At 41.0% G+C, this 288,358-nt stretch overlaps 5 protein-coding genes across 10 annotated transcripts; 3 read left to right on the top strand and 2 right to left on the bottom strand.

Annotated features, from left to right (window-relative positions):
• Positions 1-24,769: 24,769 nt before the first annotated feature.
• On the bottom strand, positions 24,770-63,891 carry PAPSS1 (3'-phosphoadenosine 5'-phosphosulfate synthase 1). Its single transcript, XM_066548144.1, has 12 exons — positions 63,650-63,891; positions 56,642-56,756; positions 54,237-54,472; positions 52,730-52,868; positions 50,490-50,608; positions 45,934-46,047; positions 43,927-44,038; positions 40,786-40,991; positions 38,522-38,657; positions 36,325-36,593; positions 34,306-34,535; positions 24,770-25,803 (listed from the first exon to the last, which is right to left on the bottom strand). Exons 1-12 carry the CDS (start codon positions 63,707-63,709, stop codon positions 25,665-25,667), a joined length of 1,875 nt encoding a protein of 624 aa, XP_066404241.1. The 5' UTR covers positions 63,710-63,891; the 3' UTR covers positions 24,770-25,664.
• Positions 63,892-123,477: 59,586 nt separating this feature from the next.
• On the top strand, positions 123,478-130,910 carry SGMS2 (sphingomyelin synthase 2). Its single transcript, XM_066548142.1, has 5 exons — positions 123,478-123,932; positions 124,646-124,763; positions 126,493-126,646; positions 129,267-129,433; positions 130,434-130,910. The coding sequence occupies exons 1-5, from the start codon at positions 123,478-123,480 to the stop codon at positions 130,635-130,637; spliced, it is 1,098 nt and encodes a 365-aa protein (XP_066404239.1). The 3' UTR covers positions 130,638-130,910.
• An 11,490-nt stretch (positions 130,911-142,400) lies between these two features.
• Positions 142,401-156,461, top strand: CYP2U1 (cytochrome P450 family 2 subfamily U member 1). Its single transcript, XM_066548143.1, has 5 exons — positions 142,401-142,742; positions 147,937-148,569; positions 151,804-151,965; positions 152,927-153,094; positions 153,511-156,461. The coding sequence occupies exons 1-5, from the start codon at positions 142,589-142,591 to the stop codon at positions 153,687-153,689; spliced, it is 1,296 nt and encodes a 431-aa protein (XP_066404240.1). The 5' UTR covers positions 142,401-142,588; the 3' UTR covers positions 153,690-156,461.
• A 1,882-nt stretch (positions 156,462-158,343) lies between these two features.
• On the top strand, positions 158,344-176,372 carry HADH (hydroxyacyl-CoA dehydrogenase). Its single transcript, XM_066548141.1, has 8 exons — positions 158,344-158,493; positions 161,608-161,736; positions 163,032-163,189; positions 167,862-167,988; positions 169,225-169,314; positions 170,822-170,894; positions 173,978-174,094; positions 175,131-176,372. Exons 1-8 carry the CDS (start codon positions 158,365-158,367, stop codon positions 175,247-175,249), a joined length of 942 nt encoding a protein of 313 aa, XP_066404238.1. The 5' UTR covers positions 158,344-158,364; the 3' UTR covers positions 175,250-176,372.
• An 11,761-nt stretch (positions 176,373-188,133) lies between these two features.
• On the bottom strand, positions 188,134-259,245 carry LEF1 (lymphoid enhancer binding factor 1). Of its 6 annotated transcripts, XM_066548137.1 has the most exons (13): positions 259,103-259,245; positions 258,353-258,581; positions 257,470-257,533; positions 255,866-255,999; positions 217,975-218,107; positions 213,915-214,005; positions 211,616-211,699; positions 209,669-209,791; positions 208,817-208,979; positions 205,957-206,064; positions 202,281-202,329; positions 201,587-201,627; positions 188,134-189,258 (listed from the first exon to the last, which is right to left on the bottom strand). In XM_066548137.1, the coding sequence occupies exons 2-12, from the start codon at positions 258,560-258,562 to the stop codon at positions 201,593-201,595; spliced, it is 1,194 nt and encodes a 397-aa protein (XP_066404234.1). In that variant the 5' UTR covers positions 258,563-258,581; positions 259,103-259,245; the 3' UTR covers positions 188,134-189,258; positions 201,587-201,592. The 6 variants fall into 6 exon arrangements, with proteins under 6 accessions (XP_066404234.1, XP_066404236.1, XP_066404233.1 ...); XM_066548139.1 differs by lacking the exon at positions 211,616-211,699 and having other exon boundaries at positions 259,103-259,243; XM_066548136.1 differs by lacking the exon at positions 201,587-201,627 and having other exon boundaries at positions 258,353-258,584; positions 259,103-259,241.
• Positions 259,246-288,358: the final 29,113 nt, after the last annotated feature.

The raw sequence follows: 288,358 nt of genomic DNA, 5'->3' as shown, positions 1-288,358 counted from the left end.
TCTGGTAGAGTGCAAGAACAGGCACAGGGGGTCACATCAACAGGCCATTGAGCTCCTGACTCCAAAAGTGGTCAGACATGACAAGGAAACAGTGCAAGAACACAGCAAGCAGCCTGGGAAACTGCTCCACAGCATGATTTCAGCTGCTAATGCTCCTCAAGTTTCGGAGATTTCACAGTGCATTTTCATGAGAGGCACTATGGTTTACAGCAAATAACAAAGACTCACTAACCCTGTTGACTAATACAAGTGATCTGCTCGGTGGTTATGCTGAGAAAAATTTTGTCCTGTATTATTTGCATAGTACAGACATCACAAGCCTGGATTTTATGCTGTTTCTTCCATGATAAGAGAGTAAGGCTTGTTCTCAGGCACATAACCTCCAATCTAAATGACATTCTAAGCAAGCCTCTATCACTGCAATCAGAAGTTTTCAAGGGAGCAAAGAAACATAGAAACCACAACCACACAAAATATCACAGTAGATAAGAACACCTTATCTCTCAATTTTAAACTTAATAATCAAAATCAACAACAAATATGAAATATTATATTGATCTGGGAAATATTCTGAATATTAAAACCAGAGATATAACTTACAAAAAATAATTTGTAAATTGATTTGTAATAAACATAGAAGGGGAATGGTAGCTGTATAAAATTTAAATTATAACACCAACGATCAGCTGGAGGAAGGATTTATCAAATGGAGTTAATGTTATTGTGTAACTATATTGCAACAGTGCCTGGAAGACCTGCTGAGAACATTGCCCTAATGTATTAGGAGTTGTGGAAAAATAAAATAAAACAAAACAAAGCAAAACAAACAGCTTGAGCCTGGTCCCCAAGGACTTCTTTCTCTGAGAGCAAAGCAGGCAAGCATGGCACAAAGTTACATCAGGTCAAGGACCAAAGAGGTGGTCCTCTGCTGTTAGTTATGTTAAAGTCACAGCTGTTAACAATGTGCTCTTATACTGTGCCCTTTACAGTTACACTACTGGAAAAATATAATGGATGGAGAGAAATTTAGATATTATAATTACAAAGAAATCAATAATAATTAAAATATTAAAAGTAGGGCCTGGTTAAAAGGCCTTTTCAATTACTGACAGTGAAAACATGGAAACTGGAACTGAAAGAAATATCTGCAGTATTTTTCAAAGTCAGAGAGAACACAATTATATATTATTAACATGACTGTAATGTCACCTACCCTCAAGGGTAAATATCTACAGTATTAGCACATCATAAAGTGATTGCATTTTTTTTTCCTTGTGCAACAAGATCAACTTCTTCATGTCCAAGAGTAGGAAATTATAATCACTTTACCAGATAGGTAACATTTCCTCATATGACTTCATCGCTGGAATAAAGAAGAAAACACCAAAATGTAACAGAATCTGCTTCAATCCACAGAACATCAAGTAGAACTTACATTAATAGAAATTTGCATTTTTCACACACTACTATAGATTCCTTTCACTGTGCCTATGTGTATTAAAGGAGGTATCAAGAAGCTTTGCTTAGTTGTCTGTTATACAAATCACATATAATTATTTAATGCCTAAGCAGTTTTAACTCACTTTGAAAAGAGCCATTTTGCTTTTGGAATTTTGTTCATCATAGACTCAGACACTGGTTTAAAGAGAGGTGTTTGTTTTGAGTTTTACTGTCATTGTAGTTTTCACCCCTTTTAAGGCAGGTCCTATTTTTTTCTGCCAGAATGTGCAATTATTTGAAAAGTAGAAGAGGCTGACTTAAACTTGCATCCTCAGTGCTGACCTCCCAAGGGGGGACCATGATTAGACACTGGAGGGCAATTAAACCAACAACATCCCAGCAAGTGCTTGCTTATCCTGTACTTGTCAGAATGTATATAACACAGCTTTCCTGTCTGACAGGAGCTCTTAAAGCTCTGAAAAATTGGAACCTCCTGCTTCAGCTGGTTGTTTGGCAAATTATTCTTGTAAAACATCTGAGTGCAGTTCTTTTGACTGCAGATAGAGATTATTCTTACAATTTTTAAAAAAATCAAACAAACTGACAGATTTTTTTTTAAGTACAGTTTACTGTTGGCTAGTTGAGTGTCTTTATGCAAAGTTCATTCCAGCAAAAAAAGCACAGTTTATTCCAACAGTTTGGATTGAGACTGAGTGAAAATAAAAGATTATTATTTGCTGAATTGCCAGAGATAAAAAACACTTCAGTGAGGTCCATGCTCTGATATAATGTTTCATTAATAGAATGAACTAGCCAGCCAAAGTTGCCATTCTGATGCAAGCATGTTATTAAAAGGAAAACCTGTTGGAAACAACTCTGAAGTCAACATCAAAGATAGTGTTGAGTTTTAGCACAAAAGATGTCCTATCCTCCAGTCTTCACTAAGAGGAACTGCGGTGGAATTTTTTTCTGAGAAAGCAGGACTGTAATTATTACTGCTCTTAGGATCCATAACAAGTTAAAAACTATTAGGGATTATCTGCTTTATCTCAAACACTGACAAGACTATTGATGGCTTTCTGGGGCCATAGATAGTGTTGTCAAATTTCTGAAGAGCACTTCAGTATCTGATGAATTTTCTGATCCTTTAAACTACTCTTCATGTCCTTCATTAATATTGTGAAGTAATAATTATTAGGCCAACAGATTAGAAAGCAAAGTATCTGGGATTAATTCTGACCTTCAACCTCGCTTGCTGTGCATTGTCAGTAAATGACTTTTTTCCCTGTATTTCTCACTCATTCAGTTCAACCACTGAGGAATGTTTAGAACCATTTACCACTATTAAATGTGTTTGTATGGCAGGGTTTTAGTTTTTCACTAAAAAAAATGTGTTCATCCACATTGGATTGTTATACAGTGACACTTTTGGAGATGGCTCTGAATTTCCATAATGTTGTTTATGATTTTCTCTGCTTAAACATGAGGCCCATATTCCAACATGAGTAAGTGAAGACTAGGTACTGATATGATATTCAATACTACTTCACACTTGGAAATGTAATTAAATAGAGTCTAGAAAAGTTTAAAATTATCCATTGAGGAGTCAGAAATAGTACAGAGAATATTTATTCTCTGCATCAATTTTGACAGACATGTCTTTTAATTCAACTCCATAAAGACATTATTATTTGTATTATACCATTCACTAACAGCTACAGGGAAGTGGTGTTGGGTTACAATAAAACTTAATATTTAAATAGAGAGGAAAAGATTCCTTCTAAAGAAGAGATCAACAGACAAATAATGCAAGGCTAGGAACAATGAAACCAGAAGGAGCTAGAAGCCTACGAAGGGGTGGATTCACCAAAAAGGCAGAAGCAATAGCTGTGGTAGAACAGAGAAGCATGAGGTCTCCAGGGTGTGGAAAAGCTGCAACCCACTCAGCTGGACACCTCCAAACATCAGGTGCAGTTCCTTGCTCCAGATCACAAGGGAAGGAGGCAGCGAAGCCAACGGTGCAGGTGCACCAGCGGCACCATCTTTCTTCCAAGACACCATCTAGCTCTTAATCGTAAGAGAGCCCTTCTTTTGGAGGGTGAATTTACTAGATTTAGAATAAGAGCAGTGTACAAACAACACTGAGACAAGAAGCACGAGTGCTAGGACACAGATGCAGCTCCCCCTCCCCTTGCAGTAGTCATCACTGCAGTCAGAAAGTTTGGGCATCTTTTGCTTTGGGACTTCAGTTTAGTTGGGGAGGGTGGAGGTTGAAGGGGTGGGTGTGAGCTGTTAATTTGTTTTTTTAACTAATGCATCTGATCCAGAAGACATCAAGCATTAAAAAGTACAAAACTTCAGTTCCAGATTTCATATTTCCTATGTCAAAAATAAAAAAAATCACACTCACTATCAATTAGTAACCACATCAAGCAAATAAACCACTGTAGAAGGTTACTCCAAGTTTTAAGACAGTCTCAAGTTTGTTAAAAACCAAATTAGTACTATCCATGGTATTTTCTCAATTGCTTTTTTATGTGAATACTTTCCGGGTTCCACCCAACATCAGGATCTGGCAAAGATGTTGAAATAAAGCCAGGACACTTTAATGCTCTTTCCAGCTCCCATTGAGCTTCTGGCATGCAACTTGCTCAGCTGTCTGTGGGATGAGAAGAAGAAAGAGTGGCAATGAAAAGAGCACAGGCATGACAGCAGTTGGTCAAAGACAGCTCAACAAGGAGACCATTTATGGCATTCAAAGCATGAGGCAGAAATGGAAAAGAAAAGCGCATCCTAATCTGGCACAGTCATGCTAGATGTGATCATTCTGATTTTACCTATTGTTCTATAGCATGAACCTGCACAAGACCTAAGCTTTTGGCTGTTTTGTGAAATAAATATGTCCGTAATTGACATTCAGGAGACACATTAGCAAAGGTCCATCTTGGATATAATCATAAATCTGAATCTGCGTGGTACTGAGTGCTTTAGCAACCCTTGAGTTCATTGTCAGTCAAAAATCTCCAGTGCTGCTCTGGAGCAGATGCAAGAAGGGCAGAGATTTTGGTTGGAAACTGGTAGTAATGTCACACAGCTGCTATGTAACAGCTCATTAGTGGCTTCTGACTGCTCCAAGGAAAGTTGGTAGATACTTATTTAGAATGAACACATAAGGGAACAACAGAATCATAAAAAAGGCTAAGAGAAAAATAAAATAATAAAACAATATGCATACAGTTGTTCAACACAGTTGAGCCCTGGTAGAAAACACATTGATGTGTCCCTTTCCTGTAAAAATAAGAATACAGATGAAAGGAGTTATCTCTCGAGTACAATGAGCTTATAGTGGAAAAGAAGTAGCAAAATATTCATTCCCTCTTGACTTACAAGTTCAAGAATCTAGAAACTCAGTTGTCCAACAACATAAGTAAACCTTCTTCAAATCCAAGCTCCTTCTTCTGCCCACAGATCAAGATGGTAGTTTAATATCCTTTCTCGTTCTCCATGGGCACCATACCATGCTTTCTTACAAGATGTTCTTTACAGAGAAGCTCATAACAAGAGAAACTTGATTTATGCCTAAACCTTGTGTGACAGACAAGACCATTATTTTCTTTTATTTTTTCTACATTTCATTGTTCCTCTAAGAAATTAGATGGACTACATGAAGAGGGGTGTAAAATACCATGCTTGGCAGACACAAGGCAGGATTAGTGGAGGAAGGCCAGAGGGATTACAAGATGCAGCAGGCCAAAGAGTTGCAGCACAAAACTTCATATAAGGGACAGAGACACTGAATTGACAATGGTAGGGACAAGCCTGTAAAACCAGAACAGACAGAAGAACTAAGAGGGAGTAGGAGCAGGGGAAACCTTTGAACCTGTCATGCCTCTTCTTACCAACCATCTTTCATTTACTCAAATAGTTATTTACTCTATTTTTATTTTTATTACTTGGGTTTTTTTTTTATTTTATTGTAGCAACACCCTGCCTTGGTCTTAAATGCATGTGAGTCCATTTTATGGCAATCATAGGAGGTCTAAGGCAATCTTTGGTTACAAAATGTTTTCTCACAATTTGCAAGGACAACTTCCTTAAGTGTGGGAAAGGCTACAATGAGAAAACAATCAAGAAAATGTTATTTTTCCTAGGTTTTTTCTGAAGTTCATTTTTTCTTATCTTTTTTCCCTTTTTTCCCATCTGCAGATATAAATTAATGAAGAGATGGTAACTCCCATTGAACAGATGTTCCCTACAGCTGAGGAAGGTGAAGAAGTACAAAGATAAATAACTCTGTTGAATTGTAGGATGGAGGAAGAGTTCATCTGGATTTTTTTTCCATGACATATCTCTCAAAATGTCCAGATTTTCTTCCATGGGTCAGTTTTAACACTGCAACACACAATTCACATCAGAGTCATACGATTTCTTTTTTAAAGAAACCCTTTTGTTCTTCCCTTTTCTCCTCCAGGGTTCATAGAATAATTCAGAAAGGATCTCTGAAGTTCAGCAGGTTACTCAGAACCCTGTCCAGGGGAATTTCTAATATCCCCAAGGATGGATATTTCACCTCCTCTCTGAGCAACTTGTTTAAATATTTGACTACCCCTTGCTGTGAATATGATTTTTGCTAATACCTAACAACTTCATTTGCTGCCACTTGTGTCTGATGCCTCTCAGTTTTTGCTAGGTACCTGTTTGTCTTCTCTAAACCCTCCCATCAGGTAGCTGTGGACAGACACAAGGTCTCCCTTTATCTTTCCCAAAGGCTGAACAAAGCCTGCTCTCTACTCTTGTGCTTCATGTGCTACAGTTCTCTGATGATGCTGGTGGCTCTCCCATGGGCTCGTTCCAGTGCATGGCCACACTTGCTTCATGTCCTCCTTCATCTTTCCTAGGAATCTCAGGTCCTTTTTTGGAATAGTTGTCACTTAACCTTAAAACAACAACAACAAAATCATCATTTTAGGTAGGGCACCCCTGTGAAAGATCCTACTGCTTTTCTTTAGCAGGGTCTTAGAATTCTATCAGTTCTGTTCCTGAAAAGCTTGTATCTGGTCTGAAATTGTGGAAAGCTGACTGGGCAAAGATTCAAAGAGTCTCAAAATTGCTCTTAGAATACAAAAACTACAATAACAGCACTCCTGCATGTGATATTTGGGCTATTCTACCATAAACTTGCACGATGAGTAATGAATCAGGTATCTTTCAGTTCAATATCATGTCTTAATAATCATATTTCTATGGAAAATTGAATTGATTCAATGTGGGTAATAAATAAGTGCAATAATTTCATTTGTTTCATTTACAAATAACTTTGGGCTGAAACAAAACTACTTAAAATGTTGACTTAAAAGGTCAGCTAACCAATACTTATTATAGCCAAGGGACTTCTAGCTTACATAATACGAAGACGCAGGAGGAATTTATAAAGAAATTATTTTGACAGAAAGGCCTTCTGGGGAAAAGATTATGCTATCCTCATCATGCATTGAAAAAAAAAGTATCAATAATGTATTAAAATATTTGGACAACCTTTACAATGCAACCTTTACAATTTTTTAAACATTTTCATCTTACATGTTGAACATTTACATTCCTGTGTTCACTTATTCAGTTTTGCATGTCATAGATAAGTAAGTCTTCCCAGAGTTGACTTGCATAAAAAACTATGATACTTGTAGTAAAACTAATGGGGCCAGGTGGTGCTCATATGAACCTTTGACCTCCTCCCACAACTGTACCTAGCACTGCTTATCAAAATTAATCAAATCACCACCTCAGGCCTTGTTCTGAGGGTAAACAACAGTACAGTTTTCTTTCAGGCATGGAAAGAAAATAGACGAATTCAAGAAGTTTATAAATCAGAAATGTACTCTGCATTTGTTTTTCATCACAGGATGCCTTATTACCATTACATTTTCTTATCTTGCCCCGTTTTCTTCTTGTACAATACTTAAAGGCTGAAAGGTCTGGAAGCAGACTCCTTCCCATTTCACTCTAAAGCACAGTGATCATTTCAGCGGGCATGTGCAATGTACACCAGCAATAAAACAGCCCCTGAGATCTCTGAGATTCTTTTCACCCTCAATAATGGAATGAAGTAACAGCACACTTTGGACCATAAGATTTTAAGAAGTTATTTTCATTTCAGTTAATTTAAAGGCATCAAGAAGTATGACAACCCATACATCTGAAGGGACTCCCCAGTATACAGAACACAGAGAAGAAATATTTTATGTTCTTGCACATCAATAATATGCAATAGTTTATCTGGATTTTTAGAGTGATTTTACATATATTTTTCTTCTTTTCTATATTTTAGACATTTTATATGTATTCTAAGACTACACCTTTTTAAGATTACAGTCTGTGGCAAAATAAGTTTCTTTATCAGAATTAGCAGCACATTTAAACATCCAAAATATTCTATACAGTAGAGTTGGTACCAATTTGTGTGTGACACAACTGTCCAATGGTGACATCAAAATCCATTCTTCAGAGCCCTCAGGATTTTGATCAAGGGCTGAAGTTGGGGATTTATTTAAATTACAGTGTTAGGCTAGCCATGGAAATGCTTCCGTTTCTTGTAAACAATGTTTTCAATGAAAAAAAAAAAAAAGCTTTTGGTTTCATCAATCAGGAAAGGTATTCTGACCATGGCAAGGACAGGAGTTACTTTTTTTACTAATCTCTGTCTTGCACCTACTTTATACTGCTACTACTCTCTGTAATATCATCACACTGGCATAACAGAGCACATACATCCCAGGATTTTTATATAAATGTTTACTTTCCACTCATTTTCCTACCATCAGATAACAGTGCCCTAGGTAGGGGCTGGACCGTGTGGCTACAGCAACTCTGCTATTCCAAAAAACCTCTGGATGTACACACTTGGGTTATTCCTTCTGAAAGAGAAGTAACTTACCACGAGGCAGTAGAGGTAAGAACTTGTACACACACACAGTTTCCAGGGGCCAGCTTGTTCCCTCTGTGATAAAATCACTCTGCTACCAGTCTGTGAGTTTGCACTGCTGACCTCTGGGAGTGAATCAACTCTCTCCTTTTGAAAACACTCTGTACACCAGAACTTGTCAAGCAGCAGTTCCACAGAAAATCATCAGTAAGAACAGTATGTTAAGAGGGCACTATTTGATACAAAACATTCAAGGATTTTTATATTTTTTTCAGCCACAATGAAGAATCACTTGCAGTTTATGAGCATGGATTTTCCAAAAATGAAGAGTTACAACCCTCTCCAAGCAACAAAACAACACAGCACTCAGGGCTGGCAGCCACCATCATAAATTTCAGCTGGGTAAAATTAGAAATGCCTCACATGTGGGAGCTTTGGAATTGACATTTGCCTGGTAAAAACACTAAAATTCTATGGACTAAAATTCTATATACAAACACTTGTTCTAAGAGGTTTTAAAGTGCCTCACTACCACAGACATTTATTTCCATCTTTGCAAACTACAGTGAACCTGAATTTTTTGTTCAAGGCTTGTATTCATACTTTGTTACAAGAAACACTAATTTTCATAAAGGTGTTTTGGGTTTTTTTTAATTTGCAATTACATTTTCTGTTAGAATTAGATGAACATCCAACCTAGAATTACCTTCCATCTTCATGTATTTCTTGCCGAAAAATCAAAGTGCGTCTCTCCTAGGTTCTCTTGTTTCTCTGATATTCACAGCAAATGGTTGCTGAGAGTAGTCACTGGAAAACAGCAAAAGGTATAGGTGCTAGCTTTCAAACACAAAGCCAAAGCAGTGTATTAGAACCATCCACACACGTGCATTTCACGCTTGCCAACCAGAAGTGTAGAACGGATATTACTGTTTAATAATATGCACATTTTCAAACATCTAACAAGCCATTACCAACAACGGTGGGTAACAAAAATTCAAACTTAACAATGGTAAGCAGCATTATCTTTTGAACAAAAAAGAGCTAAAACACAGTTTAGCAGTTTTAACCGTGAAATGAGTTCTCACTAGAACAGTCAGTCTGCCTGCCTGCTGTTTATGACTTCCATATTCCAAGAGGTTTTCTGTAATGAAGCCACAAAACCACCAGGCATTTACCCCTATTGGCTTTTCTGGAGTTCATAGATGCATAATCAGGAAACAAATTGTTCCACTTTTTACATCAGTATCCTGCTTATGCTCCCCTCAGCCTTATAGGGAAGAAAAATTTGGTCACATCTCAATGTTGCTGCAAGTCTTGTTCCTTTGTCGCTGCAGTCAGAGTGACAAATGCAATCTGTGAACTTCTCATTCAGGACAAATTTTAGCAGAGATGAATATTTTCTGTGGAGTCTTTCCTGTGGATCAGCTCTATGCCATTGTATAGCTGCTCCTCATACCTACACTATTTCACCTGGATTCTCCTACATCAATCCCTGTTTTGTCTAAAGCACCTTTCAAAGGCTTTTGGCCTTCTTATGAAACAAAAGAAAAAGAAACCATCACATCTCTAGGTAATCTAATTCAATTCATAATCATGCTAACTGAAAAAATGCATTCCTATTTCTCATCTTAATTTCTTTGACCAACACAGCATGCTGGTGCTGTGTTTCTCTCTGTTCCTTCACAATTTTAACATAATTTGGGCATAACTCAGTTTCTTTTTGAATTAATTGAATGAATTACAGAGCATTTAAAATGTACTTCTATATCATGTTTGCCAGTTTTAAATTTATTTGGATCTTATTTTGATTTTTTAAAATTTTTCTCTTCTTTGCTAATCCATGATAGAATCTAATGCCAGTCTTCATGGTTCTGTGGAACACCAGAATCCCACCCCTCATCCTAACACTGCTCCTGCTGCCTGTTTATAAAAGTTAAGAACTGAAGTAGCCAATATAGCCACACTGCCAATAAAGTTGCAACATATTTTTCACAACAACACAATAATAGCTTTTAGTGATCACACTCTACAGCATTTGCATGCTATATTGATCATCCTATTATTTGAACCACAGTGCTTATGAGGCAAAAAAACCAAACAGACAAAAAAATTCCAACAACATAAACCCATAAGATGAGCCTCACTGTGCTTGGTAACAATCAATTATGAAATGCTAAGAACTTCCAAAGAGTCATTTTCTGAAACATAAGAATCTTGCATTTTGTCATTGCTCAGTGGAGAAGGAAGGTCAGCTTTATTTTTCAGAAGGCAAAAATCTAAACCAGGGTTATTAAATAAATTACTAGAACTCACAGTTTTGCATTACAGTAAGACCACCTTCCAAGGCTCACCTTGTAAGTTATATTTCATTTATTCTGAGAAACTTATCTCTCCCAAGCTCTTCATGAAGCAACTAATGTCTTGATACTAACATCAGCTAAAAGACAAACTAGAGCAATGGTGTTCAAAAAGAAACCCAAAACACCACACTCCTCAATTGCCTTCCCGATAATTTTTAGCAATAGATAGAATTAATATCGTATAATCAGCTCCATATTCTGCTGCCTTGAGCAATACAGGTGCCCAAAATGCAGATGAAACTTCAAGTTCATGCATACTTTCAAAGGTCATGTGTTGTGGGGTTGTTCCTTTTTTCTCCTTTCTAGTAATCTAAAAGACCCTTGGCTATAAATTGTTCCTTCTAGCAACCACATGCCAGGATTTTGCTGGCTATTTTTATTCATTAATACCAGCTGCCTCACAGTGCCTGGATGTAACAGCAAAAATATGTATATATGTTTTAACCATATGGCAAAAACTGATGAAGACCTTTCATGTAGGATAATCCATATACCCAGAGTGCATGAATCTCTTGTGCACAGGCCAGACCAAAAGGCCTGTTCTCCACTTGAACCTTCAAGGACTCACATCACTCTACAAGTTTCTGAGCCAAACCCATAACTGCCTGTTTGTAATGCTCCCATGAAGTCAGAAGAGCAACTCCAGCTTCCATCAGTGTGTTTTTTCTGCTCAAGTGGTGAGCAGAACCTTCTGTCCAGAGGTAGATTTTACCATTGCACTTAAAGATAAAAAAGCATAGGCTTCCTTCTAACAACCATTTGTCATGCTACACTTAGGTTCCAAAAGTGTTCTATTGCATTAATTGCTAAATAAATAAGATTCACTTTGACATTATCTAATACCAAAGTTTAAAGTTTAACACAGATAAAAATTATAATAGATGAGGTAGTTGCAAAAATCCTGTATTCAAAAGCACAGGTTGTAATAATCTAACATATTAAATAGAGTCAAGGACATTAAATGCTAGCACATAATCAAGTGCAGAATGCTTTACTTCAGCTCATAATAAGTTTACACAAAATAACAAGCTCTGTACTTCTTAACCACAATAGTCCTGAACACAGAAGCATAGCTTCTGTGCACATCAGAACAAAATAAAAGAAGATCAAATTAGAGAAGCAAATGTGACTGACAGAATACTAACAAGAAAAGATGATGAAAAAGTCATTGATTTATTTTCCAAAAGGTTACAGACTATTCTACATGACTTTTCTTTCCATTATGATCTTCCCTTTCAGTTAATAGATTATTTTCAATTCATGACATTTATATTATGTAACAGTAGATCAGGTTTTTTTTTTTTTGTATGCACAAGTGCATATATTCATGAATTTTCTTTCATATCAGTCTCCCATTTCCTCCTTTACTACTGCCTCCAGGTATAAAACATTTCTTGTTAATATACCCAGCATAATCTCTAGCATAGGAGAAAAGGACATTCCAGACTTATGAAGTCTTGAGTATTCATTTGTGCTGCAACTTAATTAAAAAAACAGACACTGAGAAAATGCTTGTATCATCTGGGACATAATGTCTTCAAGATTTTCCATTTCTAAGTGTGGGACAAAGCTATACCCACTTGAAAAGTCAATTACAGAATCATCAGATCATTAAGGTAGGAAAAAGTGTCCAAGATCATCGAGTCCAACTTTTGACTGAACACCACCATATCAACTAAACCATAGGACTAAGTGCTGTGTCCAGTTGTTTCCCAAACACTTCCAGGAATGGTGACTCCACCACTTCCCTGGGCAGCCATTCCAATGCTTGACAACTCTTTCAGTGGACAAATTCCTGCAGAACTCCTCTGTCTTATAGGCTAGAATTACTCTTTTTAAATGACACCAAACTGAATTGTAACAAATGATTAAATGAAAGTTAACTGTATGCATTTTCCTCACCATACTCTCAGTGAATACTAAGCTAATTCAAACCAGGATTCTTCTACTCTGTGTAGAAGAGGAAAAAGTGGTGAGAGCTTTGCTTGAAGCATTTATGAAATCCTGAACAATAATAAAACCCAATAGTGGTGAAAGATTTTTACTTTTGCTTAGCAGGGAAAGCTTTTCTCAGTGGTATTATCTATTCTGTCTGTGTCATTGTACACACATCATGAAGTTAAAACTATTGCAAACCCACATTGAGTGTGCTTCTCTGAGCTGGGATAATGCTATCTTGAATTCTAAAAATTTTCCCTTGTGTGTCAAATCTTGGCTTTGCTCTGTAGTGGCCATATTAAGAGGCCTACGAGGTTTGTCAAGGTAACTTTGACACCTGAATTGAGTAACCTGAAAGTGCTTAAAATAATATTCTGCATAATCCCTTAATATCCAAGGAACATTCCAACTCTGGAAAAGATACTGTTTGCCCTTCCTTCACTGATTTTCATTCTACTGGTTTGCAATAGTCCAAGCTTCAAGCTTAGTTGCCTAGCAAGTATCTTTTTCCCAACTGTTAGCAAAGAATGACAGAATCTGAAAATTCATGTTATACTGTTTCTGCCAGAGACTATGGCATCTGTCCTCTGCACAAAATAACAGACTAACCAACCACTTGGCTAATTAAGCAATATGGCATCCAGCTCATTCTTCCATAGCTGTGTTAGCCTGCAATCCCAACAGGGATAATCAAGTGGCTTTGTCACTGAAGAAAACAGATGAATTTCCAGAGAAACATATGTTGTGGTTAAGACGCTTTCTCTCTTTTCCCAATCTTTCTCTCTCCCCTTCTATCTCTCTACATGGATAAACAAACATTTAAAAAATACCTTGGTATTCCTTGAATGGGAACAACATTGAAGAAAAGAAATGCTGCTCAGTCATCACTCCATGTAAAAAAAAAATATAAAAAGGCAGAGCTTTATTTTAAAAGGTCCCTTGTATTTCTCAATATGTGATTTCTTCTAACTAACACTTAGCACTAGAACTCTACAGAACTAATTCTGCAAGCCAAAAAGCAGCAGTAACAAACTCACCTCTTGAGCATAAATTAGGATAAAGCTCACCTAGTAACATGATTTCACCATACTGAGTACATCTTACTCACCCATCAGGCATATTGTCCAGTAGAAACAGACCAGCATATCTAGTGCACTTTTCTAATAAATGAGAAAAACATCAAAACATTAAAAAATTCATGCAAAATTAGTTCAAAAAATAAATTGCTTCTAAAAATGGCTGAATTTTTATGTTTATGGTTTTAACATTAATTGAAATGGTTAAGCCACAAGTAAAATAGTTTGGTTCATGGGTGATAACTATGGTTTAGTAGAAATCCAGAGAAACCAATAAACCAAAATTGACAGAAGTTAGATTCGACAAGTTCTCCTGAGAAGCAATAAAAAGCCCTATCAAATTTTAGAAAGATGAATCTAGTCTGATATTACCCCCTTCATGTTCTGATGAAATAGAACCTTAAAAAATTACATACCCTAAAAATGAAAATGCAATTTTTTTTGCTTAGGACTTACAATGAGAAAAAAATTATTCATTTAATGCACTATTTTCTTTATGACAGAAGTAACCTAATTTCATTACACTAAATGTATGTGTATGAAACAAAAAACAAAAAAGCACACATCAGATATCTCCTTCTGCAGAAGATAAAATGGAGAGTAGAAAGGACGATGTTTCATAAGTTCTACTCTGATAAATATGACACTTCATGATTGTCTCCATAAAACAAAGCTCAAATAAGCCCGTAATTAAATCCTATTCAGTTCCTGCTTTTTTATTTGGGCAAAAGATCAGAGCAAATGCAAATAAGCATGTCACATATGAACAGCAGGTCTGGCTGGTATTTCATTTTGAGGAAGATTGATACAGTCCTGCTTATTCAGCAGAACTTTGCAAAGAGAAGGTTTTTATAAACAGAGAATGTTCAATTTTACTAAGACAGAAAGGGAAAAAGAAATCCCTCATCAACCACTAAGTTTTCAACAATATTCTATTCCTCCAATTAAGTCAGTCTAATATACAAGACAGCAAGGCTTGTTCAGCAATGTCAGGAAAACACCAAGTACTGACTCCTGCAGTGAAACCACAATGCACTTTCTTTGCACTTACAGAATTACTTTTCCAGGGACAAGATTCACCTCTGAACATAAGAGGGCATCTGCCAGCACTGGCTGCCACAGAAAGAAAGTCCAAATGGCTTGAAAGCCTCCCAAAGCAAGAACATGCTTAAACAGCTGTTCCCATAGTAGCCTGTTTTCACAGAAATCTATGTAGCATTTTGCACTTCACCCATTAAATTAATCCCAGAGCACAAGTGCTAAGGGCAGATCTGCTGCTAGCCCACTGGGAATGACATCTTCTAATTAGTGCAAGGTCAACAGCCCTCAGAGAGGCTCTGACAGAGCCCAGAGACATGCTCATGTGTAATAACCATCAATGTGCAGATTAAGTGTTGTGTTTTCAGGCTGGGTTGAAAACAGTCATGGTACCAGAGACAAAGGAAAAATCTGAAGCATTAAGAAATTTATCACTTTACAAATGCATTTTTCTGTCCTCCTACAAGTTAAAAGTGTTATTAATTAAAACAAATGTAGTAGCTCTTGGATAACTGAAAATCAGTTTAAAAACAAAACATGGTGATACTCAGTTCTTTAAGCAAGATTAATCTTTCTGCTTTTATGCAATCATCTCTTTAATAAAGAAATCTGATTAAGAAAAGTATCACTGAAAATACTAAATTCTTTTAGTGTTTTGTCTGTATTGACTTGAAATTTTTATGTTCTCCCATCCCCTCCACTTACTGCAGGATTGGCATGTTTCTACTTGGAAAAGAGTGGGCTTCTCTTTTGCTCTTTGTTTCCAGTGAAGCCTGTAAAAAACAAAGACTTTGACTATTCCCCAGGTTTTGCATCAGTTCCACAGATGGTGTTAGAACAGTTCTGTGAACACTTTGCAAATTAATTACTACTAGATGCAGGTTAATTATGTCCTACTGCAAACAAAAAGGCTCTCCTCATTACCATGGTTATTTATCATTTTACCTTGAAGTACTGATGAATCACAGCCTTTGTGTCAGATTAGTAGCACACAAGGTTTAATCTCTTTGATCTATGTTGCTTGTCAGAGGAGTATTAGAGAGAGCAAAATACAGAACAATGAAGAGGTCAAAAGATGAGGTATGTATTATTTAGAGACATTAAGAGGAAAAGGCAATTCAGAGCTCCTTTCTTCAGTTCAACTGCTTCCATATCACTTGAGCTTGTAGTGTGTTTCCTCATTTTTGAGGAGAAACCACTCTCATTGTTGTACCAACAAAAGGAATGGCAAGAATAAAAAAACTATAAATAAATGCAGTGTTCTGCTTCCAGATCTGGCACAAGTTCTTTCAGCAGGCTGCACCCATGCCTTGCCACTAGGTGTTCCACAGATAGAATCTTTCATAAACAGAGCTAGAAGCAATGGAATTAGACCAGTCACAAGTATTGCAACTGCCTTTACTATGTGGCTACATCAAAAGAGCAGTTTCTGCCAAATATGGAAATATCCCAGGATATCTGGAGCTAAAGCTGTTCCAACTTTCACAGCTCTTGTGAAGAAACAAAGGTTTACTGGGTTTGTTTGGGAGGGAAATGCCTTTCTTTACACTAGCTCCTATGACACTGTATTTTGTATTTGTAACTTAATCAGCGTTGTAGCACACCAGTACTGTCCAGCTGCTGCTGGATAATGTGTGCATTCGCTGTTTCTCAGCAAGTAGGCTGTTGACTGGAAGCTGCGACATAAAAAAGAGCAGCAGAGGCAGAGAGAGATGGTAAATAAGGACATTTTGGTTTATACTACAGTATCTTGTTTTCAGCTCCACATGTATGATGAAGAAGAGGGGGAAACCACATGCCCAAAACCACAGACCACAAAAATATGCTCCAGAAATAATAAAAATAGCAAAGCTCACTGCAAAGCATGCTCAGGAAACCCAAAAATTCTGGCTGTGAGAGAGACTCAGCAACTGCCACAGTTAGGAAGCAGATGAGCCCAAAGAGAAGCTCCTGGAGCCCCTACAGTCCAGGTAAAGCTGAAGTATGAAAGGTCAAGGGAATCAGGTCCAAGACCAATAATCTCAAAGCAGCCATGATTAACGTGCAACCACACAGCAGACAATGCTTGCTTTTCTAAAGAGAAAAGCAAATAGAACAACATGAATACTCTACATTTTCTTCTTACAATGACAAGGCTCAACACATTGTGTAGACAAGACTATTCTAGATGAATATTCTACCCAAGCAATAGTGGTATTTGCTTTGGCTCCAACTCAGTAGGTAGTGCATAAGAGATCCAATTCCAGAGTTTCAGGGTCTCAGTTCCTCTTTACAAACATGCTAACCCTTCAAATGCTGCCTACTCAATTTATATTTTTTTTTTCTGTCTCTTTATTCTTGTTTCTTTGACATTTGTACTTTGTAATTTTACATAGGCAAAATTAATGACAACTTGTTAACTGTTCTTGTAGAGCAATGGTTTAAAACTTGTGAGCTGCACTTCCCCGAAGTGCTCATAGACTACCATTAAAAGATGACAGGCTGACTGATGCTTACTAAAAGAAACAGAAACTCCCAAACAAACAAAAAAAATCCCAACATAGCTGTAATAGACTGTAAAAAAACAGACTGTATGTTCCTTTTATATTGACCCTGACCAACATCAGAAACTCCATTGTCACAGAACACTCTCCAGTTCTTTCTCAGTTTGTACAGCTGACTGATGAAACTGTATGAGTTCCCTTTTAAACTGTGATGTTTCCCTCAGAACATCTGAGCTGAGAAAATTTTCAGCCAGAAACAATGATAGTATCTTATGAGAGAAGGAAGAAAAGAATTCAAGAGGGGAATGTACACTGTTACAATATCTCTGAATGTACGACGTTTCATTAAAATCGCACGCAGAGATGGAGCAGACATTGAAAATTCCACAGGAATCATGAAATCCATAATAAATTCATACTGCAAAAATCCTCTTCAACACTGGAATTCTTGACATTAGCGGTAGTCTCCCTGGGGAGTATACAGTCACAAAACTCTGGGTTTTAGTGGGCAGACCTTCTTTAATTTGTACTGATCATTTTGTAAGCTGCATTTTTGTCTTTATTTGGCTTGTTAAGATAAGTCTGTTTCTTTGGAAAATGCAATTGTGTCTCATTTTTAAAAAAACAGTGGCTTACTCCTTTTCTGTCAAAATAAAAGCTCTATGTAGGCCAACATTCTGTCGCAGCCTGAAAAAGAGAAGCTCAGGAAGCTCTCAATACAGTCAGATGAATTTTTTCACAGGCAGACAGATCTTTCTTCAGCTTCACATTGATGAACATCAAACATGTCTTCCAGATTTAAAGTCTGAAAGTGAACATGGAAAATAACCTACTTCCTTAGCACTAGCTTCAAGGGCCACAGACACGTAGGATAATAATCAAACCAAGAGTGTATAGAGAGGCTGAATTTTCTTTCAGTACTTACATGGTTACATAGGAAAATCTCAAATGAGGAATTACTGCATACAGGTGAAAAAATTCAATTATTTATTTGTTTGCTTGTTTGAAACTGTCCAGTGCAGGATTGGTCTAGATTGACCAGGATTTTCAGTCCTTTGCCAATTCTCATTCAGCAAGTTCTCAAACTGAAGACTATGCAAATGGTTGAATAAGAGAGAGAAAATACATTGGTCCCCTATCAAGAGGGGACACTTGCATAAATCAGAATTTCTATGTTTAAATTTTCAAGCACATTAAAAACGTGCACATGTTTTAGGTAGAACATGCTGCTTTAAATTTGCATTTGAACCTTAATTTTGATTATAGGAACAGCACAGGATTATTTTGAAGTTGTGCTGGTTGCTATCAGCCCACCAGTGGGGAGATTAGGGGTGCACAAAAAGCTGCGAGCAGACACAGCCAGGACATCTGACCCCAGCTGATTCAAGGAAGATCCCATACCATATGGCAGCATGCTCAGCATAAAAAGCTGAGGGGAGAGAAAGGAAGGAGGCTTACATTTGCAGTGATGCTGGTTTTCTTCCCAAGAACCCATTACACAGGATGGAGCCCTGCTTTCCTGGGAATGGCTGAACACCTGCCTGCCCATAAGAAGCAGTGAATGAATTCCTTGTTTTCTTTGCTTTTGTGTGTGGCTTTTGCTTTAGCTATTAAACTGTCTTTACCTCAACACACAAATTTTCTCACTTTTACCCTTCTGATTCTCTCCCCCATCCAGACATGGGGGGAGTGAGTGAGCAGCTGTGTGGGGCTTAGTTGCCAGCTGGGGTTAAACCACATGTTACAAGATGTGGGTTTTTATTGTCAGTGCTTGAATAAGGTTATCCTGGAATTCTCCACCACCAAATCACCATCTTTAAATATACTTTTCTCCAGCCCATAAAGTATTTGACAAGAAATCCTCATGAAACGAATGAATCCCTGAACAAAAGGCTAATATGAAAAAGGAAAGGGTTAGAGTTGTTTTGATAGTTGATGAAAATTCACCAATCTCTACATGAGATTGATGTTTAGAAGACAACTTTGTACAGAAGGGAAAATTATCAACCACAAAAGCAAAATAGCCAAGAATAATTACTAAGAAAAACTTTAAAACCTAAATGTTCTTTGCAAATCCATTTCATGGTAGAGCTCAGAAGTGTCCATATATTTAAAAATACTTGCAGCAAATCAGAAAAACTACAAAGAACCACTGCTATTCTCAGTGTCTCTAACTACCAAGTAAGGAATACACATTTTCTGTTTTCAGGAAGAGGGAGTATTTTTCCTTGAAGAAATGAGGAACAAAGGAGTTATAAATAACTGTCTCTAATGAAGAAGTGTCAATAATACTTACCATTTTGCACTGTACTTACGATGTTGGCTCTGATGGTATGTTTATTGCTCTGCTGTCACATAGTATGATTGATAGGAAATTTTTGCTCATATAACTGCGACACTCTATCTTTCAGACAGTTTATATTTAAACTAGGATGCAGTAAAACACTAAACACTTTTTCCTAGTGGAAAGTTAAACATGAACTTGCCTCATAATTGTCTTCATTGTCTGGAAACAATTGAATCAAATCATTAAAATATTGTTTTTCACAGGTCATAGATGAACTATAAACAAGGCAGAACTCAATAACACATGAGCAATCCTGCAAACAACCTTCCATTGACTAATCAACTACAGTTTTCCATTCTACAGCAGGCAGCCCATTTGAACCCAGTCTTTAAGGGTAAAGGAGTTTCTTCTGCTTCCACTTAAGTCCTTGAGAGAGCTGTCGATGAAATCAAATTAATAAAACAAAGCCTAAATAATTTCTCATTCTCTAAGGAGCAATGTTGAAATCAGAGAAATGTTTCCGTGTTAAGAGTAGGTTTGTCCTGAAAAAACTGCCATGTTTTATAACAAATAAAATGTATCAACAATGTTCAGGGAACATTAACACATGGATACTGCTGTCTCTCATCTGTCTCATCGAAATTTTTGCAATGAATTTCAATATCAAGCATTACAAAAATAATTGATTTAGATCACAACAATTCAAGCACAAGTCATCTGGGTAGAAAGCCTGGAGATCTGCAGGTGCTCAGTAAAATATAAAAACTCACAGCTTAGACTGAAAGGGGTTTTTTTACATGCACCATAACTGCTGCTATGAGATGAAAATAAATGGATATGGCCAAAATATTTGTATTCCTCTCATATTATGGAATTTATAGTGATGAATGTAGGACTCCACAGAAAAAACAGCTTTGCTTGCAGAGGATAAAAGCAAGATTTGGGCACTATTTTCAGCCCTGTAAAGTTATACTGAAACTGATATTTTTTTCCTCATTTTATACATAGACAGGTATCACTCTTCAAAGCATTGTGTAGATGGATTTTAACATGACAGTCGGGTGACTACTCTTATACTGGATCCAAGGCTACTTGAGTTTTATGGCATATAAAATCTCTGTACTCTCTGCTTAAAGTTGGAGCCACTAACAGTCCAATTCCAGATGTGGCTTTAAAGCTGTGTTTTCTAGCTTTCAGTGTAGTTGCCTTTCCCCCTCAACTTTAAAATTATATCAAGATGGGGTTTCTAGGGCAAACAGTTCTGGAAATACTGAATGCATGATTCTGGCTCATGAGCATATATAACCTCCATAGAGAAGAAAAAAGTGATTTTAATAAAGACTAAATAATGAAAAGGGATACAGGTAAAAAAAATTAATACCACAAGAACAGACACAGAGCTTGAAGGAGAAACAAAGAAACCCCTTAAATGGACACTTCAAAAGCCTAGTAAAAATCCAGCTATATTCATAATCAAAAAGTTTTTTGTGAATGAAAAAGCTAATTTAAAAGAGGCACTGGTATTCCAGCCCTCAGGCTTTCTTCAAGGTAAAAACAACACAAATGAGCAGAAACCTCTGCACAGTCACCCTTTAAATCACATGTTTACCTGGCACTTGTTTAGCTGCTATCAAGGACCTCTCATATCCATTCAACTGGAAATTTAAATTTCCCCTTTGCAGTCTAGCTTCTCAGCTCCATCTGTAAAAACCCAAGCATGGAAAAAAAAAATGGAACCAGAGTCACTCTTCTTTTTAATAGCATTTAAATCAAGAATTTTGGTAAGTTTCAAAGACCAATTCAATAAGACAAACAAAATGCTTAATCTGAGCTGTCAGTTGCTTTTATTGCAGTGTTTAATTTGGTCAGCTCGTTCCAGGCTGAAGTGCCTGGCTTTTGGTGATGGTGAAGGGATTCTATGTCAGGTTTGAGTAGAATGCCACCTCTACACATTTCTTACAAACATTCTAACATCAAAAATGTTAGAATCTAAATCTATCATTCCTATAGACATACATGCAAACTTAGATGAAGATCCAGTTTCCATCTTCTTTCTTCCCTATCCATTTTCCCATATGAAGTGAAGGATTAGTTTTACCTTTCCCTGTTTTTGGAGATGGTGCCATAGATGGAAGTAACAGATCTTCCGACTCTCAGGGAAGCAGAGATGAGAGGTTTTTTCTGTGTTCCTACAATCCCTAGCACGATAACTTTAAGGTTCATGACTAGAGATAAAAGGAATGTTGAAAGTAATACACACACCCACTTGTTGAAGCTGTCAACATTTACAGGGAAAGGCTGTAATACACTGGTTAGCACCTTTAAACTGTTGGGAAGGAAAAATAATCTTTTAAAAATCTATTAATATTTGTTTAGGATGCTCAGAGTAACTTTTATTCTCTGTCTAGCATGGAAAGACAGGAAGTTTAATGCTTTGAATGACCCACTTATGAAACTTTTTAAAATTACAGAAATTTGAAATGCAAGAGAGGGTCAAATTCAGGCAAGTTACAGTATTGACTACACTTGTCTATTTCCACAACCACAATGCCAGGACAGCCTCTCATTTCCTTCCCCTTCTGATTTCTACTGCATTCCAGATGAAGAAGCTTGATTGGCTCCAAACTGCATCTGAAAAACAACTTGGGACCTAGTCTGCATTCTCCATTTTGCATCTCTAATGCACTACTGAATTGCTAGTGCTCAGATTCCCTATTGAAAGAAAAAAATCAGAAATCAGCATCCGCAGCATTTATCTGCTATTTTTACATCACAACCTGTAGATCCTTATGTGAAAAGTTACTCTGAATATTCATGCCAGTCAAAAAAAGGCATAAAAGAACTCACAAAGAAAAAAAATGAATTCTCAGTCATAAGGTTCCTTTAGAAAAAGTTTCTGTTTTCTTTAGTTGCTTATGGGTACTGCAGGAATTACTTCACCTGGGAGATGCAGTAATTTTGTACCATTTATTTTAAGGTTTAGGGTTTGGCAATCTCCACCTACCTTGCTCTTGTAATTTGAAAAGCTGACTGTGTTTGTATTGGCCATACAGATCAAGTGTTACTACTTTCATAGATCACTTGCCCAATACATCAGAATGATCCTCTGGAAAAGAATAATTACCTCAAGACTGTACAAAAAGTACAGGATAATTGCCATAAAATATCCTGTACAACAGTAGCAGGTAAAGAACCATTTGTAAAGGTAAATCAATGTAGAGGCAGAAAATATCAGGCAGGGGGAACACTTTTTGACATTTGTCATCTTCATAAACAGGGTAAAATTCCTCTTGACTGCTAAATAACCTTTAGAAAGATGGCATGCTTGGAAGTTTGATTTTGTTGCTCTTTGTAGCAACACACCTATACAACTGCTTAGATACATGATTCCCATACATACCATAATTATTCCAGTTTAAAAAAAAATGTTTTAGGAAATGAAGAAGGGAGACAATGTAGCTTTTTAATTTTCCAGCTGCAAAATTAGGTCCTGCTTACATTGATCAAATGTAATCCTATCAAACATAGTCCTACCGTCATATGGGATAGGATTACATAGGGATCCATGGATCACATTATTGCTTTTGCATGAAACGTCCTGAGGCCACAGCTCTTTGGTGCCCGAGCAGGGGGGAAGGCACGTGTTTGGTGCAATAACCCTCACCTCATTAGTCCTGCTGCTGCCTCTGGAGAACCCCAACTGCTGTCTCAGAAGAACCTCAAATGCCATAGCACCCTTAATGAAGCTGAGCCTACTGTTGAAAGCAGAAATGTGAGGACTTGTCAACTGATAATGCTATCCACTGAGAGAAGACAGGGAACAGCTAGAGACATTGGCAAAAGAATAGTTTCTGGTAGGATAGCCCTTTCTTGTAAGTATGGCTTCCTTAAATATGGAAGCTGCAGACAGGAGGAAAAATTTGAACTCTACAGTGAAAATTCCTATAATACAGGAAAATATTATTGTATAGAGCAAGTCCTGCCTACAAATTGATCAGATGCTCCTGTTCCCAATAGCATTATGCTGGGAATGCTGTGGCTTTAGGTTCACAAAATACTGCAGCTTCTTTAACACAGAGCCCTCCAAGAAATGCTTTGCAGAGGCACTGTAAACAACATGGGCTACATCTAGAAAACGAGATCTGCTTGTTATCACTGTTTTAATCTGCTTGAAGGCATTTCTGCTTCTAAATTCACTTCACAGGATGATTCAAATTCACGTTCATCACTCCCCATTTATTTTTCAGGCTTCATATAGCATTTTAAAAACATAAACTTCAGTAGACATTCACTTGTGTTTGCTATTCTATTAAAATATTATCTTTCATCACAGCTAGCAAAAGAATCAAACCTGACAGCAAGAGCCCAAACTGCAACTTCCAACAGCAAATCCCATTTTAGCAGCTGACAACTCTAGTTCACCTTCATGGTTAAACTTGAAGTTTTCCATGAACAGCTGCACATGGATGAATGGACTCTTTCTTCTGGATTTTATACATCCTATATATTGGTACAACCTAAAAAGAAAGCCAAGTTGGAAGAAAATCTGTTCAGTCATTCTGAAGAAATAAGCTTGACACTACTAAAACAGTCTCAAGCAATTGTTGTGGTTTGCTAATAAACAAGCCCCTTGTTTTTCCCAATTCCACCTTACTGTCTATCAAAGTAAAGATTCCACTAAAAAATACATTCTACATCTCTTCAGAGACAGAGGAAGAAAAGAGGAGGTCAGTCTCAAAGAATTTGTCTTAAATGCTACTGGGAACAAGTAAGCAAACACTGCAAGTAGCATTCATCCAATTCATTACACAGATGCCCTCATCACAACCTTCCTGGCATAAAAAAATTAATCTAGATGAACACATGCTTCATCCAGTATCAACATTCTAACAATAGTTTTGAGCTGGTTCTTCCTATATACACTGGTTAACAAGAAAAGTTTCTGTGACAAGGATATGAGCTAGTTTCTACCTAAGAGAGGTTATGAGTGCTCCACCGGTTACCTGCACATGCTTGAAAAGACACCAAAAGACACCAGTGTAACTTTACACATGAAGAAATGTTTTACTTTTCATTTCTTATGTTTCTTCTGGATTTTTGAAAAATCCTAAAAGAACATGTGCTTTGCCTTTAAAGCAAGCAAAGCTGACTCACAAGATTACTCTTTGGAGACCTTGAAAAATAGACAGAAAATTAATATCTGAACAAAGCATATTTACCACAGGAAATACCAAAATCTAAGGATTTTCTTTATTTTTCTTGCAATTATTAAACATGAAATTAAGTTTGGGCTATCATGCTTTTTAAAAAGTTGTAGTAGGCTGATTAAGTATACCTGGACTCAAAAACCAGTAAGTTACATCAAATGAAATAAAACATACCCTACTGACACCTATGGCAGCAAGCATATACAAAAACAATACGTGAATTTGTTAACAATTGAAACTGAAAACTAGATATTTTCTTTTATTCATTACTTGGCCATCTTTATAGGTCCACAGCAGAAGAGAATCAACGTACAACTAAATAAACTCCAAAATTAAACAAAGAAAGCAAAATTTTCATTATGCTACATAAAAAAAACCCTTCTGCTTTTTGATTACATAGTCAGAAACAAATTTTAAGTGCTTCTGGAGATGATAATAATGAGATAAAGATGAAGACACTTTTACAGATATTTTGAAACATTCTTTACTTTTTTGATTTTTAGATAATCTATCCATAGTTAAAGGATTAACTCTTATATTTTCTCCTACAAACTACTAAAACCAGACACTACCCAGCAGCTTAAATAACATATGAAAAAGCTGTGTCTATTTAACAGCTGCAGAACTCAGGACAGAGGCAGTAAAATATAAAAAAAATACAGGAGTTAAAAATCCTACTGCAAGAATATTAACTGTAATAAAAGAGAAGACATTAAAACCAGCAGCTAGTTAGGTGCCAGGACATAATAGAACCCATAAGGGCAGGCAAAGAATGATGCTAAGTTAGGAAGAAAGAGTCTGTTTTCAGAGAACTTCCTGACAGACACCACAACAAAGCAACATGAATGGTGACTGTGTGGTCCCCTTCTCGTAAATAAATCAGGCGTCAAAGGTTGATCTGCAGTTAATAAGAGGCCTAAGCCTTCTCCAAGGATTTGTAGTATTCTGTCAGCACAGTCCAAGCCTTGGGAGCCATGAAGCCTTCCGGCGGGTTTTGTCCTTCCCGAGCCAGCCTGCGCATGCGGGTCCCCGATATAAAATCAAAGTCTTCATGGCTGACAGGGTAGAGGTGGAGGAAAAGGGAAGAAAAAAAAAAGAACATACATTAAAGGCAGGCAAAGTTGCTCATATTCCTTCTACTTTCTTGATACTTTACACATTTTTTTTCTTGGGAGTATAATGCTGTATAGCAGCTGCCATTTCAAGGCCAGCAATGCCAGTAAATCTCAGGAATATACATCCTCTACAATATTCAGCTTTGGTAACTCCTGAGGTTTTAGCAGTGTAGCCCCATTTCTCTTCACAGAGAAAAGCAAGGCACAATTCTTCCCAAGAATATTTCTGGGTTTCACATTCTCTGAACCTCAGAGAAAGAAAAAACAGCTCTTATCTCATTTACTGCTCCTGTGTTTGTTCACAAGTGGAATGCATCGTGGAAGATTGTTTACCTGAAGGGAATTGATAATTGGATTCTGGTGTGAGTGCTTTGATTCACTGACCAATTGGATCCAGGGGTGTGTATTGGAACTGTTGGCTGACAGTCACAAGATTCAGTGCAGTGGAGTGCTTGGCAGATTCAGTTTAGATGTAATGTAACATAGTGTAATATAATATAGAATAATATAGAATAATAAAGTAATTAATTAGCCTTCCAATAAGATGGAGTCCTCCTCATCCTTCCTTTCCCTCGTCAGGGGCAAAAATATCTACAATATAGCAGCATGGTGCAACTGAACCCCTGTGGACTGAATTCAGTCTGTGCTTCCATTGAGCCTGGCTTGCTCTCTGTGAGGAAAAAAACTCCTGTTGAAGGAGAACCATCTATTCCACCTACTGTCTGAGCCCTCTGCCAAGGCAACAGCAGCCATCCTGATTTACACCTTGCCTTGCCAGGGCAGGAGACCAGCCTGATGAGCTGGCTGAATATTTCTGTGCTGGTTCAAGAAGGTCATTTCAGTGCCACTAGAGAACGTGTAAAAAAAAATTGTACATCTTAGTGAGGCACTGTTTGGAGAACAGAGAAGGTAAAAGCCTCAGTAGTATCTAGAGGCAAGCTTCCCAGCTGTGCCTCTGCAAGACACTGAGCACACATATACATATTTATGCATATTGACAGCGTGGCATATACAGTTCAAAATAAAGAGAAAAGCAATGGAATAATAAAAATACCTTCCCCTAAAGACACCTTTCCCCTAAAAAACAAAATTCAGTTGGACAAATGAAAAACTGAAGACAGATTAGGATTGTTTACCATTGTTTACATAAGACTCTAAATTATTATTAACTTCTCAGGTATGTAGTCATAAGCAGCAAAAACTCCACAAATTAAATTACTCCTCACAGGACTGAAAGTAAAAGCAAGACAGGAATGCCAGAGTTCTATCAAATGTTCCAAAGGAAAAAATATGTATTTCTAAATTAAATATGCAATTTTACTTATGCCATTTGCTCAATTTGCAACATGTATGCATTACTCATTCTTTACTTGTCTGTTTGAAATAAAAACCAAGTACTGATCTCAGATGTACATGCCTTAGACAGAGACAGGAGCCAAGTGTGCACATCAGAGGGCAGAACTTGGCTCTAAGCGCTGGTCTATGCTCAGTAGGGTATGGAAGTTAGCAAGATGCAGAAAGCATTCCAGTTTCCTTTCACAATAACACTAGCCCCATAACTTTTTGATTTGGACTGTATACATTCACACACCAGCACTGTCATACATGCTCTTTTCTTGTTGCTCTAAACTTGGGACTGTGGGTTCCTGAAGTGTCACAAGACAAAAAAACCCTACTGTGCTTTAGTCCTACAAAATAAAAATCACATAAAAATGAAAAATTAAACTTGTTGTAGCTCCATGGGAGAAAAAGTTGGCACTGCTATTTATAACATCTGAAAATTTTATGCCTTAGCAGAGAGATGTCTGCTGTTCACTAATGCTGCCTGAAGGTAACTTGAGTGCTTTGCAAAGAACTATTTATATAAAATATATGTGGGGAAGTGATAAATCTGGTTAATTCTGTCAAAATTCTGTCAAAAAAATACCAAGTCTTCATATGATCAGGAAGAGTAAAACAAGTACTATGAAGTTACTCCATGTGTGGTTTCTCCACACTAAAGTTGAAACATTAAAAAAAAAAGGTGTTTTATTTCCACTTGTTTCTTAAGTTTTCAGAAAAGCACTCAACTTTGTCCCATCCCCTGCAAGTGAAATAATGCTACCAAACTACTACATTTAGATATGTCATAGAAGTTTGCATCAATAACACATACAACTCCTTTAGCTGCTTCTTATCTCTAGTAGCACAAAAAGCAGGTAAGAAGCAGAGATACCAAGGAAGAGAGAAACATGACACTAAAGAGATCTACAGAAATTATAAAAAATGAAAGGAAAAAAGTGAGTGAACTTAATATCAGAAACATAGTACATTCAGCATGTCATAATATTTCTAGAAATATTTCCAAAATGCTATTAAAAATTAAAAATGTACTAATGATGCCCTCACATTATCCTAAAGGTCTATTTTGAAAGGGTTTTTCTTTAAAAAAAAAATTTCTCAAATTAATAATTGCTAAAGTAACTCACATGGAGCCTTGGCAATATATATACACAAGACAGTATTTTTTGCCTTTTTAAAAAATTACTGCATTTACAAATTCCAATAAAATTTCAGAAACTGAAATTCTTGCTAAGGAGAAAAACCTTATCTGTACTGTGACCACTGTGGCATGATGTGACCCACAAGTATTTTGAAATAAAACATATCAGTATGAGTAATTTGCTTTAGTAGAAGGAAATAGTAAAAGGAGACACCAAGAAATTTCGTCCAGAGTGAATTTTGAGGACATTAAGAGTTACTCTATATAAGGTGGATTTGAGTGGAACATGAGAGGAGGAAACACTTCACCATTAAAGATGCTATAAAAAAAGTCATTCAAATTCCATTCTTGTCAGATTTGAAATGACCCTCAATGAAACTTAACACAAGCCTTTTCTGCATATGGCATTTAAGTGCCCTTGAAAATTTTACTCAGTAGCTGCTGGAATCAGCTTTCTTTTAGCCACACTGGATGTTACTAAATACTTACAACATTGACTTGACTTTTTACTGCCAATTGAGTTTGACTGATACTAACTTTAGTGCCAATTGAGTTTGATTGGTACTAACACAATACTTTGTGCCACTGCAATTAAAAGCATTCTCCAAAAAGAAAGAGGAAAAGAAGGCAGAAATAGAACCACAACAAAAATTTGTCAACAGAAGAACAGTCCTGGAACATTTCACACTGAGGATTGGTATTTGCTTTGTGGCATAGCATCCTAGAACTCTACTACACAAATTTAATCTAAGTATAGGCCACATTACAGAGTAGACTTTTCATCTGGGAGATAGACTAAAGATGACTAAAGATCAGTCATAATCTTGGGAAACCCTGACCTCCTCTCAGGTATGTGCAAATGATCTTCTAGGAATTCCCATTCTCTGTGGAAGGCAAAGTTTGGTGCTCTCAAGGTCCTGAAGAATTACTCTTAAATACAGGACTCATGATAAAAATACAGACCATTCATTCACAGTTTTGCCTTTTGCTTTTTTAGGTAAATAGAACAATAGGGAAATAAAATGATAACATGACTTATTCACCCTGGTCTGTCTTCAAAACAACTGTGATATTCTACTTAGCTACTAGACTTAAGGCTAATTTCTGGGACAATTCACAGCCTCTTTATCTGGGGTCTAATTCTAACCTTAAACTTCTTCCAGAAGGACTTTCTCTGAATTTAAACTTGCCCTTTCAGCATCAAGCCATGACACCATAACTCCGACAGGAAGTCTACACTGTGCCTACATTGGGAATCAATGTCCCATGATGCTGAATGAACCAACTAGTGCCAGCTAGGTTCAAACCCCAACCAACTTGGAACAAACTGTTTGTGAAATTAGAACACAATATTGTGATTAATATCAACATATGAAAGCAAATCCTTTGCTAATTCCTTTCTGACTGGCTGGGTTTAAGTCTCCTGGCCTGATGCAGAGTTTCAGTGCATCCTAGGTTATGTACTAATGGTAATTGAAAAACCATATTTTACTTAACTAAATTAAGGAGAACAGTCAAGTGTGCTTATTGCAGCCTCTTACTACCACTTTAAAAAACAAATTTGAGAACAGTATGTACTTAGTTGGAACAGCTCCCCCATAAGTATGATTTTATAGGATTAAAGCAGTAATGGCAACCATATTAAAGGTCCGGGGAAAAAAGATATAAAGGTAAAAAATCTTCTTCACAGATACCCATGCTTCATTTATATTTTATAGATAGCATGAACAATATGCTCCAGTCACCTTACTTATGGGTTTCTTCTAGCTAAAATGTTCTCTTTGGTTTTATTTCAGGAAAAAAAAAAAAGTAATTTAATTCCAGACACTTTTGTGGCTTTTTTAATTGCCAGACTAATTTCCTTTCTTAATTGAGTTTTTTCTCAGCAGCAGTCTGTGGCTGCATTTTATAGGACTGATCTTCCATAAAGAATTGGGAATCTCTGCTCACAAAACCAACTTCTATTATTAAGCCACCAATCCCAAATTACACTTGTCTGTGGTAACTGTTTGTGAGGCCTTTTTGGCTGAAGAAGCACACTAACTGATCTTCTGAAGGAATTTCAGCATTGGGTAAGCTTTTTTTTAGGGGGGTGGCTGGGTAGGGGTGTTATTTGTTGGCTTTGGTTGTTTTCTTTACACTTCACTCTACCAGTTGTTTACAGGTCAGACACTCAATTTAATTACTCCATTATAACTAGAGTTCTTCCTATAAGCTTTTCTAAAACACATTTGTATATATTCAATTACAGATAAAAAAATTTATGAAATATAAAAGTGCAAAAACTTTGATAAGGACTGTAATAATATTCCTGCTAGCTTTTATATGCATTAATTCAGAATTCTATGCAAGTGGAAACGCTCAAGCTTCCCACACAGAAAGTTAGATTAGGCTTTCTATCTGACTTGAGCAACAGCAAAAATGGCAATTTTATTTTTATCATCCTCATTTTGACCAAAGGGAATAGAAAATTAAATTAGTTCTACCTGTGCTGCTATACATCACTTCAAATGCATTCCTCAAATCACTCTCCTAGATCTAAGTTTCAGACAAATTGTTTTTCAAAAAATAAGTTTCAAGAGTTCAGTTTCATGAGGTGCTAAACCTAGTTCTAAGATGTCCAAGAAACAAATTTAAAATTGTGCTGGCTTCATGAAGTAAAACATTAATATAATTCCAAGTCAATGGTTGTTCATCTCTTAATGTTCTAAAGGTTAACTTTATTTAAACAATTTATAAAAGTTAAGCTTTGTGCATCACTTTGCAACTACACTTGCTGTGCAGCTGTTATAAAGGCTTTCAGGTCAGTCTTTCCTTACTCCCTTTTCTCACAGACAATGCTGTTATCCTGAATACAACCAGGATACTTCTGCCTTTCCTTACTGACAGGGGCCAAGTGACTTCAGCTCCCACACAGCAGCTCAGCACTGCTAAGCAGCAGCATGAGGTCCTGACACAGCAAGTCAGCAGTCTCCAGACTGGTCCCAAGCATCCACCTGATCAACTGAAGCTCAAAGGGAGCACATGTTCTGGAGGGTACTAACAGAAGTGAGAAACTAACTGACCTTCTATACCAACTCCACAAAACTGTGTTTGTGTGGTCAGCTCTGGGAGCAGAAGACTTTAAGCACAATAACCTCTTGGAATCACAGGCAGCACACCAGAGCAGTGAGGGCCTCTGGCACTGATTTGGAGGCAGGGCCAGTGTAGGCTTTTTGGTGCTTCCCAGGCTTGCCAGCAAGGTCATGAGCAGCTCGGGCACAGCCAGGTCTCACACAGTTGCTCAGCACCTTACTGGAGGCAGCTGACCAGTGGTGCCACAGCCTCTGAACGCATCCCCACAGGCATACAAGGATTGCTATCAGCAAGTGTTACACCTTTCTCAAAAAAGCTGAGCAAAGCAACTCTCTGCCACCGTTAATTCTGCAGCCACAGCTTTTCAGACATCCCTCTGGCAGCTGGACCAAGCTTTTGGTAACCTCGCACCATGAGCCAAAGATTCATCTACCACCATCCTTATGTTAGGACTTCCTCAGACGCCAAAAGATATTTCACTAATGGCAGCAAAGAGCCCAGCTACAATAACCTCTGCATGTCTTTGCTGCCAAGCTACTGTGGGTGTGACTCTACCAAATTACAGACACACTCAAGGTAGCAGATGGGGTCTACTATGGGCTTCTCACAAGCACCTTCCCAGACGGAGGAGTCCAGGAGGCCTGAAAGAACAGAAGAGATGACCACATGGGGAAAGAATAACTACACCCAGCAGCTAAGACACATGGCCAGCTATAGCTCAGTCCGAGGGAAAGCACTTTGCCATAAGCTTCCACACATTCATTAGTGATGTAAATTCTGGAATTGTCTAGCTGGCTGTCAAATGTTCAGGCCTCAAAAAACTGAGAAAGGTGCAAGAGATAACCAAATTACCCTTTTCTGATACAAGTCACAGCAATGCTTCTATGCATACAACCCTCCTTCCACATTTTCATGTTGTGTTTTTTAACCAAGTGAGCTCAGGAAATATTTCCACAAACATCACTATTTCACATCCAAGGGTCTTCCACCAGTACTGATCATCTCATGTTTCCAGGCAATCCTCTCTTCCCTGCCATCCTTCTTGCAGAGTCAAACACCACATGGTCCAGGAGTCTGCCACATTTTCAGCATTACACAGACTATCTTGAAAGGCAGCCAGCTGCACCCACCCAGGCTCTAACTCTGTCTGGAGCCTACCACAGTGCTCCGTCTGGCAGGCAGGAGCAGAGGACCCTGCACGTGTCTGCATTGCCACCTAGAGGATTGCTGCACACACCAGCCCATCTACAAACAGCATCCAGGGAAGGACAAAGCAAATGGGCAGCACCAGGGCAGAACTGCACATTAGTGGCAGCATGGCCTTTTTTCCATGACCGTTATAGAACCATGGAAGAAAATGCCCCAAACCAAGGCTTCGTAGACACAGTGAAAGGATAAAAGGGTGTTCGTGATGTGCAGTCTGTGACAGAAGGCAAAATCTGTTCCCACTGCTTTTCATAAAAAAATCTCAAAGAGTTGTTTGGGTTGTCCTTAATCTCTTTAATTTGCTACAGCTAATGACAGAGGTATAATTTTACTAATTTTACTTGATTCAAATTACATCTATCCTGCTAAGAGTGCAGTATTGATGATCAGAGAATCAATATTCTGAATTTTGGCCTGTCACATACTCCCTTACTATTCTAATTTAGTAAGAATTGATATACCAATAAAACTACTTCACTTTGATCTTTCTGTATTGAAGCATGACCAGCAAGTCCAGGAAGGTGATGTTTCCCCTCTACCTCACTCTTGTGACAGCCCACCTGGAGTACTGCATCCAGACCCTAAGGACCTCAACACAGAAAGTCCTTGGATCTGATAGAGTCCAGAGGAGGGCAAAAAATTTGATTAGGGAACTGGAGCACCTCTCCTCTGCAGACAGGCCGGGTGTTGCAGTTGTTTAGTCGGTAGAAGAGAAGGCTCCAAGGCAACTTTATAGCAACTTCATGTTCCTAAAGAAAGTTACAAGAGAGCTGGAGAGGAACTTTTTGCGAGGGCATGTGGTGATAGGAGAAGGAGGAATGACTTCAAACTGAAAGAATGTAGGTTTAGATTAGATATTAGGAAGAAACTCATTCCTGTGAAGGTGGTGAGGCACTGGAACAGGTTGCCCAGAGAAGTTTGCATTTCAGTACCAACTTCCAACTGCAGTTTGATGTTAAAACAAAAGTATATGTCAATAATCTGAATAAAGAGAGTTAAATTAAAATGACAAGTCATCTTCCCAGTATTATTCATTGTCATCAGAGCAACACATACACAAAGTTTTGAACACTGCTATCCCACACAAGGGAAAAATAACATTGAAGCATGCATACAGAAGATTAAATGAACTGTTCTGTAACTGGATTAAAAATAAAAAAAAAACAACAAATCAGCTGAAAACCCTGAGACACAAAATATTCTTAGGGCATCATTGTGCTTTATTACTAATAGCTATTTGTCACCCCATCTTGTCCCCTTTCTTTTCCATGCTGCACACTCTCACTGTGTCTCTTCCCTCTTATCTGATGCACACCTGACACCTGAGAAGCTTATTTAGAAAGACAAAGCAGCAGAGAGCTAATTTTACCATTATAATAAATAATAATATCTTTCTCTGGATTTACCAATCTGTGCCATTATGTTCCAGAATCAGAGAAACCCCAGTACCTGGGAAGCCTTCATGTGGCAGCTGAAGTTAGATAGGTAGCTGCACTGTGAACCAAATCATGCTGAAATCAAGCTACATTTGTCTAAAAGCTACATTGATCTAAAATCACATCTTCAACACTGCCCTATTTGAGCAATATAAATTTAATTATAAACATTTTTTTTTAATGTGGGCAGGAGTAAGAGGCCGCTATTGCTCAAAGTTTTCTTAAAATGAAAATACAACTTACTGATCAGAGTCATAATAATCCATGCACTTCTTTTTTTTATTATAGGCTGCAACCCTGAAGGGTACAATTTCCAGTGCTCGGAGGCCCGGAGCCATTGTGAGCACTTTGGCACCATGGGTTGGTTCATACAGGTCTTTCCCAGTGTCAGGGTGTGGCATCCCTGCTGGATCTCGCCCTACAATGTAGAAGTTAGCTCCTGCAACCATCCGGGATCTGCAGTGCCACTGAACCTACAACGGAGACAGGAAAAACAATTAACAGAAGAAAAGGCTCCAAAGCTGCAGCTCTCAAAATGGGCATGCACTCTGTAACTACTACATTTTCCTTAATCAGATGTGAGTTTTACTATGGAGCCACAACATAATAAAAAACCAGTTAAGTTGATCACCATCAAACTTACAGCTAAAACATACTGTCGCCTTTTTATCTGCAAGGTAGGTACTCAGAAAGTTACTTCAGCCCCATCTACACATTCAGAATGAAAAACCACCCATGTTCAGCATTTTCAACTTGTACATGTGGCAAGGATATTGTTCAAGGTAGAACTAACACTTTGTCTGCATGAACATTAAAACCCAAAGGACATATAAACCAGGTACACACTGCACATGAATGTAATAGATTAACTTTCCTAAGCAGGTGAATTTATTGCATTTTGATACAGCTTTCCCTTACAGATCTCTTGATTTTCTTCAAAGGCACTTGTCAGGAATGTTAAAAATACAAAGCAATCCTAAACTGATATTTATTAAAGCTGTCCATTTGGATTTTTAAAGACTGGAAGGACACATCCACCCTGTAGATAGCCATATTACCAGCTGCTTGTTCTTCTGTAAAGCACTTATGCTATAGAAACAGATCTAGTACCAATGACTTTTAAATAACCATGGAAAATTATTAAAGAAAGAATCTCTCTTATTACTTGAACAAACATTACTTGAACAAACATTACTGTCAGGCTGTACTCTGAGGTCACTGGAAATGACCTCATAGGTGATAGGAGGAGAAAAATACATAAGGAGAAAAATTTTATCCTGTTCAGAATAAGGAATGTGGATTTTGCTCCTCCTCACACATACAAGAATGAGGTAGAAGATTTCTGTTAATTCTCATAAAAGGCCTATGGAGAACAGCAGCAGATTCCCCACATGAACTCACTCACTAGATCTGAACTGCAGTTCTTTCTCTGGACTGAAAAGCAGTAAAAGCTCTGTTTGAGCAGTCAACTGGCCAGCAGAAAATAAGTGGCATCTGTCTAATTTAACTTCACTGGCAAGATCTCCTATCTATAAAAAAAGCTCCCCAGAGTAACCTCAGAGCCTGGTCAGAACTTGAACTTCTGTAAGTCAAGGTGGAGGCCAGCAAGGAGGGGAAAAAAAAAAAAAAAAAAAAAAAAAAAAAAAGAGATGGAGACTCAATATCCCCTCAAGGAACTGTCCTCAACTAAGAACATTTATTCTTTCTGCTGCCTCCCACAAACCTCTAGGGACTCCAACTCGAGACCTGGCTCCTAAACAAAGTGTTGCCAAAGAATTATTTCATACAAAAGCCTCGAAACAATTCTCTCTGAATTAAGTTTGCCAAAAAATAAACAGACTGCTTTTTTCTTAATATGTGAATGCCCCTCCAACATATAAACTTCCTGCTTAACAATCATAAAACTTAGGTATTTTTAACATTCAGAACAATCACTTGGTATGTTAAAAGATCTTATAATTGCTTCTGAAAAAGACTGTAAAAAAAGGAGAAAGGATTAAATTATTATCATATCCTTGTAACTGTAAAGAAAGGAACCTATAAACACAGTATTTTCTCCAACCATTTCCATCAAAATCCTCCAATATAGAAGTTTCTTCAAAAGATAATGTTTTGCTTGCTGACAGAAACGTGATAATCTGCTTTCCCAAGCAAAATTAGTCCCTCTCTCCCTCCATTAAAACAACACAACACACAAACATCAGACGTCGCACGAAAATATCAAAAGGGTTTTGTTTCACTTTAAACTCCTGATGTATTTACCTCAGTTGGTCCTGCATACATCATGGGGGAAGGGAATATAGCTACCACTGTTGTTTCTGGATTCAGGATCCCCTCCTCCAGTACTGCAGCGTGCTGCTTCATGCGCCACATGAGAGGAACATCATCCTCCTTTGTCCAGCCCCCGAGGGGGTGCAAGAGCAGCACCGGGCGCCGGTAGCCGCGTTCCAGAAGCTGCTTGTGAGTATCCTGCATTAAAAGCGCGTGCCCGTTGTGCACCGGGTTGCGTAATTGGAATGCAAAGACAGCATCTGGGGAGGAAAAAAAAACAAGACAAAAGATATAAGGGAAGCAAGTTATTTTATCAGGAGGTGTACAGGCATGGAAAAAAACTTCAGTATATGTTTTTCTCTGAGGTCTATTAAACAAGTGTAATAGCAGTGCTCACAGGTCATTAAAGAATTATCAATTATTACAAAATCACTGTACTTAGTGTTATAAGTAAAAGTTAAGTTATATTAAATTAGGGTATAGTTCAATTATATTATATTAATTATGTTATATTAATTGTATTATGTTAAGAGTGGGGGGGGGGGTTATTAGAATGTTCCAGGTAAAGGGTCCAGAGGGTCCAGGGTTTGGTGGAAGGGCAGTCCGGCGGGGCAAGATGAAGTCAAAGAGGGATTGGATGGAAGGTCTGACCAATCATTCAAAGCCCTGCAGAAGCGATTGGTCCAGAATGGATGGCATTAAAGACCAATGGGAAGCCTGGAAATGGACCAATGACCATGCAGATCCAAAATGGACCAATCCTGGATTCGAAGGCGGCTATAAATGGGGGAAATTCGGTTGGGTTGGAGTTCTTTTTGGAAACTTGTTTTCCGGGGAGAAGTCAGTGCACTTGGGGGTAGCACACTGTTCTGTTTTTGGCTCACTGTGTGGGTGCTGGGGCTTATCCTAGGTACTCCGTTCTTTGCAGCTATTTTAATAAACGAGAAGCGCTTTCTCCAGAGAAAGTTTGATCTCGTTCATATTCATAACACTTAGTAAGAAAAACTAATTAAAAACAACTGTACAAAAAAAAATCAGCTTCCTTAACTTCTGAATTTTCTGCAGAATTACTCTAGTTTCTCCGACTTCTATTTGGATTTTTCACTTGCATAAGGGTATTGTATTCTAATAAGAAATAAAACTATGCTACCTATCTTAAAGGCTAAATATATCATCAAGAGAACAAATGGAGCTGTTTGGAACAAAACTCATAAAAGGGGATTTAATGTTCCTTACTAAGTTTCCTTCACCTTAGTTTAGAAGATTTTAAGCACGGTAAGAACCAAGCAAGACTAACTGCTCTTCCAGAGTATTACAAACCCTTCAATGAAAAACCCTGCCACAGAATTTCTCTCTCTCCTGCAAATTCACATGAACTTAAGTGCCCTGCAAGACAGCAAAACCACTGTAACGAGAGATTCTCCAATATAGAACCAATGAAACCTAGAGAACAGGGATTTTTCAGATCTCAAATATGTGTTTGTTTAGTCTATTAGCCAAAAGACTGATATTGCAGACCTACAGCTCCTACACAGAATCTACAGACCACACAGAACAATGACAGGAGCTCAGGACCAGTTGTACTTTGCATTCTTAATGTTAATCTCTCTCCTCACATTTACAAGTGCAGCTGCCTGCCAGTCACTGCCACAGCGAAAGCAGCATGTTTGTTCTCTGCTTTATGACATTCCTCAGCCTTTTACTTATCTGCCTAACAAAACCACTTTTGTAAAAAAAAGTGTTTTATTTCTTGTGCTGGAAAGAAACTTGGCACCAGCCTACCTGCACTACTTTCATAAGCCTTATTTCCCAGAAGCAGCATGGAACAGACTTAAAATAGCAGAGCATGAAAGTGCATCATTCAAACATACGTCTGTAGTTTTGGCCAAACATGATCTTTAAATCACAACTTACCACATTTTAACATTATCTTTTCTTGCATTACTAACATGTCTACAGTGCATGGAAAGATAAAAGTTCAGAACCTCAGGCATTAGCAGAGCTTCTGTTATGTATTTAGGCAATGCAATTCCTCAGATCATAGAAATAATTTCTATTAAAAGCAAAGAATGCCACCTACAAGAGCATTCAAAATTTTCACCCTTGAAACAATGCCAGCCACACTGGTGGCAGCAGACATTTGGATAAGCCTCTGCAGGAAGAAAGAAAATAAAAAAAATTTACTCACCAGCATTCATTTCCTTGAATTTCTGCCTTAGTTCAGCCGGAGTGAGGCGGTATTGATCTAGTCCATCATTCCAATAAATACGATCAAGGACCTGTAGATCTCCACCCACAAGCCAGTTCCCTTGCTCCATAACCATCTAAGAAAAAAAAACAAAGTCCATGTCAGGATTAGTTATCAGCTTCTCTTATCAAGAGCATTGCAATGGGGACACATCTTTACCAAGGATTGTGTTCCAGGTTAATTTTGACAGTTGGAAGTAAAGCATCAGTGTTAAAAAATGAAAAAAAAAAATCACTGGAGCATAGTCCAGACATGTTATCCCATGATGCAGGAGAGACACACAAACCTTCAGTAGGCCTTTCTTTCAAAATTGAGATAATATAAAGAAATGCAAATAGCCAATATTCTTAACCAACACTGCATGACAAACAAAGATAGAGTCTTGAAAGCCCTGTCTATTACAATTTATTTAGCATATATTAGCATTTATTATTAGTACGTATTTTAAAATTTAATTACAATATAGCAATACAACAAAGTTGCACACTTAATAGTTATTGGTTGAAGCAAATGCTATTGAAGCTTTTGTACTCTGTAATATACAAGATTTACAATGCTGCAATACAAGATATTGCAGCATTTGAACTCTGTAGTTTACAAGATTCTAGTCAAGAATTAAGTAACAAACATAACAATTCTGATTAACTATTCACCCACTTTAATCTACAAATAAAATCACAATCTTTCAAGCACAAAAGCTTTTGGACTTGTTTCATGGTAGCAGTTTACCCAAGTAACAGATGTTGGACAGTCACTACACTTCTTTTTATATCTTTAAATATCACCTCATGCTTTATCAAAAAATAATTATGGCAAGCTGCTTAACATACTCTACAAAGAGACATAGACATTACTGTGAAACTTTTAATTTCTAAGAATGCATTTTCTTTTGAAGATGAAATTAAAAAACTTTCAAGTTTCATACATATTTCTGATAACTGTTTTAGCCTTATGCAATTTAGAAATAATAAATCTTGATATAACAGAAGATACTACATACTAAACCTAAAAGCCAAGGTGTGAAAATTAGGTGTGATTTTTCAATTTATTTTTTCTTTCACCGGCAGGAATTAAATGATCTCACAGTAACCATTCCCTTCCTGAAGAAAATGCCAGATCTTGACATCTTACAAAGGTGGAGGGAAGGTGTGATAGTAGTACAAGGATGAGAAAACTCTGCACTACAGAATCTCTCAGATACCCAAATATTTCTGATTAAGAACAGCCACCAAATTAACATGCTGTCATGTTACTGCTATACACCCCAGTACAGGCATAAGAACATAGTTCCTTAACTTCTATATAAGTCATTCAAATTTTGTCTGCACGAGATTTTCTTATAAGTTATTAGATCTATGTTAATTTTTCAATAAAGGGATAATCTTATCTTCAACATCACAGAATATATCAAGGGCTTTAAAAACCTTCTATTAGTCATACAGATACTTTTACAACTTTTCAGAGGCTTTCCCTTTTCAAGAGCAAGCTCATAATTTGAGGTATGCTTGATTTCTCTTTACCTAATTTTATGTCATACCTGTAAACAAAAATACCTCAGAGACAAATGGGGAAATAAACATATTTTGGCTCTGCAGAGCTGAGATGTAACATTCACATCAGCTTGCATAAGCCAACACAGCATTGTGGTGAGTGTGTTACAATTAGAACATTTCAGTGTGACATACACATAAGGCCAAGATAAAAAATCATAACAAACACAATGGATGGGAAATTACTCCCCAGAGAGCTAAATGATGAACTCTCCAGGAACAGGGCCTGTTTGAAAAACATCTAAAGCAGGCAGGTTTCACGTGCACCATATGCAGGCAGAAAAGAAGTTTTCTATCCTTCACAATGCATATATCCACTGATTAAGGAGCTTTGATGATCCATCTGGTGACACAGAGGGATGTGTTCCCTAGGCACACTGGAGGGCAAAGTTCCCTCTTCTGTAGCACAGATTCTACAGTACATTCTAAATTCATTTCATGTGTACATATTGACATTAGATTTTCACACTAAGTACAGACTATTCAACAGCTGCACAGAAAAAATTTGCCTTTGTTTCTGCTCAGATATTTTAACTAATTTCCAAAGTAGTTTTTTTGTCAAAGTACATCAATCAGAGACATGCACTTCAATGAATTTGCAGCTCCACAGCAGTACAGCAAACAGGACTAGATTTTCAACTTTCAAACACACACCTTGATATAGGGATGTTCCTTGCATGTGGTTCCCCACTGCCTAGCACAGCGTTCCTCTTTCCTGTGCTCGTAGAATTCGGGATTACGGAGAATGGCAACGCGGCGACCTTCGTACACCAGCGCAATTGCTGTGCACCCATCGAGCCTTTCTTTGTCTTCTTGAGTAGCTGTTAGCACTATAGGCACTGACAGATTAATAACTCCCCCTGCAGAGGGAAAGAAAAAAGCCCTTTATCCTTAGTAACAGTCATCAATGGTGTTTTGAAAATCTACCTAACAGGTTACTTTTAAGGCTGTAAGTGTATTACATGACAGGTAGTTGAAACACTTAATTTAACAGGGATTAAATAACTTTTAGAATGAACTCATTCTTCCATAAGACACACATGCTATAAAATTGAGAAAACATTGAGGTTTGAGAAAGAGTACACTGAGGTTTGAGAACACTGTACTGAAAATACAGCTCAAGCACAATACACAGCAAATACTTAGAGCTGCACAAAAATATTTAAACTGGCAGGATACTAGTTTTTGGGAAACTTAATACCTTTCTTAAGAATCTCTATAAAAAGTAGAAATACACAAAACATTTTAAAATAGAACATGTAAAATATCAGACAAGATTGTTCCTGGAGTGGATAATTAGTAGAAAGGAAATCATATTCTCAGTAGACACAATTTGGGCCCCTAAGAAAAAAACCATTGCAATAGGAGCAGACAAATGTACCTAAGTAGTTAACATGCATAAATGAACTGTTGCAAAAGGTAACTTTTGTTCTATACTTAAAACTGCATTCAGATTCAAGCATTTACCTTCCAGAAAAAAATGCTGAGTCAGGCAAACATTCTGCATAGTTTGTTCAGCTGAAAGTTTACCAGCTACTTCACTTCTAAAACCAAGCCAATATAGCTGAATTTTAAGGTTGTGTGGTCCTTCTTTTTAAGTACCTACTTCACTGCCAGATGCTGAAGTCTTCTTTTTCTTTTCTACAAGAGTGAGATTTGAGAAACCCAGCAGAGTAAATATTTTAAGTCTTCTACAAAGGCCTGGGTTCTAAACTTTTGTGTGGCCTCCAGGAGAAAAGTCATGGACCCTTTAAAGTTAATGGAGGTTTTGGCATTTGCAAAGACTCTAAAATAAGGCTAATTTTGCTATAATTTAAGCAATACATTTTTATTAGGAAATTAAATTTCTTAGGAAATTAAAAATTATAAACCTGGATGAAAAGTTTAAGAGAAAAATAGATCCCCCTTCTTTTATAATGCAAAATATATAATGCATGCTGTGCATCTCCTCCTAAATTCAGTCTTGGTGCCCAGTTATTTTCAAAGCAACTATGTCATAAAATTGAATTTGGCAGCAGTCACAGAGAGTGGCTTGACACCCCAAAAAGGATAAAAAATTGCTTTGCAGACAAGTAAATAAATATTTCAATGTATGAAGAGATGTCAAACCTGTTGATTATTTTGTCCATGACCAGCAAATAAATACATAATATCTTCTACATTTTTCTTCAGTGACTGCACAAATAAGAAACTGAGGCAAGGCAGTGAAGCAAAGTTAAATCACAGATGAGCACAGTGTCAGGATGAGACTTTTCCAGACAACTTAATCTTTAAAGGAAGACTATCAACACATCTGCACTGCTCTCCACAGCTCAGAAGTCAGTCAGTATGAACTCTGCTTCTAAAGCCCAAAGGATGAGAGGCACTGCAGGTAATAAACCATTTCCCTCTCTTGAGAATCAAAGCCCTGCAAAATGACTGCTACTGTAAGAGCCAGAACTAACATACAAGCAAGGAGGAAACTTTGAGGATGTTGTTTTGACTTAACTGTTGCCATTGCTGCAAGTAGCAAAGCAGCTTTAAGGCAATCACATTTTTCTAAAAAGATTTGCATATGGAAGTGCTGTAGTAGATCCCTAAAAAGAGAAAATCAGGAGCAGGACATCTAGAGGAACATAATCATTTTATCCAAGCTTAGGACTGAAAATTGTTTCCATCAATTAGTTGCTATTTTTCATTACTTGTATTTTTTGCAGCACAGACGAAATACTCAAAACAACAGCAAAAGAAGTTTAAAAAATTGTTATATTGTTATATCTGAAACACTCACCTATACAAGATCTTAAATGCCTTATAAAAATCCTGATTTACAGAAAATTACAGGACAGGACTAGGACCTACAAGCTATTTTAGCAGCTGAATGCATTGCATATCATCTGAAGAGGACTTTTTACCTGGATGGATGTACAGAAGGCAAATGAAATGAGAACAAAACTAGCAGCCCAAAATTATACTGCAAAGTAACAGGATGGCATTATGCTCTATGGGAGAGCACCTAGGCAAAAGGGAATTAAGTAATATAAGAAGGATGACAGATTTCTGTATTACAGAATTGAGAGAAAATTGACTTCTTTTTGTTCTGCTATTTGGTCTCTAGCAAGACAAGAGCGATGCAAAAGAAAGCATGAATATAGGAAAAAGGCTGGAGTAAAACAGCCTTGAAAGAGGAATAAATGAAAAATCACAGAGGATCACAATCAAACTCCAAAATCGGAGGATGTTATGACTTATTATCTTAACAAAATTCTTAGCCAACTGGTAATGCAAAATAAAATTCATTCATTTAAATCATCCCAGGAAATTACTAAATCATAGTAATCCAATTACATGTGACAACTGTTCATATTCATATTCTGATTTCACACTTGCAACAGCTCCAGAACTCAAGTCAGTTTGTTGTCCTTTCCTTCATTACTAATACCAGCAAATCTTTTGGTCACAGAGCTAAACAACAATTAAATTGCAATTCCAAATTCTAAGGTAAATTTCTTCAACACAAATTAGAAGTATGCATTTTAGAATTAAATGTTTTTCAGAAATTAAAATATTTGAAAAAAAAATGTAAAGGCAAAAAGACAAAATATTCAAATTCTAATATGATGGTGGGTACAAAAAGAATAAAACCATCCCATTTAAAACTGGTTATTATAATATTCTATTCCCTTATCCCAGACCTGAAGTTGTGCACAAGTCTGATAATGTGTTACCACACCACCACTAAGAAGCAAAGCATCAAAAATATTTTGGAAGTATGATTAGTTTGTTCAGTTTTACAAATGGTGTGCTTTACCCTACCATCAAGGAGACAGTCAAAGTGAAGGCACTGGAGGTATTCTCTCTCTCTCATAAAGCCATTCAGGGGTGTTGCCCAACCTTCTGCTAGCACTTGTACCCACTGCATATCCACCTTGTAAAGAAATGAAGAGATAGGCTTAGAGCAGATAAAAGTTGCTGCTTAATTACTGGCATCAGGTATTAATCATAATAGATCATGCTTTAATTCTAAAATGCAGGAAGATTTCTCAGTGTTACCATTTTTAATCACAAATAATTCAAAGTTTCTACAAGTAAGGAAAAAAAGACTTGTTCCTCACTGTTCATATTTTTGGCTATTTACCAGTCCCTACACTGGATCAAATTTCCATGTGTTAAAAAAACCAAACCAACAAACACACAACAACAAATTTTATTTAAAAAATCTTGATGAAGTTCATCTTAGCAAAATTAAAGAATCCCACTTGCCTTTATCCAACAAAGCAAAATAACAAAGATGTTAAAAGGAAGAAGTAATAACAGTACATATGACTACCACAAAAAAAAATCAGAATTATGAAGGTAAATATTAAGAGGTCTAATCTTTAAACAAATGCAAAATAATTCTTTTTCATAAACTAGTGAGACAATCCAGAACTCAAATTCTCTCTGGACTAGTACTTATTTTAGCATGAGATATCAGTTTACACAGAATTTCCTTCCTTAGCACTCAGTCACACTATGACTTAGTGTGTGGTCTCCATTATTTCTGCATGTGCATTACTAAGACTTGGTGAAGTTTTTGACAAGGACAGGCTTTGCTTGTGCAAGTCTCTTTTGCAAAGGACATGACTAATTTTATTACACTGTTTAATTATACTGAGGCAAGTACAAAACACAGTTTATTCCCAAACTTACATCAGATACTTGATTGATATTTAACAAGCCAGTGGTTGGGGGTGAAGGGAGAAATTATTTGTTTTTCTAGATAGGGAGCAATTTAGAATGGGACCCTACTGAAGTTTAATAATGGTGACCTTAAGTATTTATTCCTCAACAAAGCAATTAATAGGTCTAAACAGATTTATGTGAAAAAAACTAGTAAAATGTGGTGAAAGGAAGTATCAATATTCATTACTAGTAGAAGACCAAGAAAACTTTAAAATTACTTAGTTCAATGCTTAGTATGTCACCCCAATCCTTCAAAGTCTACTCACAATAGATGCTGAACTCCGAGCTTAGTCAGCTCCTAGATCAAATGCTTAGCTTTAACTTCTAGTAATACCATCAAAAAGCCAGTGCAAAAACTCATGCACTGTATCTATGTTTAGGCTTAGTTATTCAGAAAAATGAATGAGGTAGAACAAAAACACAGCCAGAAGCAGCTTCATCTAATTGATCTGAGTTGAAAAATAACGCATTTAACAAAAATAAGAATAGGGCTGATCAAGTTGTTCCATGCTTTTCTATATTCTCTCTGCTGGAAACTAGAAACACAGCACAAGTATGCTCTAATCATCAAAAAAAGCAATAAACTAGATCTGGTATTTGCAATTGTTTGAGTTTGGTATGCATATTAAAAGTTAATGTTGTTCAGCTGAAGGCTACCAACAGGAAGAATCAAGAAGTAGTAATTGATTTCCCCTATATTTCTAGGCAATTACAATTCACAACAAAATGGTTTATGTAAGTAAACTAAAAAAAAAAAAGGAAGCAATCCTTCTAGAAACAATTTCTCATACAAGACATTCCAGGCATGGTTTCATCCATGGATCTGGAGGGAGCGTGGGAGGAAATCACTGTAGATTTTTGCTCCAGGGTGGGGATAAACTAAGTAACACTACACCAGACATTATTCATGAAATATTATCTCTGGTAAGTAAACAAAGAAACCACAGATGCTGTTGCTTTCACACAGGGAAAGAGGGGAAAAGTCTATCAAGGTGTATTCTGTAACCAGTGCAGGTATTTCTGCTGCATCTATTTACACTAAGCAACAGATCAGACTGTCCTTCAACTGCAGGAATGAGACAGCTGAACACACAATACCTTATTTATTTCCAGGGTTAACAGAGACTCAGCATCAGTTTTGGCCAACTGTAGCTTGTTTTCTGGCACATAAAGCTCTTTCACCTCATAAGAGGCATCCACTGGTACAATGTCCTGTATAGAAAGAATAAACAGAACTTAATGTTTGCTCAGAATGCCTCTTGGGCACTGAACACACATCAAGAAGTAAAATTCTAATGTTGCACTAGACAGCAGCAAGAATTTATTGATTATGCAATTTTTACTCATCTAAAAGCCAGCAAGATTATGATATATTGCTAGTTACTCAAGCCAGCAGACTGGCTAAAGTGAAACATTCTGACAAGAGGTTTTTTTCTAAACCTTAAGTAACCCATATAACATTTATCTAGTAAATATTTAACTATTGAATTGAATGAAGTTTTTATGACTTCTTAATGCCTACATTATCTACAGTAGAAAGGCAGACTCAATGCTTTTACATATGCTGAAGAAGTAAGAAAAGATTTAGAGACTAAGCATTTATGATTTTAAGTTATTCACTATACAAGGCATATTAGAAATGGCAACATGAAGGCAAAATACATAAATCTCCTTCTCTACTGAAAATTAATACAGAAGTACACATTAAAAGTATTTCCTACAGCTAATGCCATAACACCACTATTTTCATTTATATACTAACTCTTAGAATATTTAAATGTGACATCATGTGTGCATATATATGCAATGAACCAAAATCTAGCTCTATAACCAACATATTTTTATTTGAAAAAAAATTCAGTGCTTTTACATGTGTATTAAACAAGATATTATCACTTCCACAATGCTTAAGACTTTAAACTTGTTGGAAGAGATCAACACAAAGATAAAACCATAATTAAAAGAAGAGAGAAGGTCATCATGATAAAACTGTTAAGAGTCTCCTCCAGCAAAGGATGGTGTAATATGTCAAAATCCAGTCAAATGTTTCAGTGATGTTCAGTAGCAAAAAATCAGTGAAAAGAGGCTGACTGTTCTTTTTAAAACACATTTTTCAGTGTTTGAGAAACTGTTGCAAAATAATGCTTTACTTTTGGAGAAAAAAAGCTCACTCTTAGAGCAACAACCAATAATTAAATTACCTTGACTTTTCCAGTATATGCAGGGTAGAATAAATAGGTATGCTTGAAGAAAACACAAAGATAACTCAGGAATTTTAAGGCACTTATCAGACCTTAGGCACTACCTCCATGGAAAGTAAAACAAAGGCAGTAGAATAGGCTGACAAGTGAGAGATAAAACGACTAAAGGAGTAATAAGATGTGATGAGTCTCACTGCCTGTTGCATAATTCATGTGCTCAAAGACGCATCAAAAGAAGACAAATTAAACTAGCACTTAGAAATTGTGTTTTATAAGGAAAAGCTTGGTCCATTACACATCAGACATCATTTTGGAAGCAGATTTTAATACATTGTAAGTTAGGCAAAATCAGCCTTTTGTTTTCTCTGCCTGAGCAGCAGCTTGACAGCCCAGGAGAGCTGCAGCAGACTCCTGTCACAACAACAACCCCAGAATCAAATGAAGGTATTGCCTCCTGTAAGCAACACTGCAATGATGCAGTGCACATTAACCTGTTTCATAGATTTCCCTCTGGACCCTGGCTCATTACCAGGCTAGGATGTCCTAATTTTACAAACCATCAATAGCTTAAAATAAACTTGCCTATTAAAAAGATCTCTTCAAATATTATCCTGGTTTTAGTGTCCCACTAACAGGCAAAACAAAGGTTTCACAATGCAGTTTCTGTCAACAATCTGCTTCATTATACAAATTTAAACAGCTTGAAGACAGTTCTAGCAACTGAGTCTGACATTTGGAGAACTTGTAGGATTAGTAAACCTAGACTCCCTTGCACACATGAAAGTGGTACTTAAAACATCAACTTAGACTACAAAAACATCAACAAAACAAGAAAACCAACAACAAAAGAAATCCATGCATCTTTAAACTGCATGAATTTTAGGAATTAGGAAAACAATAGGCTAGCAAGCCATCTAGTGACCATTCTGAGGCATCAGTTTTACTGAAAGCTTAATTCTACCAAAGGACAAGTTAAAGAATATTCCACAATATCTATTATTTCACAAGGCATTCATATTAAAAAACGGCAAGATAATTTAAAAAATAAACTAGATGCATTATGGAAATGTGCCTCATCACACTGGGGTGGTGGGTTCTTTGCTGATGCTGATTGCCTCTGGAGATCATCTAGTCCAGCCTCCTGCTCAAAACTGGTCCCACTACATCAGGCTGCTCAGGACCTTGGCCAATCAAGCATTTAACATCTCTAAGAAAAGAGATGTTAAGACAGAGCATCCCCAAACACTCAAAGCAACTTGTTCTAATAATTGACCATGTTTATAGCAAAAGTTCTCCCCTATGACTAATTTTAATCTCCCATATTTTATCTCGTGTCACAGAAGCACATCAATGTCTGTTTTCTTCTGGGTGAAGGAGAAGGGCACAAACTTGGACAAGGTATCCACACAAGGTCTTACAAGTGCCATATAATAGCAAAATTGCTTCTCTCAAGCTCCTGGCTATGCTCTTGTTATTTACAGTAGAGCATGCAGGTAGCTTTCTCTGCAGCACAGGCACATTTTTCCATAATGCTGAAAAATGTTTTTATAATGCTGAACAATTTATTTCATAGAATCATAGAAGCATAGAATGGTTGGGGTTGGCAGAGACCTTAAGAATCATCTAGTTCCAACCTCCCTGCCTTGGGCAGGGACACCTTCCACTAAACCAAGCTGCTCAAAGCCCCATCAAACCTGGCCTTCAACACCTCCAGGGATGGGGCATCCACAGGTTCTCTGGACAACCTGTTCCAGTGTCTCACCAGGTTCAAAGTAATTAATTTCTTCCTGATATCTTAACTAACTTCTGTCAGTTTAAAGCCTTGCCCTCTCCCTAAATGCCCTTATAAATGTCCTTCTCCAGCCTTCTTATTCAAACTACAGGAAATCTACAGATAGCACTGCATTAATATGGTGCCAGTTAAGCCTTGCTTCGATTTCACTGTCTTCCACTGAACTAAGCAACCACTAAGATATCTTGCCATTCATTAGACCGTTATCTTCAAAGAAAAGGAAAAAAAATGCTAGATGTGCCTTAGACAAAGCTGACTGGGCTAGGAGTCAGCAATCTGCACTGTGTACCAATGCAGGCCTTCAGGGATCATTATCTTGGCACATGTGACATAGGTTTCTGTAACTATGAATTGTTCTGAGCAGGAGGCACAGGACCCCCCAGTCAGGAACTGCCACCTCTCATAGGAAGGACTCCTACGCAGCTCTCCCTCCTATTTTCTTCCCAAAAAATAATCAGATGGAGATTTGGGCAAAACTTATCTTATGGTTTTCTGCCCTGTCATATCTCCTGAGCAACCCTGAGCAAGCAGTCATCCTTGAGGAATTTTCTTGAAAATTTCAGTACAATCTCTCCAGAGCTGTACTTACACAGAGGGTTAAAATTAACTTGTACTGGCTGCATGATGAGGTCTTTTGCTTGTGTCAGCTTCAACACTTCATAGAGCTTTATTAACTCAAAATACTGTCTATACCCAAAATTTCCAGAACATCCAACTCACATAAAAAACCCATGAGTTATTATCTGCAAGACTACTTCAATTAAAAAGAAATAGTTGTCTGGAATGTCATCCACTACCCACTGACAATAGATAAGAATGTAAGGAAACACATTTCTTCTACATGAGAATTAGCAAATTCTGGGGGCATGGTTTCAAGAGGATAAAGCCATCTCTTCACTGCCTTCACTTTTAGTGTAGGGTTTGGGGTTTTTTGTCTGTTTGTTTTGTTTTCCATGTGGCATTTGTTGGGGGAGAGTTTTTTTAGGTTGGGTAATGAACCAAATCTACTCATCAGGCAACAGGAGAAGGCCTGGAGACTTCAAAAGGGATCATGTTGATTGCAGGCATGAACAAGGAAAGATATCTACCTTTTCAGAAGCTATGAACCATAAACGCAACTCAGCCATGTCAAGAAGATCAGCTTTCTGAGCTGGTCATTACACAACTGCAGGACTACTTTTACTAGTACAAGAAAAACAGTGGAAACAAGGGAAAGCAGACACAAGCACAGCAGCCCCTATTTAAGTGATATCTACTCACTGTGTAAGTGCACTCCTGTCTCTTCACATGTGCAGTATATATTAATTTGTACACTATAGAGACAATGTAAAATTCAGACTCTTTAAAATTGGTTGCTAGCATTTTTAAGTCAGCATTCAATGTTGGTTCTGTAACAATTGAGACAGCCTCCTCTCCCTTCCAGTTATTGATATAAATTAATTTTTCACTTGCCAAAATCTTATTTCACTTGGAGATCAATGCTGTGCATTGTTTATATTTAAAAAGGAAACACACAATAGGATAAGTTTAAAAGTTTGAATTGAAAGATGCATAAGCCTTTGTCTCAAAAACTGTCTTTGTTTTTCCCAGCACCTACATTCAGATTGCACATAAAAATACTTGGGAAAAACATTTCTAAGATATGCCTCATTTCTGCTCACCCTCTCTTGAAGAAGTTCCACAACTTGTTGTATACAATCATTCACATCACAGGAATCAGTTTTCAGCACAAGCTCTGGGGCTTCTGGTTTTTCATACTCAGAGTCAATCCCAGTAAAACCTACAGAACATAAAACAAAAATATTAGGTGACTTCTTCCAAAAGATGACTTCACTTTAATGCTGTTAACAGACAGTTTTCTATATATAAATGAACACAACAGGCAGGAACATGGAGTTTTAGCTTCCTTAATACAGGAATTCCTAGGGAAATCAGCAGGTTTTTTCTTTATCTTCTTTGCTAATCATAGTATCTGACAGCATCAAACGTCAGCATTCTGCACGACACACATAGCACTTACTTGTTGGTGAAGCTATTTGATTTTTACTGTGAATAAAAAAAAGAGCACTGACAGAAGAACTGTGCACATCAACCCAGAGTTTGTCATGCTATCAGCTGATTGTTACTCTTAAAAAAATAAAGGATGAAAAAATATTACGAATACCCAGTATATATGTAAATTCACACACATACCACCAAGCAGTACCCTGAAGTAAAGAATTCCAACACCTTTAACATTTTAGCTAATATACTCATCTCAAGATAGCTGCTAATGTAAGATTGATGACTGTGTTTATTATAATAGCTGTCACAGACTGTGCAAGCTACCAGTGACACTTGCTCTGGCCTACTTAGCTAGCAACCTGCTTTGAAATTGTGGAGATTCTACCACCCATGCATAAACAAGGAAAAATCAAGCCCAGAGGCAAAGGGTATCAGCACTACAAGTCAGATCTGCATCAGGAATATCAGCATATCAGCTGGGCTTCAGCAACTCAACACCTGCATCCTCCACAAATGCAAATGCAAACATTAGAACTCCAGTTTTTCCCTTTGGATTTAAATACCCTCAAAATTAATAGTTTAGTTCCTCCTCTATGAAAAATATAAATTACTGCAGTACCTTATGTGATAAAGAAAGGCTGGTACCTTTTCCAAAACCTGTATGCTTTAGAAGGATCTGATTACTGGAGGAGTGGGAACATGAGACAAAGAAAATGTTTCATAACCATTTCCAGAGGAAAACAACAGTTGCTCACTAATCTTATGAATTGGCAAGTTTGTTTAATTTTCATCCTTCATATAACAGATAAGTCATAAGATAAAGCCACTGCTACAGCCACTTGTATCTTAGGCACTGTTTACTTCACTACCACTTCTTCAGGAACACAGTTCCATTATGTGGCTTGTAAAATTAACAAAATACTAAGGATGTTCACAAAAGAGGCACAAATAAGGATTCTGTACAGAACTGTATATTTGTATCATGTCAGCTCAAGCCGCCTTGCTTTGATTTTGAACAAATCTTTGTTCAGCTTTATTTATTCCTGGTGCTTGCACGAAATATTTTGTAGTACTAGAAGTATCAAGCAACCACTCACACAGAATGTCTTCGATTTCTTGAATTTTGTATCACTTCTGATTAAAGTGAATTCATACAGCATCTGCAAACTCCACCCCCAGAAGTGATTACTTTAGAAAAACCTGCTTTGCTACTAAATACAGAGCTATCTATCATCAGCTTGTGATACTATAACATAACAGAGCAAAGCAGCGCTTGAAACAATAAACAATAAAACTTGCAATGAATGATTGCATAGTTAAGCTTTTTTTATTGCATGTTATACTTAAATCTTGACCTGAGGCTGGGAATAGGAAATAATTTTCATGGGCACTAGAACAGAACACAAATTTAAAAGTTAGTATCTTCAGAGATGTTCTTAATGGTATTTACAGGTGGCAGTGGCCATGTTTTACTTTTTAGAAGAAACTAGCAGGTTTTATGAATGAAATAGTTTTAGATGAAACTAGCAGGTTCTTTAAAGACCTTAGAAAGAATTAGGCTCTTTTTAACTGGTAAATGGACACACAAAGAAGACAGACTAATCCTCAGTCATTATGTGGTTTCTATTGCAACCTTTAAAATGCTCAAGGCTTTTTCTATCTGTGGTGAGCCACTTCCTCCCTTTTACTGTCCTACACACTTAACTAATCAGTTCCATGAGTTAGAAGTCAATTTCTAATTTCTTCTCAGTCCTGTCCTGAATCCATGCTCTTTTTAAGGGTGATACACTCAGACTTGAGCACATCCACTTACATGGAGTCAAATTACACCAATGTTTCACTAATTACAGCAATAATTACACTTATGTAGAAAGGATGTGATTACATCTAGGTTCACCTTTAATTTCTCCAGCCCTGGCTTTCTTATAGAGTCCTTTAACATCTCTCTGCTCACAGACATGCAATGGAGCATCCACAAATACTTCAAAAAAAGGCAAACTTGCCCCTTCATGAATTCGTCTGGCGTTATTACGATCCTGCAAGAAAACAAAAGAAAAATCCTAAAAGGTTGCCCCCATATATTTTTACTGGTTTTTGCCTTTGAAATTCATTTTAAAGAAGATGATGGCCCAATGTAAACAAGATTTCAAAGTTTGAAAAGAGAAATGTGATTTGATTATCTGATGCCCTGCAAGGTACATCACTTTGGCTACAGTACATCACATGGTAAAAGCTGACAGGAAGATGTAAGATATTTTACATTAAACTTGATTTATAAGAAAAACCCACAACCAAATCCAACCAATAGAATGCAGGGTTTTCTATATCCATACATATATGTCTGAGGAATAACATCTGCCTAGTTGAGTACAGCAGGGAGGAGGTGCTATCTACTGCTCTTGATATAACCACCCTTCTCTCCCAAGCACCAGTTTTCCCTACTGTTCTTAATCTGACACAAATCTTAATTTGTGTAGTCAAAATATTGTATTATTTGCATTAATTTATTGTATTATTTTTATGACTTGCCAAGCATTGGAACAATATTGGTGACTTTAACTGAGAGAACAAAAAAAGTCTTCTGAAATCCACTAAAATCTCTTACTAAATATTGGTTATTAGTTATTTTTCTCATAGCTACAGACTTCTGTTATACTGTAGGGCTTGAGTTCCCCAAATTATTATCAGAAGAAGTGTTTGCACCACTCTAACCAAAGAAATAACACGTTCTCATGCTGTGAAACACCTAAGCTAAAGTCCCTGGGTCATTCTTCAAGATACTTGGGTGTTCACACATCCTTTTTGTCTCTCCTCTCCAAGTTCTTATGCACAGATGAAAACAGTCTTCACACAACGATGTGAACATGGATTTAAATAATTTTCAGTATTATATAATGTCATGTTGTATACACAATATAAAGTAAAGTAAAAAGAACCTATAGGGAATTAAAACACTTTTCCCTTAAGTCACTTGGTAAAAATTAAGTTCTCACCAATCATTCACTAAAAGAAAAATTGCTTTTAAAAGCAATTTACTTAAGCCTTCAGGTTATGTGTACACCTAGTCTTCATATTTATAAGGTACTGCAATCTACGTGGATCAAACAAGATATTGCAATTTTAAGAGTCTTTCTTGGAACATCATTTGAGCTTGTTTGTATAATTCTGTAACAATTCTGTCTAATGGACTGAAGGATAGTTCCAGTTATATACTAATGTCAGCATTTTATGTTTTAAACTAATATTTCTGTTTTGGGTAATCACCTCCATGAAGCACAAATGCCACTAAAAAAAAAAAAAAGTATTTGATTCTGGCTATGCTCAGAAATGGATCTCTGTAACTAGGATTCTGAATGATATTTTGCATTTTCCCTACACTTCATCTAGATGTTTTTCACACTTACCTGAGCATAAGGAGAGATGAAACTAGTAATGCACACCAAACCAGCATCTGCAAACAGTTTAGCAACTTCAGCAATACGACGCACATTTTCCTCTCTATCTTCTGGTGTGAAACCCAGGTTCTTATTAAGGCCTTGGCGGATATTGTCACCATCCAAGGTGTAGCACGGAATACCATGGCACACTAAATACTCCTCCAGTGCCATGCTCACTGTAGTCTTCCCAGCACCAGATAGACCTAAAATAGTCAATAATAATATAAATATATAAGCATAGGAACAAGTTAAGGCAAATTGTAGCACATGTATATTGTGAAAATCCCAAAGTGACAGGCATCAGTAGCAATGCCTTCTGGATAAGCTTACTTGGAATATAAGCCAAGTGGCTTTTACACAGACAATAGGTAAAGAGAGAGTAAGGTAATGGGGTTTCTCCCTTTTTCTCCCTCTCGTGTATCTGGGGGGAGGCTGAGGTAAGTTCACTGATGATTTCCTAAGTTGAATCAGCTCAGTGTTGAGTTGGGCAAGAGGCACAGCCTGTGCAAGGCAAGAGAAGGAACACAAGGCAGGAAACAGAACAGTCTTCTTTTGGCAGCAATTACGTACACCCCCATCAGAGAAAACAGGCACAACAGTCCAAAAGAAGATTTCAGCAACTTCTTCATTTACTTCTCACTGAGGTCTTTGGCTTGCCATTTTTGTCCCCACACCTAGCTTGCTATTCACTCACATGCTCTGTCTTTTCACACATCATTTGGTCTCTAACATGTAATGAATTGCAAAAGTTAAGGTTATACATTAACGTATTTAAAAACACTCCTCAAGCTGACAAGTCTTTAAAATAACTTACACTCTAAAAATTGCATATTATTTTACACATGAAAGCAATGGTTTTCCATGTTTTTGCTAAATTCCTCAGTTTTCTTTACCAGGACCCTCTGACTCAACATTCGTTTAAAAAGAGCTCTCAAATAAAGGTTACCTTGAAAAATGAAAGGTGATCCCTAAAAGATCTTTCTATACACTCCAACTCTATGAGTGCTGACAAAGTGAGAGAGTCTTGGAGTGTCCCAATATTTCAGCTTTTATTCTAATACCTATTAGAATTTTGAGACTCATGTTTGCATGGTTCTAGAATGGCTAATATTGCTTACTTCAATGCCTACAGTCCTTTTCACCCTTTCACACTACTGCTCAAACATCTTCAATAACCTAGCTTCCCACACATATTCTTGATATCTTACCACCACCCTCCTTCCTGAAAAAAAAGGAAATTGAACATTAAGATTACATTTGTTTAAAAAGAACATTGACTGGAAAATGTTGCCATGTAGATAACTGAGAACACACTTTTATCATGACCTTTTTCAAAATTAGATTAATGAATTACCAGAAGAAACAGAAAGGCAGCCCACCAGATCATTCAAGCATTGAGAGAGGCTGGAGCTGTGTGATGGAAACAGGGAGAGAAAGGGCTCCATTCTTTTCTCAAAGAAATACATGACAGCAAGAAAATCCGCTTGGAATGCCTCTCAGCAGTTTGTTATCAATGACTGCTTTACATTTCACACACATTTACTAACACTAGTGGAAATCAGTTTTACTTAATGTAACTGTAGTAAGTTTCCCTAATACCCTGTGAGGATCTTTTATGTTGCAATACAACAATGTTCTAAATGTTTACAAGCCAATTAAATTATACGTTTTGCTATTTTTTAAAATTACCACATTAACTAAAAATAAAAACAAAAAACAAAACAACTTTATAGGAAGCATTTTAAAGCTTCCAAAAACTTTGAAAGACAGAAAAAATTTCTTCACTGTTACGAAATAAAAAACGTCTTCCAGAATGTATTTATCTTCTCTATTTACAAAAAAAAGGCCCCACAGAGCTGACTTCAAAAATAACTGCCAGTATGCATTGCCTAAACATGCAATTGCTGTCCAACGGCACAGGTTTATGTTGAAATGTTATTTTAAACCAAGGAGACAATAAGAATCCAAAGAGAAGAGGCTTTTACAGAAAAGATCCAGAAGTACAGACTCTTAGAAAAACAAAGCTGCATTGCATTTAATTTCTAAATAGATAAAATAGACAGTACAAAGAGACAGAATTGGTTAAAACAAAAATAAAGGAAAAAAAAGCAACACACACAAAGAAAACCAGAATTAGGTAGCAGACAGTATCAAAAAAACAACCTTCTCAGAGCACTGAACAAAATATATTCTCAAGTTACTATTTGTCCCAAAGCAATTTCCTGCTAGTCTACCTAAAAATAGTAATAAAATTGCATCAAGGTCTTGGATTACACAAACATTCAACTTTGCATGCAAAAAAGAGCTACAGCTAAGTAGCTTTTCAAAGGAATAACTAAAACCTAAGGATCCTCAGAAATCCATGGCTGTACCTGTTAACCAGACTGTGCATCCACGAAAACCACTTCTTGTTCCTACCACTTGGCCTCTCTTATTCCTGCTGACGTGATGAGCTTGGTAGGTAACATTGGTTGCCCTTTGCATTCCCTGGAAAAGAAGAAGTCGATTAAGTCTTTGATAAAGGGTGAGTTGGCAAAGCAAACAAATTCATCCACAGGGCACAAAGAAAGAGTTGAGGACAGAAAAATGAAGTAAAACCAATACCCATTCCATCAGCTCCAGCACGGACCAAAGGCGGCACAGGAAATTAGAACAGTCAGCCAGAGAAAACCATACCCCTTGGGCTACTTCAGTGAAGCTTGGGACTGACAGGTTAATCAACTTCTACTTTCAAATAAAAGTTGCTTGAGAAAAATCAACTATAAGAAAGAGAGATGAACTGCTAGAGCTGCTTGAGTTGACTTTTATTCAAGTAATGTTAGGGATTTGCTTGGTAGAGTACCATGGAATAAAGACCTGAACAGAACAAGGCCCAAGAAAACTGGTTAATATTCAAGGACCGTCTTGTCCAAGATCAGGAGCAATGCATCTCAACAAAGAGGAAGACACACAGAAAAGGAGGTGATTTGTGACTGCCAACTTGGCTTCACCAAGGGCAGATCATGACTGTCAAATTTGGTGGCACTGGCTCTTTGGGTCATTTTTAACTCCTCAGAGGCCTTTTCATTGCAAGCTATGCACATCTCTCCCAAATTTCAGTTAAGCAAGTGCCTTTATGTGTGGTACCATCAGTCTCCAGACAAGAGATAGTTATCATTAATTCTAAATGTTTAAAGAAAGTATTATTTCAAGGAACTTTTAAAAAAAATTATTTTAAAGATAGGGGTTTTAAAATATAATTTTAATTAAAATAAAGCTGGTTACCGAGTTTCTTAAAACTATTCATAATAATAACCTGCTCTACAAATAAATTCAGTAAGTAAGATGAGCCTGCTGTCAAACACATTTCACAATCTGAAGTGAGAGAGCCCACAGGAAGATCAGCCTTGGCATCATCCTAGACTTTAATAGTATCTGGCTATGTGAACTTTGTTTGTGAAAGATCAAGACTTTAGATTGTCAGACCATGCATGAACAATCAAACAAAAAAGAAGACTTTAAAAAAACAGAGAAGGGGGGCAGGGGATGAGAGGGATTAGTGGTATCTTTAATGCTGCTTTGGCTTCCCTTGCTTGCAAATATATTGCCACTATCTTCTCTTTCATCATTGTTTCAGTGCCAGTCAAAAAAGAAAACATGCAGTATATTTAATATAAAAGACAGTAGGGACTATATTCCTCTATGGACTACTAGCAGAGAGCTGTTCATAGTTTCAGAGAGGGACACCACAAAGCAGAATTAACAAAAATATGGTATCTATCCTTGTGGCTTCAAGGACTGCTGCTACATCATTCTCCTATTCAAAGTTTATCTATAACTTATTTGGAAATCATGAAGTTGTGTGATTTTATGCCCCACTTCTAGACACGGCTGGGCTCATAGTTAGTACAAACAGAAGCTCAAGGTAAGAACCTATGTTCAGTTTTAAACACAGTAACTCTGTAATTCAGTGGTGATAGTCCAGCAACTAAAGTTAGATGAACACTGAATATCAACCAGAAGAAACAACAATCTGCAAACACGTTATAACCATACAAAATGATGTTACCCTTGCTGATCATGTTACTTCAAATAATTTATCTCCTAAAACAAAGCTGGTTTTTGCACAAAGTGCACGCAATACAGCTGACTAAAACCAAAAGTCAAAAAGTCAAAAAATCAAAATCTTTTTTCTTATAGCAGGAACAATTATGCAGCACATAAAATTAGAGATCTCAGTGAGCAAACTGTGGAATTAAAACCAACACAAATAATTGAAGTGCTTCAATTAAAAGCTATATAGTGCATAATGAATGTACACAGCCATTCAAACTAACACAGTAATAGCTACATCCTCTCTCATTAATTGCAGTTGTACTGCACTGTACCAGGCACTGGATAAACAGCAGTCTCAAAGCACAAATCCCATGCCACTGTCTCAGTAAGGTCTCTTACATTAAGACATAAACCCACACATGCTTTGCTTTTGAACCCTGGCAACAAGTCTCTTATCAGACTCATACATTAGAGGTCAAATGTCTCATTCAAGGAGACTTCTTCAAGTCCATATTCCATAAGTTATATCAGCTTCCTCTCTTTTCTAAGAAACTAGGAAAGCAGCAATGAAACTAATCAGGGCATTACACTAGGTTTAAAAAACTCATGAAACCTTGAGGAAGCAGGCTGGAGGGATTCTTAAAATATGAAAAACACACAACATTTATGAAAAAAAAAAGTATTAATACCTACTTAGCAGAGATGAGAAATCACATAAGGAGAAGGCCTTGCTAGAGGATGAGGCACCCATGTGCAGTGGAGCAGCCAGCGAGCTGAGCAGAGGGACAATAATCCACCTGTACTTCAGAAGCAGGCACCTAAGACTAAAGGTTAAAGTGCCCAAATGGTCTGCATGCACTCAAAAACACACCTGCCAGTCACCAGCTGACCCACCTTTTGTATCTGTGTACAGGGACACAAACAAGCAGCTCAGTACTAATCCTGGGCAAAGCAGTACCCAAATACCCCTTATCTTCCGAAAGAAAACCAATTTAAAAGAGGTGCTCTAAAAAGTTAATAATTTAGCAAGTCATTCTCCGTTGCTGAAAAAAGAAAAAAAAAAAGTAGTTCCAGAATTATGTTCAGTTTCCTATTAAATAATTTGCTTCCCTATGATTTGCCCACACCACTGAGCATAAATAGCTGAACAAGCTGAACATTGTATCTTCAACAACCCAGGTTTTTAATTACTATCCCTGACATACACACTCACTACAAATATTGATGTGGCCCAAAAAAATAGTCACTGGCACATATTGTTTGTGCTCTTGAATTATTTAGCCAGTCTTCAAATTCTTGTATATAAAATTTGATGACTATCAACTGATGAAATTAAATGACCAACCAAAATGATACCAGACATAAAGAACAGTCATTTCCTTTCACACTATACTAAAGCATCACTTTGGAGATCTATATTAAGAATGTTAAAAGAAATGAAACTAAGGAAACATGGGATAGAAAAACTCAGTGTGATGAGTAAGTTCTCTTTTAAAAAGCTATTTTAAAATTCTAAGCCAAATTACATTCACTATAGTAGTCACTGCTGTAAGGACACACTACATTTTTGTAAAGGGGCTAATGAAAAAAAGGGCATTAATCACCAAGGCTTATCTATATTTTTAACAGCCATTGGATATTTCCACTCTGACATCCCCATAAAAATATGTCTTCCACCCTGAAACACACTTCTTCTGTATTCTGTAGACAAACACTTCATCTTAATATTTTCCCTCCTACTTTGCCACGTAAAACAGAAATAGTGCTTCAGTCCACTATGTTTCATGATAGCAGTAATGTCAGGTAAGAATGCTGATATATCCCTCCTTTCTTCTCCCCCACCATGCTGGTTCATTTCTCACAAGAAACCTAAATTGCTCCAACAGGCAGACATCTTGGTATTGAAGTAAAAAAAGGCACTAGAGAAATCCTTTCTTGGATGCGCACTGAAGAGCTGCAATGATAAAGAAGGAAGGATAATTCCACTGTTTACTTTTCCTGCCATGAAGGTAAATTGTAGCTTTGCAGGTAGTTGACCAAGGAAATTAATGATTACAGACACCTTGGAACCATAGGAACAAAAGAAAGAAAGAAAAATTATGGGGGTCAAAAGGAAATACTAACTCTGTAAACTTTTCTATGTACAGACTTTCTGAGATGACATATTTTTTTTTATTATTTTTCTTGATGTTTTGCCCAGTTACAGCTATAATTTTTTACTGCCAAAACCAAATCAGACTATCAGTGCCAAACACCTTTGATGCAAGAACACAGACATGCAACCAGATGACGGAAAGCAAACCTAAGTTGAAATGCCAAGATCAAAAGACAGCCAAAAGAAGAGATTATATCTTAATTGTTTTATGGTTAACAGACAAATGGCATATACACTGGCATAAGCTGAATTTATTCTTCATTATTTCCAAGCAACAATAAAATATTGTACTTCTATGATCAATATCAAATTTTAAGTTTCACAAAGCAATTTACTCCCTTCCGGGGAAGGACGTAAATCTTTCCATGGCAAGCTGAGACTCCCCAAGCTGCATCATAAATTTGGGACAGCTTGGAGCTGGAAGGATCAGAAAACAGACATGGTTTCCATATAAACCACATACACTGAAGAAACTGTAATTCCGCATCCTTCTGCTCCAAGATGACAGTGTTGGTTCCTCAAGCTAAGAACCCCCATAAGGTAGCAAAAGCAACACAACCAGCCTCCCCTCTGAATTGCAGTCTTACTTTCAATGCCTTTCTCATTTCCCAATCATAACAGAAGTAGTTTAGTGGCTCTTATAAACCAGTGACTCCCTGATAACAACACATTTTTATGACATTAATTATTCAGCACTGATAACTAATTGCTACTTTTCTTTTTATTCCCTGCAAAGTGTTCAATAGCTGCTCAATAGCCAAATAGAAACTCAAACACATGGAACAGTGCCCATCTTTTTTGTCTACATACAAACTCAAATAAGGAAAACATACATGATTCCAACACAAAAATTCAGCTACCACAGAGGTTATACCTACATATTTATACGAGATTTCACGACTAAAAGGTCTGTCAGGACTACCTTCCATTAGCTACTTTCTCAAATTCTGGTTTGAAAATCTGTGCTTTGATTCAGACAACTGTGCTTGAGAAGGAAGGGCAAGCCCAGAAATTACATCTGAGCAATAATATGTTTTACTCTTTTAAACACATAATTCCCCAAACCATATTCTGCCATAGCTTATAGCATTACATTTTCTCCCATCTACAACAAGAATTCTTACTTGGATCCTTACAATAGCCCACCAGAAAGCAGATTGCCACAGTGACAATAAGGCACTTAAACACAATAAGGCACTTAAACACCTCTACATAAAGCACCACCTGAGCTGCCAAATCTATGGTCTCGACACAGACTAGCTCCCCTTTGCCAGGTGTTCTAAAGTTGGACAATTTGAAAGATCAAAGCAGCAGAAATCACCCAGAATCTTCCCCAGTACTGTGGATACAAGAAATTCAGTGCTAAAGATATTATTAAGGAGTGTGTCTTTGCTTGCCACCTGCTGCCATACCTGTATGACCAAAAGCAGAGACAGCTCATTGTCCAGTGCTGGAGGGGACTCACTGCCTGGCATCAGAGGGGATGGATAAAAAATGAAGCCAAAATTACCCTACTGAATATGCTCTCAGAAACAAGAATTGGAGCAAGTTCTCATTTGGAGTCACCTGCAAACTGACACAACAGCTGTTAGGAATGTTAGGAATCCAAGCCACTCAAAAGAAAGTGTTCCAAATGTCTGTCTCCCTATCAAGCCCTCTGTCTCCCTATCAAGCCGTCTGTCTCACTATCAAGCCGTCTGTCTCCCTATCAAGCCATGTTCTACACACTTAATGGCAGTGTCTGTGGCTATGCTGTGGCCTGTAAATGGGGAGTAACTGTTTGCTGTGCTCAGAGGTGGGCTTGGCAAGGGCATTTCCACAGGCAGAGGTGTATTTTGAATCACACTGAACACATACAGAGAAATTCTGAAAGACAGGGCTCTGCCTACTCTCCTAGGGGCTGCCAAGTCCATCAGGGTAAGCTGCTTTGCCTTCGCTCTCAGCAGAGCCAGAAGTGCCAAACATTTGCCTGTGGAGCATGTGAATCAGCAGCACTTTTGTTCCTGGTGCAGCTTATTGGTTTATAGAGAGCATTTCAGTTGAGGTCTTCTGAAGAAAAAGGGAGAAGTGGAAGACTTCCTCTGCTTGCCACATAGCATAGAGGGGGTTGCCAACCTCAGCTGAACTCATCAAACACTTAATGTCCGTTAAGGAATCGCCCCCGTTTGGACAAACCTATCTTGGCTTTGCTTATGAGTAAGGAAATGATACAGAGTAACTTTTGCGTACACTTTGTTAGCCCCACGCAGACATCGTCTATTTCACTATCTTCTAAACATCTGATTTTGCTTTTTCCTAGTGGAAATTGAAAGAATGTAAATTGCCGATTGCTCTCCTATGTGAACAAGTTTGAGCTTGTACACGGTGGAAGAGGCTTAGACAGGCACAACATCTACCCAGCACTACGACAGCAACTTCCCCGTTTTTCAGGCAACAGCTGCTTTTATCAAGAAAGCTGTGGCCTGCACTACTCACAGCAAGACTTCAAAGACTGATTTACACTCTTACATTCATATCAAATGTTTTCTGGATCTTATATCTTGCCTGTTTCAACTCAGCATTGATTGAAAGAAATCATATTTTCTTTTTCATTTCTTTTCGCTTGTCTTGCATCATCAGAGGTATCAAATGTTCTCAAAGGCCTGCAATGTCTCTTCTAAATAGCTGCATTTTGGTCTTTGCTGTAAACCGATCTTCCCCCATCTTTATGAACAAGAATGAAGGCTTTGGTTAGATTTTTTTAAGCCCAGTCTCGACAGTTTTCCACATAACACCCACTATACAAAGAACCCCAGTCTCTAGCCAACCCAGGTTTATGAATGGCCACATTGTACATCGCATTCTTAAGTCTTCCTTCTTCCAAAAAGCTGGAAGCCGAGGGCTTGCGGCGGAAGAGGCAGGGATGAAGCCTACAGAGCTCTCCGGAGGGGCTTCCTGCCCTTCCCCGCAGCCGCCCCGCGGGGCTCCCCGGCCGCGCTGCCGTCGGCGCTGCCGCTCCGTGACCGGGCTCGCCCCGCCGCGCCCCCGCCCCGCATCCCTCCCGGCCCGGCGGGCAGCGGCGCCCGGAGCCCCCGTCCCGGCTCCCGCTGCCGCCCACTGCCACATCACCCCGGCGCTCGGCGCTGCTTCCTCCCCGCTCCCCTGCCCCCGCACGCCCACCTGCCCCCCGGCGCACCGCCCGCCCGCTCACCCAGCTCGGCACCCTGTTGCTCAGCTTGACTTTCTTGCACTGGCTCTCGGGCAGCTCCATGGCCGCGGGGGCAGCGAGAAGAGAGGCAGGGGAGGAGGACGCGCCTTCCCGACTGATGCTCGGCGCGGATGAAGCCGCTGCCGCCGAGGAGCTGTGCCGTTTGCGCACTCCCGCGACTCGGCCAAAGGTGGTGCAGGGAGGAGCCGCGGGCCGGCGGCCGGAGGGAGGGACGGCCGGAGGGAGGGAAGAAGGGAAGGAGGGAGGCGGCTGAGGGGAGCGGGAGCCACGGCAGCTCCGCCGCACGCCTGCGCCGCGCCGTGACGTGCGCGGGGGGGGCGGCCGCCGCCACTTCCGCCGCCGCCGCCTCTGCTCCTGCCCTCGCCGGTGTCCGTGTCCTTGTCCCTCCCTATCCCTGCCCATGTCCACTCCCCTGTCCTTGCCCATGTCCATGTCCCTGCGACCCCCCGCGGCCCGGCCCTGCGCCCACGAACGCAGCTCGCTTCATTCAAGAGGACATAGCCCCTAAGCTATGACGAAAGGAGACAGCCTGAAGCTGCGCCAGGGGAGGAGGTGTAGGTTGGACGCTGGGAGAAATTCCTTCCAGAAGGGGTGGTGAGACACTGGAATGGGCTGCCCAGGGAGCGGATGGAGTCACCGTCCCTGGAGGTGTTAAGGAAACACTGGATGTGGCACTTGGTGCCCTGGTCTGGTGACAGGGAGGTGTTCGGTCACAGTTGGACTCGGTGATCCCAGGGGTCTTTTCCAGCCTCGCTGATGGTGCGCTGCCCGCCCGCTCTGCGCTACAGCGTTCCGCCCGGGCGGCAGAGCGGAGATGTTCTCTCCTGAGCGTGTCCTCCCCACCTTCTGCACTTCATGCACACAGGAGAGAGAGGCTGATAGCGGAGATGTTCTCTCCTGAGCTGTCCTCCCACCTTCTCCACTTCATGCACACAGGAGAGAGAGGCTGCTGCGCCCCTTGGGAAGAGCTCGTACGAGGAATGTGCGAAGTGGCTGTCGCATTACTCCCTGACAAAAATTTCTGCAACAAACAAAGCTCATCCCGTGCAGCGCTCTAGGAAATGTCTCTTACTGTGGATTTAGAACCAGAAGTTCTTAGGTTCTTATTTCCAGAACGGAACTGGTTTAGCAGTTAGGTGCTAATCTTAAGGTGGAGACGATGCCATGCTAACAGGAGTGGCATTTACTGTATAAATATAAGTCAATTTACAATAGTTAAAGAAAGAACTTTAGCACTTAAGTGTTAAGGGTGGAAATGGTGCTGTAATCACAGGAGTTGCATTTACTGTAAAAACATTAGGCTAATCAACATCTGGAGCATGTTTGTTCACTGACAGTTTAAACAGGAAATAAAGCTTTCTTTGTGGATCAATGTTTACTCCTGCTATATCAGAAAGACATCCCTACAAGGAAAAGAAGGTGTTGGCTTAAAAGCAAGTATTAATACTCTGATTAAAGTCCTTATGCAAAGTGGATAATGTCTCCGAAACCAAGAAAAACAGTTAGAAATGCTCTCAGCCAATTTGAAGGTCTGATGGAATTAATACAAAGTCACTAAGAAATTTAAAAAATGCAGTTATTTATTTAGGCTTGACTTGAATGTTATACCACATACTGCCCTGCAAGTAACTGTTCAACAGATGGTCCCTGGCTGTATTCTGATCATGACAAACAGTGACAGAGCCAGGGCAAAACCTCCCATGCAATGCTCTCCCAGTTATGGAAAGAGAACCAGCACACTGCTGTGGAACAGTGACTTGAGAGCTTCCACCTGCTGACTATTCAGTTATGTCTAGGGTGTGCTCAGTTTGTGTGCTTTCACAACATGGTTTCACATGATTTAAGAGTCATTCTCAGTGTTATTTGTGGTCATGATCTTTTTAAAATTCTACTGTTATTTTATTCTGATTGTATTGATATAGGTTGGTACTGTTCATTCTGCACTCTGAGATACAATAGTGGGAAAACCATAGTTTGCAAGAGTTGTAAAATCCAAAAACAAAGGCAGCCCACTTAACTATGCATCAGTGATTTCTTCCAGGTCCATTTGGCTCCTCTGTAATACTCACACATGGGCTGGGAGCAAAACACTGGATTTTTTAAAATAGTCTGCATAGGAGTTTAGCCTTGGTCAGCTCTTAGACAGCAAGAAGTCCCATCCCATCACAGGATCTTTTCTGCTACCTACCTTCTAAAGAAATGTTGCATTCTGATTTGAAGGTTGAGAAAACAAGGCGTTGAGTACTGGTGAAGTCTTAGGCAACGGTATTTACGGTTTGAAAAACCACAAGAGAAGAAAATGCAGTTGTGTTGATCAGCATGTATACACAATACTGCCCAAACAGACTGGAGGTGGAGACCTGCATGATTCCTTCCAGAAACTGCTGAAGAAACCCTGATGAATGAACTATATACAAGTGAAATGTGAAGTATGTCTGCAAATGTGGACACTAGTGGTCAGACAGATACCATAATCTTAGAGGTAATAAAAAAATCCATTTCTGAATAGCAATTCCTAAAACAAATCACCTTTTATGATTACACTAACATTCTAAAATAATGTCTACTTACATATGCATATATAGTATAGTAAAATATTAAAGGCTCACACTTGGATGAGGTATATCACAAAACTGGTAAGTCTGGAAGGGAACACTGGTGGGCTCGTCTGGTCCAACCTCCCTGCTCAAGCAGGGAGCACATGGCACGTGAATGCACCTAGATGGTTCTCGAGTATCTCCAGTGAAGGAGACTCCCCCCAGTCTCCCTGTACAATCTGTTAAGGGTTCACCTGCACAATAAAGAAGTTCTTCTGTATAGAATCAGAATCATAAAATGGCTTGGGTTGGAAGGGACCTTAAAGATCATCTACTTCCAAGCCCCCTGCCATGGGCAGGGACACCTTTCAGGGACCAAGTTGCTCATATTTAAGTGGAACTTGTTGTGAATCAGTTTCTGCCTGTTGCCTTGTGTCCTATTGCTTGACACCACTGAGAAGAGCCTGGATCCATCATCTTGGCACCCTCCCTCCAGATTCTTACAGACACTGATGAGGACCTCTCTGAGTCTTCTCGAGACTGAACAAGCCCAGCTCCCTCAGCCTTTCCCCCTCCTAAGAGTGATGCTTCAGACCTTGGACCAACTTAGCAGCTCTCCACTGGACCTGCTCCAGGAGCTCCATGTCCCTCTTGTGCTGAGGAGCCCAGAATTGGACACAGCACTCCAGATGTGCCTCAGCAGGGCTGAATAGAGGGAGAGGATCACATCCCTTGACCTGCTGGCAATGCTCCTCCTAATGCAATATATCAGACAATAACCAACTTTTACATATTTCACAGAGGCTGTTGTCAAAAGCATAGGTCACATCTCATCAGCTCTTGTCAAAGCTGTTTCAAAGCTGTTTCACTGGATGTAAGTCCATCCAGTGCTGCCCACACATTTTGCATCTTTAACTTCTTAACCTCCTCAAACTATTAAAGAGGGAGATGAAAAGAATTTTCTTTAAACATAGGAAGCAAATATATATTCACTTCTACAAAGACCTGGGGAATGAATTCTTTACCTATGAATTCTCTGTAAGGTAATGTGCAAGTTCTGCAGGGCTATTAAGGGGTAGGTTCCAATTCCACTTTCCTGAAATCTTTCAAGATTGGATTGATTTTGATATGCAAAATCATATGCAAAAGTTTCTGAACTTTAAAAGCACATTTCTGTGGGAGCCCTTAGTGAAATTCAGGTCAATATGAATTGCTGCTATTTCTTAATCTTCACCAAATTTGAATTCAAAAACTCTTCTCATGACAGTGCTCTTGCAACCTCTCTCTATGGAGTAACAGGGCTGGATATGGAGCTAAGGCTGTGCTATTGCTAAATTTTAAATTCAGCTCAGAGAATGAAGGCAGAATTGAGCTAAAAGTTCATGAGCTATATTTCCCCAAAAAGAAGACCTACTCAATCTCTGAAAGAACCACCAGGATTTAGTATCCTTGAGCTGATTTTGATGCTGAATACTTCTGTCAAAGAGCTACTCTGTAAAATTACAGTAATAAATTTGGATTTAATGTCTAGCAGGAGCAACAAACCCAAAATATCCACTGATTTTGGGCTTAGCTTCAAGGAGGAAAATTACATTAAAATTGAGTTATTTGTTAAAATAAAAATACTAGAATCTTTATAGCCAGCACAGGGACTAGTTAAAGAAACTGTTTCAGATTTTGATATGAAGGTTGGGGAAAAAATAGTCTTTGAGCACAGATGAAGTTTTAGGCAAAGGTACATGCACATAATACCCCTGAAGAAGGACTCTCAGCCAGAGCAAACTGTACACACGGACACGCTGACCAGACCAACTTAGGGAAATCCTTTCAATTCTACATAGGGCCACTTTTATAGCAAATAATTTTCTGCTGAGTTAGCTTTTGCAAAGCAAATTATCTAGTACCAATCAATCCCAAACATATAGCAAGAGTCCCAATGTGTATAATTTAAAATTACTGAGGAGGCACATGGTACCATACAGTTTCAATCTCCACTAAAATCTGAGCAACTGATCATATTAGGAACAAGACAAGATTTCTTCTTAGGTTACATTCCAAAGAAATGTGCAAATTTTCAGCGGAAAAATCAGCATTTCAAAGAAAAAGTATTTAATTACAATACTAAAAAATTATTTTCCCTGATACTTTTTACTACATTGTTTCACCAAACAACAGAGATAAATCAAGCTGTTTCAACAGAGATAAATCAAGCTTTAGATGTTCAAAAATATTGGGTATTAGAAAAAATATTTTGAGTAGCTTCTAGACATCAATTCTAACATAAGAAGAATGTTTAATTCAGAGTTGACTACAGATTAGAGACAAAGTATCCTCTAATACTTTGGTTTAATGATTAAAGACTGACCATCTACTTGTACATGACTTGGTATACAAGCCCAGAAATGCCTTGGCTATAAATACCACCTTTAAGATGCATGTCCTCTTATTTCTAGGAAGAAAAAAAAATATTAATGAAGCATTCTCTAGAATCCACCTACTGTTATCACTTACAATAAAATGAATGAGAAATGAGGGAAGAAATTCCTTTAATACTGGAATTGCTCCTTTGGTAAGCATTCTGATCAAATTGTGATGACATCTTATGCTCATCTACAGATCTGTTCTTTTGGTTTTTTTCCTTGCAAAATATCCAGAGTACTAAAATTCAGGCAGTCATACAAGCTGTTCACAGTTTTGCTCCTTTTTTCTTTTTTTGAGAAAAAAAACCCATCTTCAATGTAGATTATGCTGCCTCCGTAGAAAAGGCTCCTCGCTGTTCTGCCAGCATAGTTTCCAAACTCTATTTCTCACATAAACCATTCTTCTTTTGACACTATTCTAGTAAGCAAGAATCTCAGAATGCCTTTTAAACAAATTAAACATTTTGTTCAAGTTCCTCTCAAGTATCTCTCAATACTGGAAGTAGAGCTATGAAACAATCTCTAAAGGCTTTTAACCATAAATTCCTTATTCACTGATTTCCTGTTGGAGGTGCTATTCTTCCTCTGTTACCCGGTTTGTGAAGTGGAAAAGATAACTATCAAAAGCTGCCTGAGATTAACAAAATTATCATGTAGATACTTCACCTGTAATGCAGCTTGCATTGCAGATATGCTCATTTACATAAAAAAATAAAATATAAGAAGTTCTGTATAACGTCCATAGTGGAGAAAGATAGGAATAGAGGTGATATTTCTCAGAACCTGTTTTCTGTCTTTTGCAAAAGCTTTCAATAAATTCTTTAATATCTAGACTGATATGCATGTCCAGCAGGACAATCTGGCCCAACTGTTTAAAGAAGCCACAGAAACATCAGTAGAAATGCTGATAAAACCCCTGAGTGATGAGAATACCATTTGTTTTCTGACATATTGCTGAATGTTTAACTCAGACTTCTTTTCATGTCCCACAATACTGAGGATTAGAGCTCTCTTCCCAATTATATTGCAAGTATTAAATCTGCTGAGTTTGCTCTTCAGACAGAGAAGCTCACTCCGTGTGCCATCTGTGTTCAGAATGAAGTGGTCTGCTTTGGCCAGCAGTGAGAGGTGATGCTTGGTGGCCCTTTTCAGGTAATACAGTGATGTTGTGAGAAGCTGAACAGAGGTCATTGAGGTAACAGAATACACTCAAGGCTGTGTTGGACAACAGAAGGGTGTCTCTGACAAACTTCAAAGTAGCTGAGGGAGATTTCAAAGATTGAGGGAGGCACTGGCTAGTGAAGAGAAAACAGCAAGAGGCAGTGCAGGTGCTAGAACTCTGGCTTAAAACTCCTGCAGAGTTCCCAGGGCTCACTGTATAAAGTGAAATAAAATATAATTTTAACAGTGCCAGAGGTACAGAAAAAATTCATAATGCACAGTTTTGAAAATAATTTATTCTCATGCTCTATATTTCACCAAAAAAGGCTTATCATGTTTCAAGCTGGCATTTCAACTGCTGTAAAAGCCGTGATGAATGACCACTAGAGGTCATTCAATGAATAAGAAATAATTCAGGCTTTCTGTCGAGTGATGTTCCTACTTGGGGTTTATTTTATTTTGTTCTTTGTCACTAACAACATAAAGAATTAACTTTACAAGAGAGCTAAGTACTAAATTTCTGAAGATAAATGACTCTCCGTGTGCTCTGTAGGTACACAAGGATTTTAGGTAGCCCTATGTCACTGCTTACACTTTCACAAGTGCTATTGAATTTGAGAACTAGACATACACTTAGAAACCTGAATACTTTGCTGTGTGTCCTCTGTGTATTTAGGTTATTAACACCCCAAAAATCCTAATTCCAGTGTTCAAAACTTCAAAAATATTTGTCTCTATGACAGATATCTTTTTTCCACGTGACTTGGTCTATTTTGCCCTTTGTCAGATACAAGAAAGGACAGGTGCATTGTTTATTTAAGCAGGAGTAAAACTGATAAACTCTTGACAGAGGGACCTCTAGTGAAGCAGAACTAAAGACAGTATAACTTTGAAGGTGTTTTCTCTCCCTATTCCTATTAAAGCCTTTGTTCAACATTGGAAAAAGTCTACTTCTTTTCCTTTCTTTTTCCACATATCTGCACATGACATTAGGTGGGAGTAAAAAAATCTTGTGGCAAATCTGTAAATAAGCTAAACCTGGTGGGATCTCTGAAGCTGGAGTGGAACAGAAGAAGGTTATCAGGCAGGAAGATCAGAAGTTGCTTAGGGAAGTCAACAAAGAGAGGAATGAGCAGTTAAAGCTCCTGTCAGATGAGCAAAAGATGAAGAAATTACATGTGGCAGTTCTTATCCTAAAGCCAAAGAAGGAACAGGACTTTTTAGCTATGCTCCTTGTAGGAGACTCAAGCTGAGAATGAAAGTGAATGTGAGCTATCAGTTTGTTTTCTTAGGAATGAAAATATACAGACTTTCATGCCTGTCAACAATGTCAGGACACAATGTCCCCAGGGCTGTTTTTGCCAAATCACAACTGTTGAAAAGAAAGTTCCTTCCAAGAGTAGATGGTTTTCAATTTAAGTAAATGTATTGTATATAAATATTTGCAAAGTAATTTCTAATGTCTATTATTGAATTGCTTTCTCACCAGCTAAAAGTTTCTACCACTTTGTTTGCTACTCACTTCATACATCATTTAACTAAAATACCATTTTTGTCATAAAAATTCAAACAAATTTTCTTTAATGAGGAAGACCCCTTTCTCAGAAGTATCTGCAGTACAATTTCAAAATTTTTTTTATTTGTTACAAATGGGAAGTTTTTTATTAGAGTTCTTTTCAATAATTTATTCTTCTCAACATGCAAATCCACCTTCTAAGAATAACATGTTTGGGACAAAAAAATATATATCTCATCTTGAAAAGACCTTTGGACTGCTGACTAGAGGATTGTATCATGTGAACACCCACCTGTTGGAAAGAGCTGTAGGAGCCACACTATCTGATTGCCAATGCAACTGTGGCATATGTTGAGAATCCAACTGATATTTACCTCAGGAATTATTTATTCTAAAGAAATTTTCAGAAAAGTTGCTTTAGTTGGCTTTAGCAGTTTTGAAAAAAAATACATGTAATTTAAAGTTCTACTTTTTTTCTACATGGAGTTAGCAAGTTCCAAGATAATTTTTAAGTAGAATGTTGCCCACAACAACTTCAAAAGATGGGAAAAACATTCTGTAGGAAAGTGTTAAAAGTGTTGTGCTGGTGGATACTGTAAGATAGATGGTGAGTTGCTGCAGAACCATTAACTTTGAAATGTAGGTTTGCATGAATCACCACTGAAAAAGTGAAACGTTGAAGGTTTCCAGAAAAGAATAGTCTGCTTGTTGGAAAAGAGGACTAGGAGCTTGAAATGTGTACTGGAAGGGAGAAAAGTAATTTATACATTATACTTCCACTATTTGTTCTTCAGTAGTTCTTCAGTTCTTATTTCACTTGTTGAAATAAGTTTTGGTGGACTACACAGAACTACTGAAGCCATGTAGATGCCAACATCCTTGAAAAATGAATGCTTTAAATAGATATGAAAAATTACTACATGACTTATTTTTTAATAAGTTTTTTGGCTTGTCATTCTGTGTTTCAATTTGTCCTTCTGTAACATATGAATAATCATTCTTTTTACCATAGCTGCTTAATTTGAGTAAGATGCCTTGAAACCAAAGACTCATTATGCACCCAAAATATCATTATGTCATATACATTCAATAAAGTTATTCTACCATGGTGGCATTTACTAGTACAGAATTATAAAATGTATTTTGGTGGAGAACATCCAAAGGCCAAAGTTACCAGAGACTCTAAACACATTTCTAATTCAGTTAAAAAGGTGCTTCAATACAACAACTCAAGAGCAGGGAAAACCCTTTTCTAATCTAAAATATTTAATTAAACTACAGACATTTTCCTAAAAGCTAAAAATATTGAATTATTTGTCAGATGTGCAACTCTGAAACAACTTTAACTGAAATACTTTCTTTGAGTTATCTCTAAGGAAGTCAGAATTCATGTTTTCCCAGAATAACTGCTTCAATCCCCAGTGGGATACAAAACCAACCAGAGTTTAGAGCAGAGCTGCTGCACGTTGTCTTGGTGACACCTTGACCCTAGATCTGGTCACTTCCTGTCCCCTCTTCAGGTTGAAGGTGGCAGCAGCAGCAATCAGTTGGCTGGTTTGTTAACTAAGAGCTGACTTGGTTCCCAAGGAGCGGTTTCTCACCTTGGTGCCTTGGGCAGGTGCTGGTCTCAGCCTGACTTTACTGTGGCTTTGTGGTCAGAGTGACACAGGGAACAACTTGTGAAGTGCTTGTACTTGGATCTCACACTGACTCAAGCTGAACAGATGATTAGTGCACTTAATCAAATCAAAAGGAGCTGAAGGTTTTAGCCCTTTTAAAGAGGCTTTCAGCCCAGTAGCTAACAGGAGATGACTCTCTAAATGCTACAGTAATAATTTATTTCCTTTTATTCCTTTTGATGTCCAAGAACAAAACTATATGCTATGCTGACCTGAAAAATTAAAATAGAAGAAAAACAACAAAAAAAGAGCTGACAGTTTAACTGTTCTTTTCCATAGGCACAGTCAGTTTTGGTTAGACCCATTTGTCTTGTGACCTTGACTCCTCTCTAACTCCTTAAAAATTCTCTCTTGTGACTATAGACAATGTAAAAAATGGAGAGCTCGTTTATAAAGGTCTTGGAAACAGAGACTTTCAAACTTTTTCAACTTTAAAAACTCATGGGAGTAATCTTTTGAGTCACGCGTATTCCCTAACTGTAGAGCTAAATGAGATGTCAAGGGACACCCATGGAACAAGATCAGGGATTATTCTGAAAAAGACTGAAAAATCTTGGGCAAACACTTCAACAAGTAGACCAGATGGGCTTGCATCCAGAATCTGACATTTCATTCATCAACACCAGCTAATGGTTCCAGGCTAGTACCTGGCTGTTCAGAAAAGCTTAAATTTTGAACTGAGGGAAGAAATCCTGAAAAAAAATATAATACCAAGAATGATGCCTTGGAGGCATTCAGGATATACTGGGGCAGGAGAAGAATAAAAAGAGGTCCTTTCATTATTATATGAAGAATGGAAAGAAAAGGAGGAAAAAAACTAGGAGAGAAGACATATACCTTCAGGAAAGTTAATCTGAAATTTCTATCTGTAAAATGTCTCAGTAAAAATGAATCATTACTTCATGAGCACTGTAATCATGAATCCTTATCATGAATCTTTTTTTTTGGTAGTATCTTTCTGTCCTAAATAGTTCTAATCATATCAAGCTTCCTCCCAATATAAAATGGTTCATTTGATATAGAATCCAATCAGATAAGCTGGATGACTGTTAAAAATTGTTATGAATATACTGAATATTCTATGTCTATGTGGAAAACATTTTTACTCATGTACCTGTTATAAAGGATTAGAGTAACCTGATTATGAATTGTGTTATCTCAAACTTAAAACATTGATTGCAAGCCCATATGCCATTTTCATACCTGTATTTTGAAGCAGAATTCCAAGGGAAGTTGGCCTAAGATTGTAACATTTTGAGTATTATCTTTTATACAAGGAGATACTTGTTTTACAGAGCACCCTTTCTGGTCTGCAGCAGGAGAAAAGGATGGGGTATTTAAGCTACAAATTACCTGGTTGCCTAAGTTGATAACTAAGATAAAGAAGTCTTTTGGAAGAGGGGCTGAGAACTTAAAGAATATTAAGAGCTAACCTGCATAGGCATTTTCACCCAAAGCAGGTAGAGAAAATGCAGGAAGAAGTCCTGTCACATTGAACAGACAGACTTCTAATAATATGAAATTTAAAAGTGAATTGCATTTAGATACTGATTTTTAACCAGTAAATCTGCTACCTTGTAAATAAAGAGAGTTCATATTTTAGTTCTTTTGCAGCTCACCAAGTCTTTTCCTTCATATCTATGTATGCCCCAAGAACAGAAACATAGCCCCACATGTCAAATTCTTCTTGAAAGTGCACTTAAACAACAATAAAAAAAAGCCTGAAGAGCCAACAATAGGCATGGGAGTCAGACTGTTGAACTGTATGTTCAGTTTCAGAAGGGAGCACTAAAGTTTGTACCCCACAATAAAAACCCAAATGAAGCACCTGGACTCTCTTCAGACTCCAGAAGCTCAACGCATACCAGGCCCAGTGGCAGTGGACAGGGACCAAACAGATAATCTGGTAGGTGTCCAAGGGACAGACTGACCTGGTTTGTGGCTGCATGAACTCCTGTGTTACATTGTGTTTCTTTTGGTCATGACAGGTGAGCCTGCAGTTGGTTCAACATTTCTAAATCTTTATAAAGATTATGTCTGTATATGGCCTTTGAAATCCATGGTTTAATATGTATTCCCTTGCAAGCTAATTCCCACAAAGGACTCTGGTAATGTTCAACAGAATGCCTAATAGTAATTAGAGAAATCTTATGAGAGTTATTTATTGTGGTGAATAATTTATCATATTAACATTATTGCCCAGAGTTGGCTTCAATGATAAAAAATACAGGAAAAAGAACATTTCAGTAGTGTGCTTTTGTTCTCTAGAAAACTGTGCTGCAGAACAATTTTTCAAGATGTTACAGGAGAAGGAAAAATAAAGCTCACAGTAATTTGGAAAAAAAAAAGAGAACATTTGAATAGGAGGAATATTTGAATAGGAAGCAAAGTGGAAGAAGTTAAATAAGTAGAAAACAAAGAAAGTTTTGAATTTGTAAAGCAAGGTGTACCTTTTGCAGAATCATATCTGTATTCCTATCCAAATTTTCCTTTATACAAAGCCTCCCATCTTGTTAGTCTCTAAATAAAAGCAGATGATCAATATTAAATTGATATCAATGTTACTTGAAATAAAAGCATTCATATACAGAATCATCTTTCAAGAAAACTGTTCTTCCTGAGCTAATTTTAAAGACAAACATCACTGCTCCACAAACACCATCTCAACACTTCCAGTATTTACACATTCACTGATGATTAAATACCACAGGTGTTTTGACTAGGAAAATGGCTACACCGAGGTTTAGCTTGCCACATGTAAATATCACCTATATATCTCAATTGGCAGTTAACAGAGTGCTACCTAAATTCAATCTACTGTACAGAGTAAATAATAATCTACTGTACAGAGTGGCAGAAGCATGATTAGTTGGTTAGGTTCTAAGCCAAAGGCTTCTATGTAGAGTTTTAATTTCAATAACTTACCTGAATAATTACACCTTGAGATAAGGCAGCTTTACAATCTTTCTCTGTAGGAACTGGCTAGCAGAGCATAGTGGAGAGCATGATCTTTCCTAGAACAAGGTAGAGTATTGCCACAGGATTGTTTGATGCATATTTCAACTAACTTTTTTTCTTTTTTTTTTTCTTTTTTTTTTTTTAGTTAGTGAGGGTGAAGATTCGAAGAATTTTGTCATAGAAAGGTAACCTGCAATGATCAGAGGAAAGGATTGTGACAGGAAATACACATTTCTTGTTTATGTTACTGTTTATGTTTTCAATCTCCTCCAACTAACCAAAAATAAAAAATATAGCTTGGACAGAGATGAAGTGCATTCTAACTGAATCATTCTAATTTTGCTTAAAAAGCTTTTCTTTATCCTCTAGAGCATCTTTACTGCTTTATTAAAATTCTTTTATTTAAGAATAGTATCTTCCCAGCAAACTCATTAGACTTAGTTTTAGCTCACATTGATTTGAGTTGCTAAGCTTAGTAAAGTTCTTACTTGACTTCATCCAGAACATGATTTCAAAGCCAGCTACCTACTGTGGGGCAGGCTCCATTTGATCCTTAGCCTTTATGCTTAGTCCCTTTGATCTGGTTAAACTGACCTGTCCCATAAAATTAATTGATTTCTTGCTGCTACTCAACGTTCACCTTGCCTAATGTGCTGGTAACCATCTCAATTCCACTGCATTCTAAATATTTGTCTACACATACAGCTTTTCAATAGAGTTAGAGTGACCAGTCCCCATTGTGGGGAGACAGGATTTACCAGCAGAAGTTCTTGTTTCTCGGTCTGGTTTACATATCAGCTATTCTGTCCTGATTTTTTTTTTCTTTTTTGAATTGGTAGAGCTAAAAATGAATGAGGGGGCCTTTGTGGAACCTGTCATTATGGCACTCAGTGAAAATTGCACCAGATGAAAGCCTAGAGCAACTATTACGAGAAACCACATAAGAACTACTGTGTATATTTACACAGCAGCCTATAAAATTTTATTCAGATCTGAAATCTGAGTATGACCTTCATAATCTTCCTGTATAATTTGAAAGCATAGAAGTACAGTTTAATGCATCTTTTTTAGCTCAGAAAACACATTCTTCTCAGAGAATTTTTTGGGTTTCTTGGGAAATTTCCCGAAGTTGTAACTAATGAGGTATGGGTTAACCTGTCAAAAACAGATGAGAAGAAAGGAAAAAGCAAAGATAAGCAACTTACACATCTGTCTTTAAACAATCCCTGTGCCTGTGTATATCAGGGAAGTGTAGAACCTGAACTTTGCATTAAACCAAACTATAAAGCCAGTCATTTCTTTTTACAGACACTGTGTCATGAGAGGGCTCAAACCACAAGGCTTGCTGACAAATCTTTCGTAAAGAAGAATAATCTGTTTGACATATAGAACACAACTTCTCACAGACTTTCCCCTGCACTTTAAACAGTGCAAGCTTTTCAGGTTATTTACTCTGAAAAAATGTAGCTGAGCTCCAGCAGGTGGTTTTTATGGCCTCACACCACATAAGAATCATAGCACAAGGAACAAAAAGAGCAAGCATCTTGTACCAAGATGACACGGTGATGTATCTTCTGACTGAAGTAAAACATGAGATCGACAGTCTCCATACAATGTAACTCACGCCCTCCTCCACAATCCATGCTCCTCAGAGTCTATAGAGTTTGGCAGATTGGGATAATGTCCTCTACTCCCCACTCCAGCCTCACCCTTTCCATCTAAGACTATAATTTTCAGGCCACTGGCTTGAAGGGCTCTTTTGTAGACCTAACATTTATAGCAACTCGCGTGATATATCTGTAAAAGCCAGTCCTCTCTTCAGAATCTGTAATCTCTCACTTCAGAGCTCATATTTGAAGCCCTTGATTCACTGTGATTTAAAATGAGACTTTGAAGCAAACTGCATTCTTTGGCAATGAGGAAACCCACAGGCTTTGGGCCCTTTTGATCCATTTGTCTGGTGCCTAGCAAAGCAGAGGCCTTCTTCTATCTTAATAGCTATGTCCCTGAAATAGCAGACATGGTACACACTGACCTCCTATTTACATTTCAGGACATTAACCAAAGAAACCAGCCATCAGGAGACGTGGTGTTCAAAGATGTAAAATAAGCTACTGCATCTCCTTGAATACCACTGTTGAGAAAGGCAGGCATCAGACCAGGAGAGCTTCCTTTTCATATTCTCTGGCTTCAGGAGAGACAGCTCCAGATTTGTGGTTAAGGCTTTGTACCATTACTGTTAACAGAGTAAGACAGACAAATATGTGAGAGAATCAGAACCTAGTAGAAAATATTAAGGCCTTCCATATTACCAGATAGTGGTCAAAATTTAAATGCATGATTTTTAGAAATTCTAACTTGATATGCTTTCTTTACTAACCAAAAATCAGATTTCTCTGGAGTTATCACTGGGAATGCTAAGTGGCATCATTTACAGTAGGTATCTCAAAGAAAAATACAGTTATCTATGCAAGGAGTAGAAGTTCAGATTCCTTCTTGAAAATTTTGCAATTATCCTTTTTCATTCCTTTTTACAGCATAAGACAAACAATGAAATTATTGTTTTATCCTAGAATAACATGTTTATATAATTTTGAGATAAATGTTGTAAGAATCTAAATGAAAAGTTTTACTGTTCACATTAAAAGATATAAGGATGGCAGTTTCATATGTCTGGGCTCTGCAGTGGTCTGGTCAACACAGATAAATTTAATTTTAAATATTTGCTATGGAGTAAGATTTGTACCATATGTACTACAGCTGATGAAAATACCCTAAGCTTCATTTTCACTTGTGCTCCTTGGAAATTCCAACGAGATTCTCCAGAATGCTGGCCAGTCAGAACACTGCACATCTTTCCCGTTTTGGTGTAGATACAGGACAAAATATAACATGTGAATTATGAAATATATTTGAGAAGGTTAAGATAATATAAACAACTGAAAAAAGTATTACTTTTTAAGAACGTAGCATATGAAAGTGAAGAACGATTCAGACCAAACTGATTAGTCATTCTTATGGTAAATCACAGTGACTTCCAGTAACAAAGACTAGGAAAACCAGGCATTTCAACAATTAACTTAAGTGAGATACAGTTACAGGAGGCTCCTCCTTCTATTCCCCCATTTAGATACAACCCCTGTGAATTTGCTGACCATCTGGCATACAGCCAAGTGAGTTCTGTATAGTTGTTGCTTCAGGAACACCAGTTCTGCTCCTAATAGCACATTACTCCTTACAAAGCTTATTTTTGTAATGACAAAATTTTGTAAAAATCTGTTCCTTTGCCTGAAATGGTGAACTGAACAGCAGAGGGTTAGCTAAGTGGATGAGGCAAGTATTGCATCATGTTACTGAAGATGAGCAAATGGAGTATGGAAGAGGAGAGGAAGTAACTAATTAAACTACAACCCTCTTAAGATGACTTTAATATTATGAAAGGTTTAAAAACACACAGCATGGGAAAGAACAATTAACACATCCATGTAAACGGAAATTTGAAACAGTGAAGGATAAAAAATCCTTTTATGTCAAAGAGACTATGAGAGATCTACCTAGTGGCCTTCTACCAGATAAAAACAATTTTCCTTTTTTTTCAGTTTACCTTATTAAGCCATTTATACATTAGCCCATCAAAAGTTAGCCCACAATAGGAGGAAGGCTTCACTGTGAGAGAAAATAATAATTTAGAGGAATGAAATTAACTGAAATCAGATCAAAATTACAAAGAAAACCACAAATTCCTTGGTGTTGGAGTGACCCTACTTCCTTCACAAATACAAATAGATTTCAATACAATCTATTGCATTGAAAGGGGAAGTGTATGTTTGGAGTAGTTACCAGCAGAATTTTCTAGGATTAGCTTGGAGACTAAAAATAGCAGATAGTATCATGGCTAATTTTGGTACAGCGTAAGCGTGTGCTTATGACATTTTCTGATGACAAAGTCTGGAGGCAGTGTCAAACTAGAAAAGGCTTGGAATATCATACAGGTCATTGAACTCCAGTTACTGAAAGGGGATGAGGTTAGAGTGTACAAAGGGCATGGCTGCAGCCTTGGAATTAGTAACAGGAATTTTCTATTACCAGATGATAGCTCATAGTTCAGAAAAGATAATAAGGCAAAAAACCTAGTATATACATCTGTTGCAGCAAAACTACATACTACGAGGGAGATGAAGCTATGAAATCCTCCCCTAAAAAGGATTTATCTTATTTAGTTTATTATCTTATTTCATTTAGCTTGTTACCTTCATTTCATTACATTATTGAGGCTAATTAATTAAAATCTGTTAAAATGTTCATTTATTATTTCTCTTCAGTTATACTGGGGATAAAGAAGGACAAGAGAAACACTAAAAGGAAGGATACTTGAAGTAGAACTTTGTCAAAACATGAAACCATCTGAGAAAATTGCCATGAAAATTCATCACAGATTCAAAAAGTTTCCAGTTGTTGGGGACATACAGTGCTGCAACAGCTTCCTAATGGGAGTATGGGGGCAAAAACCCCAAACCTGTTTCAAGATGAAAGCTTGGTAAATTTACAAATGGGGTTGTATGGCCTGTGTAACTGCTGCAGGGAAGGAACTAGGCTCCATCATCCATGAAATATTTTCTGATCCTGTGTTCTGTTTAGAAATAAAGCAGATGAGAAGGCTTCAGCAATGGAGGAAGCACAATGCAAAATGGACATTTCAGTCCAAACATAAAGGAAAAAAAATTAAATGAAAAGTAGCTGTGATCTGATCACCTGGACCTAGGTTAGCTGGCAAAAAGGCAAACTCTCTTACTTGGAATTTTGGAAAATGTTCCTATCCTGTTTCCTTCACAGCATACCGTGCTGCTTTTCCATCTACAGCTCTGGGATGTTCCCAAAGCTGCTAAGGGAGATAAATTTTTGTCTTAGCAGTTCTACTTTTGTTTCAATTATAGTGTTTTCTTTACACAGATAGTCCAGAGCCAAAACTTCTCTCAGCAAGTCCCCTGTATACCTCGAACTCCCCCAGTTTGCTCCCCAGGCATATTCCCTCTGTAGCAACAGTTTTCAAGTCCTAGACCAAGCATGTTTGGCAACAGGGAGAGGAGATCCTGTAATTTATGTACCCATGACACCTTTCCACAGCTGCACAAGTCTGAAGGTTTTGTTTGCCCCAAAGCTCAGCTGTTTTTGCCAAGAAGTGCAGTTAGTCCAGTAAAAAGCAATTCTCTTTATAAACGTTGCCTTGAGCATTGAGTAAACAACAGGGCAAAGTCGAAACCTAAAAGCAGTTCTCAAATAACCTTTTTTTAACAACAGAAGCAATTCTCAGGTAACTCCTGGCCAAATTTTCACCCTCGGCCTTGGGCTCTGCATTTTGGTGCCCTTATTTCCCTGAGTGCTCGTCGCTGGCTTGGCCAGCTGGCACAGTTGCGCTGCCAGTTGCACTGGATTCATCCCCTTGCAACAGCCATGCCCTCACAGGAGTGATTTCCCCTCGGACAGCCCTTCCTCCCCTCTCTCCAGTCCAGAATACGCACAACTCCTTGGGGTCGGTGCCTGCCTCGGGCGGCGGCTCGGAGGGGGCAACTCTGGCCGAGCTCCGGGCTCGGCGGCGTCGCTTGGCCCCGCTGCCGGCCCGACCCCGCTGTTTGCGGCCGGCCTTGGGCGGCCCCGCGGCGGCTGCTGGGGCACGGCCGGGCACAGGGGCCGAGGCACGGCCGGGGCCGCAGCCCTGTCCAGCCAGAGCCGGGGCACCGCTGGGGCCGCAGCTCTGCCCTGCCCAGCCCTGCCCGGCCCGGCCAGGCCCAGAACACCGCCGGGGCCGGAGCCCTGCCCAGCCCTGCCCGGCCCGGCCCGGGGCACGGCCTGCGCCGCTGAGAGAGAGTGAGTGGCGATCGCAGCGCCTCAGGAATGAGAACCTCACCCCTTCCTTCTTATCGCTAGTTAAACTCTCCAACTCAAAGCCGAGTTATTCGTTCTCCCCTCAAAACATCGGCTGGTTTATCCACGACTCCTCTCTGTGTGTTCGTGCAACTTGTGCTTCTCCACAGAACTATTTCTCTGCAAGGTCACGGCTTGTAAACTCTTCGGGTGGTCTCCTCAGGCAGCCAAATGTGCAGGCTGCACATTTATTTTAAGCAGAAATGGGAAAAGCATTTGATTACAAAGGATGCTCAAGCTGGCGTCTTTAATTTTGATTCCTTCCCACTTGAAGCTATAAATACAGCTGAAGATTACAAAGGGTTGTAAAGTAAATACCCAAAGACAACATTTACAATTTTCCACACAGCTACACCCTAAACCCATAATATAAGGGAATCTATCCAAAACTTTGAAGTGCTCTTATACTTTATTTTATGACAAAACACTGGGATTTCTATGTACTTATTTAGCCACCTGCCACTCCCTCACCAAGTTTTCAAATCCATTTGTTTGCTATATAGCTAAACAGTATTAAGGGGAATTGTATTTTCAAGTTATTTGGATTACAAAAGCAGTAACCAAAAGCAAATTCATGCTAATGAGTATTTCTGACTTGTACTTTTTGACTTGTACTTGGATGATAAAATACATTTTTAATCTAATTTTTTTTGGTGGGGAGAAAGAAACCTTCAATCTGATACACCTATTTTCTCCTTTTTTCCTCACACTGGATGTTATTCCTATGACTCCACCAAAAACTTTTAAAAGTAATTTTTACCTCAGTTCCCATTATTAAAAAAATCAAAACACAAAAAAGACAGACTAGTAGTACTTCTGCTCGTTTGGGAGCACATTGAAGGCAGCAGTTGCTACAGATGATCTAATTTTACCAAATGATATAATAAAGCAAAACTGAGAATCAGGAAGATTTCCTTTCCTTTCCCTGTTTAAATTCGCTATGATCCAGACTGTAGCATGTCATGTCTTCCAAAACCAGACTCTAATATTGCAGCTGATAGAATTATATTTTCAGACCAGATTTCTGTTGTTGCTGTGTTAAAAAATCATCAGGTTACCTACTTTGTGTTTTCTAGTTTTTACCACAGTGTATCTCATTTGCAGTTCTCTGTGATGTTCCCAACTTAAGCAAAGTTGCACACTTTGATAAACTTCCTACATTGTGATTTCACTTTAGAATATTATCAGTATATTTACCTCAATATGAGGTAAATCTCAGAGCTCTTCCAGTATACTTTGGTCTACTGAAGTTTATGGACACACCTTAATGGATCTGAATTATCTCAGCAGGGAGCTGGCTGAAGGATACTATCTCCCATACAAATTTTTCCATTAGGAGAGGACTTGATATTTACTGTGTGACACAACTTTTCTTCTTTGCTACATTTATAAGAAGGCTTTTTGGTTTATAATGGAAAGCTTGAGTAGAATCCACTGAAATCATATGAAGCTTGGCTGCTAGGGATATGAGGAAAGCTAAAAGAAAATGTTTGGCTTAAACACTGGATTGCAGTGGTGTGTTCTTGGAAGAAGAACAAAAATATTTAGCTATTAAATGAAAATATTTTTAATTACAGAAGAAACCACGCTGAGTTTGTGATGCCTGTTTGAAGCCTTGTGTCTACAGAAATGCACTAACAGTAAATTTCAAATGTTTCCATCAGAAGGTTACTATGGGTTTAAAGCAATTCTTAGTGCAAATAATTCTACTGTATTATACGAATTCTTCTTAGTAGAAGCTGTGTGGCTGCATTTCAAGCAGTTCTGACAATTACTCTCTTGTCTCTGCAGGTAAAATTTGAATGAATCTAAAAATTACTTAAATCTTAGTGTAATGTGCATAGGTATGTGCCAGCATTGATAGACATGTCGTGCAGACATACCCCTACGTTATGGTATTTTTTAAAAAGGAGGTATTTATAGGCAAGCTAACCTGAAGTTTAATGTTTCTGCAATGGAAAGTTGCAGCTGGCAAAAAGCACACAAATTCTCTCTTATGCAATTTTAGAAAAGGAGGGAGTAATACTAAACCAGTTTAAACCACGAAACCAACTGCAATTACTCAAATAATTTACTGAGATTATTCAGGAGCACAAGTGTGGGTGCTTGTGAATGTGCCCTAGGATTTATCATACCCATCAGGAGTTCTAAGCTCTCAGATGCCAAGGAAGAGAGTAGAATTTTTCAATAGTATGGCTCTCCCTAAAGCATGTATATATTATGTATATATTATTAATATATAATTAAACTCAACACTGAATTAATGGAATTGTGGCATGCTGCTAATACTGCATATCAGATCACCATCTAAGATTATTGAGAATATTTGAGCTTTAATAAATGTAGCTATGAAGATGGAACAAAGATGACCCTCTATGGAGCTCAAAGAAAGACTTCAGGAACAATACTTTCCTTATGTCTTTCAATGTTGCTTATTAGCTGCCCGAATAAGATATTTTTTGGAATGTAATTCTCCTCCAAATATTGATCCTGCCTAAAAGCTTCTCAACTTGGTAATTGGTGCAGCCAAAACATTATTCATGTGCCCACTGAACCACTTTAAAAACAGTCAAGAGAAATGTTTTGTGTTGAAGAACACCAGTGACAGCAATCCAGATCGTAAGAGTCCCCTCTCAGTACCAAAAATTGAGTGGGTGCTACAGACTGTGAGGAAAAAATAAGGCTCAATTCAAAGTGAGAGACTGTTTGCTACTGTTCATTAATTTCAGTGCCAGATTATTTTAAATTAAAGCTGTACCTCATTGCCTCTTTCAGGACAAAGAAAATAAACTGCTTTTGACATGTTCTTCAGAAAACCCAGATCTGTCTGATAGGGTAAGTTTCATCTCATTTAACTTTGCTTGGGAACATATCAGAACTAAGCTAGTTGCTTGCTCTTCTGCTATAGTTATAAGGAAGAGAACAGAAAATATTTATCAAAGCTGGTTTTCAATGGCATGTGTTAATTTCAGTCTTTTTACATTGGGTAGAGAAAGCCTTACAGTAAATACCAACATTTTCAAAAGCCAGACCAGGCAAGGTGAATTTCATAGTCTGCAACTTGGCTGCATCTCTTTCATATGAAGAGTAACAATTTTGGAACGCAGCTTTAATCCTTCAAGAGCTAGCTGCATGAATGTCTGTCTGTATATATATAAATATTTAACAATAAATAACAAATATTTAATATATCCATGTTTAGGAGTTCATAGTGAAGAATATGTAGAACCAGGCAATACAAGGGAAGTTTGCAATAGGGCATTTAAGTCAAATTATAGACCATAATAATTTGAACAAGGTTGATCTATTTTATCTTGATAAATGTGATCTATCTAAAGGCAAGTTACATAGGAGTTTATGAAGTAACTGAAAAATGGAAAGCTTTGTATTGTAGTAATTAACATTAGTTTTGTTCATCTCTTCCCTCCTTGCAGGTCTTTCCAGACATGCTTCACTAAAATGGAGGGTGAGTAAAAACAGCTGGGTTTGGTACAGAGTAGTGAACAGATACAAAGCACTCTTTGTCCAGCATCTCATCCATTCAACAGTTCAACAGTGCAGCTTTAACTGTAGTAACATGAATTGTATTATGTTAAAGCAGTAGAGGGGGTTATGTTAGATCTGGAGCAATACATACCAGGAAAGTAAAAAAAAAACAAACCACAAACCACCAACAAAAGGGAACAGTACAGACTATGCTTGCAGATTCTAAACACTAAAAGACTCTCTGTAGCACAAATTGAAATCCTGAGAAGTTAATGGTGTTAAGACATCTTGACAAACACCTTTAAATTCAGCTGGTTTTATAGCTTTACCATTGTCACAGAGTAATAATGTTTTATATGTAAGATTTTGTGATATATTTAACTTAATCCTAATCCAATGTTTTACATGCTGTAGAAAGTGAACAGAAAAAATTGCATATTGGTAAGTAAGGTCACAAACCTTGTAGAGATATGGAGAGATAGCTGCAGAGTTTTAAAGTGAAACTCAAACTAGCTTCAAAGGAACTAGCTCAGCTACTGGAAACAGCGTAGCCATGGCAGCAAGCAGTTCATGTCAGCTGTAAAAGCTGCCTGTAAAGGTAGGTAAATATTTGGACAACTTGCTGGCACAGAGCTCTTGTGCTACAACAGCTACATTACTTCAGCCACTCAGGATGACCTCAGCCTAAGGAGATGGCATAGTTATACCTGCTGGCAGCTCAATGCCTTGCACAATAGGCTTGGAAGCACTCATGAAAAGAAAAACAAATTTAAAACTCTACCAGTTCTTTATGAGTAGAAATCTCTTGGTCAAGAGAAATTAATAGATGCTTATTCCTAGTCTCGAGTTGTCAGTGCCTTTTCCCTCCCCAGTACTCAAATATCTGCCATTACAGAGTAAGTGATAACAATTATCAGTGTATTCAAATAATATTACCACTTCTTGTATGTATATGTTTCCCATAAACAATTTATTTTACATATTCATCTCATCATTCAGATGAGCACTCCACAAACTTGGTTTTGTTTCTGCACTGTTAAACTGAGGAGCCCAAGAAGACTGTTGACTTTGGCCAGTACTGTTTCAGAGTGCCCGCTGAAAGCCGGATTCCATTTCTTTAAAAAATTGCAAACAGGAATAATTTCTTCAAGTTGTTCAATAGTACGGCCCCTGTTCAGAGGAACAGATGTGATAAGATACCCTTCAATGTGTTGAAGGGTGTTAATCTCAAGGCTTTAGGTCTGGTCATTTATTATCCACATTGGTTTTGTTTCCTGCCCTGAAAGAACATAACAGGCTAGTTCTTCTGAGATAAAGAGATAGACCGTTAAGGTTCCTTCTGAGGCCTCTCATCTAAACTTACTTTGCACCACTGCCTTTATATTCAGTGGCTGAGGGTGGTTTTTACCCTCAGTATCTAATACCCTCAGTATCACCCTCAGTGACTGGGATACTACTAGCAACCGAATGATTGTTAGAAATCACTATAGCTAAGCCAGCTGACCTCACAATTCTACTGCCCTTAAAATAGATTTCACTAAAGGTATTTTTCTAGAGTTGAATTTGGTTTAGACATGAATAATTTAAAGAGGTCTTTTACAAGACACCACAAAAGATCAATTCAGATATAAACATACCCACTGCTGTATATGCCAGCTACTGCAAAATGCCCTAAGTGTTCCTTTTGCTGAACAAACTCCAAACATATGTACCAATTCAATACAGATTGTTTTCTTTAAATTATACAAGCTATCCATTAATTAAATAGTTAATAGTGATTTTTTTTTTTTTATTTTTCTTCTAGTTACAGAGTTAGATACAAGTAGAAAAGATTAGGTTGCTATTCAGTGCTCTGCTTAGGGGACAATAATGGCTACTCGTTTTTCAGGGTTTATTTCTATTTTAAGTTTCTATAAATATGCTAATAGTTAAAAACTGCATATTTGTAATGAGAGTAGCAAGATTTTTCATACATACTTTGTCATATTTATGCTTTTATGTAGTTATGCACAAGAGAAAATTGGACATGAGGAAATGCGGTTATTTAGACGGCCTACACTTATTTGGCTCAAATGGCTTATTTGGTTACAGCCAGGCAGCAAAATGCAGAGGAAGGCCTTTGTCTGTGAATATTCATGTTCTACAAAGTACATAGATTAGTCTTTATACTGTTATGATTAGACTTCTAAAATTAATATTGATATGAAAGATGATAGATGGCTCTGTCTAGAATTATTTGGATCTGAAGTTCTACCTATGAGATTTAAGTTTTATAACTGAAGCAACTCACCTAAACAGAATCCAGGAGAATCTAGAATACAGTGATGCCCTAGTATTTAACCTGAAAATTTAATTGACATTAATATCTAACTGGAATCTAACTTACTGATCTTTAAAAATGGGCAGAAACAAGTGTAAGTGGTTAGTTGCAGCTAACAGCAACATCTTAAGATAGAGTATATTTACCACACACATTCATGTTTTTTACTGTGAAACCTCATAACCATTTTCTAGAACACATATATGCAGTTTACCACCCATCACTACAAAATAATATCATAGTGAAGATTTGCCTTGTTCTAAAAATAGCGTGAAATATACATTTTTAACATGTTTTAAATTTCAAAGAAAATAAATATAAGACTAGCCCAGTTTTGACAATGGGTTGGATTGCATGACCTCCAGAGATGCCTTCTAACCTCTGCTATGATTTAAAGAGAACTCTGTGGCCTAAATTACCTTATGTTTCAATCACAGGGAAAGATAGAAACACCTTAGGCCAGAAAATTTATAAGAGAAAATGGATATTCCATACAAATTTATGTTTTTCTTTCCATGCGTACTATTTTAAAACCTGGTTTCCAGACTGACTGATTTAAAATATATTCTCTGATGTGTCTGTAGCTGAGCTGCTCTGTATTAATTCTAAAAAAAGCATTTCTCATGGAAAGCTTGACCCAGAGTTAATTTTAGAGGTGCTAGCAAATGCTGCTGTTATAAAGCCTCTTTTCCTGTTTATGGTAAGAATGATCTCCTCTTTTTCTCGTACTTATTATCTTGCCAAAAACAGAGGTCATTAGCAAGGTGAATCTCTGTTTTTTCAGTGCTGCTGTCAATGTAAGTTTAGGAAATATCCACAACTGCTGTACAAGTTTTCAGATGGAAAGAAATATTATTTGAATCCACGTTGGTTTTTTTTTCCATTGCTGTTATTGATGTTTGTATTTAGTATAAGGGATGTAAAGGTGTTTTTTAAATTTTTATTTATTTATTTATAAACCATACAGGAGATACTATTTAAACATAGAGGTTCCTGCATTTTCCCTTATAACAGTGAATTTCTGTAAACTGAGAAGGGGTTTTGTAAAAGCTGTAATGATTGCAAATAATACAAGTGTCCATCCATTCGGGCTTAGGATGATATGGCCCATGTCTTAGATGAGCTAACATTAGCAGTACTTACAATACATGCAATATACTTGCATATTAAAAAACCAACCAACCTCTTTAGTATATACTTATGAAATAGCCTGGGAAGTCAAAAAAATGTATAAACTTTATCCTCCTAGTCAGAAATACAAGTACAGACATACAGTCATTTTTTCCAGATCTTCCCTTTTAGATGACATTTCAAAAGTATTTTAAAAAATGGACAGATCAATGGGAAGAAAAATTAGGGGATGGCTCCCCCCTCCCCCCCCAAAAAATACGAATAAACTTATTTAACAGTTTCAAAATACAGTCACAACCCATCTAAATCTTTGATAGAGGAGGCTGGTCACAGTCCCTGGTAACTGGGCTGTCAAAAACCAGTAAAAATATATGTAAACTATAATTAGAAGCAACTTGCCAGACATTGCAAAGCAGACATAGAAATAGAATTCCAGTCTTATATTTGAAAATCCTAAGACAAATACTAGATTTGCACTGTTCCCTATCTTTTATGAAGTTTGGGATTTTAGTGTTTGGCAGGCTAAAAAAGTTTAGCATAACACTGTGGGCTTCTGTGGCCTTCTTTTCTGCTCTAATATTCTTGGAATAATATTATAATATAGTCATATTAAAAAGATTACTCCAGCACTTTGCGATTCCAAAGTTTCTTCTTGTACTGAAAATACCATAGGCATGATCTGTCTCACAGTGCAAGCACACACACAGACACTCCCTGTCTCAATATGTTTTAATTCTGAGCTTTTTTCAAAATTTCAAGATTTATTATTCTAGATGCACTAGATTTTCCACTAAAAAAAAAATAATTATTTATGGTATTTATGATAATGATAATAATAATGATAAAAAAATTGTGTCATGTTTGCTTGTGGTATATAGATAATTGAGCTGCAGTCAGAAAACCTCATCCTCTTTCTGATATGCAGTTGAATGTTGGAGAAGTCAATACTGTACAATCCCATTTTTATCTAGTAACTAGGAAAAACATACATACTTTCCTTTCTACAAAAGCCTGGATGCCTGAAGATAAAAAACCTGAATATTTTATTGCTAATAAGAAATTATTAGAAAAATCAACTGAATATTCATTACATATCAGTATTTGAAGAAAGATTGAAAACATTAAAATTATGTGAGACTTAGGTTAGCACTTAAAGAAGACACCCTTACAATATGTAAAAAAAATAACCATATCTTCATTTTCTTACTGACTTAAGTGTTTAAGTTATTCAACAAAATCTTAATTTTTTGTCACCCTGAGAGTTGTGTAAAGAAAAGAAGGCAGGTCATACAAACTTTGAATATAAGCAAGAATATACACAGAGCACCTCAGCCATTCAAAAATCTGCAGAGCACAGGGAAAGAATAGCAGAGGAGGATGATGAAAATAATAATGAACAGGGAAAATTATAGTAAATTTAAGCGGAGGAGAAGCAGTCACAATGTATATCCTTCAAGACTTTGTGCATTAATGACTGCCTTGGATTCTACCATCAGACCTAAAGTTTTTTGTAATTGAACAGTCAATGTGAAAATGAAGTATTTATAACTATTATTCTCATACTACAGCTTCTATTCTTGATTAAGAAAATTTTAGTAGTCATTTTAAATTCTGCAGAAGAGAAATTGTTGTTCTCAACCTTTTTCACATTATCCCAGAATACAGAAAGAGATATACGGGGCTTTCTTCCATTTTATTTTGGAAACTCCCCCTAGATCAACAAAGAGCTGGCGATTATGACCCACCACTTACTTGGTTGCTAAGGACTGAGATAAAATATGATTCTGTATTTCTCTTTAAAATGTTGGATTTCTCCTAAAAAATTTTAAGTACATAAACATATTTCTGAATATTTTATAATATATACATTTTGTAAGATTTCGAGAATATTATCAATAATCTGCAGAACTTTATGGAGTTGCACGGAATTTTTTATCCAGTACCTCCCTAAACAGTTTACTGATTTAGCAGATATTCAGTTAAAGTAGATAATAAGTTTGTCAGAAGAGAAGCCCTAGTGAAGGCCTAGAGCAGCCTTCCAATGCTCAGGAGAAAGTTACCAACCGAAAGTCTGATGCCAGGCTCTACAGAGGGACAAGAAAAGAGAATAAGAAACAGCAATCAGAAATCAAGAAAGGGAGTTCCACGTAGATACAAGGAAAATGTATTGGAGCAGGTTTCCCAGAGAGAGACTGAGGTCTCAGGGGTTTTCAAGACCCAACTGGACAAAGCTCTTCTGGGCAGTCTTGTCTCAACTGTGTTGACTCAACTTTGAGGAGGAAGTTGAAAGGACAGAAAGCGAGATGTAGCTCTGTTAGTCTCAAGGAAAATTTAGCTAAGTAGAACAAATGTATTTCCTTCAAGCTTCGTTGGGCAGTCACAGTCAGCAGTATTTGCATTCATCCCTTCTGTGCCCTAGCCTGCTTGACATTTTTTAAAGGATAGTGGCATAAAACCTTCACCGTCTATGAAAGTTATTGCCACAAATCCATTATAAGATGTGAAATTATATTGTACAAATGACCAGTAAATAATGCAACTGTTTTAAGACAAATACACAGGAAACAAAAATTATCCCAGGAGCTGATGTCTGTATAAAGGACTGCATGACCATAAACCTGTAAGCATCAGGATGTGGACTGCTGTGATGTATAGGAAAAGAGTGGAATATAAGTGGTTGACACTGGCCAATGGTGGGCTACAGTTTTTCTGTTCCCAGGATGACCACTGTAAGTTAGATCATGACCTCTTAGCCAAGAGCTCTCTGGTTCAAAGGCTGTTAATCCCCAGATGATTCCAGTGATATGAGGAATATAAGACACTTGTATTCCACCTTACATACCAGATTTAATATTTTATGCTGCTGGAGATATCCTGTGCCTAATTTAAAAATCTGTTTTCCCTCTCTTTCTGTCTATAACTGGAGCTAGAATCACAAATAAGAATACCCATATATATATATATATATATATCTATGTAAGGGACTGTTTCTAGTTTGTCTTTCTAATTGTCTCCAAATGACAAGTAGTAGCAAAATAATAACACCTTAAGATGTAAACTAAGGCATTTCAAATTAAGTAGCAATAGGTTTTAAAAAGAGAATTTTAAAAAATCTCAGTACATCTAAATATAATGTTTAATCAACTTGTATAATCACTGCAGCATGAAATCTTCAGGAATCATTACACAGACTCCACTTAAAACTCTTGGGTGATGTGAAAATACTTTTCCAGTGCTGTGGATTGTGCCATTCCCAGCTGACGTGTTCCAGGCCCCGGCAGAAAGGTAAAGAAACAGGTCCTAACTAGCTGGGGTCCCAGTGACCACAGTACTGTGTTTAGCCATGACTGCCTACTGTGGCATAGTTCTCTGTTGCAATATTTTTCTGGTATTCTCACTAGCCAACATTTTTGTGAAGAAATGAACAAAGTTAGAAAATAATATTTAGAAAATACAAGTATCAAGCAGAGTAGAAATAAGATATATGAGTGAGAGGTGCATACTGGATATTTGCAGAGGGGGTTTTTTCTTGGTTTTGGTTTGTTGGTTTGTTGGGTTTTTTTGCCTTAGAAGAGACCACAGGTACTGCAGGTTTTCCTGATGTGCTAGAAAAATGCTTGCCTGGAGTTATTTCTATAAGGTGATCAACAAAGGCTGCTTTTGGTTCAGGCAAACATGTTTAAAAACTTCTTCTTTTCATTAATTACATTTGGTCAGTAACTTTCTAGGGATGTTATTGTGACACCTGTCCCTCATGCAATATGATATATTGGGCAGTGGCTGCCACCATTTTCTCATTGTTACTTAATCAGAAAGAAGTACTACTGTCCAGTCAGAGTGTAATTCATGCTTTGCTTTTCTTCATACTCTGAAAGGAAGCTAAGGATCCTCATATTTCTGGTTTCAGTATAGTTCCTTCTTCAAAGCCTATTACACTGTGGATTTTTAATGCTTTCATACTTTTTATGTCTATCCCTGAACTGGCACAATGCTAAATCAGCTTGGTGCATAATTAATCAGTATCAATTATTTTCATACTAGGTACAAGATTCCCATCAACATCAGATTGCTGAATATACTTCCATTTCCATCGTACTCTCTATTGCCTTTCCTAATGTGTGCAAACTTGGAGACATCTATATTTACAACTCCTTGTGATTTATTTATAAGTGCAGAACAAGAATCTAGACTCTTAACAATGAAGACATCTCCGAGGTCTGCCCATGTATAAACTTGAGCACCTAAAAGTCAAGACAGTGCTATTGTGTCTTCCATTGAGATACTTCATGGAAAACAATCAGCCTCCTCATCTGTTCTGAGGTCTTCTCCTCTTCTCAAGCTAGACACTTGAGAAGATGCTTCATCCTTTTTATCAGATAGGAAGAACCCCTCTCCCTGTATTATAACTCACTCCTTCTGCATCCTACTCCAAGTCAATTTAAAAACATGAATGAAAGGAAAAGACACTTGAGAACATGTTTTTACAACAGTAATGCACATTTGGCAGGACATAACAATACCTGGATCCCTTGGCTTCATGCATTCAGAAGCCATCTAATCATATCTGTCTGATGATACATAGAAACTGGCAGAAAGACTTAATGCTTTTCAGTCTAAAAAAATCATCCATTAAACAACATTTTCTTGACCTTGGCCTTTGTGCTAAATCTCATGGCCACAACTTTAATAAGTGACACTAGGGCATTTTGCTTCCAAGTAAGAATAAGCACCAAATTACTTCTGAACACATTTCAAATACAGTGGAACAAAAGTCTACATATACCTTTTTACCAAACTCATTTATCTTTTGGGTCCTGTGGAAAAGAAGACATGTTAATGTCTAATGTGCTAATACAGAGCATGTCAAAAAAGCATGCCATATTTAAAATTCAGAATTGATATATGAGTCAGTTCTGTCTTTTCCTTCTTTACCTTTGAGGTTCATGACTCATTCACTTACTTGAAGGATATCTGTCAGAATGTCTTTAGGCATTATTTCAGAGTCAAACTTTATTCTACAGTCTAGTGCAAAATAATAACAAAATTTCTTTTGACACTATTTTGTACACCTTCTGGTATTTTTCCTCAAACTTTTTAAACCCTTAGACAAATAGGCATGGGATTGTATTAAGGTCTTACATAATTGAGGAGTATCACAACTTACCCAAAAGAAAAATGCACCAAAAGCAGCAATCTTCTGGTGTTAAGTGCATACTTCATTAAAATTTACTTGTTGGTTGCTGGTCTTTTTATTTAAAAGGAGAAAATGCATTTCCTGTTATGCTAGGCAGAAAGTAAACAAAAGGAAATGTCCTCAAGTTGCACCAGAGGAGGTTTAGCTTAGATATTAGGAAAAGATTTTTAATGGAAAGGGTTGTAAACCATTGAAATAGACTTCCCAGGAACGTAGTGGAAGCACCATCCCTGGAAGTGTTCCAAAAACGCGTGGATGTGGTTCTTGAGGACATGGTTTAATGGTGAACATGATGGTGGTGCTAGGTGGATGGTTGGACTTGATGATCTTAGAGGTCTTTTCCAACTTTAATGGTTCTATTCTCCTTTGGAAGGGTAAGTAGATAAGCACCTAGGACAGAAGGATGCTTTATGCCTTTCTGTCCTTTTCCGAGCTTTTACTGATTTTGCCTCTCTTGGAGCTTCTTGCATTGCCTGCTATCAGAGCCAGGACAGCAGATTAGACAGGAGGTTACCCTAGTACATTAGAGCTCTCCATGTGTTTCATACTGAATTTACATTCAGATGATAACAGCAGTCACTTTTTTTTTTAAAGTAGGCCACCTGTCCCTCATGCAATTGTGTCAGCTGCTTAGGTTTAAAAATAATTTTTGCGTAAAAAAATTCCTCACACTAATAGAATCCTCAAATGTAAGATAATGATACAAAAATTATATTGCTCCTAAGCTTCAGTGGGGAGGGGTAAGTCTTAGCAGTTTTGTATTGCTCATTCATGTTCCAGTCTTACTTCCTTTTCCCTCTATTTTTTTCTTCTTTTCCAGCTGAATCAGATAAAATTTTCTGTCATAGAAAAAGCACACACAGAGAGACAAATAGAGATCATCTATTGATCTGCTCAGCTACTGTTCAGTTTATATTAAAATTAATGGGTTTCTGTTTTGCATTACTGGGGAAAAGCCCTATAAACTTTTGGTTGAAGAGGATGTTGTCTAGTAGTCAGAGGTTTAGCCCAACCATTCTGTTTCAGAATATGGGTCTGCTGCAAAAAAAAATCCTAATGGTGAGAAATTAAAAGAAAGTTACATAGGAAGATGGGATCAGAGGAGTTAGAGAGGAAAGCTGTTCACGAGGATGAAGAGAAGATACAGTAGATAGGCTGAGTAGCAAAGAAAATGGGCTAATTCACCTGCCAGTTGATTTTGTGACAATTGTTACAGTGCAGCAGTCTTGTCTTATTTTTCATGCATTTAATATCATATCCAGAAATCCTTATGATGTTACAGAAAAGCTTTAATAAGCCTTTTTAGCTGCCTAGCATCATTCTTCTGATCTTCTACTTGTTGTCAAAAGCGTTACCTTTTTTCTGAAGGAGACTGAGAATGTTTCCCATACTTCTGTTTGATGCAGCTTCATGGAATCGTAGAATAGTTTGGCTTGTAAGGGGATCTTGAAGATCCCAATGGGCAGGAACACTTTCGATTAGACCAGGTTGCTCAGAGCCCCATCCACCCTGGTCTTGAACACCTCCAGGGATGGGGCATCCACAGCTTCCCTGGGCAGCCTGTTCCAGTGCTTTACCACCCTCACAGTAAAGATGTTTTTTCCTAATATCTAAACGAAATGTACTCTATTTCAATTTAAACCCATTCACCCTTGTCCTTTCATTACATGCACTTGTAAATAATCTTGCCTCATCATTTCTGTGAGTTTCTTTCAAGTACTGGAAGGCAACAATTAGGCCACCCTGAAGCCTTCTCTTTTCCAGGCTGAAGAATCCCAGTTCTCTCAACCTTTCCCCACTGGAGATGTACTCCATTTCTCTGATGACTTGGAGGTCTTCTTGACTTGCTTCAACAGGTCCTTGTCCTTCCTGTGCTGGGCACCCCAGAGCTGGATGCAGCCCTGCAGGTGGGGTCTCACCAGAGCAGAGCAGAGCAGAGCAGAGGAGCAGAATCCCCTCCCTGCCCTGCTGCCCACGCTGCTCTGGATGCAGCCCAGGACAGGTTTGGCTCTCTGGGCTGTGGGTGCTCATGGCTGGGTCATTTCCACCAGTACCCCAAGCCCATCTCAGCAGGGCTGCTCTGATCTGTTCTCCCCCAGCCTGTGCTGGTACTGGGGGTTGCCCCAACCCAGGTGCAGCGCCTTGCTCTTGGCCTTGTTACACCTCATGAGATTCCCATGGACCCACTTTCTGGAGCCTGTCTAGGTTCCTCTGGTTGGTATGCTGTCCTTCTGGTGTGTCAGCAGCATCACCAACTTGGTATCATCTGCATCTAGTTTCCTAGAATCACCTTGCACACATATAGAGGTGATAAATTAAAATTTATTTTCATTGTTCCCCCTCTCCCATTTCCTCCCTACAGCCTCTGTCAAGCATTTCTGCCAAAGCCTTGCTTTATACAAGAAAAGCATTTATTGTATGCCACTGTTGTGTATAGAAAGCTCTCTGAAACTAGAGACAGAGATTTTGGATGCACATATTTTTAGATAGAAGATCAATTTTTGGCTTCAGTTTTTAAGGAAACTGGTTGAAAGACACTGAACCAAGATCTCTTTATTTCACAGCTTCTAAGGCATGTCTGATTTCATATAGTTTGAATACTTAAAGAATGATCAAAATCAAACAAGAAAACACACACTCCCCATCCCTTTCCTATATATATTAGGAAAAAAATTCTTCCCTGTGAGGGTGGTAAAGCACTGGAACAGATTGCCCAGGGAAGTTGTGGGTGCCCCATCTCTGGATGGGGCTTTGAGCAACCTGGTCTAGTGGACGGTGTCCCTGCCCACAGCAGGGGTGTTGGACCTTAATCTTCAAGATCCCCTTCCAACCCAAAACCATTCTATGATTTTATAATTCTATGATCCCATAATATATCCAAAGGAAAAAAAAATAGGATGAATTTGAGGTACAGCTTTTTCTGCTTCTGAAAGTGAAATAGTGACGGAAAAGTAAAAAGCTTGTTTTAACTTACTGCTTTGTTAAAAAAATCTTTAGTCTAAATCTGTTTTTGTTTTTTTCCCTCATGAGCTTTAGCAGGAAGTATAATTCCACAAAGCTTCATTTTTTTTCCCCTGAAACTATCCAGGGATGTTCTCAGTAACACATAAGCCCTTGAAAAAATAGTTTTTAAAACGTAATATCTTTGCCTAGCTGTTGGTTATGAAAATAAGCTAATACAGGAATTTTTGAGGAATATAAACTGTAAAGCACCAAGGTTAGGCAAACGGGAGACAATTATCACGGATTTGTAGGTCTTGGGAAGTCGAAAGTGGCCGGAGGAAGCATCTGCTGTCTCCAGAGATGCCTCCAAGCTGGACCCCGCCGGCAGCGGACCCGGCGGCGGCGGCGGCCGCTCCCTCCCGAGCCCGGCCGGCACCTGCGGGGCGGGCGGCTCCCTCTGCCATTGGCCTGGCGCCGCTTCCCGCCTCCTTTGAAAGCTGGGGAAGGGCGGGCGGCAGCCGTGCCTCGGCACTCGGGCAGCAGGGCCGGGCTGGGGCGGCACGGGCCAGCGCGGGAGGCCGCAGGTGAGGCCGGGCAGCCGGCGGGGAGCGCTGTCCCCGGGGGTCCCTCGTGGGGATGCGCGGGCTCCTCTGAGCTGAGTGAGCCACACGGGGGTTCCCTTGCTCGTGGGTGCTTCGTGCAAGGTGGTAGCGCTGGCGCGACGTTTGTGTGCTTAGTGTGGCAGCGCTTGGCTTGGCAGCTTAGTGCTTCATAGTAACTAGTAGTCTTCTTTGTTTGGTGGCTCTTTTGGTTTTTTTCGTGGCTTTTTTTTTTTTTTTTTAATTATTTTTGGGGGGTGGACCTGTTAAGGTAGGCTTGCTATCTAAGCATCTGAACTTGTGCTTCATCCAGCTGTGGTGATTTATAAGTATGTTTCTTAAGGCCCCAGTCCCTCCAGTAGTAGGGCAGGACTGTGTACTTTGGAACTGGTGCTTATGAAGGAATGATGGAAAAACTTGTCTTGTGATTTCTATTGTGGTTTATCTTTTCATCCGCTTGTTCAGTTGCCAAAAAATAGTGACATTAATGGTGAATTTACAAGGTAAGCTTTCTTCTTGTTCTAAAGCCCTTGAAGATGAAGAAGAGTCAGTGAATGCATCAAAAATAATAATCTGGAGACCTAGAATTCATGTCATTACTGAAATGCATCTAATTCAAAAACTCTGGAACTTATTTTAGTTAGGGCGTGTTTAAGGATTTAGGAAGTGTATACTGATGAAGAATCTCTTTGTGGTATAATCCACTTACATTGGGCTTTTGTGTGTCTTGCTCTTTCTTAATTGAGTGGGAATAATAAATCATTCTGGAGTTACTCCATCTGTTTTAAGGCAGAAGTATCAACTAGCACCTTCACAGATATAATATGGCTGCCATGAGGACCAGGGTACAGAATATAATGTTAGACCTGACTAGAAGGAGTTGGCAGGATTACCCTGATTTATATGCTACTTGAAGAAAAGGCAAGGAAGAACTGTGACTATAATTATGACATGTATGGCATACTTCAGTATTAAATATGTATGTTTTCATCTGCCTTTAACACACCTGCAATAAAGGCTGCAAATGTATGTGAGCACCTAAGAACATATGTACTTATACAGTTAATTAGTTATGAAACTACTTAGGCTGAGCACAGGTACATAGTTTTTGCCTATCAGTTTCTGCACAGAATTCTGAGAATTCTGCTATGGCTTGGCTGCACACACAAAAAAACAGGTGTTTTTTTTTTTTTGTTTGTTTGTTTGTTTTTGTAGTAGTAGTACTGTTTATTCTGTCTATAAACTGTAAAGTCAGGTTGAACTAGAAATTTCTGTATGGTTCTTGGTTCCCCCCACCACAAACCCAATCTTGCAGCTTCAGTTCTTCCATGGTAGGACTAAGCAGGATTCTGGTGGTAGCTACTTCTGAAAACTGCCCAAGTGTCTCTTTGGAAATAGTCAGAATTTTAATGCACAAGCTGGCTGTGTTCGTTTATAGAATTACTGTTTCCAATAATATCCCTGCTGATCTCATGAAAGGGGGAAAAAGTAAACAGTAATGAAAAAGATGCTGGGTTTGTTCCAAGTGAACGGAACAGTAATTTTTTTTCCCCTCAAAGCTCTGTTTCTGTATTCTCCTTCTCATCTGCCTAAAGGGGAATGTGACTGGTATGTGAATCTCCCCGTGGTTTCTTTTTCCTCAAAATGAGTTATCATTTTGTAAGTCTTGTTATCTCTCACTTAACTCCTGTCTGAAAACAATCTTCTGAAGTCAATTTAAAGTAAAGGTCAAGAGATGTGCTGCTATTTCCTCTGGCAAGTTTTGTGACTTCACAAATCTGCTTTTGAAGGTTTGTTGTTATGCAGGAGTTGCAAACAGTTTTTTCCAGATTAGTTAAAGACCCTCTCCTGGAAGCTGCTCCTCACAGATCCACCCCTGAGCTCTACACTTCAGCCTCTCATCTGCATGGATGGGCTTGTGGGGTTGGGTGTGAAGTGTAGTCTTGAACAGAGTAAGAAAATGTGCTGCTACTTTTTACTTACTCAAATGCTTCAGAGAATATTATTTTAGAGTAATGCTGGTGTTTCAGCTTACTGATCTATCTAAACAATTTGGAAAAATGCCAGTAAAATTTCCAGTCTTTGCTTTTAACCTTTCTTCAGTGGCTCTTTTTTAATTACAGAAGACTAGGGGAGGCCTCTTTGCTTTGCCTGTAGATAGATGTGGTTTTTTTCCACTTGCATTGCTGTTTCTACTCTTGATCTGTTATTATCCTCTCTGTATAACAGCCTGAAGTAAGATATGATTCTGCAAAGGCACGTGTGTGATTGTGTCTGCAATAAGGCATATGTGGATATCTCTGTAATCAGTTAAAAACAAATGCCCTGGCCATGGTACCTTTTTTCTTTTTTTCCTTTTAGATTTTATTTTAAAGGAAGCACTACCTACTTAGGAGAACTGGGGGGGGGGGGGGGGGGTCGGGGGTGGTGGGAGGGGAGATTACAGTGGCAGTAAAGGGAGCTGTGAGGTTCCAGCAGACCTCTTTGGTTCAGCACTACAGGTGTGTATGTGTATTCACCTAGCAACAGGAACAGCACTAGCCTTGCTGAATTGTTTATCTGGTATAAGAGACTGTTTGCATTAAGCCTCCAGGAGATAAAACTTGGAAATCCTGGCACTATGTCTGTAGCAGTGCCCTGGCTGTCACTGTTGGACCAGGGCAGTTTCCCTGTCCCACAGAAATCTGAGAGTGCGGAAAATTTTTCCACTCTGTGCTGGAATAAAGCAGATTCTCTCTTCCCTTCCCCCAAGCTTTTGTGGAAAAAAACAAAGTGTGAGCAACCCAAGCAGAATAGCCAATAGCTGGGTGAAGGGGGCTTTCCAGGGGTGTGACGAACAGAGGGTCAGGTGCCTTCCTCGAACCCAGGCTTGTGTGCCGGGTGTGTGCTCTGCTCTGTCATGTGCCCGCTCGGCGCGCAGCCGGGTGACTGGGGCAGGACAGGTGTGTATCGGCCGGAGCGAGTTTCGGTGAGGATGAGTTGACACCTTCTTCCCTTCTTCCCCGCCCTTCCTCCCCCGCCAATCACGTGTTTCTTACACTGGAAAACTCCCAACAAAATCTGGCTGCTACGTAGTGATGGGGGAACTCTTTTGAAAACAAGGGGGGGGGAATACCTCTCCACCCACCGCAACAACAAAAAAAAGCCAAACAAAACCCCAAGGAAAGCCGAGACCAGAGGCGGGGGTGAAACACTTGACAAGCAGGGGGTTTCAGTGATAGTCCTCTGTCACGTGAGCAGGACTGGGGAAATCAAATCCCCCGGCAAAACCGGGAAGCCCGTCGCTGCGGAGGGCGGCGGCGCTCGGCTCTGGCCTGGCTGCGGGGCGGCCCCGGCACCTGCCCCCGCGCTGGCTGCGGGGGCGGGCGGTGCCCTTCCCGTAGCCGGTGTTTCAGGGTGGGCAGGGCAGGTGTCGGCGCCCCCTTATGTGGGCTGACGCGGCCCTTGCCCGGCGGCATCGGCTCCCGGGGGAGCCGTGCGGGGCCGGAGGAGCGGAGCGCGCAGGGGCTTCGGGCCGGGATGTGCCCGCCCGGGGCTGCCGCGGCCCAGGCGGAGGCGCGCGCCGGGGCGGTGCGGGCGCGCGGTCCCGCCGGGAGGGGGCGGCGGGCGGCGCGCGCGCGCAGAGGCGCGCGTCGGGGGGGGCCGCGGGCGGGCGGGGCCGGCACCTTGCGCGGCGGGCGGGGGCTCCGGGAGGGCCGGGCGGGCCGGCCCCGGACAGCAGCGGCGGCGGCAGCGCCGGGTGAGTCACTGCTTGGAAATGGAGTGGGCGGGCGTGCGCGTAGCAGAATGAATGATGTCAGGGAGCACCGCGGCGAGCATGAGGCTCGCGGCAAACGCGGCGGCGGCCGCAGCCCCGAACGAGCGCTGCCCCCGGCGCCCCCCGGCCCGGAGCCGCCCTCCAGCGGGAGAGCCCTTCCAGCTGCGGCACTGCTGAGGCAGGAAACCTCCGCGAGAAGTGTCGCCTCCGCCGCCGCCCTTAAAGCCGGTCCCTTTCGCCAGGAGGGAGAAGAGGCTGAGGCTGGGAGAGGAGCAAATTGCAGGGGAAGGTAGAGATTGTGGCAAACTTTCTAGCTGCTTCTGCGTGCTGCTGCCTCACTGGTGGGAGTGTCTGCCCGTAAGGAGCTGCAGAGCCCAAAGCCAGAGCCAGAGCCCTGAGGCTCCAAAAACGACTTCAGCCGCCTTTGGAGGAGGAACTGCCAGCAGTGCAAGATTTTGCATATACGGCTGAGTAGGTAAGTTGGGAGCGGCATAAGTGGATTGAAAGCGTGGCGTACCACAGGTGCCCACTTGGAGACCCTCTTTCACCGGAGACCTACAGCTGTCAGCTGGATAGAGACTGGGAAGAGCAGTCCCACGCTTGTGATCTCTTCCGTTTCTAGCGGCCCCTCTAGCTAGGGAGGGCACCTGCTGTTTTGATTTCTCTTGCCAACGTGGAACTTACCTAGTTTGAGAGTAAAAATCTATCGTTTTGGTGCGGGCAATGTGTACATACCTCTTAGAACAGTACCACATACCTAGCTGCTCAGGAGGGGACTTCAAAACGTGGGATTTCAGCTCAGGAAGAAAAAGTATTATTAAAAGGCTGTTGTAAAAGTCTTTTGTTGTAGATAATTTTTTTCCCTTATTGTGTGTCTGCTCTGTTCAAGCCACTCTTAAACTTCCTGAACTGCTGCTAAACTAAACTTTTGACTTAGTGGCAGGTTGCATTTCTTTTAATGTTGTGCGGTTTCTGGTGTAAATTTAGCTTAAAATCCTTGTGAAAAGTAGTTAATGCATAGTCTTCTGGCAAAGTAATAAAACTAGGATACAATGTAGAATATCTCTTGTTCAGTTTAGTCCATTTCTAAACATTTTATTTTGTTTCATTTGAACACATAGGAAATCAAACATCTGTCCTCAAACCACTTGACAGCTTTTAATTTATGCACAGTTAATTATACAAGTGAATGGTTCCGTAGAAGTATTAGCATAAACTGAGCAGGTGCATGGTTCTTCATCTGAGACACCAGGCCTTACAGGAGTTTTGGCAGGCTTCACTTTAAACCACATTTATTAAATGCTTTGTCCAAAATCAGTTTGCTTTTTAAAATTATATTTAATGTAGTTACTTAGATGTATTATTATTTGACAAGACAGGTTTTTTGAGGCTCTATAGCCTAAATACTTTCTCACCGTGAAACTAATAACTTTTATTCCTTATTTTGCCCTAATTTAAATAATCTAGGGCTTAATTTACTAGAAAGATCAATGTGCTTGCTTCCACATTTCTTTCCTTTTAGGTTGCTAGTTCAAAATCAGACAGAGATTATCACATTCTACTGAAAAACATATGCTTGTCTCTGTCCTTCACAAAAATATTCCAGTGTACCCTGGGTAGTATGTCAGTCTTAGAGAGCATTGGACAAATCAAGTGGTGATCGGGAAAAACTTTAGGTGAAAATCTAAGGGGACAACAATAGTAAGGTGATAAAGGCCCCTAATGAAGTAGATTTCTGTGCTGTCCTTGAAGTGAACTTACACAATAGAGAAATGACAACTTGAAGAGAGCAAAGACAGATTATTTTTTTAAGTCACCAGTTGGTAATCTCAATATAGAATGCTTTTACTCTTATATTTTAAATATTGAGCCATGGATGGCATGTTGATAAGCATCTCCTTTTCTGCATTGTAAAAGTGTGCTGTAGTTGTAATACTGTAAGACAGAAATTAATTCAGAACTGAGTGTTTCAAGTAGACATCAGAAGTGTTATATCAGGGATACTGTATAGTGAAAAACTGAAGATTTCCTTATCAATGCAAAAAACTCTGCCCACACACGTACCTCCCTGTCTCTGGAAAGCTTAATAAGAGACTTAATCTTAGGTATTTTTAATTCTAAAGCCTGGAGTTATTTATTTACAGTGTATGAGTATAGCATGTTAAAGGTATGAAGACTGAAAAGTAGCGTATTGATTTTTAAGGATTAACAAAATAAGTACTGAAACAAATGATGGATTTAAAAAATAAGTAGCCTTTTTAAAGGAGCAGAAAATGTAGATGAAGGTTTTTGAAGAAATGGCTCATTACTCTTAAATCTCCTGGAACAGAAGTGGTCTTTGAAGATAGAGGTATTTGTAATAAAATGGCATGCCTTTTCTGTTTGGATTTTTTTTCCTAATTTTGGTGGGCTGTTGGCCTATGCTAGTTTTTGATGCTGTTTGTGGGGAGTGGACAATACAGATGCTGTGACATATTATTTAGTATGGCTGTGGTATTGCACTAGTCTGCACAGATGCTGCGAAGATTAACGTAACACTAGGTCCACTGTCTTCAGAGATCTCTCCCTGCTGGGAGAATTGTTTGTACCATGGACACCACTGTCCCCGAAGATGCTGTGCACACTAAGAATGTCAGGCATCCAGGCACCACTGTCCCAGCTGATGCTGAAGACCTTAAGAGCTGCTAATGGAAAAGTTTTATGTAACACAGATAGCTCTGTGTTATGTTTCTAACAGAAAGTCTATTCTGGACATTTCTTAACTCTCCTGAAACCCAGCTGTTCTAGTGAGGCTCCAGGACGTTAATAATCACAAGCATCTCCTGTGTGAGGATGCTTGCTTAAGTTACCACTAACAGCTACCACTCTTTCTCTTCTCCAGAACAGATCTTGTGGGGATATGGGTGATAAAGAGAATGAAGTACTTCTTACCAATATAACTGGTTTTGGAAGTCTTTGGCTGTTGATAGGAATTTTAATAAGACCAAAATATGAAGTAAAAGTGACTCAGCTTAAGGGAAACATGGTACTTACCCTCTAGCTAACATACATGCAGTATCTGTAAAATAAGGGGACTAATGTGCTTTGAGGTCATGCTTGTGGTTGCTGAGTAGAACTTTCTGCTTACTGTCTGTCAGGTGGGTCCTGCTTGCAGTCTGATGGCATTTAAAAATGTTGGAGTTGAGTCTGTTGTATAGAAGAAACAGTTTGTCAGTGTCTGAGGCTGTTGAGGTGATCATTGCAAATAGAATAGTTCTTAATGAAACAGTGTTTGGGTTTAGATCATCAGAGAAAATAATGAGCGTCATTAATCAGGAGAACTTCACTGCATTCATTCTGACAAGAGAATTTTATAGCAAAAAAGCATGTATTACTTATTTTTTTCAGAAAAAAATAGTTTCTCCAATATGTAACTCCAGAATGGCAGAATGTCCTGTTTATTTGAAGGTACCTGAACAAAAAAATCAAATGTCACTTACCCTTGCTGTCACTTACCCTCCCCAGTTGATAGAGGTTAACTTTCAACCACCATGTATAAATTTTAAGAACATTTCACTTGTTATTGATAAAATTTGTATACAAAAATGAAGTTGCTGATATTAGTAGATCTGTGAGGGTTCAGAAGTCAGATCTTGGCAGTCACACATTGCAATGTCTTCCTGTTCCTAGCTTTTCTCCTGGCTTTTAGAGTTCATCTCTTTCTTCTCTGTTCTGTAGTCTTTTGTTTCTTTTTCTTCATAGTGATTTCCTCAGGCTGAATCTTACTAGGATCCTGTGCCATGCAGTAAGCTTTGCAGTAAACTCTGCAGTGTTGCTGTGTCTGTGGTTACTGATGCAAATTAGGATTAGGGTTGTACACCTGTTCTTCCTTGGGGAAATGCTGAGCCTCTTGGACACAGCACTGAATGTTTTCAAAAGTTGCATCAGCTTAATTTGGTTGATTTAAGCTGAACTGGTGGAGAGCATTTAGGAATATGTTTGCTTAAGAATAGCTAAATTTAAAATAGAGTCCCTCTGAATTATTCTTGATTTAGAAGTAATCTGAAATCTTAAATGGAATTAAGAGATTTGGATTTAGTTTTTCAGATAAGATGTAAGCATATCATGGCTGAAACTGGGAAGAAAGTTTAAAGTACAAATAATGATTAACTGTATCTTCAGTTACAGTAAGGTTACTTTGATGGTGAGATTGCTCACTTCCGTTGATTTCTTTTGTGATATCAATGAACCGCAGGAAGCTACTTATGTTTAAGGTGTTTTTTCCTAACCCCCCATCTGAGAATTGCAAACTGCCTGCAGCAGTTTATGATCACTGGTTTTCAAGGGTTCCCAGGCAATTGATCATGTTCTTTGTGAAATGTTTCAGACAGGTTTACATGTTAGTTGTCATAAACCAGTTTGGCCCCTGTAAAGTTCTGTAACCTCCCTGCCTTTGGGAAGGGCCTTTTTGCCTAGACTGCCTGTTGCTGTCTTAGGCCTATGTCAGTCTTGTTGCTGCTGTAAGCTTAAATATTCAGAGTGAAGTTTTAAGTACTAATATGGACTAAATACATATAAATAAAAAAGCCCAATATTAGTACATTTGTCTAAATTAGTATGTTATTTCTGTCTTTATGCAAGTTCTGATAGCAAAGTGTCACTAAGAGCTATTGCAACTAACTAGAGTTTGTGTTTGTAGTGTCTAACTTAGAGAAGGATGGGTTTTTTGTTTTGCTTGATCATACATCCATGATCATAGTTCATGCCTCTAATAATAGAACTTAAATTTGATTGGGTTTTTTTGGTTGGTTGGTTTTGATTGTGTGGTTTTGGTTTTTTTAAAAATCTAAGTTAACTGTAAAATAAATGGGAGGTTTTAATCCTATCAGAGCGCAGAAATCTGTCCAGCCTCTAAGAACAGGCCTCTTGGATCTCATAAGACCTAGCTTAAAGCCCTAAGCACAAGGTGATGTTTTTAATTTCTTGAAGTATTATTAGAAGTATTTTGGCATATGCTACCTCCTGAGGAAATCTTTAATGGAACTCCTGTGTCAGTAAAAGTCCTTTATTAAGAAATCATCTGGTCTCACTACTTGTTTTTTAATTTTGAAATATGTTTGCATTTTCTAATCTTTCTCTTTTTAGAGTGTGTATTCTGCTTAGCCTCCTAAGATCTTAAACTGTTGTGTGATGAGTGCTGAATGACTTCTCACAGTTAGTTTCAGCCATGTGAAAGGTACATAACAGTGACAAAATGTTTACTTATGCACACACCCAAGTTCCTGCTTATGTTCACTCTAGTGCTGGCCAGTTGGTTAATGGAGCAGAGCTAAATAAGGCGACAGGGTCTCCAGACTTTTTTTATCCAGTTTCAGCTGTGTTATGCTTATGTCCTATCCAGGAAACTGAATTCAACTCTATATGCTTCATTTAATATTCCAGACTACTGCTAAATCAGAAATAATGAGGCAGTCTCCTTATTTAGGTGACATAATTTGCTGAAGAGAAGCAGCAGTAGAGAAGGTCATGCCTCATAGTCATTAATTCTGTCTTTCATCTGGAGGGCATGATATAATCCTGTAGCTTGTTGATAGTTATAGTATGCTTCTAGAGTAATTACAGTTTATTTGATTATTTTTTAAATTTCTTTTTTTACTTCCCCACATCAGCCTTGCAAATGGGAAACTGCACTTGCTGTCTGTAGATGCTTTATGCCAAATACTACTGCCCATGTCTTGGTTTGAGACTGAACACAGACTGTATTGGAGCAAAGTGTTCCCATCACTGCAGTTGCTTAAAAAGGACATCTTGAAAGCTGTAATGCTGTCTTACTGTCTTAACAGTGCTAAAACAACACTTAATGTAGAATTCTGTTTCTGACAGTTATTCTGGTTCAAATTTATGTACTGCAGTTTCAGTAAAAAAATCAAAAGCATTTAAACTGAAATTCTAAAAGCCCTGTTTTGATTTGGTTTTTTGTTTGGATTTTTTTTTCTGTAATACTGAGAGATATTAATTCTTATGACTTTCATTTGGCTTAGTTCATTGGTGCTGTTTTTTTCTGGTAACTTAACTTTTTCAGGAGTGTATGGAAACTGGATATGTTGTAGCATAAAAAGTTAACTCATATTACTTTTAGTTCCTGTTTTTTAGCAGCCTGACAGAAGTCCTACCAAAGCTTGTGATTTTTCTTGTTTTCATAATACTATACTAACCTGTAAGGATGCCAGGCATGAGTTCCTTACAATGCCAGTCTGAGAACCATGAGCTTGTCTTCATTTGATTTTACTCAGAATTTATTTGAGTGTCACTTGACAAGAGTTCATTCTTGTCTTCTGGCATATCATCTTGGTCTTTTAGAGGCCAAAACTTGGCTCTAATTTATAAGTAAAAATTAATACACTTGCTTAAGCTGTGTTACTGAAATGCAGATGCTGTTTTTCACAGAATTGTTTGCAAGTTACTTTGAAAGCATGTGTATGCTTTGCATGCAGCTATAGGGAATGATCTTGAGATTTTTGGGAAAAAAATCAAGTCTACTTGATGTGGAAAATGTGCCAAAAAGCTAAAGCTGGTCCTCCAAAGTGAATCTCTATTTATTTCCATTCTGTGAGGAAGCACGTTGGCTGAAGTTGTTTGAATCCTATTATTGACTATTAAAAGTGCTCACGCACTAACATAGGAAAACAGCACTCCAATGTTTTTGTTTTCCGATAATTTTTTTAACTTTCATGGTGGACTTCAGTCTTGTGAGGAAGGGCTGTGGCATCCTGTTTGGCACTGAAGCAAGAAGTATTAAAGGCATTGTTCCTTCCAAGGTGCCACAGTGAACTTAGAAGTTAAATTGGGAGTTAATATTAAGGCAACTTATTGAAGAGTTTAGTGTTATGAGTTTGAACTTCTGTCCACTGCAGTGATTGTATCCTGAGTTTTCAGATTATTCAAAATTCATCTTTTTAGTGATAACTATGACTTGGAAACTGAATACTACACATGCTGCACAGCTGAATGGCTAGTGCTTTCCAGTGAGAATGATTTTCTTGTTGGCTTTTGTTTTGTGTTCTGCAGTAACCATAGTCATTAGCTTCTTCCATGCAGGTCTTAAGAAATGGCTCAGCTATTTCCATATGTGCAAACAGGCATAAGTGTTAAGATAAGTAACATTTCTTCATTCTTCTGTTTGGAACAAACTATGTAATGTAGGGTGGAATAATGTGTCTCTCTCTGGTAAAGTCAGTAACTTCTACTGACTTTTAAAGGTTAAGGTGGATGAAATAAATATCAGCTGACCATCAACATCGCAAGACACAATACCTCAAATAGCAAAGCTTAAGTTGTTAGGCTAAGTAAGTATACTTCTTGCTCTTAAAGTATTTTTCTTTGATATGAAGTGCTTGGGGTTTTTTAAAGTGTAATTTTACAGATTGCAGGCAGTTTATGCTTTGTGTGCATTACTCCTAGTCACTAGACAATATGAACTAGGTAAGGTGCATGGCTTAGTTTTACTATGCAGAATGTTCCCATAAAAAGTTTCTTGTTTGGTTTTTTTTTTCCTTTAATTTGTAGTAAGAGGAAGTATATATTAAAGTCTTAAACATCATAGAGGTTGACTAAACTCTTTACCTCTTCTATATTTGAAGAGCTCAGAACTGAATGACAGAATTTAAAATGGGATACTATTCCCCTTCCAAGGCCTGGAGGGCAGAGGAGAGTGGTAGGAAAGCAGAAGCTCTCTGTTCCTTTATTCTGCACCAAGGGCAAACACTAGAACCATGTTCTCCTACCTTACTGTAACTCTTTTGAGTGTGCACACATATGTGCTTTCTTCCTATTCTCCCTCTGCATCCTGTGGTAGTAGAATCGGGAACAAAGCTTTTAGCACTGCAAGCCTTTCTAGAACACGTGACAGAGGCAACACAGCTTAGTCAAAATGTGACTGTGATGTGTGTAACGTGCAGATGAAGTTCATTCTTATCAAAGTCTCTATTGCAGTTACAAGGACAGCTACAGGAGGAATATTGTACTTTGGCTTCCATAATTTGCTTGAAGAATCATTATCTTGATTCATCTTCCATAACACTATTATGAAGATGCTTCTGATTTTAATGGTTTGTATTGCTCAGAAGGTTTTAGTCTGATGTACTGTTTAGACGGATAGCTTATAATTTGGTCATGCACTCTTGAGAATGTAGCATGAAAAATGTCCTGGTGTTTATGGTGATATTCTATAGTGTTTCCAATTAAAATCAGAGAAAAAGGCTTTCTCCTTTCATCAAAAGGCTTATAAACTGCAGGATGATGTTTTTAGTGTTGTGTATTTGTCATAGTGTATGGATGGAGAAAAAGACAATCTTAGTAGACAGAAAATTTATTGCTATTTAGGATGATGTTTTTGTCTTGTCACTATTATGACTGTTTTATAACACTGTTTGCACACCTCTCATCTCCTCTTTTCGTGAGTCCTGTCAGTCTAGGAGAGTTCGAAGGTCTGAGAGGAGCTTTGTGTCTGTTTACCTCTCAGCCAGGCAGCGCCCACCCAGTGCAGTGATTGCCCATGAGATATGTTAGCAGATAACCAAGCTGTAAGTCAGATTTTCATGCTGGTACATGTCAAAGAACATGCAGCTTTTTACCTAACAGTTACAGCTCTAGGAGTCTGTGAGGTGTGTGAGCCCCTTGTCTTGTGATTTTCTGTCTCCTGTATATGTTAAGAAAGTAGTTTGTGTAGTTAAACTGAACAGTACCTGTTCCAGTTGGTGTCTGTTGGAAGTTCTTGTTTGCTTGTTGTTTTGTGTTTGTTTTTTCAATTGCCTGCTGTGAAGTCTGCACATTAGCTCAAATGTTGAGGGTTAGTGGCAATTCAGCTTCTTCCTTGAAAGTGTCTCAGTATGTGTCTGTGAACATTCAGTGTTCTGGTGTCTGAATATGCTTAAGGAATTTTACTGCAAGTTTTTATCCTGGACATTTCAGGTGATTGCCCTGACTGCCTCCTTGTAGAATAAGAGATCAGTTTGTGCTCTTGCCCCATAGAAGCAGAACTGAACAAGTGTCAGTTCTGTCTAAATCTGTTTTACAAATATTACTGTCAGACATGAGGAAGCTTTGGGAAGCCGTGAACTTTCTCTGAACAATCCTTTTTAGATTAGGGTAGTTACTCATGCTGTTGAATTTAAACTTCAATACTTAATTTGTTTGAGTGTATTCTGTAAAGCTCTCCCAGGAATATAGGAAAATGTAGGCTATGGCAGATGCCTTAATTCTAGAAATGTGGCACTTCTTTTCTGCATCAGACCCATACATCTGAGTATTCAATACTTAGGGCAGCTCAAAATGTGCATTATGTGAAAAGGCAATCAGATTTGTTCAGAGGTTGGACTTATTTTTTAGGCTGATTTGTTTACAGTCTTTGCTGGACTGTAACACTGCTGTGTTTAAAACCTGTTTCTTTTGTGTTCTTTGTCTTGCATGAGGTATGGAGCTCATCTGAAAGTTTTCAGGGAGGAATAATATACCTACTGTAGGGCATAGATTCTCTTCTGAAGATCTTAAACTGAAATTCTGACTCAATTTTTGTCTTATGCTAGAACATAAGCATTTTGCATTCCTTGTGTTAAAAGACTCTTTTAAAACAGGGTTCTTTAAACTTTTTTTGTGTTAAAGTACTAAGAAGGAGAGAAAATGGATCTGCTCTGGGATTTCAGGTAGATTTCTTCTGTTCTTTACCAGCAAAACTTACCAATGCATGGGTAACCTGTGATCCACTGTTGTTGTTTATACAGATGTACAATATGGATAACTGCACTTCATGTGGTTCAATAAAATTAACATTGACCTGTCATATAAGTTAAACATACATGGCCTAGACTGTTTGCACAAGCTTAACTAATTAATTCTGCTGCACTGGCAGTGGAACAGCTTTACATTGGCTGGAATATGCTAGTACCCCAGCCTGGCTTCTGCTTCCATATAAATAAAATATGTCTTCCTGGGTGGCAGCTTTTATGGCCAGTCCTGAACCATCCCCATCTTTGTATGTTGTCTTGATAAAGCAGTGTTAAGAAATTCCATGAGCTGGGATTGGTATGGAATGTTTCAGGCCATCTTGGTCTACCCCAGCTGTCATTAACATCTTAGCGTGCATCTTGAGACTTAGGGTTGTAACCTAATATAATGTGGTATTTTGATTTCTTCCTAGTTGGGTTGCATGAGTCTAGAAGGCTGCTGCCTCTCCTCTGCAGACTGTAATTGCTCCTGTGGGGGTGTTTCTTGTTATACAATGTCTGTCATGCAGGGTGTGGCATTCACCTGTTTAATATTGCCGTGTGCGAGTTTTGTGCGTCAATTGTGCACCTTTGAAATGGTGAAGTTACCCACCTTTTAAAGTAGTGCTCAAGTGCAGCTGATGTGGGGACCTTCTAGGTTAAATCTGTGTGAGACTTCCCTTTGTTCCCTTTGCTGTATGTCTAGAATTGATGTGAATTTGGGGTATTCTTGGTGCCACTGATACTTGGATGTGCCCTCGTCCTCCTGGCAAGATGATACTCACCCAGAGGAGAGTAGCAAAGAGACAGCAAAGACACCTGCAGTGGCTCTAGCTCCAAAATGCAGGAGCAGTTCCTGCAACAGCTAATTTTAGCAGAGGTTGTGTTGCGCAAGCCCTTGTCCTGGCCTGCATCTAGCCAGGTAAGTACCTTAGAAATGGCCTGGCTTGCTGTAGTGCTGTGTTAATGAAAGCTCTTGAAATCCAAGCCACTATTGGGTCTCGAATTCAAGCTATGCTCTAGACAACAATTTTCTCAGATTATGCCCATTTGTCCTAAATTTAGAAGGCTACTTATAAAGCCAGAATGTGATCTGTCCTTGCTTATAGATGCAGATCTTTTGACATATTTGGTATTTTTGAGGAAAACTTATGCAGGAACACAGCAGAAATAGCAGTATGTAATAAGATAGTGTCCTCCTTCATGGAAAAAGACAGTTGGTAGACCAGAATAATTATTTTTACTGTGCCCTAATTTTGCCAAGTTCTTCATTCTCTTCTTTTAAAACTGCTTGGCACTATTTCCAGTTGAACACTTAGTTCTGTCCTTAGACTTTTGTAACTGATCACGTGGTATTAGTTGATTCACCACTTATTTATTGTACACCATGGCTACTTAGCACACATTCACATCACTGGTCTCAGGGAGTCTAGAGATGAGACTGACTTTGTCCCAAACAGTTTTTTCAGCCGCAGTTCTGACTGGGGAACAGTTTACAGAATCTCCATGTTTCAGATAGTCTACATAGCACATCTTTGGCCTCCCTTTCTCTTCCCAAATCAATGTGTATCTAGATGCCTGCTGGACATTGGGATGAGAATGCCATAAAATTCTTTTTGGATAATTTCTATAGAATACTTTCTATTTTAAAGTAAGCTTTAGGGCCTCCCATGAAAATGTGACCAAGAATAAGGATGTATGTTTGTAAATCACTTTTTCCAAATATCCTTCCTGAAACATCTTTTTTGATCACTCATTCTTTACTTCTTCTGCCCTAAAATTTTTTGTGGACAGTAAGACAAAGGTCAGAAGTGATCCTGGTTTCCAGCCTGTGGGTTTTTTTTCCTGTGGAAATAGTCTCTTGACTCAAAATTTTAAGTTAAGTCATCTTACTTAAATGAAAAAATGGAAGATAAATAATGTTCAGTGCAGCACATTGTGCTGCTGGTATGAATGCCATTTAGCAGGCAGTTTGATTGGCCAGCTTGTATTTCTACTTCACATTCAGCCTAGATTGATTTGAGTGATCATTTTCTTGCCTATGCTTCCAAAGATAACAGGTTCAGTGGTGACCAGAAGCCTTCCCTGAGTAAAACACAAGGTTTAAGGTGTGGAAGTTGCTACTTGAGGTACATGATGATACAGTGTAATATACATCATCCTGTGTAGATTGGGAGTCACTTCAGTACTTTCACACCAGGTTTTACCAATTGGTAGGATAAGATCAATGTAATTTCAGTCATTAATTTAATTTGTTCCTTTTTAGTTATGCTGTGTGTGCATGATGTGCAAGATGTAGGTGTTACAAAGCAGTTGTGTGATGTTACAATGAAAGACTCTAATGATAGCTTTTTAGGAGCAATGATGACTTTTCAGCTGAAGATGCTATTCAGCTGTTTTCTTGCAGAAATAATTTTAATCTTATATTTTTAGTAAGTGGGAATTTGAACATCACCAACTTATTTCAGTCCTTTCTAAGTTGGTTCTTTAAATCCTTTTTAAAAGCTCTTAAAAAGGCAAAAAGAATTCTCAAACTATTAGGCAAGAAGGGGAAGACAAATAAATAAAAGTACTGATGTGAATGGTGAAAGCCTTTATGCTGAGTCTCATGAGCTGCTTGACATGAAGGAATTTCGTTATTGGCCTGATGTTTAATGCTGGGTTGTTCTTACCGAAGGCTGCAGTTCAGCAGGGAATAATGAAGAGAGGTTGGAATTATTTTGGAGATGTTTAGTTAGGTTCTTAAATAGTAGCTCTGTGAGGGGCAGTAAAAACACATTTATAGGATTCTTGGCCTCTTTTTATGACCTCTAGGGTGCAGCTGAAATGGAGATAGCAAAATATATGGGAAAGGTATTACAGAAAGATTTTAGATTATAATTGTTATTATTTTTCATTGCTGCCCCACTGTTAACATCCTCTCAGAACATTTATTCAACAATTATATCCTGTGTTGTGGGGAGATAGGATAATCACTTCTTCTGCCTGGCAATCTAAAGAAACAAGTGTTCTGTTCATCAGTCTGTGGCAGAAACAAAAATGAAGAAGGAAGTGTTGAAGTGCGTAGTACTTAAGTGTTTAGTATTTAAAGCTAAACACTGTCTTTTCTTAATTAAATAATATAAAAAGGAAATATTTTTTCTTGCCAGCATAATGTGGAAAGTATTTTCTTCTATTAATAGAAAGCTTTGAGCTAATGGAATACTTGTTGAAGTTTAAAGAAAAGCAGGGGACTGCATTGGAAGCTTAGGTTGTGATGCCTTTTTTTAACTGTGTAGTGCTTCAAGTTGGTGCATAGAGACCCAGTTACATATGGAAAGCTTAATATAATTTTGATTATTGCAAGCTGGAAGCTTGAAGAGTATATTATGAAAGGGTTCTTTGCTGCTTTTCTAATCCCCTAAGTAAACATGTCTGGATTGATTTTGGTAATTGCTGAAATTGCTCAGTACTCTTGACTTGGTGTTAGAATTAAATTTACCAGGTTTTATTTCTGAAAGTGTATCGACAGAAGCTGGGGCTGGGGGGGGCAGGGAACTGTAGTGTATGAGCTAGATGTAGATTTGGATGTCTGAGCCTGTAAACAAACAGCTTGAATGAGGGATCTGTATATTCCCAGCTCTAGTTGACAGCGGTTGCTGATTGTGATGTACAAGCCTTAGGCTGCTTGGTGGTAGGTGTGGCAAGAAGGTAGAGGGGAAGACCAAAATAGGAACTACATCATGTTTCTTGGTGAGTTTTAGTCACTCTGTTTACTGTGAGCATCATCCCTCTTAACTAATACTCATAAAGTTTTCCAGGCAACTACATCAACAGAGTTGAGCAAGCTGAAAACTGTTCTTAGGGAGAAGAGAGGGGAAGCGAGTCATTGATTCTTTTCTGACTGGTTTTAACAGTGTGCAGTGTGCTAGTCCTCTGTTGTTGGCATAGAGGCTAAAACCCTGGTCAGAATGCCATCTGACAAGGGTGTGTGTGGGTGTGTAGATATGGGTGTTTCTGAAAGGGGATGTTTCTGCTGCTTGAATCTCTGAACACAGCAAGTGTTGCTGCTATGTACAGAGTCACAATTTGTAATGTGCCACATGAACTGAGGGATATGTGAAACCAGCTTGTAGTATGATACTAATTAGTTTTAAATATGCCCTGTCTTAAGAACTCATGTGGGGTGAGGATTACAGTCCTATGCTTTTCTAGGACTATTGTCTGTTTCAGGCTTTTAAAAAGCGAGTTATGAGGGAGGAGCCTCTATGTACACCTCAGTGCTAAAAAGCCTTTTCTCTGGATTGTGCAACTTTTATATGTGTTACTGCTGATATTGTAAAATGCTGTGCAGATTTAAGCTATAACTGTACTCTCACTTTAAACTTCTAAGGAGGAGGGTTCTTGTTGCTGCAGAAAGTACACTAGAGTGTTCTCAGAAATGTGACCTCTTACTTGCATGTGGGAAAGGCTGTGGATGTTGTCTGTTTGGACTTCAGCAGGGCCTTTGGCACTGTCTCCCACAGCACACTCCTGGAAAAGCTGCAGCCCCTGGCTTGGACAGGAGCACTCTTTGCTGGTTCAGAACTGGCTGGATGGCTGGGCCCAGAGAGTGGTTGTGAACAGTGCTGCATCCAGCTGGTGGCCTGTCACCAGGGGTGTCCCTCGGGGGTCTGTGCTGGGGCCAGCTCTGTTCAATATTTTTATTGATGACATGGATGAGGGTTTAGAGTCTTTCATTAGCAAATTTGGGGCTGACATTAAGCTGGGAGTGTGTGTGGGTCTGTTGGAAGGTAGGAGGGCTCTGCAGAGAGACCTGGAATGGTTGGATGGATGGGCAGAGTCCAGTGGGATGAAGTTTAATAAATCCAAGAGCTGAGTTATGCACTTTGGCCACAATAACCCCCTGCAATGTTACAGGCTGGGGACGGTGTGGCTGGACAGTGCTCAGGAGGAAAGGGACCTGGGCGTGCTGGTTGGCAGCCAGCTGAACATGAGCCAGCGGTGTGCCCAGGTGGCCAAGGAGGCCAATGGCATCCTGGGCTGTGTCAGGGATGGTGTGGCCAGCAGGAGCAGGGAGGTCACTCTTCCCCTGTACTGGGCACTGGTGAGGCCACACCTTGAGTGCTGTGTCCAGTTCTGGCCCCTCAGTTTAGGAAGGACACTGGGATGCTGGAGCGTGTCCAGAGGAGGCAGCAGGGCTGGAGAGGGGCTTGGAACACAAACCCTGTGAGGAATGACTGAGGGAGCTGGGGGTGTTTAGCCTGGAGAAAAGGAGACTCAGGGGTGACCTTATCACTCTCTGCACTCCCTGAGAGGTGGCTGTAGTCAGGTGGGGGTTGGTCTCTTTCTCCAGGCAGCACTGAACAAGAGGACATAGCCTTAAGCTGTGCCAAGGGAAATATAGGTTGGATATTAGGAAAAAGTTTTTCACACAAAGGGTGATAAAGTACTGGAATGGTCTGCCTGAGGAAGTGGTAGAGTCACCATCCCTGGATGTGTTTAACAAGAGATTGGATGTGGCCCTCAGTGCCATGGTTTAGTTGAGGTTTTAGGGCATGGGATGATCTTGAAGGTGTGATTCTGTGATTTTGGTGTTGGCACAGCTGCTTTTTGGAAGTAACATAGGGGAAAAATTTGACAGGCAATATCTTCTTAATAATTACTCAAATATTTTTAGGGTATATCACAGATCAATTTACTGTTATGTAACTTCCTCTTCTAGCTGCCTGATGCATGATAAGCTGCCACACAGTCACTTTAAAGCACACATTAGTCACTGTGACTTCTCACTGCCCTGTACTGAAAGTGGTGACTAATCTCTGGGTCTGACTTTCCATTATGAAGTGCAACCTTTACCCTCTGTAACTAGGTGGAGGACTTCACAAAATAGTCTAAAACATTCCTGCCTCCTGTGCTGGATCCCCCTTACCTCACAAACGGTATCTGCAACTTTTGAGTCAGCTAGGAAAGATTTGAGGCATTTGTTGTGCTGTTAGGCTCTTAACAAATCTTTAGACTTTGCTGTCTCTTTGAGAAGAATCTTGCTTTGGATAGTGGTGCTTAAGCAGTGTCTCTGAAACTCTAGCAGAATGAAGGAAGCCAGCCTGCACATAAAAGCCCAATCCAGAGGCTTATTTTGGCACTCATTTTTGGCATTTTGTCTGATGAAACTGAGGTAGAACAGTGACTTCCATACTTTGTACAGTGTTTATAATAGGCTTTTGTAATGAATAGGAGAAGGTTATGAGCCAAACAGGTTTTTTGCAATGTTACAAAATATGCAGTGGTAGAGAACCTTTTTGCCTTTATTCAAAAGCAGCTGATTCAGAGCTAAATATCACTTCAGGTTAGCAGACCTTTCTGTGCAGATCTGAAATACTGAAACAGTCTCATTTTAGAGAGTATGGGTTAAGCAGGAAGAAGACTTAATCTTATTTTTCTGGTATAAAAAAGTTGTGAGGGAGTCTTTAGGCTTTAACATTGGAATAACATTAATACTTTCAGCTCTGTTGAAAAGGGATTTAGCAGTGTGCATTGTCAGTGAAGGCAGACAACATTGTCCTGAGCTGTATTTAATAGGAATATAGTCATTATTTATAGGGAAATGATTATTCCTTTCTGCTCAGTACTACTTGGCTGTCTAGAATACTGTATCTGGTTTTTGGTCCTTCACCCAGGCAAAACATGAGATGGCAACAAGGCCAGCAGAGGGACCATCAGGGTGGTCAGGAGGCTGGAGCACAGGCCTGGGAGGGGAGGCTGGAGGAGCCTGGGTTGCTTCAGCCTGAAGAAGAGCAGTCTCAGAGGTACCTGACTGCAGCCCCTTCATGCCTGCAAGGATGCCATCAGGAACATGGGGACCAGGTTCTTCACAGCACTGGGGAGATACAAAGGCTGTAACTTCTAATAAGAAGTAGATACAAAACCAGTAGATTTAACAGTTAGAAAACAAGCAAAACAGCAAAAATAAGTCCAGCTTTCACTGTCAGAACAGCCATGCAGTGAAACAAGCTGCTTGGGGAGGTTGTGCTTCTTTGTAGGCATGGAAAGTACAGCTGGATTGAAACCCTGAGTCACTGCTGATCCTGGCCAGAGGCCCAGGGACCTCCTGAGGTTTCTTCTAACCTGAATGATTGTTTGTTCTGCTGGTTCTACAGATGTATGACTGACCATTCTTAAAACACTTGTTTTAGGGAAGACTGTTAACCTGCAAATAAAGCCAACTTTGTCATGTACATATGGTTTATTTCTAGAATGAGTTATGGTAGCACTAAAAGATAACAAATATTTGACAGCTATTGTGATATTGTTTCTTGAAAGATAAGGGTAATACTAATCACAAGGAAAATCTAGCTATGTCATGGTGTCCCCTTTAAAGGACATCAGACTCTTAGTTACCAAATACAGTCCTTCAGAGCCTGGGGACCAAACAGTTCAAGAGTTTGAAGATCCCTTCAAGCACTTAAGGTGAACCTACTCAGCAGTGTTCAAAATGATAAAAGAGCTTAAAGATACTTTTTTTCCTTGCTTGTTTAGTTTCTGAGGACAGGTTGGATGGGGCTCTAAGGACTTGCTTTAGTGGAAGGCGTCCCTGCTCATGGCAGGAGAGTTGGAACTAGATGACCTTTAAGGTCATTTTCAACCCAAATCATTCTGTAGTGCTACAAATGGGGGTTTTTTGGGTGCTTTTTGGGACATACTGTTTCAGAAACCTGGCACTGCTGTAGAACACACTGGGACTGGGTAATGAATTTCTAGGAAAATGAAACCTAACATACTTTTTACTATTAAGAGGTATGAAGAAACAGAATTCCACAGGACTGGTAAAACTTGGTTTCTGCAAATGGAAAACCTGTAACTTTGAAGCTTTTTCTACTCTATTTAGTGTAGGGATTTAGTCCTTAAAGATGTCTTCTAGTATTAAATCTAATACTACATATTAGTAATCCTAAATGAGGGACTTACAAAATCCCCCTCTCAGGGTAGACAGAGTAACTACTCTATGTCTACTGCTGAAAATAACTGTATATGATGTAAATAGTTAATTTTTTTTATAAAAAAGCTAACATTTACTGCAAGTGATAATGTGATGATAATGAACAATACTTCTGTAATCCAGCTTTGTTTTACTTGCAATTCTTTAGCATCACAGCAGTTGTCTTCTGGAGGTTTTGGGTGGTGGTGGGCTTGTTTTTAATTCTTTCCAGCAGCCTGCATGCTGTGAGATGAACATATAGCCTGGAAGAAGGGATAGTGAGATCTGGAATGCTTTCAAAAATCAAAATTAAGGAGAAACCCCTAAAAGGAAGTTTTTATTCATTGCTGTCTAGATAACAGTGGTAACCTGGCTTTTTTAATTCTAGTTCCATAGATAGTCCTAAAAATTTAACTGATCAAAATACAAGCTAGCAAAAAATTGTCTGCCAGTAACTGCGTGATAAGTTACTTCAAATTGTACTTTGTTTGCAGACCCTTTTTCTTCAGTTACCAAATACAGCTGTATCAAATGTTTGATTGATTACCAGCCTTAGCAAAAAGCTTTAAAATAGTGCTATCAGAAGTCTTCCATTTTGTATATGAAAGTATAGCTTCTCTTAATGTCAGAATAGATCAGTCTCACTGTTTTGGATATTCTTGTTCAAGTAGTATTTAAACAGTAGGTTAAGAACTGCTTATTTGAAAACCCTGTGCAAATTGTGACTATTTAGTCCTTCATAAATTATAGAAATTAAAATATTTTGAGAGATGTGCAAGTTCCAATACTGGATGAGAAATACCATTTGGGAGCTAACTTTATGTGAAAATGACCTTTAGATGAAAATTGGATGACTAACAAGCTAAATAAAACTCTGTTATTCTTAAGTTCTAGCATAAAGAGCCAAATGCAGACATGCTTTCTGATGCTTGTCTCAAAGCTGTGCCCCCCCCCCATCAACTATTTTCTTTCAAATGACAGCCTAATGGGGATGAAGAAAACTAAGGGATGCTATTTGCATGGGAGCAGGTTGGAGCTCATGATAAAATATTACAGCACTTCCTCTTTTAGCATCTTGTTAATTCTAAAGATTTTCTTTGAAATGTTGTTCCTTGAGGCAGTTATTATTTTTGCTGTAAAGCTGCTGCTTAAGAAACTCTGCTTCTTGATAAGGTAACATTCATTTTAGAAGATATAGAAGTGGTTCCAAAAAGAAAACTTTTTCCTAAAACTTGGAGGTATCCCTCATAGGAATTTTATTTATCCTTTTGGGTTACTTGGCCAGTTTTTTGTGAGTTTGAGACTTCCCCAGTAGTTGCTCCCTATTTTAGAGCAATTTAGTATGCTTTTCAGACCTAGGTGTTGGCAGGATGGCCAGATATAAGCATTGCTGCCTGGTTGCTGAAGGCCTTCTACTAGGCAGTTTGTGGTCATCTTCTGGTTTTGATATGGGGATGTTTTGGATTTGACAAAATATCAAATGGATATTTTATCAAAAGGATCATAAGGACAACATGAAGCTGAAAGGAACCACTTTGGGTGGTGAATTATATTTGAATTGAGGACAGGAACTTGACAGAAGAACCTGTGCACTTCTGGGGAGTTCCTTTTACAGCCAGTAGCAGAGGATGATTAGGCTGGTGGTCCTCTGTATCTGTCACTTCTCTGGCCAGTCAGATTGGCAAGGGACTGAGGGACTTTTGTCTTTTTCATCAATAGAGTTGCTAATTTCTTTTAGAATATAGAAGAAAGAGATTGCAAAGGTACTATAAAGGAAAGCACTTACCTTCTTACACATCACTCATCAGATGATATATAGCACCTTTAATTATCAATGTAAACAAACTTTTGGCTGCAGTATGCACTCTGCTTGAAATAATCTTGATGAGCCATCAGAAGTGGTAGATCAATATGCCTTACAATCCATTTAAAACTACCAGGAAGGAACACAACTTTCTCCTGCAAGCTGTAGCTATAATTGTTTTGCTTAATAGGTTAATATGAGAACATGAGCACCACTTGACTTTTTAGGTTCTTATGTTATTGTTCATCTGTACTTTAGATACTCTTTGATCTTTAAAGCTTGGATGACATTAAATATCTGAAAGTAAAATCTTTCACTTATGTCACTAGGCACTAGGTTAGGTATTTGTGGGGAAGAGAAGGAAATAACTAAGGTAGTTTGCTCTCAGTTAATGCATAATTCTAATAATGTTTCAACTGCACAGGATGTAAAATTTACCAGGTTTTGCTGATTGCTGCCTCAGTGGCTGCTATATGTAACAGAATGGTGAGAAGTGGGGTCTTGACTTAGTAGATGAATGTTAGGTACATGCATTCCAAAACATAAGCAATTGGGTTCAGTTTTTTTTCTCTACTGTCACTAAAGTGTTCTGTCATATGCTTAACTTTAGTAGTAGACAGAAGGAATATAAGAGTGTGTGTATGTTAAGAAAAAGACTTGTGAAAGCTGAAATACTATTCTGGTATAGTTTTGAGTAAGGCTGTTGCTTTTGTAGATACTCTGAAAGGGTATTTTTAGTTGTAGGAAGCATCAGAGAAGTTCTGGTCTGGCTGATGGGTTAAACATGCCCTTAGAGATGCAGAGATCACGATATGATTGGTAGGAGGGAGAAAAAGCATCAAAAATCACCACTTGTTTTCTTGGGTGTCTATTGTTTGCATGTGTTGTGTATGGATAGTTATCATACACTTGTTGATCAGGAATTTAGAGAATGTCAACTAATGACAGTGGATTTCAGAAACACTGCTGAGGGATAAATTTAGAAACGCTTCTCAGCTATTTCAGTTTTATTTGTATGAATCTCTTATTTGGGATCTGAACTTTTACTTCTCTTTTTCAGTGGTTGGAGCAGCACCCAGAAAATCAGTGAGATTTACGTGCTGACCATGTTAAATGTCTTCTCTGGGTGGGATGAGGCTGGAAGGATCAAAACATAATCACTTTACTTTCCAGGCTCTTTAGTTTAGATTGTCCTGTAAGCAGGTGGCATGTTCTTAAGCAAGTCCTGTTGTGTATGGTATGGGAGACTGGCAGCTCCAGCTGCCATCATGGTGAATTAATTGCACACAAAGCGTGGCAAACTGGCAACCTGCAGTTGGCATCCAGAGACTTGAGGGGGTAGCAGTGTTGAACTTCTCTTGCAGGAACCACTAAAATAGGAGAGAATCACAATTTACTGGTAGATGGGGAGCAATTTGTACATGGTAATACTATTTTTGTCATAGGAGCTGAACAGAGTAAGAAAAATAGGTACATCACAGCTATGGTGAGTAAGTGGTTTCACAGAACTTTAGAGATGGGGAAATGGCCTTTATTTTTACAGCAAGATGTCTTTGCTAGAGATGAACTTCATTCTTTGCTCCTTGTAGAAAAACTTGTTATAAAACATATCACCTGGTTTTAGCTTGCAAAACTTTTATGAATTAGCAAATGCAGCCTGAAATAAATCCTGAGTAATAATGACTCTTTCTATTTGTTCCTGTTTAAAAACCATCTATACAGATTTGTTTTTAAAGTAGCTAAAGGACAAACACAAGTTCATTTGTCATCTGTTCTGTGTGTAGTGTACCATAACTAAGAATCGAATCCAGGGATATATTTCTCAATTATCTGAAATTTCAGACATTTAGTGGGTATTACAATGGCTATATAAATGCATTTTTGACTTGATGGAATATTCATTTAGATCTAATGAAATTTAATGGAGCTATCTATTGAGTAGATTTTCTAGATGAATCTAAATTAATTTATGCCCTACAAAGTTGAATTCTGTAGTACCCTAGTACCCTTCTGGTTTTTTTTTCCCATCACCTGAACTGACAGGATTTGTCTGATGGGTTGTCATTATATGACAACCCATATTAATATCTATTAATATCTGTAGCAATCCTATGGTCAAAATCAGGATGTTTTGCATAGAAATCTCTAAGCAGTACAATTCAATGTTGCTGCAAATATTGAGCAAATTTGGATGTTGCTCCAAATATGGATTAATTCTGATAACTGATAAAGCAAGGGATGTCATGATCATTAAAGTCTGTGGATCTTGTCCTTTATAAAAACCCCAAGCCTAAGTTGGTACTAGTTCTTAAACTGATATGAGATTTATCAAGTAGGAGTTGGCTTGAATTATTTCACAATAATTTGCCTTTTGACTGTGTTTCTGAGTAGACTTGAATGATGGAATTGAAATACTTAAAAATGCCTGTTCTGAGAATATTTTGTTCACTGTTGCATTACTAGTTATGAAGGCCCTCAGTATCTGTTTTGGGGTTTTTTTTTGCAGATGATTCAGCTCTAGAAGAAAGATTTGTCTTCACAGATTCCTTTGAAAGCACAATGGATGCATTTTAGAGTTCTACAGAAGTCATCTAGGAACAAGAACATTGGACTTTGAGGAATAACAGAGTTCAGAGAGCCCAGAAATTGGTCACTAATAAAGCCTCCTTGGCCATACAGCTTGGAAATGAATACCATTGAGACAGCAAAGCTTGAAGAGCACATGGAGGGTCAGCCAAATGAGACTTCTAATGGCTACTCACGACCTACTCTCTCAGTCAATGAAGAGAACCAAAATGGCACTAGCAAACCAAAGGGCTTGTCTAATGGCTTGCGAAAAACAGCCAAGAAGTATCCTGATTACATCCAGATTGCTATGCCTGCTGAATCTAGGAACAAATTCCCTCTGGAATGGTGGAAAACAGGCATTGCGTTTGTCTACGCTCTCTTCAACTTGATCTTAACAACTGTCATGATCACTGTGGTCCATGAGAGAGTACCTCCAAAGGAGCTAAGCCCTCCCTTGCCTGACAAATTTTTTGATTACATTGATCGTGTGAAGTGGGCTTTTTCTGTATCAGAAATAAATGGAATGATACTACTTGGATTATGGATATTCCAGTGGTTGTTTCTTAGATACAAGTAAGTTAGCAATATTTTTTTTTCTCTGCTGTATGTTTACATTGCTCATTTTGGAAAGAAGTCATACAGTAAAATACTTTACAATATTGTAAAATAGGGCTGGCAGGAAAATAACAAAGGGATGGCTTGTTTACCAAATGTTCTAGTGTCTATGCCAAATATGGAAATACAGGTTTTCTGATTACTGAATAATGTTTCTGAATTTTGAATTTCTGACACCTATGTTGTACTAGTCAAGTTAATTCTGAGATTGGGCTTTTCAAAGTGTTTTTACTGAAGTGGGGATGTTTAAACTGGGGAAATTATGTTGGTTTAAGAAAACCTCATCCAAATTTGAGGAAGAACCCACTGTCCTCTACAGCTAAATAGAAGTTTTCTCCTGTGTCTTTCTTAAACTACATATATTTAAGTCAAGAATGGGGTTATAGTATGGGACTAAAAAGAAAAGGTCACTGAGTTGAGGAAAACTGCCTGGCCACACCTGTAAGTTAGACTGAGGCTATCTTAAATTGGTGGGAGCTTCACAGTATAAGGAGCTAACAAAACTAAAAGTGGACGAGGGATATTTTAATATTTGATTCAGAGAAGTGTGTGGTGAAGAGCTGGGGTGGAGCTGCTCTTTCATTCTAAGGATTCAGCTATCTAATGTAACTGTTGAATATCCTGCATGTAAACTTTGTACTCAATCTGTTTCCCCCTTTGCTTACTTTCAGATCAATAGTGGGACGCAGGTTCTTTTTTATAATAGGAACTTTGTATCTGTACCGCTGTATTACCATGTACGTTACCACCTTACCTGTGCCTGGAATGCATTTTCAGTGTGCACCTAAGGTAAGAGTCTTTGCCTCTTGCTTCTTGCCTTAGTCCCTGCATCAGTCCTGATGGCTCCTTAGATCAAATAGAAGATAATGTTTCAGGTATTACTAAATAACACAAATTACTTTCAGTTGATGGTTGATGTCTCCAGAAACATAGGTAGTGATGAACCCAAAATTGTGTGATAACAGAGCCTCAAATTGTTGATGGATTTAGCTGCTCCCCTTCAGAACATCTTAGGTTGAAATAGTGCTGCTACTAAACAATCAGTTTGCTTCTGAGGCTCAAGCTAATCACTCTTAATACTGTAGCAATATCTTTTTCTTATGTGGTAGGATACTCAAGGTCAATACTGTAATTCATAGCCTGATATGCAAGCTTTTGTTGCTGTATCCCTGTAAAAACCCACACTGTTACGTGCTTTGCCTAGTTTCTCACACTATTTGGTCAAGAGCTAGTACAATACCTGAAGTCAGCTGCCTGTCTTGGTTTCCAACCTGCAAAATGGATAGGAATGTGACTTAAACAAGTTCAGCTGTGTAAATGAACTGATACATACAGAAACATGGATGTACTAATAGTTTTACAAAAATATTTTAAAAATTTAATTACACTGGAATTAAATGGTGACATAAAGGAGTTGTTACTCCCACTCTAGGTTACTAATAAAAAGTTGTAGACTTACAACAGAGTTTGTTCCAAGGAATTTTGTTAGCTGTACTGAAAAAAGTATTGCCAGTTTAGTGGGGGAATAAATTTGTCACCTCTTGGATAAGATTTCTAGTCTTGAGTTACAGCATCATGGCTGTTGTCTTGTACATTGAGACAACTTGGGGATATAGTGGATGAAATAATTCTCTTGCAAATCAGTGTCTTTTTGAAAATGCTTTATTTAACTGCCACTATCGTAAAGATTTAATGGTTTTGTTCTAGCAGCTTGGGGAATGACTATGTAATAGACTGTATTGAGGAGTGAGAAGAGGTAATCAAAGGAAAATGCAAATGTCTCTGCTGAAAGTGCATTTTGCTAGCATGAAACCAGGATTAATTACTTGAACTTTGGAAAAACAGTTGATGGTCATTCTTCTGGATTTTTTTAATATATGAATAGTTTTCTGATTGTGGAAAACAGTTATCTGTTTTTCTTGGATTTTTTTTTCTAGAATTAATTTAAAACTGCCTAGTATCTATAAGAAATCAAAAGCTGGTCCTGATACATGCTTTAAAAATGTACATCCTCCAAATAGGAGTTAAGTCCCGAATGAGTTTGTAATTAAATCTAAAATGGAGTGAGTTTGAGGGTTTTACTCAGTAGAAATACTGGTCAGCTCTGGACAGAATTACAGAATTTGTATGCAAGGTTGTTACTGGTTTTTAATGGATTTCATTGATTATATCAACTGCTGTGATGAGAGATCTGACCTTACAAATTTTTAATGTTTACCTTTTCAGTATATTCTGCATTTCATTCTCATACAATGCATATTTTAAAATAGCCTGGGAAAGTATAGATGGAATATAGACTGAATATAGATTGAAAGTATAGACGGAATGCTAGTGTTACGAAACTGATCTTTATCACCTGTCAACTTGGAAATGCATGCTTATTTGTTTAAGAATATGTGAAAGAAACCTGAAGAAAACTAAGATAATTTATCCTTTTATCCCTGTCTCCCTGACTCTACATGTGTTTGGGCAAGAAGTTTATTTGAGTCACTTATGATACTTCTTTCTGGTGTTCTAGTTGAACGGAGACTCTCAGGCAAAGGTTCAGAGAATCCTGCGATTGATTTCTGGTGGTGGTCTATCCATAACTGGATCCCACATCCTGTGTGGAGACTTCCTGTTTAGTGGACACACTGTAGTATTAACGCTGGTCTATCTGTTCATCAAAGAGTGTAAGTGATTGTACTTCAATGCACTTTCTTGTTCATATTCATTGTACGAGGAAAACGAATGACAAAAGTATGTGTAAAACTACTGCCCTCCAAAAGTTATGTGTGAGTTGTACACAGACTGTATTTATATGGGTTTGAGACACAAATTGAGTGGAAATGGAACTGTGGCTCTGTAATAAAATCATAAAATGGTTAAGGTTGGAACAGACCACTGTAGGTTATCTAGCCCAAACTTTCTGCTCAAGCAGACTTCCATCAAGCACATTGCACAGGATTGTGTCCAGACAGTTCTTGAATATTTCTGGTGAGGAGACTTCACATTGATGAGGTTTCCTCTCACACTTCTCCAGTCTAGGCAGGCCTATTGTCCTCTGTTGTTACTCATAAGAGAGGTGCTCCACTTTCCTAATCATCCTCATAGCCCTCCACTGGACCTGCTCCACATCTGTCTTGTACTAGGGAGCCTGGAACTCCAGATGTGCCTCACCGGGCTGAGTAGAGGGTCAGGACTACCCCCATCAACCTGCTGGCAGTGATCTTACTAATACAGCCCAGACTACTCTACCCTTTTTAGCCATGAGGGTGTGGCTCATGGGCAGCTTGGCCACCAGGACCCCCAGGTACTTCTTAGCAGAGCTGCTTTCCAGCACGTTGGCCCCACCCTGTAGTGGTGCACTTCTGTCCCACGTGCAGGACCCTGAACCTGCCCTTGCTGAGTTTCAAAAGGTTCTGCCCATGCCCATCCCTCCAGTGTGTGAGATCTTCTGAAGGGCAGCACAACACCACTCAACTGAGCTTTGTATTCTCAGCCAACTTGCTGAGGATGAACTCTATCCCTTCATCTAAGTTGTTGATGAGTAAGTTAAATGATATTGGGCCCAGTATGAAGCTTTGGGTTGAGGTGGACTGTGCCACTGATTAAAAACCCTCCAAGCCCTGCCATTCAGCCAGTTCAGTCCACCCTCACTAATTGTTCAGCCTTGAATGTGATAGACTCCAAATCACAGATTTGAGATATTCTTCTTTGAATAGTGATTTAAGATGCTGATTATAGTCTGATGATTCTTAGACTTAGGTCTAAGAATCATCGTTGTTGGCCTTGTTTTGTCTGCTATGTTGTATTTTAATGCTACTCACATACTCAGTTGTACCAGGAAAGATGAAGACAACCCAATATTTTCTGGGCTATTTTCTGGGCTATCCTGTACTTTATAATATAAAGGGGTTGGTGCAATTTTATCATACAAATTTTTGTAATAAGCTCTTTGACTGCTGCCTAATGGTTAGGCATATATTTCACTGAAATTGTGCTCTATACGTAAGAAATGCATAGCTTTCCTTTTTTTACCTCCCATATAACAATCAAAATGTTATCTGAACCAGGGCATAAGCCCTATAATTGCTGTGAATTAGAGGCTGCTTGGGGTGGTCTTTTTTGCTCTTTCAGTAACATGTCTTTGGTATAAGATGCATTCTGAGGATTTTATGTCTGGCTTAGCGGAATTTTTGCTCTGCTCATCTCTTCCTTCCATACTCTCCCATTTTTTCACTTATTCTCTGCACACCACATTTTTTCACCAGAATAGTTATTCATATTTTTAGCCTTGGTATGTCTGACTTTCTCAATGCTGTTTTCATCAACTTCTTGAGATTACTTGGCTTCTTATCTTAAAAAAAAAAAAAAATCAGTAGATGGAGATCTGTCTGCAGGGTTTTGGGGAGAGTTAAGAGAATATTTTTGACACTTGCACCGAAAAGTGGCACTGCAGTTATTGTTTTGCACAGGCCTCTGAGAGCCTACTGGGTAGGCTTGTTGAGATCAGTAACTTTTCTGCTGGTATTGTGTGAAAGTAAAGACTGACCCCACAAGGCAAGAGGTGCCAAAACCTCCCACTGTGAGTGAAATGAAGCTAGTTAGCCTGTCAGAAGTTATGAATGATCATGAATGATCACTCAGGGCATTTTTCAATAGGGAAAGAAGTACAGGAGAACTTTTCCGCTGAGGTGGCTGAAATGCATTTTGAATAGCTTCGCTCCCATTTGTTAAATCTTTCATTAAAGGGTGTAAGTTCACATACTGCCCTTTTCTGTACAGTGCATTTTGTTTCATAGAAGTGAGGCTTCATGCAAATTAATTAAAATCTAAGAATTAAAATGAATGTCTTTCTATTTAATTTGTGATCTCTGCTCAGGTTATATCAATTCTAGAGACTTGAGTTTACTCTGAAACAGATTGTGAAAAGAAAAGATTAAATACAACCAAGTTAAATAACCAAAGTGTATGTTTTACCTCAATTTTGTCTCTTCCTCTGCACCCTAAATCCTAGAAATTATTTAACTGGAAAACTTAATTTGACTAGAAAATGGGTGGCAGTATTGTCTAGATAACCCATCTTGTGCTCACTTTAAAAAGTAAGAACACCGCAGTAAGTTTGTGTAATTCATTATGTAGACTCATACAAATCAAAACAGGGGATCTGTACCAGTGTGATAGGAGTTATGTTTTCAAAGTTAGCAGCCTTAAATGAATTTTCTTATCTTTTCCCCTTGCTTTTGTGGATTGCTAGAATAACAGATGACTTTTTGCTGTGTTTTTCCCCATCACCTCCCTGTCTCACAGACTCACCACGTCATTTCTGGTGGTATCACTTAATCTGCTGGCTGATGAGTGCTGCTGGCATCATTTGTATCCTGGTTGCTCATGAGCACTATACTGTAGATGTCATCATTGCCTACTATATCACCACGCGGCTCTTCTGGTGGTACCACTCCATGGCTAATGAAAAGGTGAGTGGCCTTCACAATCCATGTGTAGCCTGCATTTGTTAAAATTGCCTGAAGGTTAAAGTAAGTTCTTCATCTCAGAATAAAAAGATGTTCCATACTGAAGTTTAATCAGAATGGGCAACGAATTTTGCTTCATTGTTATTTAAGTAAATAATATTAATTTGTCTTTAAAATATTTTTTTGAGTTTTTGAGGTTTTAATGCTAATCTTTTTTGAGCTAATGAGGTTTTAATGTAGTTGATGTATAGAATACCCCTTCTTTGTCTCAGCTTATGAATAAACAGTAGTTGAGCAATAAAATTTCTGGATAACTGAAATTACCTAGACAGTCTCAAGCTGCATCAAGGGAAATATAGGTTGGATATTAGGAAAAAGTTTGTCACACAAAGGGTGATAAAGTACTGGAATGGTCTGCCCGGGTAGGTGGTGGAGTCACCATCCCTGGATGTGTTTAAAAAAAGACTGGATGTGGCACTCAGTGCCATGGTTTAGTTGAGGTGCCAGGGAACAGGTTGGACTCGATGATCCTGAAGGTCTCTTCGAGCCTTGTGATTATGTGATTCCTACAATTCTAATGACAATTCTTGTGTAAATGTCGTTAAAGGTACACAGTTCAGAAGGTTGTTGCTGCTGTTGTTTCAACAACACTTTCAAGTAGAAGCATACCTCTTCAGCCCATTTAGTCTAATTCTCAACTATTACTTATCAGTGGAAAGATGACATGCCTGAAAGCACTCATACTGAAAAGTCCTGAGTGCTTTGTTGCCCCAAATTTTCCACTGCAAAGCATCTCTTTGTGGTAAAGATGCTCAGTTTGTAGTATGTATTTGGACTCTAGTGTCTGTCTCAATTCTGTGTTTTTAGGCTAAATACTCAGAGTCTTTGCAGAAATGCATGCACGTGCATCGCATTTTTGCTGTTGTCTTGACTCAGTGTAATTGATTATAAGCCTTTAAACTGACAGTTGCCTTTTCCTCTTTGCATGCTTGTGCCAATACAGACTTTAAAGGTGTCTTCGCAGACGAATTTTCTCTCTCGAGCATGGTGGTATCCAATATTTTATTTCTTCGAGAAGAATGTGCAAGGCTCTGTTCCTTGCAGCTTTTCCTGGCCAATATCTTGGCCTCCCAGCTGCTTCAAATCTTCATGCAAAAAGTATTCACGGGTTCAGAAGACAGGAGAGGACAATGAAAAATCTACCTGAAGAAAAGAAGGAAAGCATCTGCTCTGGTTTTTTTCATTTTTGATTTTTTTTTTTACCAAAACATTAATGCTGTAACCAAAGTTCTTAAGAAGACTGTAACTGAAGAAGTGGACCAAGCTTCTGTGCAATTGATGGAAAGACAATTGTAGACACATATATTGCATTTCAGATGTTTTCTTCTCATCCAGCTGTACAGACCTATTCTACTCTTCAGTGCTAATGAAATGCACCACTGATGGGATTTTTTTTATTAAAGAAAAAAATGGAGCAGGATTGTGCTTTATTAATGAGGTAGAGGTGCCAAAGACCACAGTAACACTTCCATTACTATCACTCATCCACAGAAGCACCCAAAAGTCTCCTCTTCAGAGCTCTGGAGTGCGTAAGGGCAAAAACATGCTAATATGTAAAGGCACGATATTGGCATACTGAGGTGTATAAAAAAATAACACAATCGTGGGAAGCGGTTTGTTGCATTATTCTTGCTAATGAAGGTAAGGCCTTTGTGTGACTGGTACAGCTGGAAGCAAGTCTGGCTTTTTTACACACTATGGGTATGAATATCTTAGGACCCTAAAATACTACTTACCACCGTTAACTCCCATGTATTCTACTATATACCAATTTTTACATTTTTATTAGTAATTTTATATTTAAATAGTTGTGTTACCTGATGAATTTGAAAATTAGAAACAGCTGCTAGCATCTGAGCTCAAGGAGCCTAAAATTTTATTTTTAGTAAGAGACACAGTTTCAACATCTGAATCTTGAATTACAGCTGGCCTTGTGTATATAGCTCTACAGTGCCTGTCAGTGTATATAGATGCAGATATACACAAAAGCACATACCTTAAACAAAATTACTTACTGGGAAGAGTAATCCTAGAGTTCTTGATGCAGGCAGAAGTTGTACAGCTCTCACCTGCTTGAGGAAAGCAAGGCCAGGTCCAAAATGGGGCTACATTTAAAATAAACATTTTAATTTTAGTAGCAATCTCTTGCTGAAGCTATGTAGCAGGTTTGCTTGGGAGCCATAGTTCTCCATTGAATTTCTTTGTCTTTTACCTCTTGACACGTTTCTGTGACTTACTTTAAAAAAGCAACCAAACAAAAAAGTGCTAAGATAAAATATCTACAACAGCAGCATTTCTTCAATTATAACATAAAATAATTTCATATTAAATGACACTGTGGTAGACCTCAAAAATAGATTACCTTTTTTCCCAGGGCTGCAGTCCAGCTAAAATGGCTATCTAAACAAGTTGGCTGAGAATGGGGAAAACTACCATGGGGTGAACATGTAACAAAACCACAGATTAACAGCTGCCTGTTTCTTGTTGGTTTATGTTGTTTTGTATTGTTGTGAAAACAAAGTAGAAAATTAGCACACCATGTTTGGCCATTTATATTCTGTATTAATTTCTGCAGTTAACTCAATATTATTTTCAGATACTCACTAAAACCTAATGAAAAGATAAAACTGCATTGTTTTGAGGTGATACTAATATAAACAAAATGCTGCATATTTTAAGAATGTCTTGAACTGTGACAAGTGTGAACACCATTTAAATAATGACAACTTGTTTTTAAAAAGTCCAGAGTTAAAGTTATAAAATGAAATAGAGTATTCAAATATAATAATTTTCAGTTAAGGGGATCTTTTCTCTGAGTTGTACATGAGAATATTTTTGTGCATTATCAAAATAATACAATAAAAAGTGTTCCTTTCAATACATTTTTGGAAAAACTTAGTTAAGAAAGAAATTCTGCTGCGGTTTGGTTGTATTATTTAAAATGAGTTTAGCAGACTCTGATAATGTGCCCCTGAAGTTCTGTGTATGTGGGCATATCTGTGCTTTCATTTGCTTGCTTCTAGCAGACCTTGAACAGCTACAAAGCCAGTATCAAAAAACTTTCGAAAATCCTTTTTCTCTGTGATATAAATGAATCTGTTCAACACCAGTCAGTAGATCTCCTGAGATACTTGTTATATCAGTGCTACTTCATAGATCATCATTTTTAAAGCTAAAATCTAAGCTTTGCGATACGTTAAATATGGTCATGTTAATCCACTTGTAGTAATACTATCTTTTAGGAGTTATGAATGGATTTCATTAGTAGTCACTGTGCCTTGAAAGTAGCATGATGAAAAGCATTATCTAAGGAACTTAAGCAGTGGTTTTCATCTGGTGGCTGAAAAATAAACACTTTGACAGTGGGATTTCTGTAATAGATCTGCAAAGCAGGCTTTCTTCATGCAGGATGAGGTGTTTGGGGTTTTCTACACTAATTCCTATTTCTGAAGGAAAAAAAAGGTGAAAGTGATGAAATAGAACCAAGTAAAGACTCTGCTTTCACTGGGCTGCTGAATTTGATAGACTTCTATTGTAATACAACAGGAAAGTTTAAGTAGCAGCTCTAGCTCAAAATACTTGATTCCTATTCTGGCTCAGTCCTCCCTTAAGTACTTAGTATTTACCCATTGCAAAAAAGCTCTCAAAGGGGTATGTGTGTGTTTAATTAACAGAAAGCCCCAGTTTTCTATCCTCTCAATAGCTTTTAAGTGCTTTTACCAACTTGGATGGTATAGCTGTATTTAGTGACTCTTTAGACCTATATGTAAGGTGATAAAATGGGGTAAGTAATGATATATTCTAGTTCTCACTGTTGTAGTAATTTATCCAATATAAGCCACAACTGCTATGTAAAAATTAATAACTGTAACATCTTGGTGATCATTGTATACAAATACCATGAAGCTTAAAGTATAGTTTCATCATAAGAAGCAAGAGATTGCAGTAGGTAAAAAGGAGAAACTTGGACTTCCCTTAGGCCTACCATCCAGTGGTCAGTATATCTGGTCTGTATATGCCCAATACTTTGCAGTGTGTCACTAATTATTTTTTCCTAGTTATAGTAATATTTCTCAGATGTCACATGAGCTGCCCCTTTCCTGTGACTATAACATGCTCCTCTCAACTGGAGAGCATTTACACGTTGAAGAACATGTACAGACACTTAATAAAAAAACCCCACTACATTTGTGCACCACCTATCCGTATGACTTAAATGCTGATGGGCTTTCTTAAAATGCCTAACATAAATTTAAATCTGGATTTTAAGTGTTAATTTGAGCATTTAAAGAAATGTGCTGCGAAGTGGTCATGCTACAGATGCTTACTCCTAATGCCAGAAATTGTTAACATCTACTTGAAAGCACTGTAAATGGAACCTTTTTCGGAACGTGCTTAGCACTCCCGTGTGGACATAAATGGTACTAACTGTTAGTTATCATTCACTGTTTTCTTGGAAAGATCACCACAGGTGGCGCAGTAGCAAAAATAGCTGTGCTAAACATTGCTATGAACCCTAGTACGGGATTTGCTGCCCTCCTTAAAAAAAGCTAGTTGGGAGAGAAGGAAACGAAAGAAAGTGTTTGTTAAAATGCACTACCTTCGTGTAATAGAGAAATAAAGCTCAGCAACAGAGACAGAACTGGGAAGTCTTAAAAGAGATGAGAGACCATTCTCTTAATTGGATTATTGCAAATCTCCTTACTAGGGTCTTAAATCAGAATCTGTTCAATCTCTGGCTTTCTCTTATCAGTAGTATCTGGCTAGACAGTTTATCCTAAATTGTTTAGTACTAACCCAAATTCTTTTTCTCATTTCATTAGATGGGATGCTCTAGAGACATATCCATTAGCTTCAGTGCAAGGTGAAGTCTTTCTCATTAACTTTAAATGAACTTCCCCGTGGCTCTATGTTACTCTTTATGTTTGCTTGCAGGATTTTCTTTCTTTGTTAGTGGGGTTTTGGTTTTTTGTGGTTTTGGTTTTGTTGGGTTTTTTTTGTTTTTTTGGTTTTTTTTTTTTTTTAATGCATAAACCTTGAATCTTAAAGATTCATGGGCTTGTTTTGAAAATGGGTCCAAGCTGCCATATGGACTGGAACCATTTTGCCTTACTGGCAGATGTAATAGTTGTAAAACTCCATTGTCATCTTGATATTTTCACAATATACATGTTTTGGACTTAGCTAGAACTCTTTACATAGGCACACAAAATTAGAGTGATGCTATGAGATTGATTTTACAATGCCTGGAATAGAACACTTCAATACAGAAGCGTTCAATGTCTTAAATTCAGTTACTGAGAATAGGGATCTTAAAAGTAAATACTCCTATTAGGCATCATTCAAATGGGTATTGCTGCTTAAGTACACATGAGAAAAATATCCTAGCATGCCATTCAAGTAACTCTGCTTACAAGTAAGCCTTCATGTGCCACTCTATGATGCTTCTTAGAATCCAGAGAGAAGTGCTGTGAAACAAAGGCATTTGTTGTAGTATTTATAAGGAAAAGCAAAGAAGATGAAAACACTGAAGTAGATGGTGATCAGATATTGCTTTTTGCATGAAATTGAGCTTAAACTACACCTAACTTGTAAGAAGTGTAGATTTAAATTGTGTAATAGTTCTGGGAAAAAACCCTATAAGGAAGCAGCAATATTAAGCACATCATTCTGTGGTACAACTATGTGTCTCTGCTGGCTCTCATCCGTAACTTATAAAAACAAAACCCAACCCAGTGATAAATGCTTGGAGATTAAAGTACTTAAATATTATTAGCAGTCTTTTATAAGTTGTTCCTACAAGCTGTCACTAATAGTTTCTAAAACAAGAACAAAGTGCTGCAATGCTTAAAACATACTGAAGCTTTTTTCTAGTGGGCTTCAGTTTCCATGGATTTAACCATAAGATTAAATCTTATTAATCTAGAAAGCAGCACATGAGGATGTCAGGCTAGATACAGGTAGTTAATGTATTTCAAGGAAACTTTCCAGTTTTGAACTCATCTTTCCTAACTAAACAATCAATGCCTGAATGATTTTTAAAGATGAAGTAACAATACTGTGCAGTCTCTAATGTGTATATGAAATACTGGTGTTGAGGATTCCTTCTTTCTACTGTAAGTCAGTGATTAAAAACCCACAAAGGTTTGAGTTGTTTTCAGTGAAAATTTTTTAATTGCAAAGGACTTGGAATTGAGCAAATAGCTAGCTGTTTTTTTTTCTGTGGCACTTGGCTGTGTACTAACCTTTAAGATGCAAACTAGGAAGGAGGAGAGGGCAGACCGCTTCTTATTGGGAGGAGCAGTGTGTTACTTTTTGAATTAAAATTGTATTGGCTGCATGTTACATGCAGTCTTATCTGTACTACAGTTGAAAAAGATGCTGAATTATACTATTATAGTTAGTGTTTGCACTTTTTAAAATGATTCTGTAGTGGTTGACCCAGTCCTTTTGCTGGATGAGGAATGAGTGTTTTTGTCTTTTACTTGCTGTCTGTATGGTGAAATGTAACTGGTTTTAGTTCTGGTAAATGTCAATGAAAAAATTGCAGATCCCTTGGATACAGTACCTAAGGTGTTTTAGGGTGTCTGTGCATGGATTTCTTCTAGGAGAAATATTCTTCTTTCAAGCTGTGCCTAAAAAATAATAATGTTAGCTCTTGCCTTTTCTCTCAGCATAATATGATCTTTAGGAGGTTAGCATTTGTGACACTGCAAAGAATTACTACAGAAGAATCTCCTTTGTGCCAAACGAGTTCAATTTTCACAAAGTATCTCTGAACTATGTTTGAAGATGACTTTTGGGTTGTTTGTTTTTTGTTTTTTTTTTTTTTTTAATTAAGAGAAAAAGTGGTCAGAAATGAGTCTGAAATAAAAGCATCTCAAGCAGTTGGGGTCAGGCACCATGCAGGCACATGGGTGTGGAAGGGGTTTCTCTGGCATAAGCAATATTGGATTCAATACAGCAGCTTCCTAGGAAGGCAAACCAGGCTGTACTTGTACAGTACAGATGTCTGGGAGCCATCTCCACCTGTCCTTTTGAGCTTCTCTTGGACTGACAGTGCAGTACTAAAGGTGGCAATAGTTTAAAAGTGCTGTCACTTACAAATCAAAACTATAAATGGGGCAAAAAGGCAGATCCCTGTAAAACCACTCATCAGGGAGCTGCATTCCAATTCAATGGAGCATACAATTGGGTGTTACTTCAGGTGTGTGAGTTGCATTTAAGATGAGTGGGACTGTTTGCTTTCTACTTTTTTTTTTTTATTAAAGGTGGCAGGTGTGCTGAGAATGCCAAGAGGAAATTTATCTCCCTGCTTACTTTTACCTCTGCCATTGAAGTGTTTGTGCATGAACCTTAAACAATATTACTGAACTCCAACCCCTCTTTACATTTGGAGTAACTTAGCAGTGCTTAGTTACTTCTGTAAAAACTGGGTTTGCATTCCACTTGTTTCAGTTTGTTGCCACTCAAAATGCTGCTTATGCTGAAGCCTGTGCTGCTTTAGACTCCTAACTACATCTGCTTCTACTAATTGTATTTTCTAAATGGCTCAATACAGAAGAGTAGAATTTACATTTGAGAAGGCTTCATAATTAATCTTAAAGCCAAAGGCATTCTTGTCAGACACATCTTTGCCCAATTTATACTTGATAATAATTTCAAATTTTGAAACCTAACATGCTAGGACATACTTATTTTCCCTCAGGAATCAATTCTTGCTTCTTAAATGTTTAGCACATTTGTTTGCATTTATTTTCATGATTCAGGAGAGCATATTTGAGATGTGAAAAAGGTTCTGCTAGTTTTTGAGGTCAGGGTTGTACCGAGGAACCTGAAAGTAAAAGCAGAAATAATGGTTTGATGGTTGTGGTTCTCATGCTTTGTGACTTTGAAAACTCTCAAGACTTCCCTAAAAACAGCACAGGACATAACTTTGGCTGCAACATGGTTTCATCCTTGTCAGCTGACAGCTTTTCTTGCACAACTTCTCCTAGGTTAGATCCTAGGTATCCATAGCTCTTTATGTCAATTGGAGCTGTATATCCAATCTTGGAAAAACTAGGCAAGAAAAGCCATTGGCTGCTGAGGAGCCCTCCAAGGTAGTATGAGACTGCTGTAATGCGTGCATGATAAGAAGCTGATAAGGTGGCATTCTTCTGTAGCCTCAGGGTCCAGTTCTGCAAACACCACGCAGCAGACTACTGCAATAACAAACTGAGAAACCTTTGGTGCTCTTGTTTCTACTGATCTTTGCAAATTGGGTGTCATTTTCATAGAAATTCTTCACAATTAGCAAGAGTTGGCTTTTATGTTGTAAAACTTTCAGGATGACACTTTATAACTGATACTTTGTCAGGTAACTGAGTGTTATGGTTTTCTGTATATGTGCAAGAGGTACTAGAACTAGAGTTGTGATTTGTGCTGCAATCAGTTCACTGTGTTAAAACAACCCAAACCAAAACCAACTATTGCACTAGCTGTACTTAAAAAAAAAGCAATAATGGGAGCATCTTGTAGCTTTTCCCTCCAGAGGTGCTGTCTGTCATGGTCACTTCACTGTCTGTCACTTTACCAACTGTGAATTTGGTAAAACATGTTGAAGAAATTGTCCTATGTGTTTTACTTATTTACTTGGCATATACAAGTTGAAATTTTTTATTGTCAGCCTGTGTACTAATGAATACAGGTGGACTATTTACATAACCACCCACATATTTAAACATCAAAAACTTTATATCTATTTATGGTGCTAATAATCTCAAATATTATAAAGAGCTGTTATTCTCTTATTAAACCTGAACACTAAGGAAAGCTGGTGTGACACCTTTCAATAAAATAAAATTTCTCTACATTTTAAGCCTGTTCCAAATGCTTTTTATATAAATACCACACTTTTCTATTTCTGTTTTATATAAAAATGGCAAAAATAGTATTTTAATGCAGAAAAACATTAGGAGCGTATATTGTTGTAAATTACATGTCAAATTCTAAATTTTCATACATTTAGGATAGCTAATCTTCTGAAACTGTCTAAAATATAAGAATTTCACTAGGTAGGATTAAGGGGGACAGGCTGGTAGTTTAAATAAAATAATTCTCTGTCTTCATCATCACTGTTGAATCCTTGGGGACAGAGGGAGAGGATGTGAAATGGACAAAGCTTTATTAGGAGGTCCCTGATTATATAGTGTAGATGTATATTTTGCTAAAACTTTAAAAAACCCCAAACAACTTGTGAAGGATATGACCATATAGCTGTCTAAAGAACAGAAGTGAAACAACATAATTGCCAAGGCAGTTCACAGTAGGACATTATAAAAACATGTAAAAGAAACTTAAACTAGATTGTTTAGGTAGTGAAACAACAGAGTAATTTTCTAGCTTTGTTTGAAAGCTTCACAAGCAACTTTTTCTTAAGATGAAAAACTATCTTGTGCCTTCTGTTGCAGAAGTTATTGCTGCCTTGCCCCCCTGCCTTTAGTTGTGATTTTATTGTATATAATGGACCGTACACTTCCAGATCTTTCCAAGAGGCATTTTTGGGCAGCAGTAGCTACACTTTCTATCCACAGAGAATACAGAGCCTTTAGTTCTTCTTCAAGGCCCTTACTTGCGAGCTTAACAGTTACGAAGTATCTGCCTGTGACAGGCGTGGCAGTCCTGCTGGAGTCAGCTCCTAGACGAGCATGATGCCCTTAATTCTTCTGGACACATGAACGTGCAGAGCGGGTGCTGTGCCCAGGTGCACTGGTGGCACTGCAGCACACCCCTCTGCTCTGAAAGGGTTGTACCCCACCCTGCTGTGCTTCATATACTAGAATAAATTCTCTTTTATCACTTCCATCTAGTACTTCCAGAAGTAAATGGGCTTCTCTAAGATCTATTTGATGGAACTTCTATATTAGTGCAAAGAATAGTCCATGTTTAGAGTAACTTAATTTAAAGCAGAAGCAAGCCCACCATGTAGGATAAAACCAGGGCTGGGTGGGGTTTTTGTTGTGTGAAGGTGGGTAGTCTGGTAACAATAGTCTGGATTGTCTTCCTACTTGTCTCCGTGCCTGCTTTTATAGTAGGACCCTTGGAAAAGCCAAAGATTGAACAAAGTCATCCATAACAGTCCTAAGCCACATTGAAATATAATTTTCCTGTCTTAATTACAAGATGCTTCAGAGAAAATGGATTGTATTTTTTTAATTTACGAAAAAAGTGCAATTCTTACAGAATATTAAGAGGCAAATGGCTGCATATTTCAATGCCCTGCAAAAACAAAACCTTTATGAGCATGTGACATGCACTTCACCAAAAGTGGGGGTTTTTTAGCTTTAGCTGCTGTTTTACAGAAATATGTTTCAGTGCACTAGTGTAACTCAGAACTTTCAAATACTTTCAATGTGCTTTTGACAAGGAGAGTGTTTTTTATGAATAAAGTGCCTGTGGAAGTAAAAATCCAAAAGTTGCATGCAAGCTCAAATAAAGCATATGAAACCACAGCCCATACTTGAAGAGAATGGGTGCTAAATCAGCAGCTGCAGAGAACAGCTGGTCAACAGTCCTAAGCATTGATAGGATTCAAAGATTAAGTTTGAGCAAAGATTATGTTGCTTTTGAGAGTTTACTGTGTTAATTAAACTTCCAATGCTTCTGGTTGGGCATTAACTTTGTAACTTGGTTATCTTTAAGGAAAAATTAGTTCCTTTAAACTATTCTACTTTTAATGCTTTTTTCATTATAGTCTTTACTCTGGTGGGGATGTTTGTTTGCTTGTTATGTGGAGCTATTTTTTGACCTGTTAAAAGTGGAGTCACCAAATGCTTTGATTACTCAGTTAGGGGTAAAAGAGTTTGAAGAATGGTGTTTCCTTAAGTGCAGAATTAAAGGGGGTGTGTTTTTTATTACACTGATGCTAGGACTGAACAGGAAGGATTTCCATGGAAAGAACTGTAGTTCTAAAGCTTGTATATGTAGTTATTGGAGTATGCAGAATATTATTAAAGTACTTGGATATGTTTTGCTGTTAATTTCATGCTTTAAAAAGAGGCTATTTGGTTCTAATTTAAATTGCAGAAACTGATTTTAATGTTGCAACAGCTATTATTTTAACTTGATAAAGATTAACTTGATTAAAATATCCACTTATCTACTGGTATGTTAGAGGAAAGGTTATATTTTATCACTTAACATTTTTAAATTAATCACATTTTCTATCAAAATGAATGTGCAATTTAATCTTTGGACATCCTAGAATTGGCTATATGCCATTGAAACCAAACTTTCAGCTGCATACATAGGGAAGGAAGGCATTTTTAAAATCTAGTTCAGCTTCTTGACTAGACTGAGAAGAAGTGGGGCTAGATTATTCTTGTACAAAGAAACCAGACAAAAACAGTAATATGTTTCAGCTGTGCTGAATACCTTAGCTTCTTATTTTCACACTACAGAATTTAAACTTTTCTGGAGACTCAGATATAAAATATCTTTAGTTCAGCTAAATTTTCATCTGTTTTTATATATTTTTTCTAATAGATGCATTTTATTTGTATACATTGTAATTAGCCGCTGAATTTCTGCCAAATATGGACAAAATAAAAGCTGAATTCTATTCTGCCAGTCTAAATCTGTTCTTAGTTTTTATCTTTTGTTCAATCCATGGCTGGTAAAATGTCCACTTGCTGTTTAGATTAAAGAGACAGTTGCCTTAATTGCTCAGAGGAAAACTGACCTTGACTATTTAAAGCTTTATGTATTTCTGAAATTGCTGTAACTTCTGTATAATTGCAATAAAACCTTTTTAATGCAGTTCAGCCACTATTTTATGAGCAACTTTTCACTATCTTTACTGAATGTTCAACTGTTTAAAAAATAGTTTGTTTAGCAAAACCCTTTTTATTGGGAAAGCTCCCTTTATTCTGTCCATTGTTTTGTTTTTTGGGGATCACTTTATAGAAGGAGCACTGTGGGAAAAACATGAATACTTTTCTCTGTTAGTGAGGGTATATCAAGAGCACTTACTAAACCCACTGATGCTGCAGTAAATTATTGGGAAGATCAGAAGTGGCAGTTTATGATGTCTAATTACCTCTCTAGGGGTTACATTTTATATTGCTGATCAGATGGGAAGAGTGCACTAAGGTGTTTACTAGAGGGAGGGGGAATTTACCCTCAAAACCACTTCTGGGTAGGCTTGGGGGATTGGGGTGTTTGGGTGTGTTTTGGGTTTTTGTGTCTGTGTTTGAGTTTTTTATTACTACTTTATTTGAGGGAAAGGAGGAGAGCTACATGTCTTTTTCCTCTAAATTTTAAGTGCCTCTCTTCGAAGCCTCACTGTGCTGTTCTGCATTTGCCAAGCAGGGCACCTAAAGCTGGGACACGGTTCTAGGTTCGTCCTTGGCTCTGGAAACAGAAAGTTTCGGTGTATTCCCCGGAACTGCCGGATTTTTGTGTTTGGGAACGGGAAAAAGGATCATCTGCATTTCCTTCCCTTCTAAACAGCTAAAAAAATAGACATTTGCGTAAGGAGCATTTGAAAGCAAGTGCTGCGAGGGGGGGTGGGGAGGAGCGCTCACTTTTGTTGTTATTGTTGTTTTTTTTCCACGAGCAGGACAGCGGGTTATGTTCAATCCTTTATAAACCGGGGCTCTGTCGCGCCTTGCCGTGCGCGGGGCGGTGTCGGGGCCGGGCCCCGCTCCCCGCCCAGCGGCCCTGCGGGCCGGGGTCAGGGCGCCGCCGGCCTCGCCTCCCGCCCGCCCCCGCCATCTTAAACCGCTACGCGCCGGCGGCGAGCCGAGGCCGGCGGTGCAGCTGCCCGCGGAGATGGTGGGGACGAGCACGGAAGCTCGGACGTGGCTGCTGCGGCCGCCCACGGCCACCGAGCTGCTGCTGGTGGCCCTGTGCTGGCTCGGCTGCTACTGGCTGCTGCGGCGGCGGCCGCGGGTGCTGTCGGGGCTGCCGCCGGGCCCCGCGCCCTGGCCGCTCGTGGGCAACTTCGCCTTCGCCCTTCTGCCGCCTCCGCTGCTGCGCAGATGGGCGGTGGATGTGAAGGGAGACCGGCTCTCCCCCGCCTTCTCGCCCCACGTCTTCCTCACCGGCCTCACCAAGATGTACGGCAGTATCTTCCGGCTCTTCGTGGGCAACCGCCTATTCATCATCCTCAACACTTTCGGGGCGGTGCGGGAGGCGCTGGTGCAGAAGGCGGAGGTGTTCAGCGACCGGCCCTCCGTGCCCATCGTCCTCATGATCACCCACAACAAGGGTAAGCTCCCGGGGGCACCCCGAGACCCGCCCGGGGCCCCCCGAGACCCGCCCGGGCAGCTGTCGCACGCCCGGAGGTGCCCGGAGTGATGCTTGGAAGCGATGCGGAGCGGGGGCTGCTCGGGATCGGGGCTGCTCTGCCGAAATTTATATCTAACTCCCACGAATTGTGGACTGAACTGTTTACTTGCTTTTTGCTCTTCGCCTGTGTCCCTCGCCCTGCTGCTGACAGAGAGAAACTCGCCCTGCCTTGAGGTGCAGCATCCCCGCGAAGTTGGCACTGCGATGCCGTGCACCACGGAGCATCTCTGGGTGACTGAAGTGCCCGGTGCCTTTAGCTCCGTGTGCAGTAAAGAGACTGAGGAACTGCTGGGCTGGTTTAGGCTGGAGAAGGGGAGGCTCAAGGGGAGGCCTTATCTCTCTCTCCAACTGCCTGCAAAGGGCTTGTAGCCAGGGCGGGGTTGGTCTCCTGGGTACTAAGGGATAGGACAACAGGAAAGGGCCTCAAGTTGCACCAGGAGAAGTGTAAGTTGGGCATTAGGAGGAATTTGTTCACAGAAAGGGTGGTTTGACAGTGGGATGGACTGCACAGGGGGATGGTGGAATCACCGTCCCTGGAGGTGTTTATGGAAAGGCTGGATTGTGGCACTCAGTGCCATGGTCCCGTTGACAAAGTGGTGTTCGGTCATGGGTTGGAGTCAATCTCGGTGGTCTTTTCCAACCTCATTGTTTCTGTGGCTGCCATTTGTGCAGGGGTTTAAGGCACAGCTGGTCTGTCACCTGGGGGCTTTCTGATTTTGGCTGTGTGAGGGGAAGAAATTTTGAGTACTTGGACAGTGGCATGAAATTGGGCACTCCCCCAGCTCTTACCAAGGTAGCAGTGGCAGAGATCAGGCTTCTGTGGAGTCCCATGGCTGCGCAGTCCGCGCTGTCTGTGTGCAAGCTACTGTTGCTGAGATATTTGCAAATGTGTTATTTTGCTTGTCAAAACTTACTGAGCATGTTTGGGTTTGGTTGTCTTTTTTTTTTTTTTTAAGGAGTCCAAAGGAGAGTTACTAGCTTTCGCAGAAAAAAGGTATGGAGGGTTTAAAAACATGCTAGCAACACTGCAGGTAGAATTTCTTCATGTTTAGTTTTTCGGTCATTACTGATCTCTGTGTTTATGGAAATATACTTACCCTTTTTCAGTTTAGGAGGTGGACCCCAGAAGGCTTGTTAGTGTGCTAGCTTGTGATGAAACTTACCTTTTTTTTGTTTTTTCCAAGGCTAGGAAAATCTGGTTTTTAAATGCATGAATATTTATTTTTTCCCCCCCATACCAGAATTGCCCTAGTAAAGAGAGAAGAAAGTGAGGGAACTAGATCATGTTTATTAAAATGCTATGAGGTACCATTGCTGAAATCAGTTAAAAGAATAAAAAAAAAAGATTAATTGTGTTGGTTTAATGATATTGTTCCAAGATAGATCTTACGGGCACGTTGTTATCACGCATGAGTATTTTTAGGTGCAGTACTTCAGCAAGAACTGGAGGAGGAAAAGGGAAGAGAAGTTAGATAATTTTAGCAGTGCTGTAAAACCTCATGTTGAGGCTCATGGTAGATTTTTTTTCCTTGAATGCTGTGAATTTCATATGTATCTTGTTTTTTATCAGACTTTTTTGAATATGAAGAGTAGCCAGGGCGGTTGGCAGCTTCCACCAGTGGGTGCTCCAGGAGAGCTGGACGTACCAGGACCTGCTGTCCACAGGAAGAGCATGCTGCAAGCAAGCCCAGGAATGGTGCCTGTCTGTGTTGCGCTGTGGCAGGGGCATTGTGTTGCTCTGGGTTTGGTTTCATCTGTAAGGTCACCATAGGCATGAGGACTGCAGCATCAGGGCTGCCCAGGGGTCCATAAAACATCCCCAGCTGTTCTAAGGTGCTCATGTTAGCAGCATGCTGGATTGCCCCAGTTGCAGGAATATTGTAGAGTGAACCACAGGGCTGGTGTGTTCTGAGTGCACAAAGGGTGAATGTGGGCAGTGGGGCCACTGCCCCCCACAAGCTGGTTCTCCAAATGCCAGTGGAAGCTGCAGGTGCTGTCCCTGTGCTGCCTTGGGTTTGGTGGTGGCATGAGGAGATGACTGAACCTCTGCCATGCTGCATTTGTGCTAACAAGTGTTGCTTTTTCTGTCTGTGGTTTGTGGGGGAGGCAGACGGGTTACAGCACTCCAACTGGAGGCCTCTTAAGATTGGTTTGGGTGACAATTTCAGGGGTTTGTGGGTGAGATGTTTCTGCAGGTCAGGACAGCAGCAGTTGTGTTAGTATGTACTAGGAAAGGAAACAGTAAGGGCAGGATGATGGGTAACTTCAGCTCTACCACTCACAATATGGGTTCTACAGCTCTGGGAGGTTTAGTGTCCATTTTGGGTTCCTGCATGTCCTTGGGTTCTTTGGGTTCCTTCATTCTGTAAGTGAGCTATTGTGGTGAGAACTTACAGAGATATTTTCTTGTGAGCTACATTTGCTGGTATAATTTTGTCTTTACCTTGAGCTGCCCTGCCAGGTATGGGATGGAAGCTGTGTGGTTCTATTGCATATAAGATGAAAAGAAAATAATTGTGCCTGGGGGACAGCAGGTAGAAGTATCAGAAATGGCAAATACTACATTTCAGCAACATGATTAGCAAGTGAGGGAGGCCTTCTTGGCTGGATAGAAAATGCTATAAGAACTTAAGGGAGAAGGTAGCAGTCAATTCTTAATTCATCATCACATGTTTGCAGAAAGAGAAGTAGTAGACTGGGGAGAAACAAGACATTTCTGTGGTCTGATTTTAGTATTTTAGTTTTTTGTATTCTGTAGCTTCAAGAGGTAGCAAAGACTGAATCTGCAGAGTACATGGAGTCAGAGTGGTTCTCTGCCTTTATAGTCCTGTCCTGTGCATATCCACATGTGGACATCTGGCAATACAGAAGTTGGATGTTTTTAAATGTCATGAGTGCTGTGTTTGTCAATGTTCCCAGTATTGTAGCAGCACTAGAGCTAGCAGTAAAAAATGTGGGGGTTGAGGAGAGTAAGTAAGCCTTTGCTTCTTGTGAGGATTTTAATTTTTTTTGTGTAAAAAGGGGGAATAAAATGAACTCTCTGGTTTTTGTTGGTTGTATTGAAAGGGTTTCATTATCAAGTCATAGAAATTAGGCCTCTGTAGTGAGCATGAAGTCCTGGTTATTGTTGCTTCAGAATTTATTATTGTATGGCCTTCAGGGTTTTTTTGTTGTTGTTTGTTTTGTTTTGCTTTAATTTCTTTACAGGGGAGGTTGTTTTTTGTTGTTTGTTGTTTTTGAAAGAGTAGAGATGTCTGTGCTGAGTAACTTGGCTTTTTAGGGCAGGCAGATTTTCTTTGAAATCAGCAAAGGACTATTCCATTATTGTAGCTTGCTAGGGATGCAGTTGAGAGTTTGCTTTCTTCTCTTTCCTCTGTTCTGTCTTTATGCTCTTCTTCTTCCTTAATCTGTCTTCTATGTAATTATTTCCCAATTTACAAATCAGTTGTTAGTATTCTGCAGCAGTTTGGGGTTTGGGGACATCAGAAAACACCGATGCTCTCTGCAGGACTGCTGGAGAAGCTCACCACGTGTGGGGACATTTGTTGTTGGTGTCAGCTTTTCTGTGGGCCTAGGCAAGTCTCTTTTACATTCAAGACAATAGATCTGTTTTGTTTTATTTAATGTATTTGGATCCAAAAACTAATTTTCCTAACCAAAAAAACAAAGGGGAAGAGACTATGGCTGCATAGCTTGTTTTAGAGATGGTTGTTGTGGGATAGAAACAGTGATAACTTTGTTTTGTTCCAAGAAATCCATGTTTCTTTTGCAACCCAGCCACAAACCCTGGAGACCCAGGGTTCTTGGTTCTTGGCCAAATTCAATCCAGGTTGGTTCTTGGCCAAATCCAAGCCCCAAATACTCCTGTTTTTTCACTTAACCCACTTGAGGACACCAGTGCTAACAGGAAACAGTTGAGAAAGAAAATCTGGAAAGATTTTGTTCTGTTTTTTGAAGGGTCAGGAAGTGGGCATTTGAATAGATTGCCTGAGGAATGTCTTCATGCAAAGAAGATGAAATTTAGCTGATTCTGAGCTTGTCCTGACTCTTCCTAATGTTCTTATTTAGGACGTTTGAAGCTAGGTCATGTGTTTGTATTCTTTGAGCATTAAGAAGTTGGAACATTAACTTGTAGTAGAAATGTAAGTAATGTTAAGTATTGAAACTTGATGCATCTTTTAGTACTTATGTACTACTTCTATTTTCTTATGGCCATTTCTCCATTTAAATTCAAGGTTAAGGTTTGCAGTTGACAGATGAAGAACTTATGTTGCTTTTACAAAGTAACTTTTTGTTTCCAGAAAAAATAATTTTAAAAAAGTGGTGTCGTTTTACTAGAACAAATCCAGAACTAGATCATGTTTGATGACTAAACTTTCTCAGGTTAACCTTGGAGTACATTAGAAATTGCAGGTTGTGTATTTGTTACCCTGTGGTGTCTTTGGTGTGGTCTTTTAATTCAACATAAGAGATGTTTCTGTTTGAAAGTGAGTAATTGGGAATTAAATGGTGTTTCTTAATGACACAATCATCTAGAACAAGTGCCTGCAGGCATCAAAACTGTTGAGATGCATATCAAGCAGGATTTTGCCAAGTGTCTCTGAACCTGCTTTCACCTTCCCAGTTTTCTTGCAGTGTGAGTATCCTGTATTTTTATTGTAACTTAAAAATAAAGCTTGCTTGTAATAGACACACTGGCAAAAAGTTTGTATAACACAAAGGGGAAAAATGCAAATCAGTTTGTGTTTTAATGTCTTCTGTTATACCTTGCTGAAGAAGTTCATGTCTCAGGATACTGGGGAGAAAAGGTTGTATCTAACATATAACCCAGACTAACTGTTCCCTCTTCTCCATCTATTTGTTTCTTGCAAAGTCTAATGAAACTAGTGATGTAACTTGGATATTTGTTTCAGTGATGAGAAAAAGGAGGGACAGGATTTCCAAAAGCTATGATAAAGAACCTTGTGTTTTTCCTCTAGCTCCTAGATAGGTGCTTGGGAGAGATTTGCTGTGTATAATTTCCTTCTTTTCTGGCTCTTGGGTTGCAGGCATGGCTAACTATTTCTAATTGAAAGTTGGGCATTTTGGTTTCAGTCTCTCCCTTTTTCTTTCAGGTGTTATTTTTGCACCTTATGGCCCTGTGTGGAAGCAACAGAGGAAATTCTCTCTGTCAACACTGCGTCATTTTGGAGTAGGGAGACACAGCTTAGAGCCTAAAATCATCGAGGAGCTGAACTTTGTAAAGGAGGAAATGCTGAAGCACGGGAAGGATTCATTTAATCCCTTCCCAATCATTCGCAACGCGGTGTCCAATGTTATCTGTTCCATGGCCTTTGGCAAGCGCTTTAACTACGAAGACGATGAGTTCAAGACGATGCTGAAGAACATGGCCCGTGCCCTGGAGCTGAGTGTGAACAGCTACATGATCCTGGTCAACATCTGCCCCTGGCTCTACTACCTTCCCTTTGGGCCCTTCCGCGAGCTTCGGCAAACCGAGTTGGACATTACTGCTTTTCTGAAGAGAATCATTGCCCAGCACAGGGATACACTGGATGCAGCAAATCCCAGGGACTTCATTGATATGTACTTCATCCATGCTGAGGAAGAGAAGAGCAACAAGGAGAGCAGTTTTAATGATGATTACCTGTTTTTTATCATCGGTGATCTCTTCATCGCCGGCACTGATACTACTTCCAACACATTGCTGTGGTGCCTGCTCTACATGTCTCTCTACCCTGAAGTACAAGGTAAGATTACTTTTATTCTAGGTGATTTATTCCAGACTGTAAAGCTCCAGATGGATGCTCAGAAACAGAAGCAAGCAGCAACAGCAAAGGAATCATTTGGAGAGCCAGCAGTTTGTGTTGTATATGTGATTTGAAAGGCTGGTATGTAATCAGGCATCTTCTATCCTGCTGTTCTATGATGATTTCTGGGTTAGTGCTATATATTAAGTGCTAAATAGCCCTTTAACCTGTGAATTTCTTCTAGTTTGGGACAACTTTATGGGGGACAACTTTTTTTGGGACAACTTTTTTCCCAAGCAATTCCAGGGAACTTTAGCATGTTTGAAAAAGTTTGGCAGTTGTGACATTCCAGGCTTGTAGTAGTGATAAAAGAAGTGTGAAGACCATAGTGCTAAGGTTTGCTTTTATGGCTCCCTGAGCAGGGAGGTTCTTGGACCTGGCAGCAGAGTCTGGGGAAGTAAAACAGCACCTGCTGTAGAGGAGGATCAAATCAGAGACAGCTTAAGCAAACTGGACTTGCAGAAATGCACAGCACCAGCTGCCAGTGTTGTTAGAGGGCCTCTCCCCATCAGTGCTCAGGGCAGTTGGATGGGTTGCTGATGATGAGGGATGGGGGGAACAAAAACAGAGGCAGAACAAATTGGTCTTGTTCAGTGTTAGGGAAGGATGACTGAGGGGGAACCTTATGCTAACTACAACTGTCTGATCAAAAGATGTTAAGAAGATGGAGGCAGTCTCCCCTGGGGTGTGCTGTGGAGGGAAGGGAAGGGAAGCAGTGGAAATAACCTACTGCAAGAAAATTCTGATCAGATACCAGGAAAAGAAATTGCCCTGTCAACATGGCAAAGGAGTGACACAGATTGCCCTGAAAGTTAACAGAATCTCTGGTTTTGGAATTTTTCAAAACTAAGTGGGTCATGACCGGTAGTAGTCTCATCTACCCTGAGTTAGATCTGTTTGGAAAAATCTCTTCAAATAGGTCAAGATCGTAGTTTATTGCACAAAGTCAAACAAACTGCTGAACAGGGAGAGAGTTCACTGGGGACAAATCTGAAACAAACTTTTATTGCATAGCCTTATTCTTCTGTTTTAATGCTGTCTGTTATCACTACTTGACTTGATATGCACTTACATGGATTATATGCATTCTAAATTACACAAATGGAATCCAGAAGAGTTTTCTGTTTGTTTTTTTAACCTTTTTTCCTTCTGCCTGGCGCTGTATGTGTATGTGCTAGTCAATTTTCACTTTTCTGCTGATCTCTAACAATTTTGTTACCTCTCTGATTTCCCCTTATGCTGTGGCTCTTGTCAAGTAATCTAAATATGCTCAGTAGTTCAGACTGTATCACTTTTAATATCCCATTCCTTATATCTTGATTGCCTTGGAGCTGTGTATGGGCCCCTTTTTTTATTCCTGGTAATACATTTCTCTTACATGTATTTCCTCCCTAGAGAAAATACCTGAATTGTGTATCCTTTAGAAGTAGCAAAAGTTGCTTGCAGTCATGGAAAGGAAACTAAGGGCTATCAGAGGAAAAAAAAAAGTATTTTTCTCTTTGGAAAACAGTTTTGCTTTTTACATGGAAATAGAGAATGATGTGGATGGACAATATGGTGAAGCCATGAGGAGTATTTAGTTTGTTCTGTTCCCTGACTTTGTTTTGGTCCTTGACTTCTGAAGATCATTGAGATTTTTAAAAACATGAAAAGTTGTGGAGCAGTTCAAATAACATGCTGTTGCAGAGGCTGCTGGAGTTTACATTTTGCAGCTGGAAATGTGGGCAGCATTTTGGCTGCTCTCTGTATAGTTCCTCATATTTTTAGAAACAATGAACAAATGAGTTCAGGATAAAGCACTGGTGTGACATTTGGTATGAGACAGTCTCTTTTTTTTTTTAATATTGAAAACTTTATTTATTTGTTTAGATTACTGTGAACATACATGCCTGAATATAGGGCTATGGCAGGTCCCTAACAGAAGGGAAAGAAAGAGCTTTCTTCCCCACAAAGAGAGTCACACCGTCATGACGTCTCTTGCTGTATTTTTTGTGGTGTTTAATGTTCCTCATGCATGAGCTTTTCTTCTGGGGCAAACCCAGTAGGTGGCAGCAGCGCCTCCTCAGACGCAGTTCAGGCAGCAAGTGGGGATGCTGCTCGGGAAACTGGGACAGTTCTTTTTGCATTGAGGTTTTATTTAATCTTGTATCACTGCTAAGGAGAGAAAAGAGCAAAAATTCAGAGTATCAGCACCCTGGTTGGAAAAGGCAAGCGGAACAACCACAAAGTATGCAGGATATAAAGGGTAAAAATAAAAACTGACTTTTATTATTATTGAATAAAGGTTAGTTTTGAGGTGTCCTTTTTCAAGATTGTCTTTTGTGGTGTAGCCAGATTGCAAGTTACCTGCAAGAAAAGGCACATCATCCTGTATATACGTAGGTGAAGCAAATCCTGAATCTTGGAAACTTCTATGAAGAGAATTATTTGTATGCTGTGCCTTCAGCATACAAGGAAATGAAAGGGGCAAGCAAATAATTTGATCTTTTTTGCTCCTCATGAATGAGAAAGTTGATAAGCTCATGAATTTTTTTGACTTTGCAGAAGGGCTGCAAAGGGAAAGGAGCATCTGCTGCTGCCTTTGGGGGAAATGGGAAATACCTGAGTTTAGGTATTTCTGAGTTTAGAAAGTAGGAAATGGCCTTAACAAGTTAAAATGGCTTCAGTGCTTGCAGTAACAGCACCAGAATTCCTGCTCCAGAATAAAGTATCTAAAGCAACTGCATGAAAAACTTTTCCATCTCTTCTTGCTCAGGCACACACTGCACACAGTTCTCTTACTGTTCAAGTTTTTAATTGCAGAGCAGAAGCTTGATCTTCCCATCATTCAAATTACTGTATAATTAAACTTCTAAAGTAAGATTATGAATACATTTGTAGTAGCAACAGGACTTTTCCTGTACTTTTCCAATACTGCAGTGCTAGCAATGTCTGTCAGCTCAGTAGCTTTACTCTTGACTGTTGTCAAGATTGTGCTTGGTTATTTTCTCCTTGGCTGAGTCTGTTCCTAAGGCTAATGTTGGCAGAGCTGTTTCTGCTAGGAATAACATCTTGAAGTAATTTTGAGAAATCTAAGTAAACAGTGAAGCAAGCACAGTCAAATGAAATTGAGATTATGTCTTCTCACATATTATGTCTTTTGACTTCTTTATTTTTCTTGCTCTCTTTGAATAGAGAAAGTTCATGCAGAAATCGAAGCAGTTCTAGGACGTGACAAAGTTCCCTCTCTTGCTCACAAGCCTCAAATGCCCTTCACAGAGGCAACCATTATGGAAGTGCAGAGGATGACTGCAGTTGTTCCCCTTTCTATTCCTCGAATGGCCTCAGAAACTGCTGGTAAGCATTTCTAGAGACTTGTTACTACAGCATTTCCTTTGGGGCTGAAGATCTGATGGGATATCTAGTGATAATTTGCAAAGACCTCATTTATGTATTAGACCTGTAAAACAAATATGTAAAATGCCCTTTATAGGAAGCAGGAGGCCTTGACATAGTTCTCTATGTAAGCAGCATGTCTGACCTGACATCCAGCAGTTTTTCTAATCTCAATTGATTTCTTCTCTAGGGGTCAGCATGTATTGACTAATGTGCTAAGTTCATAGCTGGCAGCTGAGACTGCAGCTTTGTACCTGAAACAGCAGAGCTGTTCTTGGCATTCTGACACAGAGGTCTGAAAACATCAGTTTAGAATAATTGGTTTGCTAAAGGCTTATACCACTGACCTCCACAGGTATAGAAAACATTAAGAAAGATCATCTTCCAACTCAGCTATGTGTTTTCATAAACATAGCTGAGCACTGGCCAAAGTCAGTGTGAGAGAGCAATACTTAGCTTTTAAACCTATTACTGAATAGATCTGCTTTTCTAAATGTTTTGATTTGCAGGGGAGTGAGGTGCAGCAAGCTGAAATGAGACTAGTAATTTCAAAACCCTTGTGTCACAACAGTTCAAAGTCCATCCTTTGACTGTGGTGGGGCTCTGTGACAGGACAGGAGCAGGAGGAAAGTGGGTCACAATACTGGGATGCTGCAGAGTACATTTCTGACAATTGCTGCTTCCTTCTCTCTGCAGAAGCTCTTGGTGTAATTTGGTGTCTTTCCAGCTACTCAGGCTTGTGTGATCCTGACTCAAGCAGGGTAGCAGATCACCTTTGCCTTCAGCTTTTGCTACATTTGCAGCCCACAGCCAGGGATCGATAAAATTTTTTGTGACATCCTCTTGTTGTCTTTTTACTGCTATTTTTCCCATGTTTCCTTCTAGCAACTTGTCGCATCTCTGTCTCTGCTTTTGTTTAAAGTGCTCCAGGGATATACTATTCCTAAGGGTAGTGTGATTGTGCCCAACCTGTGGTCAGTACACAGAGATCCAAACATTTGGGAGAAGCCAGATGAATTTCAGCCATCAAGATTTCTGGATGAAAATGGCCAGCTAATGAAGAAAGAGTCATTCATTCCTTTTGGAATGGGTAAGATAATCCACATGGAGTCATTAGCTGGGTGGGTGGGTGGTGGTGGTTCAAGTGAAGGGCCTTGGGGGTGAGAGATGTAAAAGTTGCACAGAGGACCAATTATAGAAGCAGATTTATTATTACAGTTGGTGGCTTGCAAAATGGTTTGGGTTCCTAAATAGCCAGTCACCAGACAGAAATTATGAATTGTCCTTTGATACTACTTTTGCTTTGGATGTAAATACTGTTAATATGAACTAGAACAGCTGAGCAAGGCTTAGACTCAAATACAGGAGGCCAGAGCTTCACAGGTCATAGCTTAATAGTAGTTTGAGCCTTATTTGGACTGTAGTAGCACAGGGGAATTACATGTGTGTTAACAAATAGGTCAACTGTATAAAACTAGTAATACCTCTTTTCTGACTATTCTTTAGGTAAACGTGTGTGCATGGGAGAGCAGTTGGCAAAAATGGAGCTGTTCTTGATTTTTTCAAGTCTTATGCAAAGTTTTACCTTTATGTACCCTGAAAATGCTGCAAAACCATCTCTGGAGGGAAGATTTGGTCTAACTTTAGCTCCATGTCCATTCAACATAATAGCTTTGAAGAAATGATACAGTGTCAAAAAAGATCAAGCAAAAAAATACTGCACTTTTAAAAGACAATTTTTTTTTAATTTTTTTTTTTTTTTTACTATTTCCAGCTTATTTTGTTACTTTCTTTCCAGAAAATAACCCCACCTGCTTAGGCCTTCCTAGGAATGATCCATTTAGCCTTCTGGAAAGATTTTTTTTGTCAGCTGTTGCATTCCACAAATGAACTGATAGCATAGTTTTTCATTTGATATTAAAACTTGGTGGGCTTAACCTCTGCCTGTTATGGTCAGTTTGTCAAATGTTGATTATGGGAGAATGGTCCAAAACATTTGTTACTGTTCTGGCAAATAGTAATTGTAAAAAATTGTGAAAGCCGCACATAAACATTTAATTTACCAAAGGAGTGAAACACATCATATAATATTAAAAATATTAATGAATTGTTAGCATTTTCTGTGAAAAGAAAGATTATAACTGAGCTTAAATAATTACTTTTTTTTTTTTTTTTTGGAAATTACAAAATTACATTACTTTTAACCTTGGAGGATTGTTTTTTGCAGCTAACTTACAGGTGTAGTAGATTGGATCCAAATATCCTTGAGATTCAGGGCTCTCTATAAAAAAGCAGGTACCAAGTTGGAAAGGCCAGGATTTGAGGCCAAATGAATCCTTGAATATGCCATATTCTCAACATGAAATGAGTGTGCAGCATCTGGATGCAGATGTTTTATCTCAGAATACAAACGAGAGCGGAATTGTCTAACAAGAAACAGCAGAACTCCATTCTCTCTGGTGCCAAACGCATTCAAGACATCTGTGCTGCCTCTGGCATTCATTGTTTACCTCATGGCAGCAGTGGCTGCAGGCTGGATGGGACCAGCAGCTGCTCACTGGGGAAAACACAACAGTCTGCAGTATGTAGTCCTGAAGTCGAGGCTGGTGCTCAGGTTTTTCATCCACAGGCAGTGTGGACAGTACTGCCACAGCCTCTGGCTTTGGGAACTGGAGTCTTCAAATATGGCATCACTACAGCAGTACAGGTGCTGCTTATACATTTACCATGGAACAGGAGGAAGCTGGCAAACTTGGGGTTTGGATGGCTCTCTCTTTATCAGTTTCCATATAGAGTAAAAGAATCTGTAGTTCATGCAGCATTGGTGTATCAGTACTTTTGTTACATGCAGAATCTTAATGCTCTTAACCACTGTCAAACCTGCTGCTGAGGAAACCTCATGTTGATTGTTTCAGAACAGGACACTCAGTCTTGCCTTGTATTTCAGACATGGAAAGTGATCTTTTGGGGGGCAATGTAACAACTAACCTTTAAATAGTTGTTCTTAATCATTCTTTAACCTCTTTACACTCCTTTTGATCTATCAGAATTTCATATCACGTTAATTAAGTTCTTATATACATTTCTAAAGATTTTTTTTCCCCTCACTGGAGATCTAGAGAGCACTTGGAGCCCTCCTAATGTCAAGTTTAAAAGACTAGAATGTGAATTTGAATGTAATTTACAATTGGGTATTCCATAGCAGAAACAAAACTTAAATTGTAAAAGAAGAGACAACTTTTCAGCTTTAAATTAATGTCTGGTTTTGTCACTTTTAACCTTGAAGTTTTAAAAGCCAGGTAGTGCCTAACAAAGACTGTAAAATAGTTATTTTGCATTTAAATTAAGGTTTTCTGTTACTTGTTTTGAATAACAGAGTGCCTTAATTTTTGAATGACGTATTTGGTTGGTTGGATATCCCACTGTTTGTGTGAGAACTTTCAATTCTTTTCAATTTAATTAGGTTAACTTTGGACTATATAGGCTTGTGGGTTTGGTTTTTTGGTATGAAGTTCTTGAAAACTTAGTACAATGAAAAGTTGATTTTGGTACCAGTGCTAGTGAACTTGCTCTAAAACCTGAGAGTACTGGAGAATTAAGCACTTTATTTAATTTAATTTTGTATTTTCCAATGAATAAATAGATTCTGTAGGGTTGGGATTTTTGTCTGGAAATCTTAAAATTATGCTTAATTGAGAAGCTAAAATTAAGTGCTGATAATATTTATCTTTCTGTTGAAATGCCTCTTTAAACAACATAATGATGTTGGTGTGCAACTGATCACTTTTACAAAATACCTGTCCTTTTAATCAATGAGGACACATTTGAAAAGCACTTTAGTATTTTTTTACAGATTCTAAAGAAGATGCAATTCACGTAATCCCCTGGTATGTGAAACTGTAGATATTTGTGCTTGTTTTGCCTGCTGAGTTTAGTTTAAAATGCCACCTTTGAGAATTAACCTTCTACAAATACTACTTTGAGAATGTGGTTTTTGGTGATACCTGTGATCAAATGCTGCGATGTGCCACATGCTAAAACTACTGATTGGAAGTTCCAACCACGTCAAGGTGTGCTAGAATACAGGATGCTGTTGGAATAAATAAAGACAATAAACACCTTAAACACCTGTCTTTCATACCTTCCAGGTGCATTGAAATTTTCACAGGATACCATAAAAGTAGCTAAACACTAGCATAAAAGCAGCAAAACCTGTAGTTTTCAAAGTGTGTTGCCATCTTTGGCTGACTGTAAAGAGTGGTAGCAAAGTTGGTTTGTTTTTGTAAATGTGTCCTCCCCCTCTCCTTTTTTTAGCAGGGGAAGCATCTCAAATGCCTTGTTGAAAAATGTATGCTCAGATAAGTGGGTGACTGTTTCTGAATGCTGCAAATATCTTTATTTCTAAAATTACTTTGCTTCAATGTGTTTTTATTTTGAATAAAGTAATTCCCAAGTAAGTGTTTCACAGCTTTGCAAAGTCATTTCAATGAGTTCCACTTACTGACTAAACTTGTGGTGTTTGGCATCTTACATCTTGCAGAAAAAGCTTCTGAGTGAGAAAATGTTAAAAATGCTCTGGATGAGGAGTGAAGGAGGTGGGGAAACAAAGTGAAATTGGAAGGAAAATAACATTGCCAGGCATGTTATGATCAAATGATAGAAAGAAGTTTTTAAAAAACACTGTTACCTAGAATAGAAGAAGAGGGAAGGGTAGGAGATGAGGAAGATAAAAAAAGCAGATGAAGAGGAGGTGTGCATTCTGCAGGAAAGAAAACCTGGGCAGAAGTTGAGGTGTAGTTTTTTTTGGACTCCTGGCATAGAGGGAAGCAGAGGGCAGAGAGGGAAAGGGGTGCCAAGGGGGAGCCTGGGGGAGAAGGCAAAGAGCCCCCAAGGGGTCTCAGGGGAAAGTGGGAGATCCTTCCCTATGGAAGAGCAAGGGGCTGAGCAGGAGCCAGCTGAACTCTTTGTGGGGAGGGGGTGGCTATCAGCACTGGTGTTCACAAGGAGCTGGGCACTCAGCAACAAGAGCTGTAGGTGGCAATCTTCTGTCTTATGCCCTGGAGTTAGGTTGCAGGTTACTTGGTATACTGCTATTTTTTGTTTGTTTGTTTGTTTGTTTTTAGGGGAAATTCATTAATTACCACTCTGCTGTCATTTGTATACACAAAGATCATTAAGGGTGAGTCTTTGGATAAAGCTGTTTCCACAGCCACTTCCTGCTCCTGCCTAATCCAGGCGAATTCTTTTGCAGTACATTTGTGGTACAAAGTGCAGAGATATGAGAATACAACTCTTTATTTGAATAAAACAAGCTGCTTAATGTTTACCCTGATGCTGACTCAAGTAGTAATTGCTGTGTTGTCAGCTGCTGCTGAAGTGCAGGTCTTTCTGGTGATAAATTAATTAGATGGAAATCAAGGCAGTCTGCATCTGATATAATTCAGCAGTTAGTGTTAATAATGGAAGAAATTTTTTTTTCTTGGTTTTTTTATTATATTTGTTTATTATTTATCTTGTCCTAGCCTGGAAATAACAACCCCTTCTAATCAGGAAACTTTTGTTGTGGGGAGAGAGCTTTTATTGATGTGAATAGGAAGAAGATTGAGGTGCTGGGGGGTGTCCAGAGAAGGGCAAAGAGGCTGGGGAAAGGTCTGGGGCACAGGTCCTGTGAGGAGCGGCTGAGGGAGCTGGGGCTGTTTAGCCTGGAGGAAAGGGGGCTCGGGGGAGACCTTATTGCTCTCTACAACCTCCTGACAGGAGGGTGTAGCCAGGTGAGGGCAGACCGCTTCTCCCACACAGCCAGTGACAGGATAAGAGGACACAGCCTTAAGCTGTACTGGGAGAGGTTTAGATTCAACTGTGTTCACAGAGAGGGTGGTTTGACACTGGAATGGGCTGCCCAGGGAGGCTGCCCAGGGAGTTACCGTCCCTGGAGGTGTTTAATGAAGGACTGGATGTGGCACTTGGTGCCGTGGTCCAGTTAACATGGTGGTGTTTGGTCATGGGTTGGACTCGATGGTCTCGGAGGTCTTTCCAGCCTCATTGATTCAGCGAGCATGAGCAGCGGCAGCGGGAAGGTGAGGCAAAGGGCGCTGAGGCAAAGGGCGGCCATCAGCGCAGCCTCGGCCGCCGGCCCAGCGCTAGCCAGGGGCTCGCCGGCGTTCCGGCAGTGCTGACCTTGCCCTTGCTGCTTGGCTCTTAAGGAATCAGAGGTAGCGAAGGTGAAAGACCCAACGCGCCTCCCCCGTCGGCGGGCAGCTGGGACTGGCAGCCGGAACCGGCCGCCTTCCCCCGGGGCGGAGCGCGGCCCTCGCCCCGCCTGGCCCGGCCCGGCCCCGCCGCTCGCTCCGCGCCTTCGCCATGGCCTTCGCCACCCGCCAGTTCGTGCGCGCCGCCTCCTCCGACGCCGCTACGGCGGCCGCCAAGAAGCTGCTCATCAAGCATGTCACGATCATCGGCGGCGGCCTCATGGGCGCCGGCATCGCCCAGGTGAGCGCGGTGCGGCGGCCCGGCCGCGGGGCGGGAGGGAGCGGAGGCGCCATGGCGGCCGGGGCCCGGGGCGAGCCCTGCGGCCAGCGCGGGCCCTTCCCGGGCTGCTGCTCCTGCGTCCCGGAGCTCCGCTGGGGCTCTTCGCCCGGAGCTGAGCCCTGCCGTGGCGCTGCACTCCGCGCTGTCCCCGGGCGGGAAGGGACAAGCTCTAGGGAGTGCGAGCGGTCAGCTGGCGGACCATCATTAATAAAGCCCACAACTAAACGTAACAACCCTCCTGGCGCTTCTCGGAACGTGTTACAGGCCGTGGTCAAACTCCTTCGCGCTTGCCTTCCCAGGCTGTGTTTGTGTGGGAAGCAGTGGCTGCGCCGGCTCTCGGCCGGGCTGGGCGGGACGCGCCCCTGCGCTTGCCTTGCCCGAGTGCCGCGGGTTTGGGCTCCGCTGCTGCCGGGGCATTGCTGCTCTGCTCCGCTCTGCTTGCTCAACTCTCACACTTCTCCTGCTGATCCGCCCATCTTCTGGTCAGACGGCTTGGAGAGGAGAACCCAGGCTGATGGCTTAAATTGCTTAAGGTGGCTCTTAAGACAGTGCGTGAACTAATTGTTAACAGACAGTGGCTTCTGGAAATACGTGGAAGATGTTGGTTGGAAAGAAGATTCTTCTAACTTGACAAGGGAGCAGATCTAGTGACATTTTAGACATTTTACGTTCAAGTAGAATGCAGCAGCTAAAATGAGCATTTAGCTGTCATTCATCTTCAGAATTGTGAAGTGGTTAATATTTAAATAGGACTTATTTTCCCAGAGTTTAACCTCAGGCCTTTGGCTTTTAAGTTCACCTTTAGCTTGATAGTTTTAGGACATTAAATTGAAGAGTCCTTTCAGTGATTAAAAATTTCAGCACTTAGTTAATTCAGAGAAAGAACCTGTTGCCCAGGATACCAGGGTAGTTCACAAACTTCACAAAGAATAAGGGGGGCAGGCAAACATCCGAGCGGAAACTGACAGTGAGGCTGGAGCTCATGAATAGCAGTTCTCCATTTCAATGAGTTAATAGGTTTGCTTCTCAGAACTAAAGATTTCTTACATTCCTGGCAAATCTCTAGCAGATGGAATACAGAGGCAATTTTTTTGGCTAAGAAAATAGTTGTTTATTCACTCTTCTGATAGAAATACTCCTCTGTATCATGATACTAGAGCTTGAGGTTTCCACTGGAGAACCATCAAAGAACAACTTAGAAAAAGTTGTTCTTGTGTTTGAGGAAGATGCAGACTATGCAAAGCTTATCGTTTTCCAGGTAAGTGTGCTGATCTTGTTCTGCTGGACTGCATATTTTCAGAGAGCAGCTCATCAAGAGAAACATGTCTGGTATTTGACAGTAACAGGGGTTGCAGGCCTCTACCACTGTCAAGGACCCAGGATTATTTTGCTGACCATCTGCCTCCAATTTATCAATCCAAACTTATCTCAAAGCAGAGGTCATTATAACACTGAGTGGTGTCTCCCCTGTACCCTATTAATAAAGCTGCTTTTCATCCCTTTTTGAGCACTAAAGAAATTGTGTCTCCTCTTCTCTTGGTTTTTCACACTGTCAGGTGAAGCAAGCCTCTGCTAGTGTATGGCTGAAAGCCACAATTTTTGATTATGCCCTGTGAAATGCTCTTGAAAAAAGCATTAATTGACTCCCCAGCACTTGTGTTTCTTATTACAAACACATTCTTAAGATCATTGGATAGTAGTGTTTAGGCAAGTGTGTGATTGAATTGCAAGGAAATGGTATGATCTTGTCTCATTTACTTCCTCTCTGTCCATGTAAGTATGGTGGGAAGTGGGAGATGTTAATTTTTCTAGGATTTTTCACTTGCTGTCACTAGCTGTGACCATATCATAAATGGTTCCTCAGTGAAGCTGAGGGCAGCGCGGTGCCCTCAGCTCTTAAAAATGTGTTTGGTAATGATTTTTCATCTTCAGATCAAAAATCACTGTTACAAATGATCAGCAGCAGATGAAGTGTTAGGAGTAGAAGTACAAGTTTGGTTTAAGTGGTTTTTATGGAATGGCCATAGTGAAAATAAAAAACCAAGTTGGATAAAGAATTGTCTGTCTGCAGACTGACCCCTTGTTAAAGCTACTGCTGCTGTCCAGAGACAATCTGGCATTTCTTTATTTGCTGGGTTAGTGAGGCAAATTGGATGAGAATATCACCGTGCTTTTCTTCATGAGATAGCTGCACTTTCCATTTCAGCTAGCTGTGTTGGACTAGGTCTTGTGGGTGCATGAGTCTTTAGTCATCACATATAAGGTTAAATGTAAGGTGAAAGATTGCAGAAGGGAAGCTCTGAAGTTGAGTCACTTTAAAACCATCAGTGGAACTGTGTTTTAATATCTGTTTTACACAGTTACTAAATCACAGCTCTGTTAGTTCAAGGATTCTGGAAGTGAAGAGAGGCTGTTGCTAACTAACAAGAGGAACATAAATAAAGTAAAAGTGAAGTAACAGATAATGAGCAGCTGATCTTTAATGTGCTGATGCAGTGTGAGACAGTGATGTTACTTGTTTGAAATTAATTTAAATACCAACCAAAAAGGCAATCCAGTAGTGCTGTGTGTAGCTGAGCCAGTGTTTGCACCAAGTGCAGCGTAAGGAGACTTTGCAGCCATTCTTGTCTGTGTGGAATCCTGGAGTGGCAAACATCCACCCCTGCTCCCAGCTTCACTGTCACCTTCCTGTTGTTGCAGGGACATGCTCATGGCCTGACAGCAGAGCTGTGTTCTGGGGACTCAGGGTTGGCCATCCCCTGTGGCACCTGCTCACCCTGTTTATTCTGTAGCCATGGCCACAGAATTTAGATGCCTTCAGACACAAGGTTCTGCAGACAGTGTGAGGGAGAGATTTCTTTTTCCTTTTCCCTCAAATTGTTTGAGACCTTTATCCCTTCAGCATCACCCCAGCTATATACAGGTTTTTATGATTTTTCTAGTCAAGTGCATTTAATTCAATGTATTTTAGCTCTAAATTTTTGCCTAAATGCCTGACATATTGTCTGTCAACACAAATCAATATGGGTGGTTGTTTTGTGACATTGATGTTGAATTTTTTTTTTTAACTTCCAGGTTGCAGCAGCCAGCGGTCACACTGTGGTGTTAGTTGACCAGTCAGATGAAATCCTTAAAAAGTCTACAAAAGGAATTGAAGAGAGTTTGAAGAGAGTGATAAAGAAGAAGTTTGCAGATAAGCCTGAGGTTGACACCTTCTTTTTATTCCTCTAGGAAAACTTGGAAGAATAAAAACTGCCATAATGAAGTTATGATATTGCAGTTATGCATTATAGAGCATGTTATTATATTGCTTAAAAAGAAAACTTTTTTCCCAGTGTGCTCAAGAACCCGGACTTTCAGTTAGTTTTTTATTTTTAATTTAGGGAGGTTGAAAGGTGTGCTACCTCATTTTCTTTCCTTAATAAACTTCAGCTTTAAGCTAAAGATTTAAACCAATTTAGCAATCTTTTAAAACAGATGCTAAGTGTGAAATGGAATAAAATTATTCATCGTAACTCAAAAGCAAGCAGTCTTTGAGTGCTTACCTGGGAATGCACCCATTTTGTCCAAAAGCAAATAGTAACAAAATTGTCTTAATACCTGAGTAAGGAGTCTTTTATTTTTTTTTTCTTCTCCTAACACTTGGGCACAGGATTACTGCAAAGGAAATGAGAATGCAAGTGACATGTGTTAGATGTTTAACTTTGCACTTGCATTGCTGAGTCAGTCTTGCATACAGCCAGCCACTGTGGTGCAGTTGGTGAGTCTAGCTTTGTATCCTAAGTTACTTGTTGCTGTGCTTGCTTCTCCAAATTCCTCAGCAGATTAATTTCTTCTTTTGATACATATTAACATATACAATGAATACTTGTATTGATGCTTGCCAGAAAACGATGAGGCAGAGGAAGGAAAAAAAGCTTGTTTGCAGGAGTATGGAAGTGCCAGGATAAGTAGAGCATACATATGTAATTATGGAGAGCCTTTTAATCAAAAAGAAAACTCTCCACATAATACTTGCACTTTTTGTATGACATTATATTCTACCATATAGTTTTTTTTGATTTGTACTGTGTCTCCATTTACCCTTGGCTAAAAGTCTTGCTTTTCTGTTTGATTTCTGCCCTCACAATCTATATCAACAGATTTACTAGTGAGGAAACATTTTTCTCCACTTTTTCACTGAAACTTTAGCCACTGATTGACCAACCAGGTGATCACACTCTTGTGCTGAAGGTTGGACTACAGCAAATGGTCTTCCTAAAAGAATGAGTTTAAAGGTCCCCTCTTTGCTCCAAACCAGATTTGTTTGGCTAGGAAAATTTTGTCAGTGGAAAGCCTTGTACCTCTACAGACTTAAAACTTTCTCATTGATTTGGGAATGTGGCAGACTGTCTGCATTTTGGGGAGGTCAAAACCACCAGAGAACATAAGGGGATTCTCATATAAAAGTAAATTAAATCACTGTAAATAGACATTACAGCTGCTTGAAAATGTTTCAGGCTGGTGCTGAGTTCATTAAGAAGACCTTGAAAAACCTCACAACAAGCACAGATGCAGCATCAGTGGTCCACAGCACAGATTTGGTGATAGAAGCCATTGTGGAGAACCTGGAAGTTAAAAATAAACTCTTCCAGACGCTGGATAAGTTTGCTCCAGAGTATGTATATTTTTCCTGTTACATTTTGAAACTTAGACTACTTTCTGTTTTTCCACTCACAGTTAGTTCTCTGTTTTCTTAGCTGCTTTATTTAAGAATGAGTTTTGCTGTCTCGGACTAGCTCCAGACTATTATGTTGGTGTAGAATAGTGGTTGTGCCAGGTGCATATGTTATAAACATTCTCAGGTGTGTTGCATTGCTTCATTTGCTTGTTGCATTGCTTCATTGTTGTTCCAGGTGTGTTTAGTCATTAGGATTGCTTATCTACTTGGCAATTTCAAATCCTAATGCAGCTACAAATGCAGAACAGTAGAATTGACTTGTTCCAGTGGACATGACTTACTGTTAATGTTCTGTTCCCATACTTAAATTGGGAATTGGAATTATAAAGTATTTGTTTCCAGCACACCTGTCATAAACAAGTTTTAAGAAGTCTCAGTCTGCTCAATAATGTCTTAAGTGAACTAACTTTACTTTGTATTACAGGAGTTAGGAAACAGCCATTGCTTGTTATTGTGTGTGATGTAAAAGGGTAAATAGTATTTTAGTAGATACTCATTCAGTTACATGAAGTCCCTGGAAATGTCCTTGAACTATATTTGATAACTGTTGGAAGCTACCGTTGAATATTATCCAAAGCCAAAAATGCTGTTAAGGTGAGCATGCAGTCTCAGAAATTTGAGCCTTGTAATTGATGAGTCATGATCACAAGACCTTGACTGCTTGTTGAGATTTTAACTAGTGCAGGTAGGTTTGGGGATATATTGGCTAAGAGGTATTCTAGACTGTCTGGCCTGTCAACTGGGCAAGCTATGCCTTGAATATCATATCAAGGGAAAAAAGATTTTATCATTAGTTGACTTCAGCCTGGGGAGATTTTCAAGCTTTCTCCTCCTGTCAGTAATTAAAATTACCTGGTAATTTTGAATACAGTCAGTGATCACAAGCAGCCATGTACTGAGCACAGGGTAAACTTGCCATTACCCTGACACACAAAAGTAAATAGATGACTTCAACGTTTATGAGAGTACCTTGTTGTGGTTGTTTTGTGCCTATTTTGTGCAAACAGACCGTTGGTTGGTGGAGTATTTAATGAGCAAATTGGAGTGTACTAAATGGTAAACTGTCTAAAACCAGTCAGCAAGGAAATGTGGGCATGGGGGACTTGGAGCCTCACTTAAAAATATGTGTGTTTGGAGCACCTGAGGCTGTTTTTTGGAAGACTGAGCTGTTTGTCAGCATAGCTGCTGTAAAACATCAAATTTTACATCACAGTGTTAAAATATACTGGGGGTTGTTCAAATATGCTCCTGCCCATTGCAAAAGGGATGATTTTGCAGAGTTGGGAAAAATGGCTAGGACAAGAAGCCTTCCTTTTTAAGAGGATATTTGGAAGCTATTATAAACATGCAGGTATCATATGTGTAGGATAAAGTAGAAAAACTGGTTGAAACTTAGTAGTCAAGTGTTTAAAATATTAGCTTTGGATACAAAGGGTAATTTATAACTGTGAGAGCGTATAGAGTTGTAGATTGTATGCTTAGTGTGGGGAAAGACACAAACCTGTAGTGAGTGTTTTTCCATGTGTTAGAAGGAAGCAGTAGGCTTTACTCATCCCACATGGCACTGTGCTGGAATAGAAATATCTCCCTGTCAGTGCAAGCATTCTACAGCCTTTTCTAAGGCTGAATAGTTCAAAATTTATAAACCTATTGTATGGACTGACTGTTGTGCCAGCTCACTAGGGGTGGTAGACTTGTGGTTAATTGGTAACAAAGACAGGATTAGTTTAAAGACAGCATTGAATATCAGGAGGAGCTTTGCTTCTGAGGGCCTCTGAGCATTGGTGGCCCTCTGAAGTGTGGGTTACAGGGAGAGACCAGGAAAGACCAGGATGCTGTGGAGGAATGACTTGGCTTCATTCAAATCTCAGGACTTCCCAGAGGGGTGGATGATAGCAGGTGGAAATGTGAGGGGCTATGTATGACAGTTGTTCTGACAAGATGAATTCTGCCTGTGAAATTCTAGGTGTGTGAAACCCTGCATTTTTCTTCTTTTGTGATGTATTTCATGTTTCATGCATTTCCTCAGCTGCAACATGTACTTGTTTATCTCCCATTTTTGCACTCTGGAGACATCTCTGAGGAAAATAAGTCTGGGAACTGCATAAAACTAAAGTATTACAATAGCACAATTAACTAAAGTATTACAATAGCACAATAGCATAATTAACAATTAATAATTCCTTTTCTTGTAAAGTAACTGTAATTCCTCTGAAAGTGGATCTAAACATGTAGGGGATGGGAAAGCTATTCTTTTACTGAGAGAAGTTGTATTTGTGAGTGGGGAGCAAATTTCTCATAAGTGTTCAAATCAAATATAATAAGCCAGGAGCATTTGGAAACCCCAGAAAACCTTGGAAACTCAGAGTATTCCCCATCTGGGTAACTGTCCAGGTGAAACAGTGGATGCTGTTTCTTTGGTGCCATTAGTCTGAGAACATACTGGTTTATGTTCTCAGAGCAAAATTTTATGATCTTGGAGCTTTGCAAAACGCGGAAGGCAGAATTGTATGTTCTATTCCTCTCAGTATTAATCTCAGCATATTTGGCTTTTATTACTGTGTTACCTGATCATCATCTTTGGAACAGAGTAAAGCATTGCTGCCCATTCTTCAGTTCTGTTTTCCTTTTCTAGAATGGAGTTAGTCTTGCATTTCCATTTGGAAAAAGGTCAGGCTAGGATTTTTGTAGACACTGCAGCACTTTTCCAAACAGGGTTGTAATGAATATGACAAAAGAACTTTTGCATTTCCAGTTTAAGAACTTTTCTGTGCTTGATTTCTGTTTTTTTTCTGGGATTGTACGAAATGCCCTCAATATTCCTTGGTCTAGGATTTGCCTTTAGATGTAGAAACTCAGCTTGGACCTGGCCAGTGTTTTTCAGCTGTTCACTGTGTTCGAATGAATGTGTTATAAAACTGTTAAAAAATGAAGTATTACTCAGTGTTTGCTGTGTAAGGCAGCTGGACTATAAGAGTTGGATTTATTGGAAATATTTATTAAGGTTTCTCCTGTGACGTCTTTCCATGAGCCACTAGATGGCACCAAGAGAAAGCACTCTGCTGCAGGAAAGCCATTTCTATGGCTTTACTAGTACTGGCTTCCCAAAGCCTCCCAACTCTGCTGTCATCTGAAGCGTGGATTGAGTAATTCTAAGTCACAGAGGCATGAAAATTCTATTCTAAACTCAATGAAATCAATTGGTTGGTCAGAGAAGAAAGTGTAACTAAAATGCACTTATTCACAGTAAATCCAATGCTTTTCTTTTTTCCAAGGCTTTCTATTGTGTGAGGCTACAGAAGAAGTACTGAGGTAAAATCTCTTAAGTGAACTCAGATATAAACCTAGCAATTATATTTCACAATTCAATGTGCTTCTTTTTTATATGAGTATTTTAATTTTTACACACAGTGGCAGATTTTTGGTGAGAGTAAATGACTTTTGTATTCACTGACTTTACAAGGTCAAAACTATGAAATGTAGAATGCTCCTTTTAGTACCTCACCTCAGAGCAGTATAAGGCCACTTTATGGTGGAGAGATAATAAAAGAATATTTGTAAGAAGAATAAGCAGGAATTTTCAGGATTTTTTATTTCCTTCACTATAACAAAAAAGAAAACATAATGAAAAAATTGAAAACAAAGTAGATGTTTTTGTCTTGAAATGTTTTCATTAATGCCCCTATAAGATGTCACCACGACTTGAACATAACTTTTCTGAAAGCTCTGTTGCAAAGCTCAGTTACATATTAGTACAATGTAAGCAAAATATCAACATAGATAAACATTTGCTGAGTCCAGTAGGATAACTTTTTGAAGGGTTGGTAGGATGCAGTCCAAACTGAAAGGTAGGTTTTAATCTCTAATTTAGTTTCTGATTTGAAGAAAAAGCCATTTCTCTTAAGTTTTTGGTGTGATAGCAGGGCTGTTGAGGGTCTGAGATATTTCTGGGAGGACAAACCCAAACAAACAAAATACTCAAACCATTATGAATTGCAGTTAGTAAATTTGGTCTATGTCTGGAGAAGGACTTCATATATGTCTTAAAATTCTTGGCATTTTGTAGATCCTTTGCGATGTCCTATGCATGGCAGGTCTTACATTTTCTCTGGGTTTTTTTCCCTATTAAATATTTGCTCTGGTGTTAGGTTTCCTCGTCATGTCTATCATTGATAATTTCAAAATAAAATAGACTGCAAATTTTCTGTATGACTCCAAAGTGCATTTTTGACATGGCATATGATTGGGTTTCAATAAATGTGTAAATGTGTTTAACAACAAATTAAGATACCCTTAGGTTTCCAGGATTGCTGGGGGAATTACCTAGAATGGATTTGGGGAGTGAAATAAAATTTTCTAATTGCACAGTCCTTTTTTCTAGTCCCTAATAAAAGCATTCAATATAATTCCTCAGGAATCAGAAAGTCACAGAGTCTTTGCAGTGGTTATTCAATTAAATTGCTGTGCTTAGACCTCAGCAAAAGGACCGTGATAAACTGCAGGGATATTTCTGAGAATTCTTGCCTGGTTAGCCAATGGATGTCTATTTATGTTTAGTGCCTCAGTCTCCTACTGTCCTTTATGCAATCTATGTATTTCTTATTCCCAGGCATACGATATTTGCAAGCAACACTTCATCCTTGCAAATCACGAAGATGGCAAATGCAACCACCAGGCAGGACCGATTTGGTGGTCTTCATTTCTTCAATCCTGTGCCTATGATGAAGCTCGTGGAGGTGAGTGTCCTGTGAGCATGCCTTACAGGGGCTGCTATCATCATGTTCCATCAGCTACAGCTGCAGCCCAGCAGTGCAATTGGCAGCAGTGGGATTTCAGTTAGATTGACAGAGCAGATCTCAGTTTGCGGCTGCTCTGATATGGAATTTGCTACCTCTAATGATTAGAGGGTACTGCAGTCTCTGTTGAGGGGCAGGTTTAACAGACAGAGGTAACTCCTTCAGTCTCAAGGCTCCTGAGTTCTCCACTGAACTTCCAGCAGAGGCGCTGTTTATAGCCATCATTTCAAGCAGGGAGGCTTATTCATAGGAATTGCTGATACTAGTGTAGAAATAAATAGAAGATGTCAGGAGATTAAATCTTATTGCCTTGTCACTTTTGAAACAACGTCAGTTGTGTTTGTTTCAGTATTTCCAGTGCTACAGGCTGGGGAAGAGGGGCTGGAAATCTGACCAGAGGAAAAGGATCTGGGAATGCTGGCTGACAGCTGCTGAACATGAGCCAGTGTGTGCCCAGGTGGCCAAGAAGGCCAATGCTATCCTGCCTTGTGTCAAAAATAGTGTGGCCAGCAGGACCAGGGCTGTGACAGTCCCTCTGTACTTGGCACTGGTGAGGCCACACCTCAAATGCTGTGTCCAATTCTGGGCCTTTCACTACAAGGCACTGAGGTGCTGGAGTATGTCCAGAGAAAGGAAACAGAGCTGGTGAAGAGTCCAGAGAGTAACTCACAGGAGGAGCAGCTGAAGGAGCTGGGATTGTTTAGCTTGAGAAAAAGAGGCCAAGGAGAAACCTTATCACTCCCTAAAATTACCTGAGAGAGGGTTATAGAGAGGTGGAGTAGCTGCTAGAACTTGTTCTATCAGGAGCTACGGCTGTTTAAATGGGTCTCTAGGGTGGTGTCTTTGTGTTTCCCAAGACAAGAGACTATGTAGCTTTTAGAATTATTTTGATACACTAAATCTTAAGTGTGCTTTCAAAGAATGGTTCCTTTCACCATCTTTCCATAGTGGCTGAGTGGGAAAGTGTCTTAAAGAAACACAACATTGCAAAATGCTGTATCTATGTGTAAAATAGTGTTCTGTGTCTGTTACATATTTATACATTCAAGGTGGTTTTCTGCAAAACATTTTGTGAGTTTCTGGAAGAGTGTTCTGGATTACATTACTGCAGTGGGGAAATGGGAGAGATTCTGCTCATTAATATGCTTATGCTCTCTCTACCTTCCCTGTACCCAGGTCATCAAGACTCCAATGACCAGCCAAAAGACTTTTGAATCACTTGTGGATTTCAGTAAAGCAGTAGGAAAGAGTCCTGTCAGTTGTAAGGTGAGTACGTTTTGACAGTATACTGTTCAGGGGGTCTGTCCTTGTAGACTGTTAATTTTAAGGTGGTAGGTTTTAGTAGATGTATGAGCACTTCAAAAATTTCTAGGCTGCATCTTGTCCAGTTTGTCTTCATAATTAAAAGTAATTTAATAAAGAAAATACCCACATTTACCACAAATTCTTCAAAGTCCAGTGACTCTGGACATGTTGTCTAGAGCAGCAAAACTCACAGATATCAGAGCTTACTGTTATGGAGTCTTTTCAAGTCCTGCAAAAGTATAGACTGGAGAGTTTAAGCAGTAGCTCATCTTTAGCCATGCTAGAGACAAAACTGCTGCCTCTTGTACTGTGAGACAGTTGGCTGAATCCTTCATGGTGTGTGCTCATTGCAAGGTTTTCTTAAGACTGCAGTAACTAGACACATATTCGTCTTAATTTCTTCTCAGCTTTGGTTTATTTTCTCTAGAGAAACACCCTACTTTGAAAGCTCACTTTTTCTGAATCCATTAAGCTGTGGTCTGGATAGCTTTATGCAAGCTACTGCTTTGGGTTTCACAGCCCCCAGGAGACAGTTGATAATAAAAAGAAGGGCCTGCAATCCGGTAGTTACTGGATTAATTAATTCAGCTGCTGGATGCTGGACTCTAATTCTAGCTATGTTCTCTGAATTCTGGCTAAATTGTTCTGTGGCCTTAGTTGACTTTTTTCCTATTTCTGTCACAGTTTAGTACCATGCAGTGTGCAGAATATAGGAAGAATTGTGATAATTTAGCTTGGATAGAGAATAACACAGTATTCGTGCCTGAACACTTTTTTTTAAGTTCTTGCTTATAGAAGAAACGTTGCTTGGGATTCTCTGGATTAAATGCTGAGATAAAGTGGAATATCTGAGACAGTAGTAATATACAAAATAATATTATATTTGCAGAAGTCTTTCTCTTGTGTTTGATTGATTGATTGTGATTTTGATTGATGCTTGTGCAAAAGAAGTTTTGTATTCATTTGTTACCTTCTGACAGCATGTGTCTTATCTTTTCATTGTCAGTGTTGATGTTTGCTGTTAAAGCTATCCTAACTTTCAAAAGTAGGATCACCAGTGAGCAGTGGAGGAGAAGCAGACTATTTAGTCAGGAGTGCTTCTGGTAGTGGACACACACAAAAAAAACCTTCTAGGGAAGAACTGCTTTTCTCCTAACTTCAGGAAATTGTATCATTAGACTCTAGATAAAGAAAAGACTAGCCATATTAAATTGTTTTAAGATTGATTGCTTTGGCTTGTAGTACTCTTACTATTCTCAGTCATGATGACTGTTTATATGCCATTGAATTTCTCAATGTTTTATGCTTTAATACTGAGCAGAAAAATGAGATGAAAAATACAGATCAGAAAGTATCTTAAGTAATGATACAGTAAGTGTCTTCATCCACTTGTTTTATTTGTCACATAGCATTGAGTGTAGTTCTGGTAAAGAGTGTTTACTTAGAATCCCTTTTTTATTTTTCACAGGACACTCCAGGGTTTATTGTAAACCGTCTCCTGGTGCCATATATGATGGAAGCTGTTCGTCTTTTTGAGAGAGGTACTTGGTGGGATATTCACTTCAAGGGATGTTGACATATAACACTACTAAATGTTACATTGCTTCAGAAAAGCCATGGGATTCCCTCAAAATTTTCAGACATTAGAGGCTGGAAATGAATAGAGAATGTTAAATATGAGCCAACATGTGTAGCTGGAAAGGCCTTGCCTTCACTTTGAAATGTCAGCTTATGCAGAGTTGGAAGGTACTTGTGTGTGAAACTCCTGGTGGTGGAAAATGTTTCTGGCTTGGAGGTGACAAGGTGAGTGTAGAACCATTGTAAAAACATCCATTGCCACCTGTTCAGGAGCTTTCCTCTCTGTGTCCCAGGAGACATTGATAAAAGTGATTGAAAGTCCCATAATGGGACCGTTAGTAAAGTTCTCCTGAGTTCACTCATATGGGGCTTGTGAAATAAACCACCAGTTTCGAGGTAAGTGGTGAATAGTGTCACACTGTGGTACTGGCACTGAAGTGATTTCAGCTCAGCTACTGCCACATAAAACTTCCTGTTCCCCTTCTGTGTTGATTTTTAGACATAGGTTCTTCAGGAGCTCCTGTCTCACTGCTGGTCTCTTTTACATTAATATGTAGGTAAAAATAATTATGAATCCCCAAAGAACCACTGAATTTTTCAAAGTATTGAAGCTTGTTTTGAAAAGAAGCCAATAATGAATGTAGTGGATAAAGATGAAATTACAGACTATAATTGCTTTTATTTCAAGTGCTCTGCTCGTAGCTCTGTGCTACTAAGAATGTCATTTGAAACGTTTTGTTTTTGAAATCACTGCCTTTTTACAGATGAAAGCACTCTGTTTTCAGGATTCCACCAAGTATGCTTTAAATATTAAAAATCTCTTTTAAAGCACATGGAAGGGATGGTTTGATTTCTAAAAAAAAAAAATAAAACAACACTACTTGTTTATCCATCAACAGATGTACCTAATTACATCTCAAAGGGAGAAAAGAGCAAATTTAGTGACTTGAAAGGCAAAGGCATGAATGTGAGGGGGCATTATTCTTTTAGAAAAAGTCACAGTTTTGAATAAAGTGTATGGGTGTTTCAGTGTGTTTAAAAGAGGTGCCTTTGTTAAGTGACGTGTATCATTGTGCATATTTCAGGAGACAACAGAATTTTAATTAAATGCAGAAGAAAACAGTTACTGAGTTTGTATGTTAAAACTGAGTGCTTTTGCCTAAGCAAAACAATATTTTGATTTAATCTTTATTCTTTTTGCATCTTCTCCCACAGTATATTTACAAAATTGCTAAAGTTCATTTGTGACTTTTTAGCTTGAATGAAATTGATTAAAAAAGCTAGTTGATGTCTTGGGAAGCTTGATGTCTGTCTTAATTCATATGTTTGAGTGAATCAAATTAAATTTCTATCATATCCTTTGTGTTTATTCTCAGAGTAGGCACTTGAGCCAGATTGTCTTCTACATTAAATGAAATTGTGTCTCTTTCTTGGTAACCCCAAGCACTGAAATGCATTTTATTGGGCTAGTCCTTGTGTTTTTTATTTGTACAAAATCTCATTCTGTTAAATGTGCACTTTTCCATAAGCAATATACATTTAGTGTATTAACAATTACTTAAACGGGGCATATTGTAAATCTTAATGTATAGTGGTCTGTACTGCTCTGTCCTTAGTGGAAAAACTAAAAAAGCAGTCAGCTAAGTTTCTATGGAAGTCTGCTTTATACTAGGAGAGACTAGAATGAACTAGGAACATAGTCTTTGTTTGCCCTTTTACTGCGTTTTATTGTGCTGTAATTAGATTGTTGGGTGGCCAAGTCCCAAATTTGACAAAGTGGGACAAATCTGTTGAGAGAACAAGTCTGTATACCTGCATCAGCTGCAAATGAGCTGAGGGTTTAGCTGTGTTTGAATTTGGGGAACTGAAATTATGCTAGAATTAGGTAAGACTACTCTCTGCAGCTTCTCAGAAATAAAATGTAGCTTAAAAAAAACATTGTCAGCTTTAAAGAGTAAAAGGAGGTATGTATAAATCATTAATTCATACAGAATTGTCACTGAAGTTGTTACCTTTACAAGAGATTTTGTAAATTTATTTCGAGGGTTCTCTGATCTTAGGCATATAAATTGCACAGGCTGTGTCTGCCAAGCTGCCGGACACCGTGCATGCCTGAGCAAGGAGGTTACTTAACAAGGACCTCTGGGGTTTGTATAACTTCATCCTTTTTGTAGCATCTGCAAAGAAAGTGCACTGCCTTTCTCAAAATATGAGTTAGAGGTATGCAGTAGAGGTGCATCTGCTTTGATGACAGTCTAAAATATGTATTCCCAGCTAAAGAATGAGGTTAAAGTTACTGTGACAATATGGCAGAGCGGGATTTGTATTTTTATAGGCTCAGACTGAAGTAGAAGTAACAAATTTCTGACAATTTTGATTATTTCTTTTAAAGTAATTTTGGAATTCTTTAATTCATCTGCACCTGCGCAGTCATTTCAGGTTTCTGTTATCTGCCATCTCTGATTCCAACAGATATCCTCTGGTGATAGGTGCTGTAGCTAAGCATGTTACTCAGAGGCTCCTGCCCCCCGCTCCATGCCTGCCTTACCCATCAGCTGGATATCACTTGTGTTCTGGCAGCTGTAGTGTAAGGGTGGCTCTGTCCTGTGCTTCTTTCAAAAGCTGCTGCTGATCTCATGGAGCTGAAATTGAGTCGTTTCCTTACTTACCCTGTTCTGCTGCCTCTAAAAGAAGCTCTTGTTTCTTCACAGTGACCAGTTCTTCCTTTAGTCATTCTGATAGGGTCAGCATGGTAGCTGTGGCTCCATCAGCAGTGCAGTGCTCTGTATTGAAATGCAAGAGGAAACCAGGAAAATAGAAAGCAGGCCTGCAGGGCTTGTTTCTTTTTTTCTTTCATTTTTGTGAGAGATTCAGCTTTATGCTCCAGCATGTGTATGCTGACTCCAGTTTTTGTGGCTGTGAAACATGCAGAGATTTCTGTGAAGAGCTGCACCAGGGTGAAATAACACCCTGTTAATTATTTATAAGTGGTGCCAAGGAGATGCGGAATCTTCTCTGTTCCTCAAACTGTCAATCTTTTCTCTAGGAGATGCATCAAAGGAAGATATTGATGTTGCTATGAAGCTTGGGGCTGGCTATCCCATGGGTCCATTTGAACTGCTGGACTATGTTGGGTTGGATACCAGTAAATACATTATAGATGGTACTGCATGCTTCTTTTTTTCTGCTTTTCCACTTTCTAGCTAAATTGTAGATGTTTTAATGCAAATGTGACTCTTAATTATTTAAACTGAATGTTTATGGTATAGCCTTTGAACTGTTGAGGAGAAAGGATTCTGCTGTTAGGATTCAGCTCAGAATGCTGTGTGAGTACAGCATTTGTGCTGCATGCCTGTACCCTTTGTAGATGGGGACAGTACAGTGGTGGCTTTGCTGACTTCATCAAGTGTTATTGAAAAATAGTAATGATATTAACATTAATGGTACTTTATATTACTAAAAACAATCAGTGGGAAGGGTGACGTACTGGAGGTGAGGAATTCTGTGAAAATCAACAAATGTTGAGATTCCCTATCCTTTTTCTACCAGCCATATTTTCATTCTTAATTAAAAGGAAATCCAGCAAATATCTCAAAAGATGTAAGTGAACCATCTCCCTGTCACTTCAGTTAATAAGTGGGCGAATGTCAATACAGTAACAAAAACTTACATGATGGTGATGGCTTGTTGATGGTTGTTGTGCTCTTTTGAACGAGCAGCTTAAACATTCTCTGAGGCAGAATGTCACTTCGATGATGGCATTTTCAGTGGAACCTCTTTGCTCTTAGTCAGTACTGTGAAGTAGTGTTACTATTCTAAGTCACCACGTGTTTTGCAGGTAGAAATTCAACTTGGAATTTCTTTGCACTTGAATTTCTTTTCAGCAGAGCCTTTATTTTATTTCATTGTACTTAACTATGTTTCAAAAGTTCTTAATTGTTTTAAAAAATCCTCAATTGTGGAGATGATAAGGTGTTGGGAGTACACTGAGCCTGAAGACTAATTCTTAGATTAGTGCATAATCATCAGTACTGATCTGGGCTTTATGGAGCTGTACTGCAGGGACTCAGCCTAGAATAAGTTCCAGTCCTTCTTCAGTTTTCTGACCTTCGAATATTTTTCTAAGGAGATGCTGATCTCTATTATCTTTGCATATAAACAGAACTGTTACTAATTCATCCGCTTCCCTTCCTTTCCAGGGTGGCATTCATTAGAGCCCAACAATCCTCTTTTTGCACCCAGCCCACTCCTGAATAAACTGGTAGAAGAAAAGAAGCTGGGTAAAAAGACTGGAGAAGGATTTTACAAATACAAATGAACTCCAGACCTGAAGAGGTGTTAAACAATCTGTATATGCTATTCAGCATTGCCATAATACAGGTGTTTAAACCTTCCCAAGGGTGGCACAAGCTGCATTTAGAACATAACTCACTTGTGAACTGAGTGATTGCACTAGTTAACTATGGTCAAAGCTTGATTTGGTAGATTGTTTTTTTTCTTGTAATTCCAAAAAATCTTTCAATGTACAGTGCCTTCATGAAATGTTGATTTTTCTCAGGTGCAGTACAGAATGACAAGTGAATTTATGTATTTGAAACGTTATTATATTGATGGGGAAAATCCTAAAAATAACCTCATTTTCTTAAAAATAAAACTTTCAACAATTTTGTATTGAGTGTGAGGGCTTGCAGTTATGTCTGGGATGGAGCCCACAGGGTGGCAGCCTCTTCCCACACTGACAAATGCAGCCTGGAAAGGCAGTGGGTTGTTTTGTTAGGATTTTTCTTAAGTGCACTGCTAATCTGTAGATGTAAAATACAGTGCCTTGACCAATAATGTTTTGAAGGACATATTTACAAACAAATAAAAGAATCCCACAAAGGCAAGCTGCTCCCCAAACAAAAGGTTCCCAATAAAACAGTTAAAAGCAGAGATCATGATTTGCATTGGGATTTTCTGTCATTTTCAATTAATGGTTGAGGGCCTACTTTTGCTAGGTGCTGTAGAAACGTAATGAAGATTTCTAGGGGATTTCTGGTCTCGGGCATAAGCTAGGATGCTGGTGAAAGCTTCTGAATGTTTTCTAGAGTCCTGTAAATTGGCTGTATTTCAAGTGTCATTTTTATACCATACACTACTACTGCAGTTGAGTACCTTCAGGTTTGCAGTTGGGAGTTTGTGCTGTGTAAACAAATAAGTGTGTCTGGCTGTGTGAAGCACCTTCTGTTTTGCAACTTCATTTCCTTGGGGCTTAGCAGAGCTGAATTTGTCCATGATGGGAGTGCATCAAATCCTGTCTTTTCTCCAAGTATTGCAGAGCAGTTGGGCATGAGGATTGGTGTTCCAGTTCAACTCAATAGTAGTGTTCCTTTACTTTCTGAACTTAGTGCTTATATACATATTTTTAGTTACAGAAATTATGAATAAATATTTAATGCCAAGTTGCCTCTTCCTCTCTTCTCCATCATCTAATTCAGATTGCATCTATAGAAACTGAGTGCTGACAGAGGTTAGTTTCCTGGACATGATCACATAAGAAATCTCTGAGTAGAGTATAAAATTTTTGGTTTATTGGATCCTGGTCTTTAATTACATGTCATCTAATTTTGAGCCACTTGTCTTCAAAGAAAAGGGTTAAAGGAAAAAAACAGTACTATAAACAGCCTCTTTTCTTTACTAATATGTTGTTAAACTGACTTGGTTTTACTGGAATACAGTCCACTTCTTACATATGAAGTCTGTTTCACTGAAGGTTCTTAATGCTTGTAGCTCAGTTTAGTGACTTTTAAATACTGCAGGATGAAGATAGCTTCAGTACTACTGTTTTCAGTAGTAATTAAAAATAGGAATATGTATGACTCTTCTGTCTTAAAAAATGCTATTTGTTTTTTACAAAAAACATTTAGGTAGAAGTAATTTGCTACTGCTCCCTCTACTTGGATGATGATCTTTAATTTGGAAAGGGGAAGGTTTATAGCAAGACATAGGCTATTTAATGTTAAATGTGCAAAATATTTTTCACTAGTAAATGTGATATTTTAGAAAAATAAACTTTCTCTAAAACAGTGTTTTCCTTTTAGGAGCTCTAACAGGTACAGTATGTGTATATGTAATAAACAGAGGCATTTTTGAGTTGGACTTGCTATTTGAGAAGAAACTTTTTTTTTTTTAGCTGAATAGGCCCTGTAGAGGTACTTTAATGGTGGGTGGGGATAGTTTATTTTATCAGCACGTGGAGTGCTAGGCCAGGATGAGTAGAGATGAGGTAAAGGGTGAAAACTTCAATGCTCCCTCTTAAATCTAGATCAGAATGCAGAATGGTAATTGAATGACTGTAGTCATTGAAACAAGGTAAGCCTTTTCCTTTGCTCTTCATTGGGGAGGCATGGAGAATGTAGAAGTCCTTCTAAGAGAGGAAAATTAGGAAATTAGCCAGTAGGATATTAAGTAGTCACTCCTGAATTTTCCAAGAATTTCTACAGCTTTGATAGTTTAAAGATTTCTAGAGAGCTTAAAGAATGAATATGTAATGAACTAAAGGAGTTGTCTGTTGCCACCTTTTCCTCAGTAAAGATTATTTCCCATCCCTTGCTGTCGCTGTGACTTGAAGCAGAGGTACCTGAGCCACTTTCCACTGCACACAGTGTGGATGAAGGAGAATCTCCTGCTGGTCAGTACCTCAGACTAGCATGTGGTACATTATACCTGCTCTCACCATTCAGCTCTCCTTGAATTTTTATTAACAGTGGAAAAGAGATTGTGGAAAAAAATGGGGAATAGAAGAGAAAGGAGGGAAGGGTGTTTGCTTTCCCTCACTGCCTACTTTTAAAACCTTTAGTCTTTATTATCCTTTCTGTCAGCAGGCCTCACAGATTTAGAGCATTTGCCCCACTTTGGTCAAAGCTTTGGGATGTATGCTTGGCACAGCTCAAGGGCAGCTTGACAGCCAGCCGCTGAGGAGTCGGACGTGAGCCCAGCGACTGCAGCTGGGAAGATGCTCCAGATTCAGCATCTGGGTCATTTCAGCTGCCAAATGGGCTCCATCTGTGGTCAACCTAGCTGCTGACACGGCAGGGGAGAAAACGGGAGCACTGCAAATTTTAAACAGGGACTTGAAAGCAGAATCTTTATTGGACAGAGGAGGGTGCTCTGCAGGAGTGGCTTATGGAGAATAAAGTGCAAGAGGTGGCAGTAAAGTTTGATTTGGAAAGGAATTAAGTGTATAGAATTGATTGACTCAGCAACTGCATAAAATAACTTGGAAAGGTATCTTTTTTTCTTTCATAGATGAATTGTATTTGTCACCTAAGCATCTGACCCAAGGGTTTTGAGGTGACAATGCAAATATCCTTCAAAAACCAATTAACAGAAGTTAACTCCAGCATCTACCATGGGCTCTTCAGAGTCACGAGATCCAGTACTACCAGCCATGCACTTCAGCAGTGAATCAGGTCTCTGAAAAGCAAGGTAGTGGCTTCTGAATGAGATTCCATTGTGGTTTGGGTTTGTTTTCTTAGTGCCATATCTGGTGGCTTGTTCTGTGGATGGGGCTCTTACACACCTCCAGGTATCTGTGAAACTTTTGAGGTTCATCAACCAATCTCTTCTGGAGACCCTCTTATAATTATAAATTAGTGAATGTTATCAGGGTGAAGAAGCAAGAAAGAAGATATTTGCTGTATAAAGTGAAGCGTAGTGAGATACAATTGTCTAGTTAAATCTGTATCTGTTACTAGAATGAGAAAGGCATCTGAAAAATAATTGTTTTGTTTGCCTACCCAAAAGGTGATTTTGATGTGAAAAGGCCCTGTATGTTCCTGACTCTGTGCCAGGCTTTGGCCAGTAAAGTCTGCAAGTGAGTTAGGTGTAAGCTAATGCCATGCAGTGTATTCCTGTGGCCAGGTGTGGTGCTAGGAGGTCGGAGGTAGTAGCAGACATTCTGTTGTTTAGTGCATGCTTGTTATTGCATCTAGAGAAAGCCCCTTTACAGTACCAAGTGACTTTAAAGATGTGGGCAAACTACACACAGCTTCTGTAGTTTGTAGACACCAACTTTTCCTAAGAATTTACTGCTGACAGTTTTGGAGCTATTTTTTTCGAGAGTGGCACCTCTAGCTGTGGTGCTACGTTCTTTCCTAACTAGTACCACAGCAGTGATGCACATCTCAGTATTTTTATTCACTACAGTTTGTGACCATGTGAGCAATTATAAAACTGACCTGAATAATGCCTTCTCCTAGTGCTTTTTGGAAGAGCTGAGACCAGTAACAACAGCAGATGCTGTGATTCTTTTGAGAGCTATATCTTTTCATGTTACATGTTTCTTCAGTAGCTTTTTCTGTTATTCACTGCCAGAGGGATGTGCTTCTACTGAATTCTGTTAAAGAAGGGTTAAGTAGAGCCACAATCTGGTAACTGTAAAGATGATTTATAGAATGATCTGCCTTGAGCTTTATGATCTTCTCAATAGTTCACATCAAAACTGAAATTGCTCTTTATATACCATTTACTATGCAATACTTGTTCATTTATAAATGCAATGCTATGCAGAGTCTTAATTTAAATGTATGAGATCACAGAACAGTCTGTGATGATGTCAGGTATTACTGATAATATATTAGATTTAGGTTTGTATGCCCATGGAACAACTTTGCACTTGTTTAATTCACTCTTCTCTTTGATTCCCCTAGAGGCTTTCTATTTGGTTTTCCATAAATTGAAAATAACTCACGGCAGTGCATTTTTTGCAGAGAAACCAGCACCATAAAGCTCTAATGCTGGCTGGAAGTTCTGGTTGCTTCTGGGGCAGGAATAATACAAAACATCAAACCTAGTTATTAAAGGAGCCATTTCTTTTGTCATGTGGTGGCACAAGGCATCGCAGTGAGGCGTGAGGCCAAGCTTTGTTTCCAGCCTGGGGTCAGAGGCTGCAAGTTGGCCACGGCACAGGAGGATATTTTAGCACAAGGCTTTTGCTTGGCGGGCACTAAGGAACTTGTCGCTTACTTTGGCTGTCCCATGCTGCCTGATAACAGGATTTTTTCCTAGCCTGTTGTTTGCTGCTGCTTTGCTTTGTGCATCTCTGTCCTGCCTGGTAACAGCTTCTTCTATTCTGGTCCATTTTTTTCTGCCAGCAACCACTTCTGGGTGGTTTTCTGTAAATGGAGAAACCCTTACAGTATTCGCTAGTTAAAGAATGCAAGTTTTTTGTCATTAGTAACTTAAACCCCCCATTTGGAGTCTTGGCTTCAGCAACAAAAATGTTGTGGATTAACCACTTTCACCAGCAAGAGGCTTTCTGATGAGCTGTGGGAAGAAGTGTATGCTTGGTGGTAGGTCTACAGTAAACAGCTGGAATTTGCATGTGGTGAATTAGCACCAAATAAAACCCCCTTTTTTTTCTTAATTATCCTTGCATACTCAAATGGACCTATTAAACATTTGTGCAATAGGAATTGGTAAAACCACACATTTACAGTAAGTGGATCTTGGTTGGGCTCAGGCTGACATTTCTCTGGTCTGTTGGTGGCAGGACCTATGCAAGTAACGTATAATCCAAGAAGGGACCACTCTGACCCCTGACTCCTTGGCATGCAGTGGTGCCCTGACTTGGATTGGAGCACTGCAATCATTGGAAGAAAGCCCTTGCTTTAACTCAGAATCTTCACCTACTTTACATTAACTTTGTTTGAGACCTGCTGCTTTGACTCCTACACAGCCACAAGCATAAGCAGGTGTAAGATACACTGCATCTGTATTTCACAGGCTTTTCAGTTGTTAGTTTTCTCTAAAGGGGTTGTAAAAGGTAAACTTTCTGACAACTGCTTTATTTCTCTGAATATGTCAAGAGGGCTAATGGGTTCCTTACAGCTGATGTTGCAATTCTTTTTTCATTGCAATTTAGGGTGAAATTTCTAAAAGCCTTTTATTTCAGTTGGAAGCCTAGTGATGTTTTCCAGAATGCCTAAACAGATGAGGCATCTAGCTTCCTATGATTTCTTCTCAGCACTGAAATCCCTCTCAGAACTTTAAAAAAGTATTTATTGAAGAGCCTGATTTTGGAGGCCCTAGTTTACTTTTAAATCTTGAACCTAATTTCCAAAATAATGGGGAATATTAGAAAAGAGCTGGCATGGACTTTGATGGCAAGTTCTCTCACCTCCTTTCAGTTCTTGAGGCAATGTGAAAGAAAGCAGCAACTTTCCTACTTTTCTTCCTCTGTTTCCTCTTTGTCTACTTTCTTGAACACAATTCCTTGCAGGAACAAAATTCTGCTCTTGCTTATTAGTAACTTCAGACAGTAGCAATCAGACTGTGCTTTTGAGGGTTGGAAAAAAGTACTGCCTCCTGATTTCTTCACCCTCCTTTCACTTCCTTTTGAGTCAGAGGGTTATCCCATCTGCTTATGGATGGATTTCTGAGTCCTTCTGTGACATCAGTGTCAGACAGCGAGCAGTGGACACCCCAATAATGTTTTAAGTGCCTTAAGAGACGTCTGTGAGTCCTTTGAGGAGGAGCATGGGTGAAATAGAGTGCAGGGAAGTAGTTTATGGAGAGGGAGCTGATTTGAATGAGGCTGTGGATTCTCAAACCAGTCAGGGTGCTTTTAGGAACATGGCAGTGTGTGTGAAGTGTGAGATTGAGAATGGGCATTTAAATAGCTTACTTTAAAGTAAGAGACAGAAGAGATACTTGCAGAATTTAATTAATTTAGTACTAGAGATTTGAGTGTTTTAAAATAGTATTTTTTTATTTTAATAGGGGGGACAGGGAGAAGATGCTATGAATTTCACATAAGTGGTTTTCCTGATACCATTTTTTAATTGCTTTAAATAAAAACATTACTTAAAACTGAGGAAGAAGTCTTTCTCTTTCTTAGGGACTTAGCATTTTATTTTTGGCAAAGACTGAAAGCTATTGTTGCCTAAGCTGACGCTTAACTGGCAAATCTATGAACTGAAGCCAGTATTGTTATTTGGATCTAAATTTGTAAGGACATTTGGTTGTCATAGATCAAAAGATGAACATATAGTTTACCTCAAAGACAGAGTCATATTCAAAATACTATTTGCACATGTTTACAGCTGAAATCATTGCTTAGCCTATTGACATGTGATAGTTGAAGTAGAGGTGGAAGGGGAGAATAATGGCAAACAATGATGAGTATGCTAAAAAGCAATGAGTCTGTGGGTAAAGATAGTGCCAATTGTACAATCATTTGACAAAGACCAGAGCTTTTCCACAGTGGTGGACATTTCTAGCATTACAAGGAGGAAAGTTGCTAGTGAAAACTATGACTTGGAAAAATTGCTTTTATTGTGTTTTTAGGGAATTAACTGTTTCAGTGGAACAGTTAAGACTGGGCTTAGCTGGTATTGGTTTGACTCAGAATTTCATGTCATTCATATTATGAGAGTAGTGCTAGTCCACAGGCACATAGCTCACCTTGCAACAGATTTATATTGAAATTGGGAAATCAATCTAAAATGAGTGCCATATTCTCTACCTTCTGCAGGCAAGGATGTGGCTTTGGAGAACTTGCTGAATCTGCTGAGGAATGGAGAGAGAAGTAACAAAGTTTGCTATTTGGCAGCTGGAAATCAAGCATATGTTTAGAGGATTTTAGATACCCTTGACTAGAAATGATTTCAAGATTTGAGTTAACAAGGACATCCTTCAACCCCCAACTCCTGTATGCTGCAAGGAATGTGGCAGGCTTTTCTATCCTGGTTAGGAGTTGTCTTCTGCTTGCTTTAATTAAGCATTGGCCACAATGTCTAAAAGAAACTGTATGAAATCTGGTAGAGGGACAGGTGAGAAGGTCCTGCCTAGTCTTCATTGTTCAACTGAGAGTGATGTGTGGTTGGAACTGGTATTTGCACTTTTCCATTTCATCTTTTCTGTGAGCTGCGACTTCTACTTAGTCACACCCTCAGCCCAAGCATGGGTCATGGCAGTGTACATGCTACAGTAGCAGTAGTGCCCAATAAAAAATAGTGCCCACTAGAAAAACTCTTAAATCCATGCCCATCAGCTTTCTCTGTGCTTTTTTTCTGTTCTGTCTGGGTTTCCTTGCCATTGCCTCTGAAAGTGAGCTAACTCCTGCCCAAAAATGGCAAAGGATTAAGATAGTGAGACAACAGCTGGAGTAAGGTGATCTGAAGAATTCTTTGAATTTTGTTTGATAAATACAGTATGTTCCATATTTATATGGTTGTGTGGTAGCTGTTATGATAACTGTACCTGTAACATAGCTATATGCATCTAATTTAAAATATCTCTTAATTCTTCTGTATGTGGTTTACATGAGTTACATATAATTGCATCTGATTCTCACAACATACCTGGGAGCTAAGGAAGTACCATCCTTCAAATGTGCTTGAGGAACACATGAAGGGAAATTCTTCCTTTACTTGTCTAGAAAATAGTCTTTCTCTCCTTTCTTCCTTCAAATTGTATTTATTTCCAAACTGGACAGAATGAAAATACAGTGTAAGTGTTAGACCTGTGCTAGATTTAAGTCAGTTTTTTTAGGTTCAAAGGAAATCCAGCATTAGGTCATTGGAAAGGGGGACTGCTTCTGAGTGGGCAAGAGCAGTTAGCAGAGCTGTTCCATCAGCAGGGAACTCCTGCCAATGAGGGCAGGGCAAGAGCAGAGAAGTCAGTCAAACACAGGAGAGAAGGGCGAGGAGGGAAGAGCCCTAGAGTAGAAGTGAAATCAAATGGACTAGAGGAAGAAGGGAATAAACCACTTGAATATTGAGAAATGGTTTGCAATTCCGCTTCAGTATGTAATTTCAGTAAATTCACACTTACTAAACAATTAAATATTAGTACCAGTATAGGCAGAATTAGACTGCTCAGTGATTAACTAAGTGCTGTGACTAGTTTGATTTCTGGGTCATGCAGTTATACCAGTCCCACTCAAAGGGAAAATTTGACCATACGTGAAATCTGCCTTATAAAATTTGAATTTTCAAACAGTGGCTAAAACCATTCATGGTTAAATTTGTTGAGGGTTATTAGATGAGGATGTTTTGATTGTGAATTCTTTCAGGTTATTGTCATAAAAAGTTGAGTACAGTTTGAAGCTATCAGGTCTTTACAGGAAAAAAGCAGTGGCTGTTCTGTCACATGATTTGTTTGCAAATATGATTACTACCTATTAATTTAGCATTAATAGAGTGTAGAATGAAAGAAATTGTTGCTGCTGATGTTAATCATGACAAAATTAAACAATTCACAGAGAAGAGTAAAAAGGAAACATATTTCAGGGTAGCAAAAGCAATGACTAGAATGTGAGAATCTTGTCCATCTTGGGCTTTTTTCAGTCAAGGGATGCCATGTTGTGCTGTGTGCTGTCTCCTCTTTTGTTGCCCAGCACTTTGCTTTCACAGACAGGTGCCAAGAACTAATCTTTCTATAGCATTCTGCTTTGTCAAGATCTGAGTCCTTGTTTCTGTGCCTTTTTCTCTGTCTTAAAAGACAGAGATGTCCTAACTCAGCCAAATAGATATCCTGTAGACTTTTTTAGCCACTTTTCTTAGCCGTAGGCAATTTATACAAATTCAAAGAATGGCCTGTCCAAATAACTCTTCTGACCATCATTAAGTTTTGGAGTATGTTATTTTTCTTATTCTGCTGAAGATTTTATTATGTCAGTTACCTTTTCTCAGCACAGTGAACAGACCACTTCTTGGGTGAGTTGCTCTTCTAGTATGAAGCAGAAATTCTTCTCCTAGCTCTGTTGGTTTATGCTGATTTTCCATAGCTGACAGGTTAATGAACCTGTTGCTTATTTGCATTTGTTGGGTTTCTGGGAGGTGGGATGGGTGAGTTTATCAAAATGTGGTTTGTAGAACAGCGTTCACAAGAAGAAAACCTTGGTTTTCTAAGGTTCCCAGACCAGGTATGCAGTGACTGTTATCTCAGCCAAGCAGACATCTGTGATTCAGTGAAGGCATGGTTGTTGCAGGAGGAGTGTCCAAAGAGAAGCCATCATTTGAAATCCATGGCCTGAAGGTATGACTGTTTATTTAGGAGGATGGGGAGCAGTATTTCAGTCCTTATTTTGACCTGGCCAAAAACTGGTGATTGAGAGGTTCATTTCCCCTATTTCTGGCATATATGTTCCTTTTCCTGGGCAGATACCCATTTGCTTGCTTGGCTTTCTAAACCTGAGCTTCATATCTATGAGGAGACTCAAAGGGTAAATTCATACATTAATCCAGAGTTTCTCTTCCTGATGTGTCGTGGAGAAATGAATGTGTTTGGGCATACTTTCTAGGTTTTTGGTTTCATCTTGGAATGTGTTTATAGCCAACCATTTTCCTGTTACAGCTTCTCCTTTTGCCTTCCTTTTTAGCCCAGTAGTTTTTCACTGACCTGACTTAGGAGAAAGGTATTCATAGCTGACAGACTTCTGGCTATTTATGGACTGACTTATTTCCCCTCTACTGTTCTACTTTGTGTTAGGTCCTTGTTCTGAAGGAGAGGCTTCCCTTGCATATTAGTCCCCTTGCAAATGAAGGGAAAAAACTGCAGCTGCCTTATGGGAGAGGTTACAGGGCATTTCTTACATCTCAGTAGTGTCCTTTATTTTCTGCCAGTCTTGCTTTACCCTGATTAGCTGCCACGTAGATGAGAGCAAGAGGCCACCAGGAAACAGAATGGTTGCTTCAAAACCTTGTGCACTGCAGTGGTTTCAAAGGAGTGCATACAAATGCTGTGGATTCTGCTGTCCTAGACCCTGGAGCAAGCATTGGGTCTTAAGGTCCTATATTTTCTGCAAATTGACCCAGCCATCCAAAGTGGAATCTACAAGAGAAGATAATTCAGTAGAGCTGGTGAGTCCCTATAAGCACAACTAGTGAATCTGTCATCGCTTGCTGCATAAGAAGCCAAAGTTAGCTGAAACATTGTTCTTTTATGTAACACAGGGAAAATGGCTCTGGTCCAGGCGATCCAGAAGCCTGAGGAGCCAGACCATCCTGTGATGTTGGCCTGATTAGCTGCAAATAATCCTGGCTCAACTCCCCTGTTCTGTATCTGCTGGTTTTGGTGAGGGGAGGGGGAAGGCTGTGTGTTTCCTAGGCTCTGTGTTTATGAACTGGACTACCCATGCTGTGATCCGTGCAAGAACTGCTTTTAGTGCATGCACAGAACCAAGTGTGGGGGCAGAGAGTGGTTTGTGAGTGCTTGTACAGAAGTGTCTGGATAATTAACTCAGCCATTAGGTAGGAACATTAAATCCTTGAAGGTCTTTTCTGTGTGAAATACATGATAATCATCTCCTTAGGCACCCAAAAGAGACAAGGTTAGATTCTGATGTCTGCCTAAATTGCACATCAGGAATTTAGGTGCTAGTTTTGAGTCTCACCTGGAATAACTTGTTCCATGTCACAAGGATTTAAACCTAGTCTTACTGCCAGGGTAGCACCATCATCGCTTGGCCATCTTTACTAGCTCATCTGTCTCCACTGACAGCTGGCACAGTACAGTGAGGGCTCTCTCAGTCCCACAGGAACAAATGCCAATTAGCAGGGGAGGGCAGGAGTGGACACAGACCCAAGTCACAGGGGTATTCCAGGATAGCAGGGTTACTCTATTTCAGGTGCTCTCATGGCAGCATCCTAATATCCTTGCATATTAGTTAACCTTTCCCATAGCTGCTGTATGTGAAAGGTCTTTGATCTATGAATGAGCCCAACACATGGTGCTTGTTCACTGTATGTTAACAGTAGAGGTATTATTTTTAGCTCCCAAATTATTTTTCTTCGCTATTAGAGCTGAAAGACCTTTCGTCCTTAAGGCAGGCAACTGTTCACAACAGTGTATTGGGGACAATGTGCTACATGAAGCTGACACTTCCATTTGGAACAATTTTTTTTCAGAATGGATAAATGGCTCTTTAAATAGCCATTACAAAATCTAAACAGTAGTCATGTTTTATAAAGTTCTAAAGAGAACTGTTGTCTTTGGAACATGTAATTTGCAGATCTCACTGCAGTAATCCTTGATTTAGAACAATTACAGCACTAAGTGCTTGCCTTTTTTCCCCTTTAAAAAACAAAACCAAACCCCAAACCAAAAGCCAGACAGGTTCCCAGCAAAGGCTGGGATAATTGAATGGAAACATAGCCAAGTCTTGCAAAACTCGAGTATACAGTTGCTATTCTCTCATGAGATATTTTCTCCTGCCATCTGAGAGCCTGGTCACTTGTTTTCATTTTTTTAAATTTTTTTTTAATGTAATCACCGGTTGCTAGAAATAAATATTGCAAGAACTAATATGCTGATTACAGCATTAAAACTGGGCATGTGTGCAGTGCACACTGGTTTAGGAGGAAGTTGTTTTATAACATTTTAAATTATGAAATTTCTTATGCAACCGAGTTAAAGGGTCATTTATAAACAATCCAATTCCAAAGCTTCCTTAGGCAGTAACTGACCTATGTAATTTCTTGTAGCTTAAGCTTGGCTCAGTCCAGCCTCATGCCAAACAAGATTTGGGAGCTGGAATATAAAGAATGCTGATTCAATGTACAGTTCATAATATTTCTTTCCCACTCAAAAACAGGTGGAGTAGTTCCATCTGTGGCTCCAGAGTCTGGTTTGTTTTACATCCCTTAGTAGAGGTGCTGCTTGCTATGGCAGGAACATCTCAGGCACCACTGGCAGCAGGCAGGCCATGCTGACTCTGGATCTCAGACCATGAAACCAGGCCTTGCACAGCTGATTCTGCAGCCAGCTTCAGTCCCTGACTGAGGAATAATTTATACAGCTACAAGAAATTTAACTGCAGGCCTCTATCTCTTGTGTGGGCATGGAACATATCCAGAAAGAAGCAAATCCATGTTTGTAATCATCAGCTTAAAACCACTGCCCTTCTCTAAGATTTTGCAAGGAAAATTATATGGAGGGATACTTAATACTTCCACTTGGGCCAAAGCTAACTGAGCAGCACAAGGGACATCCCCATTCCTTCTTCCTGGTATGGATGGTGAGACTTCTGCTCCCTTTTCAAAGAAAAGGTAATTTTCCCAAATCACTTCAGGTGAGCAAACAGCCAAACACATACATTGTATTTCCTACCACAGAAGACTGAGCCAAAAGTCTTCAGCCTTACAAGTGACTGTGCCTTCCTGAGCTTGTTTCTACCAAAACCCATTTTTGGTTGGTTTTTTTAAAGACAATTTTAAAGACAGTTAAATTTAATTTTATTACAAAGCTTTTATTAAAAAACAAATGCTCAGCACATTAACTCAAACTGGAATGACAAAAAAAAAATTGGTTGACAGTATTTTTGGCAAAGGCTGTGCCTTACTATTTTAAAAAATGGGTACATCAATGCTCATTTCAACAACTGGCATAAAATCCCACTAACAGGCTAACAAAAACAGATACAAATACAGAACAATTGAAGTAATAATTCAAGTGCTGGGCTTTTTACAAGGAGAAGGGGAATGGGTGAGAAGGAGAACTCACTGCAGTCATATTTGCTGGATGTATTGCTTATGTTTACAGAGTAGATGATGCAAGACTAACATGTCTACTGACCAGCTGACTGTTGTTACATTTATTTAGTTCTATAGGACACTGTATTATATAGACTGAGAGGCCACTATTTGTTACAAATAGTTTAACAAAACAGCCACCTTTTTTCCATACAGATTTTTTTCTCTGGCAGAAAAAGAAAAAAAAAGAAAAACTCCTTTTATTTAAAAAGTATTTCAGATTTTTGACACTTGTTTAAGCTCATACCTAGTAAAATATACACCAAAGAAATTACAAACTAAAAGTTAAAATATAAAAGCATTCAAGTTTCTTAAAAAAAGCTAAAACCAAAATTGATCCTGTCGCACCATTAAATAAAAAGAAGGTTGAGCGCGTCATCCTGGTCCAGGCAAATTCTATCCCTCGATGTGCTGTGTGGGGCAGCTGTGGTCTACGGAATTCTGCTGGCTGAAGCAGGCACAGACAGCCATGCTATTGTGTTTGCTGACTCAATATGGACACAGATGAGATGGGGGCTTAAGAGTGCAAGGCAGAGGTGAAGACAAAAGCTGCTCTGCTGACCCAGGAGCTCATTTGCTCTATTTATATCAGGGCTGGACCTCGTGATAGTGAAGGATTTTGGCAGTGATTGTCTTTATGATTCAGTGTCTCTAGCAGTGACATCAGGGTGAATGACATCCTAGACAGACTCCTTGGGGTGGTCTGTGTGGATGAAGGACACACCTAGGGTTTAACAAGCTTCCATCTCCAGAAGGGGTCCTGGTGTCGCCGCCTTTGCTTTGCAAGTTGAGAAAGCATTTCTTTTCCCACCTACAGGGAAGGGGAGGAAAGAGAGAGAGGAGAGTGTGTGATAAAGACTATCTGAAGCCTTAAAGAAAAAAAAATTCTTCAAACAAGCTGGTGATGGGTCACTGTAACTCTTACAGCTCTATTAGTGGAATGTGCATTACAATGTCACAGTTAAATGCAGAATTTATTACTACTTGCTTTTGCTTGAAGTTTGCAACTATATTTATGGGAAGTACTTTGCATTGTAAAGAGATACCAACTAGAAAGGTGGGGTTTTAAACATCCAGCATATTACAGAATTTCTTCCCTTTAGTAGTGGATTTCATTTATCTACAACATTTGACCCAGATACCATTACAAAATTAGACATCCTCAGGCTTTAGTACTGCAGTGCAGTGGTTGAGGTCAATTAAACCTCTGTTTCAGAGCCTCAAGCTCTACTCCCTGCAGCCATGAAAAAACGCTGTCTTCTGCAAGCAGTTTGGTAGAGGAATGTGGTGGATGAGGCTTATGTGAACACTGATTCTACCATCCGTCCTCATGACTGGGGAGGATTTATTCTGCTCATCAGCGGGGTGGGGAACATCTTCCAGCTGTGTAAGACCCATAGGCCTCCTCCCTAGCAGTAAAGTTCACTAGATCTTGGAAGGATTTATATTCTTAGAGCATGTGAAATGGCCCACAGTACAGGCCTAATAGGAATTGCTGATCCAGAAGAGCACAGTCTAGGTCTCTGGATTACATCAGCTGATTTATGAAATTGCCAACTCAACCATCACCCTTGCCATTCTGATCCAGACAAGTGGGTTATAACAGGGTCTCTACCCAAAATCTCTCTAACAAGTTAGACATTTTTCCACACATGGACACATGCTTTCCAGTAACTGTTTGGGGATTATTGGTATTTCAGAAAAATCAACATTAACCTCTAGGTCTCCATATACTACTCAATTGCCTAAAAAATAGAAGGTTCAGTGAGCAAAGCTTTTGAGAGTGATCAAAATTAGCACAAGAATGCAGTTCAGTGGAGAAGGTAAACGAATTTTTACCAGAAGAAAGACAAAATGCTTAGTCACATAAAGATACACTGCCAGCACCTTGAGTCACACAAGGCAAGACAGAACAAGTTCATGAAGAAATGGTTTAAACCACAAGTCAAACTTCTTTTAGACTAATCATGATAGATAGACTGCTTAAGACTGCAAGAGCCACAAGCTGAGTTAATCAGCAAAATTTACATTACATTACATTTAAGCAGTATTTAAACAGGGCCATTTATAACTAAGCACCCACCTCCACTACAGCTTCCGTGTAAACCATTACCACACAAAGTGTTTCACTCTTAGTGGCTGAGGAGCATGGCAGCTCCTGAGTAAGGAGTTACACTGCCTCATGTAGTCCAGGCTAGAAAGCCTATAAAACTGATTTTGTACCCTTTGAATTTAATCAGCATAAGCTGAGGTCCCAAAATCGTATTAAACAAGTTGACTCCTTATCAGAGGTCACCCATGTGGCTATTGTTACAGCAGAAAGGAAAGTTGAGGACACTTAACTTTAGCTGCAGACTAAGGTAGAAAAGACCAGCATGTATTGATAGCAAACTGCTCTGTATAGCTTAGATTTAATGCAGACTCCCTTGTTGCCTACATAGTGCCATCCCTGATACATAAGGAATAGCTTACACCTGCTGCTGGTAGTCACAAAAGGACATTTAAAGCCACTGAGGCCTCTTAAATAGCACAGCTAAAAGTCCACTGGCAAACCAGCAGTTTCAACAGAGGTGGTCTGTATTGACTAATTCAATTCCTATTTCCTCATAAAACCAGCCCATGTCCCAACTAAAAAAAGCCTCCTGAGCTTCCTGCCTTTTTTTTATTTTTTATAAAGTAGCGCAGTGCTCCGTAACACGTGCGGATCAAAGAGCTACGAAGGGCTCTACCTTTCCAAGGAGCACGAAAGAGAGGCCAAGCAAACAGCAGAGCAACACTGGGGAGAGCACCCTGCAGCTTTATATTTATTTTGTGCCTTTTCATCCCAGATTTTCAAAGGTTTGGTCCAGGTTGTTCTTCCTGGGAAGGTTTTCCTCTCAGTATTACATGAAAACATTCAGTTTCCTGTTGAGGAATGGCCTTGAGGCGCCAGGCCAGTAGTTCACAGCAGTCTGATACAAGCGCTGTGATTCAGAGCTACTCCCCATTAGCAGCCAGGAATGTCTACTTCACTGAAGGAAATGAAATGCTCTTCTGTTGAGATGGTTCCCTGCCTCCTCCCCCCTTCCCTTACCAGCAAGCTGTCTTTGAAGTCAGGAGGTTAAAATAACGACCGTGGCCTTGCTCTGGTCCTCAGCTTTTTCCAACAGCAGCCATTGCTCCTTTCTCAATCCAGAGGCAGCACAGCAGTGCCTGCCTCCTTTTCATAGCTCCTAACTATGCCCAGCTCCTCCAGAGAGGCTGCAGACAGCACGGTGATTCTGGAAGGGGACAGGCACAGGGAAGCCCCACGTATTTTTATTTCCAAGCAGTACAGCAAATTACAGAGTAGCTATCCTGAAAACAGCATCTAGAATGCAGCCTTTCCCCTGCTGCACATTAAGGCTACACGCTGGAAAATGCTTCTACTGCTGATAAACCAAATAATACCTAAAAAATATGAGTGATGATGGTGTTGCCTTACAGATATAAAACAGGTCAAATCAGGATTCTTTTCAAGAAACCACAGGCATGTGCTAAGGAGACTGAAGACTTCCCACATCTAAGGCTTCACTGGGGGCCTGCAGCTGAAGTCTCACCAGGCGAGGCATGCCCTAGCAAAGCCCAATCCACAAGTGAAGTCGGCACAAATCAAAGACTGCAATTACAGCTCCCTGGCTGTGGTTAGGCTTCAAAGAAAGTGCTGCAAGTCACATTTTACATATGTGAAGTCTTGAGCCTGAGCCACAATAGGAGGCACTGTCTGTGCCATTTGCAGTGTACATCTGACTGCAGGAGGAAAGGGGAAAAAGAATAAGAAAACAACACCTCGAGTAAGAAACAGACGTAAGATTCAAGAATAATGAAGTGCAAAAAGAAAAGCCTTACTATTGAAGTGATAAAACTAATTCAGGAATTGCTACAGTAAAACTAAATTCTCCTGGCAAGCCTGGGCTCAGTGGCTGAGGGGATCACAAGGGGATCTGAAGTCCTCCCCATGCTTCAGAATGAGATGGATGAAGGGTGGGTCTGCAAAAGTTTTGTTCTCCTCCTCTGGTCTTATAACTTTTCTAGAACAAGGGAGAGAATTATGCAGCTTCATCCAGGTCATGCTAATCAGAAAAGGTTATTGAAGAAAGTCAGGAATGTCCGGATTAGTACAGGAATAAGTACTGAGTAAAAGAGATACCTAACCCTTCACAGAGGGCAAGAGATATTAAACATTTAAAATGAATCACTTTTTTTCCTACGCCTTTCCCTATCACATTGTTTGGATACAGTTCTAAGGAGAGACAAGACTACATATAACAGGCAGTTACATGTATTTTTTTTTAAGAAAAAAGTTCATATCCAAACCTGTCTTTTAATACAGTACTTCAAACAGCATGGCAAATTCAGGGACCCAAAAGCTGAAACTGTCATTTTCTTTGTAAGTCCAAAATGGACATGTTCGACTTACTGCCATCCGTGGTTTATTCAATACTCCCAAAACCCGGCTATGCAAAACCAGGTCATTATTTATCAGGGCAGTTCATGGTGTTTGTGAAGTCCCTCTGTACCCTCTGTATTTTCTTTAACAGCAGAGTTGGAGAGGGTTTCAGGCACAAGCAGATAGAAGCCAGCACTGCCGTCTGCTCCTCTTCCTGCCCAGCTGTGCCATGGTTTGTGGGTTTAGCCCAAACCAGATCCTTGAGATGTTCAGGGCAAACACAAACAAACACTCCACAACCCTTGTTGTTTCTAAACAAAAAAAGCACCTCCCAACAAAACCCCAGTCATTTAAGTAATCCAATTTGCTGCAGGGTCCCACAAGCTGTTACAAAACATGGATGGAGAGACCTACGGGAGACAGGAAAAAGCCCTCTCTGTAAGAGCTGGATACCAGCAGGCAGCAGAGGAAACTTTTAAAGCTGCCTTTGTATCCAAAGAAATGACAAAAAATTGTACCATAAAACTGTAACAGATGCTGCCATGTTGAAACTATGTTAGTAAGAAGCTTTTCTTGGTCTGTCTAACCCCTCCATCCCCCTTGCTACTTTTAACCTCAGTCCATTGCTGCTAACTGTGAATGGAAACTCCAACAGCAAATTATTCACTGTTGTTTTAAATGCCCTGAATTAGCTGCCCCTAAAATACCTCTTCATTGACTACAGGTGGAGCCTGGAGTCCTAACTTCTGTCCTCATAGTTTGACCTCAGCTAGATGTATTAAGTGAGCAGCAGGAATATTCCTCCCCCAGCCTTCCCAAGCCAGAGGCCTCTTCCAGAGCAGATTAGTTTCAACACAGAAAATGCCCAGGTATTTTAGGGCTCCTGTTTTGTGCAGCTGACGGCAATGGTGCCAAGCAGGTGTGGCTCTTATCAAAGGCCCCCAGTTTAGGCAGCACAAAACTACCAGCTCTATCACTTAGCTAGAATCTTTTAAATTATCTTACTGGAAGACCCAAGACATGTTTTTCCTGTTGGATGTGGGAGGGGAGAGAGGCTCCATGTTTATAATAAAAACCAGATTGCCTCTAGACAGCTGTCTCTAGCAGCTTCTTAAAGAGGAACAGTATCCTAAAGGCGAGGAAGAGGGAGGAAGAAACAGGCTTGTCTCCTTTCGTATCTTTATGGCATATAATAAATATTCAGGAGACTATTTTTAAAATTATTTGTTTTCTAGACTGAGAGCTAGGAGCACTGAAATTGCTACTTCAGTTTTCACCTGCTGTAACAGAGAAGAACATGAGGTATTGGTAAAGCAATAAGTGAAGATTCTTTCAGAAGAAAGAAATAATGCAGGTACAGTTTCCTCTTTAGATCTTTTTTGTCTGCCACAATTAAACATAGGTTAGAATTTACAGTACTTTGAAAGACAATCTCAACAGTTAAATCTTCTGATATATGGAATAATTTAAACAGTTGCTTTCATGAAACCAAAGGCAAGTCAGATGTAACCTGAATAACTTCTTGAGCTTCCATCAACTCTTCTACGCACAGGCATCCACAGAGCAACACTAAAAGCATAAGACAACAGTGCACAGAAACCACTACAGAATTCAAACATACCAACTTCACTTTGATGCAATTAACTCATCTCATCATAAAATCTCTACTGGTCCAAAATACACAATGGGAAGTCTGTGTACCTCAAAAGACCCACATATGTGAAGAAAACCAACTGTTCATCAAAATGTAGTCCCACCTAGTGTGTGCATTTGCCTTTACACCATAGAAACCAATTCTGTGTAGTTATTTTGGCAATAATATTTTACCACGTGCAATTTCAGGTATCCCTGAGATGAAGGATAGATAAAAGGCTCTCATAACTCTTGAGTTTAACTCTGATACAACTTAGTATTAATGAGGGAACACATATCCTCTAACTTTTGCAAGGAGGAAGCAACTTCAGAAATTATGTCTCTCTGCTCACTTAAGCCTACTTAACTCTCTTCAAGGCCTGATCCCACTGTACTGATGCCTGTGGCAAGAACAGCAATTCAGAGATGGTCACTGGTACCATTTTCCTCAGTTGTCTCTAACCCTGCTCACACATTACACCCCAGTGCCAGTGACACCTTCACTGCACAAATGCTTCCAACATTTGCTCCTGCCCATGGAGGGAGGAGCTGAAAGCTCTTGCTCTGAAAGCTCTCACTAAAGCCCATAACATCTCACTGACTCACCAGGCTCATGTTTTAACTGGCCAGACAGTGGTGTTTCAGCTGGTCATGCTATAAGCTTCCTTCCTTGTACAGCTTTCCAATCTGCAAGCTTTCAAAACTGTTTGCATGGTGCAGTCTTAACAAGCAGGTAAAGGGTCAGAGATTTAAAAGATGACTTGCAAAAAAATTCTTAAAGTAGAGGATTGAGGAACTGACTGGTATGAGAAGGTTTGATCTGTTAGCAGTGAGTTTTGCAATATCATGGTTAACACTCTTTGGTTTTGTTCTGTTCTTTTGGTTAGTTTTGTCTTCAGGATGGCTAGGTTTGCATTCATGTATATCAGAAGAGCTCTTTAATCATAATCTCTAAAATCAGAGGCAAATGGAAACAAAACTCAGTGTTAGGGTATGCTAGGGCTTGCTAAGCTTTGATAGAACTGCATTTGAATACAATTCTGTTGAAATTACAAGACAGATTTCACCCAAGCTTAGTCTCCAAGCTTCTCTCTTAGAAACAAAGGGGAAAGACTTTGACAGTGCCATAAAAACTTGCTTTCTAGCTCATCAGGAACACAGTGTCAAAAACTCATTTTGAAATTTTTCATGTAAATACACTAAAAAAAGTGAAACTGCAATGCAGACCTGAGAAAAACACTAAAATTCTGAAGTTTGCTTCCAATTGGAAATGAAACAACATTTCAAAACCTTACATCTTATTTATGAAACAGTTTGTTTCTACAGCGTTTTTCTCATGACCTTAGACTTCTCAGTCTGGTGGTGAGTTTACTAAATCCACCAAAATATACCGTTTTTATCCAGAGAAGAATGGTGCACCAGCAGTCAACTCCCTGTCCCCACCCTATCCCACAGGAAGAGTTAGAACAATAGTTGTCCCACTGCTCTCCTTCATTCTAGCCCAAGCCACCTACAGCTAACACCTCAGAAGTGAAACAATAAGGGGTTTTTTAATCACTTGTTGATGTGGTTAAGTTCAAACTTCATTCAGCATCTCTAATTTCACAGTAGGTTCTGCAACTTGAGTATCTCCAACAAACAAACATATACATCAACCTCCTGAATTACCTATTTTTTCCATTTGTCAGTGTCAATTTAAAGTATGAAAAGCTTCGTAACTGACCACACTGCACTTATTTTGCAAAAATCCTTAACATTTTTTCTCATTTCTCTAATCCCATATCTATGCTCATTATCTAGTCAAAAGTGTTCTGTATTCTTTAATTTGTAAAACCTATGCTTTGATACTACCCTCACTTATGCCTCCCACAGTGTGATTGCACTGAAAATAGCTCTTCCTTCCTTCCTTCCTTCTTTCCCTCCCTTCACAAGGGCCCTCCACCAGGATGATAATGGGAAGCAGGGACCTGGGTCTGCTCTGCTGCACCTCTCCCAGCAGGTGTCAGTGCCCCTCTGTACCTGCCACCTGCATAGTCAGAAGAGCAAACCCATGGCTTCTCTTCAGGTTTGCTTTTCTGACCTTTTCCTTGATGTCAGAGAGCCTGAAAGAGAGGAGGGCTTCTGTCTTTCACCCCAGTAAGATCAATGTCAGATCAGAATTATGTTGCTGGAGGGACACACAGAAAGGACAGAATGCCATCCAGAGGGATGTGGGCAGGCTTGAGAGGTGGCCTGTGCAAACCTCGTGAAGTTTGACAAGTGCCAGGTCCAGCAACTGGGTCAGAGCAATCCCAAATACAGGCTGGGTGGAGGATGGACTGAGAGCAGCTCTGTGGAAGTGTTGGTGGAAGAAACCCAGCCATGTGCACTCACAGCCCAGAAACTCAGTTGTATCCTGGGCTGTATCTGAAGCCCTTGGCCATCAGGGCAAGGGAGGGGATTCTGCCCCTCTAATCCACTCTAGTGAGACCCCACCTGCAGTGCTACATCCAGCTCTGGGGTCCCCAACAGTAAAAGCACATGGACTCATTGGACTGATCCCAAAGAAGGCCACAAAGATGCTCAGAGAGCTGGAGCAGCTCTCCTCTGCAGACAGGCTAAGAGAGTTAGGCTTGTTCAGCCTGGAGAAAGTTCCAGTGAAACCTTACAACAGTCTTCCAGTTCCTAAAGGGGCCTACAGGAAAGCTGGAGAGGGACTTCTTACAGTTCCATGTAGTGACAGGACAAGGGGGAGTGGCTTTAAACTGACAGAGGATAGGTTTAGATTGGATATTAGGAAGAAAATTTTTTAATGTGAGGGTGGTGAGGCCCAGGGAAGTTGCCCCATCTCTGGAAGTGTTCAAGGCCAGATTTGATGTGGCTTTGAATAACCTGGTCTAGTGGAAGGTGTCCCTGGCCATGGTGGTGAGGCATTGGAACTAGATGATCTTTAAGGTCACTTTCCATCCTAGCCAGGATCTGTCTGATCGCTATACTCATTTTCTATGGAAATTTTATACCTATCTGAAATAATACAAATATTTTGATCAAGAAAATTTTCTTCTGCTCATTCTGTCCCTCTTGCCTGTGCTGAAGGCTTCTATTCATAGGCAAATGGGGAATAGGGAAATATGGGTCACACAGGAAACAATTTTTAAAGCAAATCAGAACAAATCTCTGCACCACCATCACCACACACATTCTCACAGAGACTAACTTCTGTGCAAGTTCTCCAAGCTCTGTTTAAAGCTTCTGAGCAGTCAAGAGCTATGGGAAGGGGTGGAGCATTTGTTTCAATTTGAACTACTCCAGCAGCAATTTCAAGAGCACTGGACAACCCAGGTTTGAAAACATGCCTCAGAAAGGAAGGTACCACATCCTCTTTGCATCTCCTTTCTCAGATGCTGGCCAGAAACCCATGGTCAACCACAACCACAGTCATCAGACACTTCTTTTCCACACTATTCTGGCTGGTCCATTTTATAGTCTGCTTTCACAGCCTCACTCCAGTTTATTTTTACGTAATAGGGAAAACATAATCCAGTCATAAACTACTGCCCAAGAATCACTTCTGTGCTGAAATTTGGCTCAAATTTCCACATAGGAAGTTTGAAATGTTAAGATAATTCATTGTTCAAAGTTAAATGGTCTTAATCTGATCCTTTTAAGTACTTCTGATTGCAAATCAGTATTAGTCAAGTTTTCTTGGTTTTGAAAGCTTTGCTAATGTAGATGCTAATTGTCATGGAATTTTGCAAGCCACAAATAAACTTCTCACAGGTTTTCAGATGTCTATTAAGCTTCTCTATCACTCTTTTTAGCCCTTGAAGATATGCCAAAACACAATGTTAAATTATGTAGTTTCCCAATTGCATCCTGCCATATGTTGAATGATGAGCCTTTTAGAGTTCTGTACAGAGCAAGTCATAAGAAGTTAAGTACTTCCATGCTGCAGAACAATGAGGAATTTTTCTTAGTACCCTTCTATTTCCTTGCTGATTTTAAAATACTCATGAGATGCTAAAAATCACTGTTTTTTTTTTCTTCCAAAAGTCAGACTGCATAGGAAATTAGAAATCTCCACTTCCAAGACAGAATTGGTTCTATTTACAAATCCCCTAGAAGGCTGTGCTTAAAGTAAAAAAAAGCCACCACTCACCTTTCAGAAAGGTGCTCAACAGGTGATCTCTACATTGTCCTTTATCTTAGCTTTTCTCATTTCTCCTTCCCTCCCTGGCCTCAACTCAATTTATTTTTTAGCATTATCAAGCTTAGTTCCACTCTTGGTTGATTTCAAAAGAAGAGAATAAATAACACTTATTTCTTCAATAAATCAAAGTTATCTCAAACAGTTTGTTGGGCCACATCAACTGTAAACAAAATCCTTCTGGGGACAGTTCCACAACTCTTGAAGGACACACTTTGGAGTAACCCAGGATAATATAGCAAAGACTGGTGCAGAGGGTCACAATATTCCTAGTACATTCTGAAGTGTTTTACAGATTGGCCCTTCAGTAGGTTGGAGTTCACAGAACTCTGTTCAATCCTAAGCAGTGAAACCATAAGATGCCTCCCGCTGTGTACAACTCTTGGAAAAGGGGCAACTTAATGCTACCACCTTGACTTTACCACTCTATTCATGTTCAAGTCATAAAGCAGGATTAGAGGTCCACCTTAAAAATCAGTTACTTGCTGAATGTTCATGGACAAAAAAAAAAAAAAAAACAAAAAAAAACCAACAAAAACCCCACACCCAAAACTATCACAGTATCTTAAATCATGTCTGTTTGCATGTCTCTTCCGTTACTTTCCTCTGAACATCCCACCACACAACCCTCCCACCATTTCATCCTTCTCACTTACATCACTGTAATTACAGCCCTGGTTGATCTCCTTTGTGCTGATCTTGAGATTCTTTCTTTGGTCTTGCCACCTACTCATTTCTGATTCTTCTCAGATAACAGAACGCTTGTCTCCTTCCCAGACCTCCCACCCTCCTTCTCCCTCTTCCTTACACCATCCACATGAGTAAGAAAGCTATTCCCAAACTTATTATCTCCATCCAGTAAAGACTACAACAGCTCTGCTGTGGGCCTGGTAAGATATTATGCTTGTGGGCAAAACATTCTTTGGATTAGGCCTGCAGAGGGCAAGAGCCTTAACCTTCAGAAGTTTACTTTGAAGTCTGGTTGATTCAGGTTTCCTAAATCATTCTGTACATCTACTTCCAGCAAGAGCACATCTGCACATCTCCAGTGCAGATCATTCACTCAGCATGAAACACTTAAGAGAGGCTGCCTTCACATGCATAGAGAGTCAACAGCACACTTCCCCTTCCCTGAAGAACATACTACTGTTCTCAGACTCTGTGTTACAAATTGCCTGAAGACAGAGAGACAGATATTGCCAACAGTTTCCACACTGTTACAAAGCCTAAGAGGACACAGGAAGGCAGCAGTGTAAAAGTCAAAGGGAGAGAAAAAACCTCCACACTCAGAACATTCAACCTGTAATACAGAAAATGGAGAGAAACTCCAACAAAAGTAGGTCAGCATAGGCAAGACTGTAAGGTATCCAAGAAACCAAATATTTCCTGGTTTTACACTGTCACTTGAACCTTAGTTGTATTCCAATCCCAATCAAATACTCTGTATGAGTTAGATAAAAGTATGAGTATTTTGCCTACTGGTACTGTGTTAAGATCGAAGTGAAAAATATTCACAACAGTCATGGACCTGGGCAACTAAGCTGAAATATCCATTATAAAACTCAAGGTTAAAGCACTTTATTTTTCAGTAGGTATAATGCTCTAAGTAACAATATTTTACAGCTACATTTGTTGTATAGGCTACAGAACCCCAACACTGCAATCCACATCTCAAAGCAGCATGACTCAGACACATTGCAAAGGGTAAGGCTGCCTGCTTGCCTGAAAAACTTCTGCTTATTAGGAAGAAAAAAAGAGCACAAATTTTGTCTTTTCACTTTACTTCAGCTTAAAAAAACCCAACAAACAAACCACCAAAGTCTTGTCTTAAGTTTAGACTAACCAGCATAATGGCATAACTTCAGAAGAGGCTTGAATCATGCTGACTGCTGACTGACACACTGCACACAGCAAAGTGAAGTTGGCTTTCTCAGGCCTAGAGAGTCCAAGCAGAGCAGAAGACCAACAGGAGCCTGCTTTGCTGACTGCTCTTGAGTACCACACAGAACCCGTGGCCAAACAAGGCAGAGGAAGAGGACAGAGCCCATTTCTCATACAGCACGTAGGTGATTTGGAAAAGTCGGGGTTTTGTTGGTTTTTTTGTATGATTCCTGGAATTCTTGGGGATCGCCCAAGTGCAATATAGGTTAGTAGCTTAGAAGCTACTATTACTTCAAATTAATGCCATTCCTACTAGAAAACACATCACGCTGAGAGAAAGAGAAGGACCAGCCTTCCAACACAGACACTGAGAAATTAGAATCTCACTGTGGTACTGTGTGCACTCACAAGCTGACTAGATGGTGTTATTGCACATGTGTAATCACTAGGCATTCCACCCTCAGTGCAGGTAATATGATATAAAGAAAGAAAACACATGCTGGAAATACAACAACCACAAAAAACCCCAACCTGCACCACAAATGAAATATCACTGTTACAGCTGTGGGAGAAATTCTTGAAACAACTGAAATACAGTCCCATTTTCTTAGCAGGTGTTTTGTTAGTATACAGGTGAATAAATTGTTTTTAAAAGGTGTACCCAGCCAGCCAGAATCTTGTTGATGTCAGGACATAAAATGTGCTTCAAAGCCAGCATCTACCCTGCTCTTATATGAGCTGTGACAGTCTGGGAGGGCTTGCAGCACTTAATAAACCCAGCCCTGGTTCACAGGCAGACTTGCATTGAGTCAGTGAGGTGTGATCAATTTGAAAATATTATGGTTAAGCAGTGAAATGGTGAACACCTAATAGATAGCCGGTATAAAAACCATCAGTAATCAAAGTAACATTAGCTTTGGGATATGGTAGTTTTGCAATTTTTGCTAAATCCATATTATTGCATAAAATTTATAAGAAGCCATATTTTACAATTCAGTTTTATCAGCAGGAAAGCTTTAGAGATGTTCTTACCATGCTTCAGATGTAGGCAGCTGTCATTCTGGGGCCTGTACCTGTAGAAGATTGTTTTCCTTTAACAAATTTCTGTTACAGAGTTTTTGCACATTCCAAGTAAGTTTGTTTGCTACAGTGTTACATGGAATTTTTTTGTGTGTATTTTTTGGTTTTGTTGTTTGGTTTTTTTTATGGTTCTTATACCAGCCATTTTTTGTTGGGGAAAACAGGATGTTTCTTTATACATATTTTAAAGACAAAGAGGAAACCTCACTGATGCTTTTAGCCAACCTACTAGGCAGCTGTTAGTGTACAAAGAAATGTAAAATACAGTGAGATAAAATACAGTTACTACAAAAGGTCTGTGTAAAGCTTCCAGTGTCCAAAAATACCACACAGTATTTGAGCCATAGTTAAGTCTAAAGATGACACAACACGGATTGAGGAGAAAAGCAAAGGTAAAACAGGACAGGGTTTGCCGCAATGCATAAGTTCAGCCAAAGATGTTGATGCCATCAGGACTCAGAAAGGTGTAAGGGAAAGCAGGCATGGGTTGTGTGCATGTTCACAAGCTTACATTCCAAGTGAAATATCTTCAAACATCCATCAGAAGCAAGTGTTAGACGAAAGCTCGTAAAAATTAAATAGCGCAAGCCCTGGTTTCTAAAATATACCTGAGGTGAATGGCAAGTAAGAGGTGGTCATGGCCTACCTGATGCTGATTCCTGCAACTTTTCTCTCTTCCTCTTCTTTTTCTTCCCCTGAAAAACAGGAAATTTTATCATGCCATTGCACTCATAGAACTTCTTTTTTGTCACTTACCTCACAGCAAAAGTCATCTGGACACTGAAAATGTTAGGGAAAAACCCAATTATTTTCAGGGTAGCTTTTCTCTCCCAATTTTAACAAGTTCAATGGCAACAAAGTTTGCTCTGAGCATCTATGGAGAAATACGCACATCAGCAATACATATATTTATATCCACATGGAATTACAATTTCTGGCAGTTTTTCAACTAACACTGGCAGCTGCAAGCACCGAAAAGACTTCTCACGCTCAATAATCTGATGACACATATGTTGATATCATAATTTATGGCTCTTACAAGAACTCTGCACACATTCAGATACTTACACTGTCATACATGGTAGGAGCAGACAGGGTGTTGAAAGTACCTAGGACGACCATCACTTGTCTCCAGGGTGCAAACCAGCCAACAAAAACTGTTCTGATAATGCTGGTACCTGAACAAAAGCCAAATCTGGTGTGGCTGTGCCCAGAGAGCACGCTCTGCAATAACCAAACAGCAGAGACTGTACAGCAGAGCACCCTTAACATGGCTGAAGTGCAGAACACAAATAAGTGCCTGGCAGCTGTCTTTCTGAGAGACCACACTGGCCACAGCCTGCCAACCTACTCACTCAGCCTTCTCCTGCACCCCATCTATGGAAATGGCCATAGCTCCTGCTTCACACAGTCTGTCAACTGAAACAAAAGGTCAGCTTAGACCCACAATTTTAAACCTCAATCATCTTGCATCACCTTAACCACCACTGATATTCCTCCATATGTCTTGTCTTTATTGCCCTCTATAATCAGTGAAAGCGTTTTGTGTGTGTTTTAGGAAAAAAATCATATCCGTTTATATTTTAAAGAAGCCTCCAGACAGGCTGCAACAGATGAGCTCTGGCAAAGGCTGATGCAGTTGCTGTAAGCAGGGCTGCAGCCTGCTGTCCATCCTCCGGCCCCCACTCTCATGGCTGGCAGCTGCATGTCCCAGCACAGAGCATGCCACACACACACAGTGGCCTCAGAGGGGAAGGGCTGAGGTGCTGGGACACATCTTTCCACAAGCTGGCTCTGCAAAGTACTGGGATGGACAGCAGGTGATGTGAGAAACCACCTCAAACCCCTGCAGTGCTCACTGATTGACAGGACAGCAAGGGAGGACTCCAAATACAGGCTGTGGTGAAGCTCCAGCACATGAACTTAAGTAGCCTCCACTCTGCTCTGACAGTCTGGGCCTGCCTGACTCTCAAGCTCCTGTCCTTATTTATCCCAAGGCTGGCAACTGGGCTGGCCAATGCCTTGTGAGCAAGATTCCAAAGTCAGGACCAAGACTACAAGTTGGAAAACACATTTCAAGGGATCTGAGGAGCTCCCAGCAATATGCTTTATCTCTTAGGCACCAATGCAATGCTTTTTTGAGAGGAAAGTGCATTAGTGCAGATGTTAACACGGAAAAGTCTTGGGAGGAAGATTTGTTTTGTTCTCTATGTCAGGCTGACTTCAAGTGCTAAAACATAAACTGAAAGCTGATCTGAGATCTACCTATGAGATAACACAAGTGAACAAATAGGAGGCTGGGCTGAAAACTAGTTGTCAGCATTCCCAAGTAAGATAGTTTCTGACAACTGCAGCACACATCGACCCTCACATTGTGAAAATATTGTAACATTGTGCTTCTCATGTCTACCACACAATTTTGCATGACTGCTTTGGGTAGCAGTAATAAAAAGATATGAAAAAGATAGTTTCAACAGTTGAATAACAATGTTTAACATTTTCTTCGAATTCCTAAAATCAGGCAAAATTCCTAAAACCAGGCAAACCAAAATAGAAGAAGTAAAACCAAACAGTACACTTTTTTCACTTGTACTGTTTTGTGAAACAGAAGAACCATCCCTAAGTAACTTCCAACCCTCAAAACACTGCAGTAATACCTGTGATAAATAATTAAAATTTCACTTTTTGACGGCCTAAGTTAGGAAAACCAAAGAGAAAAAAAAAAGATGCCATATATCTGAAAAGGTTTCAGTGATAAACTGTGCTCTCCTGTGATCACTGTCTGACCACCACTGCAGAGCGTGTGCATTCCTGGAGAGGCAGAGGGGAGGGCTGCAGGAGGAAGCCAGCAGAGTTCTTCATTGTAACATACAGGACTGGAGTATGTCAGAGCTATACTTCCACACAGGATGTAGGCTGGAAGCACATCAAAGAGATAACTCATACGTGCCACCTCACACTCTCCAAATGTCTGTCAAGGCATTTCAGAAAGCGCAGGTCCGCTGCTCGTGCTGTGTGGCACAGGCTGGGGCAGAGCACAGGGTTTCTCAAAGCTAACATGACCAAACAGCACAGGAGGACCATCCTGAAGCCTGATGTCCAGTAAGCACGAGCTGACAAGACTCCAAAGTGGTGTGATTTTCCAGCAACTCAATTTGAGACAAGCTAAACCCCCTAGTTTCCAGGGAGTCTTTCCCTAAGACCCTGTTTGTTCCCAGCTATACTTCAAGGCAGCTCTGTTGACACGGTCTGGCTACTGGAAATAAACCCTACCCGTGTAGTGTCAGGACAGTTTATTGGCCACATAAAAAGGACAGAAAGAAGGTGCTAGGGCTTTCAGCTGTGGCTGTGCTTACAAAACTAGGCATGCATGTCAGCAAGACCAGGGCATTTCCTTCAGAGATAATCACATAGTATCTGTGTCAATGCATTCTCTGCTAGTTTCTACAGTTTCTGTTAACACTGAGTTTAGATACCTCAATCCTCAATGTCCAAAGACATCACTGAAGTTGAGAAAAACTGCTGTCGCCCTAATGCAGAAGGAAAATTGAGCCAAATATAGCATGTACATTTCCTATCCCAGGAGGTGGTGTCACATCTAATGGAGGGACAGAAAGGAGCTCAGAGCTCAGGTTAGGATCAGTCTCTCAGGACTGCAGCTTCTGAGTTTGATATCATCACATTTGGCTACACTGACAGGTCATTGTAGGCACCAGAGTGCAACCATGCAGTGTAGGCTGATATTTAATTAGAAAACAAGAGTAACTGTAAGAAAACTTATTAACATATACATACATACATATATATATATATATGTATAACAGTAGGCTCTACCATGAAGGTTACTTACACAAGATTTGCACAGATGGACCATTCTGAATTAATTTCAGCTGAAGTTTAGTCTGCATTGAGACCCCTAAGCTTGCAGTTCTCTTGAAAATAAAACATCCCTTTTTTCACAGGTCTAAGAAAGATTTCTGGATAATAAGTTATCAGATGAAAATGAGGGAAAATTCAGAGCTGTACAGTACAACATGAGCTTCCAGACAGTACTGGCCATTGTCTTAGGAAAAAAAACTTTCCATGCTATTTTTTCCCCTCAAAAACTGTGAATTTTGTAAAAAGCATCTCAACAACAAAATACCAAGTTTTCTGGGTGCTTGAAGTGAAAACAAATATAAGGTTTATGTTATGTGTATGTTCACCATCGCTTCATCCAGAACTTTCCACAAGTTGCAGAGAAAAAGAATAAACAATAATAATTTTAGAAGTTACAAAAAGAAAGTGAATTTTAAAAAAGAACCTTCAAGTGAGTGACTTACATAGTTGTCTCTTGCAGACCAGCCTGGATAAAGCTGCATGTGTAGCTGCCTTTCTTTACGAGCTAGTTCATAATATTTTGCTTGTTCTTCACGGGAGAGAGCATGCCACTGCAAACAAAATAAACACACCTTTAGACTAGGAACTAACTTATACCTAGGCAACAGATGACTTGAGCAAGTGTTTTAGTGACTTTGATTCAGTCCTTCCCCACTGCAAAAATGAAATCCATTAGCAATTACAAGCACCTGTGTTTATTAACGACTTTCAGGCATTTGTCAGCTCTGTAACTGCCAAGTGCCTTGAGCAAGACAAAATTATTTATGGAAACAGGGCTCACCAAATAATCTGCTCATAGAACCGTTCTCTCCCAACACTACTTAAAAAAACCAACAAACAAACAAAAGCAAACCCCAACAAGAAAACAGCAACAAAAACCAGCCTTTAGCTCCTGACAGAACTGAGAGAGTTTGTGCTGCTTTTAAAGGGCAGCAATCTCCCCTTGATAGAAGGGTCTGCTGTCTTGGTTTCAAGCAGCCCCTAGACACAAGTTTTCAATGCCAACACAGAAGGCTTTCTGTGCACCAGCAAACCTGTTCCAAAATCAACTTCTAAGTATTTCTAAGTATTGAACTTTAAGGTACCTGCTTTCTGATTGAAAAAGGAAATGACAACTGCAAAAGTTTCAAAGGTAAAGAAATCACAGAACTACAGTCTTACAAATTATATGAGTTGACCTCTGTAGCTAAGCAAGAATAAATCTCCTGGTTTCATGTACTTAAAAATAAAAACACCCCCCCCCCCCAAAAAAAAAAGCAAACAAAAATACCTCACAACCTGCACATTTGGAAAGGTACCAGCTACATTAGTATCTAATAATTTTGTTCTTGTTGAAACACCTATCAAAGCCCTGAACCAGAAAGAGTAAAGGCCTTTTATTTAGAATTAAGTTCCACTGCTGCAGCATTAGATACATCTTCTTGTTTGACAACATCCATGGGGAAGTAAGAAGAGACATGTTATGAAAGAAATCCAAAAGCCAGACAAACAATCATTAAGAAATCATTAAGACATTCATACAATACTAACATACAGAACTAAGATTTCAGATCACATCACTTTTGTATGATTTAATATGTTGTTTGGTTCCACAGCAGAGGATGGCTCTTGTCTGCCTTGACTTGGCAAATTGGATGTGTTGTTGAGAGCCCAGGAGCTCAGCCTGTCTGCAACTCTCAAACTCTGCAGGCACATTCAAAAACTGGAAGGTGCTGAACACAATGCTGTGGCATCAGGGAACCCAGCAGCATGCAAAGTGTCAGCTCAAGAGAACAGAGGTAGCTCCTCCTCTGGGACAGCACAGGGTAAATAACGACCAGGATGACTGAACACAAAACATTTGACAATAATTAATGCCCAAGCAATTGGATAGCTCATGCCCCGTTTGCACCACAGGAGAAGTGGAATTTGAGGTACTTTCACAGAGAACAGTAACTTGAAAAGAGGAGTCCAAGCTGCAGAAAAAGCACTCAAGACTGAGGCTGATTCCTTACCAAAACAGAGATAAATAAGCCACTGCCCTGGTTCAGGCCAAGAAAACAAGGCTGACACACTAAGCAACTAAGATCAGTCATCTGGGACTGCCTTCACCTGTAAGGGTAATTCACAGATCACAGAATACTGTGAGTTGGAAGGGACTCTCGAGGATCATCAAGTCCAACTCTTAAGCAAATGGCCCATACATGATCCTAGAGACTTGCATGAAAGCATGGAAAAGGCAAGCACCAAGATGTCCTTTAAGGGGAGGTAACAAGAACAACAGAAAGCAGAAGACTGCATGAACTGGGACAAGTACCAGTAGATTTCAGCTCTGTTTGGAGGGGAAAGTCTTCCAACTGTAATATAAAAGGAGCACTTTAAGGTCATGTACAGATTTCCCACTTAAAAGTACAGGGTTTTCAGAGAGTCACAGTGCCTCTCAATACTGCTTTGGTCAGTCATCAAAAGGAGGTATTCACGGGGAATTTGAATAATCCCTACTCAAACTCAGATCAATACAGAAGTCACCCCTTTCCTCATTTCTGGGAGTCAATTGCAAAATGAGAATTTACCTCTACTGCCTTCCCTTGCAAGAACAACACTGGCAGAGAGCACAAAGGCTGTCTGTGAGTTGGCCTGCATAGGGTTTTTTGTGAGCTTGGAATGCACAAAACACACCTACCACGCCACAGAAGCATACAGCTCTCAGCATGGCTCTGCTGCATGAACTGGGATCATCAGTACACAGCTGATGGCTTCAGAAACATTCAAAACTTGGCTGGGAAGGTTCCTGAGCAACCTGATGTAACTGGACCTGCTTTGTGAAGATGTTGGACTACATGACCAACCTGCATGGCTACAACTGGACCACGTTATATTCACTTTTGAGTTTCATCTCCAGTGGCATCCAGTGTTCATCTCTGAATGATCCCTTCCTGCCCTGATGGACACTATCCTTCATCTCCAGTGGCATCCAGTGTTCATCTCTGAATGATCCCTTCCTGCCCTGATGGACACTATCCTAAGGGAGGATCCAGAATGTGATTAGAATGCTCCTTCCATGTGTGACTGAGGGTATTTAATGTTTGAGATGCTGACACCATAACATGAGTGGAACAAACACAAATTTGATGATGTTGCTGATGCTGAAAAAAGAAAATCAAGATACTGTTTTTATTTTTGTTGCATGTTTTATCTTCTATAGCTAATTTGATAGTTGCACATCAGTTATCACCTCAAGCAGAAAGCCAGGCTTCACACCCAGCTAAAGGGAAACACAAATTAGCAGCACACGTGAGCGCTCACAAACCCTGCTGTACATACCCTTCTGCCAAGGATCTGGTTGATAGCTGCACTTTCTTTCAGAGTACACTCTGCTACAACGTTTGCTCTCATTTCTTTCATGTACAACATGAAAGCATTCAGAGGTTTCTTAATATGAGGTCTTTTTGGCTCTTGTTCTTTTCTCTGTTCGTGCTGAGGCTTCCTAAAACGTGGTTGGGAAAGGGAAAGGAAAGGAAAAAAAGCATTAATTTGCCTTCAACCTAAAAAGATCCAATGGAAAATTACTAACTTGTGATTACAGTAGCACTTAAGTAGTAGGAATGAGAATTTCAGTGGTCATGTCCCATCCACGTTCATATCTTTTAGTTTAAAATTCAGGGAGAACGTCAGGTTGACATTATCTAGCAAGTAACATTTAACCTGTGAATCTGCTCCAAACTTGTCTCAATTCTCTTTTTGAAAGGCTGTCCCTGGTATCCTAAAAGACAGGCAGGAGAATAGCTTCTCATCCCCTTCTTTCCTAGGTCTTTTGCCTTGAGTACTAAGCAATGAGACTGCTTTTTACTAGTGAATTTTGCAGGTAAGAACTTCTCCAGCAGAAGTTCGTGAGTTCACACTCAAGCACCAGTCAAATCTGGACAGGTCCATGATTATGGCTCAATGGAGATGGTTGTTGCCAACAGCTTAAAAGTGCTGGACTGGAATGAAAAATGGCTTCTCATTACCCTTATCAAACAGCAGCCCACAGTCCCTGTTTTAGTTATAAGAGAAGAGTTAAAATTCAAAGAGGTCATGAAAGGCACTTTTTTAAAGCATCCTTGATTCTTCTTCAGATGGAGTTAGTTCTCAAACATTTATTCATCAAGGGCTAGAGCAGAAAGGCAGACTCACACATGCATTAGCTCACTGTCGTTGTGCAGATGTTCTTGTTTTACTTGAGGTGTTACAATAGCTGGGTGAGGGATTCCAGTTGTGTGAGGGCCTGGAGGACCAGGAATCATGTGATGTGAAAACCTAAAAGAGAAAACAAGGCAAGGTCTGTAACCCCACTGAAGACAGCATCAAACATGTCTGACAGCAGCAGGACACTCCAAGAATGCAAATGCTATGGAGCTTGCAATTAAGACAACTCTTAAAAAGCACACCAAAGATATTTGGCTAAGATTTGTGCATTGTAGCCCAATTATTCAAGAAAAACAAACAAAAAATGAGTCAACATTTTGGTTGCAAAGAAGTTGTTTTATTACCTTTTGGACAAATGCTTTTAGCAATGCACACAAGAAATATTTAATATTTGTACTGTTGCACTGTCTTGCAATAAAAATACACATTTCTTAACCAAAAAAAATGTATTTCCACACCAAGATATAAACATCCTTGAAATATCCACCACCAGCCAATGCAAAGGAGGAAACTGCCATGCAGAAAAAAATAAAATGAAAGAAGAGTCTTTTCAAGAAGTCCCTGATGGCTCTCTTTACTTTTCCAGGTACTTAAGGTAAAAGATTTTAACATCATTTCATCTGAACCCACTATTCTTACCATGAATGCTTAAAATAAACTTTGAAAATCCTGCATCCTGGATGAAGGATGGGAGCAGGGAGAGATTTTTTTGTCCTAATTAAAGCTTCCTTTCATTTGTACAAGAAGGAAAATGAAAAATAAAACAAAAATACCATTAACTGAATAATCCCACCTTACTAACCCAGGTAGTTCTCAAGGACAGCTGAGACAGATCTTGAAGGTGCTGAGCATTGCAAACTCAGGCGCAGCAGAAAACCTGCATGCTGCATTTTAAACTGGTGGAAAAGCTCATGCTCTAAAAAGTTTTGCTGAAGGATTGATGGCTAAGGAATGCCATCCAGCCTTTCACCATTCCCTAGTCTCCTTGCTGCCCTTTTCCTTCATGTGATCAAAATAAAGGAAACACAAAGCCCTGTAACAAAATCAAGTGATTTTATCATGGAGAAAGAATGTGTTTTCTTCCCAATCACCCTGACAGGCACATGCTTATCATTCCCCTGTAAAGAAGTGAAGGGACAGTGATAATCCAAAGGAGCCCACACATGAAGAGGTAAGAGGACCTACCACTTATCAAGTGGCCTGCCTTAAATCCCTGTGCAGGAGGATGTCTCTCTACAGATGACAGAAAAAAACCCCAAGAATTGTATTTTGCAACCTCTTGTACACCAAGCACAGGATGCAGAAGCTGTCTTAAGAATGCAAAAGCAGAGCATAGGAGGTCTGGAGTGTGTCATGGCCAAGTCTCAATTAGCATTGCTTGCTTGCACTTAGACATAAAGACACAGTGCCTGAGTCACACACCAGTACAGTTACTGTGCTGGCATCCCCTGCCATTAGTGGCTTTGGGCTATGAAATACCTACTTGTGAGCAAGATTCCACACAGAGCATTACCTATGTGATTCAAGACTAATTACCAACAACTTTGAAATTGGGACTAGAGAAGGCAGACTAGAGTGACAATCCACCTGGCTGCATACTGACATGAGCAAAACCCAAGGATGCTATGCACAACACCATGTGTTGCATCTAGAAATGAACTAATGACTCATTTCAGATGAAACAGCTCAATTAATTGTTGACAATTCACTGGGTGCTCCTCATTGCAACACTTCAGAGACTGACAAGAAAATTCTGAATGAGACCAGTGTGGGATCCAGGCAAACTGCATATACACACAAAAGTTAAATAAAAATGCATAAGGGTTTAGCTGACTGAAAAGCAAGCAAAGGCAGACCAAGATGCAAGCAGAAGAGCAACTTGCCCTCTAATGCCAGCAGTTACTCCCCAGTCAGTCATTCACCTCCTACACCTACCTGGACATGGAAGGGTCGACTGAGAGTGAGGATGGATAGGGCTGCCTGAATCCACTCGAGATGGGATATACAGGCTGACCTTGCCTGAGGTCACAGAAGAAAGGAACCCATCAATCATATGATATGGTATTCAATCGTTATTCTAGAGTTACAAGCTCTTGATGGGAACTCAGTACTAGTCACAAATAAATAGTAAGAGCTAACACTTTCAAGAGTTCTGCTAATGAAACTAATGAATGCTTAAATGCTTTGAACTTTCTCCCTTGCTATTGAAAGATTCCCAATCTAAGTTTCCACTGGGAAGGAAAACAAAACAACCAGCCTTCCTCCCCCGCAAGGCACACATACTCATGCACACTTCTCTATCTCCATCCCTCTCTCACCTAGTTTTAGAAGCACTGGAATCAGATTTGTCAAACAAGCTCTTAGAAAAAAGCATCTTATTCTGAATAGTTCTACTCTAGATCAGAGTGAGAACACCAGATGGTGAATTATTAAGCTAAAAAGCCTTTTGAACAGTTTTATTAAGTCTTTGAAAACTTATGACTCTCTCCATTAGCATATGCTATAGTGAGGTACAAGTGGACAGCTTTTCTAAGTAGAAACTGATTCCATAAAAAAACCCCAACCCAACCACATAAAAGCCCACAGTGACACAAGCCTATCTTACTACTTAAAGATCAAACTTTGCAGTCCAGTAAGAGAAGCTTGTGTGAAGTTTTTGTCTCCTTTGCACTCTCACCTATACAGAATATTTTGCCACCAGTCCATCACTTGAGGTCTTTAATTTTTACGTTTTGATTACTTGATGACTACAATGACCCCCCTGAAGTAGCATGCGATGGTAACATGAGCAAATACCAGCCCAAACACCTCTACCAGCCAGAGGGACACCACACACATCAATCCTTTTTGAACAGTTGCTTATCCACTGGTCAATCAGCTCTCAGATGAGAAAAAATGGAACCTGGCCTTTGTAAGGTTCAGGACACAGATTTCACTCTTGAAGCATATTACTGGAAATGAACAGTGCTTAAAGGGAAGAGGAAATGAAAAAAAAAAAAAAAAGTTGAAAAAAAAAAAAAAAAGTTGAAGGAAGTCTCAACAGTGCTACCTCACAGCAGGGAGCCATAGCATAAGGGACAGCTGAGTATGTCCCACTGTTGGTGAGTGCTGCTGAACACATCCCTGAGCCTTGTAAGGTTGCATCTTGCCTCTCCTCTTCTTTCTCTTTTCCCTCTTCCCTCCCCCCAGTTTCTGCACCGAGAAACCATTCAGAAGAAATGACTGACCACATCTGGAAAATGCATGCTAGTAACTGCCTGGTGGCAGTGGAAGTGAGGAGTCAGCTAAGCAGCAGAATGGGGAAAGGGGGGGGTGAAAGATTAAAAAAATAGATGGTCAGATACTTCCATATTTTAGTTTGATATCTACTAATTATTTGTTCCAAAAAGGCATGTGGCCTTTCCTGAAAGATATGCCAGCAATACAACATTTCACCATCTTCTGCTCTCTACTTTCTCTGCCTGTTGTCATCTGGATCCTGTTTCCCTCCCATGGAGACATTAAAAAATAAAAAAATCTGTATCCCTCATTGAATGGGCACAGACTAGTCACAACACAGATTCTAAAGCACTGAAATTGTGGCTGAGTTGCCTTATTCCCTGCTCCAAGAGAACTGAAGGCAAGTACATATCTACCCCAAGCAGACATGAAGCACCCTGCCAAATCTATTCCTCCGAAAATACCACATTTCCTCCAAAAGGAAAATGACACCCTGAGTGGCAGCAAGAGATCATGAGAGCATTAGCAAGAGCAGCAAGATCTCCCAGTGACAGAGGCTTCTCTCTGTACAGAAACTGTAAAAAGCAGCTGGTTACAAAAGTTTGTTCTCCATTTGGGGCAGTTTCAAGATTTACCCCCCCCCTCCACTTCAAAGTTCTTTCTTACCTCCCCTCTCCTCAGTAATTGAAATTTTGTTTATTAAAATTTATTTAATTACTTGAGAACCATTTGCTGCTATCTTTCTGAAAGCTAAGAGCCACAAATCTGAGCCATAAGAAACATACAGACTTCAAAGTGAAATCTACACACTTCAATTCCTATATGTGTTCAAAAAACAGATTCATTTAATTTCAAAGATCAACTTTTTTTCATCTTTTCAACTGAAATAAAGTAGCAATTTCTTAGTGGAATGACATTATTATTATTTTGCTGCAATTGTAATTGCTGCAATTGATTCAACAACAGCGAATGGTGTGAACATGCACCTGTCTGAAAAGAAGCTAAAAAATCTTACCAGCCAAGAGGTGGTGTTATCTGTCCAACCCCCCCTGGAGACAAGGGATAGAAGGTAGGGAGATCAGGAGCTGGAGGATGCCTGGACATGCCTGTTAAAAAGCACAGAAGAACAAGTGAGCTTCCCCTCAAAATACTCCATATATGACCTACAGTTCCCAGCTGATACTACAGTGGAACTAGTGCTGTGGATAAGGAATAACCACCTTCTTGGTTAGTGTTAAAAGCAAAAGGCTCCACGGGCCACCTTTAAAACAATTTGCACACATTACTGCAATTCAAAGGGAGATATCAGAAAAAAACAACATGGAAGGAGGATATAAATGTATGGGGAAGGACCTGTGCAAGTTTAGATCTCCTGTGAAGTGCATTAGGTGCTACTGTCCTCTCGATGCTCTCACCAAACCCAACAGGATCCTGAGGACCTCTTCTAACACACCATGAGACAAGGGGAAAATAAAGCGTAGTCAAAGAGGCAGCACAGCAGAGCTATTAGATTAGGTAAATTGCTACTTTTATATTTTCACGGGTTCCCTTATGGATTCACAGATTTTGGAAACTTGCTACCACAGAGGATCAGTGGTTAATTAAGAACCATTTTCAGGCCTGTAATGGTCACACTTGATATGATTCATTTGGCTTCCAATTGTCACTCCAGTTCCAACTAAGCTCTTCATCAAGTTGACTCCTGTGGGCTCCAAGGTCAATCTGTTTTGCAATGGTAGTATTTCATGAAAAAATAAGAGTCCCATCAGGAATGATCCATCAGCTCACATTCCCCAGAACACAGAGTCCTACAACTGCAAGAATCACCTCAAGATTAAAGCTAATCCTTATCCCAAAAGGGTCTGTGGTCTCCATTCTTCACCTAAACCTTGTGCCCCCAGGAGACATGGAATTACAGTTGCAGAGGCCACAAAGACATTGGTTTATTTAAATGTGTTTGGGGAAGAGGGGGTGAAGCAGAAGGAATTGTCAAGTCTACTTCACATGTTAAATCAGCTGCTTTAAAAGGGTATTAAATATTTATATGGTGACACTCCAAAGGTCCAAGACTGAGCATGTGCTACCTTGAGACTTAGTTTATAGACTGATATTACTGATTTATTCCCCTGCTCAGTTTGTACTTAAATCTTCTGAATTTAATTACAAGATTTGAAGAATATCTGTCAGGACCGTGTACAGGAAAGCATAGAAAATAATACCAGTGGTGTCATTGTCTCAAAAACCTGGATTTTCAGACTTGGAACCACAACCTACGTGAGGATCGAATTTCTGGACAGCTGTCTTTTCAAAGGTGTAAAACAGCTGGTAGCTGACAGGAAAGGAAACACTTTACATATCCCAGGGCTCTTACATGTGAGGGAGCACTCTTTCCAAGTGGTTAAAAGAAAAGAAAACCAAACAAGGTGTAAAAGAAGCCCAGTGTCTCATCTCTCACATCTCTGATGATGACTGATGCTCCTGAAAGTGATGACATCACCTTGCCCCAGCCAGACCAGGTTCTGCACAAGGAGCTGGGCCACTCCTTCCCCAGGATCTGCAGTTCTGACCCATGGAGACAACACTGTTCTCTCTGAACTAATGCACAGTTGTTATGGCTGATCCAAAACTTCTGGCCTGTTATGGAGGGCTACCAGCACCTAGCACCCTCAGGAGCACACAGAGCTACCACATGGCCAGTGCCCTCCAAAGCAAGTTCTCTTGAGAGGGTTAAGAAAAAAATTAAAATTAAATTAAAATTAAAATCAAAAAAATAAAATAAAGAAGTGACTGCCTTTAGGAAAGTGGTGCTGTGTGTCCATCCCAAAGTGCCTTGGGTGCAAGAGGCACTCCTGAGGGCAAGCTGCTGTGGACCCCCTTGTCGGAGGATTTTGGTGGGAGGAGGGCACCAGGGCTAGGGCACCAGGGCAGTGCCTTGTTCCAGACCCACAGTGGGAGGCGAGGACAGAAACAATGGTTGGAGGCGTTTGGCAGAGGACCTGAGGAAAAAAAAAATCCTCTCTTTGCAGCAACTGCATGGGCTACTTCAGTGCGGCTGCTCCCACATGCCGGTGGCGCCGAAACTGGGAGCATGGACGGAAGGACCACACACATCAAGGAGACCATCCCAGACAAAACCAGTAGTCTCCAGCCTGCATTATCCACATCATCCATCTCCATCTTTGCCAGACACTGAGCAAAGGGATCAAGAGCCCGTTCGGGAACTCCAGAGGGCGATGAGCTCTGTGCCTCCTGGCAGAGGCCCTCAGCAGGCTTGCACTCGTGACTGGTGGGAAGCTGGACAGGGGAGAGGGTAGAGAAGAAGCAGAAGAGAGGATGTGCAACAGAAACAAAAAAACCAACAAACCAAATGTTGTTGAGTTGGGGTCTGCTGTACAGGAATACAAAAATAAAGTGGGGTAAAGGCAAAAAGATGGGGCACAGAAGGGCAAACTCAGCATGCAGTAAGCAGAAACACCTTAAGCTCACAAACTGCAGCAGCGGGTTGTGCCCCGGCTGTCACAGCCAGCTTCTGCAAGAGGTGGAAATCCCATTCTCTTATCGCGTGGCACCCCTGGGATTTCAAGGAATGAGTGTGAATATCCTTCTCCTGGACACTGATGCAAAGGAGGAAGACAAATGAGGACAGGAGGTCTCCATTTGCTTCTTCCAAGTCTGAAACAGATATTGTATACATATTTACAGGCCAGGCTTTCCAGGCAAAGTGATTTTTGTATTCTCCCTCCCTAGAAAAAAAACAAAACCTAACCAACAAACAGCAAAAACCACACAGAGCCACCAGGCCATAGCATTTTCTGGATGTAGCCCATGTTATTATCTCCATAGCACAGCCAAAATAAAACCTAGGCATTCAGGGAAAGACAGAACAAAAAAAAGTCTCTCTCCCCGAACAATGATGACTAAAAGCCTCTTCAGATAAATGGGACAACTGTGCATATGGATGTGTGCCCAGGTAAAGCAGAGCTTCAGGATTTTGTCAAATGGGTGCCATAACACATGGTGGGACATACAAGCACAGAGAGAGGCAGGGAGAGGCACCCTCCAGGACCACTTGTGGCACTGACAGGCTTCCTGCCCATGCAGAGATACCCAGACTACAGTGAATGCCTTTGTAAAGCCTTTACTCTCTCTCCTTCCCTCCTCACCACCAGCTCTCCCATGCAGGCTTTTTCTGCTCAAGTTCTTACCAAACTCTGGCTCAGACCTGTGATGGCCATCCCCTTCCACCTCCCCAGCTTCCATCACATCCCTCCCCAGCTCCTGCAACCCACTGCAAGCAAGCACACCCTTCCCAGGAATCCCTTGTGTTCTCCTGGGTACTGGGCAGCAACTCTTGGCACAGGCTGCGATTGACCCCTTGGAGACTGTCCGCCCTTCCCTGGGAGCCTGCAGACTGACCCTGAGCAGGGCTGGTCTGACATTCCCAGATGTGGATCTAAGAGGCTTTTGTGTTTGCCTTAAGGGGTCCTAGAGGTGCACAGAAAACTGACATCCATGACTTGGACACCTAAAAAGATGCTTTCTGTAGAAGGCACCCACCACAAGAAGGTTAAAAAATGTTGGATTTGTAAAGCTTTTACTTGCACAGGCTCAAAACTAGTTTTATGGGCCATGCTTTGATTATGCTAACTGACATATGGACAGCCAGAATACAAGGACATAAAATAAAGTGAAAGAAAAGCTTTCAGCAACACCACTACTGAAGCACTTGTCCCCTGTTTTCGAGAAGGTGAGGGATGGTTGCCCTTTCTGTATTTGCATGCTGCAAGCCTTGGGCACCACAGGAGATGGTGAAGACTGGCTGCTGTTTACTGAGATTTTGAAAGACTTTGATGAGAAAAGCAAGCCCAAATTATCACATTAGAAGGAACATAAAAATTTAAGCAGCCAAGTTAAGCATCAGCATCATGACAGAATTACCATGTCTGAAAGTAGGCATATGCACCTGGAAGCCTCCCTCTAAAATATTACAGATTGGTAATATTGGCTCTGTCAGCAGCACAAAGGGCACCAGGGCCACCCTGCACCCGCACTGTGCTGGGAAAGGATGGGCTCACCTTGTTTGGAGCTGACATCAGAGGGGACGTGAGACGGGTGTGACCCCGGGGAAAAGTGCTCATCGCTGTAGGTGATTAGAGGGGTGAGGGGGTGAACCGCATGAGAAGGCTGTACCACGGGCACCTTGTTGGACTGCAAGAGAAGAACAAAAAATTAAATTGTGTTAGCAAGGGGAGGCTTCTGCTTTGAGAAAAAAAACCAACCACCCAACATTTCCAAAATGCTATTTTTAAATATTTGCATTACTAAAGCAGGGGAAACAGATGGACAGACATGACATTGGGGCTAGTGGATGGAAAGCAGGTTTGCTGCCAGAATCGGCATCCTCAAACCACTGGCACCCAAAGAGGGATGCAGATATTGAGGAAATGCAGGGAAATGGGTGGGGGCTGGGAGCAGGAAGAAAGGCATTTGGGAGCCATTGAGACAGGGCTGCGGAAACGGCAAATGGAGAGCTGCAGGGCAGGAGGAGCAACGTGCTGGGCAGCCAGGCACTGTGCACCAAGGACAGCAGAGTCAGCAGCAGGGCTGGAGAAACCCTTTGGTTACGGGAACAGCATTTAAAAAAAGAAGGCTTAAAGTACAGGTTTGCCATATCTCCAGCCTTAAAAGCTTCATCAGCTTCCCTCTTCCTTCCCACTGCTCTTCCTGCATGGCTGTGGCATGGCACAGCTGGGACAAACCCCTGCCATCACCAGAGGAATGGCAAGTTTGTCCCTTGCAGTTTTACAAACTCTGGTTGAAAACTCTTGTCCGTCTACTGGGTGACTAAAGGGTCACCCTTAGGAGGCTGATTTCATATAGGAGCAGTTGGCCGTGGCCTCTCAAGAGGGTCAGTTAGAGGGGAGGCACGGGAGCGCGAGGAACAGCTGGGAGGCTGCTGACTCTATCAAGGAGAACTCAAAGCGCTACTAACGCCCACAAGGGTGCTGAAATGGGTGCCATAAGGTGATGTCCTTGCAGGGCAAGATGCACACTTCCCACCAGCATTTCCCGGAGTTCAGAGGCACATGGGAAGAGGCAGGCAGCATGACAGAAGGATGCTGTCCAAAATTACTCCCTAAGATCAAGGTTGCTAAACAATGGAACTCCTCAATCCCAGTGAAATCCTGCATTATTAATGCTGCTTGAAACTCAAGTTGCTCTTTCCACAGTGGGACGAGCCACAGTGATGATGCCAGTATGTAACAGGCACTCCTCATTTGTGCCCTGCCACTCTACCTTAGCCTTAGCCCCTTAGCACAGAAAATTATGGAACAAACAGGTTTTTAATAACACCCCCCCCCCCACCTCCAAAAATAAAGCTATCCTTCAGACAGACACACTGACAACAAGGACAGCCTGTCAAATACAAGGAATTAAAAAAGAAAAAAAATTAGGAGGCCAATGAAATTAATTTTCATTGAGTTCGCTATTGAAATTCTGGCACAAAGCAGACATTAAGACATAGCTCCATGCACAAGTCCATGATTTTTCTGGACTTCTGGAAGCAGATGGGTTATTGAATGGACAACTCAATTTATTGTTAAGGCTGGTAGGAGTAGAGGAAAGGAAGCAAATGGGAACCAGTGCAGCATTTTCTGCTTTCCTTGTTTCCAGAGCACCACCTTAAGGAACTTGCATTAGCAGGCAGTATCTTCTTAATGTCTGACCTATCCCTCCAGTCATATAGCTCAGAATCTGGTGCCATGAATTTTTGCTAAATTATGCTATCCTTGCTCTCCTCTTAATTTTACGGTTTTCAACACAGATTTGCTTTCCTGTGGGAAAGAGATAAGAACCTGAGGATTTTAATTTAAGCTTCGGCCTTGTCTTATATTTTGCAAGATGGAGAGAGAAAGCAGCACTAGTAGGTGTTTTAAAGCCAACAAGCATTAGGTCCATTTTTGTGACCAAATAGTAAAAGCAATATGAATTCTCAATAATATCTATGAGTTGAGTTGTAAAGGGGATAGCTCAGACTGCTATTCATCTTCCCCATCCGTATAAATTCCACAAAAAACAGATGCCAACAAATTTCAGACGATTTACAAATCGGGCCTCAGTCTTTAGCTATGAGACTCCTGGGCCAGCCCACCATTCAGCCATTACTTTATCAACAATAAACTGTATATTATGAATAAAGATAAGCAATAGATGTATTTAGGTCACACACACACACACAGCTGCTAATCAGCATTAATTTCTCAAAATTTAGTAATTAACATTTTGTATTGTACTGGATGTAATTGTCATGCATGCCCCTGGTATCAGGGTTCCTTGCTTTCAGAAATCACCCATTTATACTTGGAGCATGCCAATCCCTGTACCCCCTTGCTCTCCAGCATCCTGCAGATTTTATTTTATTTTCTAATTCTTGGCACCTTATCCCCTAAGCCATGGCAGCGGCTTTCAACGGGCGAAGGAACTGTGAGAAGTCAGGAGAAAAGCAAACCGCTTGTCAGCGGGCTTAAAATTAACATATAAACGGGCCATATCTCCATTAAGAGCATTTGGGGGTCTGCAGAGCCAGAAATTGGGAGGGAAAAAAAGTAACAATAAAAAATAGCAATAATGCAAAGCTTCCCAGCCTGCCTGCCCCACACTGCTTTGTGAAGACCCAGGGATCTCTGGCAGCTAAATCCTGCTGGTCGCCCCAGCGAGACAACAGAGCCAGGGGGCTCACTGGGCACAGGCTGAGCCTCCCTGAGATGGCCACAGGGATCGACAGCAGGAGGACACATGGGGTGACACATGCACAATGAAACCAGGAGGAGAAAGGCCTGATGACATATTTTCCAAAAGCTCTATGGACTTGAAATGGTTCTGCCATGGCACCTGCCCTACAAGGCAACCCAGATGGGTTATCTGGGCCTTCCTCACAGAGAGGGTTCAGGGCAGGAGACCAAGACCTCATATGCAGACATCTGGATGCACCTCTTGCCACCCTCTTAACCCTCCCATCCCCTGCTGCAGCAAGGGATTGGCCCCAGGCACCCCATCCAGGCCATGGACACTGCCTTGCACCCTTTCCCCTGGGGACACCTGGACTGGGGATGTTGCCAAAGCCCCTTCCACCATCTACTGTTCCCAGTGGGCACTACTGCTTTCCAGGGCTGTGAACCATGGCCAAATCCTACCTCACACTGAGGTACAAAACTGTGCTGATGAGACTGCTTCTACTGCTTCCCAGTCTTTATCCAGGCAGCCTCTTCCCACAAACATGGCATCCCTACTACATTTGTCTCCCCAAGTCCTCCAAAGACAATGCACACAGCTGCAGAAACATTTGAGAGACTGACAGAGATTCAGTCTTGGGCAACATGACCTCCATGCAGGGGGAACTCCATTCCCCATGGCTTGCTAAGCACCCGCTGACCAAGCTCACAACCAGCTCTTCCTGGCACACTGGTGACATTTATATCTAATTCAAGCATGGTCTATAGAGTATCTTTTCTCCTCAGCACTGCCTGAAAATCTGCAAAACCCAATCAGTCCACATGCCTTCAACGAGACAATTACATAATTATGCACTGTCCTACGTGAGGTTCTTCAGTATTTCAGTACAAAAATTATACTTCATCCACCCACCAAAACATAGCATTTTGGTGCAAGTAGGTACTCATGTAGCTTCTAAAACCACAATAAAGTGAATGAGGATTAAATTTCCATTTCTATTCTCATTTCCAAGACAATCTGGAGAAGCTGAACGTTTGTTAAAGCTGTCCCTAGCACAGCTCTGATGCCACATAAATGGTGTATTACCACACCAGTGAAGTTCTATTCTCTTTGCCTAAGGCTCTTCACACGACCTGGAAAGTAAGGGAAATGGGACATACAGCACAGCACAAGATATGCAATTTGGAAAAAGTAAATTACTAAAAATGAGCACCTGTTGTTTACAACCTGAAGACCTCCTGTTCTGTTTTAGGACACCTCATCATCCATGTGTTACCTGTAACAAACACTAAAGGCTAATGGCAAAGGGACAGCCTATTTCTGTTGGCCTAGGGACACACAGCTGTGCCCCACAGCACTCAGCTCAAAGGGACACTCCTGAGTGACTCAGCCTCAGTGGTCTCCTTCTCAAAGACCACAGAGATCCAGTCCCAGAGCACAGTCTTGCAGCACAGACCACACCAGCATCCTTTGGGAGCTGGCCTCTGTGCAGCCCTCCCTGGGACACTTTTCCTCATCAGCTTGGCCTTCCCAGTTGGTATCTTTTATTTCTCCCAAGCATGTGCTCTCAGGCTGAACTGAGGCAGTGCAGGCAGGGGACAGTCCCCTGAAGGACACAACTGTACTGGAAACAGCAGGAGCCAAATTATTTGGCCAGTTAGGGCTAAGATGAAACTGCTATTCAGTTTTATGACTGACCCCAAAACCCCAAAATCCCCAGCACAATGTTGGTGGGCAAAGGGTAAGAGCTTGCAGGGAAGAGGGCCCTGGCCCAGCAGTCAGCATTATCCCAGCAGGAGCTTTGCTATGCACCAGACACCTGTTTAAAGCTATTGCTGAGTTAAAGTAACTCAGGAACAGGTCAGGACAACAGCAAACACTTTCCTTGAAAACAGCAATCCCAGTCTGCAAGTGGTAAAGCTCGAACTTAACTCAGGAATTTTGGCCAGGGCAAGGAGCAGAGTGAGAAATCCCCTGGCTGCGACACTGGCACAGCTGCTGCCACATGGTTGGGTGACCCCTGCGAGTGCCCTGCGCTGGCAGTGCTGCACCTGCACTCACAGAGCCGCTCACCATTTCAGACATGTGCCTGCCCTCTCATCCGAGGAGCACACTGTGAGACAGTTTAGATTAATCTCTGGTGAGTTCATGGTGAAATGCTGCAGCACAAATTCAGTCTAAACCCAGTAAGTTTTCCCTCATTTTTGAAATGCTTCTGAAGAAAAGCAAGAGTCCAGAAAAAAACAAACCTCAAGCCCTGCCCAAACAGCCAGCTAATGCTTCACTGAAGGCCCACACCTGTAAGGCATCTTATATGCAACAAGTGTGCAAAAACTATAAAAAGCCTGAGACAGCCACGGCAAAAATGCCTGTAGGTCAGCGCTGGGCGAGGCAGGCAGCTGGGAGCTCCTGCTGGAGCTGGGGCCACCATTTGTTCCAGCTGCTGCACAGAGAAAGATATTAAATTAATGACCCTTCAAAGGACACACATCTACAAAGGAGGTTGCAGGCAGGCAGGGAGCTTGCAGAGAACCATGAGGCCAGCAAGGCTCCGCACACAAGACCCGAGCGTCCCTTGTCAACATCCAAAGAGGTGCTGGGTTGGTTTTTATTTTTCCTCTTTTCTTTAAACATGAAGTTGCTTCTAAAAAGCCAAAAAAAGGCCCCAGCCTGTCTACTCTTCCTATTCTGTCAGTAAGTTATGCATTAGTTACAGATACTAGCAGATGGTCTTCTCAATTAAGACTAAAATAAGTCAACTAAAAAAAAAAAAAAACCAAACCAACTTAAGGATGAATAAATGCATGCATTCCCTTTCACTCCTGAAAGAGGGGGTCATTTGAAGAAACAGCTTCAACTTTTTGACAGCAAGCATTAAGTTTAGGGGGAAAACACAACAGATAGCTCCTTAAAAAAGAAACCCACCACCAAAACATCTCCAAACCCTTCCACTACTGCTATTGCAGTACCTCAAAATAAAAGGACTAAATGGTCCTGTTATTGTGGGAGAATTTGAGGCTACCTTGATCTAAAGAGACAAGAAAAAATCGTCCCTTTTTTACCCTATTCTCATTTCTGGAGCCCTAAAATCCTTTGGCTGAAGGTTTCAGCAAACCCAGAAGACAGCAGTTTCAGCTGTCTGGTCAAAATACCAACAGCATTTTAATGGCTAAACTAACTCTGTATTTATGCCTTTGCTACCAGCTGTTGCAATAAAAATGCAAGATCAAGAAGAATGTTATTTTGGAGCAATGTCAAAACCAGGCCCACGTCTGGGTTCATCATGGACAGGCTGCAGCAAACTACCAGTGGTGGAAAAGGAGGAGGTAACTAGTTATTGGCCAAAACTAGTTACCAGTAGAGGAAACAAGCTCATCAGCACCAGCAGTAATAGCAATCACAATCTGCCACCTCCCTGGGAGCAATTGTTTTCATTGACAACTTCTCAAAGATGCAGCAAGGTCAATATAAAGAGAGCTCAGGTTACTCCCCTGTCCCTAAACCACTGTTCAGAGAAAAGAGTTTTATGTCCAAAGCCAGCTTCTTTCTAGGCTCTTGACAGCAGAGATAATTTTATGCTTAATTTTCAAAACCTTCTCCAGTCCTTGGACAGTGCAGTTGGGAAAATGCCAGAATGGCTATGGTGGGGGGTGGCTTGCAGCATTGCTTTTAGCCTCACCTGGAGCTAAAAGGAACAGGGATAGGAAAGCATGCCTTCAGGAACACACTGCTCACAGGAAACAGGGGCTTAGGAATACTGTGATTTATGAAAGACAAATAAAAGAGGTGCAGTCTTTTAACCCTGCTTCACAACTGGGCAGCAGGAGGCCATTTATCTCACTGACCTTTCATGCTTACCAGCAGCAGGGGGGACACCCCAGGGACTCGCCATTTTAAGGAGCTGCAGTGAAAAGCTGCCATCGATGCTGATGTGAAACTTTCAGCTTCACAACTGCTAACACTTAATCAGAACAAAACTAAAATCAAAACCACACATTTCAGGGGGCAGACTGATGGCTTGACGAGGTCAGAAAAAAGTCCTCCTTTTCCTCATGTACTGTATTCAACTCTTCACCATGGAACTAAGTTGCGCTTAGTGCTGGGAGTCAGGAAAGGCCTGAACAGGAAAGGTACCTAAATCAGTTATTGAAAGTTTCCCCATCTCCCAAGGACACACTGCATCATGAAACCAGAGCCAGAGCATGCCAGGAGCCCTCAGAAGTTGGAGAGAAGAAGTTGACAGTACATCATCAGCAGGTAAAGGAGGTACCCAGGATGCTTGCTAGAGCTTCCCATGGTTATTTGTGAGCAGGAAAAGTTTGTGACCTTTTTCCAGTTGCTCACACACTTTCCTTTTTGGGAAGTCCAGGAGCTGTGTCTGCAATGCACAGGAAAGGCAGTTTCATGGCCAACAGGACCATGGCACAGTCTACAGGCACAAGGATCAGCACCTGAAGCAAAGGGGTGTCATGGCTGAAAGTGCAGGAAGCACTCAAGGACAGGCAAGAGGAATTGGAGAAAACTGCTCTGCCTAAAGCCCAAAGGGTTGGTGTGCAATAAAAAATTCAGTGCAACAGCCAGGGGAGCACTGCAAAAGAAAGTGTAAATGTGATTTGACAAAGCCTAGAATAAGGATCTAGCTGGATAGATGGATTATAATCTGTCACTAAATTCAGGTTAATTGCAACATAAGTGAGAAACCACCACTACTGGCTTGTCTACATTTTTGTCTTTTTCCAACTTTTTCACCCCTCCCCCCCTTCAATCTTGGAAATTAATATAGCACAACTGTGATTTTTTTTTGCTGAAAAGTTGTAATAAGCATTTGAGTTCCCTCAAGACAGCTTTAAAAACACGGGTGTTGAATATCTGACAGAAACATGCTTTATTTCAAGTGTTCATTAAGCACTGCCATTAAGTAAGTGATTAAAGCACACCCAGTATTAAAATAGCTTGATTAGAAATCCCCTGCTATCTCCATTTTCTTCTCTCCCATGACTTCTTAATTTATTTGTTCTTGCCTGCTCAGGAAGGCTGTCAGGAGACCTGGAATGCTGGTGAACCATGTGGGGAGCCAGGCAGGTCTTGTAAGGCTCTGATCAGGGGAGGACAAGCCAGGTCAATTTCTGCACTGTGAGTTCACATATACAGAGATTACACCCAGTTTTACACAGCCCATTGGTTTGGGAAATATCACTGATAGGGTATTTAATTAGCAGAAAAGCCACATGCTCACAGAAAAGACTTTTCCTGTTACAATATTTTGCAATGTCTTATTTCACTCTCTAAACTCAGCAATGAGTTCTCTCAGATGAAGATCAGCCACCAGCAAACACTCCACAATTTGAGAGCCAATGCTTGTTTTGAGCTCTGATTACTTTTAAGCAAGAAGGTCCTTTAACTTTGGCCATCCTGAACAGCCCATCTTTCTCCTGATGTAAAGACGAGCCCCACACCCAACAAGCAGGAAACTGCATCATCAAATCACACACTGAACCCCAGGAGTCTCATAGCACCCCCAAAAACCTGGTAAATGGGACTGCTGCCACTACAAATGCTCTGGATGGTGACACAGCCCACGGGCCTTTACCCTGCACAGTATCCCCTCTTTAGCCTAGTGCATCCTTGTCTCATACAAGCAATTCCATCAGCTGGAAAGATGTTTTCCCCATTGTTTCCTGACCTGTCCAGAACACTTTCAGTTAGTTATTGGCTAAAGAGAGGCTTAGCAATGTTTTAACAAACCCAAGCTTGAGCCCCTGGGTTGCAGAGTTCTGGCTTATTGCTTGCTTGGACAATAAGGACAATTGTCCTAAGCCACCAGAGAAAGCCCACTGGACATCAGAGGAGCCAGTGCCCAGAGCCCAGCAGCTTGCCAGGGGGGAGCAGTGGAATGTGGCCAGGGACCCCCAGGGGTTCTCAGTGGGGGGAACAGGCTGGAGTCTATCCTGGTGTCACCTTTTGTGCCATCTTCAGCCATTTCCTAGGGACAAAGCTGCTCTGGTTTCTGTCGCCAGAGCTGTCTGCTGAGTTAAGACAAAGACATGAGCTTGTTTTGCTTGCCTCAAGATTATCAGGATCCCTTCTCACAACAACTTTGGCATTTTCTCCAGCGTACTCAGACTCACAAGATCATGTGCTTCTCTCACAGGCAGAGGGATGTGCTTCAGTCCAATGTTCAAACCTTGGAAATGGCTCAGGCAAGCAAAACTCCATCTGCCACATAAGCACACAAGTGTTGTGTGAAAGCAGGGTGTCCCACAACAACCTCTGAAGCCCAGCATTTCTGTTGTGGCAGACAACGTGCGTCACAGGATGGGATGACTTTTCCTCATCGGCCTCCTCAGGTCCCACAGGATACAGACCCAGGCTCCTGGGGGGAACCAAGAAAAAAATCCATCCTGCACCCTGGTGACAGGAAGATGCCTTTCGGCACTGCACACACATTGGATCAAAAGTGCTTGAAATAGGACCTCTCTTAAATGTATTTATATTAAGTCTACATTACAGCCTATCCAACACCATATGTCATAACAAAGACTATCAGAGGCCCAGAAAACTGAGAAATGGGTCAACTTCTCTCTGAGCTGCAGTTCTCAAGGTGCACTGAATAGAGATGTTCTCAATTAAGAAAATGCAAGAGTATGAAGCGTATTGGGAAAACATCTTAGCTCTGTCACATAGGAGGCAAGGACAAGGGCTCGACACCTGTCCGAGAACCTGGCACACCTTTACATTTTCAAAACCTCTGTCTACCATGGCTAAGTCTGCAACTTAGAGGTTGACCAGGCAGCATCTTCTTCTCGCAAAGCAGAGATCACACTGGGCTGGTCAAGCTACCCAACCTGACTGATGTTTTTGGAAGTGCTCTTGCCACATCCGCCCTCTAAAAAACCAGGGACAAAAAGAAAAAATATAGGAATGGATGTGATGGTAGAGGAGTGACAAATATTTGTTGACATCAATGACTCCTCTCAGCTGGCCTTTGCTCCTGGCAAGCCCTGTTCCCCACCACACTGATGCTGCTTGAAGACTCCTGCAGGGAAACGAGTGTTGAGGCCAAACCCCCTCTGGCTCCAAGGTGGCTGCTCCGATTAGCTATGAGGTGAGGAGATCCTGCTGCTGGGATTTTAGCTCCTTCAGGGGGCTTTTCTGGCAGCACTGGAGCAGACCTGAGCCCAACATGAAGCGCAGTGCTGACAGCTGAGGCTGCATGCACAGCACTACAGGTGGTGGGGGCAGGCAGTGCTGGTGGGGTGGATGTAGGGGCTGCTGCATCCATGCCCTCAGAGGGGGCATTTTCTCCGAATTCGAGGCTCTCAGGCATCACTGACCCTGAGTACGCACTGTAAAAAGTTTTCAAGTAACTTCCTTGAGTCCGGCTAAACCGTATTAACAGATTTATCCAATAACATGCAAATTCAGGTTTTAATGAAAAGTCTTAAGTCCCAGCTCTAAGTGATTTGGACTTTTCTGCTAATGGCATCGGCTAATGACCAAAGATTTAATGCATCAAGTCTTAGCATACATCAGTGCAAACAATATAACCATTTAGTGGAGGCAAAAAGTCATCTCATTAGACATCCATCATTGGATGTGGGCAAGATGGTCCAAAGGCTTAAAATAAAATATTCATTTTTAAACTAAAAATAAAAAAATCCCTAAAAATGTACAAATGATTAGGCCAAAAGCAGCAGTCTGCTAAAGCTTCACTGGGATTGAAAATGCAAACTGCAACGTTTATCTGGAGGTAAAACGCATTTGCAAGTACTTAATTTCAGCAGCACTGTTCCACAGAAGACAAAACCAATTTTAACAGGAATTAAAGCAATAGGGCCCTCCAGAAACAGGATGTCTCTTAGACAGGTTATTTGAACCATCAGTAGAAGGTCACAACAGGAATTATTTCTCTACCACATTGTGCAAGATGATTTCAGTACAAACAAAAGTGTTGAAAAGCTACTAACTTAATTTTATAGATCATTCCCACGAGGGTTTGTCACATCAATGAGACACAAAAACATGCCCTAAAATTACATCTTTATGTCGCTAAAAATACAAAAATCACAGCAGACAGCTAAGACCCGAACAAGGCATGGGCTCAAAGAAGCAGGGCTGGAAACACTTTTTTTGGCCCAAACCATTGATGCTGAATGTTGCATTTGGACTCTTGAAATAAGGAGGAGCAATAAACCTACCACATAACACAGCTGGATGCTGAGCCACTGACATAAATACTAAATGCTCATTATTTTTAGTCTTGTTTGCCAAATGGCATCTTAAAAGACATAAAAAAATCCAGTCTGATGCCTCCCAGCCATGGGCTGATGGTGGGAGATGACTGAGGTAAGGGGAGGACTGTAATTATAATAGACCTGTGCAAGCTGCCTGTTTGCAGGTGGAGTGGAAAAAGGATATCCACATAAGATAGAGCACCCCACTTTTGTGCCCGTGTGCATCTCTCCTAGGGCAGCTTAGGAAATGTTTTTCTTCCACTCCCCAAAAAGCAGATGGCAACCTCACAGCAAGCCCTGCTTCCAGACACAGAGGGAAACCAACAAAGGAGCCCTGAAGAGATGCTCCTACATCAGCTTTGGAATTAGATCATCCCCTAAGAGCTGCCTATCCCTACTGAAACACACACTTATGACCCAGGGAGTCCTCAGGACCCTAAAGCAAAGCTGTGTCAGGGGAGGTTTAGGTTGGATATCAGGAAAAGGTTTTCCACCCAGAGGGTGATTGGGCACTGGGACAGGCTCCCCAGAGAAGTGGTCACAGCAGCAGCCTGACAAGAGTTCAAGAAGTGTTTGGACACAAACTCTGACATGTGGTGTGACTCTTGGGGTGTCCTGTGCAGGACCAGGACTTGGGCTTCGATGATCCTTGTGGGTCCCTTCCAGCTGAGGATATTCTATCATTCTAAGAAAATGCATCTTTCCCTGTGTTGGTGGCATTGGCTCTCCTCCAACTCTTCACTAGCCCTGTGTACCACCCATCCTTGCCTCTGCTCCATTGCCCTGTACTCACCCCTGGGAAGCTTCCTGGGCCTCCTGGCCATGCTTGGCTCATTTAACTGCACAGCACCCTCAGGCTCCCCAAAACCAGGCATTTCCTTCAGCTTTCAGGCCTTACCCATGCAGGTGCATGGCTGTCCTGGGCACTGACCTGAAGACACTCTGGTGGCTGGGGGGCAGCCCATGAGATGGGGAAGACAGGAAGAAACATGGGGCTCACCACCCCACACAATCTGGTCTGTTACCACTAAGCTTCTTCACCCACTTGGCCACAGGGCTTAAAAAGGGTTGCTGGTATGCACAAGACACGTGATGCCTTTTAAATCCTGCACAGGATATTTCTGCCTGCTGCTAGACTTGAATTTTTTTTTTTTTTTTTAATTCAAGAGCTGGCTTTAAAATTTAAAAATTACTTTTAAAAACAAAAAAAAATACACCCGGCCCACAACCTACATTCTGTGCAGCAGGCACCTATGTCCTCATAAAAGCCCTGGGCTGTGCTTTATAACATGGGTAGAAGTCTAAACATCGTAAAAAAGAGCCTAAATTGCCAGATTGCCCAAGCCTCCAGTAAATCACCCTTCCAGATGGGCTTAGAGCTGCACATAGAGCCCCACTAGTAATAATGGGTCACCCTGCAATTATATTTCAATCCTACTAAACTCAAACAACATTATATGAGAGTTATGCTCGACTGCATTAAAGAGGCACTTCCAAAGTTTACCATCACCCTGTCATTACCAACAGTTTGATTTTTCATTCAATTAGTCTTCCCCTGTGCAATTAACTCCCCCCTCAAAGCATGGCAGAGGCCGGGATGGACAATTTCTTATCATAACTACATCCCTCCTTGCTACTTTTCACTGCAATAAAGGCTGTGCTTGGGAGAAACACAGTGTGTTAAGAGTCTGCAAAACACCACTAAACAATTTATCAGGCAAAAAAACAGCTCATGCCAGGAGAGCTTGGGGAAGCACTCAAGCCCTCAAGCCCTCACCCCCCTCCACTGCTAACAGGGCAAATGGTCAAGAGTGCCACAGATGCCCCAATGCAACTTTAATCCTTTTCTTTTTTGGTGTGGACACACAAGGGATCTGCATGAGACCTGCCCATCCTACAGTGGCTGCCATGGGGCAGGAAACCCTGGAGCTGCTGCAGTGCCCAGTCTGGCCTGGCACAGGGGCTGGGCAAGCTCTGCCAGCACTGCTCCCACCCAGCAAGCCCTCCAGCTGCCACCCCAGCCAGCAACCTGGGCAAGGCTGGCAATCACATACTGGAGACAAGTTTTTATTTGGGGTTTTTTTTCCCCTGCTCCTTCCTGCCCTCTCTGGCTTTCCCCTGCTCCTACCAGACCAGGCAGACTCCTTCCCCATTGCCATCATTTCAGAGGCAAGGACCAGACCCTCACCTCTCCCCTGCAGAGGGAGCAGAGTTTTTAGCTGGATGATCTGAGGATCATCTGGCAGTCAGGCAGGAGACACAGGCACTCCTGCTGCAGGCCCCACAGATGCTGCACACAGACATTTTGAGTTTGCTCCAGAGGCCGCATGTCCACAGCCAGCCACACAGTTTGCCACGTTTATCTGCAGATGAGGCAAATTTTTACAGCCCCCTTTTTCAAGAAACAGGCTGGGAGACAGATTAAGGGACATTCATTTAAGCCTTTTAATCAAGGAATCAAGTGCTCTGCTCTAAAAAATTAAATTTATTTTCCTATTTATGACAAAAGTACCCTTTCTGATGGAGAAAAATTATGGTCCCTCTTACTTCTATCCTACAACTAGAATAAGGATACCTTAGCCTCATCTGAAACTGAAAATTACCCCCAATTTCAGGCAGTTAACATAATTCCACCATCTCACTACTCACACTATGAAACAGGCAGAGTCCCCCTTGCCCTTCTCAGAGTTTCAGCATCCAGGCCTGAAGACAAAGATGCCAAATACCCTCTGCCAACCAACAAGGACAAGGACAGTCAGCCTCCAGACAGCCAGAGACAGGACCATGAGCCATGGGGTGAATCCCTGTCACCCCTACTCAGGGGATGTACTTCTCCCACGCCACTGAACTAGCACAGATGCAACACTATAGCACCTCGTGTGCGGAAGCAGAGACACAGGATTTGCCCATCTCAAACACCTCTTCCTTCTGCTTGCCCTCCCAAACCTCCCTGTCCACGCACAAGCAGCTTGTGCGGGACAACAGCTCAAAGTGAGAAACTGAATGCCAATCTATCAAACAGAGTCCATCAAAAGTCTATCAAATCAGTGAGAAAACAATATCCTCTCACTGGAAGGCACTGTAGATGATTTCTCATCTGCCCAGGATTTTGGCACTCACCGTTGTTACCAACTGCACAGAACTGGGAGCTGAGAACATGAGGAGAGCAGCTCCTCGGTGCAGCACAGACAGAGCACAGCTTTTATCGGCATTAACTCTCTCGCGCTAAGTCAGAGGAAGGAAATGCCGCCTCCCCCACAACATTATTTTTTTTAAAAACAACCACCTTTCCTCTTCAGAAGGCCCAGGCCAGGTGTTACATGCTCTCCACATCAAGCTAAGGCTGGGCTGGCTAATCTGTAGGTTCACTCGTTAACAAGATAAAGGATTTCAGTTCGGTGCCACGGCCGGACTGTGGGCTGGAGGAGCTGGAGGAGCGCTGCCGGCAGGCAGCTGAGTGTCACTCCTGGAGGAATGCCTGACCTTTCCCGGGGCTTTGATCATGCTGGCTCACAGCGTGAGATAACCAGCCCTTTGCAGAATCCGGAGGTAATAAAAAAAGCAGCTTTGAGGCCTCGTGTTTTTGCAGGGAAATACTTACCTGTATTCCCAGCACACTGCCCAGTCCCCTCCACCGTCCTCCCCAGATTTCAGCCACTTTACAGCCAAACCCATTGCTGTCAACTAAGGGAATCATGTAAAGCCTTCAGATGAGAGTTTTTAGCTTCATTTAGCTTGTTTAATTTCTCTTAATTGAAGAGGGTACTTGTGCACTGTTCTTAGGGAGGATACAGAGACTCAAAAAAGAGCAGAGCAATGGAAGTAAGGTCCCCAATTAGTATGTGATTAAGCTGTAAGTAGGATAATAGGAGGAGAAATTTTGTATCTTATACAAACAAGATAGCAAAAGAGATAGATAAAAGCATGGAAGGGGAATAAAGCTTTATCCCCAGTTCCCCTCTCAACACTCAAGCCATACAGAAAGGAGTGGATTTGCTGAGGGTTTTTTGTTTGCTTGTAATTCTTTTAAAGGTGGCTGTCTTTCTCAGGATAGTTCATGGTGGGCAATTTAAACAAGCCAGTATAGCACCAGGATAGTAAGGCATGAAATACTTGGAACCCTGGGCTGAATGTACTGAATCTGTAAGTGATAATTAGATCAGTCTTGAATACTTCCTTTAATAAGTCTACACAAGCACCTCATCCACCCAGTCTGCTTTTGGTTACCAACCTAGAGAACTTGAATGAGAATGATTTTCTCAGGCTGGGGTGGTTTTTTGTTTTGCTCTGTTTGGGACACGGCAGCACAGTCTCTGAAGTGGGGCTACAATTCCTTGATGCTCTCTGCAGGCTGTATATGAGGCACAGGGCTTGCTCTGCAGCACTCCTCAGCTGCAAGCAGGCTGATGCCAAACCGAGCAGACCTGGATAAGTTACCCCTCTGGGGGGGAAAAAAGTTGTACTCAGCTACGCTGTCTTCCTCACGGGGTTAACTATGTAGATTTCTGATGCAAATTTTACTTCAGGGCAGGCTTTATGGTATTAGGAGTCTCTTTTTCAGCCTTCTGAAATTTCATATGTATACATGCTAGAGCTCTCTCATCTCTCTTAATTGGGTTTTGTGGAATTTCAAGGCCCGGGGGCCAAGAGGGGAGGGCTGCTGATTAAAGCACGCCATGCAAAAGTGGATGCAGAAGTGTTGCACAGTAACAGGAGGAAAACAATTCCTCTGAGCTACCTGCCTCCATGTGCAAACCCCATCTGCCACTCAGGAGGAACCCCATCTTTTGCCCTGGTCTTCCTGAAGGTGCAAGGATGGCTCCTGCCCTCTGCAATGGCCACTTCAGGGAGGATGTTCAGCCCTGCTTCACTGGATGTGCAAATCAATTTCAGAGGTTTAGAGGCAGCTACATTTGTTTATTTCACTGGAAATAAACCTGTGTGCCTGTGTCCTCACTGCAGACCCAAATGGGCCTTCTTCCCACAGTCCTAACCATGACTTACACACTTCAGGACCATTAAGGAGAAATTAAAGGGTATTCAGTCTCCCTTTATCCCTTTTCATAACCCAGCACACACATGTATGTCAGAATTTGTTAGGCTGTGATGTCTGAACTGATGAGATGACATGTGTCTGTGTGTCCCCACAATGAGAGCACAGAAAACACCCATTCCTGCATTTGACCAAACTGTATTTCTCCACATACACGGATTCAGTCCAGGAGCCTGCCTGCAGCAGCTAAATACAGATATTCACACACCCATTATAAATGCAGTCTAGTTTCATTTTTAACCCACAGGAGGGTGTGGAGGGAGAAGACATCAAAGCATGGACACAGGCTACCCTGGCATTCTGGATGTGCAATTTTATCTTCCCCTCATTTCCCTCCTCTCCAAACCAGCTGCTACAACTATCATGATGCTTGCCCTCCGGCCAGTAGGCTGGAAAACTGGCTTCCAAGGCAGTCATTAATCTCTCCCCATTGCCCAGCTGGCACAGGATTTAGCTTAGATGGGAGAAGAGTCAGCCCCGTGCCCTGTGAAACACCAGTGGCAGCTCCTGCAGCCGCGCGTGCCAGGCACCCGCTGCCCACACCAGCACAGCCTGGCACCGCTCCCCCTGCCGCGGCAGAGGGGTCACCACGCACGGAATGAGAAGGGTAAAACTCAAGCACAGGCTCTGCAGAGCACTGAAAGAGGAACTCTGAATTATATAACCCCCTCCTGTCAGCAGTGACGGCGAAAAGAAGCGCTGTGCATCTTTGGGGGAAGATGTCTTGGCTCAGAGCTAAGTTTAGAGGCTGACTTGTGGCATAGCAATAGCAGCAGAGAGTAGCCCCTACATATGCAAGTTATGCAAGTGAAATGAAGATGCACATAAACCTTTAGCAGGAGAGCACAGCTCAGCAATGCTGCGCTTTTCATTCGGCCAGCAGGGTTCAGCCCGTCTGAGGTAACAGAGCTGGAAATACACAGAGGTATATGCTGAGCCCCAGCAAGGGCTGCTCCAGCGCAGCCAAGCTGAAACGAGAGTAAAACAGGCTCACAAAGTATTCAGTGCACCACTGCAAGTTTGTCAGGGAGATAAAGTAACAAGAAGTGTGTTTCATGTGATTATAGCCTGAAACATAGCCATTTTACTGTCCCCCACCATGCACTGCACTGACCCAGCAACTTCTGAGGCCACGTTTGACCATCTACTTGAGTCAAAAATCATCTTCACAGAGAATACTTGTTTCCTGTGTTGATGGGGTGATTCATAAACTTGTCATATCCTCTCAGTAATGTCACTAATTTGCCATTTTTAGAGAGGGAAAATGGGGCCCACCAAGGCCCCATGAATACACACCTAAAGCTGCATTTGATCTGTCAGTAGTACTGTAGGCTTCCCAAAGAAGAAGAAACATGCAGGCAACTTTTTGATCCTCCTTAAAGCACCGCTTATCTCAGCTTTTGTTTGTTTTCTGTTTTTCAGGTGTGGGGTAGTGTCTGATGTGAATGCCACCCACTGTAAGCTATCTAGGCAATGAAACAACCATCATAAACCACCACTGGAACAAAAATAGCAGCCCCTTTCTCTCCCCTGCCTCCCCCAGGCACAGGCCACATGCAGGACAGTGCTGACAGCATGTGCAGCTACAAGCACACTTTGCAGATCACAAACTCAGAGGTGCTAAGCATGGGTCTCCCCTCATGTATCTTCCAGCCACTTGTTAGGGAACCACCAAGTCCTTCTGGATGGCTACCAGAAAAGGCAGCTGTTCATAACAGCTGTGGAGCAGAGAGGGGTAGTCCCCCAAGGCTGCTTGTGGGTTCAAACCCCTGCTTGGCCCAAGGAAAGCCAGTACCTGCAGTACAACCAGATGAGTGAGCACTTACAGCAACACAGTTCACACACAAGAAGCCTACACCACAGTGAGCTGAGCCTTTTCCCACTGCCCAGGCTTTCCTCTTCTCACCCCCTCCTCACTATCTAGAGGGAGTGCCAGTCCACAGCTAGACATAGGACAGGGTGCAAAAGCAATGGTACTAACTAAAAATCCTAACTTTGAATGGGGAGACTCATCTGAAAGGGATTTACATGAGGCTGTAGGTTAAACCAATATTCATCCACACTTATAGCTCAGTCCCTTTTACCTCTAGAGCAGGCTGGCCAACCACAGCCACACCTGAGCTTGGAGGAGAGGTTTCCAAGTGGCTACTATGCTCCTACCAGCTTTGGGAGAGAAGAGAAACAACAAAACAACCCAGCAGCCAGGTAGAGGAAGCAGCTCTTCCTGAGCAGGAGGCAGCAATCCGCCGCTGCACCGCCTGTTCTGCAGCAGCCAGCTGGGTGAGCATGCGGCACACGGGGCCACTGATGTGCACCACATGAGCTCTCCATCCCCAGCACATCCTTCCTCACTGGGAAAGGACAGAACCCCCGGGACACCCAGATGTGGGGTCTGCTGCTGAAATCCTGCAGGGCTTCTGCTGAAAAAGGCACTTAAAACTCACATTAAAAATAGAGCCTGCACTGATGCTATATTTAGCAGGAGGGTGCATGCTTTCAAAAAAAGGCTGTTGCCCCCTCCAGCAGCAGAGGGAAGGCAGCCAGGCATGCCCCTGGGATGGTCCTGCATTCCAGCCCTGCTGCAGCAGCACGTGCTGGCGTCCCAGCATGAGTGTGCCTCAGGAGAGCCGCCTTTTCCTTTGGAAAGGTGAAGACGGGGTGCACGAAACCATTTGCGAGGTCACTGGGTAGAGGTTCCTGTTCCACAGAGGTCAAGTGGGATGCAGGACCCTGGACCTCCCTGGGAGCTGTGCTGCTGGCCAGTCCCAAAAACAGATGATTCCTGCCCTGTGCTGGGGTTTTTCTAAGTGCAAATAATGAGCATTAGGTTTTTCATAAAGCACTTACAGATATGTTGTTTCATCCAGGAGAGCCAGGCATGGCCATTGAAAACTTGTCAACTAGTGAAAACACAAAACCTCCCGCTTTGCCTGTCAAGCCAAGTATCTAGCAAAACCTCTGACTAACTGTCTCTCAAGTAAAGGGCAAAATCCTCATTCCCTGGCTGGACTACTTAGGCTATGGGGACAGATCCAGAGCTGACACAACACAGACACCAGTGTCTGCACTGGCAAGCCCAAAGGGGCAGGTTTGTACTTTCCACATTTTATGCTGTGTTTCCTCTCCCACAGAGCAAAGCTGTGGGGATGTGCAGCACAAGAGAGGATGCCCCATGGTCCACGCAGATGCTGCATGGGAAAAAGTGGCACCATGTCCCCTTGACTCGCTGAGACCTGTGGGGTGGCAAGATGTGGCAGGGGCGTCCCACCTCCAAGGCCCAGGAGGAACCACTGAAAGCCAAGCTTCTAATTAAGACCACAGCTTTGGTTAATTGAGTCCAATTCACCTGTGACATGAAGAGTCCCAATCCCATCAACAATAATGGAACTGCATCGGCTTACACCAGTAATGACTTCAAATCAGTGGCATAATAAAGCTAATTCAATACTTTTCCAGGTCCAGCTGAGGAGGCTGCTGAGGGAGAGCTGGAGACAGCCTTCCTCCCTCAGCATCAACACCTGCTCGAGGGCAATGTGATCAGCCAAAGGCTTGAAAAGACAGGAAATGTAAAAAATAAACTGCGTTTCCAACAAGACCAAGGCTTAGTTTCAACGCTGAATTACTCCTGCAGGTGATCTTGTGCAAGTGCTGATGACAGAGCAGCACACAACTACATTCCAGGAGGAGGAACTCTGAAAGGCAGCCACAGGTCCCCAACCTACCGTGTGCTACTGAGCCACTCCACCAAGCTGAACCCACCAGCTCGGGGCACCGCGAACAGGACTTGTGTCACACGCTGGATAGCATCGGCCAGGGCATGGGAAGGAGCTCCTGAGAGACTGTCAGGCCTGGGGAGGAATGTGGATGAACGTGGAAGTTGCCCGATGTAGGCAGACATGCAAATCAGCAGCTGCGGGGCCACACCGACAGCCTCCTAATTGCCTCGGCAACCTCCTAATTGCCACGGCGCCCCCAGCGCTCTCGGGGCAGGGACTGGGAATAGCCAGGAGGAGCGGGAAGAAGCGAAACCCTCCCACGGGAGCAGGGGCTGTGCTGCCAGGTGGGTGCCGCCCTGGGACGGCCCGAGTGCCCCGAGGGATGGGAATGGCCCGGCTTGGCCCCCGGCCGCCCCACACAGGCCACTGCCTTGCGCACACAAATTTGTCTCTGCCTCGAGCCAAAAAAAACTAAGCCGACACTCTTTAGAAGAGACGTGCATTATTTTAGAGCAGTCAAGTTATGACTGGTCTGATTTCCATAATACACGCTCTGCAAACATCTGCCTGTTATTTAAGGCTCATCTCCACTGGGACAGAACTCAACAGCACAGACCTCTGAGCTGGTGTCTGTGGAGGACTCCTTGGTGCCAGAGATATCCCGGGGCAGCAGTGTGCCCAGCAGCTTAGGCTGGTCACTCCTCACTCCCACAGCCACATCCAGCTTCTCGTTTCTGAGCCTTTCCCCACATACCCACTGATGCTCCTGCTCCCATCAAAGGAGAGCTCCATCCTTCCCCTCTACCAGAAGTGTCTGCTCGTGCCAATGAGCCGGTGTCACCCCTCAGAGGGCCCTGCGATGTGTCTCTCATCACTCTCATCGTGGGCACCTGGCAAATCACCTGGCACCTTCAGGCCGTCTGCCATTGTTGCAGGCCGACTGCTGAAAGCTGAGTGTCCCAATTAGATGAAGTTAAATGCTGCCCTGAACAACAAGCGTTGCTGGCAAGAAAGTTATCCCAGCATTATTAGACTGCTCCCTCCCTACGAAGAGACCACAAATTGGTGTTTACTTCAGAGGCCAAGTAGGCCAGCTTTGAGAAAGCATGCCTGCCCCGCCATCCCACAGGTTTCCCATGGGCTCCTGGTTCCTCAGCACACACCTCCACGCCATGGCCGTGCTCTGCATTTAGCCCGGGCTCCATCCTGGCCCGACACAGCATTCAGCTACTGGGTTTATCCCCTGCATGCTGTACTGGGAGAGCTGAAACAACCCCGTCTCTGTGCTGCAGTCAGTTGACACAGGCTAAGTCAATTAGCTGCTATTCCTGCGATGCTCAGCTAGGCCAGATCAAAAGACAAAGAAAGAAAAGCCTCACACTGAGAGGAACCAGGTCCAATCAACACATTTGTCTTCGATACTTCAATCAAAATATTTGAAATGGGAAAGGGAGATGGCTGATGCTTCCCAAAGCAACTAGGTACAAGCTTGCTTTCCTAGGGCAGGAGGGGCAGAGGGGCCAGGCAGAGCATTGCAGTTCCCATTCACTTCTGCTCCAGCCTTTGCTTCCATTCAACAAATCCTTCAAATAAACTCACAAAAACCAAAATATATTCTGTAAGTTCCAGCTAAGGCACTTTCCATTTCAGAGTGGGCTGCTCAAGCCCTGTCTCATCCTGACTCAAACCAACACTCTTTGCAGCTTGTGCATAGCATTCTTCAGGAAGGACACAGAAGATCACAATGCACCACAGGCCTCGCACATCCTCCTCCTTTGGGCAGGATTATTATTTTGCAGATCTCTGCTCTGTATCACCCATCCCAAGGACCACTGGTCTTCTCAGTGGCTTTTGCAAAACTACATCAGTCAGCAGGCATGATATCCAATCCCAAGCCTTGTGAGTACCAAGCCCATTTTTGCCTCCAAAAACATTAATTTTTCTTTTGACAGGCTGACAGTTACTGATGACAAGGCTTCACCTACAGCTGAACTGAAGGAAATCAGAACTGGTAAAGGACAAAAGCAGGTCCACAACACTGAGCTGCAGCTGGGCAGCCTTCAGCTTCCCCTCAGCTCCTTGTGTAGCTGCTGCTGTTGTATCATGCCATGCTGCTCCTCACTTCAAAGAGGACAACCATGAGGAGAACTATTAAAGCAATTAAAAAAATATTATCTTTAGGATGTAATCTACCCAGAGATGAATGGGAATAATTATCTAGCTGCAGATTTTTATGGGGTTTTTTTAAGGCAATAACTGGCTGAACATTCATTCTAAGTAGTTACCTACACTAACTGCCACCTTATTGAAACAAGAGACTAAAGATACCATTTTTTTTCACAGTGTGGGCCACGTATTCCATACCATATTTCACAGTAACATCTATACTCACTAACCCTTTTTCCATTCAGTTCACAATCCCATAAACATCTCTGTAGCAGCTCATGCAACTGTTCATGTAGAAAAGGGTGCCTTCTGTTTTTCTCAAAGCAGCAAAGGCAGCAGTTCAACAGCCTGAAGTGAGAAGATCCAGCTCCAGTTTACCAGGCAGCTGTCTGAAATCGCCCCCTCAAATTCTCACTGAAGAGCAAGACCTAACATCAAGAGCCTTGCCTTAGCATTCTTTAATCTGCATACCTTGAACCCTTTATTCTTCCTCTTCTGCTCTGTTGCCCCACCTCTGAAATGGATATTATGCCATACTCTAGACAGGGAAACAGGCCCTGAGATACCAGCTACTGAGCTGAAGTTGTGCATCAACAAGACTTCCCAAAACCCTTTGATTATCTGTTCATTCCAGGTATTTTTTGAAGGCAATGTACAACCTAGGTCTGTTATTCACTTTTGGTTGGATAGATATGTTTTCTGTAGCTATTGCTTGAAGCATTACCATCTCCTGTCTGCCTCTTATGTCTCCATGGCCAGGTACCAGCACCAGCTGTCCTGATGCCAAGGGACACTTTGAGCTCCTCCCAACAGTACACAAACACATGCTCACCCCTATTATAAACACGCCAAAATATGCAACAAAGCAGAAAAAGGTCAAAGCCAACAGGCCTCTTTAAAAAAAAAAAAAGGCTTTTTTTTGGCTTGATTAGACCCCTGAGATGTCAGCCCTGAAGAGACAAACAGAGGGATTTGGGTTGCATATCACAACACTGAGGTGCAATGCTTTCCTCTTTATAGGTTATGGCTTAAGCCACACACTTGATTCAATAAAGGCTGACATAGAAATTTTCATGAAAGAGCTGTGAAAAATTGTTAAAGAACTCCAATCAATTTTAAAAAATCTATTTTAAAAATTCCTTTGTAATTTAAATTTACTGGGAGGTGGGTTGGGGGGAAATAACCCCAGAAGGTAACAGTTTTACTTTTTTTTAGATTATGCATCTTTCACCAAATACTGAAAAAGAAATCTCAGCTCATATTTGTAATAACAAGAGATTATTAGAGTCCTTGATTTACTGTTGAAGTCTGCAGTAAAGTTTCATACCTTGAGTGAGGTGCAGCCTAATCCCTGCATGTGATTACATTTAGGAGTGAGAGGGAGGTATGCGGGGGGTAGGGAGAAGCAATTTTTATTGAAGACAACGCTTCAGGCAGCCCTGGAGCAGAGTGGATCCAGTTTGAAGAGAATTGGCAACCCTAAAACTTTTTGATAAGATAAAAATTCATTGATGTTGGCTCACACTAGGCCCACTTCAACTCTGCACTTGTCCTCTGTGTTTCCTTGGCATATCTGTTCCTTTCCTCTATCTGCTTTAGCATAACTTTATTTTTCTCTTTTATCTTTAGCTAACTGCACCCAGGGACTGGAGGGATTGATTTTTTGTTTTGACTTATTGTTTGAAGATCTGTAACTCAAAGCAGCTTCTTGCGCCTCTGATGTCTAAGCCCGAGCAGTATAAAAGGTAAAGCTCATCCTGTGTACCAAAGTGAGCAGGGATACCATTTTATAATCAGTCATCTGTGTTTTATTTTGCCTTTTGGGGAGGAAAACTATTTTGAGACTTTATAAGCAATAATACTTTAAATAAATATTCTCATGGCAGATACTGCACATGCCAGTTCCCTTTTTAAAGACAGACAGCTAGTGCTTACCACTCAGGGGAAGAAAAAAAAAAGTTCTTAATTAAAGAAGGCCATTATACATCAGAAGATATTTTGAGCATCACGTCACACTACCAACAGCCTATTGCAGCCAAAATGTTACCATGCAAATGTAGAAATGCTCTCGCTCAGAGATGCGCTGCCATGAGGCCAGCGAAAATCCCCGCTGGGAGGGGAGGGCAGGAGACAGAGCCGCGCTCCTCGGTGCTGCCTAAACAGCCATCGCTCATTGCCATGTTAATACCACCCCGTCCCGAGACATGGAGCGATGCAGACGGATTTCTGGTTGCTTCCTCTGCCTTCTGAGGGCCAAACTCTGGAGATTTCTCCTTTGCCCAGGCAATTCTTCCCTCCCCCCACCCCCCGGACAAAAATGCCTCCGGGCTGTTTTAAACAAGCAGCTCCTCGGGACGTGGCACAGGGGTTTCTCACTGCAAATGCACATTTCCGTATCGTGGAAAGCCGATAGCCATGGCACACACGGACTTTGTTTACAATCGCCAGTCTCTGCTATTCCCTGAAGTTGCCCAGCTTGCTGAAATATGGTTACATATGCAAACATTATCTCCCAATTGTAACCTCATTTTCTGCTCTGCTGGACAGCGTGACCAGCATTTGTCATCTTGCCGCCCCCGCCCGCCACATCATTCATGTGTCTATAATTGTCATCAAGATGTGGCATGTCAGCAGGACTCCCGCGTCTGCTGCTCCCCATCTCCACGCAGTCACTCAGGTAACAAACCCATAATCTCACCCTGTTTTCATGATGGTTGAATTACACATAATTGTTTCTGCACAGTGATTGATTTCTGCCTGAATAGAGACCTCTGCCTTTTTTCAATGCGAGCGAGTGGCAGCCAAGTCTCTCCATCTAGGAGGAGGCAGCAGCCTTTGAAGAGATCAAAGCCAAGGCCGCGAGCAGTTGTGCGCCCTGGGAATATGGAAAGCCTTTATGCTCTCAACCCCATTTCCAACATCATGTTGGATTGCAGCTGCATTACATTCTGCCAGCATTCTTAATGCTTTTAGTATTGACTCTGACATCACCGATAGCTGTTTTAAAGTAACAAAAGCTGAAGGATGACTTATTTTCACAACTCCATAATTGGAACATGCAAAGTTAGGGGAAGGGAGCATTTGTTTTTAATCTGAGATACAAAAGAAAGCACAGAAAATTATATAAGTTTCCCAAAATTAAAAACACGTTTTTCATATGGAAAGAACAGAGGGGGCATTTTTATAGCCTAGACCACACAAAATGAACTGATTATGCACATGCTTTTTCAAGCCTAAAGGCTGAAGTAAAAATACGATTGGGCAAGCGAGTCAAATCGGGAAAAAATATTGTGACTCACAGTACGTTTAGTGACTTTTAGCACCTGATGCAAGGGAAAATAATGCAGATGCCCAGGCTGTTGTCTCCCCTCTGCAGCTCCTTGTAGCAAACTGACAGTAGTTCACTTACCTTAAACCAGACACACAGCACATGGCAAACACTAAATCTCCATTAATTAATCTAAAAAGATAAATAATGACCTAAAAGTATAAAATACTGCAAAGCTTCATTTAAGCCTCCCTCTCCTCCAGTCATACAGACAATCCTTAAAACTACTCTTGCCACAACATGGTTTTCAGGGGCATCAAATGCTCCCATGCTCCTTCTCTCTCCTCATCATCTGGCTTTGCTGATGAAAACAAAAGCAAATTTCTATCAAGAAAAGACTGTCCTGAATTTTAATTAAACGTACATCTACATTACCCTGAAAAAATATTTCCAGGAAACTTTAAAAAGCTATCAGCAGAAAGGAGGGAGGATAAGGAGGATGTGAAAAGCAAGAGCCCAGGAGTGCACAGCAGCTGAACCACTCTGGTGCGTGTGCTGCCCAGTCTGAGCACCAGGGCAACTTTGACAAATATTTTTATTCATGGTAAAACCACTGAATAGTAGCCTTTAAGAGCAGTAATTTTGAAATACGGTCCTGCCGCTACAGTGTGCGGAGTGCTGAGGAAGGAAGAATGTGCAAATAAAGCATAAGCTGTAAAGAATTAAACATTACGAGCACCCATGTATTAGCAATAAAAATAATTTCCTCTTAGCTGTATCGTTTTTGTTCTGCTGTACTAACACTCCTTTCCTCCCTGTAGTCATTAAAACCCTAACTCAAAGACAACAGCGAAGGGATCTGGCCTCCCTCCCTATAGACACAGAGCTTATGTCCCTGTCATTTCAAGGCTGGGAAACTGTCTCATTTTCACTTTGACTGTTCCTTTACACACTAACCACACTGAGGCTGAAATTAGAGTCAAACCTAGCAAGCTCTTTTCCAAGATGTAAAAGCTTATAATTTTTTTAGTATCAAGACAGAAGTCTTTTCTGATGTAATCCAAGGTTTTGGAGTTTTTCCTCCCTCTACTCTCCTGCCATCCCTAACAAATTTACTGCTTCCTCTGCACAGCCTGCTTTTAAAAATCAGGACTAATTCTTTGTGGCTCTGGTGTTCATTCTGATAAGCAGAGGGATGCTCATAAAGGAACACAGAGGAAAGAGTGGAAAGATACACGGAGCTGAAGCCGTCACTGTAAACAGAAGGATCTGCTGCCATTATCTGCAGAACAGCTAAATCAACTTCTGCCTATATCCCAGGAGGAGTCTAAAGTATCTGGAAACGAATGCCAGCCTCCAAAAACTGAGTAAGTAACATGCATAGCATTGCAAAAGTCTCCAAAACACTCACCACTATGAAGACACAGCAGAAAAACAACTTTTACATGATGCTGCAACCCTACCTTTCAACATCAAACCATTACTATGATGAAAAAGTATGTTTTACTGTAATTACTGCTAATTTTTCCCTTCCGGGGACTTTTGTGTTCGTTTACAGAGGATTCACTTGCTACTTGATACTTTTTCTCGAAAGCTTGCTCCTATTTTGTAGCTATTGAAATTCAAGAGACACTATTTAGCCCAAAAGAGGCACCTGAAGGCTGTCTGCCAGGTTTTCACCCTGTGTAGCCCACTCCATAACCTGCACAGGCGGCATTCTGTGCCCAGGCAGAGGCACAGCTTCTCCTCATGCAGGATCCTTTGGCAACCACATTAGAGAGAGCCAGCAACCCTGAAAACCAACCTCACCTGCTCCTGAAATCAGGAACTGAAATCCCTTCAAGGTGACTACCTGCAGGACCACAACAAACTGAGTTTGAAGCGTGGCTGTGGTGCTGGGGACCCTGCAGCCACCAGCTGTGGCCACAGTGTATCAGCTGTGGCTACAGAGGTGTGAAGAAACAAAAGAAAACGCCACAGATGACCTGGCTAACCCTGGCAGGGCAATGGCGCCAGGGAACACCGTTTAGGGAGTACAGATAGGAAACTGAGAGCTGTGCTCCAGTGAACACAGCCTGGCTGCACTGTAGTGTATTAAAATAGAAGATATTTCAGGATGTCCAGGAAAAAGTTTAAAGCTTCCAGCTGCAAATGAGCCAGCACCTCCTTGCAAGCCATTCTTCCCACCAGAGGCAGTCGAGGCACAGGGCTCGGACATCACTGAGGCCTTGGCAGGTGCCCACCACGGCTGGAAGAGGAAGACAGATGCCATTGCTGCCGAGTTGCCATCCCAAAAAGCTGCTCTGAGGTCTTCCCATCCCTACAGTAAACAACAAAAGTCCCACCAGGCTGGTGCCAGGGCAGCTGACAGAAAAACCCTGGCTGGTCATTCCCAGCACATTGTGTGCAAGGGCTGAGAATCAATGGCAGGTTCCCAGGAGAGAGAGCGCACCGTGCTCGTTATCTAATTGTGTTTGCACTGAACTTCTGAGAGGGAAGGAGACAAAAGTGGGGGATGAAAATAATGATGCTGAGGGCAAACAGCCTGCTCCCCTGCAGGGGAGAGAGCAAACAGAAAACCAAGCGAGAAGATATGGGTGCTATTGTGTGGCAGGGAGGGAAAATGAGAAAAAGTCTGTTTCTTGACAAAACCTTTTTTGGGCTAATTTTCTTAGGCCACTTCTTGCTTTCATTTAGAAACTTCAGTAGATTGTTTGCTCCTCCATTCAAAGGCTGGGTATGAAATACAGCCACAGCCAGCACTGACACAAACTTTCTTCCTATCTGCACTGGCTTCAATCCTTTTATTTTCCCTCCCTCCACCACACACATCTCGGTTTTTACTTTCTCAGACTTCTCATTAACAAAACTAAAACCAAAACCAACCTAAGAAACATATGTTAGAAGTGAGCTGCCTTTCAGTTCCCAAAGTGAACTCAGGAAATACGGATTTTATTCCCACCTCTGCCATCACCTTCCTCTAAGGCTCTGAACAAATGTTGCTTTTTCAGGTCCTCATTTGCAGAAGTCTCCTCCCAGACTGTGCTTTGCTTTTGGGAGTGGAGCGGGGGGAAGCAGAGGACATCCACACACACAGACACACCCCAGTGCCAGCGTGGGCACCGGGGATACTTCCCAGGAATCTGCCGGCAGTCACTGACGCACTGCAATTTCCACGGGTCACGTCCTCATGCTACACTCTAGGCTGGACAATTATACACAGAATTTACCTATTTCACGCTTAATTGCACAGGCACAAACTTTTCCTCCAGCCCCAAAACAGCTATAACTTACCGGCGGCACTTATGTTACCACAGGCACCTCTGCCAGTCCTGGCTTAACCTCCTAGGATCAAATCTTGTCCGCTGGCTTAACCAGCCAACCCCTCCTGGGAGAACCCAGCAGAGGAGAGAGAGGAAGCACAGGTAACACAACAAAGGCCAACATCAGCTGTGGGCTCCTGGGCTGTGACACGCCACCTCCAGAAGAAAAATGAAACACCCACCTGTAGGCTCTTCTGCTGATTGAACCTGAAAAATAATTTGTCCACTAGATGCTGGCCAGAGAGATTCATTTAATGGAGGAGGGCATGTTTGTGCAGTAAGCACTACTGTCTAACTATCTGACTGTATTTACTTGGAGTCCTGGAAGACAAGCTTCACAAACCCACCGCTGAGATCTCCTTCTCCTAGGAAGTCTGCCTGTGCCCCAAACACAGGGGTTTCTTAACTGGCTTTGATTCAACCACATTTCCCTACTGAACATTTATCGTTCTGCCCCATTAGCCTGCATTATTCTCACTTACACACATATCCTTGGAAAGAAAAAGCAATAAAAGGAAGGATTTAAAGTGTCAGAAAAAAGAGGAAAGCTCCCTACACAAGTTGTTTTGGAAGCACCCTTGAACTAAAAAATGTTTCAAGACAGTGTTTGACCAGCTCTTCTGCAGTCTCTTAATATTTCCTTATTACAAAGTATGAAGTCATCCTTTTACAGGTCACTCTGATAAGAAGATTATATTTGCCAGTTATAAAAAAAAAAGTGTTTGCAATATTGCTGTCAAACTGTCTGGGGAGTCACCTAATAAATTAGCATTTCTTGTGGTTCTCCTATTCCAATCTTTCCTTCTGAAGATTTACATCTAAAACAGGATCACTGCACTATTATCTTAGAAATATTCTCAAAATAACTGAGATAGGGAAAAAAAGTCTCAACAAAACCTGAAAAATCCATACACTTAAGAGCTAAGCTTTTTAAAGTTTTATTTCTTTTCTTTTGCCTTTAAATCCACCACATCTTCCTTTTCTTCCTATAACAAGAGTATTTAAGACACAAAATAAAGTGCAAGAGAGAAGGGTTTGAGTAACATTTTTTTCAAATCAAATATGTTCATTTGAAACCTATTTTTTCAAGTTGAATTTCAGTTGTGTGCAGGAGGTAATTGGGCAGTAAAAACCAGACCAAAATACAGCCCAGCATGCTACTGTCAGATGGCAGCAAAACAAGGGGAATCCTAAGGGAGTAAACTATTTTAATCGCTTGAGTTTTGAAAAATGTATTCCAATATGTTCGACGTATGGCTTATTTCCTCAAGATCCTCACTGGCTCTCCCAGTGGCAGCTGGGTGAGCTCATTGCTCCTTCCCATATTGATCTCCAGCAGGCTGGAGGGGACCTGGGCTTCCCCCATCACCCTGGGCTCCCACCCTGACCCTCACTCACCTGTGAGCTCCTGCCCCACTCCCAAAAGCTTCCCGAGAGGCTGAACCTGCACATACATTTGTATTTGAAAAAGGAGGACCTGGATGTGAGCACATGGACAGTTTTTACACTTGGCAGGGTCTAATTCACATGCAGAAGTTCAGGGGAGAAATCAGCCTCCCCCCAGTTTAGAGGAGTCCCTGCACTGGGTCAAGCCCAGTTATTCTCCAGCTTCACCTCAACTTTTCTGTACACAAGTGTTTCATCAGTTTAAGATACAGAAGTGCTGCTGATCAGACTGCAACGATGGAACAAGCTGCCACAAAGCCTAAATTGAGGAGAGAGCACAGATGTGAGAATGGAACCACCCTGTAAAAACTAATTGAAGAAGATATAGAATGGAATTTTGCGTGGGACAGAACACGGGTTGGTGGCAAGAACCTTGCTCACTGTGAGGACACAAGGGAATGATACAAAACAGCAATGAAGGAAATACAGGACTGGCAGGGAGCAAAGTAAAGAGCAAGGAAAAACACAATGACCACTCATAACTGCAGCTTCCTGAACCCAATACAGCACCACTCAAACTTCAGAAAGGAGAGACCCTCAACAAATCCCTGGATTGTAGCATTTAAACAAAGTAAACACATTTGCGTTGCCGGACACAGTTTATCTGCGTTTTAGCACATCGGCAGGCAAAAGGCCTTCTCCCAGCCCGTGGTCTGTGTTTGACAAGTGTTGACACCTGTAATCATCACCTCCACATTGTACTTTTTTTATGCTAGACAAAGCTTGCCAATGCAAGACTTGATAGGGATGAAGAAAGATCAAGGCAAAAAGATACGCCAGAACTGTGGAGAGACAACAGACGGCCACAAAGATAAACCTCTGAGACAGTTTTGAAACACAGAAAAAGGCAGAAAATTGAAGAAATAGAGCCTTATAGCATAGCTAAGTGACCAGTTACAGAGAGAGAGCTCTGAGCAGCCAGTGTCACTAGGATGCCTACTCAGAAATATAGAGCCTACAGGGACAGCATTTTAGAGCTCATCGCTCTCCACCTCTGAGCCAACAAAACTGCCCAACCAAAGTCCAATGATCCCTTTCCCTGTTTTTTGAACATACATCATGAATCAAACAATTTCCAGACTGGTTTTCTTTGGATAATGACTGCAACCCCATCCACACCTCCGTTCAACTCAGCTAAGGTGAAGCTGAGCTGTCATCAGTATCCACAGGATTTCAGCATCATGCCTTGCAATTCTGTGCAATCTCAGTCCTTGTGCTGACACTGTGAGGTTCATTGCAGCTCACACACTTTCAAAGTTTCTCAGAGCAGGGCTGCTGGTTATATGCAAAGCCTGGTACTGTGCTGGATGTGCAGCACCAGCCTGTTTCAAACTACTTTAAAGCTTCCCTGCTCAGAAAGCAAGGAGGGGAAAGGAAAAAAAAAAGGTCACACAAGCAGCTTTCTGCTGCTCTTTGCCAAAGCAGCATTACCAGGGCTGCCTCACACCATGAGCACATGCCCATGTACCCTACTCCTTGGCAAACACTTGCATGAAGTCCCCTGCTCCCAAGGGACACCCTCCCCTGCCGTGGTCTGGGTGAAGCAGACCTGCCCACTGACTCGTGCGGAACTGTTTGAAGTACAGGGCTGGAATACTGAAAGTGCTTGGATAGACAGGTGCTTTTGGGAATTAACTGCTCTCTGGCTTGCTTAATAACTCCTAGCCAAAGCAATTCTCTGGTTTATGTGTTACAGCTGGTGACAGCACTACACTCACTTTTTGAGCTGCCCATTTTATAAATATTCAATCAAAGCCCTGTAACTTTACACTTGTAATTTTTGCTGACTAAGCTCATCCCATTGATTTTATGCCTCAACCTTAGCTATATCCACAGCCATTTAAAGAAAATAAACAATCATTGAGTCAACCTTTCAGCTCTCTTAAAATGCTCTTCTACACAAGGGATTTGGTAACTTTGAAGATCACAGGCGAAGATATTCCAGTTCCTTCATCCTCCATCTGAAGTCCCAGCAAGCAACACCACCACCAGAAGCCATGGAAGGCCAGCCATTTTTCCTTGGGCAGTTCAGGCCCCTTTTCTTCCCCTTTAGGAGAGCAGGCAATCCCTGACTGATTAGCACAGTTGGTGTACATGTTAACTCCCTATTGCACTTTTAGCTCAATCCCGAAGATTCAATGAATACATTTTTATTTAAGTGCTCGATCACTTTCTTGCTGAGAGGACAGATTCCTTTGAAGTGGGAATCCCAAACTAAATAAACATATCCACAAGATCCAAGTCTCAAATAGAAGCCACTGGCTTGCTAGATTAAGTTATTCTGAGTGCAATTTTCTTAAGTGAATCTAATGCTTATGAAGGGCTGAAGCAACAGAGACACTAATCCCCAAGTCGGGGGCAGGAGCAGCAGAAAGGGACCAAACCCAAGAGCCAGACAAGAAGTGTCCTCACCCCAAACACGTCTTACAACCAAAACCAGCTTGGAGAGAAATGTCTGCTATCCTGGACAGGGCAGTTTGGGGTAAATGGGAGCCACATCTGCACAGCTGGAGCATCACAGCACATGGCTTCCCTGCAGCAGTGGGACGGACACAAGCTGAGGACAACCTGACTCGAGCAGGTCAAGGACAGACTGCCTGGCTCCCAGCAGTGTTTCCCTTGAACCAGACAGACACTGGATCAGGGTCCATCCATGTGAGAGCAGCACAGGAGATCACGGCAGGACACACACAGAATGTTCGGTGTCTGTATTAAAATGGACTCTTGCACGTTTGTCTCTTCGTCTTCCTGAGAGACATAGTGTTTTACTACTAGCAAAAAAGAGAAAAAAGCACATGCCTCTGATAGGACTTCAGAAATATTAAGCAGCAGTAAAATGCTTTTGTGTGGGTTATTTCCTTCCCATATCAGGAGGCATTTTCGCTAACTATAAACAGAAGTTAAGTACTCCAGAGAAGCCAGGCCTGCGGTACCCAGGCTTTTCAATGCCTGCAGGCATGCAGCACTGCAACTATCTGGAAAAAGCCTTTTCCTCTTTTGATGCCTGAACCTGTGGAGCTTCAGGCTTTCTTCTTGAGCCATATCCTCCTTGGCACTTGCAGCCCATAACAAGCTATTCTTATTAACATTTTTTCTGGGCTGGATTAAGTTGGAAAAGAGACAGGAATGATATTTTGCTTAAATCACTTTAAAAAGTAAGCAGCAGCTCTACCATTTAAAGTTTATATTGAATCAGCTCCTAGATGTATAGAAAAAAAAGGGATCTTTAGGACATAAACACAGACACGTATTGCCATACAAAAGCTCCAACTTTGATGATTTGCAATGGGTAGGGTTTTTGATAATGCCTCAGCTCAAGCCACACACACACACAATTACTGCCTCTGCACTGACACACCAGGAGAACATTTTGTTTTCCCCTTACCCATCCACAATTACATAGATTTGTTAATTGCATCAATGTGACAAGGAGGAGGCAACAAAAGCTGAAAAGGTGTTCTCTACATTAGTATGTGCCAAAGATCACGGTAACAAACCGAACTATGAACTATATACTATATAGTTCATAGAACTATACCGAACTATGAGCTATATACCTAAGACTCTGCCTGAAGCTCTGATCAGGAGCAGCCAGACCAAACTCCAGACAAGGACAACCTAGAGCCAGTGTGTTAACTTCTTCTGCCCCTCTTCCGAATGGAGGATTCATCTCTTTACATGGGAGAAAGAAAACACCACCAAAACTCATCCCATGACCATTCACGGCTTGGGTTTATGTTTCACAGTGGCCTGACTAACTTAGACTGATCAGCTGTGATTGCTTGAGTCAGAGCAGCTGAGAGACATGTTTGTAGCAATGAAGTGCCACTATTGGGGCTGAGCAGATTCCTGTTCTTTCCCGGTGCTGCCATTTGGCAGGACTCACTGAGCTACTCAGAAAATAATGCTAAAATTCCTCCCTGGGCAAATGCTAATACAGTCCATCAAGTTCTGCTTCCATACAGCCAGGAAGCTCTGTGCTCCTGTGTGCTTGATTTCAAAGTTCTTTAAGGAGTTAATCAGCATCATTCAGCTGCGCGGGGTAAAGCTGCAGAGCGTCAGTGTTGGATAAGCAGCTCTGGCTTGTGGAGCCCCTCAGCTGCCCATTTCCTCAGGCACAGGCCTGGGGTTGTGGAGGGAAGAGAGACATCTGTGGCAGGACCACAGCTGCCTAAAACTCCAGAGCATCCTGCTCCAATGTCAGCTTGGGAACCAGAGCAAAGGTTTCTGGTGGGTGATACGGGAGCAGGAGCCGAGCCACAACTTCTGCACTGTGAAAGCCTAATTCATATTGGGCCAGGGAGGTTTCAGCTGGCCACAGCTCCCAGCAATTCCCTACAACTGCACAGTGAGAAGAAGCAAATTCTCAGGAAAAAGACAATACAATGAAAAATCAGGTTTGTGTCCTTCTGCAGCTCCCATACATTCCCCTTGGGGCTCCAAAATTTCCCCACAAGGAAGTGAATCAGGCTGCTTTCAGAGGAACAGAAGATAAAGCTAGGGAAACAAAACCCGCACTGAGGCTCCATAGCCTCTCATTTTTGCTATTTCTACCCTCATCCTTCCTTCTGCCCATATTATCCTCTGAATCTCCTGGGACATCAGCTCTTCAAGATGGGAACTACCTCCATACCCCCTGCCATGCAGAAACACACAAGCAATATCCAAAATCTGGGCTAGTCCTGAGTTGTTCCTAGCAATCCAACTCTCTTGAAAGAATTCCTCGTCATTTTCAGATACGCCGCATTGTGCAAGTTGCCATAAAATGTTTATACATTGTATCCTCCGACCTATTTAACACATCCAGCTGCTACAGAGAGGCAGGAAGAAAGAAACCCAGACCCCAAGAACACAGACAAAAAGTAGGTTGCAGAAATCCCCTATCTTTCCGTAGGAAGTTTAACTCATGGAGAATGAGAAATAAACCCAAAATTATCTACGGGATGAATTTAAAACATGGAGAAATGATCTTTCTTCAGTCACTTCCTCTGTTCCCACGTTCCCACCAAACAGTCAAGAAAGCTTTGCCACCCCAAAACTAGTCTTGTTAACCAAAGGGAAAAACCCCCACACGTTAGAAAACAAACAGCTGCCTCCATCTCCCATCTTCAGTGCCCTGCGAGGCTCAGAAACCACCGAGAGCTATCTCAGCACACAGGATGCGCATTCACCAGGTGTTCCTGCGGTCTGGCACCCTCACCTGCCACTGCTCCTGCAGCCACCCCAACCCACTGCTGCTTCCCCACTCACCCACCCATCTGATAAGAACACAAACTGCGGCACCAGGCTCCTACCTGAACTTGCAATTCACACTCTCCTGCTCCTACTAATACAACTTGGAAATAAATAGCAAATCAGCTGCCAGTAAAATAAGAAAATTAAAAAAAAAATTGAGGAGGAGAATGGGGAAGACGAGACCTCTCTAACATCAGCAGAATTTGGAAGATTTTGAATCCTTGTCAAACACCCTCTTCCTTCCAAAAGCTGCACTGAAATTAGACTTCCATTTTTTTTTTATTATGGTTTATTAGGCAAGTTGTGTCTGACTACAGATTTCTACTTTTAATTTTGCAAAGCAAGCTTTTAAAGCATGTGCCTTTTTTAAAAAAAAGGAAAGGCTTTTTTTTTTCCCCTCTCTACATATGGTGATGAAAGTAACTTTTTTCCCTTTCCAGGAAAGCTTTGCTCTCCCTTCTCATAGATGGTCCTTGCCCTGTGTCTGGATGCCGTTCCCCAGGGGTGCATCCCCGGGGCAGTTTGCAGTCAGCAGGTCCTTCCAAGGTGGAAAAAAAGATTCAGCGCCCCAGGCGCCTTTTTAATCCCGGCTAACACCTCCAGGCAACAGATGCATCAACAAGAAGCGTCTTTGTCATGCAAATAGCAGGGCGCAGGTACACACCAGGCACAAATGGCTGGGGACTAGTGACACCCCAGGGGAGACCTCTGCCTCCGGTGCTTGCTGATCTCAGCTGCTGCTTGCCCTGGAAAGGGGAGGCAGAGCAGACCTGGAGGGCAGCGGCCGGGACCCCGCGGAGGTGAGCGCGGCGCCGGAGCCGCGGAAAGGCACGGGGAGAGCGAGCGTGTCACCTCCCGCATGCCGCGTTTTGATCTTGCGCGCATTAAAACCCAACTGTCAGCAACGAGCCTAGCAAAGATTACAGTTCAATTAAACAAAAAAATTATTTAATAACTCAAGCGTGTAGCCTTGAGGTTAAACTGAAAGAACTCCGGGCTTATGTCAACATTGCAGCCCTGCAACAGCACTGTTTTATTGAAACAGTGGTGCTGCTGTAACACGCAAGAGCAGCACTGAACTAAATTAGCCCCTCAGATGTTCAGCAGGCAGCTTTGCAATTAAAAACAAAACACGTTTTCCCCTCTTTGTCCCCTCCACCACACCCACAAAGGGCAGTTCCTCAAGAGCCTCTGCAAGACGATATTCTGAGGGCACTGATGCCAGATCTGTACAGAGTGGCAGCCTCACGGCATGCATATATGGAGAAAATCCTCGGAGTATAATTAAATTGGATTTTGCTGTTCTAAGCCATGCACCAGCACTCAGGACTTTGTTAGGAAGCTAACAAGGCAAAGAGGGGGCAAAAAAAAAAAAGTTTGAAGTTTTCTAGTCCTCCAAAGGGTGGGTTTGAGCCTCGATGCCGTCTTGAAAAGCTGCATGCTTTTCCCTATGATACATCCAAAAGGAAGTTTTATGTAGAACAACGTTTACAACAACAAATATCAACAGACTGTGATCATCATGCTTCACCCTAAATGGCTGTAGGCCTCTGAACTGGAATTTATACACAAAAAAAACCCCCACAGCTATAGAAAGCAATATATTGCATGAGTCTTTGCATCTTTCAAATGCAGATCCATGTGTTTTGCAGTGCCAAAGCACCCTGTCACTCTGACTCCAAATATACACTAATTTAACATGTTTCACTGCTGTCAAATTACCAGCACAGATCAGGCCCCCTTCTTTTTGTTTTTGAAGTCGAATGCCACAGTCCTGAATAAAAATCAAGAATGTCAAAGAGCACAACAATGCCATGACAGAGTGGCATGACAGAGACCTCCAAGAAAAAAATCTAGGAGCCAGTAAGAGGGAAAACTGCTTTATCACAGGGGAAGTAACAGCATCCAACTCCTCCTCTCACAGCACGCACAACGGCGGCGGCATTTTTCCAGCACGATGCCTACAAGCAAATTGTTTCCTGCTCCACTCAGGTTCTACTAATATAATTTCCACAGCTCATTTTAACACTGCCTCTCCATTGCTCTATATGTATACCAAGAGGCTTACAAAAATAAATGGGGATTGACTATCCAGAATTAAAAGTACATTTAAATCCATTAAACATGAGTCTACACCAATGGAAACAGAGGGACCAACCTGGAAGAATCAGTGCTCGCCACAATGTAAGGGAAAGCTGTAACTACTGCATCATGGTTGATATTAATTCCTAAACAACCATTTCACAATTTCTGGCTGAAGATACAGAGTATGTTTCAAAGCAATGCTGCCAGATAGATAAAGCCTTCACGCAGACCAACTGATGGTGGAAATAAATATCAATCAGCAAAGAGCAATGCCACATCTGAAGCAAAAAAAAAAAAAAATCCAATCTTCTCATCTTACTGTCATGTAACTTTAGCAGTTCTGCTTCCAGCCCTTGATTTTCCTCAACAAACGAAGAGTTAAAGCCAGAAAATTCACATCTGTCCCAGTCATTACAAAGACAGCATTTACATCATTCTGCCATACATTATCCTACAGTAGTAAACCAGAGCTCCCCCCACAAAGCCCCCAGCCCTGTTCACAGACATTAATCTCAGCTTTTCCACTGTGATCACGACCAACACCTCTAAGAGCTCTCAAACTCCACTGGACAGAGGCTCTGAACAGTAGAAGCTCAACCTTCACTGTCACTGAAGCTAGCCAAAAGACCCCTTTGTAAACAGGCTCTGCAGACCAACAGGAGGAAACCCAGCTTGCCAAAACCAGCTTTTGGAAGAGATAACTCACTGTTCTGGGGATGGGTGGCGACAGAGATCCGTTAGGCATGTATGGGTCGTTATTCATATTTGGCATCATGATATACCCAGAATAACCAGAGTACGATGGTCCCTTGCTGTATAAGCCATTGTCTGGATGCTTTCCTATGGAAGATGAAACAATGATTACATGATTCCCCATGTATGCATTTCTCACAATTTAGAGCACTCAAACAGGTACTGTGCATATATAAAAATGTTCTACATGCAAATGTTTCTTTACTCATGGAAATTACTGCTGACAGAAAAATGATACAAAGCAATTTGTAAAAACATTTTTTTTTTAGGAAGAGTAAATTGTTAAAAGAGCAAGTATTCTCAGTGAGGAGTTTATGTTTAAAATACACAATAGCCCCAAAATAAACAATTTTGCTAGTACTCATTGAAATCAAAGTAGACACATCAGCAATGACATCACATTTCTCAAGCAGCAGTTTTACCTAATTTTATACGTGCCTCTAGGATTTGTCAATTCAGAATTATTGCCAGTATGGGTTTCCAACATCATTGTTAGGAAAGGGAGGACAAGGCTGTGATAACTAGATATAATAATTTCCTTCTCTTGCTGAGACAGTGTGTGCAGCAAACAATTCATTCTGACTATGCTCACTGGGAACAATTAAAGGGCAGGGGGTGGCTTGGAAGGAGATCCTTACAATTTGGGAGGGAGGCTGTTAAGCACACATGGTACTACAGCCAAGAGGGAAACCCCATGAGGGAGGCTGTCTGGTAGGGGAAAAAAAAGTGTTTGGGTCCAGATCCTGCAAATAGGGTGAACAGGTCTCCCACCTACATGCCCACTGACAAGGATACTACTTGAAAGTGAGGTTTTAAGAAGATGCAGAGCTGAAAACTATCCAGAGCTGAACACCTCCCCCTCACTGCCCAAATGCAATGAGCATGGACATTATTGCTTTTAGGCTATTTAATTACAAATTTGGAGGAAGATGGCGAGAGAGTCCTGGAAAGCACCAGGACTGAACTCTGTCTGTCTTTATATGGAATTTATAATCCGGTTTAGTTTGTGATGATAAGCTTTTGATTTTAAACATAATCTCCCACCCTTCACAGCACACATTCTTTGCATGCGTGTCCAGCTTCCTAAATGATATTTGATGAACTCTGCTACTTCCTCTGTCCTTCTCAATTGAAATTAACCATTTGAGACATTAAAAAATGCAGGAGATCTGCTCATACTTAGATTTGAAAAAGGAGATTTAAGTGACAGACTTTGGCTATGGGGAAAAGCAGAGGGTTTCTGAACACAACTGTACACTGTATGAGTGAAGAAATAGATGTATTTAAGGTGATATCCTAAAAATAGTTACTTCTTCAGTGAAGATCCATTTGGCCTACTTATCAGTTTCTAAACAACTGGAATACCATTTGGTCACTCTAGATAAACGCACTGCACGTTCGTCTCCTTTTTAAATGCACTTTGAAAACACTTTGGCATCCCTCCTCCCCAAAAGATATTAAATTTATGTTTTCCAAAAGAAACCAAGTTCCAGTTTGAGGACTGTGTGGAGGGTCACAGAGGGACAACACTGCAAGACGGGACTGTGCAAGTCTCACCTTCCTCGGGGTGTTCTCTGCCTTTATCATGGTAGGAATCCTGTGCTTGAGTCTGCCTGGAAACCTGACCACAAGGAATCCACCATCAGAAAAGAAGAAAAAGAAGAAAAGTCATTGTATGGATTGCTGTTTATCAAACACGCTGCTACAGTTTCTTGAAGGAAGAGAGGATTTCAGACCACAAGATTAACATCTTTCTTTTTCCTCCTAAGTCGCTTGGAAGGCAACTGTTCCAGAATCATTTGTGTAAACTATTGTTTTATGACAACGTGAATAACTACAGGGCTTTGCAAAGCATTTCTAGCAGAAGCACCCTGAATTTAATGGAAGTGGATCATTTCTGGAAAATATTTGGCACTCTGGCAGTCAAAACGCTCTTGGTAAAAAGATACCAAAAATAATAATGAAAATCAGGTTGCCCTCCTTAGCAGATGTTTAGGGAAAAAAAAAAAAAAAAAGAAAGAAAATTTTAAAAAAAAAATTAAACAAAATTTTTAAAAGGCAGGTTCCCCGCTCGCCCTGAAGTTATTTTAGAGTCGGGAATTTCTTCCCTAACAGTTTTATGCAAATCCCTTAAAGAGTTTACAGCTAACGCTCCGACCCCGCTGATTTTACTGAGGAAATTTCATGGCTGCTTGAGGTCTAATACCACCGCACCGTCGGGGAACTCGCGGCAACTTTTCTCATCCCGGGCCGAAGCGCGGAAGGAGCTCTGCCCGGCGCATCTCTGGAGACAGGATTTGGGGTAGAACGAGCTCTTTTCCTATGGGAAATGTTTCCCCGGTGCCCCTCCGAAGCTCCCTCCCCGCGGCGGGGCCGGAGCCCGCCGGCACCCCGCGCCCCCTCCGTCCGCGCTGCCCACGGAGCCCCCGCGGCCGCGCACCTCGTGCCCGTTGGCGCCGGGGGCGATCTCGGACTCGTTGACGAGGGAGGACTTGATGTCGGCCAGGTCGCCCTCCTCCTCGGGGTGGCTGATCTCGGCGAAGATCTTCTCTTTCTGGGGGTCCCCCTCGTCCTTGAAGGGGATCATCTCGTCGGTGGCGCAGAGCTCCGGGTCCCCCCCGCCGCCCCCGGCCCCCGGCAGCTGCGGCATCCTCACGGCAGCGCGGCGTCTGCTGCGGCCGCCGGCCCGCCGCGGGAAGGGGAGCGGGCGGAGCAGCGGGGGGAGGAGGAGGAGGAGGGCGGAGGAGGAGGAGAGAGGAGGAGAAGGAGGAGAGAAGAAGGAAAAATCCCGTGAACTCCTCGGGGCTGCTCTCGACAGCCGGAGACCCCCGCCCGCCCGTCCGCCCGCCCCCTCGGGGCCGAGGTACCCCGTCTTCCGCACGACACCGACGTCCCGGGACCCTCGCCCCAACGCGCCGCACGGCCGGAATAGGTCGAAATACGCTTGCCCGTGTCCCGACCGCGCCAGGGACCGCCCCCCAGGAGACCCGACCCCCCTCCATCCCCCCGGGACCCGGGCTCACCCCGGGGGAGAGGAGACGCGGAGGGGAGCGGAGCCCGCCCGCGTTTCGCCTCCGAGCGAAGTTGCCACCACCCCGGCGGGACCGAGTTAAAATGGCTGGGGGGAGGCGGGCAGGGGGAGGGGGCGTCCCGGGGGAAGGGGCCGGCGCTGCCTGTGCCGCGCACCCACCGGGCCTTTGTCCGCCACTTCGTCCGCGGCTCCGGGCACGGCTGGGCTCGGCTCGGCGGCACCGCGAGGGGCGGGGGGCCGGGGAAGAAACAGCCCCGGGAGGGAGGGAGAGCAGGAGGGGAGGGATGGAACGGGCGGGGAGGTGACCCCCCCCCGCTTCCCTCCGCGCCCGCGGGCAGGGGAAAAAGTTGCCGGCACGGCGCCCCCGGCCGCCTCCGCGCTCAGCGCCCGGCGCGGGGCCTCCTCCTGCCGCAGCCGGCGGGCGCGGCGCCCCACGGGGGGCGGCGGTGGGGCGCGGGGCGGCGGCGACAGCGCAACTTCAGCATCGCTCCCGCCCTCCCTCCCTGCGCCGTCGGGGCGGGGCGGGGCGGGGGCGGCGGAGATGAAAGGGACCGCCGCCGTGACTGACACCGTGTCCGGCCCGGGAGGGCCGAGCGGCGGGGGCGGGGAGAGGAGGGGGCTGGGGCCAGCGCCAGCGGGGAGGGAGGAAGGGGCGGGAGGGAGCGGGTGCGGGGCTGCCCCCGGGCAAACTTTGCTCTGGCTGCGCGGAGTAGCCTCTGTGTCCGTGTGTGTACCTACATGCACATGTGTGCGTTTGTGTGTGCGTGTCCGCGTCGCGGGGGTGCGCCGGGTCGCTGCCGCTCCTCTCCCTTCCCAGCCAAGAGCCCGCCGAGGAGGGCACAGGCACTAGCTGCATCCCCGGGAAGGGCGGACAGACCTGCTTTTTTAGGGCTGCTTTGTTGAGCCTTCCCCATCGCCACATGGCGCTGCTCCGGTGTGGGAAGTGTGCGAGGGGTTGACCAGGCTCTGCCCGCGCCCGCATCGGACGAAGGGCAGAAATTAAGACATCCCCATTGAATCCAGTAAGTGCCCGGCAGAAACGAGTGGTAGCCCCTGAGAGAAGGGGAGAAACCGGGGTGAGCTCGTCCCAGTTTCGGAGCGGTAAATAGAGCCAGAGCAGTAAGGGAGATTTACCCCTCCACCCTGTCCCGTTCCTCCAGCACCGCGCTGCCCCGTTAGCTCCTGGCCGATCCAGCATCAGCCGGCGACAGGGCACGGGTGCAGTAAAAAAAAAAAATCATCCAGACAAAAGCAGACGCTGCGCTTGGGGAACGTCAGGATCCGCAACTTCTATTTTGCGAACACCATGGGCGCACATTTTGCAGGAAACAACTTCCCAGTATTTTGGCATCGGAAAAGTGCGCTTTGTGCTTTGCACATGCCCCGTCAGGTTGCTAAACCTTCAAGCGCCGGGAGCCGGAGGAACGGGAACATGTGGATGCTCAATCCGTTTTCGGCAGATGCTGGGTTCGGCACGGCGGCACTGCCGGCCGGGACACGGGCGGGCTGAGCCCGGCTGCCCACGCCGCCGCCCGCGGCTCTCCGTAATCGTCCTCGAACGGTAATTAAAATCCAGCTGAGAAATTAGACCCTCCAAACCCCGAGAAAGGGAGCAAGGTAGCGGGAAACGGGGGGGTGGACTTGCCAAGTCGAACAAGTGCGTGAAATAAATGATCGAGAAAGGAAGAAATTAGAAATGTAACTTCTGGGAAAGGGCTTAACTGTGCAGTGCTCCCCAGATGCAGGGAGCCCCCCTCTCTCCCGGAGACGGCTGCAGAGAGGCGATGGAGAAGCGGTTGTTTGGAAAACGACAGACAGCTCGGGGATGGTTCCTGAGCGGAGATGCGCATCTCCGCATCCCTCCCGCCCCTCTTCCCTTTCCTCGCGCTCGGCGGGCACCGGACACCCGGGGCGGGCAAAGCTGCCCCGGGATGCTCCCGTTCTGAAAAAAAGACCTTCGCTGAGAGGCTGAGGTTTGGAACCCGCTCGCCCGACGGGGCGGCCCGGGAGCAGGCAGCGTGACCACTCCTCCGTTTCATTACCGTGTCCCTCTGGAAAAGCAGCCTCCCCCCGCCCCTCCGCCGTGCCTTTACGTGGGCTGGAGCCTTTCCCGGATCGGTTTTTTGGTGGAAGGATTTGGAAGGCAAAAAAGGGCCGGGGTGGGGGCGGCGGGACCGGGGCGGGGGAATGTGTGTGTGGAAACCGTAATGATTTACGACAAAAAGATAAACTCAGGAAACGTCAACTCCAACGTCAGATTTGACTGGAGACAACGCAATGCTGTCGCTTTACTCGCAGTCCTTGGGGCACGGCCGGAGGCGGGGGGCAAGGCCCGGGGTACGGGGACGCCCCACGCTGGCCCCGCTCTCGCCCCCGGCGGGACCCGCCGCCCTCCCCGGGCCACCGGGAGCGCGCCCGCCGCCGTGCCCGGCGCCCGGCTCCGCAGCGGCTACCGCGCCGCTCGGTACTTTCGTAGCGGTGATTTTTGCGCTTTAGGTGTTTCTTATTTTTTTTCTCTTTTGCTTTAAGCGTGAGTTTGTATTTTCTCGTGGTTTTGTTTTTGTTTTTTGTTTGTTTGTTGGCTTTGTTGTTTAATTCTGGACAGGTTTTGCTGGGTTTTTTTTGGTCGTTTGAGTGGGTTTTAGCGTTTCAGAGTGAGTTGAGGAGTTTTTGTTTGCTGGGTTTTTTTGCATTTTCAGCGTTGAAGGGACCCGCACTTGGAGCACTTCCCGACGGCCAGCCCGGCTTGCCCGGGCTCAGGGCGGGGGGCGCGACCGGGGAGGGCAAACCCGGTCCGGGGCGGGCTGGGCTCCAGCGCTTGGGACAGCGGGACGAGCCCGCGGAGCTTCAGGGGGGCTGAGAGGGGGGACCTGGGGTGCCGATGCCGACCCCTCCGGGGGCAGTGAGCGGGCGGGGGGACACAGGACACTCTCGCGTGCGAAGCGGCGTCCGCCGGCGGCGCCCCCTATATAGGGGAAGGGCGGGAGTGGGGCGGGGCGGCGGCGCCTTTGATGTCCCGCCGGCGGCCCCTTTCATCCCCCCCCGGTTCCCCCCCCGAGCTCTTTGTGTGACTAAATTTGGCAGGAGCATGGAGACGCGCCAGGGCGCCCACGTGTGCGCCGAGCTCCCAGCTGAGAGAGCCGGGGTTTTCTTCCGGGTAAGGAGACAGCGGGGGAGATCAAAGAGTTTGGGGAGCTGGAGCCGAAATGTGCAGTGGAAATAAAGTGAAATTAAATAAATAAATAAATAAATAATAGAAAAGGGGGGGGAAATAATTCCTCCGTCCTGGACGCGTGCCAGTCAGAGGCAAGGGGGAGCATATAGTGGTCGGGGGGACCGGCGGGAGGGAGGAGGGAAAAAAAATATTCTCGGAAAAGGGGGTTGCAGTTGTTTTCTGAAAAGAAAAATAAAAGAATAAAAAGCAACCAACGAACCAGCAGACCAAGCCTTTTGTTTAAAGCCGCCGGGCTGTGGAGCCAAGCGGGCTCCGCCGGGAAGAGCCGTCCAGGAGCGCGGCCGGGCCAGGGCTGCGCGGCCGCGGGGCAAAACTCCCCCGTACTGCCCGAGAAACGCTGGGCAACCAGCGGCAGATATCCCCTTCTCCCGCCCGCCAGGCCGGTTCCGGGGTTCCAAGGGAGTCTTTCTGGGCAAACCCCCCGCGGTTTTTCCTCCCCCTCGGAAGCGATGCCGAGGATGGTCCCCCGAGGGGTGGGTGTCCCGGGGGCCAGGCGCCCTTTGCGGCAGCCCACGCTGCTCCCCGCGGCTCCCCGGCGGGCACAGCGCTGCCGAGGGACAGCGGCGCTTCTCTCCGAGCTGGGCTGGCACCGCCGGGCTGCGCCACGGGAATCCCGGGGCCCCGCTGCCCTGCACACCCTGCCCCCCCGGGCCTGCGGGAATGCTCACCCGGCCCTCGCTGCTCCCTCAGGACTGCAAAGCACAACAAAGAGTGTTAGGTTTTAAAATTTCTCCAATCGAGCCTTCTCGGTGCCTTTTCAAGGCAATGTGACTGAATTATGCGTGTTCCCCGGGTCTGCGTTTGCCACCCCGTTTAGATAACAGCCGTGATTTATGTGCAAGTTGAATGTATAGGCTGAATTCCCAAATTCCTTCTGAAGCAAATAAATCCTCCTCCTTCAGGACATGGGGTGAGCAGGGCCTGAGCAGGGATGTGATGATTAGCCCTGGCTCTGCAGAGTTATCGCTGGTGTCCTGCACATCCCGCTGCTGCACAGCATCACTGGGGAGCCAGCCCCGGGCTGCCTCAGCTTGTATGGATGTGTTTGCAAATATGGACCTGTCCTGTGCCTCTAAAACAAGGATAATGCCTCTAAGGCATTTTCTACCCTGTGAGAATAAATGCATTGTTGTGTTTAAAGAGACTCTTCTGATAAACACCATAGGGAAAGCTGTAAGTAACAGTTCAGGATTTTTGGGGGGAAAACCCAGTGTCCTCTCTCACTCTTGTGTTGTACCAGGCACAATCCCTTTGGTGGTGCAGTTCCTTTTACAAGCACAGTGTCCAGATACCTGGCATGCCTTTGGATTTGGGGCAGGTTTGGACTGCAGGCACTGTGGCTCACACTCCATGGCCTATGCCCAGCTGTTTATGGGGTGGGTCACCTGCCGTGGCCTCCAGATGATGCTGATGCCAGTTCCTGGTAACCTCGAGGGAACTTGGGTGTGGTGTGGAAGGGACTTCTCATTGCACTTAGGATCATTCCTGTCATGGTGGCTGAGAGGGATTCTTTCCAAAAGTCAGGTCAAGAGGATTCTGCCGAGTGAAGGGAACTATTCTGTATTTGGTGCAGATTTATATTTTAAATGGAGAAAAAAAACAAATAGGGAATAATATCTTCTGGTTTTGAAGGCTCATTTATTATGAGCCTTTATGAAATACGGACTCATTTTTCAAATTTATAACAAAGGGCATCCTGGCTATGTTTCCAGAAGCTATATCAAAGAGTAACTGCACTTCTCATTTAAAGCTACTTTGAAAGAGATCACATGTAATAGGTATTAGGATATTAAGAGTGTATATGTGCTTTTTGCTTTTTAATTTACACATCCAGCTTTCCAATTCTGGGATGCCATTAATGTTCTTAGCCCAGAATTACTCTATTTAAAGAGCTAGGTTTTCTTAGCTCTTGCAACAACATGGACTTTATGAGATTTGAGTGGGAAAATCTTACCAGTGCATTTTTACTGTAAGAGCTTTTGTTTAGAGGAAGGCATTGGTGGCTCAGATCTCATGAACATGTTGTTATCTTATTTTGAGATTAAAATAGTTGGTAGTTAGTGGATGCTTTTTTTTTTTTTTTTTAGTTCAAGATAAAATACAGGGCAAGTGGCGTGGTTTATTGAAATAAGTGATGACACAAAGTAGCTTGCAAACTAACCCTTACATTAGGCTGTGCAGTTGCAGGATTATTTCTGATGACTCATCAGATCAGGTAATCCACAGCATGTGGATAAAAGGGGACGGAGGACTCAGAACTAAACCCAGAAAGCCACGCTTGGAAAAATGCAAAATCTGAGGTTAATGTTGTATTAAATGTAAGACCTGAAAAGAGCACGGCAATGTGCTGCCCCCCAGCAGGGATTTTTAGCCTGGCATTTTTGAAAGGACCAAAGAGATGTTCAAAGGGAGTGCAGTAAAATATCCCTGAAGGGGCCTTTGAAAATCCAAACTTTGGTAGTTTTGTGGGACGCCACATTAATGTGAGATTCTAGCTGAAGAAATGTGTTTTAATTTCAGAGTAGCAGTTTTGCCCATTTACGTCAACATTTCCTACTTTTTTGGAGGGGGAAGTTCTGCTCCTGAGTAAATAAATGTTATACGTGTCCCAGAACAGATGAGATTTTCTCCATCCCTGGAGCCAGGATGCCACACCCAGGGGCAGTGTCTGTGGGCAGGCTTTCAAAGGCCCCTCCAACCAAGTCCTGCTTCTGCACCTCTAGCCTGGGCTCAGAAGTGCTGGTGAGTGTCTCACGCTGCAACTTCTTGGATGCACCAGGGAAAGCCCCTGAGGGCCTTTTGCTGGGGTTTTGTGCACGTGTCGTTGGAAGCTTTATACTGAAAATGTTTATTTCTATTTGTACTTGGTTATACAGCGCAAAATTAGTATCTGGAGCCCTGTAAGTATATGAGGTGTTTTGTAAAGCAGTCACCCTTTTACAATAGCCCTTGGCTTGGCTCTAGCTTGGCCTGTTTTGGAATTCAGCATACACCAATTGATATATTCTGTCCAATATATAATGACCACGCAGAGCTGACTGTGCACCAGTGTTTCCTTCTGGCTTTTGAAATGGCGATCGCTCCCGTTCTGTGCTCCCAACGAAATCAAAGCATCTTGTAATCCTTTGCTTGTTTTTAAGTGACAGTAGTCCTCTGTTCCCTGACAAATATTGCCAGCAGAAGCCTGGTAGCTCCAGACAAGGTCCTTTGAAAGAGGTGGGAGGGGAGAGAGGCTCTGCAGGCAACTTTCCAGCAGCAGCTGTGCACTAACGGCATGGGAGTGTGGGAGGCTACTCCCGGGTTAGGAAGACAGTTCAGCAATGCAGTGAATGTGTGCTCGCAGTACATGACTCCTATTTACTTTTTTTGAATTCCCTGACCTTTGTGTGACCAAATCCATTGCCAAAACGCAGCTGGATGGGGAGGGCGAGCAGCAGCCAGGCTGTACCAAGGACCCTACTGTGCTCGGTGGAACACGCGGTGCTCCCCCAGGGAAAATGTTCAAGGCCAGTAATGAGGTGGCGAATTTTCCTTCTTGCTGAGAAAGTTATTCGGAGTTGGGTCTTATTTTACTGTACCATCTCTCACTTTCCATGGAAGTAAGTGCGATTAATTTGCCTGGCAGAGGTATTAAACTGTAACAGCTGAATACCAGTCAAAGGCAGTACTGTTTGATAGGGAAGTGCCAGAGAAAGAGAAGTTTGCAGGAGTCTGGGGTATTGTTCAGAGTCTTGTGATCTCAGCTTCATCACAGCTTCACAGTTTCAGGTCTGGTAATGATCTGAAAATACAAGTCTTCATGGTGACTGGAAGGCAGAGAGGCACAACCTATAGGGACAGCAGTTAGGGTTCACCTTTTGATGAAGAACAAGATCAGTCTGAGTTGCAGCTGGCCATTTCACCTTCAGCTCCATTTTCCTTTGAGTGGGTCTCATGGACCACTTGTGTCCACATCCAGGGGAAACAGGCAGTTTTGGCTTGGAATTAAGAGTTTCAGAAAGACTCTCTAACACCAAGGGAAGTAAATAAATGTGAGCAAAAGTTCTGCAAGTTGTCAAAGGAGAATATCACATGCAAAGAGATTTCAGTCAAATCCTGCAGAACCTGACTCATAATTGTGCTGGAGCAAGGACCTACATGAGACCCCGTGCTGAGAAAGAGCTGATGGGGGTGACGCTGAGGACAGTGTGGTGTAGAGGAGAAAACTGTAAGTGAATGGTGTCACATAAAATTCCAAAATTCCCTGTGTGGTGTTGCTCTGAGTCTCCCAGACTGCTTGTGGTTACTGCTGAGCTCAGCCAGAGCATGGATGCTCAGGCTGTCTTCAAGTAAACCCTGCCTAAGGAGGAGAATGGTTTCTGCCCTGCTGGAGAAGGGTAATGAGAGAGGGGGACCCTTTAGGCTGGCTTGGCTATTGCAGAGGGTGGAAGCAAGGGTTTGGATTGTGGCCCTTGTTGCTCATCTGCCAGGTTACACCATGATTGATCAGCCAGCTTCTGGCCTGTACATCTCCACAGAAAGCTGTGCTTTCCCTCCTGTTTCTACCTTGCCTCCTCTGCTGCTTTGTGCTGGTCAGAAGGAAGGAGCAGCTGCAAAACTTGCACGTCTGGGTGAGCCTCAGTCGTCAGCTGAGCCACCAGCCCTTGCCCACGCAGCAAGGCTTTTCAACAAAACAAGAGACTCCAGATGAAAATACTCTTCCTGGCTAAAAGACTTTAATAACTTTTACTAACTTCAGCACCTTTTTAAACAATGTGTAATTAAATTATGAAGTTTCTTGCTGCAAGATGTTATGGAGTCTGACAGGATGAATGGATTCAGAAAAGGATTAAGCAAATTCATTTTGTCTATGAAACAACTGGTTGGATACAACTTCCAGCCTAAAAACTCCCTGAACACCCAACTGCAGGCAGCCATTCCGGGCACATGGAAGGTGATGCAGCACAGGAGTGCAGATTGGAAAATCAAAAGCTGCAGAAAATTACTCAAATGCATGCTGTGATGGAAAAGTCAGAATCTGAATTTGCAGCATGCCGTCAGTCACCGGCCTCAAGCTATAACCAAGATTGATACCAGCTGATGTATGCATGCTGCTACTTATGTTGATAATGAAATAAAACTTTCACTGCTTTATTTGTCTGTCCCTTGAGGAATTCAGTTTTTCAGACCTCTCTCACAGCCAAGACTACTTTTTATTACATTTATTTGTGTTTGCTGGCTGTGAAGCATCTAAATAGTGTTTCATTAAAAAAATCTTTATACGGGAAAGATCAGAAGCGTTCCGTGGTATTTATTTTTCTTTAAAAGGGGTATCTTTGGCATGCAGACAGGCTGTGGCTAACTTAACCATTATAAGTTAGCAAAGGATCATCCATCAGATATTAGCCATAACCAGAATAATATTAGATAACCAGAAAAGGCCGCTTTTAATGGGATTTAATTTCATGTAAAATATATTATTTTGAATTTCAGTAAACTTTTTCCTTGACTGCAAACAAACACCTTGTTATTTTGAGTTCTCTTCCTCTTAAACACTGTGCATTTAGCCCTGATATTGGCATAGGATTCACCAGATTATTTTGCATTAGAAGAGTGCTATCTTTAGTGAGAGCAATTAAGGCAAAGGGGCTGCAGGCCAAAGCACTGGAGCTGTATAAGGATAGCAGAAGCTGTAGATTAAGCTGTATATTAATTACTTGGTTCCCTACTTGGAGCTATGAGCAGTGAATTCTTTAATTTAACGTTGCATTTTTTAAGGTAGTTTGTGGTTCACTAAAACCCAAAGCATCGGGAGGTTTTGCAGGTGGATATTAAAATGGTGAAACTACTACGGATGTTTTGAAAAATACAGTTGAAGCAGACTGCAGAGGTGGATCCAGAGGGCACAGGACAGCACTTGGAGATGCCCAGGTACATTGCTTTACGCAAGCTCTTGCACAGGGCTGCAATAAGATGGGTTTACTTCATCCACACCCTGAGCTGGGCTGTGGATTTGATGTTGTGTGACTGAATGTCTGGTTTGGGCAGGAAGGTCTCCCCTCTTGCTCCACTCCATGGTTTATGGAGTTGCCCACACAGCCCGTTACACATGGTATGCTCTCCAAATTAACAGGTTTCTGCTCCAGAGAAACTTATGCTCTGGAGGAAGTTCATATCTTTGAACTTATCTGAATTATCCTCATCTGGGGAAATGAATTCCTTTAGCTCATTCTCATCTCTCAGAAGCTCCTTGTCCCCTCAGTCACACTTTAGTCTCCCTTGCTACTGCTGCACGTCCTCCCTGTGGACTCCTCCCACAGCTGGGGAAGCCTGCAAGATCCCCTGGGGCTGCTCCTGATTTCCCGCCAGGCTCCAGGGCAGCTGCCCAGTGTCCGAGCAGGGGAGGGGGCCCTCTTAATGTGACTTTGTTCAGTTGATCTGGGGCTTGTCAAACATATGTGCCTTCAAAAGTCCTGGCTCTGACCTGGGAAACAGGTGGCACCTTATTAGCCTTTTCAAAGGGAGCTCTCCTGATCTGCTGTGTAATTTAGGCTCCTGTGTTAAATATAACTCAGTGTGCAGCGGTGCCTGTAACCATCGTGCTTGGGCCAGTGTCTGCCTGTCAGCTCTGTGGGGCTCTGCACAAGTGCAAGAGCTCCCACTGGGCATCCTCCCACCAGGCTGAGGGTCTCTGCCTGTGGTGGCTGTCATCTGTCATGCAAGGAAAGGATCCTTTGTGCCTTACTCCCATCAAAAGCACTCCTCTCTATGGTAGAGGAGGAAATGGCAGCAGCAGCAACGCTCTTGACGCTGATTCTGAGATCCATCCCTACCACAGAACCACAGAATCAATGATGTTGGAAAAGACCTCTGAAATGATCGATTCCAACCTATGACTGAACACCACCATGTCAACTAAGCCATGCCACCAAGTGCCATATCCAATCTTTCCTTAAACACCTCCAGGGACAGTGACTCCTCCACCTCCACACATAGCCTATTCCAGTATTCAAATTCCCTGATGATAGACATTAGTGTAGTGTAACTTAGGAAGTGTGTAATAGTTAACATTTTACTTCTCTGCCCTTTTTCTTCTGTCAGGAGCCTAAATGCCAGCTATCACCTGGGTGATGTGGAAAATGCATGGCTTGAGATTGACCCAAGGGCTGAGCTTCCTTCAAAACTGCTGTGTGGCAGCAGGATCCCAGAGAGAGACATGGGCTGCTATCAGGCCAAGAAAGGAAGAGACTGTGCCCAACAGGATTGTTGGAAGTGGTTTCCACATTCTCTCCCTGCCAAGAGGCAGCCAAACCAGGACCTTTTATTTGTTGTTGCCTGCTTGCCCTGCCTGAGTTCAGACCACGTAGCTGTGGGACAATGTGAGCACACTGAGCTGGGCTGGTGTGGTGGCTGCACTTTCCCTCAGCAATGAAAGGTTTTCTACTGTGCAACTTACTGTGCTGGGCTGTGCCAGTAACCAAAGTGCTTATCCCAGGAGGGATAAACAGTTCACCATCTCTGTAAACAGTTCACCATCTCTTTTGTAAAGGTGAGTGGGTCTGGCCAACCAGTATAACCAGAAGGTGTTATCAGTAGGCATTTTTCAGGAATACTGATTTATTTAATTGACATAAAAACTATAAGGACAGCTCTCTAAATTTGTAAGGCTTTAAAAGCTTAAACCAAGTGAAATGGTTAGAAGAGCACAAACCTGCTCATTCAACTCTGTCAGCCCAGCTCCTTTCTCAGAACCCACCTCTGCTGGATACAGCCTAGGAAGAAGTGATTTACAGTCCATGATGAGCCTTTGCTGATGCTGTCCTGGGGAAGATGAGAACTCTCCATAAAGCTGAAGGAGCCTCACAACAACCACAGTACCCTGGAGACCTTGCTGTCACAGACATCTTTTATGAAAAATCTTTTCCTTGGGATTTTTCCTCCTGAGAAGCTAAGAGGCCTCAGGAACAAAATGTAAATGATGATTATCTGCTGCTGTGGAATGCTACAGGTGGATCTTTGATTGGCCCATGTTGGCTGTTTCTAATTAATGGCCAATCACAGTGAGCCGGCTCAGACAGAGAGTCTGAGCCACAAGCCTTTGTTATCATTCTTTCCTATTCTATTCTTAGCTAGCCTTCTGAGGAAATCCTTCCTTCCATTCTTTTAGTATAGTTTTAATATAATATATATCATAAAATAATAAATCAAGCCTTCTGAAACATGGAGTCAAATCCTCGTCTCTTCCCTCATCCTAAGACCCCTGTGAAATCGGTCACACCTTGCTCCTTCAAATTTCATAGCATCTGGCACAAGCAACTCTGTCAGATGTGATGGCTATGGAGTAGTGCATGCAGAAAAGGTTTGAGCCATTTGGACCAAAGAAAAAATAAGACACCTGAGAGTATGATGTCACATGGAAATATCAGGGGCATTCAATAGTAATTGCACCTGCATGTTATTTATCATTTATGTGTTGGCCTTTTTCTTTATGTGCATGAGGATCTGCCCCACTTCTCCATTGCTACCAAATTCTTAAGTTGTTTGACAGGATTTGGTCAAGTACGCCATCCCCTCAAGTTTGTGTGGGTTTTTCTGTGTTTCAACCTAGAAGTATTTTTTTTCAGCAAGATTTTGGAGCAAGATTTATTTTCAGTTTCTTTGAGGCAGTTTGGAGCCAGAAAGGAGTATAAAAACCTCCAAACACCAAAGGAAATGGTGCCACTGAACAAAGGGTGTCTTGTTTGTAAACTTCCATTTTAAAGTGTTGGTGCATATTCTACTGGAACAGTTTTTCATTTTTTACCTATAGAGTCCAATGTTTTAAATACTAACCTATTCAAGAGTCGAGTACTTTTTAGGACCCTTTGGAGTGTCTTTTCAGTGCTGCGTCTGTTTCTGAGAAAGCTGAGCTGTCTTCACTCCTGTGTATCGATCCTCTTAGATAATGTATCCAAAGAGAAAAAGGAGAGAGAGTGTTTCAGTTTGCAGAGAAGCGCAGCTGAAGAGAGGGAGCTGAATGTGTCCTGTAATCTGTCAGTTGCAGAGCCTTCATCACTGAATGATCCTCACCTCATGTTTCTTGCAGCACAAGAGCAGGACTCTATTTCAGAAAAATAACAAGCTAGGAATAAAATAAATTTTAAAAAAAACCCCAACACTCCCTTGTTCCCCCCTCAATTTTCCTTTGAATCTAGACATGGTTTAACCAGGAGAATTTTTTTTCCCTGCGCTTTTACCTTAATATTTCTGTCTACATTTCTGTGCCTCTCTCTGCTGCCAAAGCTAAGTGTTTGCTGAATTAAATAAACCATGCTGCATTGACAGAGCTCGTGAATGCTGCTATTGTCACCAGAATCCCTTTTGCTGGTCTGACCCCAAATCCTAATGCCAACAGTGGTGCAGTTAAAGTGAACAAGAATCGATCATGCTGACAGGACTAAGAGACTCTCCAAAAGGTAATTTTGCAGGCTGGTTTTGTCACCACGTGGCAAAACTTTGGATATGTTACATCTGGCCTTGTTTGGAATGTCCTGTCAGAAAAGGTTTTTCAAAAAAGTAAATGCCAACACATTCAAGAAAAGCTCTTGTCATATGGCTAAAAGCCCCCAGGTAATCATTTCAGTTACAGGGTCGTTAATAATATTGGATTTAATGGATTTCCAGTGTTTGCATAATGCAATAGGGGATCCACAAGGAAATGGATTCTTCCTATCTGTATTGTGGAGAAGAACTTAGGGCTGATGCAATATAAAGTCTCTAAGATGAAAAATTGGAGTAATTTCAGACAAGATAGTTTCTTAAGTCCTGAACAGGAGAGGTCTGAATTTTCAAAGCAGAACTGTAATAATTAAAATATCCTAATTTTGCATGTCTTAAATGCCTACATGCTGTTGAATATTCCAGAACCACATACTACTGAGAAATTCATTTAAAATATTGGGTCTACTCTTTTTTGTGTGAGGTTTAGAGACAAACATGTCCAACTTAGAGTCCAGCTGGTCTTTGTCAAACTACCCAGGAAAAGAACATCCCATCTCAAATCCTCTGCCATTATTTCCTCTGGCTCCTGTTTTTACTTCTCCTTTTGGACACGCTGAGCAGCAGCTGCAGCAGAAGAGTTGCTTTGGGTAGCTCTGGTGAGGAGCTGATAGCTCAGACCAGTATTGGAGCTCCAAAAGTGGTATTCACCTGTGGGTTTCAATTTCTCTTCCAACACATTTGCATGAGGCAGCACGAGAACCCTCTTCAGCAATGTTTTCCTCTTCACTTTGTCTTCCTTTCTGACAATAGAGAACAAACCCCTACAGAGAGCTGCTGCATGAATGACTCAAGCTGTCTACAGGCACTGTGTTCCACTGACACATATCCTCACCTGAGAACGAGGGTTTCTCCCAAAATGGACACTCCCTGTGTGAGCTTTACAGAAATAAGGAGAATTTTCTTCTTCCACCTTAAGGCATGAGGAGAAGTGTCCTAGTCTGTAATAGTTTTAGGTTTGTGAGCAGAAGCTCTGGGCCATCAGGGCTTGCTCTGTTCGGGCTCTGGTGTCTCGGAGGATTGCGGGAGTACCAGCTCTCCTGAGCTTTGGAGGCAATGCAAGAGCGTGGCAGGAGGAAATCCCTTCCTTCCTCAGCCAGGGGAGACAGAGACCTGCAGCTTGTACCAAATCTCTTGTTCAAACAGTGATGTCAACCTTGCCATGGCAGTGATCAGCAGAGCCCAGGTTACCATTTGACTCCTGCTATGCAAGCAGAGGCTAGCAAAAACCAAACTGATAATTCACATCCCCCAGAATTCAGATTGCACCTCAGAAGTGACTCTTTAAAAGCTCTGGAATAATTATTTCACCTGTAGTTGGATTTTTTTTTTCTCCAGGCTCAACTTACAGTTTATAAATATGTGAGACAGGCGATTGGTAATTCAGTTTATAGTTTGTATGAACCCTGAAGCTTATGTCAATGCTGTTATCTATTATAGAAATGCAAACATGCTCTTTGATGTGTTATTCTCAGTGACTTGGGAGGATAAAGACGGAATACTCTATGGGCATTTGTAAAAGAAATTCAGAAATTGCAAGTCTACTAGAACCTAACAACATACTTTCATTTATTTTTTTCTCCTTTGCAATATACTTGATTACAGTAACTGAAAAACAAGAGAAATATTGCATCCATCTAGATTTCTGCAGTAGGAGAGCCCAAACTGGCTCCCCTGCTATGCCAAAAGCCCTTTTTGGAGTACGCCAAATGTGTTTTGTATTACAGCAGAAGGGAAATTTGGTGCCACAGATGTAGGATTTATTCTGTTGGACAGATTTCCTTGCTATAGGAGCACCTCCTGCTGGCTCTGCACTGCGCTGCCCTTGCACTGCCCGTGTTTCCCAGACTTGGGAATAAAAAAGGAGCCACGTGAGGTTTCTGGAGATAGAGGAAAACAGGTCATGGTGGGACCAGTTCTGCTGCAGTGAAGGGTGAGAGAGAAGGCTCCAGTGACTGACACTTCCCAGTCTGCTACAGATATATATTTCTATAGTCCCTAGTGGGGTGTTTGTACTCCACTAACTCAGTTTGGGGGTTACACACTGTCTGCTCCCACGTGTCTGCAGTGACCCAGGCAGCTGGGAGTCCACAGAGCAGCTGGGAGTAAAACTTGGTAATAGTGGGTGACAGAGAGCAAACAGACATCGTGTTTGTCCCTGTTAACTTCAGTTTCTCCATGAAAAACAGCTCAGAATGCTTTTCCACACAAAATGCCTTTTTTTTTTTCTTTAAAGAAGAATGTATAGTGGCTTTGTGGTCATATTAGTGGATTTTATTTCAAAATATAAAAGTAAGATATTGATATGTCCTTTTTGATTTCAGTGTTTTTTTCCAAGCAATTTCTTCCTTTAAGGTTTTTTGTTGGGTTTTTTGTTGTTGTTGTTTTTTGGGGTTTTTTTAGGAGGCAATTATAAAATAGTTTAAAAAAATAAATAAAGTCAGCCTACAAATGATACGTTAAAGCTAAGTGAAATAAGCTATCCTGACCAGAGTGCTTTTCTTCCTTGGAAAACTAAACCAGTTGAAAATACTTGCTGTCATTCTGATGCACAAGAAAAATAAGTCCAAAATATCAACATTTTCCCCAGAATGAGAGCACTGCCAGCTCTGACATGTTTCCTTTGGTGATCAAAGCTCTTGGGATGGCTGGAGATGACATGAAGAAAACGTGGTTTGTTCGTTTAAATGCAGTGGGTGAGGAGCACGAGAGAGCAGAGTGTTGTAGAGAGCAGGACTCAAACACAAAATGAGCAGCAAAGATGTGTTCATCAACGCCTTCTCCTCGTACTAAGCATTAGCACTGTAGTAAGGAGCACTTTAAGGCTCCTGTTATTGTTATTCCTATAGTCTAGAAAGGGGCTGTTGAAGCAGGCAGGGAAGCAGGTGGGGAAAAAATTCAGAAATACTGTAGAAAATGGTTTAAAATTTCTCTGGAACTACTTTGGTAAATCTTGGTGGTGTAAAGCCAGACTCCTTTTATCTCATAGGAACTGAAAGGCAGAAGAAAATTATGACAAATATGTTTTTAAGAATTAGAAAAAAAATACTTAACCCCACATATTTGGAATATCAGCATATTACCATTTAAGGCTGTGATTTTCAAAAGAGCTTATGGGATTGTGGCACCCAGACCTACTCCTGCCCCCATGGAAATGCATATTAATTTGCTATCAACTTCCATGCGAGGGATCAAAACTCTTCAGCTCTCACTGCATTTCCCTGGGAGGTTGGTGACTGTTGCAAAAATCCCAGCTCAAACCTCCTCACTGTCACTCTCTTTTCAGCGGAAATTCAGTGACTATTGCAAAAATCCCAGGCTGAACAACCCGATAGCTCCTGGCTTTCAGGGCAGGAAGCAAACTCTGTGCATCCCACCCAAAACCAGCAGCAATCTCTTCTCCAGTTCAGAGGGGTTTGACACTTTTGCCTTTTACATCCCTCATGCTGGACAAACAATGACCTGATTATTGAGCCTGATGGTGATCAGATTGTGATGGGTTTCTGTTATTTGGGCACTGAGAAGAATCCATGTCTGGGCCAGAGAAAGCAATCCTTGATCTGGCTGTAGGGACCCATTTCTTTTAAGTAGTTACTGTTTGAAAGTGTCCAAAACCAGGAGGTCTCATGAGCTGGGCTAGAGCTGGGGCTGTGGTGCTTTTGGGGTCCCCTGTGGCAGGAAGGAAATGATGAATCTGACTCCATGTTCTCAGAAGGCTAATTTATTATTTTATGGTATTACATTATATTAAAGAATACTACACTAAAACTATACTAAAGAATAGAGAAAGGATACTTACAGAAGGCTTAACAAGATACTAATGAAAAACCTGTGACTCTCTCCAGAGTCCCGACACAGCTGGACCATGATTGGCCATGAAGTCAAAACAATTCACGTGTTGGATAAACAATCTCCAACCGCATTCCAAAGCAGCAGAACACAGGAGAAGCAAAGGAGATAATATTGTTTTCCTTTTTCTCCGAGGCTTCTCAGCTTCCCAGGAGAAGAATCCTGGGCAAGGGGATTTTTCAGAAAACGACAGTGACACTGGGGCAGTCATAAACACACATTCCCAGCCCATTCCAGCTGTACCAGTCCATTTGTACAGTTTGACTGTGTGTGTGTGTGTGTGTGTGTGTGTGTGAGGGTGCTGGCATGGGGGTGCACATCCTGCTGCGTGTCACACGTACAATTTCTTCTGCTCACAGAAGAAACAAATCTGCTTTACACCAACAGCTCTGGGTCTCTGCTTGTTAGACAAAAACACCACTTACAAACACATAAACCAGCCGTGCTTGCCTGTGCTCTCAGAGCAATGGTAATTACATTGATTTTTGGTCAGTCCTGTCATATTTACTCCACCAAATTGATTAACCTGTGTAATGAGTACAGGACTGTGACCAATACTGACCCCACATCAAAGCCTGATCTTGCTGCAGTGTGCTGACCTGAATTTTAATTGTTCAGTAGGTTTTGTAATTAAACCGTAAATGTGCTAAAGAAGAGATTAGGCATTTCAGCTAGCAGTGTGTCTATTTTTTCCCAGGTGTGCCAATTGTGTACATTATAAAATGTCCAATGCCTGCCTCAATACACAAAGATCTAACAACATGCCATTTCATAGATGACTAAATCTTCTTCTATTATTTTTTTCTTCATATATTAAAATATGGAAAAAAATGTAATTTGTATCCTACAATTTTCTATATACATTATTGTATGGCACTAAAGCTCTTGCATGTAAATGTATGTAAATAAATCAACAATGAATAAATTAGGACTTCAAGTCTCTGTGAAGTTCCCACAGGCTTGTACACTTGGTCCTCAGAGTCCAAAGGAACTACTGCAGACAGATGTGTTTTTGTTCTTCAGGATCATCAGCATGGTACATCTGTTGCTTCAGCCAGTGGCTATGCCAGACTTGAGAGAAGACACGTTACTCATTAAATGAAGACAACTATCATAAATAAACTAGAACATTTGGAAAACTACCCGTGCCTCACTTTTGTTTGAAAGAAACTTCTCTTTTGGAAGTTCTCGCAACATAAAAGAGAGGAACTGCACTGCCTCATTCCACATGAGTCTTTCCTCTTTCATTTTTCTGGAGAAAAACACGTGTTTCAACATCTGGGCTTCCAGCACATGTTGCCTCCTACCTCATGTGCCTGCTCCTTTGGCAGGGAGAAATCCAATGTCTCTGTTGGTGCAGCTCCCTGCTTTATTTTCGACCACACAGAGGAGATGGAACTAGAAGGAGGTGGGTTAATCTGGAATTGGGTGGGTTGTGCTAGAAAGGAGCAACTGGGAAGAAGACCCATCTTTCATTCATAAAATTATGTTTGAAACACATGGGGAGAATTAGGAGCTACATTTTCATCTTCATGAGCTGGGATTTGGGAGCCTGCCTTGTGATTTATTCAAGACCATGAATCTGGTTTGAAACTGTTCTTCGTTGGTGTGCTTGTACTTCTTCCATCTTCCTGTGATTTAGTCCATCTTCCTGTGATGAGTGTCACCAGAACTCAGAAAAGGTGATTGACTCTGTGGGTTTCATTGTGAGCAGAGAGCTTGGCTGAAGGAAGGGCAGGACCAGGTTTCTTTCTTAGAGGTAGACTGTTGTGCATAAAGAATAAGGAGGTCAAGATGATAAAATGTGCTATGTTTGGGGAGTAGCAGTCTGAGACACAGGCTATTTGTCTCATAGATTTGGTAGCCAGAGTTCATCTAGAATTGGCAAAAAAAAAGAAGTCATCTACTGATACTTGGAAAAAAAAATAAAATTGAATGTAGATATGTAATTTACTGGAATGGTGAGACAGTCCTCATCTTATCTTTTTGATTAAAAATAATCACACTGCAGACTAAAGAGTACCCACCTAGCACTGAAGAGTGTCCTGTAGGCACTGATCTTTACGTAATACTGACAACTTATTCTCCAGGGACAATCTCTGCTTCGCTTTCCTTTCCTGTGCTCTGCCCAGAAATCCCAAAGGCATCTCTGGGAAGATTTTTCTTTCAATGGGGAAGTGTTTTGTTCAGCCATGTAGTTGCGTTCACCAACTGGATGTGTTTTTCACTTTGCAGTGTGCTCCAGGATGCCTTGGTCCACGACGAGAGCCTCAGAATCCAGCTGAGCATTGCTTGGGTGTGAGCTTCCCTGCCTGTTTCCCTGCACAGGTTCCTCTCAGGCACAAGACTCTGCAAGCTATTTTGGTTGGTCCTGCCATGAAGGTATTTTCTGCATGCTGGAGTTTTTAAGCATGGGTGTTGATTTATGTCATTTTGGCAACAACGTGCTGAAATTTCTCTACCATTTTGCAACTGTTATTCATCCATTTAAGCACGTGACCAGCCTTGATAAATCAGTGAGGACTCTTAAATGCTGACTGTGGGAATCTGTGAAGAATGATGCCTTCATTATCACACTTGAATATGCACTGAACCTTGCTTCCCTGTCCAGAGGCACCCTCTCCTCCACAGAAAACACCCTACCTGCCATGCCTGACTTTCTTGAAAGTATTTGCAAGGACTGTGCATTAAGTAAAACCTAAATAAAACAATGTAGCCCCTCTAAAAACACCAATGTGTTGTATCCTTTAAGAGTGAATGCATGCATCTGTAAGATCAGATTTTAGATTGCTAACAAGACCTCCACATTTTCCAGCTGTGACAAAAGACCTTGCAGTGCATAACCATGAGTCCAAGCAAAACTATATAAATATGCCAGATAAATAAAAGTTTTTGCTTGCCAGAGATGTCAAGGTCTATGAAATAGGTTTGGACTCTTAAATTGAGACAACAGTTTTCAAATAAAATTAAATGAGTTAACCAAAGACTGAAATCCTAATATAAGAATTAAGAGGCAAGAAAAGTCATAAACAAATTACTGATATATAATTTTAAGGTAAATATGTTAATTTAAAATAAGTTTGCATACCCATTTGAAAGATGTAATTTCAAGACAGAATAACCAGTTTAAAATTAATATAATTTATTAACAATTAAAAATTATAACACAAGCAGAGCGAGGTTGGAGGTGAAATATTGAGTTTCCTTTGATAGGTAGAGTAATTATGAAGTATGCTTTTGAAGTTCAAGAAGAGAGCCTTAGGACACAACATTTTTTAAAGTAAAAATTGGCTTGCACTCTGTTCAAGTGATTTATTTTGCACTAAGAAATGGGTGTGAGACATGATGTGATTTAAAATGTCATCCCTTGATGGAACTGCTTGAGGGTGACATCATTTTTTTTCCTTTTTTTTTTCTCTACTTTTATTTATGTATTTGGCTGCTTTATTTCTAAAGTTTTCTATCTTAGGGAATCTAATGAAATCACGTAGATATTTAAAAAACCCCAAGCCATCAACACCTTTGCCATCCCCCAAATAAAGCTTTCCCCTAAAGCTCAGGAAGCTAAAAGCTAGACTCTGGAGGGAGCCACTGGGAAGGAGCAGAGTCTTCAGCTGCACCGATGTCATCTGTGTTGTGGCCAGCTTTGAGGAATTCCACATGGAACAAAGGCTGTAGGAGTGTTGCTGTCTTCAAGACCAGGCTGTCCCACACATCCCTGGACAGGGAGGGCTGCTCCTCCTCTGTCCTCTCCCACTTTTTCTGCAGGGACCTGGACATTGCACCACCTCTTACAGGTTTTCTTAGAGGCAGCGCACTGTGCAATACATGTGGCAGTCAACACCATGGCTTTTGGAACATCTTTGCTTGCACTGGGCTTCCCTGCCAGGGGCAGGCAAAGCTGGTTCTTGTGGAACAGGCCCAGAGGACAGAGGCTGTGCTGTGGCCAAAAGACACCCTTGCTTTGCAGACCTGCCTCTTGAGAAGTTTTTGCTTAACCTCAGTGGTGTTTTCATATGCCTGGTGATTTTCATCATAAATCTCACAAATTTTGTTCAAAGCCCTAGCTGTTGGAGGTAGAGGATTTATGTGAGAATGTCATACATTTAACTTAAATGTGAGTCCCATGACGTTTTGCCTACTGGTAGCTGAGTAGATCTTGAGAGTTCTGGATGGGACAAGATTCTGGACACACAGAGCGTGGTTAGGCAGCCGAAGGGCAGATCCACCTGTGCTTCTAATATACAGAAATATATATAAAAAGCAAAACCCAGACAAACAGCAGCACCACCACCTCCCCCAAAAAATCTCCCCAAAACAACTCCCCTAGAAAAAAAAAAATCCAAAATGGACAACAAACCCTTCAAGTTTCATACAGATGTGCTCTGGAAAGCCATAGGATATGGATGGTCTCTCTCTGAGCTCTGCAGGCTGAATGACTGAGAACGAGGGGACTGTGTTTTGTCACCAGCGTGAAAACATTATAACCTGACACACACAGGCACAGATCTGCTGAGTAAGAGAAGCCACTTTTTTCCTTGTCATTTTTTCAGCTGAAATTGCCATCTAACCTAAAACATGGCAGTCTTGCTGAAAGTCTGTGAATTCTCTTTGTATGAGGAGCTGTAGCAAAGTTCATAGCCAGACTGTTATAAAAAGACAGAAGTTAAAAATAGCTGCAGAGTCAGGGAGCAGGATCCAGCTCTGAATGGGTGGCCCACTTTGCTCTCACAGTCAAGTATCATAAACAAAAGCCAACCCTTTTGTTTTTAGTCTGCTGCTGATAGCCTTTTCTTTTCCATGGGGAAATGTTGGTGCTTCCCTATAATTTGACAAGTTTCAACTCTTTTTGTGGTCTTTGGGAAAGGTCTGTGCAAACAAAGTGCCAGGGCCCTTTTGACTGCAAGCAGGACTTCTTTGGGAAGGTGTTATTCATGGAGGAGAGGGAGTAGCTTTTTTTTTTTTCTTTTCTTTTTTAACTGAAGAATGTTGGAAAGATTTCTGCAGGAACTTTGCAAGGAGCTCACAACACTTTTCTTCTGGGCCTGCTGCAGAAGTTGCTGCCCTGCTTAGCAGACAGAATTACTGCTGCAGTGGGAAATGGATTGCCTCCTTTTCTGCTCTGACAGCCATGAGGCTGCATGAATTCCACAGCCTGGTGTTCTGGGTGGAGCAGTTCTGGAGGATTCATCCCAGCTGGGTCTCACACCAGGTGGCAAAACAAACTATAAAGGGCTGAGGGGCTGGGGGAGTGGGTTCCCTTCTTTCCTGCTGTGCTGTGAGCAGGGATTGCTGTGGGTGAGTGTTGCCCTCCTCGATGCACAAGGGAGAAAGCTGAACCTTTGAAAAAGGAGGAGAGGGTAAGCGATATCTAAACTGGTGTAAGTCTGTTATAACTGGAAGTTTGGGGCTTTTTAAAAATGCTTGCTCAAAGAACTGAGTCAGTTCTGTGTTTTCTTACTTGTGTTGATCCCCAGCCTGGATAAAGCCTGTGCTGTATTACTTTGCAGGCTATGTATATTTTTTATTTTGTTTTTAACTGTAAACCTTCTGTGGCTTGGTTCTTGTCTGGTGTGACTGCTTGGTGCCCAGCAGGGATGGTGTTAAAGGCAGACTGTAAAAAGTGCCATAAAATCCATGGATGCATGGGCTAAAGAATGAAAGGTCATTCCTTTATTTTAGCTACTTAAAATAGTGACAGTCCATGGAAAGCTGTAGGCATGTTCTCCATTACTAACTCATATTTTAATATGTGGTCTTGTGGGAGCAAAACCATCTGCTGTTTTCCTAAAGCTGGTATTCCTAATACTTTATACCTCTGATGCAGTGTGAGGGATAAAGTCAAAATATGTATCTGTTGCCCAAGATATATTTGATGATATTGTAGCCTGTGATGTTCTATTGCTGAATCAGCTCTTGCAAGAAGCTTGGAAATCTGTTACAAAGCTGGGAAACACACGGCTAATCCATAAAACCTTAAATATATGTAAAGCAATGTGCAAATGACACCTACTAACTGGAAATTGCTGCAGATAAAAGAGATCTGGCAGCTGAATCACAAAAATATTATTCAGAGTAAATACTTACACCAAATTAATAGCCTAGGAACAGTTCCACCACTCAAACAGCCTTCAGAAGTATCAACTGGTTTGAAAGAGTGGGCTGCTGTTAAAGTAATAATGAATCCAGCCTTGTTCTTTCTCCTTGGTATTCTCCAGGCTTTCTCTGGTTTTGACTGCTGTGAGGATTTAAAAGAACTTTCTTATCACTGATAAATATCAAAGCTGGTGAGACTGCTGTGTGTGGCAGAGGGTTTGCAATATGAGACCATTAAATACTGATGCTATACTTGATGCTGTAACAATTTCTGCTACTTCAGCAAAAAATATCCAGGAAAGGTGTCTAGCCCTTTCCCAGAGGGGAGTGGCACATTAAAATGAATAACTAAGAACGTGACATGTTGTTGGCATAATGCATTTGCATATTTGGCTAATGAATATCTACTTGTTTCAGTTTTGGTGAGGCTTGTGTTTTCCTGCAAGTGTGGTGTCTTGCTTGGCAGCTCAGGAGCTATTGCCCACGCAGTGTGAGGGAGCTCCTTCCCTCTGGGTCAAGCCAAAATGATGTTCTAGACTTTAAGGTGGTGATCTAGGACATGGCGGCTTTATGTTCACCACTCTGCTCCCTGCCTGTGCAGTGTTAGGTTTTGCCTCTCTGTTGAAAATAGTGAGGATACAGGGGTGGTGTCAGATTGCTAAACGTTGCTTTTTGATAGTACAGTGGTGTTACAGGTCTAACATCTACTTGCAGAGGAATATAATCTACCTTGTATATATTAATGTATAGAAAGATTGGCACTGGGTTGAACAAAAGCTGCTCCTACCATTCTGGAGAACAAGTAACAAGAATGTTACTTTAGGTTGTTTTGTTTTTAGTTAAGGACTTCTGATGTTGTAATTTGAATAAAATTATCTAAGTTCTGCTTATTTTAGGTCTCTTCCAGTGTTGATAGAGAGGTCATCTGCTGAGCTTGATGCTGCCTAGTCTGGCCTGCTTCTCTGGGAGGTGATTTGCTGAAGGCTGGGTATCTGCCCTGCAGTGCAGGGTGCACTGGGCACATGCCTTCAGTGTGTGATTTCCAAAGCACTTCTCCCTCCCATATGGCAGATATTCCTGGGTGGATGCTATTGCTTCACAGGCTGTGGCTCAGGTTCAGGTATGCAACTTACAGATTGGGCATGAGACCTATAAGAGTATTAGATAGTGCCTCTGAACTCCATTAACTCTGTGGAGGCTACTGGTGTCTCACAGATTCATAAGTTGCATATTCCTCATGCATTTCTTCCATTACGTGGATCCAGTGCTCAGCGTCTCTAAGGACCAGGTTAAAAGTTAAAACTCCAAATTTCTTAGGCTAAAAACCTCATTATTACTATTTGACCTCATTATTTATTGAAGAACACTGTCAAATCTTGAAAAGAAGAAAATAACCTGTATTATACCTGTCAGAAGTGGGGGAGATACCTCCTGGCACATCCATGGGTTTGTGAGCTGGTGGCTCAGCTTCTCTGAAGCAGAGCTGAAGAGCCCCATGGTGTCTCTGGGTGCTGGATTTTGTACTTGGAGCTGTGCACTGACACCCCCATGGAGTGGCAGCTCGCTATTGGATGCACATCTGAAGCACTGCAAGGGTGCAAATCATTCCAGCGGGGGTCTGCTCTAAATTACATGTGCTAAATTGCCTCCAGATAAATCTGGCTTGGACTCTGGAACGTGAAGAACTCATGTGGTGTGCTAAGGTCTCCTGTTTCTTGCTCAGACCCTGCCTTTTTGCAGGGAGCTGCCTTGGCAGTCCCAGAAATACAGATCCTGAGTCTGGCAGGTTTGGGATGGCCAAATCCTCCTGGATCACCTTTTGCACAGAGGCTGCCATCAGCCTCCTGGGCTTATTGCTTAACTGGGATGCAGGCAGTGGGATCTAAGAGCTGATCAGATACTTTGTTTAGCTGTAGTAAGTTGTCTTTAAGTGCCAGATTCATCCTGATCTTAATACATGCAGGCTGAGATTATGGAAGAGGTAGACATGGTATAGCTGTTATATAAACCTTGAAATATGTTTTAAATAATTGATTTCCATGCATCTAAAGTAAAGATCAGTTATTCAAAACATATTTATATTTGCAAAAAAAAAACAAACCAAAAACCAAAACCAAACAATATGACAAAACAAATACTTATAAATAATTTAAAACATATTTTGAGGCTTTTAATGTTGCAAAATATGTGTCTCCAACAGTGGTAAAACCTCAATAAATATGATTTAACAATTCTTTGCATTTAATTCATAATTGTGCTACTGAATAGAAGAAAAAATTAGGTTCAAGAAAAAGTTTGACAATGTGGTGGATAAGCTAGAAAAGCCAGCCTTTAAATTGACACCTGTTTAGTGAAAGGCATGCACAATTAACAGTAAATGGGAAGAACTGGTGTTTATTAAGAATTCCTAATTATTGATCCAGTGCTGGGTGCAAACAGTGCTTTATAATCTGATAAAGCTGTGTTGGGAGGCTTCAGGCTTAACATTAGGAAGCTCAGAGGGTGGCCAGACACTATAATCAGCTTTCCATAGAGGTGATTTGTGTCCCAAGCCTGTCAGTGATAAGGGGCATTTGCACAATGCTCTTAAAGTGTGTTAACTTTTGGTCAGGCAGCTGGGCTGGAGGATCATGGTACATCCATTCCAGCTGAATTTTCTGTATCAAAGGATAAATGTTCAATGAAGTTCTGCAGGCTATTAAGATCAAGAAGTGCAAAGGGAAATTTAAAATGGCTGGTGGTATCTAGAAGAGACTTTATCTCAGCTGCTGAGGTTTTGACTGGTTGCATCCCTTTGCCCCGGGGAATTTCAGTTCTATGCCTGAATCTTCCTTACTCATGCAAACAAAAGGTGAGGTATAGATCTTGTTTTATGATACTAGAGGCAGGGTGGCTGCCCTTCCTTGGGCAGAGCTTCTTCTGGCCTTACTGGCTGCTTCCTTGGAATAAAGACAGCACAGCATGTACCAAAACAACATTTAGGTACTAAACAGTGGGCTTCAGTCTCACTTGTAATGTAATCAAGTTACCTGCCTGTAATTTCCCTTCCTTTTGTAAAATAGCTGTTGTTTGAAATCCACTTCAGATACTGATGTTCCCTCACTATAGTAAAATCAGTTCTGGCAAAAGTAAAGACAGACACAGGAGTTGTGCACTCTGTAGATTTTGAGCTGGCTTTGACTGTGTGCCCATCATAATGTCATAATGCAGCTGGCTTCTTTGTGAGGAGTTGCTGGTCTCAGTAAGTTGCAGGCTTGCCTACATGAAGTGTGTTTAACAACTGAGAGTGTGAATGAAACTGCACTAGCTTTTCTTCATGTCTCTATGAGGATACTCTTTATCAGGCCACCTTAATAAAGATTGGGCTAATCCACATCCAAAGTTACTCAGCACATTAATCTGTTCTATGCTAACTTTTCCAGTGCTTGGCAGGCTCATCAATCACCTCATCAATCACCTGTCTCTCTCCTTTCTTTCATTCACACGTAGCAGTGTGCTTATGTACTCAGTGTTTCTCAAGTATTCTCAGCCTGGTCTTGCCCCGTTGGAAGCTAAAGGTTTCATGTTGTGCTCTCTGTGAGATGATGGGGGTGCCTATAAACACGTGGAACTCCTGGGTCTCTGCAGGGAGGAAGTTCAGGTGAGCACCCGTCTCCCATTCTGCTGTTCCCTGTGCTTTTATGGAGAGGGTAATGCAGCACAGAGTGCTGTACATGGGTTCTTCCAGCTCTGAATTAGTCTCTTTCATCTGTCTCTGACCACAACAGATGTTGGCAGCCTTTCTATTCCATATCCTTAAGTCAGACTAAGAATATAAGTTCCGCTTAGAGAAGCTGTTAGGGAAAAAATTAACCCTTTCAGGAGGATTTTTACTGTGTTTTTTTCTTGAATGTTCTTGACTTAATTTAAAGGGGAAAAAAGGTCAGCAAATGTACAGATTGACACAGTCTTTGAGGCGTACTTAGATTATATTCCGTAGAAGTGCTCACTGGTCTCTCTCGACTTCCCTCTTACTGGGGACACAGGTACAGGGTAAAAAGAACACAGTAAATATTTCTAACACAGTTTGCATAAGAATTTGCAAAAGAATGGTAGCAGTTCTGTAAAAGGCTTGTGAATACAATCTTTAGCATAGACACCAGAGACAATACTGGCCATATCTATGGAAAATTAGCCCATCTGACCCTTCTCTAGCAATCAGTCAGTTGGCTCTCTTGCATTTATTATGGTATGAAACATCATTTAAAAAGTTTGAAGTTTACCTTTTCCCTGTAGGTGGAATTAACAAAAGCTTCACATGCCTAGATCCTCTTCAGGATAACCTTGGGCTGTTTGCTTTCATCTTAAAACAAACAAAAGCAAACAAAAATAAATCTATAATTTAAAACAATCACAAATGTGCAGGTATTTTATTCCTATGGTTTACTAGGAAAAAAGCTCATTAGATTCATAATTATAAGCAAGCACTTTCTCTCTTTATATATATATGTATGTATGTATTTATACCATAATAATTTGAGAAGTGCCCATTATATCTCCAAAGAGCCCATGCAGGCTGTTCACTGCTGCTCTCCAAGATGACCAGCTGTTGGAAAGACCTTGGCAAGGGCAGAACCAAGCCAGCATTCTTCTTCCCTGCCTCACTCACTGTGCCTCTCAGAGAGACCTGTACAGCCTGATGTGTAGCTAGTTACTTGTCTTCAAGGGAGGGGATGTAAGGATCTAATTTTCCTGACTGACATGGGCTGCAGAAGCATACACAGCTTGCTCATATCCTTTGTGGAGTTGGAAGTGGAGTCACCTTTTTTTCTTTTTTCCTTTATTTTTTTTTTCCACCACACAGAGACGCCATCACATATGTTCAGAGGCTGATGAGCTGAAAAGATCTGGGAGCCACATGTGACCAGCAGAACCAGCATCAGCCTAGAGTAGAGTTTCAGTGGGAGATGGCTTTTGGGAAAGTTCCCACAGAAATACCATGGTAGCATTTCCGTCCTTGCTCAGCCTGGTTTCATTTATTCTGAGGCTACTTTACATGTCCCTGGAACCACAGAAATACCATTAATCAGGCATAAGGAGCCCTTGAGATCCCATCAGTGCTCTCTGGAATCTCCAGAAGGGTGCCAAAGGGTTGTCTGTGTCAAGGTGGAGACCTGGTCCAGTGTGTTTATTTATGCAGTGGCTTGTGCTGAGTCACAGTGCCTGCCCCGCAGCCAGGAAAAGGAAGGGCTTGTTCTCATTAGGGGACAGAGTACTGGGGTGCAGAATGTGCTGAGGGAGGGTCCCAGAAGCCTTTTTGGAATGTCAAAGCAGGAATGTCGCTGTTGTCAGTGGTAGAGTTGGAAGGCTAGTATTTTCAATAATACAGCACAACAGTCTGTCCTTTAGGTCCTTTAAGGTTTGATCTGTCAAGATTATCGAATCATTATTGAATCTGTTTGATGCAATAATACAGCACAACAGTGTGTCCTTAAGGTTTGGTCTCCCAAGTGTAGAAAGGGGAGTCTGATCCCTCTCCTCTCCCAAGAGAATAGAAGCAGAAGGCCTCAGGAGGCTGGGATGACCACACAAGCAGCAGAGTCCCCAGCCAGCTCACTTGTTAAAGTGTGGGCATCACCTTCTTCAGGGGAGGCCTGCAGGCCCCCTGCCCTCAGTTTGCCTCCAAATTAGCTGCCCCTTCAGAGAAGGGAGCACCAAAAGCAGACTGGAGGAAACGTAGAGGAAATGCCATATTTTTCCCAGGTTAGGAGTTTTTGATATCCGAGGTAAAGTTTGTTATCCAGCTTATAATGGACTTTTTGAGTAGACAGTTTGTATGGCAGGAGGAAGCGGTTGTTGGGGTGGCAGTGGGGGTAAGTGCTAAGGGGAGGGCTGCTCTCAAAGGGTTGATTTTGTTCATCTTGTTTGGTGTAGGAGATGGTGCTGTGGAAATGCCAACCTACAGCTCCTGTCCTGCTAGATGTGGACAGGAGGAGTCAAGAAGATAAGCAAGGGCACTCTCCTCAGTCCTCCTTCCTGATGCTAATAAGATGTAGTGATGTCCAGAATTGAGAGTTTCTATCTCTGGGGGAGCTGTCCTGACTCCTGACTGAGGGAAAATATCAGATTCCACTGATTACTTCTGCTCTCTAAGTATTTTATATGTGGAACTTGTAATCTGGGGAAGGCTGCAAGCTAAGAATTTCAGAGGCAGCCACTCCCACCACTGTGAGACTGCTAAGACAGAGCTGGTCTCTGCCTCCATGAACTTGTTCCCTGTATTGGAGAGTGAGTAACCTCCAGCAGCACCTTCCTGGCTGTCCATCTCCTGGAGTGCCAGGGTGGCACCGAGGGCTTCTAAGCCATCCTAGTGCTGTGTACATAATGAGTATTTATCCATTCATTCATTCTCAGACAGAGAAGGTCTGGGACAGGCTGAGTGCTCCATCCACTTTTAAGGAAGTAGGACATGCAGTGGGAATGCCTGCTGCAGCTCTGTGCATCTGGCCCTTTTCTTCACTTGATTCTCCTCCAAGCTACTGCAAATGAAACTGAGAACATTTTGTGCCCAATGGCTTGCTTTTACTGTTGTAAGAAAAATGCAAGTTTCAGAGGTTGCAGTCAAGACCCTCCCCTGCTCCCCCGTTTTGTTGCCAACCCCAAAAAATCAGCTATTCCTGTAATGTGGGTGCCAGGATAATGTCAAGTGTAAGGGACATATTCTGAAATGTCTTATTTGT

The sequence above is a fragment of the Molothrus aeneus genome, chromosome 4 (genome assembly GCF_037042795.1).
Source record: "Molothrus aeneus isolate 106 chromosome 4, BPBGC_Maene_1.0, whole genome shotgun sequence".
Lineage (NCBI taxonomy): Eukaryota > Metazoa > Chordata > Aves > Passeriformes > Icteridae > Molothrus > Molothrus aeneus.
The sequence above is the reverse complement of the archived record's forward strand: the minus strand, read 5'-3'. Positions and strand labels throughout refer to the sequence as shown.

Coding starts and splice junctions, on each gene's coding strand:
- LEF1 (XM_066548136.1), bottom strand. CDS start 258,562: ATGCCGCAGCTGCCGGGGGCCGGGGGCGGCGGGGGGGACCCGGAGCTC. Junction 211,700..213,914: donor ATAACACCACCTCTTGGCTG/GTAAGATTTTTT, acceptor CTGTGACCTCAG/GCAAGGTCAGCCTGTATATC. Junction 208,980..209,668: donor GACAGTGAGCTAATGCATGT/GTGAGTCTGCCT, acceptor ACCACGTTTTAG/GAAGCCTCAGCACGAACAGA.
- HADH (XM_066548141.1), top strand. CDS start 158,365: ATGGCCTTCGCCACCCGCCAGTTCGTGCGCGCCGCCTCCTCCGACGCC. Junction 161,737..163,031: donor AGTTTGCAGATAAGCCTGAG/GTTGACACCTTC, acceptor AAAATGTTTCAG/GCTGGTGCTGAGTTCATTAA. Junction 174,095..175,130: donor CAGTAAATACATTATAGATG/GTACTGCATGCT, acceptor CTTCCTTTCCAG/GGTGGCATTCATTAGAGCCC.
- SGMS2 (XM_066548142.1), top strand. CDS start 123,478: ATGAATACCATTGAGACAGCAAAGCTTGAAGAGCACATGGAGGGTCAG. Junction 124,764..126,492: donor ATTTTCAGTGTGCACCTAAG/GTAAGAGTCTTT, acceptor CTGGTGTTCTAG/TTGAACGGAGACTCTCAGGC. Junction 129,434..130,433: donor ACTCCATGGCTAATGAAAAG/GTGAGTGGCCTT, acceptor GTGCCAATACAG/ACTTTAAAGGTGTCTTCGCA.
- PAPSS1 (XM_066548144.1), bottom strand. CDS start 63,709: ATGGAGCTGCCCGAGAGCCAGTGCAAGAAAGTCAAGCTGAGCAACAGG. Junction 52,869..54,236: donor TCATCTCTCCTTATGCTCAG/GTAAGTGTGAAA, acceptor GTTTTCTTGCAG/GATCGTAATAACGCCAGACG. Junction 34,536..36,324: donor TGTATGCAGGACCAACTGAG/GTAAATACATCA, acceptor TCTCCGTTGTAG/GTTCAGTGGCACTGCAGATC.
- CYP2U1 (XM_066548143.1), top strand. CDS start 142,589: ATGTACGGCAGTATCTTCCGGCTCTTCGTGGGCAACCGCCTATTCATC. Junction 148,570..151,803: donor TCTCTACCCTGAAGTACAAG/GTAAGATTACTT, acceptor CTCTTTGAATAG/AGAAAGTTCATGCAGAAATC. Junction 151,966..152,926: donor AATGGCCTCAGAAACTGCTG/GTAAGCATTTCT, acceptor TTTTGTTTAAAG/TGCTCCAGGGATATACTATT.